A 288,358-nucleotide genomic window follows, 5' to 3' on the forward strand; every position below is an offset into this window, starting at 1 on the left:
TTTCGTATCTTAAAAAAAATATATTTGAAATAGATTTAAACTTTCTGAAATAATGTCTTCCAAAGAAACTTTGAAAGATAACCTAATATTAAAAAGAGAGTGCTATATCCTAATGGAGGTTGTGGCTGTGATAATGGTGGGTGCTGTCTTCCCTTCATTCCCCAGGAAACCCCAGAGGACCCCTGTAGAATTGCTCCAACTTTAAAAAGTAAAGTTGGGAAAACCACTGGCCTGGATCAGAGAAAAGCAAAATTTTACTGTGAAGGACCATCTAGTAAATATTCCTGTCTTTAGGTATTGTATCATCTTTGTTGAAACCACACGACTCTCTCATTGTAGAATTAAAAAGCCATAGACATTACTTAACAAATGAGTGTGACTGGATTTGCCTCACAGGTCAGTTTGCCAATCCTTGGTTTGTAAAATCCCTAGATGATTTTTGAGGTTGTTTCAAATATATGTATATCCATCATAGAGTTCAACACAGATGTATGCATTTTGATTTATTAAAGGAGGAAACAACTTGCCCTCAGTTTTCAGAGACTTGGGTAAATCTTCATCCCATTTTCCTTGTGTCTCCAAAGAGCCTGCCAGTTTAATGAGCCTGGGTACCATCTCTAGGAGGATTCCTTCCTTCCCGAGGCTGCCAGCAGAGGGCAAAAGCAGACTTTATATTCTTCTGTTTTAGCAAATGCACGCCTGGAGTTGGGGCTACACTTTTGGGTAATGTAGGCACTCAGAAATGACAAAGAAATGGCACACATGATAGAATCAGTAGGCGAGACCATTTAAACATGTATTAGAACTGTATTCCATCTGTTAAAAAAATTAGAGGAAATATTGAACATTAAGTAGAGAAATGAAGGCTATAAAAGATGCCCCAAATCAAGATTTTAGATATGAAAGTTATAATGGCTGAGGTGAAAAGTGCACTGGGTAGTAATAATGACAGATTAGATGTAGATTAGTGGACCTGAGCACATAGCCATAGACATTCCCAAAATGAAACAGAGAAAGACATTTGATGAAATTGAGAAAATGAGTGAACTATTTATTAGACAAAGTAAAGCAGTCAAATATTTGTGTAATTGTAGTCTATGAGGGAAGGAATAGAGAAAAGTATTTGAAGAAACAATGGCTGAAAAATTTCCACATTTGATGAAACAATAAACCCTTATATCCAAGAAGCTCAACAAACCTCAAGTAAAAAAACATAAAGAAAAACACAGTAAAAGAGAATCACATTGCTTAAAACCAGTGACAAGGAAAAGATCTTAGAAGAAGTAAGAGGGGAAAAAAAGGACACATATACAGAGGAACAAACATAAAGATACAAATACATTTCTTGTTAAAAAAATGCATGCAATGAAACAATAGAGCAATATCTTCAAGGGCTGCAAGAAGAAAAGCTTTAAAAGTAGAGTTCTTTGTTCGGTGAAGGCAAACACACAAAAGCTGAAAGAATTCATCACTAGCAGATCTGCATGGTAAAAGATGTTAAAAGTAGTTCTTAAGGCAGAGGAGAAATGATGTAGCCTGAAATCTGGATCTGTAAAAATGGAATGAAAAGCACTGGAAATAACTATATTAGTAAATGGAAAAACTTTTTATTGTTAATTAAAATATTAAAGGAATAATCTGGTTAAAGCAAAAATAATAATAATGTATTGTGGAGTTTATAATATATGAAGAAGTAAAATGTAAGGCAATAATAGCACAAAGACAGAGAGGAGGAAAGTATACTATGATGAAGTTCTTATACTATATATGAAGTAGTATATTATCACTTAAAGGTAGACTTAATTAGTTAAATATTTATCTTATAAGTCCCAAAGCAACTACTAAAAATACAACAAAGAGCTATAGCTAATAAGTTAAGAGTTCTCAAATTATAGTTCTCAAATATGTAAATAACCTAAAAGGAACATAGGAAAAGAAGAAAAAGGTCCAGAAAACACAGAGGACATATAGAAAACAAATAACAAGATGGTAGGTTTTAACTCATCTATAGTAATAATCACATTAAATGTAAATGGCCTTAATACCCCAATTAAAATTCAAAGATTACCAGATTGTATAAAAAAGCAAGGTGCAACCACATGCTGTCTATGAGAAACCCACTTTAAATATAAACACCTGAATAGGTTAAAAATAAAATGATAAAAGAAGATATTTAATTCTAGCATTAACAAAAAGAAAACTGAAGTGATTATATTTATATCCAGTAGAAAAGGTTTTAGAGCAAAATATATTACTAGGGAAAAGGAGTGTCTTTTCATAATGACAGAGAGGTCAGTTTATCCAGGGGCATGATATGCTTATGAACCTGATAATAGAACTTCAAAATCTATGCAGCAAAAGTTAATAAATTCTGGCCAGGACAATAAGCCAATAACAATACATAAGAGGCATCCAGACTAGAAAGGAGGAAAGGAAGAAATAAAATTTTCTTCACAGAGGACATTATTGTCTCTGTACAAAATTCAATGGAATATATAAAAATGCTACGAAAATTAATGAGTCAGCAAGATTAACATGCAAAAGTCAATTGTATTTCTATATACTAGCAACAAACAATTGGATATTGAAATGATAAAAGAACCATTTATAATAGCATAAAAATATAAAATTATTTGACAAAAGATATGTAAGACCTATCAAATAAATAGTACAAAACATCTTGAGAGAAATTAAAGAAGATCTAAATAAATTGAGAGATATATCATGAGTTTGGAAGACTCAATATTTATAAGGATTCAATTCTCCCCAAGTTGATCTAAAGATTCGGTGTAATTAAGATGAAAATCTCAGTAGTCTTTTTTGGTACAAATTGACAAACTGTGTATGGATGGGTGAGTCTGCCTTTGGAAGGTGGGGAGCATAGAAAAGGATGACAAAAGGGCATGAGGAAATATTTGGAGGGAGGTGGATATACAGTCCTGATTGTTGTGATGGTCTCACAGCATACAGATTTAAACATGTATCAAATTATACATTTTAAACATGTATAGTTTGTTGTATGTCAGTTATACCTCAATAAAACTTTTTAAAAAGATGATATTTATTTATTTGAGAGTGATTGTGTGCAAGAGAGCAGTGTGAGGGACAGAGGGAGAAGCTGGTTTTCCACTAAGCAGGGAGCCTGATGTGGGGCTCTATCCCTGCACTCCGGGATCATGACCTGAGCCAAAGGCAGAGGTTTAACCAACTGAGCCATCCAGGTGCCCCTCAATTAAAGTTTTAAAAATGTCACAGCGTTTGGAGGCATACTAGACATTTGTAAGTGTCAAGAGAAGAGCCATTGTGATCAATTCTTTTTATTGAATCTATAAACTCTCAATTATGGGATTTGATTTAGACTGCAATCATTTTCAACAGGATACAGACCTTTGGGATGGAATAGATGTAGGTAATCTCCATTGTCTATATCTGCCCAATGTTCTTATTCCCTTTTTCTGTTAACAGCATCCCCTCCTTCTTTGGAGAATCTTTCTCTTTGTGGTTACCCATCCATGAATTTGTGGTAATACTGCCCATCATATTTCCTTGGCTGTAGAGGTCATGTCAACCAAAGCTAACCAATTGTGGCTCCCTATCACTTTTCATGGCCAGTGGTCAGTGAGGTTGATATAAGACTCAAGCAACAAGAACGCATCCCTAGGAGATTTAAATATAGACTTGGGCGCCTGGGTGGCTCAGTGGGTTAAGCCGCTGCCTTCAGCTCAGGTCATGATCTCAGGGTCCTGGGATCGAGTCCCGCATCGGGCTCTCTGCTCAGCAGGGAGCCTGCTTCTCTCTCTCTCTCTCTCTCTGCCTGCCTCTCCATCTACTTGTGATCTCTGTCAAAAAAAAAAAAAAAGAGAGATTTAAATATAGACTTGAATGTGGGTAGACAGAGATATAAAGGTATAGAGAGGACAGATGAAAGAAGGCTTCCCTTGCTTCTCAGGTCAATAGCTTGATTTTACAATCCAAATTTTAACTGTAGGCAGTTGTATGGAGGAACCATGAGGACATTAGGAAAGAACTTATACATCACTTATCTCATTATATATATTTTATTGCATCTTTACTGTGTGTCAGTTACTGATCAAATATAGCGGTGAACAAGCATACTTGATAAAGAATAAAGAAAGGAAAAGTCTAGGTGATGTCTATATGTACTTGTTTTATAATACAAAACAGAGAAAGTTGAGCAAAAAAAAAAAAAAAAGATCTCGACTAGGGGAGATACACATGGTAGACAGTGAGAGCATAATGTAAACCATTGTTTTTTTTAGTTATTTTGTTTTCAGATGTAGTATTAATAGTTACCATTTTTAAGCACCTAAATCTGTCAGATACTTTATAACATTATATCTCTTTTAATCGTTAAAACCATATTTCAAAGAAGGTAGTGATCATTGGTTAGGATCTTCACAGGGTCAAATAAATAGCACCTCTCTTCTTCACCTAAGTTCTAAATAACCTAAGAGATAAGAAAAGAGGAGATAGCAGACAAACATTCCTTTTCTTACTTTAAAGACTAAGTCAGATGATTTTCGATTAGTAGGAGACACAAATCCCTCCTTTAACTGAACCCAACTAGTCACTTGAATGCTGGACCAGTGCAGACCTTCTAACATGGGGGCTGTCCAAAAAAGACTTAGAGCAGAGTAGATTCACTTCCAAGAAGGAAAGTGGAGAATCTGAGCCATTTATCCTTTTTCTTTTTTTTTTTTTTAAGACTTTATTTATTTATTAGACAGAGAGAGAGAGAGAGCGTGCGAGTGCGAGCAGGGAGAGCAGCAGGCAAAGGGAGAGAGAGAAGCAGGTTTCTCACAGAATAGGGATCTTGATGCAGGGCTTGATTCCAGGACCCTGGGAGCACGACCTGAGCTGAAGGCAGATGCTTAACTGAGCCACCCAGGAACCCCTGAGCCATTTATTCTTACCAAGTTTAGTCAGATAGGTCATTTCACCTTTCTCAAAACTGAGTGGTTAAAGAGGTAGAGAAAGGCCAGAAATACATCCCTACTTGAGCTCCACCAACAAGGAGGAAAACTAAGATTGGGGAAGTGTTTCCTAAACACAGTTCAATTTTACACATGAGGAAAATGAGACTCAAAAATGCGAAATTGTTTGGCCAAGAGCACACATTTAATACATAGCAGGACCAGAAATCAAGGTTCAGTTGACCACAAAGTCAATTTCTTTCTACTACCCATTAAGTATCCACTATACTTTAAAATGTTGGGGTGCAATTCCACTGCCAGGAATTTAGCCATGTGTCACCATAAGTGCACAAAGATTTCTCTAGAACATTTGCTGCAGGGTATTTTCAGTAGGAAAAAAGTAAAAGCAACTCAAATGTCCTTCAACAGGGGAATCATTAAATAAATCATGGCACATTCACAGAGTAGAATGGTTTATGACAATTTTTTGACAACAAGGACAATAATCTCTGTATTAAAAGGGGGAAAAATCTAAGATATATTTAAATTAAAAAAGCACATAACAACAGTGTGCATAGTGTGTTCTTCTTTGGGTAACTTTCAAAAGTTTATATTTACCTGTACATAAAACATTTCCATAGAAATATAAAAGAAACTTAGTAATGGTCACCACTAGGTGGTGGAAGGAGGAGTGGTTAGGGTGCATTGGTTACTATTGGAAACATTTTTAATAGATATTTTTCTTTTTTTGAGATGTATTTCACATACCAAAAACGTCACACATTCACAGTGTACAATTCAGTTGGTTTGTGATGGTTTCACAACCTCCTTCAATTTAATGTTAATTCCTGAATATTTCCATCACTCCAAAAAGGACATACAATTAGCACTCACTCCTTACTCCCTCATATCCCTAACCCTGGCAACAACTGATCTATTTTTTTTGGTCTGTCAGAATTTTTATATTATAGACATTTTATATAAATGAATAATAAAATATATGAGCTTTGGTGTCTGGCTTCTTTTACTTAATGTTTTCAAGGTTTGTCCAGTTGTAGTATTATCAGTGTTTCATTCTCTTTTATAGGTGAATAATATTCCATTATATGTGTGTATGTCACATTTTATTTATGCATTCATCAGTAGATGGATGTTTGAATTGTTTCTATTCCTTATCTATTATTAATAATGCTGCTACAAACATCTATGCACATGTTTTTGTGTGGACATGTATCTTCAGTTCTCTCAGGCATATCTGGGAATGGAATTGCTGGGTCATATGATAAAAGGTTCCATGTTGAACTTTTTGAGGAACTGCCAAACTGTTTTCTGAAGCAGGTGACCTATTTCATATTTTCCTTCATTTTTTGGAGGATCATTTCTTTGGGTATAGAATTCTTGGTTGACAGTCTTTTTCAGCACTTTGAAAATGTCATGTGACTGCCTCTGACCTCCATGGTTTCTGATGAGAAATAAGTTGTTAATATTATTGAGAATCCCCTGTATGGGTTGAGTTACTTCCCTCTCCCTGCTTCCAAGATTCTCTTTTGTCTTTTGACAGTTTGATTATAATGGGTCTAGATATAGAGCTCTGTGAGTTTATCCTACTTGTAGTTTATTTAGCTTCTTAGATATGTGGACTAACGTTTTTCAATTGATTTTAAGAACTGTTTCTTTCAACTATGCTTTCAGCCCTTTTATTTCTTTTCTCTCCTTCTGAGACTTTATTAAATATATGATGATATGATTAATGCTCTCACACAGATTTCTGAGGCTGCTGGGTTTTTGTTTTTTCTTTCATTCTTTTCTTTCTGTTCTTCAGACTGCATCATCTGAATAATCCCATTTTCTTTTTTTTTTTTTTTAATTTTATTTACTTATTTGACAGAGAGAGATTACAAGTAGGCAGAGAGAGAGAGGAGGAAGCAGGCTCCCTGCTGAGCAGAGAGCCTGATGCGGGACTTGATCCCAGGACCCTGAGATCATGACCTGAGCCAAAGGCAGTGGCTTAACCCACTGAGCCACCCAGGCGCCCTGAATAATCCCATTTTCAAGCTTGCTGATTCTTTCTCCTGACAGCTCAAATTTGTTGTTAAGCCTCTCTAATGAATTTTTCATTTTGGTTATTGTATTTTTCAGTGCCAAGATATCTATGTGTTTCTTTTTAATAATTTCTATAACTTTAATTAGTGTTCTCTATTTTTGTTGATATATACTAAGTCATCCTTTTCACGCTTCCTTTTAGTTCTTTAAACATAATTTCATTTAATTTTTTTGGACATATTTTATTTTTTATTTTTTTTAAAGGTTCTATTTATTTATTTGTCAGAAATCACAGTAGGGGGGTGCCTGGGTGGCTCAGCGGGTTAATGCCTCTGCCTTCGGCTCAGGTCATGATCCCAGGGTCCTGGGATCGAGCCCCATGTCCGGCTCTCTGATTGGCAGGGAGCCTGCTTCCCCCTCTCTCTCTACCTGTCTCTCTGTCTACTTGTGATCTCTGTCTGTCAAATAAATAAATAAAATCTTTAAAAAAAAAAAAAAAGAAATCACAGTAGGTAGAGAGAGAGGGGGAAGCAGGCTCCCTGCTGAGCAGAGAACTTGATATGGGGCTCGATCCCAGGACCCTGGGATCATGACCTGAACTGAAGGCAGAGGCTTTAACCCACTGAACCACCCAGGCACCCTTGGACATATTTTAAATACCTGATTTAAGTCCTTTGCCCAAAGGTTCCAACATCTAGGTTTATTTAGCAACAGTTTATGTTGAATGCTTTTTTTCTTCCTGTGTTTGGGCCAAACTTTCTTATTTCTTTGTATGTCTGATAAGTTTGCTGCTTGAAACTGGACATTTAAAATAATATAATATGGTAACACCTGAGACTGTATTTTGCCCTTCCCTAGGGTTTGTTGTTATAGTTGTTTGCTTATAGAGTAACTTTCCTGAGTTAATCCTGTAAAGTCTGTATTCTTTGTCATCTCTGGCCAATAGTATCTTCCCTTGGTTAGCTAATGATTAACAGAAGTTTCTTTAAATGGCTGGAATCAATAAGTCTTCCAGCTTTTGCTAGTGGGGTTTGTGTGTGTTTTGAATAATACTTTTAATGCTCAGGCAAGTAATTTATAACTCTGCCTTAATCTTTCCTTCCTGCTTACAAAGAGCCTCAAGATCAGCTAGTAATGAAAGCTTAGGGTAGGGTCTTCTTGGGTTTTTCCTGGGCATATACACAGTCATGTGCCTGGCTTTCTTGATTCCCAAGAATGTGTTAGAGATTTTCAAAGTCTCCAATGGACATCTTATTCCCTGCCTTTTCCTTTTAACTTTTTAAAATCAGCTTCTTAACTCCAGCTGCTATTATGCCTCAGGAAACTGTGTTGTTAAACAACTATGACTGATTGTCTTCAACAAACACTCCCAGGAAAAAGGCTGTTTGGAATGACAGAGTCACGTCAAATAAAGACAAGCCTTGCAACTGAGCATTTCTAGGGAACCACCAGAGAGGTCAAATAATGACAATTCTCTGAGAAAGTTGTTTTGGGGGAACCAAACCCATTCTGCCTCTTCCAGGAGTTGCCAAGCTGCTGCTTTTCACTGTGTTTGAAGCAGCTCTTTCTCTTCAAGACTTCTAAGAGTTTTGCAGAGGAGAATGGGAGTAGGACAAATTAAAACCCCACAAATCTTACTGTTCTTACTGAGATTCAGCCATTTATCTTGAAAGAACACTTCATGGATTGTTGCCAGTCTTTGGTTAATTTCTAGAGTTTTGAAAATGTTGATTGTGGCAAGTTTCGCCAGTGTTCTTGTTGCTTTTACGAAGGAGCTAATTTTTAGATGTACTTACCCTACCATTCCAGCTGATGTTGTCTTCTGCGGTATTTAAACTTATTTAAAAATCCATAAACATGTATAACTTTTATTTTATTTTATTAAAGATTTTATTTTATTTGTCAGGGAGAGAGAAAGAGAGAGAGAGAGCGCGAGTTCACAAGCAGGGGGAGTGGCAGACAGAGGGAGAAGCAGGACCTAGGACTGGATCCCAGGATGCTGGGGTCATGATGTGAGCTGAAGGCCGATGCTTAACTAACTGAGCCACCCAAATGTCCCAACATGTAAAAATTTTAAAATGAAAACAAATGATGCATCAAATAAAGTAAACAAAAACATAAAATAAATGTTGACAAAGTTCTAGAATCTTAAAAATACTGTTTCTCTTTCTCTGTAAGTTGGTGGCACAGAACAAACTCTAATGTCTAGATGGGTGGTTGTGGATCCATGTGTCCCAAGCATAGGGTTTCCAGCTAAAATATAGGATTCCTAGTTAGAATTGAATTTCAGATAAAAGCAAATAACATTTTAGTATAGGTATGACCCAAATATCAAATGGGATATAATACTGACATTTCATTAGTTATTTGTCTGTAATTCAAATACAACTGAGAATTTTGGGTTTTGTTTGTTTTTGCTAACTCTTGCAACCCTACTCACTAATAATCAAGTTCTAGGACTGCAAGGAACAGGGAAGTTTTCCTGGCTCAGGCTGGGGGAGAGTTCTCAGAGCATGTTTCTGTTGTCAGCTAAAGTTATGATGGAGTTAAGACAGCCACTGATTGAACTGTGGCTGGAGAGTAGGTGACTTTCCAGCTGTGGGGAAAGGGAGAAACAATGTGATCTAGAGGGAGAGAGCAAGAGAGAGAGAGAGACAGATAGAGACAGAGGGAGATAATTACATGGGAAACTTGCACTTTCTGTTTTAAAATTTTCTGTCTACTTGGCTATCTTACAAGTAAGCATTCCTTTAAAGTTTTTTTTTAAATTAAACTTAGGGTTTCCTGGGTGGCTCAGTCAGTTAAGCATCTACCTTCAGTTCAGGTCATTATCCAGAATTCTGGGATCCAGCCCTGCATGGGGCTCCCTGCTCAGCAGAGAGACTGCTTCTCCCTCTGCCCTTCACCCGACTCATGCTCTCTCTCTCTCAAACAAGTAAATAAAATCTTTAAAATTAAACTTAATTTTTTAAATCAAAGTTTTCATTGATGTATAAGATTTACAGAAAAGTGCACAAATCATTAGTATATATCTCAATACAGTCTCATTAATGAATTCTTGAGTTTATCTTAATTAGAACGACATTCATGTTTTAACCAGATTTGAGATGGAGCATCTAGCTTTGCAAGCTTTTTTCTTATACCTTTCCGAGAATCCTTACGTCCTCTCAGAGACCTAGTTGCTCCCACCCCAACCCCCAGGATTTCTCTCATCTTAAATCTGCATACTGAAGTGTCTCCCCACCCCCACCCCGGACTATTACATATCAACAAAATGGTGGTTTCAATCATGATCTGTCTTGATCTGGATGTGCCCTGTCTCCTCAATTTTGCTGTGATTTCCTTGTTTTAGGAACCAAGTGTGTTTATCTTAACACCCCCACTCCCTGCATTGTGCTCAAGGGTTCAATGAGTTTTGAATGACAATGGTGATGACTGGCATTGAGGCATAATGTATAGAATTAGCTCCTCAGTAGTCCTTGGATTGTCCAAGCTTGATTCCAGTAGAGTCAAACTGAGAGAATTCTCCCGGAGTTCCTTTCAGGCCTAGGATTGTTTTCTGTTTTGGTGGGATGTGGTGGGACAGGAGGCAGAGCCATGGGTTTTGAGCTGCTCATAAAATACTTCCTACATCGCGGCCAGTGCCAGTCTCCCATCTTTTCCCAACCTCACATGGGAAGATTGTGATGAAGTAATAGGCAAGTTCCAAACAGTTGAGGCTTATTTGGAAAGCTTTGCCTCCAGAGAACTAAAAGCTGACAACCAGGTGAACCCTCGGATTATGAGGGCTCCAAATTTGTTTGATTTAAACAAAAAAAATGTATTGTTGACTTTAAAAATGTAACCAGAGGGGCACCTGGGTGGCTCAGTGGGTTGGGCCTCTGCCTTCGGCTCAGGTCCTGGGATCAAGCCCCACATCGGGCTCTCTGCTCTGCAGGGAGCCTGCTTCCTCCTCTCTCTCTGCTTGCCTCTCTGCCTACTTGTGATCTCTGTCAGATAAAAAAAAAAAAAAAAAAAAAAAATGTAACCAGAAAACCAATACAATACAGCTTAAAGTGTTTTCAGTAGGCTTTCTTACCACAGCATCCCAGTTCCTTTAGAAGATAAACAGCCCTAATAAAAATGCATTAAGAGATTTTTGTCTTTAAACTTTTAGAATTTTGTTCTTGAGCTTTTAAGATGATTCTTGTTAGTTTTGTTTTCTTTTCCTATAAATTTACCCCAAGTTTTATTCTATTCTTATTCTCAGGCGCCTCATTCATATGTGTGTCAAGACTATAGGAATTGAGTTATCTCTATGTCCGTCAGGTATTCTGCATTGTCTATTTATTTATTTATTTATTTATTTATTTATTTATTTCAGCGTAACAATATTCATTGTTTTTACATTGTTTTGTTTTTTAAGTGGGATCCACACTTGGTGTAGCTTTGCAGTCAAATGCTCTACCACTGAGCTATACCCCCTTTGGTGTAGCTTTGATGAAGTTCTAGAACATAGGTGAGGTCCGAAGCCGATGACCAAGAAAAAATTCTCGAGGCATCTTTGGTGCAGAATGGTATTTTATTAAAGCACGGGACAGGACCCGTGGGCAGGAAGAGTTGCTGCCCCGGGGATGTGAGGAGTGGTCCATTATATACTTGTAAGTTGGGAAGGGGTTAGGGATGGTGTAAGTCTCTAAGGAATTTTGGAGGCAAGGTTTCTAGGACCTCGAGGGGCTAGCTATTGTCTGGGGAAAAGATTATTCATTAACAGCAATAAAACCTTCTTGTGAGACCCTTTAAATGTATATCAGTGGGCCATATGCATGGGAATGATTCTCAACACTATCTTGGAGGTTTAGAAATAAAGTTTGCTAAAAGAATTGTTAAAGTAGACTTACAGGATCCTGGTTGGGGGTAGGGGTCAGTCAGGCTAGGATTGTCCTTTGCCCTTAGCAAAGCTTCAAGGTGAGCATAGTTGAGTCCCTAGAGGAGGGTCACTCCGCCTGTTTCAAGAGCTTGTTAGTAGGTAAGGAAATTTAATAATTTTCTTTTGCCTCTGTTTCCCACATCAGCTTGAACTCAATGTGGGGCTTGAGGCCAAGACCTAAGCTGAGATCAAGAGTCCAACGCTTGACTGACTGAGCCACCCAGGTGTCTTTTTAATTGAAACCAGATGTTTTCCTCAACACTGAATGTATAGAGTAACTTCCTAACTACGAATTGGGGAAGAAGCTCAGGGATGGACCATTAATTCAGAGGATATTTTGCTGCAAAATCCATTTGTTCATAATCCACTGTATGCACTCCCCAGACAAGAAGCAGTTTTCTTCCTTGTCTAGACACACCTTTCCAATCAGGCTTATTCCATAAATCAGGGAGGCCTTTGCTTCTAGTGGTAAGGAAGAAAATTCTTCATAGCATTCTGTTGTTGGTTAAACCCTGCAACTCCAGCTGGAACCAGGGTGGTTTTTCTATAGAAAATCAACACAGGTTATATTTACTTGAATCTTTTCAAGAGCAACAATACTTTCCAAATATTCTCACAACCTCAGGGGTCAGGCTGCCTGCGTCCAAGTACGTGTCTGGAACTTAGCAACTCTAGGTCCGTGTGATGAGTTTTTTTTAATCTTTTCTGTTCCCTCGTCTATAAAATAGGGATGATACAGAATGGATGTCATAGAAGCGTGGTGAGGGTCAAAGGAATACTGAGGTAAAACACTTGGCACACAATGCAGCAGAAGCTCTACAGATGGTAGCTATTGTTTTCATGGTCTTTGGCTTCTTGTTCAGACCCAGGGAGTTTCTGAAGATAAAGAAGTTCAGAGAAATTCCACAGTCACGGAGAACTACCATCACGTCTTTTAAACCTCTGTCCTTAGCAATACTCCTCTTTCTGTTAAGGCCTTACTATTTTGCCAAGTAAATTGCAGTTATGTCTTCCCACTCGCATCCCACAAATAAGACCCTTTTCCATTTCTTGTGATGAAATATGGCAAAATCTTCCCAGCAGAGAGCTACGAAGAAGGGCTGAAAGGGAACAAGACCAAAATAAACTAAACCTTTGTCTTTATTCCAAGTATTTCTGGCAACACAAGACTAGTGTTAATACTAGTTAAACTGAGGGCATTCAGAGAGATACAGGGAAACACTTATCTTCACGCTGAGTTGAAATTTTCATCCCAGCAGGGTATATGCACATTAAACACTGTGACATTAGGGTGAGCTGCTGGTACTCTCCCAACATTAGCCTTCCTGCTAAAAGAGGCTGAGGAATTATTGTAAAAGTCTTTTTTTTTTCCTTTTAATCTGAATAAATTTCAGGCAAGATACACCCTGGGGGTGAATAGAAGTACTATGAGTCAGAGGGCAGAGAGCAAGACTTTGCATGACCACAGAAGTTAAATGTACCAACGAATACCACTAACAATAACTAATAAGCACCCCTGGAAAATTATCGCAAAGGTTACCCAGACAACAAATACGTAACAGGGCTGATGACATATGGCCCAGCAGGTGTGTAAGTCTGTCACGTCCTGGGGCAATCAGCCCAAATGAAGAAACCAATGGCGACCTAAAGCTCTTATATTCACGTTTTCTCAGGCAATGAACAGCCTTGCACATTTTGACAGTAATGGGATTAATCCATCCCTCGTTTTGCACAAAACTATTTATTAAGGGATGGTCAAGATTAAGTCTGATGAATTTTCTCTTCGGATACTTTTCCAGTGGACACTTTGCGCTTCACTTGCTGTCTTACAAAATTGTGAGAAATCAAGGAAGTTGGCTGCAGCCTGTGGAAGCTTTTGGATTTATTGTTAGAGGGCACATCAAAATACATAACAAATGCTATTGTCCACAGTTGTGCCGAACAACGTATGCAGCTGTACATGATGACCCCGGAGGATTATCTGTTACTGAGTTTGAGAGAGAACTGAGTGTGTGTAACTCAGCCTCTTCCTCATATTTGGGATCTGCCTTTCTATAGAGAGATCCTCTATATTGTAAATTGCCCAAGGGAGTCCTCCTTCCCCTGGAGGATTACAGATTTCCAGCTCTACCTATGACTGAGTAGGTAAGTTTAATTCTGGGATATAGTATTAGAAAGCCTTCCTTTGCCACAGGGGTAAACCTCATTCTCCAAACAGCTTGCTCCTTTTGGCCTTTATCTGTCTGATTCGTAATTCTTTTCTCAGTGGACTCAGAACATAGGCAGAGAAATAGACAGTAAGATATACTGACCCTTTAAAGCCCCAAGCTTCATCATTTATTGAGCAACTACCATGTACCAGGTCTCTGATCGCATTGTCTCATTCCATCCACACTATGCCTGTGAATTTGGCATCATTATCCCCATTTTATAGAAGAATTAAGGTCAGAGACCTTAAGGGATCAGGCTGGGATTTAAGCCCACAGTCCTCTAATTCCAAAGCTCTTTCTACTCTGCTGTTGTTTCCAAATAATTTTCAAGGGCAGCACACTTCTTTTCTAAAAATGAAATATTTGAAGCCAAGCACAGGACAGAAAAGCAGGGGCGCTCCGGGCGTTCTGCAGGGGGCGCTCAGAGACACATCTCTGTTTCCCACCCTCTGTTCCCTGTGGTAACCCCTCCTTGTCCACACTGGCTTTTCTGAGCAGCTGGCAGACCTACGGCTTCCTCTCTGGATGGCTAAGGGATCTTTGTAAGGAGGTTGCTCAAGCTGCTGGGACTGCCAGGAAGTGGGTGATAGTTCTCAGTTGTCAGGCCCAGCGAAAGCCCTAGGGAGCTGCCGGCTAAGCAGCAGCATTCCTGGGAACCAAACCCCTGCCTCATGGGCTCTGCGCCTTGGGCTACTCTGGTCCTGGCCTGCCAGGCTGTGAGGACAGATCCGTGAGGACAGCTCGGGCTCTCCTTAAGCTTACCCTCAGGCCAAGCTAGGCTAATCCTTCCCAAAGGGCTGCTGCGGGAGGAAGGGAGGGGAAGACAGGAATGGGCAAATCTTCTGAGAATGGCCCCTCAGCTGCAGGGCATCTGGATGGGAAGCAGGACAAAGCAAGGAAGAACAGACAGTCACATGTGTAATTCTTCCTTTATGTGCCAGCGAAAGGTCTAACACCTGCATCCTGCAAACCCCGGGGACCGGACTTGGCCGTGGGGGCAGGTTCCCTACTGCTGCCTGGGCTGGAGGGAGTATACTGGGGAGTTCGGACTCACTGTCGAGATCGTCATGGGGATGGCGTACACGGATGCCCCTCCCCGGGGGCCGAGCTGGCTTCAGTCACGGGAGAGCTCTCTGAGTGTTTTTTCCCTTCATTTCCTTTCAGGGGAGAATAATTTCTGAGCCTTTCTAGTAACCGAGGCTTTGTTCAGTAACTAAGAAACACGGCTCTACTAATTATTCTTATGACTCTCATCTCAGACAGGTTTTGCATTTCTTAATTAAGCAGAGACTGCTTCCATTTCTGAAGGGCTTTGTGATTTTAATTTACATTTTGATGGATTCTACATTTGTAAGCTCTGATGATGTTTTTATTTATGGACTAAGACGGTCGCGGATCAACGGTGCCCTTGCCTGTCCTTGCACGTGGGCTTGGTCTGAATAGGGCAGAGGGCGCAGCTGTCCCCTTCAGGAACAGGGGTGAGGTTCAAAGGTTTCCTACAGTGATGATCCTCAGTGTGTAACAAATCCGTCCAGCGATCTGATGGCTTAAAAACACTGTGCTATCTTGCTCATGATTTTGTGAGTCAGATTTAGAAACAGATCGGGGGACCCTCTGGGGGCTCTCCAGTGGCTGCTGTTGGATGTCAGCCTGGACGGGATCCCTCCCAAGGCTCGGAGGAGCAGGGGGTCCGAGGTGGCTCACACACATGGCTGACTCCACCAGGGCTGACCAGAGGCCCACATGTGGCTTCTCCAGCCTGGCGGTCCCAGCTAGTCAGACTTCTCTTTGGTGGCAAGGGCAGACTTTCCAGGACGACCACCCGAAGCAAACCAAGTAGAGGTTGCAGAGCCTTTCCTGGCCTAGCCTCAGAAGGTCGGCTGCCTTACTTCCACAGCAACCTGTTGCTTACACCTGCAGCACTAAGATACGCCCAGGTTCAAGGGGAGGAAGTTACACAGAGGGACATGTCTTGATAAGAGGAGTGTTTAGAAATTTTCACATGCTACCTACATACCCTAGAATAACAGCACCAAGAGAATTAGACTACTCCTCTCTCCCATTAATTTTCCAGCCCATTAAGTACTGAATTTCCACTTACTTTTCCCTTTGTCCTATATAAGATAGTTTATCCGGTTTTCTCTCTCTCTTTTTTTTAACCTTTAAATTTTCCTTTCATGGAGAGAAAAAATATACATCTCTGCTATTTATCTACTTACCATTTCATGTAACGAATGTGTATTATGTGCTTAGCATTGCACTAGAAGGCAGAACTACAAATGGGGGCCACCCCCAAGGTATGGCCCATATGGCAAAGTGAGAAATGGAGTCATGTGTTTTCAGCCTTGTGCCGCAACTTGCGATCACAATGACTATTCCAGGAGTGAGAACGATGTTGTGGAAATTGGAAGGCAGCAGTTATTTCTGAGACTGAGGAAGAAGGAAGGAGAGGCAGGGTTTAAGGAGTCTCAACGGGGCCAATCATCGTGGCTGTTTCAGGCGTAGACCTCACAGACGCCTGTAGAAAGAGATTCATTCTGGAATGTTTTACTTTCTGCTCTCTGCCTACAGGTCTGTCTGGGAGGAAATGGATGTCAATAGATAATATTTGACAAGAAATGCAAGACTCAAGGTCTAATGTAGTTATAAAGTAGTTCAAATACATAAAAATCTGGCTTTGCCATGTCTGGCTTCTCTTCGCTTTTAGTAAACTGCAAACAGCTCAATGTGACCCAAGAAATGTCTGAATGGGCATGTCTCTTTTCCTGTGGTCAAAGATGGGAACTGATCACTGTGCTGCTGAGGCCCTACCATGTGCCAAGAATGTGCTAACCATACGAGATGAGTGGGGGAACCGGATATAATGTAGCCACCTTGCTTTCAGAACGTGGCTCTCTTTTGGTCCAATGCGTCAGATCCGAACTTGTGTAAAGTACTAGAATTGATTAATATTCAACTCAAAACCAGGTGGGAGTATTCACTTCTGGAGGGAATCTGACTTGGTCTGAATACTGTTAAAAATCGTCCATACCATGTGGTGAGTCCTGGAATGCTAGTGTTCATGCTGGGACCACTGAGACTTTCCAGTTCCCCGGGCTTTAATGTAGACTCCCTCCGTGCAGCCTGTTGCCATGTTAGATGCTGACTTTAATAAGAATGCAGAGAGCAGAAAGCTCCACGGCCCCAGTCTTTCTTCCAGGGGTCATGGAGGATAATCAACTGGCCATTCGTAGAGCGTGCATGAAGACCAGCCTCCTTCTTAAAACTAACAGACTTCAGGTCATAGAAAAATCTCCATGAACAAAGAAACCCTCAGTGTTCTATTCCCCATCATTCTTCTGATTAAAATAATGACTCCCCTCTCTTTTGGTGAGAAGTGTATCTTAGTCTATTTTTAGATGTGTATTTTACATTGTTCGCTCTGACTCACCTTGTTTTCAAAATGTGTATTCAAATCTTTTTTCAGAAGTGTGGTTACTAGTAAGCAGAAAAGTCTCCTTTTGCCATAGATTCTGAAAGATCTGGAAAGATGGAGTGGGCAGGAAAAACTGGACTTCATTAATGTATAAAGAGAAAGCCCAGAGGCATCTAGGTAGCTCAGTTGGTTAAGCGGCTGCCTTCGCCTCAGGTTATGATCCCAGAGTCCTGGGATGGAGTCCCATGTCAGGCTCCTTGCTCAGCTGGGGCCTGCTTCTCCCTCTCCTTCTGCCCTGCTGGTGATTTCTCTCTCTCTCAGTCTCCCTGTTTCAAATAAATAAATCTTATAGTAAATAAATAAATAAACAAATAAAGAGAGAACCTAAAACGGGTATTTTAAGAACTGAGGTTGGGTAGTACCTGGCTGCGGCTGGTGGTCAGCTCCTGCACTTCTTCCCACAGGTAATGTTTATAGATTCTGTAAGGGCAAAAGGCATATTTCAAAATTTCTGAGTCTCGAGTCTTTGGACAAACTGTCACCTATTGGACCTCAGGCCCCTGATCCTCTGCTGGCAGAGACTGTAGGATTAGAGGTAACGGTAGGAAAATTGGGGATATTGGCATTTCTTGCTTATTTCTTACAACCTTCCAGAAACAGAAGTCTTGGGGACAAATTCAGACGAAAAGAGGCTTGCCTGAATGCAGGAAGGGAAGAAAATAGAGTTTCTAATACACTCTTTCTGCTCGTAACCTGCCATCTAAGTTGACTTAAGGTCCCACAACTTAGACATTTTCAAGGGTAAAAAATCCCAATTTTGGGCAAAATTGATCCCCTCTCCCTCCCAAAAAAGGTAGGGAAGAAAGAAATGTAGCACTAGGAGGTAAGACTGAAAAGACTGAGACAAAAGCAAACGTGATTCTCATCTCCTCCCCTTAATAGCTCTTGCCACGTCTTCACAGGAAAAGAGGCGCGATGTGGCTTGGACGTGCCCGGAAGGCTGGGATTCCCATGGTGCCTTCTCTCCTCTGCCCTGCCCACCCCTTACCGTCACCGCAGGGCTGCTGTATCAATTGTCTCAAAGTGGAAGCCCTGCAACTTCGTGCTTGAGGGGGGAGAGCAGAGAGAAGCATTGTGAGGGGACAGGGATGGTGGGACATGGAGACCTCATTCAGAATGATTGCTGTTAGCCAGTACTGACCTCTGGAGTCGACCAGAGGTTCCAGACTTGGCTGATGGAATTTTGGGATATTCAGGCTCTAAGGTGGTCTTGAGGTCGTAGAATCTGTACCTGTAGGAGGTGGGCTGCTAAATCCAGCAGGCTTCAGGGGGCAGGTACTTCAGTGGTCACCTCAGAGGTGGACAGAGAAGCCAAGAAGGCAGGGAGACAGGGGAGGTCCTCCGGGAGAGCAGAACCAGGGATGGCTTGGTCATGGTGATGAGGGAACAGAGGGCTGGCTGAGGACAAAGCAAAAGCTGACACCCTCCAACTTTCCACCACCCCCACTCCTGGGTGGGACATATGTGACATTCTTTAGGAATCTCCCACCCAACTTAATGTTAATACCTTGCTAGAGGGCAAAACGACCTTGGCAATGGCAAGGCCTCTGGTATCCAGTATCTTTGCAGGTCTTCTTTAGCATATGAAAGTTCTGTTGAAACCTTACTTTTCCTTACTTCCCCCAACCCCATGGTACATAACTTGCCATCCCTCACAACCCGGGGCAGCAGCAATTCCTGCCCACGGGTCCTGGCCCTTGCTTTAATAAACCACCATTTTGCAACAAAGATGTCTCAAGACATTCTTGGTCATCGGCTCTGGACCTCACCCTACCGAACCTCGCCTATATTCTAGAACTTCATCAATGGGAAGTGTCCATGCTGTTTCCATCCTTCAGGAAATAATATGTGCTAGGGACCAGCAGTGACAGTTTTTATTGGATTTATCTTGTTTTCTTTTCCCCTTGATGTGACTTTAGGTTATTTTTACTCATGAAGGAACTCTGTATTTTGTGTTAGGAGGAGCATATTTTGAATAATGTGTTGAACCTGGAGTATGGATGGTGGTTGGAACAAAAAAGAGGTGGACTGTGGAAGCCAGTATTTGGGTAGGTGTCAGACTGTGATCTTTCTCCTTTTCTTTCTTTCCAGCAGGGCCATTGTTTTGCTTGAAAGTGACTCAGGTCAGGAGAGTCTCTTCCTAACTTGAGGGACAATACTGTTGTCACACACTTAGTGTGGTAATCCCATTCCCTCTATCCTCTGCCAATAGGTTGGTTTTACCTATGGGTCTGAATTTCATTCTAGCTGAAGAGTAGCATGTAGTACTCTTCTAGATGAAGAGTAGCAGGTTTCTGAGGTAGGTTTCTTTGGAGACGGGGCAGAGTGGGGGAGTGGACGGAGGAAGAGAGATAGATAGAGCGAGCGAGAGTGAGAGTGAGAAGACACAGCTTCTTTTGCTGCTGGAAGTTATTTCTGGATATAACTCCTGGAATGGCCCCAGCCTTCTTGGATCTATGAGGTGCTCTCCCATGGACCGTCTGATATGGAAAGAATCCTGGTCCTTGTTGGTGTCACTGAGTCTGTTTGACCCAGCTCCATATTTCTTGTGATGGAAAATAATAAACTTTTCTTATTTTTAAAAGCAGTTGAATTAGCACTTGTAATTATTTGCATTCTAATTCCCACGGAGTATAAAGAAGGAAACCTACAGGACTGATAGCAATTATATTCAGAATCTGTATCTCAGGGCTGGTAAGGGAAGGTCTGACAGAAGAGCCCTATGGAGAAATAACTTTCCTTGCTTGGTAAAAAAGTAGAATAATGGTGTTGTCTTCCAGAAATGACAATACAAATTGCAGCAAAGGGCTATTTGCCTTTGAAGTCACTGAATGCTATTTCTGAAATAAACAATACATGGTCGGATTAGGTTTTTGGAAGGGTCACTTCTGAGGAGATCTGTGTCATGTTTTTATTTTAGAAGCTCTTTTCCAAATAAGGAGGATGGGAGACAGGTCATTTGCTTTTTTTTTTTTTCCCCCTCCTTCATAAGAAAGAAGTTGCCTGCATCTTCACGTGAGCTGAGTGAGATAATAATCTCAATAAAACCTCTAACTTCTTAAGAGAAATTTCTCTCTGCTGCAAAGTTCCAGGCAGCTTACCTGAATTAGATCTTTCACCCTCATAATCCATACATCGAGGGGAGAACAAACAGCTACTCTTCCTAGCCCCACCCCCCAACGATTGCCACAAATTCAAAGCAGAAGATACTACTCAGCAGAGAGAATAGCTACAAGTACTTTCAACAACGCAGTTGCATCTCACAGGTGAGACAGAAGCCGGACACAAAAGAGAACCTGCTATGGGATCCCTTAAAGCACCAAAGGAGGACAGACTCATCTCCGATGTAGGAAGCTGGGACAGTGGCCGACCACCTTAAGGCAGGGATACATATGCTTCTTCTTCTTCTTTTTTTTGAATTTAAATTTTATTTTATTTTATTTTTTAATTTCTTTTCAGCATAACAGTATTCATTGTTTTTGCACCACACCCAGTGCTCCATGCAATCCGTGCCCTCCTTAATACCCACCACCTGGCTCCCCCAACCTCCCACCCCCCGCCCCTTCAAAACCCTCAGATTGTTTTTCAGAGTCCATAGTCTCTCATGGTTCACCTCCCCTTCCAATTTCCCTCAACTCCCTTCTCTTCTCCATCTCCCCATGTCCTCCATGTTATTTGTTATGCTCCACAAATAAGTGAAACCAACCATATGATAATTGACTCTCTCTGCTTGACTTATTTCACTCAGCATAATCTTTTCCAGTCCTGTCCATGTTGCTACAAAAGTGGGGTATTTATCCTTTCTGATGGAGGCATAATACTCCATAGTGTAAAGGTATCCAAATTGGCAATGAAGAAGTCAAGCTCTCTCTCTTCGCAGATTACATGATTCTTTATATGGAAAACCCAAAACACTCCACCCCCAAACTACTAGAACTCATACAGCAATTCAGTAACGCGGCAGGATACAAAGTCAATGTACAGAAATCAGTTGCTTTCCTATACACTAACAATGAAAATACAGAAAGGGAAATTAGAGACTCGATTCCATTTACTATAGCACCAAGAACCATAAGATACCTGGGAATAAACCTAACCAAAGAGGTAAAGGATCTGTACTCGAGGAACTACAGAACACTCATGAAAGAAATTGAAGAAGACGCAAAAAGATGGAAGATCATTCCATACTCTTGGATTGGAAGAATAAACATTGTTAAAATGTCTATACTCCCTAGAGCAATCTATACTTTTAATGTCATTTTGATCAAAATTCCACCGGTATTTTTTAAAGAGCTGGAGCAAATAATCCTAAAATTTGTATGGAATCAGAAGAGACCCCGAATTGCTAAGGAGATGTTAAAAAACAAAAATAAAACTGGCAGCATCACGTTACCTGATTTCAGGCTTTACTACAAAGCTGTGATCACCAAGACAGCATGGTACTGGCATAAAAACAGACACATAGACCAGTGGAACAGAGTAGAGAGCCCAGATATGGACCCTCTACTCTATGGTCAAATAATCTTCGACAAAGCAGCTAAAATTATACAGTGGAAAAAAGACAGTCTCTTCAATAAATGGTGTTGAGAAAATTGGACAGCTATATGTAGAAGAATGAAACTCGACCATTCTCTTATACTGTACACAAAGATAAACTCGAAATGGATAAAAGACCTCAGCGTGAGACAGGATATATATGCTTCTGGCAGGGGGTGTGAGGGAGCCTTCTGGGTCGCTGGAAAGGCTTTGATTCCTGATTTGGCTGTTGGTTCCATGGGTGTGTATATTTTGTGAGAAGTGACGGTACAGTGCTTTGGGGCACGTGTGTGTGTGTGTGTGTGTGTTATAATTCAATAAGAAATTTGCTAAAAAAATTTACAAAACCCACCTTAGAGGACATCTACTGAAATCTACCCGTTTAAATTAAGAAAAACATGAGGCAGCAGAAAATGAGAAGTTAGAGCTACTGCTTGATTTCTCTTTTGTATTCATTTTGTTCACCTGAAAGCTGTTCAGACACATGTTTTGGCCAGGGCTGTTGTTACAAGAGATAGAATCAGAATTCCAAATAGCTCTATTTCATAGGGGATTTGACTGAGTCACAAAATCTAAGGAAATGTTGACACAACGAGCCTGGGAAAGGGCAGGGATGCAGGTGGGTCCCTGGAACGACCAAAGTCAGGTTCTCAAAGAGCAGGAGGACACTCTCCCTCACCTCTGCTGCTCTGTCTGTATGTTGTGAGCTTCCTTCTCCTGGCTGGCACAGACTGGATAATTCCACGTGGCCGGGGGGGGGGGGGGGGGGGGGGGGGGGGGGGGGGGGGGGGGGGAGATCCAACTCTGCTGTGTACCTTCTAACTTCAGTCACCAGAGGGAGACTGTCAGACCAGAGTCCTAAAATCCCAAGCTAGGGAGTTAATAGCCTGCTTTGGACTGGCTGTCAACTCTTGTACAAATGAACAGTGATTGGGTTTGGTGGGTCATGTAAAAAAAAAAAAAAAAAAAATTACACACACACACAGAGAAACACATATAGAAGTTGCCGTAAGAAACATGGGTGGGGTGACTGGCAGTTTCTAGCAAAACAAGTATGGTGAGTGTTGGGCAGCCAAGTCCTATAGATCTTCGCTAGAACTCTTAGCCTTGTTAGTTTCCACAAAAAGATGGCATTTCTATAAAGAATAGCTAGGAGGGTTGTCTGGGTGGCTTAGTTGGTTAAGCAGCTACCTTCGGCTCAGGTCATGATTCCGGGGTCCTGGGATGGAGTCCCACATCAGGCTCCTTGCTCGGTGGGGAGTCTGCTTCTCCCTCTGCCTGCCTTTCCCCCTGCATGTGCTCTCTCTCTGACAAATTAAAAAAAAAATCAAGAAGAACTAAAAATTAGAATTAATTATTCAAGATTCAAATAATGTTTCATATTTGCAAAATATTGCAAATACTTTCCATTCTTTTGAGCAAATGTATTGAGAAGGCCAAGCACCAGGCTAGAGGGGACTGTGATTTTTCTTTTTTGTTGTTGTGCCAGAGAGACCCTTGTTCTTCGGGATTCCTAAGGATGAGGGTCTCTCTTAGATGTCAGAGGTGCCCTGGTTCCTGGGCACCATGAAGAATGGTTGAGGATTCTTTAATAGCATTTCTGAAGCATGACCTATGCTCTAAGCACTCTGCCGGTGATCAGGGTATGAAATTTCAACACCCTGTTTCCTCCGTTTTTCTCAGTTTCACCAGAAGCTCTTTGAATCCTGTCATCATCTCAACCCATGGACTCAAACCCTATTTAAGAAAAGTTTCTTTTTTCGGAACTGGCTGGGCAATGTTTACCAAGCCTCTCTTATACCCTTCGCCTGTTAACCAAGAGCACATGTAGGGACATGATTGCCAGGGGTGGGGGGTCAGCAGACCTGGCTTTAAATCTTGGCTCCCCACTTGCTAACCGTGTCACCTTGTGACACAGTCACTCACTGTAAGCCTGTTTCCTTGCCTATAAAATAAGAGTAATACTAAAGCCTGTATTGTCTCAGGCTATTGTGGGCATCTAGGGAGGTTTTGTGAGGCTTTCCATATACAGCTCTCTGCCCTTGACCTGGCACAGAGAGAGAGAGGGCACTCAATCAGTATTAGCTACCATGGGATCTTAATGTTGCTGTAACTTGGTGTCTCTCCGAAGGCCCAGGTATTCTGCCTTTGTGTTTGGCTGTGGGCTTGTACCTGTTAGACTATGGGCTCTTTAGGGCTGGGGCTGAGTTTTACCTTTCTAATGCCCCCAGCAGTAGCCTGATGCCTCACTAAACATGCAATTAATTATTTGCTGAATTGAGTGATCTCTGGTTCATTCTCTCATACAGGAAGCCAGCAGCTGTGTGGAAGGACTTTGCATGCAAATATCCAGTGTCCTCCAAGCTTTGCCACCTCAGTACACAGGGGTATCTGCCCGGTGGAAAACAGGAACCAGAAGCTTTCCTTTCGAGAGCTTGTCTAGTTGATGGCGGTGATGGTGACGGCCAACCTGGAAGTCGGGGCGATGCCTCAAGCAGGAGCACCGGGTCTCAAACTTGAACATGCATCAGAATCCCCTAGAGGGCTTGGGAAAACATGGATGGCTGGGCCCCACCTTGGTAGGTCTGGGGTGAGCCTGAGAATCCATGTTTCTAACAAGCGTCCAGGTGATGCTGATGCGGTTGGCCCGGGACCACGCTCCGAGAACCATGAGGCTCATAGAGGTGTGGTTCTCAAGCCTGGCGCTGCAGGAGACTCACCTGCGGGCCCCAGCAGAGACAAACCAGAATCTCTGGGACGTGGGCCTGGGGTGTATTTCAGAGCTCCAGCTGATTCCACTGGACATTCAGTTACAACCAGTACTCGACTCAACCGAGACAAAGGGAAAATTTAAGAGGCAGGGATGGGGTCCTGGAGAGAATCTTGCACCAAGGGAGTATATGCCGAAATCCTCAGATGCCTGTTAGTCGGGCATGATCAGTACTGACTGCCAAATAGCGAAAGAGGCCCCCTGATATCTGTGGGGGCTCAGGTGTTGAAATAAGGTAATCGTTCCATTAAGCAGTTTGCTAATATGTGCTGGGCTGTGGAGCATGCCAGCAGGGAGGACGCTTCAGAGTCATTGACAAGATGTTGCATGGGCCCCAGTTAGCGCTGAACGTGGTGAAAACAGAGCTCTGGCCGAGGCCCCCTCCTGGCCTTGAGTAACAGACATGGCCCCCACACAGAGACCCCAACCATCGGCCTCAAGTCCCTGCACAAGCCTGCGATTCTGACCGCCGTCTGTAAACCTAGCCTCTTGGTTACAGGTTAGTTTTCATTTTTTTTTTCTTTCTTTTTTCTCTTGTTAAGTTTCTAAATGTGCTTTTTTTTTTAAAAAAAAAAAGATTTTATTTATTTGACAGAGAGAGATCACAAGTAGGCAGAGAGGCAGGCAGAGAGAGAGAGAGAGGAGGAAGCAGGCTCCCTGCTGAGCAGAGAGCCCGATGCGGGACTCGATCCCAGGACCCTGAGATCATGACCTGAGCCGAAGGCAGCGGTTTAACCCACTGAGCCACCCAGGCGCCCTCCAAATGTGCTTCTTTGATGGAAATGTATCTCTCGCTGATTAATAATCACCTATATTTATGATGCGCTGACCTCTGCTGAAGTTCATGAGTTATTTTACTTAACCCTTCTAAAGGCTTGTGAATTAGCTACTCTTATTGTTATGGCTTTACAGGACGTTGAAGCACAAAGTGGTTAAGTAACATGTCCAAGGTCACAGAGTTAGCAAGTAGCAAAACCAAGCTTCAAAGGCAGGCTCTGGCTGCAGGGGCCTCTGCTCCGTGAGGGACACTGGCTCAGTGTGGTCTGGAGACCCTTCCGGGGAGGTTGGGGGGGACATGAATGAGATCCAAAATTGCCCCATAACACTAAGAAGTTATTACATTTCACGTTCGTTCTTACAGAGGAATTTTCCAGGGAAGAGATAATGGATGAAGAGAACGTAGTTTTGTATTCCTGTTTTAAAATGTTCTCGGTTTCAATTTCTAACAAGCTAAATGTCGATAGGGAAAACCTGTAGAAACCAAAGCTCCTTGGGGTTCTCCACAGTTTTAAGAGTGACGTTGGAGTCCCTGAGAGTGAGAAGTTTGAGAACTGGTACTGCTTCTGTGGTGAATGAGATCACCGCATGAAGTGTGGACCTGAGGGAACTTTGGGTCCCATGCAGCCCAGCTCCATTTTACAGACGGGAATACTGAGGTCCACATTTCCTGTGGCTTGCCTAGAGGTCACATAAAGGGCAGTGCCAGAACCAGCACCGGGCCAGCTGCTCTACTTTTTGATTCTATTAAAAGACAATATGGAGGCATATTAAACATTTTGAGAGTTGATTTGAATAAATTGATTTCAATAGAGCAGCATCCAGCCTGGCAGACAGAAAGGAGCTCTGAGGAGCTGTACAAGGTGAAAGACTCACAGGCAGAAAGGAGCAGGAATGAGGCGGTTATACCCGGCAAAGAAAGCGGGTTGTTCATCGCAAGTCTTCTTTCCTTGAGGGGATGGCAGGAGTCTGTCAGGCATGTTTCCTAACTGCTATTGACGGGGCGATTTCTGATGGTTTAAGAGTTCATATCTGGGGCATTGTAATGGAGGTGCCTCGGTTTGGTGCCATGGGACCTCGCAGAAGACACTCCAGTTTCGGTCTGTAGGCGCGTTTTTCACAATTTTCCCCAATGGCTTTGAGCTAGGAGAGGAGATAAGTCTTTCTTACAGGTGTTCCTTGATTAGGGGGGATGCTAGAAACCCCCTTCTGCTTTCTGTGGCACATGCTCAGAGTGCCTGGGTGGTTTGGTCGGTTGGGGATCTGACTCTTGATCTTGGGGTCCTGGGTTCAAGCCCCCCCTGGTGGGGTCTTGCACAGTAGGGAGGCTGAGCCTGTGGTGGTTTTGGAATCTGTAATGTTCATTGTGCTCACACAGATTTCTCCTTTTAAGTAACAGTTCTTTTCTCAGAACATTTCAAATGGAGTAAACATACATCAATCAGCGTGGAGTGGCAATCAGCAATCAGCTCCCTATTCATTCCGGCTGGTGACCCGGAGCTCCTGTCCCCCCTCCCCGCCCCCTGTTCCCCCTAAGAGCAGCTAGGTGGCAGAGACACCATGTGGGAGGCCTGGCCTCACCACTACCTGCTCTGACAGGCTTGCTTTCTCTGGAGAGCAGATTCTTGAGATGGCTGGGGTGAAGTTTTTCATTCTTTCCAAAGGAAAGGACGCCCGTGAATTAAAGCCAGAATGAAAGAACGTGTCTCTTAGGAGGTGGATGTGCTTTTTCCGTGAAGGTTAATGAGCAGAAAATTGGGCACTTCTCTGCCCTGTTAACACTCCATTCATGCACACCCCACCCTTAAAGCTGGTGGGGTGCATTCTCTCAGTCTTCACCCCCACCGTCCATCAGCTGCCTCCCAACTTGCCCCCAAGGCAACACAACTCTTGCGGGCTGATGGCACCCCCTGGAGGCCAGCGTGGGGAATTGTGCGACCACCCAGGCCTTAACGTTCTCTTCCAGGGGCTACTACTGCCCAGGTCAGAGTTCCTGCCTGTTCTGTCTCTTCCCAGGTGCATTATGCACACTCACTCACTCTCATACTCTCTCTCTCTCTCTCACACACACACACACACACTCTCTCTCTCTCTCTCTCTCTCACACACACACACACACACACACTCACTCACACACACACACACACTCTCTCTCTCTCTCTCACACACACACACACACACTCTCTCTCTCTCTCTCTCTCTCTCTCTCTCTCTCTCACACACACACACACACATTCACTCTCACATTCTTCTTTCCTCTCACATATGTGTGTACCCAGAGCCGTGCAGTCCCCTCTTTAACCCTTTAAATCATCTCTGTGGTTAACCAGCTATTTCGGGGAGAAAAATAATTCCACCTCCCTTCTTCATTCCATTTATGTTGACCAAATTTAACCCTACTCACCTCTGACAAGACTCATAGGAGTGCTAGTGAAATTACTAAGGGGAAGAAATGATAAGAGGCTTGAGGTAAAAATGAGTGCAGACAAGAGATCAGGGGTGCCTGGGTGGCTCAGTCCGTTAAGTATCTGCCTTCGGTTCAGATCATGATCCCAGGGTCCTGGGATTGAGTCCCACATGGGGCTCCTTGCTAGGCCAGAAGCCTGCTTCTCCCTCCACGCCCCCTGCTTGTGTTCCCTCTTTTGGTATCTCTCTCTGTCAAATACATAAAATCTTTAAAAAAAAAAAAAAAAAAAAAAGATTCTCCCCACTGGGCCTGACCTGGGTGCCACGGAATCCCAGGAGTAGGGGGACCAAAAGTCCCAGTTTTCCCAGAACGGCCCCATTTTTCTCACTGAAAGCCCCACACAAGGAAATCCCTCCATTCTCTCTACCTGGATCACCCTACTCCCAGGATTCCAGGGCAGCGAGGGGCCCTTTGTCTCCTGGGAGGCTTTTTCCCTGCTGCAGTCAGGAGAAGCAGAAGAGCTCTGAGAGAGGACAGGAAAGAGAAAACAAGCAGCACCGGAAGTTACGGGCGTTTGGGGAACACCCACGCTCTCACAGACAGTCCGGAAGGTGTGCTAGTCCCCTGAATTCCCTTTAATGCTGGTCTAGTGCTGAGTCCGTTTTTGAATTTCTTCTAGTAAAATTCCCCAGATAACATAAAAACAATTCAGAATTTTTGCCAGAGAAACATTAATTTGTGCACTTTCTTATGACTTTAAATAGCATATGTATCTCACCAAGCTAAAAAGGAATAGCTAACTTTTTGTTGATAAATAATTGACCTATAACATTAGTTTCAGGTGTACAACGTAATTCAATATTTGTATATATGTGAAGTGACCACAATGGGTCTGGTTAGCACCATTCACCATGCGTAATTGCACATTTTTTTTTTTTCCTTGTGATGAGAAATTTTAAGGTTTACTCTCTTAGCAACTTTCGGATATATAATACGCTATTGTTAACTATAGTCACTACACTGTGTATAACATTCCCAGGACTTATTTATTTTATAACTAGAAGTTGGTGCTCTTTGACTACTTTAACCCATTTCACCCCCTCCCCTATTCCTGCCTTGGGCACCATCAATCTGTTCTCTGTATCTGTGAGGTGTTTTTTTTTCCTTAAATTTAAATTTTTATTTATTTATTTTTTTCAGATTTCATGTGTAAGAGAACTCATACAGCATTTGGCTATCTATGTCTGACTTATTTCGCTTAACCTAATGCTCTCAAGGTCCATCCATATTGCAAAATGCCAAGATTTCCTTCTTATGACTGAGTAACCTTCCATTTTGTGTGTGTGTGTGTGTGTGTGTTGCGTGACATTTTCTTTATCCATTTATCTATTGATGGACTCTGATGTTGCTTCCATGTCTTGGCTATTGTAAATAATGCTGCAGTGAACATGGGGGTTGCAGATATCTTTTTGAGTTCCTGTTTTCTTTAGATAAACACCCAGAAATAGAATTGCTTGATCATATGGCAGTTCTATTTTTAATTTTTTGGGGGAAACTCCATACGGTTTCCGTAGTGGCTGCACCAATTTACATTCCCACCAGGTGCACAACGGTTCCTTTTTTCTTCCCAACTTCATCAACCGCTGTTCTCTCTAGTCTTTTGATAACACCCATTCTAACAGGTGTCAAATGTCCTCACCTTGTGGTTTTAATCTGCATTTCCCTGGTGATTAGTGACACTGAGCACTTTATCAGGTACCCGTGGGTCATCTGTATATTTTTAGAAAAATGTCTTTTCAGATCCTCTGCCCATTTAAAAATAATTGACATATAACATTAGTTTCAGGATTTAAATGGGATTATTTCTTTGTTATCGAGTTGTATGGCCTCCATATGTATTTTAGATATTAACACCTTATCAGATATATGATATGCAAATATTTTCTCCCATTTGGTGGGTTGCCTTTTCATTTTGTTGATGGTTTCCTTTGCTCTGCAAAACCTTTTTGGTTTAATGTAACCTGACTTGTTTAGTTTTGCTTTTGTTGTCTTTGCTTTTAGTGTCAAATCCAAAAAAAAGGTCATTGCCAAGACAAATGTCAAAGAGCTTACTGCCTGTGTTTTCTTCTAGAAGTTTTATGATTTCATGTTTTACATTCAAGTTTTTAATCCATTTTGAATTAATTTTGGGGTATGATATGAGATAATGGTCCAGTTTCATTCTCTTGCGTGTGGCTGACCAGTTTTCGCAATTGAAGAAATTATCCTTTCCCCATTGTATATTCTTGAAGCAATTGTATACTTTTGAAGCAAGAATATACAATTATAATTTATAATTATAAATCCCAATTGTATATTCAGTGTGTTTTCTTTGTCATTATTAATTGACTATATATGTATGGATTTATTTTTGAGCTCTATTCTGTTCCATTAACCTATGTATCTGTTTTTATACCAAAACCATTTTGTTTTGATTACTACAGTTTTGTAATAGAATTTGAAATCAAGGGGCATGATGCCTCCTGCTTTGGTTTTCCTTCTCAAGATTGCTTTGGTCATTTAAGGTCTCTTGTGGTGCCAGACAAATTTTAGAATTGTTTGTTCCAATTCTGTGAAAAAATGCCATTGGAATTTTGATAGAGACTGCACTGGACCTACACAGATGGCTTTAGGTTAATGCCTACCTTTTACTGAGAACCTATCTGTACTCCTCAGAAATACACTTTTTTTTTTTTTTTTATCATACCTAATTGGTAGATAAGAAAACTGAGTCTTAGGCAGATAACTTGCCCAAAGTGAACCGTGGAGAAACATTTGCACCCAGGTCTCTCTGACCACCAAGCCTGTATTCTTAACCACACATATTTTTATCAAAATAGTATATTGTTTGAAATTGAATAAAAATTTTCCTCCAATCCCAGTAATTTTTCCATAGTCTATAATTCATTTGCCTATGATTTCTTGCCTATGGATTAGAATTTTCCTCTGATCAGTGCAAAGTTCCCCTGTAAGTTGCCCAGTGTGCTGGGAAAGATCACACTTGAGCTGTAGTCCTACCTTGAGCTGAGGGTTATGGAGGTCTTTGAAGAGAAGCCACACGTGGTGACTGGTGCTGATAGGGCAGAGGAATGACGTCTTGGAAAAGGACCCCTAGCGCCTTATGGGGCAATGTTAGCTAAAGCACTTGGTGAAAGTTGTAGATTTTATCCTATCTGAATTCACTTTTTATTCCTTTAAGTTTGCTATATATTTCTTGATTCTTGACACAAAGTCAAACAGTACAGAAGGAAGCTAAAAGTGAAAATTTCTCTTGCTTTCTCCCCACCTCAAATCACCTCCTTTAATTTTTCCGTAAATATTCCCCTTCAAATAAACTTCATCCACCTCCTTTTCTACTTCTAGGACTTACCCTTAAAAATATTTAACTTTCACCCAGATGCGATGAGATCACATTAAGCTGCTGCTGCAGGGAAAGACAACAGATTTCTCTTTTGTAAATGAAGATCACTGGCAAAAAATAATCAGTGGTTGAGATGGAAATCCTTTAAGCCATTAGCATTTTATTTCCATTAGCTTCTAGAAATTAAATTAGCAGATTACATTTTTTTTTTTCCCTGTAGCTCTAAACGGGAATCAAGTGTGCCTGCATTCTTTCATTAAGAATTCACTGAGCATCTTTCTGGTTGGCCAGCACCAGACCGTTACTGCACTGATTTCTCCAGTAGCCTGTTGATGCAGGAAGGAAAAATCAAGAACACAACAGTCAGGGACATGGGAGACCCAAAATTATTAGGCCCAGGTGATATGGGCAAACCTGTTCCTTCTTTCCCTTTCCTGCTTGCCCAAAAGGTGGATCCCCTAAGTTTTGGGGCCCTCTGACCCAACCAGTGTCTCTATGCCGTGGCCCCCAAACTTTAGGAGTACCCCCTGAAGAAAAGGGGGGAAAGCCTGCGTGTCCTGGAGATTGTGCTTCTCCTTTGCACTGCCGTGTGTGTGTGTGTGTGTGTGTGTGTGTTGTGCAGGAAACAAGAGGCAAGTTTAAAAAGAAACTGTAACCACAGAGGAGTGTTTGATGGATATTTTGGCACATTTCTTCCTAAACTGTAATCTGCAGCTGTGGTTTGTTTCAATTCTTCTAACTAGCTTAGACTATTTGGTGGTTAAGCCGTTGTGACCTTTCAGTGACTGAGCGTGTAACGTGACAGCAGGTTCTTCTTTGTTGCACAGTGTGTTCTTTCTCAGCTCTTATTTTTTGAATGGATCGACTTTGTTCCAATATCAAGTTTTCTCTTAAAACTCCTCAGTCTTTCAAACCATAAGAGACTCTTAATCTCACAAAACAAACTGAGGGTTGCTGGGGGGGACGGGGATAGGGAAAGGGGGGTGGGTTTATGGACATTGGGGAGGGTATGCGCTATGGTGAGTGCTGTGAAGTGTGTAAACCTGGTGATTCACAGACCTGCAGCCCTGGGGCTTATACATTATATGTTAATAAAAAAAAAAACCAAAAAACCTCAGTCTTTGTTACTTCAAGTGGCCTCACTTGAGAACTCAGAGCGCATCAGCGTTTTCCACACTTGTAACTTGGGAGCCACTGGGTTTTCCACTCAATTGTGGGGAAGGGGCTAACCTCAATTTGGGGCCTGTCCCAGGGATGCAGAGAATTTTTGATTCCTCATGACACGATCACTTGCACAGGTAGGGACACGTAGCAGGAGGGTATGTGGAAGACCGTTTATGTTACATTACAATTTTCTTTTTAAAAAATAGATGTGTCTTTCATAAAAAATAGGCATCGAGCACTTAGCATGTGTCAGGGACTAATCTAGGCATGGGGGTCGGGGAGGGTACTGGGGTGAGAAAAGACGGACAGAGTCCCTGACCATGTGTAGTTGACTTATCAAGGAAGAGACAGATAATAAAAAAGTACACATGTTATTTATACTATTGGGGTTTTAAAGTTAGGAATATAACATGCTTTTGTCACCAATTCAGGAAGGGCAGAGGAACATAAACCAAGAAATGCAGTCTCCTTCCCGGGCTTCCTCCAATGCCTTCCCAACACATCACCCCTGTTGTAATTTAATGTGTTTCCTTCCAGATTTTTCTCAAGCTTAGACAGACATATACTCCTATATTTATCATGGGTGAGGGATCATAATGTACATAGTGCTTTATCATGACATTACATGCAACTGTCCTCATCAGAACCTACCTACTGCGTTATGATACCATAGTATGGATTTACTCATCTGTTTCTCTATTGGTGGGCATTTATATTGTTTCTATTTTCCCACCATTGCAGAAAATGCCACAGTGAATATTCTTTTGTATTACATCATTTGCAATGGTAATAGTATTCCTATAAGCTTGGATCCTTCAGGCAGAATTTCTGGATCAAAGAGCATGCATATTAGATTGATTTTTCTGATGGTGAAGTCATTTGAAAGGTACACAGGAGAGAGGGAGGGTTGGGAGAAGAGTCATAAGAACAGAATGCCCTGAAAAGCATCCCTTAGTGAAGAATGCGAACAGAACAAGATGACGGTATGACTAACCGCAGAATGTAATTGTCCAATCTCCTAAGCAGCCTCTCAGGAATTCCTCAGATTCCACAGTTAGACCAAGTTATCCAATCTGAGTGCCATGAGATTATAGTTGACCCTTGAACAACAGAAGAGTTAGGGGCCCCAATCCCTACACAGTCAAAAATCTAAACATAACTTTCGACTCCCCTGAACCTTAACTCCTAGTGGCCTATTGTTGGCCGGAAGCCTGACCGTTCACAGAAACAGTCGATGAACACACATTTTGCATGTTACGTGCATTGTACGTTGTATTCTTAGAATAATACCTAAGTTTTTCTTCATTTTTTGGATATTTCTAAGCTATGTGGTGTGTCTGCAAGTTTTTTTTTCAATTGTTACAAGTGTCTAAAAAAGTTTTCTAGGCCATTTCTTGAAAAAAATCTGTTTAGTGCTACATAACCCATGGTGTTCTGGAATCTGCTGTGATATCAGGTGGGTCTTATTTGCCCTCACTCAGACTGCAGAAGATTCTGGACTGACATGAGCTTGAGTTGCATGAGTCCACTCGATATGCAGATTTTTTTAAACAGTACTATAAATATATTTTCCTTATGATTTCTTCTTGAAATTATAAAATATTTTATTGTAGCCTAAAATAAACCCAACATTTGTTTAGCTCTCCTCCAGTCTTATCAGTTCTGATCAATCTTCCACATTTTCTTTGGGACATTTTCACAAAATAAAATGTCACTGGAATGATTGAAAACTATGCACCCCAACTTTGCTTGCAAGAAGTAGTTATTACCCGAAATTTGTTTTTGATTATACTTCTACCAAAGTACATATTTCATCCCATGTCTGTGCATTCCAAAAGGAAAGTATGAAGCTTTATTCATGCAAAATACATGATATACACTTTCATTTTTGTGAATGCTTCCCTGTAATGCTTTTTTAAAAAAACATTTGAGTAGTGAAAAAATTGGGTATTGTTAACACACCATGTAATACTAGTTTCAGGGGAACAACACAGTGATTCAATGGGGTACACATTGGGCTCTGTCCACCACAAGGATGCTTATCATCTCTTACCATGCAGTAGTATCTCCTTAGGATTTTCTTAATAACCTCTTCTTTTCTCTAGCTCACTTTGTTGTAGGAATATAGCATGTAATACATATAACACACAGAACATAAAGGTCCCCAGAGGCCATGTTAAGGATTTTGATTATCCCAAGAGCAATGGAAAGCCTTTAAAGTGCTCTCAGCAAAAGAAGGGCAGGGGGAGAGCATGGGGAAACATCATCAGACTTGCAATTTGGAAATGCTGTTGTGAAAACAGAGAATGGGCATTAGCAGGGGGGTGTGGGTAAGAATGCAGGTAGGGAACCAGAATCAAGGTTTTTCTAGCTCTCCTGTGGAGAACATGACAGACGAGACTGTGGTGGTGGTAGACTAGATGTTGGCCACGTGAAGAGATTTTCAGGAGGCAGACCTCTTGGGCTTGGTGGATTTGATGGAAGAGGATTGTGTCCAGGAGGACCCCAAGAGTTCGGGTCTAGGGGACTGGATAGTTGGTGGTGACATTCGCTGAGTCTGGGAGTACTGGAAAAGACCCTTTGGGGAGAGAGGATTTTAGATTTTGCTTTTGCTGGTTAGTTTGAGATGTCTTTGAAACCATCAAGAGGGGCTTCTGGGAAGGCTATTGGCTATTTGGCCCAGGAGCTCAGAGGAATGATGGGCTTTGCAGAGATCAGTCTGCAGGACCTCTGAGTAGATGTGGTCATTGAGGTGTGGGCCTGGGTGAGATCCCTCAAGGAGGCTAGTTAGGCTGAGAAGAAGGGAGAAGCCAGGTCCCACCTGGAGGACTGCCCATCATTAAAGACCCAGTTGGAGAGGAAGGCATTTGTAGGCCTCAGAGTAAGCACCTCCTTAAAAATCCCAACCCAGACATCACACTTGCCTCTACCTCGCCTGCCCCTTTGTTGTTGGCCAGAGAGGAGGAAGGAGAATGTGGAGAGTTGGCAGTGAAAGCTGGGGAAAGAGAATTTTTTTCAAGAAGAAGCAGTGGTCACCATTGTTGAATTCTGCTATGGGGACAGATCATCTAGACACTGAAAAAGGAGTTTGGCTTTCTTTGTGTGTCTAGGCACCATGTGCTGTGTGAGATGGATAGACGAACGTGTTGAAGATCCCCTCATTTTGGCTTTCCACTCTTTAATAGATTCTCTGAGTGCCCCTGTCTGTCTTCACTCAGCCAGACCCAGCCGTCCTTGTCCATTTCCCTCCTCCTGGGGCAGCCCCCACCCAACCTCACACCATGGTCGTCATTTCACCATTCTTTTCATGAGAGGGGTTCTTCATTTAATTCGTCATAAATGACCCTCCTCCTGTTGTTGAACTTGCCTGATTGTTAAATCCACTCCGTAGCAGAGAAGCCTGTGGCAGGTGTAGGGTTCTCCTTTTGGGAATAACGCGTGCCAGGAGGATCCTGCTCCGTGTGGGACCAACTCGGACAAGGTGCATAATTGTTGCTTCTTCAAAGGCTCGGGGTTAAAGGCATAGGCTCTGGAATCTGACCAACGTGCATTCAAATCCCAGCTCTGTTACTAGCTTTGTGATGTGAGGCAAATGAATTAACCTCTCTGAGCTGAGCCACAGTTTTCTTCTCTGGGGAATGAGGACCATAACCGAACCTAGGAAAGTCACGAGGCAGATTCTGTGGGCTTGGAGCTGGGCCGCAGTCCACACTTGAGAATCACAGGGCGCTTTCTGCTGCTGCTGCTGCTGCTGTCCCTACCCGTCTTTGATTTTTTTTTGTTGTTGTTGGATTCTCCTGGCTTCCCCAGAAGGCCCTTGGATTCCAGATTGGCAGTGTGATTTGCCCTCAGTCTGTTGGGGAGGGAGGCACTGAAGTCTAAAATAACCTACTCCCTTCCTGCAGGAGACCCTTTTCTCTGTGCTCCCCAAATACAGCCTACCTGCCTGCCTCGCATTGGTCTGAGCACGCCGCATTTTGACCAACTGACCTATGCGTCTGTCAGCCTCACTGCACATGGAAATGTTTGTAGGACCCATCCTAGCACAGTATCTACCACAGAAGGAATGATGGCTCAGGATTAATTAACCCTGAGCGCTGAGCAGCCACATAGATGCACCCCTAAGTGTGCAAGGTTTGAAGCAAGAATGCAGATGGAGGCCATGCAGCCAGTGCCTGAAAGATTTTAATTGTTTATAAAGCCTTATCCCCCAAGCCTCTGTTCTCCCTCGGGACTCTGCAGACTGACCCGCAAAGGCTAGAGGAGGCCTAGTTCCCCCATGCATTTCTGCTGCCTGGGAGCCCGAGGGGTTTCATGGGCCCCCTGTGGTGAAGGGGGGATCTGGATACTAGCCCAGGCTTGCATTGGTCTGGGCTCCTGGAACCCACCTGAACCCAAGGGGGGAAACTGACTTGTCAGGATCCCCAGAGAGTCAGGGCCTCCCCAAATTATTCGAGCCAAGCAGAGGGGGTGGAGAGGGTGCAGCCTTCTGCCTAGACATTCACTTGAGGGTTGATCTGGGCACACGCTTTGACCAAGTGGTGCCCCCTTCTGTGGTTCTCAAGACGGAGACCATGACCCCACCCCCGCTCTGGCACCATCCCGTGGTCCAGTGGGTCCTATTAGATGGCATGTTCCTCTCCCCTAATTCCTGCTCACTCAGTGGGTTATTGAACTTTCAACAGTCTCCTCAAAGACCAAAAATGAGGACAACAAAAACCATGTTGTGGAGCTTGTGATATGCACAAGAGGGGGCCTGCTAGAACGCTGGTGCTGGGCAGGACCCTCTGGCCCCAGTCTAGGGGTGCTGATGGAGGTACAACTGGATTTCCATGAAAAACAGTGTCTGTAGGGGCGCCTGGCTGGCTCAGTTGGGAGAGCATGTGACTCTTGATCTTAGCATTGTGAGTTCGAGCCCCATGTTGGATATAGAGATTATTTATTTATTTATTTATTTATTTATTTATTTAAATTACATTTATTTATTTTCAGCATAACAGTATTCATTATTTTTGCACCACACCCAGTACTCCATGCAATCTGTGCCCTGGATATAGAGATTATTTAAAATCTTATGGTCACCTGGGTGGCTCAGACAGTGGGGAGCCTGCTTCTTCCTCTGCCTCTGCCTGTCCCCCTGCTCATGCTCTCATGCTCTCTGTCAAATAAAAACATAAAATCCTAAAAAACAAAAAAACATACAAACCTTGGACCCCCCCCCCCCCCAGCTACCCCTCTGTATCTATAAGTTCATGGTATAAGAGAGTCAGCACCTTTGTTCACCTGTGCTGGGGCTGGGCCCCGGGCCAGGTGACACAGACTGCCCCGACAGCTCAGGGCGCTTGCAGCCTGGCTGGGAAGACAGATGCCGCAAAAGTCACTGGAGCGGAGTTGAATGTTACGGAAAGGGAAGTACAGGGTAAAGTCGCCAGGGCAGGGACCAGAGAGGGCAAGTGTGCCTGAGGACACACAGCTAGTGAGTGCTGAACTGGGAATGGAGTCTTCTTGGTTTTCCTCCCGGATTGCTGCTCATTTCCTTGTTACCACTCCACTCAACCCCAGAGCTCTGGGGCTGCCTCTGATGGAAACACCCAGCGGCAGCTCTGAGACACTGTTCAGTGAGCACATTTGTAAGAACCCGAAGGAGACACTATCCTTGGGCTGTTTCCAACTCACGTATTGGTCAGCGCCAGTGGGAAAACTTCCCAGAACACCCTGGCTTTACACCCAACTGCTTCTGGAGAAAGAGTTGAGAAATAAAGGCGGTTTGATGCCAGTGGGTTGTGCTGACCAGCCCAGACAGCTGGCACAAGTCCACAGTCAGGGAGAAGAGCCCTCCATGTCACACACAAGCTTGTGCAGGCCTTGCTTCTTCTGCGTAGGTCCCTGGGTGGCTCACTCTGCTCTCAGAGCACCCGAGTCCGCCATCTTGGATTCTGGTGGGTCAGACAGGATTTGGCTTTCTCTTCCTTCATTTGTACTCTGCTCTCAGGGGGCAGGTCTTGAAGGGGCTGGCCTGGGCTGGTGCCAGGGTTTAGTCCCTCAGTCTGGGCTGAGCCTGGGACTGCAAGGCGTGGTGCAGATGGCTCTCTTTTCATCTGCTGGTGCCATCAGGAGCTGAATCGTGGCTGACGGGCTGTGTGTCATCTCGCCTCTGGACACAGTGACCATGGAGAGAACCGTCTTCTCCTGGGAGCCTGGAGAGCCTCTGTTCCATTGGACATGAAGGGCATGAAGTGGAAGGAAGGTAGAGGGAAGACTCTGCTCATAACTAGCGATCATAAATGGTCTGAGGTTTCTAGTTGCCTGGTGGGCCGTCCTTCACATGCTGCAGGAGTTAAGGAGGGAGGATTTACAGAGCGGTTTCCTAGGGAGTAAGCTGGGCTGTGAACCGCATTCAAGATGGAGAGGTGGAGGGCACTGTCCCATCCACCCAGGTCCAGTGAGGGTGAGGTGTCCCAGCACCCCAGAAGGCTCACTGTGTGTTACTGTGGCTGTGGGGGCATGGTGTTCGGCATCAACACAGAGAGAGGGAACTGAAGCCCAGAAGGTGCATCTCTCTAGGTCCTAAGGCATCAGGATGGGCGAGAGAGAGAGAGAGAGTGAGTGAGTTACTGCCAGGCTAAGAAACACGGACTCCTGTTCGGCAACGGGGCAGTGTTACCTGTCTGTTTGGGACTCTCTGAGGGACCTGAGCTAGGAGCCTCTGCGAGGAGCCACTAACAAGGGATCCTGCCCAAGACCAGCTCCTGTGGAAGGTGAGAGCTGGCTGGAAGAGAAGGTGAACGTGGCTGCCAACAACCGACTGAAATCCAGGCATGACAGACCGGGAGAGGAAGCTTGAAATGCTAGGTCTGGACTGCTGGGAGCCCACTTCCAACCTGCTTGGCTCTGATGGGTTTCTGCTTCCAGACTGGGCACCAAAACCCCAGAGGAGGAGGGAAGGAGGGAAACCCCCCACCCTCTGTTTTTGGAAGGAAGGTAAACCTTTACCAGGCCCCGCTGAGGAGTAGGGAAGAAGTGTCCTCCTGCAATGTGTTGGTGAACGGACTGGTGGTCCTTCTGACTTCTGAATTGAAAGCGTGTCTTATGACTTAAAGTGCATGGAGAAAGTTGTGGGGATGGCTGACGTTTTCGCCCAGTGGAAGGGGACTGGGAACAACACAAAGAAGTAGGTGTTTTAATGACATCTTGTGAGTTCTCCTTGAACGTTGCATTTGCTTCAGGGTCTCACTGAGGTAACCAGGGGAACCCACACTGGCATTGGGCTGTGTGTTTCCTCCCCCCAACCCCCTGACGCCTGGGACACGACAGGGCTGTGTAAGGCCTGGGGGAGAGGGCATGCAGAACCAGCCCTGGAGAGGGAGGATGGGGGGGCTCCTGAACAAGGCCTCTGAGCAGGTATGGGGGGCTGGGCCTCCAGGATGGAGGAGGGGCCTCACTGGGCAAGGCTGGGGCCTTGGCAGGGGCGGGTCCCATGGGAGCTCTGGTGACGGCCCTGGACTGGACTGGTGGTTAAGGCTTTTCAGGATCCTTGCTCCTACTTGCTCCAAACAGGCTCCCCTCCCTGCCCCCGCTCCCGTCACCTGCCCACTGAGGGTTCCCTAAGGCGGAGTGGGAGCTCGCGTGTGGCTGCTGCTCTCTGGTTCACAGCTTCTTCCCACCCTCTTGGTCTGCATTCCCCACCCCCATCTACAGCTTCACCCATGAAATTTGGGCTACATGGAACGTGGGCCCGCTGGGGCTGGGCTGCGGCTGATGTGTATGGGGAACCTTTTCTCCACAGCAGCTTAAGTTCACCTTGAGGGGCACTGACACTGGCCTGGGTCTCTTGGGTTTTTCTTACCTGCTCTAGGCTTTAACCAGTTTCCGTTTGTTCTAGGCCCTAGCCCTCTAATGCAAAGTCTAGTCTCTGCAAAGCTCCCAGAGTGACAATTTTAAAATATAAAAGAGATATCAGTCCCCTGTTTAAAATCTTCCTATCATGCTCTGAGTAAAATACAAGATTCTCATAGGACCGAAAACTATCTATAGGACCTGACCTCTGCCGCCTTCTCCAGAATGCGCTCCCGTTGCTCTCTGCCTTGTCACTCCTCACTGGCCACACCAGCTCCCTGCAGACGGCTGGGCTGCGTGGAGGTCTCCATGCTCATTCTTGCCCTCAGGAATATGCTTCCCCTTGTCCTTCGTCTGGCTTGCTCTGGCTTCTCTTTCAGGTCGTGGCTTAAGCATCATCATCTCAGAAAGTTCTGGACCTCCCATTCTTATATGCTTCCTTACCACTCTTTTTATTATGTATTTACTGTGTTTGTTCAACGTCTATCTCTTCCTAGAGATAGGATGACCTGAGCTTCCTAGAGATTGGGGTGGCCATCTGTTTGACTGCCGACATCCCGAGCCCAGCACAGTGCTGGCTCAGAATACAGCGGGTGCTCCAAACAGTGTGCAGACCCCAGGACTAGCAGGCATGCTGTCCTCTCAGGCACATGCTGGCTAGTGAGTTGTCCAGGAGGGGCCCGGAGGGCCTGAGCATGATCTTTAGATGCCTGAACTCTCAGACCCACAGGATCACCTTTGGACCAAGAAAGGCCTGTGTTGGACACCCAGGTATATTCTGGGGATTACTTAGACTTACATCCACATCACTAAAATGGGGGCTAAAATAAGTTTATCCTGCTGATTAAATGGGGGTGAAAGAGAGGGAAGACCCTATCCAGTGCCTGCCACGTGCTGACCCCGGGCTGGGCCCTCTCTGCATGAGCGTGTTGGTTGGGAGTGAGTTCTGTGAGCCGCTGTGATGGGAACAGTGCAGGGTGAGCAAGGTTTGAGTTCTCTGACCACCTTTTAGCTCCCAGCAAGTCGGGGAGAACAGCTGTGCAACACTGGGTCCACCTGTGACCAGCAGTTGGAGAAGAAACATGGTGCTACGCCTTCCTGTTTCCCCCAGCCCTGCTCTGAGCGTGTCCTGGGGCATCTCATTCCCTCTCGAGCCCATGGGGTGAGTTGTTACTGTCCTGCTTTACCATCTTTACCACGAGGACACGGAGACTCAGCCGGGTTAAGTAAACTGCTGGGAGTCACACAACAGAACGACCTTGAATTTAAACCCTGGTTTACGGGCACCCCGTGGCTATTATGAACTGAAGGGTGTCTCCCCAAATTCGTTAGGTTGAAGCCCTAGACCCCAGTACCTTAGACCCTGACTTGAGCTAGGGCCTTAAGGAGGCGATGAAGTTGGATGAGGTTGTGAGGGTGGGGCCTAAATCCAGTAAGACTGTCCTCACGCGCAGGGGAGGGACACCTGGCGACTGTTGTCAGCATCCCCTTCTCCCTGCAATCTGGATCCGCGGCCTGTGGTTTGCTGGGTGCCAGTTAAGATGCAGATGGCTTGTGTGAGGGTGTGGATATCACAGGACGGCTCTCCGCATCCCTCCCCAAGCTCAAGCTCTCCATGGGAGGACAAACCTCCGTTCCCGCACTTGCCATGAGGAATGATGAGAAGGGAGAGTCTGGATGTGCCTGCTTGGGTTGCTAGGATCTGAGCTGTCCGAGTAGGGCTTTGGGCTGTAGGAGCTGGTGCTGTGTGTGGACGGTCTCTTCTGGACATGGTTCTCCACTTGACTGTGTGGAGATGACTGGCACCCCAAACTCCACAGCAGGGGCTTAGGTGTCTGGCAGGGTTCTCTGTGGCTTCCTGCAGAATACTGCCTGCAAACCCCCTGCCCGCACAGAAAGCCGAAGCCGCTCCCACTTCTCAGCCTCCGCGCCCAAGATCCCCCTAGTCCTCTCTAGTGAAAAGATCTGCACCGGAGCCTGTGTTGACAAAATGCTTCTAAGAACCGAGACACTGTAACCCCTTTTCTCAAGTGGCGGTTGGGCAGAAACTGCTCAGCAGGTCACAAATCTGTTTTCTCTTTCTCCTCGGGCAACAGAGCTTTCCCTGAGGCCCGCACCTCCGTAAGGGAGGCCCTGGGACAGAGTCCCTGGCCAGCCAGCAAGCGCCATGGAACCGAGGTACAGTGTGCTGCCTTTCCCCGCACTTTCCCTGCACCGTCCTCTCCTTGTGTCACTTCCCCTTCTGCAACTTGGCCTTGAAGGGGGTGAAGCTGAAAGGAGGGAGGAGTCAAACTGTGCTCAGAGGATGCTACTTTCCACATCTCACTCCAAGGCCTGAGGTTTCTAGCCGCTAACATCAGCCAGCGCTCGGCACCAGAGGGGCAGTGAGAGGGGAAGAGCTGAGTCACCGCAGCCTTCCTGGCTGGGATGCCTGCCTTCCCCTCCCAGGGCAAGAACACGCGGGGGCTTTTAATGAAACTGAACTAGTCCCTAACTGGCTGAAGCAAGCAGTCTTTCAGTTCACTTGGGCCCTTCTTTGATACTCTGTCACTTTCAAAGGGTTATTTAGATTTGATTGAACTAACAAAATAAATTGTTCTAAAGTGTGTGTGTGCAGACCTCAAGTATACCCATTGTCTTAAAACTAAACAGCTCAGGAATAAATAAAATCTTTTAAAAAAAAACCAAAACAAACAAAAAAACCAGAAAACAAAAAAACAGAACAAAAACTAAACAGCTCAAGAATCTTGAGAGCATATCTATGCTCTCACATATTCATCAGATTTTAATGAAATTTGCTATGGTAGAAATTAATAGAGGCTGCAATCTACAACTAACATTAAGGATGACAGACAACAATAAATTATGCAATCAAAAATTTAATAACAAAGATACTATTTTTAACATGGTCAAATATACTTGGCTAAGTCCAGATTTTAAAAAACAAAAGAATCTAGCCCAACAGTACAACCATACACCTTTTTTATACAGAACATTCCATAGATCAACAGAAAATACATTTGAGCACAAAAATAAAAAATATTTAAAGAGAATCTCTAAGCAGCATTTTATTTCTGCAAAACAGACATATATCTTGTACTGATTAAATATCTACAAGTGCTTTTCCTTTACAAAAATACATATATTCTTAATAGACTAAGTCATTAACAATGACCTGGTAATCTTTCACTTCAATTTGAATGATTTATAAGCTAAATCTTACAACCACAAAAAGGTTTTTATCTGTATTAAGATGTTACCACTTTTGACAAAAAAAGCTTAAAATATCTTATATTTCAAAGGAAAATTAGCAACATAACTGTACAATATATTCTAGGATGGTTCTGTCACATGAGGGCTACTCTATTAAAAACTGGTGCTTGCTGTTGTGTTGCCAGATGTGGGAAGGCCGCAGACACTGGCGCTCTCCCACAAGCTCTTATCGTGGGCCACAGCTTCGTAAGGACACTTAGGCCCCCATCCCCATTCTAAAAAATACAGCAAAAGAAAACCGACCCCCCCAAAATGGTAGGCTGATCCCATGACATTTCTAACATGTAGAACTTCTGCCTGTTCCAGTGGACTGAGGGGAAGTCTAGGGATAGACGATCTGTTTCCTAGCTCTACATTGCCCAGAAATATTTAATCTTCATTTGTTCTAGATTAGTTTCTTACTCCACAAAGCTCTGAAAGGTGAAAGAAAACTAGACCCAGTATTTTAACACCTCTGTTTCATTTGATTCTCTATTTGAAGAGAATTAAAACTAAAGGGATTTCTGAATGTCTCAGTATTGAATCCTAGAAAAAGGGGCATAATGAGTATACATATTTGAATGAGCATTTAAAATAAATTATATTTAAGTTTAATTTCATAACTTTCTGAAAAGGAAGTGCTTAAGCATTTTAATTCTATTTGCAAATACAGTAAGGATAGTGAGTAAACATACTATTTGTGAAGACTACATTACATGGGGAAGAGAATAATTTCAAATTACTGGGAAAATGTCTTTGCTTTAAGAAAAAACCATAAACATCTTGTATTTAAGTGCATTTTAATGAACTTTCAATCTGACATTTTTCCATCAAAATACTATACACAATACTAGGTATATCAAGTAAATCCAGAATTGGCTGGTTATTTTGTGCTTTCAAAAGGGTTTCTGAGTCTCTAGAATATTTAATATTTTTCAGGTTTTCACAGACCAGATCTGGCAGACATGTTACGTTCCTTAGGGCAGGGATATAAACCTTAAAGTATTAAGAGCATTTTCATGTTTTCTCATCCCAAACATTAAAGTTATGACGAACTCCTTCATTTTTTGCAATTCCTATAACCAAAGTCTTACTGGTCCTAAGGCTTAGCCTGTTGAAAGATTCCTTATGATAAGCCAGAGTGTGTAACAGAGTGTCTCCAAGGAGGTCTGTCTAGTGGCTGATCAGAGAGACTGAACCGTGTGAGCTGTACCTTCAAGGTGGCCCCGGTGTCCGCTCACAAGGAAAATGGGGGTGGGGGGTGGGGGGTGTGGCAATGCTTCCTTGATGCATATACGCTCTCGATCTGGGACCCACTGTGCCAAGCTGGGCTGTGCGGCTAAATTCTAATCACAATAAAGTAATCACTGAGAAACAGGACAAAGAGTTACTTTAAAAAATAATAGGCTTTTATGAAAAATTTGCTTTTGGATACAAAAAAAGCATTTACTTATGGAAGTCTAATAGAATGTACTATTTTTCTATACATGTAAGCAGCATGGTCAGCACTTCTACTAAAGTTTGCCTTTAGTAAAATTTCTTCTGTTATTAAGACCCCAGGAACTAAATGAACCTAGTTTTAGTTTATATGGCCTCCATGAAATGGATTAAAGAGCTTCTCAAATTAAGAGTTTAAATTTTCCATTTTAGTTTTCTTTTCAAAGGATGCATTTCTCCCCCTTGCATCCAGGGGGAGCCAATTGTGGTGTTTCATCTCTTTCTCACCTTTGAGGATTTCCCAAGACCTATCAAGTGATGCTGGAAAAACGAGAGACATATTTGAAAGGAAGTGTGCTCTGATTATTGCAAGAAAAACCCACATTTGATTGATCTCATCACAAAAATTCAGTTTAAAGCCTTTCTTTGGTGATATTTTAGTAGTTACTCAAGGTTATTGAGTTACTAACTATATAAAATTAAACTGCAACCTAAAAAGTTCCAACCTCCAAACTGTTAAAACTGTCTCTCTTACCATGGTTATTAATCAAAAGTAGAATGTCTTTGGTGATCTCTATTTCTTATGAAAATCTTTCAAAAAGAGATTACTTTAACTTTAGTGCCTAGTTAGATACAAAACCATTCATAAGAGACAGGTACAGATAACTCAAAGTTTATGCAACAAATCTAAACAGAAATGCACTTTAGCAATGAGGCACTTTCTCTTAAAGATTTCAGTAAAGCTAAACAGCTCACAAAATTATATAACACACTTCCCCCCACCTTAGAGAGTCATTTAAATTTAGATTAAATTGGAGTGTATAATGTAGTTGAGCAAACTCATTACATTTATAAAACGTGGCATATTCGTATGGGACATATTTCCAATGAATAAAGAAATAATACACTTTTAGAAAAGTAATTAAAAGATATTACCCAAGGTACCTGCACCCCAGACTGAAAGACCTTATATTACCTCATCAATAAGCCTTTTAGTTCATTTTTTATACTTCTTAAAGTGTTTAGTTAATCTAGAGAAAAGGCTATATTCTGATTCTCTTATTAATGGATGTGATGACCCCAGCTAAAGTGGGATCTATAGGTCACAGTCCTTCTTTATACCCTGGGTTCCTTGACCCTCTTACATCTCTGATATCTAAGGCAGAGAAAACAGATGGTAAAATCTTTTATGGAAGTAAAGTTCTTTCAGTTCTTTGCTTAAGAAACAATAGATTAAAAAATTTTAACTTGATTCCCCAATTTTGTGGATTCAAATGATTATTTCTACAGGTTATTTATATAAAGACTTTTATTAGTACCCTAAGCTGATAAAACTAACCACAAAAGTTGCCTATATATTTTTTTCTGTACCTAGTTTCTTACAAATTCCACAATCTGACTTAGGGGATAATTAGTGTATTGCTAGACATGATAGTAGTCCCATACTTAGAAAATCATAGTTGAATATACCAAAAGAAGTCGGTTGAAGAAGTCTATGGTTCTTAATAGTAACATTGTATTACTCAGGACCATCACAAAATGAGTACCTTTCCCTAACTCGTAACTGATACCTTCCTTTACTTAAGGTTTTCTTTCACATGTTTTGGCACATATTCCATTGCATTTCAGTAAAAATGTTAACAGGTTAACATGGAATAATGGAGTTTTATATAAAACTATTCTCAATCCCATAATTGCTTCCTATGTATTTCCTTGGAAAAGAGTGAAATTACACGAGATGAGGCAGCAACAGGCCAGATTGAAAGATTTCAGGTATACAAAACTGATTTAAGGCTGTAAGTTTGGCTGGAGACCCAATCACATGCAGGTCTCATTTGTGGTTTTTAAAATGCACTCTCAATCCATTTGAGTTAATTAACTTCCATATGTAAAACACCATTTTAAACACTGACTGCGATTTTAAAATTTCTTAGAGATGTCAGGGAACTGGATTTCATAGCACAGCAAAATAATTTCTGTAGCAGAGAGTAAATTCTGTTCTTGGTTGAGTGTAACCTAACCATTTTTACAGCGTTAACAAAAATCTGCCTTTTAAATTCTGCTTGTGAGTCCTTCCAGGCACAAACACAATCTAACAAAATGAAATTCAGAGAGCATTGCCATAACCTTTGTCACAAAAGTCAAAACAAAAACAATAGAAGACTTTAATACAGACTAACTTGAAACAAAGATACATGGAAGAGATAATTATGAAGTTTCAGCCTTTTATGTTGTGAAATATATCAAGATTTAGCTGTATTTTGTATGTTTTTTAGAGTTGTACAATGTTACAAGAAGCATTTTGAGATTCAGAAGGCATTAATCCGTGATACATTTTACTGGAAAATGTAGCACATCTATAATGTATACAGTATAAAAACTATGTGTGTAACACACAGATTGTGCTCATGTCAGATTTCTAAAAGAGTTTTCCTAACTTTCAAGATTTTTCCTAAGTTTTAGAGGTTAACTTGTTTATTTTGAAGCAATTAATAAAACTTGATTTCCAAAGAAGTTTTTTGAAAACAACTGTAAATTTTAAAAGGTTTAAAATGAAGTTCTTCGTATAATTTAAGGTAACAAGACTTTCTTTGACTTGCAGACTAATCTCAAAATGAATGGAAGACTTAACAAAACTGCAAAATCAAGGACATTATCACAGCTCTGAACTTAATGAATTTACGTAAAAAACCAGAATCCCGTTTCCCCCTGATTACTACAGGATCTAAAATGAAATATCCTCAAACCATTAATTTCGGTTAGCATATTTACCTACTACACAGCATTTATTCTATTTTACGCATATGGTTTGGAAATGTGATAGGTAACTAACAGTTTTGATTGGTAATTGCCTTGAGACTTCTGAAATCCATAAAATAGCTAATGTTATCTGCTCTAAAAGTCCTAATATTTAAAATCATCCTACCCCTCTGCATGCCACAATGACACACACCTAAGGCCAACTTAAAAAGAGAGACACCACACTCATTAAATGGGAGCCACAATATAATGATGCACACAGAAAACAGGCTATACACAGTGACGTTTCATGAAGCAGCACCTGCATTTCATAAGGCATTATGAAAGTTTGACCTTACTGATGCATTAATTTTGTTAGAGTAAATGTGACCAGTTGTCAACGTCTTGAATGGTTGTGAATCCAACCTCAGGTCTCCACGAAGTCCCTCCCATTTTCCATCCTGAGGGCTAAGCTGCTCTCTTTGTGCAACTGGCAGACTACACAGCTGGAGGACTGAAAAAGTCTACCGCTATCATGTGCTCTAATGATAAGAATGATTGGCATTCTTCCCCAAAGACTTGCATACTCAAGAGTGAACTATTTCACACACAAAAAGCTTACTGAGAACAGGACAGTGGCTCAAAAACCATTCTTCTAAATACTTTTCCATACAAAAAAACTTCAAGAGACAGTAATTATTTCTTGTACAGTACTCTAAACAAAAGTTAATAAAATATTAAGTATGTGAACACTGCAACACCACACAGAGTCATAGTACTAGTGTAATCAAACATCAGGACAGTCTGGGAACAGGCAAGCAAGCTACGTGGGAGGCTGGACCGTGGCTGCACAACTAGCTGATGCCAACCCTGGCCGTACTGGACACCGTGAGACGGCAAAGATACCTTATGCAAGTGGTTCAGTAGCAGAATGGCACTTGGTTCACTCTTAATAGAAACAACATAAATGTAACTGACAATTTAGAGACAGACAAATGGCCTTATTTGCATGCTGAAAATCTGGTTGTGTCCCTCTTGTCCACACACCATTCACTGTGCGATCTGTTGATGAGTAAACAAAGTGCAGGATTCATCTCGGGGGGATCGAGGCCCCTTGGTCTAACCGAAATCAATTCTTGGTCGATACTGCAATACCATGGGGTAGGACTACAAAATAAAAACAGGATGATGAATGAGACGGTGTTTACATGAAAGCAATAAAGATTATATATAAAAGATTTTTAGAATACAGCATTCTACTTTGCAATATTTCCTGGTACTAGTGATTATGACAATTAAATGAAGACTAGTTACCTTTAAAATTATTTTTAAGTTGTCTTTTTTTTTTTTCCCCAGAATCAGTGAAGTTTTCTGTACTCTATGTAACAAAGGTCAAGTTCAAAGTCTCACTGATGTCACACCAGCTGGGTATGTGACCATTACTAATGTAACACTTAGCAAGGGCCAGGGGAGGACTGAAGGTTCTGGGCTCTGCATAAAGGCATTCGTTCCATCGATCGTTAACCAGGTGGGGCTGGATTCCACCCAGAGCTGCTGTCTGTGGCAATCCACTGAGTCACAAGGTAACAGACCTCTTGCTATGAATCAGTGAACCTGGGACAGTTTTCATGAATCACATTTTTTAAAAGTTAAGTTTGACACCTTTTTCTTTTTAACATTTAAACTTTAATGGTCCTTTAAAAAATGCTGAAAAACAAGTAGGTGTCCTCTCAACAGTTAGTTGATACAACTATATTCACTGTGGACTCTTCTATAATTGAAAGAAAGGTTCAGGTGGTCCTTGGTTGGTCTGACTCTGGAGAAGGTGTCCTACATCACCACACTAGAGATGGAAGTGCCTCCTGCATGTGAGAGGCACGTGCCACACAGCCACCTCTGTATTTGTCCTGCGATTTGACTATCATTTAGAACCTAAACATCAGAGTCAGAAAGGTCTGGAGAACCAATGGTTTTCCTTTTTCTGAAAGCTGCAGAGTCCCTTTTAAAAATGCAATTTTGAGGTGCAACTTCTATGAAACCAAAAGACAGTGTGGAGACTGTCACTGATGGTTCCCCTTCATCTCCGTGTAGGTGAACATAAATCTCTAGGAAAGAAAATTGTGTACTTTTTCATACATGTGAGAGAGATGGACCGAGGTTCTATAATCCTAAAAAATGACCATTTCTGTACTGATCTTAGCTATGTTATATACTGAGAAGACTCGTCATTGGAGTCTTTTCCCATTCAGCTCAGGATGGGAATGAAAATTTCTAGATCTTGCCCTTTCCAGCTGAGGACGTTAGGTGATGCCAACACCAGTCCTAAGGGCTGGCATAAAAGTCACAGTCTCTCAAGATTTCCATGGTCTAAATCTATTTTGATTTAAATTTTGTTTACTTGTTTTTACTTAAAATTTGTTCCTTCTAAATGAGAGTGTCTGGGAGAGGCACAGGAATCTGCATTTTATAAAAAACCTCCCTGGGTTTTCTGAAGCTCAGCCAGATGTGGAAACTGCTGCACAGGCATCCTACCCTAACTTGGATACTTCCCATTCTCTCTGGCCCAAGAGGCAGCTTGCCCCCTGTCACAACTATCTTCCTGGCTGTGCTCTCCAATATGGACTGTTGAATCGCATACTTTTGGCAAATAATTAAGCCACTCGTTCTAGAATCCCTTCATAATATATAGAAGAATCCATCACTGATTCTACTGGGATAAAGGTAGAGAGGGAAGTGAAATGGCTCATCTGTCTGTGGTCAGAATCTTCTGGAGCGAAAACCAGCTGGTTTTGTTCTCCAAGTAACCATTTGTGTTTGGTTCTATGAAGACACATGAAGTTTAATCTTACTGAAAAGTTCTAAAATGCTGGGAACTGTTAAGACATACTTGAAGTTCTATTTGTATTTCAGTTTGCTTTCTGTAGTAAAATGGCACTGCACATACTATCATGAAGTATGGCACGTCAACCCCTAGTGTTCAGTGAGTGTCCTGAACAGACCCACTTGTAGAGTTGCTAGTCCTCAGTCTCATCATGTCCTAAAATAAAAAATAGATACTTCCACAGTATATATTTCAAATGTGATAACTTTAGAAAATAATGCTGACCTTCACTGATGTGCTGCTTTTCTTAAAAAATCTTTATCATAAAAGTAAATGTGACAGATTTGGAAAATACAGAAAAGCACCAAGAAAAAAGCAAGATCATTTAACCATACCAACATTCAAAGATAACTACCATAATTATTTTAGTGTATATCCTTCTAGTCTTTTTGTCTATATACATTTTTTTTTCAAGACTGTAACCATGCCACACATATTGTTTGGAAAATAATTTTGTCCATGTAAAATTATAATTTCCATTAAAAAATTCCATGACTTCTACACTATTTAATATCCCATATATTTAATATCCCATGATATTTCTAAAGGATGACTATAATGCTTTTCTATAAAAGAATTAAAAGTTATCAATAAATCTTTTGTTATATGTTTTAGTTTATTCCTTTTTTTGTGTGTGTGATTATAAATTAATCTTGACCCAATGATCAGGACTGGTTCCTAGAAGTGGAACTGCTAGTTCCACTGCTGCTAGTTCAAACAGCACTCACATTTTTTAGGCTTTTTGATAAATACTGTCACACTAGGCTTCAAGAAAGTTATACTATCTTTACATTTCCAAAAGATATATGAGTGCTTTCTTCAATGGCCTCACCAATAATGAGTACTATATTTTCTTCCCTTCTAATACGGCAATTTAAGCATAAAATATTATTTTATTTCTTCTAAGGAAATTAACCATTTTAGTATGCTGATTAGTCAGTTTTGTTTCTTTTGTGACTTTCCTAAGCATGTCTTTTGTTCATTTTGTTTTTTTTTTATTCATTTTTCTAAGGAAAGGTAAACTTTGTCTTATAGATTTATATGAATTCTTCATGTATTAAAGACATTAAAACTTTCTGTCATACATTGCAAATGTTTCCTCAGTTATGGTTATTTTTGCCGTGTACTTTTCAATATTAACAGTCAACTTGGTTTGTCTTTGTTTCCCCTTACATGTACAATGAGAAAGGCTGTCTCTACTCTGACATTACTCAAACTATACTTCTTCCTGATCTTTGATGGTATCAGTTTTAATATTTACCACTTTAAGTCATGAGAATCTCCTGTAACATGAGGTATGGACTACATCTCCATCCCTGTCACCAAAGGTCGCAGTAAAATTTATTGGAAACAAACCTAGATCACACTCCCCCCATCACCCCCCCCCCCCACCATCTATACTCTGAGTTCACTGATTACTCCTGCCAACAGCCAACTGCTGTCTCTGCTCCTGCCTCACTGGCCTCCTTGCAACCCTCAAGCAACCAGATATAACCACTCCTGCAGGTCTTCCCACTGTGTTCCCTTCTTCTGAAGCACCCTACCCCAGATACACACATGGGCTAGTTCGCTCACTTCCTTTTGATTAAGAATCACCACTTCAAAGAGGTCTTCCCTTTATCTAAAATATTCTATTTATGTTTTCACACTACAAACTGTATTCATTTATTTTTCATCTGTTACCATCATTAGAGCATAAGCTCTATGAGGAAGAAGAATTTTGCTCATTTTTTACATCTGTGTCCCCAGGACCTAAAAGACTGCCCAGTGCATTTAAGTGCTCAATTGGTATTTGCTAAATGAATCATTTTTAATTCCGCTAACTTGAAATACTCTTTATAGACTCATACATATCAGACAGTCTGTTCCTGAGCCATTCTTTTGATTTGTATGTCTGTGTTTAAGTCAGTACCTATTTTAGTGACTTCAGCTTTAAGACACATTTTAGCATGTGGCAATGCACGTGCCCCCTGATTACTCACTGAAAAATGTGACTGACCAGAAGCACTAGTTGATACTTCCTGATGAACATCATACTTCCTGATGAACACTGATTGTGTTAAGTTAAACAAGAATCTGGTAAAAGTGTGCTTGGAACTACATCTAACTCCATAATTTAATTATGGGGGAGAAAAGACATCTCTATAGTATCTCATATATGATTTAAATTTCTTGTGTGTGAAGTGGTATTTTGGTTATTGATGAGGAAGTTTTTGACCTTAGAAAATCCATGCTGAAATATTTAGTGGTTACTGTCATGATACTTGGAATTTACTTTCAGACGGCTTCACAAAGAAACAACAGAATTATAAAGAGATTAATAAGATGAGAAAGGAAGAGAAGGAAAAAAGGGACAGAAAATGTAGCAAAATGTTGATTAGTAGAAATCTAAGCAAAAGTAAAGGATATTCCTTTGTATTATTTCAACTTTTGTTTTTTGGAAAATTTTCAAAATAAGTTGGTAGGAGAAACTGGGACTTAATAATGAATTTTATCAAATGCCTTTTTTGTATCTCTTGATGGTTTTGATTTGACTGTGTGTTTGTCTGCATAAAATATGTTTCTACTATATAACATACATTACTTCCCTCCCCCAATATTAAGCCATTCTTGTATTTCTGATAATAATACTATTTGGTCTTGTTATTCTTTTAGTATATGATTTTAGTGTATTATTTATTATCTTTGTATTTGTATTCAAAATGAGATTGATACTCGTTTTCTAGTTGGAGGTTCTCCGTCAGTTTTTGGTATCATGATTATGTTACTTTTGTAAAATGAATTTGGAAGAATTCTACCTCTTTCAACAATTTTTTAAAAGATTTATTTATTTATTTGAAGACAGAGATCACAAATAGGCAGAGAGGCAGGCGGGCGGGTTTCGGGGGGAAGCAGGCTCCCTGCTGAGCAGAGAGCCTGATGTGGGGCTTGATCCCAGGACCCTGGGATTAGGACCTGAGCAGAAGGCAGAGGCTTAACCCGCTGAGCCACCCAGGTGCCCCTCTTTCAACAATTTAAAACAATTTAGAATTGGAATAATTTATTGCTTGAAAATTTGAGAGAACATGACCATAAAACTACTCAGACATCCTTTGAGGAAGGATTATTATTTTCTTTTATGATTTAGTAATTTACATTTTCTTTCTTCATGGATAAATTTTGGTCCACTGGTAGTTTCCTAGAAAACTGTCCATTTTGTGGAACTTAAAAGTTTTTAAAATTTTAAAATAGTATAAAGCTATATACATTAAGTTTTCTTGAAATAAGTGATAACTTTTTCTCTGAAAATTTCTAATTGAACTTTGGCTAAAGGTATATCCTGTTAATTCTAAGTTCAACTCCATGACAGGACTAAAATCCACAATGAAGTATTCAAGAAAGAAAAGGCAATTTGTGAGGATTTAAAAAAATCTGATCTTACTCCAGTTCTCTAATATTTTAGGTCAGATTTTATGAACATCTTTAAGGAAATAGACATCAGTGCCAAGAGTGAAAGCAAAAAACCAGGTATGTATCAGTTCTAGTTCAAGGCATAAGCATCACTAAAATTTATCATCCCAGTTAAAATGTACTTTTATTAGGTAACTGGAAAATGGATAGGAGGAAAGTTTTTCTTAGTGCATTTTAAAATTAGTCCTCTTTCGTTTCTTCATTAAAAGAGGTAATCCAGGGAGAGCACACAGGGCGGGGCCTCGTAAGCAAACTCACAGTTCCACAGCGCTGTTGTCCTTAGGGTGATTCCCTAATCTGGCATTTTATCTTTCACTTGTGGGTGAATGACTGATTAAAAAAAAAAAAAACATGAAAATTTATGCAAAGAAGTATTGGGTATGGAGCAGAGATCCAACATGGAGTAGATTTCTCAAGGGGTAAAACTAGTAATTATTAAAAATTTCTGATTTTTAAATTAAGAAATAATTTAAATAAAAAATAATTTAATAAATTGTTAAAACTCTCATAAATAATGGCCTTAACACTTACAATTTCATCTTCAGTTCAGTGAAATTAATTAGATGAATGCAAGAGAACTAAAATAATGGGACACTCTGGGGACATAAATTGAAAAATGAAGTTTTGTAGCTCAGATAAATACTGGTTTTTCCAAGCTGCAGGTCTTAGAAACTCGGGTTTGGGAAGAAAGCAATCACCACCTTGGCAGGCGTCAGGTGGGCATATGTACAGTCGTGAGTGCCTCTTACCTGATACAAAGGGCCATCCTGAGAGCAGACTTGCGAAGCTGAGCAGTTCAGACACCGAAACTGCGGAGGAGATGAACTCATCAGATAAGAGGCATCCACAACTGGATACATATTTAAAACTGATTATTTAAACTATTTTAACGTCAAACATGAGTCAACATGATAATTTTAAGTAAACACTTTCCAAACTATGGTAATTTTTTTTTTTTTTAAGATTTTTAATAACTTAGTGACTGGTAAATGTAGCCTGAGACAACTTGAGTATCTAAATATCAGTTTTGTTAATATTCTGCAAGTATTTATGAAAATGGTGCCTATTGTTTCCATCTCCTCTTCAGATAATAATTCCTGGGAAAATCCTCATCTCTTCAATCCAGGAGAGGTACCCTCATTCTTCTACCCCTTTCAGTGACTAATCTCTCTTAGCTCGCTCTTCTACTACCCGTGAAAGCAACACTGTTTAGAGTTCAGAGCTCTGAAAGGAGTATGTAGTTTGCCCCAACATGTAAGGGGTCTGTTGTCTGTTTTAGATTAGGTTCTTTATATTGCTCAGATTAGATTTTTAGTCTCCATATCTATTTTAAGAGTGGAGAATATGAACTCCTTGAGTCTTTATCTTATTCATATGCACTGTCTTCATAACTAAGGCCCAGAAATGGCATACAGCAGCTTCTCAAAAAACTGTTTCATGAGTAAATCAATGAATGAACACATTTTAAACTACTGAGTAGATTCAGTTATAAACCCACTAACTTTTAACAGTTTAACCATTCACAGTAAAGAAAAAAAATCATTCCCAAATCTTGATTTTTCAATGTTGAGCTAAATACTTATTAAGCATGAACTTTAATTGTAACACAATTATAAACAATGAAATATATACTTTAAAATTATGTGTATATGAATTTAACATTGCATGCCACTTCAAAATAGGAAAATATACATAAAAATAGGTATAAATTAACCAGGAAAAATCTAACATCCTAAAGCAAGCAGCTTTTTAAAGGTAGACTTTGAAATAATGTTAACGTAAGAAATGATTAAAATAAATGTACTGGTAGCCTTTTAAATAAAATTTTAGAAATTTTCCATTTACCCAAAAGACTAGCCATTTTTTCCAGGAGTGAGTCCTGGACTTTCTGTATAGGGCTCATCAGCATGTTGGAAGCCAGGCCCAGCACTGCTATCCTTAGCAATCGTCCCTTTTCTCTCTGAAGAGTCCCCAAACTCTGGCCTATCAGACTTTGCAAGTCCTGAACAGCATTTAAGAGTGAAGAGTTAAGGTGAATGAGGCTATTTCACTAAGTGATTACAAGTCAAGGAGAATGTTTGTTTTTTTTCTAGAAGTGCTTAATAATGCAGATAAAGCAAAGCAAGACAAATGTGGCGAGGTAACTTGGGGTATGTCCTGGCAGGAAGTTGTGAGAAGCGACAAAACCAACCAGGATCAGCTGGGAAGGAGGGGCTGTACTGAGAGTTAGTACTCAACCTACCCAAGATAAAGGAGAGCAGGAAGAACATGAGTTCGTGATGAAAACTGAGGCCAAATGGAAAAATATGAATAGTAAGCTCCCAGGGATGAGAGGAAGTTAAGTGAGAATTACAATAACAAAATGCAACATATATAAGCTATTCATAAACTCACTAGCATTTACTGTGTCAGGTACTTTATAATATTTCATTCTTACTAAAAAATTTCAAGACAGGTATTATTACACCCAAATTTTAAGGATTAAAAAAAAACAAAACAAAACAAACAAAAAAAACAAGAGTGGAAACTAGGAACGAGAATAGCTCAGTTGGTTAAGCATCTGCCTTCAGCTCAGGTTATGATCCTGGGGTTCTGGGATCAGGCCCTGCGTGGAGCTCCCTGCTCAGAGGGGAGTCTGCTCTGCCCCTCCCCTCACTCATGCTCTCTCTCTCAAGCAAACAAATAAAGAATCTTAAAGAAAAAAAAAAAAAAACCAAGAACTAGGAAGCAGAAGCAGAACACAACTGGGAGGAAACAGTTACAATATATATAACCAAAGATTATAGAATCCAGAATGTATAAAGAGCTCCTAGAAGTTAGAAAAAGACAATCACACAATGGAAAAACAGCAGCAAGGCAATGGATAGGAAAAAGAAACTTCACAGAAGAAATACAAAATTGATGCAAAATTCATGTGCAATGTTGGTGAAGATTTCAGAAAACGGGAACTTTCATATATTACCGGTAGAATTATACACTGCTAAAATCTTTTAAGAAGGAAATCTGTATCAAAATTTAAAACATGCACACTCCATTGTAAATCCATATCTGGAATCTAGCCAATAAATATGCTTGTACATGTGCGAGAATATATATATGTGCTGGAATCTAGCACTGCTTGTAATGTTTAAGAAACTTGAAAAAGTCTGAATTTCCACCAAATTTCCACCAAAGGAGCATGTTAATCAGATTATGCTGCAGCTGCACAAATGGAATACTATCAACTTGTTAGAAAGAATTGTATCAAGTTTGTTGATTCTCCATATGACACATCAACAAATGAGGAAATAAAAGTCGAAAAAAAAAGTTGCAGAACAGTACATGTGAGTCCATTCATGTTTAAAAATGTGAATACTGCACATACTTATGAACAGGATCATTCATATATTCTTGATGACTGGTCTAGATGAGTTCCTTCCAGACTGAGATCTAATTCTGTAACTCTACACCCTCAATTTACAGATGTGGAAGCTACAGGGTAAGTCAGTAGTCGTGGATCACGTTTCCTAAGAAACGGTTTTAAGAAAAGGTACATTTTCTTCCACTAATAAGTGAAAGATGAACACCAATCTTGAGTATAATACCTTCAGGTATCAATGTTATTATGAACTGAAAAATCTCTAAGAGTTAGCTAAGTTTAACCAGATGTTTGATTCCTAAAGATAAAATCCCAAAAGGGGATTTTATCAGAGAACAGGCTGAGCCTTCAGTGGAACTGCCCCAGGATAAAGAAGAGAAAAGAGGTGGAGATGCTGTGTGGCTCAGGGAGATGTTGCTCTGAAGAAACCGAGGCCAAGTGGACTTCTCCAAGATTCTTTCTAGGAGTCCAGACCTCAGACAAGGTAAGGAGGTGATGGAACAGAGTGGCCTTGCCTGAGACAGAAGACCCTGGGGGCAGAGGCAGCATCCCATGTGAAGAGGGAAGAGAGTACAGGGTTGACTCAGAAACCTAGGAGAGCCTAGAACACATGAGGAGAACACCCCTGCCCCAACACCCACAGCACTGAGTAGACTTAAAAAACCCCGCAAAGATGCCAATTTCAGCCATATCAACCTAAAAATTTATTCCAATGCCAATCATAATCCCACTCTCAAGTTCATCTGAAAAAATAAATGGGTAAAATTAGCACCATTTTTGAAAGAACGAGCTTAGCTATAACAAATATGAATATACATCGTAAAGCAAATTAGAAGGCCTGTTTGCCTTATTAATTAGTTTGAACTTTATTCAAAATTATCCCAAAGAAAATGGACAACTGAGGGGCTTTAAATTAGGAGCGGGGTATGATCAGATTTTTATAAAAACTATACATACTGTGTAATATGCTGGGATAAGACTTGTGCAGAAGAACAAAATATAATGTCCAGGAACATGTGTGTACATATCTGTGTGTACCTATTTCTGTGTATGTGTACATGCGTGTACATACCTGTGTGTCCATATACATGTATGGATACATATGTACAGATAATGGTGACAAATCAAAACACTGAGATATATAAAGTATGGCTTACTTAATAAATTACGTTTTTGGCATAAGCATCTTAGAATAATTTTTCCTAGAGTCTTAGCCTCATCGTAGGTATGTGCATGTAAGTAAGTAAATCTTAAGTGGGTCCCAATGTTTAATGTAAAAAAGTACTGGAAAGAAGCAAAAGAAGCCCCCATGGTGGTCATGAGTTTTGGTAATCAGCTGACCCCAGGCCAACCCACAGCCAGGTACCAAGAACCGCAGGCAGAGTCATGTGAGCTTGTCAGACATCCTGGCATCCTGTTGGAAGTGGAGGGTAGAGATGGGAGGGACGTGACTGCATCAAATACACTAGAAGGGGCTTGATCACGAAATGACTGTTTTATTGCTAATTTGTCCATTCATTCCAACTGTTAGAATTCACTAATTATTATAATAATTCATAATTAGTTGGAACATTAGCAAACATTTAAAATTAGCAGAAGTCAAATGGGAAATGGAGATTCAAATAAATGAGATGATCTTTAGGATATATTTTGCATTAACTATGACATTATAAAAGAAACTTTTCATTCAATTTACTCTTTGAACAGATACTGAGTATTGGTACTAGGCCCTGCTCTGGGTACTGGAGACTCCGCAGTGAACAAATCACTATCCCTATCCTCAGACTACATTTGAGTTGGGGGACAAACAATGAACATAAATAAGTGGCATAGTGTGCCAGATGCTATGAAAAAAAAATACTCTAGAAAACAATCAAACATAAAATGGATTGGGAGAATGCCATATTGGGAGTGGGGGTTGTACTATTATAAGGAAAGTCGGAGGCCTCACTGAGAAGGAGATGTAGAAGCCAAATTCCTTGGGCGAAGAAGGTAAAGAAAATGATTCACATGGGTAACTTTGGGAGGTAGGAGAAAGCCCAGCATGTCAGAGGAAACAGAAGTGAGTGGGGCTAGGCTGTGTTGAGTCAAAGGAGAATAAAGAGTAAGATCACAGAGGTGTCTGGGGAAAATTGTGGGGGTCCGTATCTATAAGTCCTGGAAGGACTTCAGTTTTTGTCTGAATGGTATGAGATGTCCCTGGAGAGTTGAGAGCAGAGAAGTGACATGTTCTAATTTGTTCTCAGGGGATCCCTCTGGCTGCTGTGCTGGGCCAGGACACTAGTGGGACCCTGGGTGGAGGCAGGAGAGGAAGCATGGAGCTCAGGGAGATTTTTACAGAACTTCTGGAGAATGGTGACAGCTGCATGGCCCAGAGTGGCAGACATGGTGGTGGGGGGGACATAACTGGACTCTGATCGTGGTACTCTGATAGGAGAGGTCACAGAATTTGCTAAGGATAGATGACAGAAAAAGAAACCAATCAGGACTGACTTCAGGGACTCTGGTCTGAGAAACTGGAAAAAATGGAACTACAAATCTTAGAAATACTGAGATTATAAAGACTGAGGTTAGAAACAGTTCTGTCATACTGAAAAAATAAAATGGACTAATATATTACCGCTGTGCTAAAGATAAGATCTAGTTTTCCTATTTATTGGTTTAGTTTTTACATGAATGAAAAATCATAAGGTACTGAACCATTTTCCCAACCAACCTATATTAAGATATGCTTTAAACAACATAGGAATTGAAACTATCAGATATGTGTAATCAGAAACACAACTGTAGTAAAGACTGATTTAGCTGATAGTCAATTAATGACAATTTCTTCAAATTAGCTCTTACTGCTTTGACTTTAAAATATCTGGCAGTGTGGACGACCTCTGGGAAGGGACTGTGAGAAGGACAAGTGAGCGCTATCTCTTCAACCTTAAGGCAAACCTATTCATAGCACTTGAAAATCATTAACACATAATAAAATGCTCAAAGACTTATCAAAGAAAACTAAAATTACATTATGATATTATATGCGATATCACAATATCTAAGCCCCCACAGTGCTGGGTAAGGGATAACTGACTACCTCTGTAATCTGCACCTGGTACCTGAAACATTTTGGTTGGAAGGATTCAATGAGGGTGATGTATGTAGAACCATTTTAAAAAACTATAAAATATCCTAGAGGGTGGTAATAATTTACCAAGTACAAAGATTAGATTTTTTTTTTTAATGAGGCTTAGAGGGTCTAATGAGTTCTTCCTGGCACATGACTAGCTGGTGACTGGTACTAGAACAGAATCTTTTCTTCCTGGTCATGAGAATTCAGCCTCACAAGGAAGTCTTCACCAAAGTGGGATTCAGAAAAAAAAAAAAAAAAAAAACTGACCTTAGAAGTTAGGTGCTTTATTTATTGTTATATCAAGATATTTCTAAAAAACATAGCCAATTTTCCTACCCATTGAATACAACACCCAAAAATGATTTTTGAGGTTTTATAACTATTCCATAGATGTTTACATTCCACAGAAATAGGTTTTTGAACAATCCTAATTATATTCAGATTCTGTATTGTCTTTGAGAGGGGTTATATTCCTTAATTTTGTATTTTTTATAGTTAATTTACATTTTCATAAGAAAATGTAATAAAACCCAGCTTATTAGAGAGATTAAAATTATGCAGAGTTTAGAAGTAGGACATATTGTACCATAAACACCACAGACTCTTAATGTCTGAGAGGACCTTGGAAGTCATCTAGTTCAACCTTCTAGTCAATCTCAATTAATGTGTATTCATGTAATCAGATTATGAAGAGAATTTGGTAACATTAGGACCACATTCCTCACTGATATACATTAGCCTTATAATCCCTAGTCCCTTGGATTTCTCTACTATTAATGTTCTACATAACTCAGATAAGATATGCTTGAACCTTCTAATTAACCCTAAACAAAGGTACAATTCAAAATAGACAAGTCTCCTTTTGGGTGTTTTGGATTTTTCTCAGGTCTTCTCCTTTTACATCATTTCTCTCATATTGCCTTGGGCCTAAGCCACAACAATCTAATTCTGACATCAGAAACCACAGCAAACTCACTTACCCTTTGGTCCAATTTTATACTTTCACATAAACGAGGTACCTGAAAAAAAGATTACCTAGATTCTACCCTATCTGTTCCCTCTGGCACAACCAAAAAATAATATCAACGATTAAACAACGTACTAATCAGGGCAAAACTTCTCCCTTGACTCCATATAGTTAGACGTTCCCATATTTTATTGGGGTTTAAAAAAATTTAAGTGTCATCTTTTCTGTATTGAGGTAAGTAGAGTGCTGAACATATTTAGATGGAGTTTTTTAACTCACCATAAATATAACAAAACCACATTTAACACAGATTTTGGCTTTGTATTTAGGACCAATTATCATGGAGTAGCTGAGATAAACAGTAAAAGGAATCAGTTTCTTCTCTTTACAGACTAGGTTTTTTTTTTGTTTGTTTCTACATTATACTGCTTATTAGGAGTAGCAAAATGGCAATATAACTAAATATACACATAGGTAAATATAAAAGCAATTTACGTTTTCGCCTCTTAGTCGCCATCTTGTCATGTAGATGAATTCCATAGTGTGATCCTTCCCCATAATTTCACCATTGCACAGCACATCCAACTTTAAAAAGAACAGTTACAGATCCATTAACATAAGTAATTTTTAATTCATTAGTGTCTAAAGCCTTTTCCCCAAATTTCAAAAAAGATTCAAGTAGATATAACAAAATAAAAGTGTTAACTGTTATTTAAAAAGAACACTGAATATTTTTATTAAAAGCACTGGTCCATCTCATAATTATTAATGATTCAGATATAAGTAACATGAAGTGGTGCTTGTCTTGTCCCACGTGCCTGTCACTGAAGTCTATCCACATGATTCTGAAATGCAGTGTAAGGTTTCTCAGTCCATGTCTCTGTGCACCCTTAAAGGTTTAGACATATTTCTGTGATTGTCTCTTACAGAATGGGAAGGAATTGTGGAGGCTTCAAAGCATCTTTGGCTTATGAATTCACCTTTCAGAATGTTTCCATCTTCTCAAGATTTAGAGGACTTGCTTTCCCCTCATTAATTTGTAGTCAAAGAGGGTAAAGGAATGAGTGTTTGGATGCAAGATTTGTGGGTACTTCAAGGCATTTGAGAATTCCTGGTAATTGCCTGTAGCTAAGTTGATATAACAGTTAGGGCCAGCAATGCCACAGGCTGCTATCTTCTTGGGCTCTCTGGCCTGTTTTGCTTGGTTGGTAACTTGCATAATACTTACAGGACCCTCTTCTCACCTTGCATCGAACTTCAAAAAGGGATGAGCTTCCCAAAGCTCACTTTTGCTCTAGAGCTGCAGGAACAAAACAACACCCCAAATCCTTAAGGCCCCAGGAACTGTGGCTATGATTTACCAATTCAACAAAGCATAGTTAAACATTTATCATAGGTCCCTATAAATAAAAAATTTCAGTTCTCTAGCTATTAAAAGCAAACTGATAAAGAGTTTGAAGTATGGGAAGGGGAAGAAAAATGGGTTTTAAATAATTCTATGTCTGGTTAGACACTAGAGAGTTTTGAACTTTAAGTCTAAAATGAGTAGCATTCTAATTGTATTAGACAAATTTTTAGCTGAATTATATTGATATTTTGATGATTTATGTTGACTTGCATGGACCTCAAAATGTTTCTCAGACATTTTAAAAGGACAAAATAGATAATTTTATTTTTTTAACCTTGCCTGTAAAATAAATTCACAAGCAAAGTAGTAAAGAGATTTAGGATGCAATTCCTAGTTAGATACACTGCGTCTGTTGTCATTTAAAAACCAAACTATCTTGCCCCAATTAGCAATGTTGTTGCAAAAGCTTCAGTTGTAGGTACTTCATTAAAACATCACCCTATGTGTTAGACAGCAAAATAAGGGTTTGTGGGGGGGACCAGTAAACGTTACTAAAAATCACAGGAACAGTCCTTTACACTGGGATAGATAGGGAGCTGTCAGTGGACAGTTTCCTGCCCTGTTGGCTTGTAGTGGGGAGAGAGATACTGTGGGCCAGCAGCAAGACTGTACGAAAGAGAGAGTACTCTCAGCTCTAACAACTTCCTGGAACCTAGAAAATGACTCAGTGGGTCACCCTTAGAAGTAAGGAAATAAAACTGCGTGTGGTATTTTTAAGAAGAGAATAAAGTACAAAACCGAATCATAAAAACAATCTCATTTTCTGTTTTCACTGTTGTATCTAAGTTGTCATCTTTTACTTTACCAAGTACATAGGGCTTTGATTAACTTTCACAATTTTTTCCCTAATGTAAAAGCTGATGTCTCTGGAAACGTTTTAATCTTCGTAGGATCAAACCACAGTAAGAATTTTTAACCCATGGCTTATTAGTTTTCTAAGAGTTTTTAAATAAATTTAGGATCAGAAGCTTCCTCAAAATACATAATACATGTCAATGCCTATGTTCAAATCTTATTTTATTTCTGCTATGATAAAAAGTTCATATTAGTATTGGTATACATAATAAAGAACTAATGTTGCCTTTGATGTCCTTGTTTATTATATAGGAAACTAGTCTCAGTCTTTCGTTTCTTCAGAAGCTACTTTCAGAACCCAAAGAGGAGGAAGAGAAATTAATTCAAGTAGTTAACACTGCCATTTGGACAGGTGAGAAATGGTAGCCATGTCTCCTCATTACTCCTAGGATCATAAACATTCTCTAAACATTGAACACATTACAAGCTGTGCTGTGATCACCATGAGGGCAATTTATCTCTCCATAAGGAAACTGGTAAATGGCATTTATGCAGATGCAGTTATGCTGGTTTTACCTACTGCTACACAATATCATTTTTGCATATGACACAATTAAAGGAACATTAGTTACAAAATCCTTTTTAAAAACACAATGTTTTAAATTCTGACAAAGAAGTCTATAAAGTAGAAATGGATCCTGAAGGTCTCATTAAAAAAAAAAAAAAAAAGAACCTAAAGCATATTGGCATTAAAAAAAATCTAGCTGTGGTATTATTCAGGGAACATTTAAGCTATTTAAGTATCTCTTCTAATTGTAAACCACTAAATGCATTAGTAGCCTATTTTAGTTATATGTTAAATTAAAAAATACACATTATAAATAGAATACTATACTCTCAAAATTACATTTTTAACATGAAAATAACCCAAGTTTCCACAAAAGTTAAATGTATTTTCCATTAATTTTTACTTATTTTGTTAGAATTTTGTTCAGATCAGAATTATCAAAATGATCAAGATTAGATTAACAACTTACCTCATAAGAACTTGGAAGTTTTAGTTTCAAACTTAAAAATTTTTTAATAGTTCCCACAGTTACACGCGTAGAACACCGAATGAATTTCTTCATTAAACCCTAAAGGAAATAAAGATTACTAATTAAAATATTCTACTTTATTTTTAATGGAACCACAGGTGTCACTTCCACTGTCATTTTAAGGATTTTTCAAAATATTCTCTGAAAACATTTCAAAGTATAACTCCTTAGTACTAGTGAGTAAAAATGTTCCTAATTCTTGGGTACTTACATGATATTCTTCAAGAATGTATAAGGAAAATCCTGGATATCTGACAATCTCCATACCTCTAAACAATTCGGTTAACAACACATTATAAGTTTAATAAAAAAGATCACAAAAAGCATATAGAATATTTTATTATATAATGTCACTTCTAAAAGTATTAGGGATTTTTTTAAAAGTCTCATAACTTTATTTTTTAAAAGAGCAGTGATTTCAAATGGGGCTCTAAGGAGTCAGATGTCTGATGGACTGTGGTAATACTTTACTGAAAAAACAATGTTCTATGTGTCTTGATTTTCCCCATTTTATTAGCAGTACTAATTTCCTCTTTAAGCATGAACATCACTAAAATATAAGAAGCAATCCAGAATGAACACTCAAACTGAGAATGAGTCAAAATGATAAACATGAACCAATTTGTAAAACAAAATTACATCTCCAAACCAATAGTAAAACAAACACCAGTGATTCAATCTTTTAAAAATATAAAGTATTACTTCTACGTATATGTATAAGGTATTAGGTCAGCAAGCAGAATTGTTCTTAAATTCATTAAGCCAAAAGTAGAGCCTTCCATGGGGTGCCTGGGTGGCTAGGTCAGTTAAGTGTCCGATCTTTATTTAGGCTCAGGCATGATCTCAGAGTTGTGAGACTGAGCCACACCTTGGGCTCCACACTGGGCATGGAGTCTGCTTAAGATTCTTGCTCTCCCCCTCCATCCCCCTCACCCCTTCCCACCAACACATGCCTGCTCTCTAAAAAGAAAAGAAAAGAAAAGAAAAAAAAAAAAACAAGCCATCCAGTTATTATCTGTTCTTAGCAAATGTGTTCCTAGCAAAAACCAACAGAAACAAATTTACAAATGGTGCTTGGTCACTATTCAGATGGTAAAGTATCCATTAAAAGAAAACAGAAGTCAAAAGTTACATCTAAAGCAAAACATATTCTAGCCATTTCAAATGGGAAGACTGGTACTCTAGATGGCATGGAAGCAAAGGGATAAAAAATCAAACAGATCTTCCCTATATCTATTCACAACATTTCAACTACCCTAAGGTTTCCTGTCTATTTTCTTGTTCCAAACAGCTTATAGAGAATGCTTTGCACATTTTCTGGGTCCTCGTTAATGTGTGCTAACGTGTGCATATAAGAGTATGTAAGAGTGTAACGTGTGGTTACTGAAAGACACATGTATTATCTGCAGAGAAATCTCAGGTGTTTAAAGAGCCTATAGAAATGACCATGGCATCACCACTCCTAAGGTCTCAGAGATTATTAACAAGTATAGAGGTGTCAGAGATTTAAGGGAAGCTTTTAAAAACTAGGCAAAAGCTTGTTTCAGGAGTTTATAATTCAGTAAGGTTTGACAGTAATCTCTAAGAAAATTCTGGCCTGCATTATTTATTTGTTTATTTACTTAATATTTTTATTTGCTTTTCAGAGAGAGAGAGCACAAGCAGGGGGAGAGGCAGACAGAGGGAGAAGCAGGCTCCCTGCTGAGAAAGGAGCCAGACGTGGGACTTGATCCCAGGACACTAGGATCATGACCTAGTGCTTAACCAACTGAGCCACCCAGGCATCCCAAGAATTACTTAATATTTGATTTGTAAGTACTTAGAAAATGACAATATAACAAGTATGCATTTTCTCTCTATAGAAACATTCTACAATTATACCAAAGTAATCCTGTTGCTTCCCAGCTAGGTATACCGTAGACTTGCTATACAGGTCTCTAAAAAGTAATCAACACATTTTAACAGGGGCAATGACAGTTAAGAGTGTTAGCAGAGATGATGGGACGGTGGGGAGAAACTTAGGTGATCTTAAGAGCAGTGCTTCTTTCCTGCCATTTCATTTCCTAACACAGAAAATGGAAACATTTGTACTGCACACAGGGGTTAAGGGGAGACTGTGGCCTGAGAAAGTAGCTGTATAGCCCAGGCCCTGCCATTTGCTCTGGTGGGATCAACATTCTAGGTTCCCTCCCCTGCATATCTGAAGAAATATTGTATGGAAAAAGAGCTGTTACCTTTGTTACAATGCCCTTGGCTTCAAACCTGTTCCTCAGGCCAGAAGAGGAACAATTCAAAAAAGGCTCTTTCTGCTTCTAAGGTGGTTACCCTAGAAGTATTTTTACCCTTTATCCCCCACCCACCTCCCTTTTTTAGAAGAGTTAGGAGACTAGATCTGAAATCAGCTAGTGGTCAATGTCATGGGTTACAGTTTTCCACTTGTAGGACACAATTCAACAAATCCTAATTCTTATGATTATTTGAGTTTTTTTTTTTATTTTTTTCTGAAAGATTTTGAGTGAGAGAGAGAGAAAGAGCAGGAGTGGGGGGAAGGGGCAGAGGGAGGGGGGAAAAGGTGGCTCCCCGCTGAGTAGGGAGCCCAATGCGGGCTCCAGTCCTGGACCCTGATATGACTTAAGCCAAAGGTAGACACTTCACCAACTAAGCCACTCTGGCACCTCTGTTTTTTAAAATCCAAATCTCTAACAGTGTTTTTTCTTTCATCTTTGGAATGGTATGGGTAGTACCTTCCCAGCTAAAGCAATTGTCAAGCTTGACTTTGACTTTTTTTTTTAATTGAAATATAATTCAAATACCATAAAAGTCACCATTTAAAGTGTATAGTTCAGTAATGTTTAATATGTTCATGAGGTTGTGTGACCAGTACCATTACCTAATTCCAGGGCATTTCATTATCCCACTAAGAAACTTATGCATTAACAGTCACTACTACTTCCTTCTCCCTTGACCTGACAAAAGCCAATCTACTTTCTGTGTCTATGGACTTAGTCTGGACATTTCATAGAAAAGGAATCATACAATATGTGAATTTTGTGTCTGACTTCTTTCTCTTAGCATAATGTTTTCAAGGTTCATTCATGCTGTAGCATGTATTAGTATTTGACTCTAGCTTATAGTTTATTATACACTATCCTAACTTATTTTCCTTTTTGAAAAAAAAATTTAAAGGCATCCTACTTGGTGTGAAGTGGTATGTCATGTGATTTTGATTTGCATAGGTCCTAATGACTAATGATGTTTAGAATTTTTTCATGTGTTCATTGGCCAATTTTTAAATCTTTTTTAAAAAAAGATTTTAATTTATTAGAATGAGCAAGCACAAGAGAACAGAGGGAGAGGGAGAAGCAGACTCCCTGCTGAGCAGAGAGCCCAATTCAGGACTTAATCCCAGGACCCTGGGATTATGACCTGAGCCAAAGGCAGATGCTTAACTGACTGAGCCATCCAGGCACCCCAGCCATTTTTTTAAATCTTCTTTGGAGAAATGTCTGTTCTTTTTTTTTGCCCATTTAAAAAAATTAATTATCTTTTTGTTAATTGGTAAGAGTTCTTTATGTAATCTAAATACTAAAGGTTTACAGATGTGTGATTTGCAAATCTTTTCTCCCATTGTGTGTATTGTCTTTTCACTTTCTTGGTAGTATTCTTTGATGTATAAAAAAGTTTTTAATTTTAATTTTTTTAAAAGATTTTATTTATTTATTTGACAGAAATCACAAATAGAGAGGCAGGCAAAGAGAGGAAGGGAAGCAGGCTCCCCGCTGAGCAGAGAGCCCAATGCGGGGTTCGATCCTAGGACCCTGGGATCATGACCTGAGCCGAAGGCAGAGGCTTTAACCCACTGAGCCACCCAGGCACCCCTTTAATTTCAATTTTGATAAAATCTAACTTATATTTTTTTGATGCCTGCGTTGATGGTATCATTTTTAAGAATCTACTTCTAAATCTGAGGTCTTGAAATTTTATCCCTATGCTTCTTATAAGAATATTAGAGTTTTAGTTGTTACATTTAGCTATGAGTCCATTTTAATAATAATTAATGAGTTAATTTTCATATGTAGCATGAACTAGGGATCCAACTTCATTTCTTGCATGTGGATATTCAGTTGTTTCAGCAACATCTATTGAAAAGATCATTTTCCCCCCTGAATTATCATGGCTACCATGCCAAAAAGAAATTCCTTATCAATATATGGGTTTATTTCTGATCCTCAATTCTTTTCATTAATCTATAAGTCTACGCTTTTATCAGTATCATACTGTCTTGATTGCTGTAGCTTTGAAGCAAGTTTTGAAATGGGGACTTTGAGTCCTCCAACATTGTTGTTTTTTTTTTCAAGACTGTTTTGACTATTTCAGGTCCCTTAGATTTCTATGACTTTTAGGAGGAGCTTGTCAATTTCTGCAGGAGTAGCAATTGGAATTTTGGTTAAGGTGATCACTGAATCTGAAGAACAATTTGGGTAGGCCTGCCATCTTCACAATATTAAGTCTTCTAACCCACAAACATGGGATGTCTTTCCATTTACTTAGGCCCCTTTTTTTTTTTTTAAGATTTTATTTATTTATTTGGGGAGGGGCGGGAGTACAAGCAGAGGGGAAGGGCAGAGAGAGAACAAGCAGACTCCCCACTAAGCAGCGTGCCTGCGTAGTGGCAGGGGCTTGATCCCAGGATTCTGAGATCATGCCCTGAGCTGGAAGTCAGACATTTAATTAAGCCACCCAGGTGCCCACTACTCTTTAGGCCTTCTTAATTTCTTTTAATGTTTTGTAGTTTTCTTTTCTTTCTTTTTTATTTTTTTTAAGATTTTATTGATTTGACAGAGATCACAAGTAGGCAGAGAGGGGGAGAGAGAGAGAGAGAGAGAGAGAGAGGAGGAAAGCAGGCTCCCTGCTAAGCAGAGATGCGGGGTTTGATCCCAGGACCCTGGGATCATGACCTGAGCAGAAGGCAGAGGCTTTAACCCACTGAGCCACCAGGGCACTCCTGTAGTTTTCAATATACAAATCTTATACTTTCTTGGTATATTCCTAAGTATTTTACTCTTTTGTTTTAATGCAATTAGTGCACAGAGGTTCTAATGTCTCTACATCCTCACCAACATCTGCTGTTTTCTTTTTTTAAAAGATTTTTAAAATTTATTTATTTGACAGAGATCACAAGTAGACAGAGAGGCAGGCAGAGAGAGAGAGAGGAAGGGAAGCAGGTTCCCTGCTGAGCAGAGGGCCCAATGCGGAGCTTGATCCTAGGACTCTCAGACCATGACCTGAGCTGAAGGCAAAGGCTTAACCCACTGAGCTACCCAGGCGCCCCTGTTTTCTGTTTTTTGATAATAGCCATCCTAAGGAGTATGAGGTGATTATGTGATTGTGGTTTTGATTTGCATTTTTTTGATGATTAGTGATGTTGAGAGTCTTTCCATGTGTCTGTTGGCCATGTCTGTCTTCTTTGGAAAAATGTCTATTCGGATCCTCTATACATTTTTATTGGATAGTTTGATGTTAAATTGCTTATATATTTTGGATATTAACCCCTTATCAGACAGATCATTTGGAAATATCTTCTTATTCAGTAGGTTGCCTTTTTGTTTTGTTGGTAGTATCCTTTGCTGTGCCAAAGCTTTTTATTTTGGTGTAGTCCCAAATTTTGGTGTAGTTTATTTTTGGTTTTGTTTCCCTTGCTCAAGGAGACATAGCCATAAATATGTTGCAAGGGTGACTGATGTCCAAGAGATTACTGCCTATGTTTTCTTTTCAGGAGTTTCATGGTTTCATATCTTATATTTAAGTCTATAATCCATTTTGAGTTTATTTTTGTATATGATATAATGAAGTGGTCCAGTTTCATTCTTTTGCATGCAGCTGTACAGTTTTCTCAGGACTATTTATTGAAAAGACCATATTTTCCTGATTGTATTTTCTTGCCCCTTTTTTGTAGGTTAACCATATAATTAAGGGTTTATTTCTGGATTTTCCATTCTATTCCACTAATGTATGTATCTGTTTTTTGCCAATATCTCACTGTTTTGATTACTATAGCTTTGCAGTATATCCCAAATCTGGGACTGTGGTGATATTCACAATTCTTAAGATTGAGATTGCTTTGGATATTCAAAATTTGTGGTTTCATACAAATTTTAGGATTATTTGTTTCAGTTCTCTGAAAAATGTTATTTGTATTTTGAAGGGAATTTCATTTAATCTGTAGACTGTTCTGAGTAGTATGAACATTTTAGCAACATTCTCCCAATTCATGAACATATCTTTCCATTTGTGTTATCTTCAATTTCGTCTATAATTTCTTCTAGTTTTCAGAGCATGTACCCTTCCCTCTTTAAATTTCCTAGATAATTTATTATTTTTGGTGCCATTGTAAACGAGATTGTTTTCCTAATTTCTCATTCTGCTACTTTGTTATTGATATGTAGAATGTAACAGATTTCTTTATATTAATTTTATATCCTGCAACTTCCCTGACTTCATGTATCAGTTCTAAAATTTTTGGTTGTCTTTAGGGTATTTTATATATAGAATCATATCATCTGCAAATAATGAGATTATCTCCTTCCTTACCCATTTGGATGACTTTTTCTTGTCTGAGAATTTATTTTTTCTTGTCTCCTCAGCTAGGACTTTCAGTACTATGTTGAATAAAAGTGGCAAGAATGGACAGTATTGTCTTGTTCTTGATCTCAGAGGAAAAGCTGTTTTTCACCACTGAGTATGATGTTAGCTGTGGGTCTTTCATCTATGGCCTTTTTAAAAAAGATTTTGAAGTATGTTCTTTCTAAATCTACTTTGTTGAGAGTTTTCATCATAAACAGATGCTGTATTTTGTCAAAATCATATGGTTTTTATCATACCTGTTGTTAATATGATATAACACACTGATTTGCCAATACTGATCCACCTTATCCCTGAAATAAATACCACTTGATCGTAGTAAATGATTCTTTAATGTATCTTTGAATTCAACTTGCTAATATTTTATTGAGGAATTCTGCCTCTGTGTTCATCAGGGATATTTGCTTGTAGTTTTCTTTTTTGTCATGTCTTTTTTCTGGCTTGGTATCAGGGTAATGCTGGCCTTGTAGAATGAATTTCCTTCCACTTCTATTTTTTGTAATAGTTTGAGAAGAATAGGTATTAACTTCTTTAAATACTGGTAGAAATCACCTCTGAAGCCATGTGACCCTAGACTTTTACTTGTTGGGAATTTTTGATTACTGAATCAATTTTGTCACTAGTAACCAGTCTATTCCAATTTTCTATTTTTTCCTGATTCAGTTTTGGAAGAGTATATGTTTCTAGAAATTTATCCATTTCTTCCAGGTTGTCCCAATTTGTTTGTATAGGATTTTTCATACTATTCTCTTATAATTCTTTGTATGTCTTTGGTGTAATTGTTATTTCTCTTCTTTCATTTCTGATATTATTTGAGGCTTCTCTTTTTTTTCTTGATGAGTCAAGCTAAAGGTTTATCAATTTTCCTTGTCTTTTCAAAGAACCAGCTCTTGGTTTCTTCTTTTTCTTAAGATTTTATTTATTTGAAAGACAGCATGTGTGTGAGTGGGGAGAAGGACTAAGGGGGAACGGCAGAAGGAGAGGGAGAGAGAATCTGAAGCAAACTCTGTACTAAGTGCAGAGCTCCAATGTAGGGTTCAGTCTCAATCCTGAGGTCATGACTTGAGCTGAAAACAAGGGTTGGTTCCTTAAACAAATGTGCCACCGAGGTGCCCCTCAGCTGTTGGTTTCACTGATGTTTTCTATTTATTTTTTTAGTCTCTATTTCTTTTATTTCCCTCTAATCTTTATTACTTCCTTCCTTTTGCTAACTTCAGGCTTTGTTCTCTTTCTAGTTCCTTTAAGTATAAGGTTTGATTGTTTGAGATTTTTGTTTCTTGAGGTAGTCCTGTATTGCTCTAAACTTCCCTCTTATTTATTTTTTAATTTTGAGAGACTGTGTGCAAGTGGGAGGATGGGAAGGAGGAGAAAGAAAGAATCTCAAGCAGGTTCTCCAGAAGGAGAAAGAAAGAATCTCAAGCAGGTTCCATGCCTAGTGCTGAGACAGACACAGAGCTCAGTCTCACAACCCTGAGATCATAACCTGAGCTGAAATCAAGAGTTAGAATCTTAACCAAGTTTAAGTGCCTGTAAACTTCCCTCTTAGAACAGCTTTTTCTGCATCCCCAAAATTTTGGATGGCTGTGTTTCCATTTTCATTTGTCTTCATGTACTTTTAAATTTCCTCTTTGATTCCTTCATTGACCCATTTGTTGTTTAGTAGCAAGTTGTTTAGCCTCCAGGTGTTTGTGTGTGTGTTTTTTCCCCCCAGTATTTTTCTTGTAACTTATTTCTGGTTTCATACCATTATGATTGGGAAAGATGCCTGATAGGATTTCAGTCTTTTTGAATTTACTGAGACTTGTTTTGTGACCTAGTATGTGGTCTATCCTAAAGAATGTTCCATGTGCACTTGAACAGAATGTGTATTCTGTTTGGGGATGGAATATTCTGTACGTATTTGTTAAGTCCAGACTTAAATCTATTAAGTTCTGTATATATCTGGTCTACTGTGTTGTTCAAAGCCACAGTTTCCTTGCTGATTTCCTGTCTGGATGATCTGTCAATGTTAAAGTGTGGTGTTAAAGTGGCCAACTATTACTGTAAATTTCTCTCTTTATGTCTGTTAAAAATTGCTTTATGTATTTAGGTTCTTCTATGTTGGGTGCATAGATATTTACAATTGTTAAATACTTTTGTTGGCTAGATCCCTTTATTATTTTGTAGGGCCCTTCTTTGTCTCTTGTTACAGTCTTTGTTTTACAAAGTCTGTTTTGTCTGATATAAGTAATACTACCTGCCCTTTTCTTTTCCTTGCTTCCATCTGCATGGAAAATTTCTTTCTACCCCTTCACTTTCAGTCTGTATGTGTCTTTAGGTCTGAAGTGAGTCTCTCAGAGGTATCATGTACATGAGTCTTTTTTTTTTTAAATCCATCAGTTACCCTAAGTCTTTTGATTGAAGCATTTAACCCATCTACATGTAAAGCAATCTTTGATAGGTATGTACTTATTGCCATTTTGTTAATTGTTTTCTGGTTGTTTTGTATTTCTTCTCTGTTCCTTTCTTCTTCTGCTCTTCCCTTGTGGTTTGATGGCTTTCTTTAGTGCTATGCTTGGATTCTTTTCTCTTTATTTTTGGTATATCTTTTGTAGGTTTTCAATTTGTGGTAACCATTGGGTTCATATATAACATGCTACGTCTACAGCAGCAGTCTGCATTAACTTGATCTCTTAAATTTAAACACATTCTAAAAGCATTAAATTTTTACTCCCTCCACATTTGATGTATTTTATATCTTTCTGTGTATATCCCCCTAACTTTTGTAGATATAACTGATTTTACTAATTTGTGTTTTAACCTCCATACTGGCTTTATAAGTGATCTATCTTTACTGTGTTTACTTTTACCTGTGAAATTTTTTTCTTTTCATAATTTTCTTATTACTAATTACGGTCTTTTCTTTCTACTTAAAGAGTTTCCATTCATATTTCTTATAAGGCCAGTTTAGCGGTGATGAACTCTTAACTTCTTTGGGAATCTCTTATCTCTCACTCATTTCTGAACGATAGCTTGACTTATTCTTGGTTATAGATTTTGCGTGTTTTCCTTTCAGCACTTCTGGCCTGCAAAATTTCTGCTGAGAAATCAGCTGATATTCTTAAGGGTTTCCCCTATATGTAAATAAGTTTTTTCACTGCTTTTAAGATTCTTTGTCATCACTTTTTGCCATTTTAATTATTGTGTCTTGGTATGGACTTCCTTGGGTTCACCTTATGAAGGGCTCTCTGTGATTCCTGGACCTGGATGTCTATTTTTCCAGATTAGAAGAGTTTCCAGCTGTTAGGTCTTCAAATAAGTTTTCTGCCTCCTCCTCTCTCCTGATTCTGGAATCTCTATATGAGGATGTTTTTAGGCTTGTGATTTTTTAAAATTCTCTTAAGCTTTATTTTCATTTTTATTATTTTTTCTTTTTGTGATTCAGCTTCATTGCTTTCCATTACCCTGCCTTCCAGACTGTTAATCCATTCTTCTTCATCCCCTAATCTCTTGTTGATTCCCTCTAGTGTATTCTTCATTTCAGTTTTTGTACACTTCAGTTCTGACTAGTTCTTTTTTTATCTCTTTGTTGAAAAGTTCTCAGTGAGTTCATCCACTCTTTTCTCAAGTCTGATGAGAAACTTTTTTTCTTTTTTTAAGATTTTTATTTATCTGAGAGCATGCCTGCATGCACAATCAGGGAGAGGGGCAGAGGGAGACTCCCCACCTAGTGGGGAGCCCAACGTAGGGCTTGATCCTAGGAAATGTTTAACGGACTGAGCTATCCAGGCACCCTAAGTCTGGTAAGTATCTTTATGACCATTTCATTTACCTCTTCTGTAATTTTATATTTTGTTCTTTCATTTGGGACATCTTCGTTTGTCTGCTCATTTTGTCTCTGTTTCTATGTCATAGGAAAGTCAGCTACATCTCCTGGCTTTGAAATAAGTAGCCTTGTGTAGAAGAGGTCCCTGTAGCACAATACATTTTGGTCACCAGAACAAGGTACTCCAGGTGTGCTCCCCATGTGGGCTGCATACACCTTCCTGGTGTGGCTGAACTGTGATTGCTGTGGACATGCTGGTGAGTGAAGCTGGTTTTTAGCCCAGGTGGCCGCAATGACCTGCTGTATCTGCTGTGAGCAGACTGGGCAGGATTTGTTCCCCATACTGTTAAGAGGTCTGGCTGAAGCTTCCATGGCTTGCTTGTGGGTGGTGGCCAGCACACAGCTCACCTGTCTTCCCTTAGCTGCTGGGAAAGGTGTGGGTGCGGTGATGGGTAGGGCTTGCTTCCTGTATGGCCAACTGAGAGGCTTGGCTGCAGCTGCCATGGGCTCACTGGTGATTGGGGCTGGTACTCAGCTTAGCTGTCTGCAGTTAGCCTCTGCAAGAGCTGCAGGCACACTGAAGGGCAGGGCTCCCTCCCCATGTAGCCAGCTAAAAGGCCTGGCTACAGGAACTAAGGGTGTGTGGGGCTAAATGTTCTCCTCTCCAGGGCATGAGTCACTTTGGAGTGGTGCCAGTCCTGGCTGGGACTGCCTATTGGGCAAGGCAGGGCAGGAGCCACTTTGGAGGAATGTCTGCAGAACTGAATGTGTTCAGTGGGACAAATCTGCAGGGGAACCCTGGGGTCGGGTATGTGGTGCTAGCAAGGTAGATGGAGAGTGTCAGAACTGGCTTCTGTAAGCATCCAGCCATCTAGCCTGGGGAGGGCAAGAAAAATGGCACCTGCAAACAGTTTTGTTCCTGGAGAAATCTGCAGATCCCTGCCCCACTGGTATACGTCCTAAGATTAGTTGATAAATACCCTTCATGTATATCGCAAATTCTTTTCAATCTGTGGCTGCTATGCTATCACCCACTAGCTCTCCTGGGGTTAAGCCCCACTGGTTTTCAAAGCCAGACTTTATAGGGACGCATGTTCCCAGAGTGGGTCCCCAGGGCTGAGCCTGACAGGGGTGGGGTCTGATCTCCTTTCTCCTCTGTGCTTGTGATGTCCCTCCTGTTTGTGGTTAGTATGGTTCCCAATCATATCTTCACTCCTTTTGTCCTTTTGATGTAGCTGCCTTTCGAGGATTAGCTGTGGAAGATCTGTTCTGCCAGTCTTGAGGTCATTTTTAAAATTAGTTGCAATAGATGCAGCTGCTGCTTTGGTGTGTCTGTGGGACATGGTGAGCTCAGGAACCTATCTGGCCCTCAGTTCTGCTCTGTTCTTACACTTTCATTTAAATGTTGACATATGATTTCTTTTAGTTCTCCTCACACGTTTAAAATGGATGACTTAAAATCTGTACCTCATAAGTCCAATGTCTGGACTTCTTCAGGGGAAGTTTTAATTGACTACTTTTTTCCTGTATGTGAGCTACACCTTAATCTATTTGTGTAGTATTTTTTTTTTGTTGTTTAAAACTTAACGTTTAAAATAATAGAATGTGGCAACAGTGGAAATCGGTCCCACCTGCTTCAGAGGCTTTGTTATTGTGGCTAGGTCTTGCTGTTTCTCTTTGTTTAGTGACTTTCCTAAACTAATTCTGTGAAGCTTGTATTCTTTATAATATGTGGCCACTGAAGTTTCCACCTACCTGTTGGCTAGTGACTGAACAGAGAATTCCTTATACGCTTGGAACTAATAAATCTCCCAGTCTTTGCTAGGACACCATGTGTTTTGGGGCACACCTCCAATAGTCAACCAGGTTGTTGACAACTCTGCCTTAATCCTCACATCCTGCTTGTGCAGAGCCTCAAGGTCAGCCAGAGGTGAGAGTTTAAGACTACTTAGATCTTTCCCGAGCATGTATATAGTCCTAAGTATATGCTTGGACTTGGAGATTCCCAGGAGTATGTTAGAGTTTTTCAAAGCTCCTACAGGCCCAAAGCCTGTATCTATAGGCATCTTATTCACCAGGTTTTCCTTTTAAGATTTTTGGTTGTCTGTTGTTTTCTCCAAATGTCATCTATACCTAAGAGAGCCATGAAGTTCAAATATTTGTCTGTAATTGGTTCTGAAAAATGTTCCACCCTTCCCAGCTCACAGATGTTTTTTTCTACTGGACAAGCTCCATGTCAGGCCTAATACAGAAAGGCCTATAAGTGGGGTGTTCCAGGAACCACTGGACAGGTCAAATAATGACAATTATTTGGCAATTAGGCTTTGAAAGAGTTCCACCTCTTCTGCCCTTTGGTGCCTGAAATGTTACAGTGGGAGAGTCAGTGGGCTATTACTCTACTCCAGAGCTGGAGAGTTGGGGGACTGAACTAAGGCAAATTAAAATGCCACAAACCTCAATGATCACACTATTTTCTTGACCAAACGCTCTAGGAGTTTCTGCAAGCCTTTTTTTTTTTTTCTTTTTTTTAAAGATTTTATCTATTTGATAGCACAAGCAGGGGGAGTGGGTGAGGGAGAGGCAGGCTCCCTACTGAGCAGGGAGCCCAATGTGGTGCTCCATCCCAGGACCCTGGGATCAGGACCTGAGCCTAAGGCAGACACCTAATGACTGAGCCACCCAGGTTCTCCAAGCCTTTAATTAATTATCAAATTCCTAAGAAAGTTGATTCTGAGGGTTTTTTTTTTTTTTTTGTGTGTGTGTGTGTGTGGCAGTTTTTTCATTGCTGTTATGGAAGAATGACATTTTGAAGGTCCTTATGCTACTATTTTCACTGCCTTCCTGCTCCTGACTTTGACTTTTGGAATTACAAAAGTAGCAAGTATGCTGTATAAACTGTACGTGCAGCTACACCACGTTTGAGAATCACACCTTACTGCAGAGAAATGAGATACCTGAGAAGACTATAAAGAAACACAGACACAGTTTCTTTGCCTTGAACGGCTTTACAATCTAGTTTCAAGGATAAGACATATCCCCAAAAGACAGTAAAAGTAACCTGCCACCTTCAGGAACACAATGCATGCTGACTTAATAAATAATCGCCCAACTGAGTTATAAATGCAAATTCTACAGAATTTCAGAGAAGGGATTCGCTAGGGTTGAAAAAGCATCACAAAGACTAGAGGGCTCTGCTTGGGTCTCGACAGAAGCATAGTGAAGTGGTGAGAAAAGGCAAGAACCTGCCAAAAAAAGCATTACTGTTTTAGAGGTTCTAAATATTCTTAATATAATCCTTTGTCAGATATAAGGCAATAATCATTGGTCTTTATACTGATAACTATAAAGGAAGATAAACTTGTCAAGATAGGGGCTAGTGAAAGGCTATGAATGCTAACTTAAGGAGGTAAGACTTGACTCTGCAGGCCATAAAGTGGCAAAATATGGCCAGAGCCCTCAAGACAAAATTACCCTGTTTTGGTAAGTAAAGTTTTATGGGAACACAAGCCAGTTCATTCACTATCGTCTAAGGCCACTTTAGCACTATAATGAGTAAGCTGAGTAGTTGCTACAGAAAGCATATTTCATCTTTCCTTTTATACCTTTGTTGGGAGTTCCATAGGGCTCCAAATATTTACTATCTGCCCCTGATGTTGGCTATGACTCTGGCCCAATACCTTTAGGCTGTAGCCTCAACCCTGGATAATAAAAGAGAAATTAAGGGTATAGAAAACACTTAAGAGACTGCTTTAAAAAATCTATCCAAGGTGAGCAGCACTAGACTGAGGGAAAGTTTTCAGGACTTACGGCTGGTTGAAGGAAAACAGTGAAAGGTCAAAGATGACTCCAAAGTTCTGAACATGTATGATTAGTAGAAAGTTGCAGTGATAACCGAAATAGCAAGTTTGGAGTAAAGTTAGGTAAAAGCATAATGAATTTGTCTTTAAACGTGTTAAGTTTCAGATGTTAGTAAAACTTCCAACTGAAATATTTGAAAGTAGTTAGAGACTTCATTCTTCAACTTGGGAGAGGTGACAGGGTTGGAAATAGAGGTTTAAAAGTTCTTTGCAGAGTTGAAGTCACAGAAAGTAGAACTGACCTCCTGGATAAATCCAGAGAAAGAGTAATTGAGTGGAAGAAAAGGTATTAGGAGATACTCACATGTATCGAGTAGAAGCCAGGAAGAAGTAGAGACAGTGTAGGAATGGCCAGAAAGAAAAGGTGGGAATCAGGGTAGCAAAGCAGAAGTCACATAAGCTATGAAAGTTGTTATATGAATAGAAGGCACAAGGATAAAGAAGAGTCTACAAAAGAAAAGAGTGAATGAATTAAAAGGTCAAGTGGGATGGTGAAGTGTCAAAATGTCAAGAGAATATCAAGGCAAGGGGTAACTTTTCAGATGAATCTCTAAAATTCAATGCTTTATAAGTTTCATACTAGAAATCTTATAGGAAGTAGACCTCACATTTATTTATGAAAAGATATTCAGCTTTTCTACTGACATTTCAAGATACATGACACAATTTACAAGCTAGTAACTCATGTATCAGAGAGCTAAAGACGATCAAAATCTCCATTAAGAATTCTTTTTAAAGATTTTTAAAAGACTTTTTAAGATTTTAAAAGATTTTTAAGATTTTTTAAAAAATTTATTTGACAGACAGAGATCACAAGTAGGCAGAAAGAGAGGAAGGGAAGTATGCTCTCTGCCGAGCAGAGAGTCTGACGCGGGGCTCGATCCCAGGACCCTGGGACCATGACCTGAGCCAAAGGCAGAGGCTTTAACCCACTGAGCCACCCAGGCACCCCAAGAAGAATTTCTTAAAAAGAGAATTATAGAAATGATTGGCAATGAGATAAATGTAAGGTTTTTAAAAACCCTGAAAAAAGACTTACAAAAAGGAAAGGGTGCTGCACCACGGCATAAAATCCAAGAGAAGCCTGGAAGGATAAATAGGTCCCATGGCTACTTCTCTAAAGATTACTGCAGCTCATTCTTTTTCCCCTCTTAACTAAATCGATTATTTTATTATAACTGTTTGTTTGTATGTGAAAGTCCTAACTTCAGTTCCTTGAGTGAAGAATTTTTTTTATTACTCGTTCCTTCACTGAATCACTATGCTCCTATATCTTCTTTGTTGTAAGAAGCTAGGAAAACTTAATCTGAGTTGGAAATTATTTGCTTTTAATTTCCTAATAGGAAAATATCATTTAATGTATTAGTGAAAAACCCATTCACAGATTTATACAGAGGAAGAAAATAAGAGACACTGAATATAGGTATTTGCATAAAACATGGAGTATAAAGAGAAAAACAATACTCTCAATCATTGATAAAAAACTATTTAAGAGCTAAAGCAGTGAACATTTATAATTAAAAGGGAAGTTGCTTTCAATAAAAAAGCAGAAAACATTACTTAAATAACAGCATTTACAGACCAAAGAAAATAAAAGTAAATAGGGTGTGTTGCATCTCCAATTCCTCATATCAGGGAGAGCATATGATATGTGCTATGGTGAGTGCTGTGAAGTGTGTAAACCTGGCGATTCACAGACCTGTACCCCTGGGGATAAAAATACATTATATGTTTATAAAAAAAATTTTAAAATTAAAAAAAAATTAAAAAAATGAAGAATAAAATAAGTAGAAATAAAACAAAAAGTAAATAGGGTGTGTTAAACTCTCTCTCGTACATAGATCCTTCACAAAAAGGTCGAATTCGCAGGTAGATACAGGGGGAAACTGGATTAAAAATGGAGATCCCTACAGGGAATATCTGGGAACCTTTAAGAACTTTCAAAATTCACAGGCACTTTAGGACACCCAATTTTACTTCAAAACCAGTTATTTATAAAATGTATTAGCCATGACATGGATGGCTTTTGAGTTGTAAATAAGAACATACAAATAAAAGAGCAAATGAGGAGAGGATGAATGAAAGAGTTGGAGACCCTGCCCATCATGCGATGGAATGATGTCAGTCTGAATTGCTTACCACACATAAAAAGGGAGAAACAATGTATATGAACTCCCAACAAAGGTATAAAAGGAGGTGACAGAGAACTGGAGGTGTGATTCTTGGACTTAGCCACTAGGTGGTGGCATTGGCCCAGGACTGTTCAGTTGTGGTGGCTGGAAAGCGGGTGCTGGGAATAGTAAGCACTTGTTTGGTCATTTGTAGCTATGGGGCTGTCAGGGAATGGCAATGTATTTTATTGATAAAAATTTAGAAAGCAAACACTAGTCAAATTCTTCAACAAATTATCAAAGATTTACTATAAAATGATTATAAAAATATAACTGTGCTTGTCCACTCACCTTTACTACATTGTCCCCTGACTGTCCATTATTTCGTAAACAATCTAGACATATAGCAATTTGTGGGTCACTTCTGTGATAGTCTTTATCATCTTGATTTTCATCACCTTCTTCATCTACTTTAGGTTTGTCAACTTTTGAAGTATCATCTGCATATTTTAAACAAATCTAAGTTAGATATAACTCAAAGTTGATTTTAAAGTTAAACAGTATGTTAAGACAAAAAAATCATCAAAGCAAAAAAGTTTTAAAAAACTAAGAAATGCTTTTTAGACATTTTGTTTTGATGAAGAATACTTGAAAATTTTAATATCTCTAAAATGTTCCGACCGATTCAACAATGGAAACATTTTTAAAAATCCATCACTGACTTATTAACATAACCTCAGGTTTTTAGGCTCACTGGGAAATCCAAATGAAAGATTCAGAGCTAGCTATATCTGGCCACAAAAATTATTGCAGTTAATTATTAGACCACTTAGAAAGTAGACAGGATATAAAAATACTCCAAATTTTATACATATATATCCAAATTTGAAACCAAGTATTCTTTTCAACGTATAAAGTTCTGAGTTCTCAAAATTTCAAATTATTAGAGACTCAAAAAACCAGCTAGTGAGATATTAGAATGAATTAGCTTTTTAAAACATGTATGTAGCTATGTAACATTAAAAAAATCCATGAAAGAAATCTGAATCACATACTCTGTTATATACAAATGTATTGAACCTATGAAATACCTGCAGCCTACATATAATACAACTCATGTGCCAATTCATTTATTAAGAGAGTCCCTTTCATTCTGTATTTGAGATGCATTGTGCTAGGCTTGGGGTACTACTGAAATTAGAGTATTCTCATCCTTACCATCATAGTGGTCGGGGTAGAAGCAAGTAAAGAAAACAGACAGATGGAGAAGTATGATAAGGACTCTGATGGAAGAGGTAAAAATAGACTATGTGGGCACCTACAAGAGAGGTATCCAAACTTGGGGTGAAGCAGAAATTCAGGGAAGATTTCCAGATAAAATATATCCAAGCTGAAACTTAAAAGAACTAGCCAAGCATTATGGTACAGAAAATCCCGGGGGGGAGGGGTTAGCTCCTCTTCAACGCCTAATAAAAGCATTTACAATTGTATCCTAAATGGCAAATGGGTTCTCTTCTGCATTCATTCTTCTATATAGTTATGTTGAACCCACAAAGACAGGAGCTAACCTTTTATGAACCAAACTCCCAGCACCAAGAAAAGATTGACATTCTCTACCCAAACTCAAGACAAAACATTAGAAAATATTTTAAAAAGGGAGAAATGTGGGTAAAGGGAGATACACACAAAGTAGGCTGTAGTCCTTCATGAGTCTATCCATACGATATGCTGAGTGGACTAAACCTGCTAATATACCTTATGACAATCCCTTGGTTTCCTGTTCTCTTGAAAAGACAGTCAAAAATTGGAACATTTAGTCAACTTTATATTATACTTTCATTATAGCACTACTATCTAAACTGCAATTTACACTTGGGTAAAACAAGTCTTTAGTGAAGTCATGTTTTGTCATGGGCTTCTTTGCCCATTTTGTTGTTACAGATAAAAAATAATCCCTAACTACCTTATTCCAGTAATTGAAAACTATTCTCAAGTCCCCATCTCTCCCCTTACTGGAAGCCAGCCTTGTACAGTTAAGTTGAACTAATAAAACTATGAACCTCAGTTTACAGATAAAAAGAGAAAGACAGGATTTCCTCAACCTATCTTAATGATATATAACTGATAATCTTATGATCTTAAGGGAAAAAGAGAGGTGGAAGACTAAGCTCACAAGGAGCCTAAAAAAACACGAATACATCCTTAAAAGATTTCAATGGTATTTATACTATCCCGAAATAAATCTAGTATTAAATAACAGTGGGAAAGCATACTATTTCTTTTCATTTCAGGTATGTTATGCTTTTTTTCCCCCTTGTGTGAATTATACATACTAAAAGCCTTTTCTCTGCCCAGGAAGGTTTGCCACTTTGCCGAGATTATTATTAAAAACTACTGAAGGCAGAGTCTCCTGGGACCCAGAAGAGACACGTGGACACTCAGGGTAAGTAGTGGAGAGAATTCCCATAAGCACGGAGAAGTATTTTGCATATCTCAGGATATATAAATTTGTATCATCTGAGTTCCATCTACCAACACATAATTCTGGATTATCAGAGCATAGACAGACCTGATATGGCACTCAGCCACATCTTGGTTCTTTCTCCAAGAAAACAAACATACAGAATAAAATAAATAAAATAGAAAACTCCTCAGGGTTTAGTTGTAGACTATGGCTATTTCTTCAATTTCCTTTAGCTCCCCAGCAAATACTACTATAATCAGTAGGGAGTTTTTAGTTTTATCTTCCTTTTCTCTTCCCAAAGCCCAATTTTCTCTACTTCCAATTGCTTTCATTGGTGTGACTCCAGATTTACACGCATGTATATAGAATCTCATGGTTTTATACAAAAGGATCATAATGTAAATGAAGGGCTACATAAATTTTGTACAGGAGAAATGTGAGCTTGAAGAGATACTAGTTCACCAAAGCTACAAAAACCTAGCCACTTTGAGGGAGTGTATCAGATTCAGATAAAAGAAAAAGTCACCTTGTCCATTTTCTTGAGGCTTATTTTTCTTCCAGAATTCAGATTCACGCTCAAGTTCCTCTAATTTAAAAGAAAAAAGAAGTGTGAAAATAATGGAAACAATCATGAAATCTTTAATAGAAATGGTGACTTTACAGAACATAAAAATCTGCAAGAAGCCAAAAAGCAACTTACGTTCTCGTAGTCCAGGGACCAGCTTAAATATAATTTCCTCTAATGTATTATCCAACCTTCCAAAGGGGAAAAAAAGAGAATATACTAACAGTGAAGATATGGCAATCCACTATTTAAACAATTAGAGACTGTATCTTACAGGTATTACAAAATACAAGACATAGACAATTTTAGCCCATCCACTATCCCAAACTCTTCTGTACACAGAGCACACCCATTTCTAGCCTTTCCTGCAGGGGCTGGTCGATTACAAAAATGGTTCCAGTCTCCAGCTCTCTGTATGGCTCTACACTCTGAACAGGGCTTTGAAATTCCTCCCTTTATTAAAGGATGGCATCTACTTCCTCACCTTGAGGATATACATGGGCTAATTCTGAAATATGGTTACCGGTCAACAGAATGTGGCACAGGTGACACTGTGCTTACTCTGAGCCAAAGCTTTACAAGGCCTCCCATAATTCTGTGCACTCACACTCTAGGAATCCCGCCACTGCAAGAATGAGTCTGGAGGATGGGTACCATGCATGCACCAGGCTGCCCTGCTGAGGCCACCTTAGACTCATTCATTCACTGCGGTCTCCTGAGTGAGGCCAGCCAACACGAGAAGAATCACTTGCATCTGTGAACCACAGAGAACTGTGAGGAATAATAAATGCTTTTCCTACTGTCTTAAACATGAAATTTGGACTGGTCTGTTATGCAACAACAGCTGATACAGCTGGTACACCTGCTCTCAAACTCTCTCCCACCACTCTGGCTAGTTCCTGGAAAGGAAATAATGTCCATTCTTTCCTTTGAAGCAATCTAGACCTTTCTGTCATTCTATCTTCTAGATAAGGAATGGAGATATTTATCTTGGCCTTTTCCCCATTTCCTTTTCCTGCCATGGAGGAGTAAAATGCCTCCTTTCCATGGCTGGTCCTTCAGTCTCTTCCTCTCCCACAGCCCTCTTCTCTCCCCATCCCCAACATGGGGCTCAGCAGCATTACTCCTCTAGAATACAAACACAGACCACTTTCTCGTATCTTAAAAAAAAAAAAAAACACCCTAAAACTTTTGCTGAACTTATTGTCTTTTCAAGCTGTTAGCAGTTTCTCAATTTTTTCTTCCAACTAGAAGACTCTGAAAGCATGATCGACATTATTTCTGCCACACAACCTGGGCTTTGCTTCTTTTACCTACTGAAATCATAACTTACACACTGAATAGTTTTAAATCCTTGTTTTAGAATTACAGTTTAAAAATTGTAGATGATTTTTAAAAGTCATTTTTCTCTATAGCAGTTTGATAGTGTTACCTATCAAACTGAAAATTTGAAAATTCCCTTGAAAATTCCCCTTCCTGGTTCTTTTTTCTGTCTACTTTTCTTTGTCCCTAAGTATTTTTCTTCCTCCAACTACCTCAAAATTGCTGTGCACTCTGCATTCTTCGACCTCTTCTAGACTGCCTGCCTTGATGACTGCATCCAAATTCATGGCATGAAAACTAGCATACAGGCAGATTACATGCGTCCACTCACACATACACATTACATCTCTCTGCTGAGCTCAAGTTCTGTGTTTCTAACCAATGCTGAAGATCTCAAGCACCTCCTTTTGCTCATCACTGTTCAAGACAGTCTCATCTATCCTTCAACAAAATACTGAATACCTGTGTCTTACTTTTTAAAAATTAAATTTAGAAATGATAACATATCTCCCCCAAATAGACTCAAAATGCAAGAATTATCTGAGCCTTCTCTCAACCCCCTCTCAGTTCTCACATTTTTTTATTAATTAAATTTATTTATTTTCAGCATAACAGTATTCATTATTTTTGCACCACACCCAGTGCTCCATGCAATCTGTGCCCTCTATAATACCCACCACCTGGTACCCCAACCTCCCACCCCCCCACCACTTCATTCCCCTCAGATTGTTTTTCAGAGTCCATAGTCTCTCATGGTTCACCTCTCCTTCCAATTTCCCCCAAATCCCTTCTCCTCTCCAACTCCCCATGTCCTCCATGATATTTGTTATGCTCCACAAGTAAGTGAAACCATATGATAATTGACTCTCTCTGCTTGACTTATTTCACTCAGCATAATCTCTTCCAGTCCCGTCCATGTTGCTACAAAAGTTGGATATTCATCCTTTCTGATGGAGGCATAATACTCCATAGTGTATATGGACCACATTTTCCTTATCCATTCGTCTGTTGAAGGGCAGAAAGATTCCCTTCTTTTTTTTTTTTTAATAAACATATATTTTTATCCCCAGGGGTACAGGTCTGTGAATCACCAGGTTTACACACTTCACAGCACTCACCAAAGCACACACCCTCCCCAATGTCCATAATCCCACCCCCTTTCTCCCAATCCCACTCCCCCCAGGAACTCTCAGTTTGTTTTGTGAGATTAAGAGTCACTTATGGTTTGTCTCCCTCCCATCCCATCTTGTTTCATTTATTCTTCTCCTACCCACTTAAGCCCCCATGTTGCATCACCACTTCCTCATATCAAGGAGATCATATGATAGTTGTCTTTCTCTGCTCGACTTATTTCGCTAAGCATGATACGCTCTAGTTCCATTCATGTTGTCGCAAATGGCAAGATATCATTTCTTTTGATGGCTGCATAGTATTCCATTGTGTATATATACCACATCTTCTGGATCCATTCATCTGTTGATGGACATCTAGGTTCTTTCCATAGTTTGGCTATTGTGGACATTGCTGCTATAAACATTCGGGTGCACATGCCCCTTTGGATCACTATGTTTGTATCTTTAGGGTAAATACCCAGTAGTGCAATTGCTGGGTCATAGGGCAGTTCTATTTTCAACATTTTGAGGAACCTCCATGCTGTTTTCCAGAGTGGTTGCACCAGCTTGCATTCCCACCAACAGTGGAGGAGGGTTCCCCTTTCTCCGCATCCTCGCCAGCATCTGTCATTTCCTGACTTGTTGATTTTAGCCATTCTGACTGGTGTGAGGTGATATCTCATTGTGGTTCTGATTTGTATTTCCCTGATGCCGAGTGATATGGAGCACTTTTTCATGTGTCTGTTGGCCATCTGGATGTCTTCTTTGCAGAAATGTCTGTTCATATCCTCTGCCCATTTCTTGATTGGATTATTTGTTCTTTGGGTGTTGAGTTTGCTAAGTTCTTTATAGATTCTGGACACTAGTCCTTTATCTGATATGTCATTTGCAACTATCTTCTCCCATTCTGTCAGTTGTCTTTTGATTTTGTTAACTGTTTCCTTTGCTGTGCAAAAGCTTTTGATCTTGATGAAATCCCAATAGTTCATTTTTGCCCTTGCTTCCCTTGCCTTTGGCGTTGTTCCTAGGAAGATGTTGCTGCGGCTGAGGTCGAAGAGGTTGCTGCCTGTGTTCTCCTCAAGGATTTTGATGGATTCCTTTTGCACATTGAGGTCCTTGATCCATTTTGAGTCTATTTTTGTGTGTGGTGTAAGGAAATGGTCCAATTTCATTTTTCTGCATGTGGCTGTCCAATTTTCCCAGCACCATTTATTGAAGAGGCTGTCTTTTTTCCATTGGACATTCTTTCCTGCTTTGTCGAAGATGAGTTGACCGTAGAGTTGAGGGTCTATTTCTGGGATCTCTATTCTGTTCCATTGATCTATGTGCCTGTTTTTGTGCCAGTACCATGCTGTCTTGATGATGACAGCTTTGTAATAGAGCTTGAAGTCCGGAATTGTGATGCCACCAACGTTGGCTTTCTTTTTCAATATCCCTTTGGCTATTCGAGGTCTTTTCTGGTTCCATATAAATTTTAGAATTATTTGTTCCATTTCTTTGAAAAAGATGGATGGTACTTTGATAGGAATTGCATTAAATGTGTAGATTGCTTTAGGTAGCATAGACATTTTCACAATATTTATTCTTCCAATCCAGGAGCATGGAACATTTTTCCATTTCTTTGTGTCTTCCTCAATTTCTATCATGAGTACTTTATAGTTTTCTGAGTATAGATTCTGTGCCTCTTTGGTTAGGTTTATTCCTAGGTATCTTATGGTTTTGGGTGCAATTGTAAATGGGATTGACTCCTTAATTTCTCTTTCTTCTGTCTTGCTGTTGGTGTAGAGAAATGCAACTGATTTCTGTGCATTGATTTTATATCCTGACACTTTACTGAATTCCTGTATAAGTTCTAGCAGTTTTGGAGTGGAGTATTTTGGGTTTTCCACATATAGTATCATATCATCTGCAAAGAGTGATAATTTGACTTCTTCTTTGCCGATTTGGATGCCTTTAATTTCCTTTTGTTGTCTGATTGCTGAGGCTAGGACCTCTAGTACTATGTTGAATAGCAGTGGTGATAATGGACATCCCTGCCGTGTTCCTGACCTTAGCGGAAAAGCTTTCAGTTTTTCTCCATTGAGAATGATATTTGCGGTGGGTTTTTCATAGATGGCTTTGATGATATTGAGGTATGTGCCCTCTATCCCTACACTTTGAAGAGTTTTGATCAGGAAGGGATGCTGTACTTTGTCAAATGCTTTTTCAGCATCTATTGAGAGTATCATATGGTTCTTGTTCTTTCTTTTATTGATGTGTTGTATCACATTGACTGATTTGCGGATATTGAACCAACCTTGTAGCCCTGGAATAAATCCCACTTGGTCGTGGTGAATAATCCTTTTAATGTACTGTTGAATCCTATTGGCTAGTATTTTGTTGAGTATTTTCGCATCTGTGTTCATCAAGGATATTGGTCTATAGCTCTCTTTTTTGATGGGATCCTTGTCTGGTTTTGGGATCAAGGTGATGCTGGCCTCATAAAATGAGTTTGGAAGTTTTCCTTCCATTGCTATTTTTTGGAACAGTTTCAGGAGAATAGGAATTAGTTCTTCTTTAAATGTTTGGTAGAATTCCCCCAGGAAGCCGTCTGGCCCTGGGCTTTTGTTTGTTTGGAGATTTTTAATGACTGTTTCAATCTCCTTACTGGTTATGGGTCTGTTCAGGCTTTCTATTTCTTCCTGGTTCAGTTGTGGTAGTTTATATGTTTCTAGGAAGGCATCCATTTCTTCCAGATTGTCAAGTTTATTGCCGTAGAGCTTCTCATAGTATGTTCTTATAATAGTTTGTATTTCTTTGGTGTTAGTTGTGATCTCTCCTCTTTCATTCATGATTTTATTTATTTGGGTCCTTTCTCTTTTCTTTTTGATAAGTCGGGCCAGGGGTTTATCAATTTTATTAATTATTTCAAAGAACCAGCTCCTAGTTTCGTTGATTTGTTCTATTGTTTTTTTGGTTTCTATTTCATTGATTTCTGCTCTGATCTTTATGATTTCTCTTCTCCTGCTGGGTTTGGGGTTTCTTTCTTGTTCTTTCTCCAGCTCCTTTAGGTGTAGGGTTAGGTTGTGTACCTGAGACCTTTCTTGTTTCTTGAGAAAGGCTTGTACCGCTATATATTTTCCTCTCAGGAGTGCCTTTGTTGTGTCCCACAGATTTTGAACCGTTGTATTTTCATTATCATTTGTTTCCATGATTTTTTTCAATTCTTCTTTAATTTCCCGGTTGACCCATTCATTCTTTAGAAGGATGCTGTTTAGTCTCCATGTATTTGGGTTCTTTCCAAACTTCCTTTTGTGGTTGAGTTCTAGCTTTAGAGCATTGTGGTCTGAAAATATGCAGGGAATGATTCCAATCTTTTGATACCGGTTGAGTCCTGATTTAGGACCGAGGATGTGATCTATTCTGGAGAATGTTCCATGTGCACTAGAGAAGAATGTGTATTCTGTTGCTTTGGGATGAAATGTTCTGAATATATCTGTGATGTCCATGTGGTCCAGTGTGTCGTTTAAGGCCTTTATTTCCTTGCTGATCTTTTGCTTGGATGATCTGTCCATTTCAGTGAGGGGAGTGTTAAAGTCCCCTACTATTATTGTATTATTATTCATGTGTTTCTTTGATTTTGTTATTAATTGGTTTATATAGTTGGCTGCTCCCACGTTGGGGGCATAGATATTTAAAATTGTTAGATCTTCTTGTTGGACAGACCCTTTGAGTATGATATAGTGTCCTTCCTCATCTCTTATTATAGTCTTTGGCTTAAAATCTAATTGATCTGATATAAGGATTGCCACTCCTGCTTTCTTCTGATGTCCATTAGCATGGTAAATTCTTTTCCACCCCCTCACTTTAAATCTGGAGGTGTCTTCGGACTTAAAATGAGTTTCTTGGAGGCAACATATAGATGGGTTTTGTTTTTTTATCCATTCTGATACCCTGTGTCTTTTGACAGGGGCATTTAGCCCATTAACATTCAGGGTAACTATTGAGAGATATGAATTTACTGTCATTGTATTGCCTGTAAGGTGACTGTTACTGTATATGGTCTCTGTTCCTTTCTGATCTACCACTTGTAGGCTCTCTCTTTGCTTAGAGGACCCCTTTCAATATTTCCTGTAGAGCTGGTTTGGTGTTTGCAAATTCTTTCAGTTGTTGTTTGTCCTGGAAGCTTTTAATCTCTCCTATTTTCAATGATAGCCTAGCTGGATATAGTATTCTTGGCTGCATGTTTTTCTCGTTTAGTGCTCTGAAAATATCATGCCAGCTCTTTCTGGCCTGCCAGGTCTCTGTGGATAAGTCAGCTGCCAATCTATATTTTTACCATTGTATGTTACAGACTTCTTTTCCCGGGCTGCTTTCAGGATTTTCTCTTTGTCACTGAGACTTGTAAATTTTACTATTAGGTGACGGGGTGTGGGCCTATTCTTATTGATTTTGAGGGGCGTTCTCTGAACCTCCTGAATTTTGATGCTCGTTCCCTTTGCCATATTGGGGAAATTCTCCCCAATAATTCTCTCCAGTATACCTTCTGCTCCCCTCTCTCTTTCTTCTTCTTCTGGAATCCCAATTATTCTAATGGTCTTATGGTGTCACTTATTTCTCGAATTCTCCCCTCGTGGTCCAGTAGCTGTTTGTCCCTCTTTTGCTCAGCTTCTTTATTCTCTGTCATTTGGTCTTCTATATCACTAATTCTTTCTTCTACCTCATTTATCCTAGCAGTGAGAGCCTCCATTTTTGATTGCACCTCATTAATAGCTTTTTTGATTTCAACTTGGTTAGATTTTAGTTCTTTTATTTCTCCAGAAAGGGCTTTTATATCTCTCGAGAGGGTTTCTCTCATATCTTCCATGCCTTTTTCGAGCCCGGCTAGAACCTTGAGAATTGTCATTCTGAACTCTAGATCTGACATATTACCAATGTCTGTATTGATTAGGTCCCTAGCCTTCGGTACTGCCTCTTGTTCTTTTTTTTGTGTTGAATTTTTCCATCTTGTCATTTTGTCCAGATAAGAGTATATGAAGGAGCAAGTAAAATACTAAAAGGGTGGCAACAACCCCAGGAAAATATGGTTTAACCAAATCAGAAGAGATCCCAAATCGTGAGGGGGGAGAAAGGGGATAAAAAGAGGTTCAAAAAGGAAGAAAGAAAAAAAAGAAAAAAGAAAAAAAAAGAAAAGAATTTAAAAAAAAGAAAAAATATGTATATTAGATAAACTAGTTAAAAAACGTTAAAAAAGAAAAAGGTAAAAGTTAAAAAAAAATTTTACTAGAAGGCGAGAAAAAAAAACAAAAAATGAAAAAGAAAAAAATTAAATTAACTGCAAGACTAAAAATAATCACAGGGAAAAAGCCATGAGTTCCGTGCTTTGCTTTCTCCTCCTCCGGAATTCTGCTGCTCACCTTGGTATTGAAACCACACTCCTTGGTAGGTGAACTTGGTCTCGGCTGGATTTCTTGTTGATCTTCTGGGGGAGGGGCCTGTTGTAGTGATTCTCAAGTGTCTTTGCCCCAGGCGGAATTACACCGCCCTTAGCAGAGGCTGGGGTGAGTAATCCACTCCGGTTTGCTTTCAGGAGCTTTTGTTCCCTGAACGCTTTCCGTAGAGTTCCGGAGGAGGACGCGAATACAAATGGTGGCCTCCTGGTCTCCGGCCCGGAGGAGCCGAGAGCCCAGGGCCCCACTCCTCAGTGCGCCCTCAGAGAACCGCGCCCAGCTACTCCCGTCTGCCCGACCTCTGGCCGCGCTCTGAGCTCACCGAGCCTGCGACCGGTTCAAGGTCACCCTGAGCTGCGAGCTTACTGTCAGCTCTGTTTCTGTAGCCGGCTTTCCCATTCCAATACCCGCAAGCTCTGCGACACTCAGACACCCCCGATCCTTCTGTGACCCTGCGGTACCTGAGGCCACGCCGACTCTGCGTGGGCTTCGCCCCGGGTAGCCTCTGGAGCGATGTCCCTCAGCGGAACAGACTTTTAAAAGTCCTGATTTTGTGCGCCGTTGCTCCGCCGCTTGCCGGGAGCCGGCCCCTCCCCACGGGGTCTATCTTCACTTCTCCGCCGGTCCTACCTTTCAGAAAGTGGTTGTTTTTCTGTTTCCAGAATTGCTGTTCTTCTTCTCTTCGATCTGCCGATGGATTTTCAGGTGTTTGCAATCTTTAGATAAGCTATCTAGCTGATCTCCGGCTAGCTGAAGTAGTCTCAGCCGGCTACTTCTCCGCCATCTTGACTCCTCCCCTCAGTTCTCACATTTACTCACCGAGCCCCAATGACCATGCTTTCTCCATGTTTTTCCCACCTTGTCTTCCCGTACCTTCCATGCTTCCACTCTGCCAACTGCTGCCATGTTAATAGGACAGCTCAGAGCTCCTTCCCTTTAAGTTGACATGCTCATAGTGACTCTTCTTTAAGCACTAATTTGATCATTATATGCCTGTTCAGGAACTAATTTCTTCCTACCACCTGGCTTTGAGTGTTTATAGAACTTGAGTCCAACCTAAAACTTAACTGGTACTATGGTTTCTCTTCTCTAGCCACCTGCCTTATTCAATTATCCTTAAGAATGCCTTGTCACTTCCAATCTGTTTTTCCCTCTCATGCTCTTCATTCTGGCTTCTCCACTCTTTTCTTGCTCTCCAATGCAACCAATGTTACCTTATTCTTCAAGACTCAATTCAAATACTAACTCATTCATAAAGTTTTCCCCCAGACTATTTAATAGTAGTAAACATAAGAGAAATATTTTTTTTATCAGAGTAATGCACACACACACAATTTACAGATCAAACTTCCCCACAAAACTTATATTAAAATACAACATTTTCATGACCCACCCTCCTCATTCCTTACAACCCTAGAGGCAGCCACTTTCAAATCCAACTTGTTTCTTCTGGTAGCCTTGCCTTTTCTGCTGTCTAGATTCTTTTGACTTCCTTTTATAGAAAGTAAGGATTTGATTCTTGGATATCATCTTGCCAGCCCTCTTTCTTCCCAACATATACTACTCTCATCTTCCTGCTATACTTTTATTACCATTTTTTGGTTTAATAACCAGTGTTTACGTGGTTATAATTATATATTTACAGTGTACTCTGATTATAGACATCTCCTCATTCAACTTTTTTCTTTCTCTAGTGTTAGTCATTGCTTTCTTCATTTCCTATGTACCTATTTCCAAATTCTTTAAAAGAATTTGGTCTCACTGTTCTTCAACAGATCAGGAATTGATGAGTTTCATTTCTGTTCCTCTGAGCCATCCCTCACACCAAACTGACGCCTTCTATCACAGTTTAGGACTGATTTACTCCAAGGTCAGTCATTAAAACAACATCTTTGCATGTACCTTCAATTCCCTTGTTTGTCCCTCTCATACTTGCTCGAAATTATTTGGTACAACTACAACACTGGCTAAATCCAATTCTCCATTAACCTCTATACATGGCTAGAAAAAACACCACCGCACCTCTACAAATTTGTAACTACAACTCCAAGGTGCCTCTGAGTTGCTAGGAATTCTTTCCCAGTCAATTTATTCTCTCACATTCCTGGATAACACTATTTTTTCCTCTCCATCAGCCACCTGATCTTCCACCCTCAGTTTTTCCTGTATGATTTGATGATATCCTTATCCTTTGAATTCCTTCAAACCACTACATCCCATCTTTCAATCCTATCTCTTGGTAGATAAACACTTTCTCCTCATTGAAAAACTTGGACAGACTCTGACCACCGTACGTGCCTACAGCGCATGCACCCCATGTACTCTGCCCTCCAGCCTGCTGCTACACAGAGGATTGGTCAGTGCACCTATAGAAAACCACTCTTCTCTCTTATTCTGGGAGATTCCATTCCCTCTTATCTACCCAAGAACATTGTTTCACCAAATCTCCCTCCACTCCACTCTACCATTAACCTTCTGTTCTCCACTGGACTATTCCCTTCAAACATACCTAGTTTTTTGTTTTTGGCCTGTATTAAATTTAACAGAAACCTTCTTGACTGTATTCTCCTAACAGCTACTATCCCATTTCTTTGCTTCCATTTGTGGCAAAACTTTGTGTAAGATTTGCCTATAGTCACTGTTTCTGATGATTCCTTGTCCCTTTCCTCCTTGAAACCTATTAAGTTTTTGCTTCACGACTCTACTGGAAGTGCTCTTGTCGAGGCTGATGAACTTCCTGTTGTTAAATCCAACCATCAATTCTGTCTTCTCTTTACCAGACTCCAGGAACATCTGACACAGCTGATCACTCTCTCTTCTTGATACACATTCTTCACTTGGCTTCTAAACCTCACTCCTGATTTTCCTTCTACTTCACTGGCTGGACCTTTTCAGCTTCCTTTGCTTGTTCCTTCTCCCCACTCTGATATCTAAATGCGGGAATGCTCCAAGGCTCGACCCTTGGTCCTCTCCTCTTTCTCTGTACACCCTCAAGTGAACTCATCCCATGTCTCACCTGTCTAAATACCTTCTATATGCTGAATACCATCAAGTGTTTCTCTCCAGCCAGATCTCTCCCTGAACCACAGACGTGGATATCTTCCTGCCACCTTGCTCTCTTCTCTGAAATGTTTAACAGACTCATTATGTCCAGAGCCAAACTCCCAATTTACCCCTCCCCCAAAGCTGCTCGATCCTTACTCTTCCTTGTTTCAGTTAATGACAACTTCATTATTCCAGATGCCCAGTCAGGCATCTCAGGTCAGGGTCTGCACTTTCTCTCATACTCTACTATATCCAACCCACCAGCAAATCCTGCTGGATCCTCCTCCAAACTCTATCTAGGATACAACCATCTCCAGCGCCCTCTGCAGCTACCATCTCTTACCTGGATCACCACCATTAGCTTCTAACTGCTCTCCCTGCTTCTGCCTTTGCCTTGTGAGGTACTGTGTATTCTCAACAGGGTCATCAAGATGATCCTCTTACGCCAGGTCATGTCCATCCTCTAACCAAAACCTGGCAGTGGTTCTCCATTTCACTCAGCGTAAAAGATGACTTTCTTAACAGTGGCATACACGACTCCCATTCTCTCTCTGCCCTCTGCTCCCACTGTTCTCTCCCTCCCTCACTGGTCTCCATGCTGTTCTTCAGACAAGTGTCACATGCTCCTGACTTAGTTGCTTTGCACTGGCTGCTCCCTTTATGTGGAACAGGCATGTTTCATAGATTTATATATGGCTAACTCCTTCATGGCCATTAATTCTTTGCTCAAAATTTATTTCCCAATGAGGCCTATCCTCACCATTTCATTTAAAATTGCATTCAGCCCCACCCCTCACACTCCTGATCGCCTTCACCAGCACCTTCTCCTTTTTTCCCCTTTTGTACTTTCCAATGTGCCATATACATCATTCATTACACACTCTGTTGTTTATCTCTCCCCACAAAAATATTAATCCTACAAGTGCAAAAATCTTTATCTATTTTGCCCATTACAGCGCGTAGTATGATGCCTGAACATAGCAGGCATTTAGTAAATACGTGAATGAATGATTCCTCAGAGCATTTTCCATCTTCCTTCTACCATCTGTATCAGCGATGTCCAGTAGAAACAGAAGTCAAATACGTAATTTTAAATTTTCTAGTGGCACATTAACAAAAGTATTTTACAGGTTTTGTGTAAAATTCTAATGTTTTGTTTATGCATTAAAATATTAATGCATTTGTTTAGTAATTTTAATTTACGTAACAGTAAGGTTCTATTTAATGTAAAGGTCTTCCTATTGTTTCAGGGTTTCATTTAAATTAAATAAAATTTAAGATTCCATTCCTCGGGTGTACTAGCAACATCATAAGTGCTCAAGAGCCGCATGTGGCTAATGGCTAGGAGGAGACTGAACAGCACAGACTGTTCGCCCGCCCTCCCGCACAACTGCCATCCTCTGGCATCTCGCTCCCATGTTAGACTCCCTTCCTCCTCAGTTTAGGTTCCAGCACACCCTCCAATAGCTCCTGAGAAAGTATGTAGGAGGAAAATCTGTTGATAGCTGTGTAGCAGACACAATGTTACCTACTGAAGAAGTCTTGGTTCCCCTTATGTTTCACTAACAAAATCTGTTTATGTTCTGGCAGCAGTATGTCCAGGCCCTAGGCATAAATCAGAATTTTCCAAGGCCCTTCTAGACCCCCACAGCACCCTTTTACCTAAGTTTGCATGTGAGAGAAAGCCTGCTGGGGGACCTGTTGGTGAAGCTCTTCCACCTGCCACCTCCCAGCCGACTTGCTCTCCTGGGTCTGCTCAACCATTACTACATCAGTCTGCTTTCCAATTCCCATTCTTGCTCCTATCCCTTCTCATCTTTACCCCAAGGCTTCACTGGTTCCCATTGTATTCCAGGAGTTATCCCCATGCCAATACTGAGTTCTTGTTCTTATCATCTCTGTGAGTTTGTCGTCTTTTTTTTTTTTTTAAAGATTTTATTTATTTATTTGACAGAGAGAAATCACAAGTAGATGGAGAGGCAGGCAGAGACAGAGAGGGAAGCGGGCTCCCTGCTGAGCAGAGAGCCCGATGCGGGACTCGATCCCAGGACCCTGAGATCATGACCTGAGCCGAAGGCAGCAGCTTAACCCACTGAGCCACCCAGGCGCCCGTGAGTTTGTCTTTTAAAATTCATCCTTTGTAGAATAATTTTAGTGGAATAGGAGGAAAAAAACTCTATAAAGGATATCATTAGATAAATTGATGAAACTGGAATATGGACTATAGATTAAAATATTATACCAATGTAATCACACTGTAGTTATGTAAGATAGTATCTCTAGTTGTAGGAAATACACACTAAAGTCATCAGGGATAAGGAGCCAGGAGGCATGTAACTTACTCTCAAATGGTTCAGAAAAAACAGAGCAGGCAGGCATGTGCATAATAAAGCAAACGGGATAAAATGTTAACAGTAAACTAATCTGGGTAAAGAGAATATAAGCATTTCTTATATTTTGGGAACTTTTATGGGTTTTAAATTATTTCCAAAGAAAAAGTTAAAAAAATGTGATATACTTTAGCCAAGGGATTACATTTGATTAAATGGTGATTGGATCCCTCCAGATAGCTAACACTCAAAACCAAAAGTTAATTTTTCTTCCAACATAGCACTTTCAAATGGAGCAGGTAATTATTATTAACTGTTTGGTATAGTTTTTGATACAGCGTCAGAAAAAAATTTTAGAGGAAGAGTTTGCCCTGTTCTTCTCTGAGTGACTTAGATCAGGGTTTCTTGACCGCTGTACTGTTGACAGTTGGGTCTGGCTCTCTGGTGTGGGAGGAGGCTGTCCTGGGAATCACAGGATCCTCAGTGGGGACCAGCATCCCTAGCCTTTACCTACTAGATGCCAGCAGTGCCACCCAGACCTGACAATCAAAAATGTCTCCAGATGTTGCTATAAGTACATGTTGCTGTAAGTAGGGGGAGTGAAAGGGAGAAGCAAAATCATCAGTGGTGGAGAAGCACAGATCAGGACGACAGACTACAGTAGAACAGTGGTTCTCCAATGCTCGCTTATATCAGAAACACCTGGGAGGATTGCTATTAACTAAAATGGGCTCCACCCTCAAGTTGATGAATCAGCAAGTCCCAGGTGGGGTCAGGAATTGTCATTTCTAACAAGCTACTAGTGGTTTGGGGACCAACTTTGAAAACCACTGTGCTTGACATTTACCTATAGAAAAATTACTCCAGTGACACGCACTAAAATTAAAAAAAAAAAAAAAAAGTCTGAAATGTAAGACTTGCAAATCCAGGGGCGCCTGGTTGGCTCAGTCGGTTAACCACCTGCCTTCGGCTCAGGTCATGATCCCAGGGTCCTGAGATGGAGCCCCAGGTGAGGCTCCCTGCTCAGCGGGGAGACTACTTCTCCCTCTCCACTTGCCTTGCTGTGTTCCCTCTTTCACTGTCTCTCTCTCAAATAAATAAGTTAAATCTTTAAAAATAAAAGACTTGCAAATCCAGATTTATAGAATGAAGGCAACATCACATAGATTATGAGGGTTGCAGAGGGGCTAAATAGAGAATGTCTAGCTGTTTTTAGATGTGTACTTCCCTAAAATCACAGTTAATCTGTGGTGGAGCTATGGTAGGAAAAGCAGGAAGAAAGTAAATGGGTTTAGTGGTAAGAATATCTGGCATGTAGCTGTGAAATGACATGTGTGCTTGCTGAAGCCCTAGGAAAAGCTGTGTCACTTCTCTAAATTTCAGGTTCCTAATCTGGAAAAAAAGCGTTTAGATTAGGATCTTATAGACTACTTTCAGCTTTAAAACTACATAATTATACTTCTTAAGTGAATGGTAGTCATTTAAAAAAATTCTTTAAGTTTTACACTAATGTTTGTATACTTTTTTGATATAACTAAAAAATTAATAGTACTAAGGTCAGCCTCTCTCACTGTTATGTCTGCCAGCACTACCATGTTGCCCAATGAAAGCAGAGTTATGTGTGGAATATTAAAATCCTGAAAATAACTACAACTAAAGTAGCTCTGAGATAAAGTTATAATTTTAAATTTGGAAATATATTTCTTAAATATTTAATGTCTAATATGTACAGACTTATTTTTAAATTCCTCTTAATAAAATTCTTTAAAATGAAACCAAATGCTTTAAGATGAAAATTAAAAAATTTGTAAAACCTGTATTAACTGAGTCAAGGTGCTAACAAATATTATGATGCATAATACAATATAGTAAGAGTTCACATAACTTCGATGAACTATGGAGTACCTTTACTTACCTCAACATTTCTAATGGATTTGTCTCATGCACTTGGTTGCCACACCTCGGACAGTCATTGCTATCTTCAAAGTGTTGGACAATACAAGTCTTGCAGACTAAGAAGAAAGAAGACGTTAGATTAAAATGCATCATTTGGGGTGCCTGGGTGGCTCAGTGGGTTAGGCTGCTGCCTTCGGCTCAGGTCATGATCTCAGGGTCCTGGGATCGAGTCCCGCATCGGGCTCTCTGCTCGGCAGGGAGCCTGCTTCCCTCTCTCTCTCTCTCTACCTGCCTCTCCATCTACTTGTGATTTCTCTTTGTCAAATAAATAAATAAAAATCTTAAAAAAATAAAAAATAAAAAAAATAAAATGCATCATTTGAACTTAATGTAATTAGAAACAGTCTGTAAGAATTGCATATTACAGGCAGAATGCTATTCTTTAACCAAACTTTATAAGACTTAACATTCTAACATTGTAAAAAACAAACAAAACCAACTGAAACAAAGCTTACAGTTAACTATATAAAAAGTATATACTACGCTGCTGCTTGCTTTCTTAAATATATTCACAACCCAAGTAATTTATTCATATTACCATGGAAAAGCTGGTATATTTACATAAAACAATAGTTCTCATTTAAAGAAGGACAAAGAGAGGTATAACCTGTAAGTCTGCAAGGACTTCTTTTGAATGCAACATAAACAGTTCTTAATAAAATTTGAGAGTTTCAACGTGTTTGGATTACTTTCTTTTGGCAGGGTGCTCCCAGGACAAGTGGGGAGTTACAATGAAACTTCTAGCCTTTGCAGAGCATGCTGAGTCTGTGCTTGCAAGCACTGTAATTCCACGGAGCATGAAGTATGGGTAGTGGCATCAACTTGGTACAAAGGCATGAGAGGAAAAGTAGAACAACAACTAAGAAACTGACAGGGATAAGTAAGATTTTAAATAAAGATTCTAAACAAAGACAATAGAAATATGATTTCTGGATTTTTGGCTACTAGCCCATATAGTCTATGCTTCCCTTAATAGTACAAATCTTTCTGACTATCTTTCTCACCTTTTCCTTATATTTTTATTACCTACTATGTCAACTGTCTTGCCCAAAAACCTTAAACATATTTACAGCACCTGAACTATAAAATTTTTTTTTATCTAATTCCCTATCCCAATACCCCTCTCCTCTAATTTATTATGCTGTATAATCTGAAATTTTTACCCACTATGGATCAGCTACCCCAACTCTTTTTTTTTTTTTTAATTTATGTATTTGATAGAGAGGGTGTGCATGAGCAAGAGGAGCAGCAGAGGCAGAGGGAGAAGCAGGCTTCCTGTTGAGCAAGAAGCCTGATGCAGGACTTGGTCCCAGGACCCTGGGATCATGACCTGAGCTGAAGGCAGACGCTTAACCAATTGAGCCACCCAGGGGCCCCCCAACTCCCTTTTTCAACTCCACTACAAACTACTTCTTTCCCTCTCCTCATGCCCCATGTTACCTAAAAGAAGTAAAAGTTTATCTAAACAATTGATCAAAAGTAAACACTAAGATTCTTCTGAGATTAGGTCTGAAAATTCAAGCATCTCACATACACTGGTCCGAGCAACCAATGGTCAAGGAAGAATTCTATTAGCTACCTAATTTTAAAGAAGGTATACAGAAGGTATCTTGGTATTTCCTTTCACTTGCTCATCCGTTCACTGAAGGCCGTATACTGTACCAGGAGTTGGGGATGTAGAGGCAAACAAAACAAAGCCCATACCTTTATGGAGCTTATATTCTATTTGGAAAGGCAAACAAAGAATTTTAGTTAGTAACACGTGATATTCACACACACACACACACACACACACACACAAAAGGTAGACAGAGTGTTGAGCCCTGGCAGCTATTTTAAGCTGGCCAGGGGAAGACTTTCTGAGATGACATACGAGATTTGTTTTGTTGGATAAGTAGACCTGAATCCCATTTTCTCCACCTCTTTTTACCATTACATACAGCTTTAAGGATAATACCCCTTCATTAAAATTCTTCTCAAATTTGGATTTAAGACAATATCAGAATAAAAGGGCTTAGATATGAGTACTTCCCTGTCTTCCACAATTCTTGGCCACAAAAATGTTCTAAATGTCTTTTAAAAAAGGTCAGTGTTTAGGAAGGGAGAACTTTCTTGGTAAGCTATACTAAAGTGGAGAACAGAGAAGCTGAATTCTTTCAAAAGATTGCTGGTATTTGCTCTTTTCCCAGGACACTAGATAAGTCTCTGAAATTTGGGAAAGAAGGCAAAAAAGGACAGATAAGAAGAATGAAGAGTATTACAAAGCCTGATCCCATCCTGAATCTCTGATCTGACCCTTAAGCTCTGATCCTTGTGGTTCAAAATGTTTATCACACTCAAAGGGTTTAGGAATTCTTGGCTGTCTACCAGCCTTGGCCCAAATAGAGGCACGTGACATGCCCAGAGCAAGTCCTCCTCCAGGTCAGCCAAAAGATTAAGGGTAGGAGCCAGTCTTCCCGGGGCCTAACATACTAATCTAGGTTGCTGCAGGAAGAAATGTAAGGTTCATCCATCCAGACATGCATCAGTTTCAAGAACAAGGCTGTGTTCACTGCTTAAGGCGAAGACAGCACCAGTGCCCAAGGATGCTGATGGGGAATATTCATCGGGATCTAGATGTGGACTGTCCAATATGGCAGCCCCTAGCCACATGTGGCTGAGCACTTGAAATATTGCTAGTTCAAGTTGAGATGTGCTTTCAGTATAAAATGTACATCAGCATTCAAAGACTCAGCATGAAAAGATAATCTCATCAATGTTATATTAATAAATGTTAAAATGTTACTTAACATGTAACATGTTTAAAAGATATTTCAGATATACTGAATTAAATAAAATATGTTAAAATTAATTTCATTTGTTTCTTGTTTTTACAATGTGGCTACCAAAAAATTTAAAACTACATTAGTGGCTCATATTTTATTTCTACTGAATGACTGCTATTTTAGAGGGATGCAGAAAGCCCCATCAGGAGGTGAGTTTAGTTTTCACACCAACACTTGAGATACAGTAATTTTTTCTACTTTTGAATATGAAGAAGAGGTTTCCACAGGCTAGGTTACCTGCCTACTCTGATGAATGGTAACACAGAGACTTGAATCTAAGTTTTCTGATATGAAATCACAAATTTTATGTCAAATTTTAAAGCTTTTTTAAATTCCCAAAGGAAAAGAATTTTACATAAAAATACCAGCTATATCAGATAGCATTCTAAATGCTTCATTTATTTAATTCAACACTATTTAATAACTTAATCCTTATTACAGCCCTATTAGGTAATATTAGGCCTCTTACAGTTGAAGAAACTGAGCAGAACTTAAGTAATTTGCCAAAAATCACTGAGTAAGTGAGAAAAGCCAGGGTTTGAATCAAGAGCCCATTTTCTTAACTAACACAGCCTGTGTGACACATTTTTTTCTAATTTTATTTCTATAGGCCTATATATACATAGAAAAAGAATGCCTTACCCCTTAATTTGGGAACCTTAAAAATGTCTGTTTGTAGAATAAGATCTCCTTTTATGCTAAGTATTTTGCACAGAATAGCCCCTTTAAGCAGCTTATTTATTCCTTAAAAAAAATAACTGTAGAAAATACATTACATGCTTTTAAAAGCTGTTAAGTAAAGCACAACCTCATAAGAATTAGAACCTGAGAAAATTCAGGCCAGAATTTCAGTGAAACTGAAAAAAGTAAAAGGAGGATTTGCTTTCCCTTAGAGGCTTAAAAAACCCATCATTACAAAACTGACCTTTGATTCTTAGTTTATAATTTTGTTCATATTAGCTGGAAAATAAATTTTTAAAATATCTTCAAGATTTAATACCAAGCTTTCTAACTGCTCAGCTGCTGTGCTGGGTAATTCCCTTGGTCCAAGAAAGATGTTGAGAAAGTCCCCCCTGTGGTTAAGACTGTGTATGGAGACCAACTAGAGTTTTTCACTCTCACCAGCTACTCTACAAACAGATGCTGTAGCCACAGAAAACACCTGAGTCGGCAAGAGATCTGGGCTTGCCAATGATCTCTCTAGGTGGGAAAAACACTTGAATAGAAACAAGTGCTAACATTTACTGAGCACTAACAAGGGTCAGGCTCTCCGCTCAAGGCTTTGAATGGATTCTAGGATGGACTTTGCCCACCCCCTTTGACAAATGAGAAATGCAGTATTGGAGTGCCTGAGCAGGCTGCCCACAACTGGCCAGCTGTGTACCACAGACCATATCCACCCTCAGGCTGTGCAGCTCCAGGCCTAAAATCTACACCTTGATGCAACACATCTTAATGTCCATAACACTTGGTCCCTTCATTAAGATTTCATTTTTTTTTTAAGATTTTATTTATTTGACAGAGATCACAAGTAGGCAGAGAGGCAGGCAGAGAGGGGGTAAGCAGTCTCCCTGCGGAGCAGAAAGCCTGATGCGGGGCTTGATCACAGGACCTGAGACCATGACCTGAGCTGAAGGCAAAGGCTTAACCCACTGAGCCACCCAGGCGCCCCAAGATTTCATATTTTTAACTGATGCTTATATTGAGCCCATCACAAACAGCATTCAACTTCTGCCTAAAGCCTACTAAGACCAAATCTTTCCTTTGACCATTTCTCATATTTGAACTAGGTTGTTGTACAAATTAATACAAAAAGAGTCCTTGTATCATCTACAGCAGCGGTTCTTTTTCTGGGGTATATATATAGAGTATTAGTTATAAAAAATAAGAATGAAATCTTGCCCTTTACAGTAACATGGATGGCCCTACAGGATAAGTGAAATAAGCTGGAGAAAAACAAATACCATATGATTTCATTTATATGTGGACTCTAAAAAGAAAAAAAAAAAAAAGGAACAAACAAGACAGAAATAGATTCATAGATAGAGAACAAACTGATAGTTGCCAAAGGGGAAGAGGGTGGGGGTGGGGAATGAATGAAATAGGTGAAGGTGATTAAGGGGTACAATCTTCCAGTTATAAAATACATAAGACATGGGACGTAATGTATAGCATAAGGAATACAGTCAATATTACTGTAACAACTTTATATGGTGACAGATGGTAACGAGGCTTATTGTGGTGACCATTTTGTAATATATATGAACACTAAATCACTATGTTGTATACCCAAAACTAAAACAATATTGTAGGTCAATTATTCTTCAATAAAAAAAATTTTTTTTAAAAAGCAGTGATTCTCAAATCACTGCAATCACCAGTGAGATTAAAAAAAAAAAAAATGGATTTGTGAACCACACCCAAGACCAGTTAAATCTGAATCTCTGGGAGATTAGCACCAGGATTCTAACTTTGCAAAGCTCTCTCACTGAGGCAGCCAAAGAAGAATGCGGAAACCTGACCAAGAATTCAGTCAGAAGTCACTTTATTATTCATCATTAGGAAATCACTGTCAAGGGACAAGATGTAATAAAAAAAAATGGGATTAATGTACTCTTTCCTCATAATGCAGATTTACATGAGAAGCGAGGTAGTACAACAAAGTTGTTCTAGATAAAAATAATCTTGCAGCAGACTACCTGGATCTGAATCCCAGTTCTCTCATTAGGCAAATTACCTTGTGTTTTTCTATGTACAAGGGAGATAGCAAAGGCTCCTATCTCATAGCGTTCTTGTGAAGATTAAATGAGATAATATATGTAAAGTGTGCAAACGAGTGTTGGAGAACTTGTAAATATTCAGTTCATGTGAGCTATCACTATATATTAGATCACTGGATGAGCATAAAATAAGGAGGAGGAGATTCCGAGGAACTGAATATACTGAATGGCATCAGACTATGATTAGTTTCATGTGTCCATCTTAAATAACAGATGAGCTTCCTAACGGAACTTGAAATGTCTATCATGTATTGGTATTAATCCTCTGCAGCCATGTGTACCCTAGAGATAGTCTTGCGATTCAAGTATGATATTTATGACACACTGCTTCACCAGAATGGAAACTGCTGGTCTCTACATATGTGATATTACTTTTTTTCTGGGGTGGAGGGCCCAAGATTGACCAGTATTTCTCCATTATACATTCCTTCCTTGACTTCTATGTTTAATATAATTTCAGCACAGTCCCACTGGTCTAGGCCTTACCATGTTCTGTCTTTTCCTGATCACTTTGCACATATCTGCTCTGAAGACTGATCATCTACTGATTTCATAGTTTAACTATTCAAGGGCTATCTATCCTACTTCCTTATTTTTGAATTCTTTTCTTCTTCTTTTTTTTTTTTTAGAGAGGGGGAGAGAGAGAAAGAAGGACAGAGAAAAAGAGGGAGGGAAGAGAGATAGAGAGAGAGAGAGTTGGGGTAGGGGAGAGGGAGAGAGAGAATTTTAAGCAGGCTCCTCAAGGTGGAGTCCAGAGGGTGGGGTGTGATGTCATGACCCTGAGATCATGACCTGAACCAAAATCAAGAGTCAGATACTTAACTGACTGAGCCACCCAGACACCCTTATTTTCAGATTCTTGGTGGAGGGGGTTCTTCAAAATAGGTACGACCATTTGTTGTTGCTATCTTGGATGTATGGTCCACCCACGTCTCTTCTGTATCAGAGAGCTAGCTTCCTGGCTTTGATGACACAAAGTAATCTACACAAATTTCTCTTCATGAGCACTAATTCTGCTATCACTGATAGTAAAATAATAATATTCTTTTCTTTCGTGTCCTTGGTGTAGTCATTCATTAGTCATGCCCCGTTTTGCCTTGTTTATTGAAAATGATCAAATGCTGACTTCCTTTGTTAAAATCATCTGAATGTGTTAGTTTTATCTGTTAACATAGAAGCATACTTTTCCTTCGTTCCTTGAGCACATCACTATCTTTATATACCCTTCTTGATAGCACTCACTTGATACAGTTTGCCTTCGAAATATTTATCTATCATCTGCTAACAGTCTGTAAGTAAATCGTGGTCATCTGCAAAGAGAAGAAGCATCAGTTTCCTGCTTTTGATACATATCCTTAATGTGTGAAACTGACATTTTTATAAAAGTTTTCCAGAATAGCTGTAATTTGCTTCCATGAGACAGTATCTTCTGATTTTACTTACATAAGGAACTAACGAACATTTTTCTCTTATGTTATACATGGCACATTTCTTTTAAAAGCTTATATGGGTTGCAATTTCATGGAGAACGTTAAGAACAGCATTCCTTTCTATTGAGTAGAATGCTTTATTATTGTCTCTACAGGACAGAGGAACAGGCAGCAGCATTTTTTGAACAGGGTCAGGATACAATCTTGGGATTTAAGCATAGTAGCGGGATCTGAGACCAAATAGACCAGGAGACCAAAAGGTTCAGAAAGGCTGGAAAGCTTATCCCACTTCCACAGACAGGTTTAAGGAGTCAAGTACGACTCCAAGGTCAAGATACAGTCTGGTGGTAGCTCCGTCAGTCCAGGGCTGCCCTCCTCCCCCTTCCTTATTAATAGAAATTTCATGATCAATCAAAATAATCACTTCCTTACACATCTTCTTGAATAGTTCTGCTGTTTTCTACTTCACCTCTTTGCCTCTCTCTTAGTTCAGCAGACCTGGCTCATTTAAAATATTACACCCTGGCCAAATCCAACTCTCTACATACTCTGCTTCTACAGGATTACAGCAGAACACTGGGAGAAACACAAGCAGCATGTTGATTGGTCTCTCACCTTAATTCTTGACCATGGACACTACTGGGTGCTGCATCTGCCAGGCAGTCACACTCAACTCCCAAGTCCATTTGGCTCTTTGCTAATACTGCATACCTTCTCCTCTCCTCAAATCCCCAACATTTCCTCCCCATCCTCACTTTCCACTGATCACCTCACTTCCTTTTTACTGAAAGTGAAAGGAAAAAAAAAATTGAAACAAAGAGAATTCATACCACCACATCTATTTACTTACTAGCATCTATGCTCTCTGCTCTTGCCTATCTCTAAAACATTCCTGTGCCTATCAGTCTCGGCCTTTGCACTTAGACCCCTCCCAGTGACCCAAGAACATTGCTCCAGTGCTTCTCCCCTTTCACTTACATTAGTCTTTTGCTGAGATTCCGAACAATATTCAAACATACGTTTCCATCTTAAAAACCAAAAACTAAAAAAACTTCTGTTGACCCTACTTCCCTTGTGAGCTATCACTCCATTTCAGAGTGAAATACACTCATTCACTCATTCCCCAGCACCGCTCTTTCCAATTTTCTCACCTTCTTTACCTTAAGGTTAAATACTTGTATAATCATAGTACAATTATCAAAACCAGGAAATTAAGAAATTTCTATCCTCTCATACCTATTCAGACTTTCGCTCCTGACCACTCCATTGATTATCTGTGACCCCCATATAGTTAAACCTAGAGGTCTAGTCTCAGTGCCCCCCTACTCAACAGCCGATCTAGTTGACTCCTCCTCAACAGGATAAGCGGTTTTCTTCCTAACTCATGCCTCTTCCTCTCCTTCTTAAAGCCCCAGGGTCAGTCTTTCAACTTCTCAATCTACACTCATTCCCTTGGTGCTTCCATTGTTGACAAACCATATGCTCATAAACTCCAGACGCATGTGTCCCACCTCCCAACTCAGTATTTCTGGATGTCTCATAGTTGACATTCAATTGCCAAAAAATAGCCACCTGATCTACCACCCTCAGTTTTTCCTGTATGATTTGATGATATCTTTATCCTTCAAATTCCTGAGGCCAAAAATCTTGGAAGATATCCTTGATTCCTTTTTTTTTTTTTAAATTTATTTGACAGAGAGAGATCACAAGTAGGCAGAGAGGCAGACAGAGAGAGAGGAGGAAGCAGGCTCCCTGCTGAGCAGAGAGCCCAATGTGGGACTCGATCCCAGAACCCTAAGATCATAACCTGAGCTGAAGGCAGAGGCTTGCTTAACCCACTGAATCACCCAGGCCCCTGATTCCTTTTTCTTAATGAGTTCATTGGCAAATACAACTCTACCTACAAAATAGAACCAGAATCTGACCACTTTGCCCACCACCACCACCACGTTGCATAAGCCATCACTACCTCCTGCTTGGCTTATTGTAATTATTCCTAACAGGTCCATTTTCAATGGTCATCTGAATGATCCTTTTAAATTTAAGTCAGATCATGTCATTCCTCCACTCAAAACCCTGCTGAATTGGGTCTTCATTTCTCTCAGAGTAAAAGCCAAAATCCTTAAGATGGCCACCAAGAACTGTGCACTGGGCCTGGGGCCCACATCACCCCATTAACTTTCCCAATTCTGCTTCGTTCCCTGCCGTCCAGCCATAGTGGACTCCCGGCCACTTTGCAGCCTGACAGGCACGTGCCTCCTTAGAGCCTTTGCTCTTGCTGTTTCTCTACCTGAAATATGCTCCCCTCAGACCTGTGATAAGCTAACTCCTTCGCCTCCTTCAGTCTGTTCAAATGTCATTAAATGAAGTCTACCCTGAACATAGGCTTATTTTAAATTGTAACATCTCACTGACAGCCCAATTCCCTTTACCTAGCTTGACTCTCCTTTTTTTTTTTTTTAACAGCATTTAGCACCTTCCACAATACACTATGATTTCACTATTGCCTTCTGTGCTGCCTCATGTGTCCTAGGTGCCTAGTATAGTACCTGGAGGAGAAGATGCTCAGTAAATATTTATGGAATAAACAAGGACATGGGGTTAGGAATCATAGAGGGAGGCAGGATTCTAGGGCCTATAGTGTCTTATTATAGTCAAGTCAGAGATCAGCCTACATTTTCAATTTAGGTAAGGGAAAAGATTTTCTCTGAGTTTACTAGCAATCTTTCTGACAATTTAAAAAAGTTAATTCAACACAAATTTGAAAGTTTTAGTTTTCCAAAATACAATAATTTTCTGCTGAATAAAGAAATTCAGTGGTTGAGCATTCTGAGAGAACAAAGATTTGTCCATCGATTTTTAAATTTTTGATATAATATAGTAGTCTGGTAAAAACCAGTGTTATAAAACATCAGCAGTTATAAAAAAGTCTTCAAAGTATCCAAAGAGAAATTATCTTTTGTCTTTTCTACATGTTTGAATTGTACTTATTCATATTGTTTACATTCAAACATGTGTCAGACTTTTTTTTTTTTTAACAAACTCTATTTATATAGGCATAGAGAGAGAATGCTGTCAGCGGTTTGTGGGGCAAAGGGAGAGGGAGAGAGAATCTTAAGTGGACACCACACTCAGCATGGAGCCCAATGTGCATAGCTTGATCTTATGACCCTGAGATAGTGACCTGAGCCAAAATCAAGAGTTGGATGCTTTAATCAACTGAGTCACCCAGAAGCGCCTGTGCCTAGACTCTTAAACATACTTGTGCACTAACCGTGACTTCTAACTCTTAATAATTACATATTTTAGGGTAGATATTTTTTCTCACTCTTATCAGTGGTATTGGTTCCAAATGATTATGACCTAAATATAATTTATTATCAGAAGCCAATATAAGACAATTTCATTTTTTAATTTGTTAGCCCCTAGTTTTGGCTTTGAGTGTCCACTATGATATTTTGCTCAACTGTTTCAACATTCTTTACTATCTAATGCAGTTTCAAAAGCTAAAAGAACCATAAATTTAATACAATTTTCTTTAGCATTATTGTTAATAACAGATGACACCTAGACTGTTTAAGACCTATAATTACTCTTACTTAAAAAGAATCATCAAAATGAATGCTATAATCACTTTCATGAATGAGTGACTAGTTTCTGCCAAAATATTGTTTGAAAGATCTAACAATGTACCAATGACCTCATTTCTAATACATTCCTGAAACATTATATTTGCTACCTATTGAGAATTTAAATGTAATTTCTAATTAGGCCTTTGGTTTTTATTCTAAAAACAAGTCTTGGCCCTAAAAATTGAATTATATATAAAGAATACATTATTGGAAAGTTCAATTTGTAACTTCATTATAATGGCTATTCATTCAGAATTAATAAATTCATATCATGATTGGGTACATTAGACAAGTATCCTGTCATGCAAACATAGCAGGAAGAGGCTTTTTATATACATACAAAGCCTATATATACATATATATGTATATATATACATATACTTAAATTCACTTGTTTACTTGACGAAATTTCAAAAGACAAAACCAAGCAGAAAGAAGAAAAAATAAAATTAGGAAAATGTCATAATTAATTATAAAGATATGCCAGAGTCAGATGTTCAGGATTCAGAATCCAGCTCCAGCATTTACTAGCTTTGTTACTTAAACTTTCTGTGTCCTGTCTCTATGAAAAATACTGGAATAAAATCTGAAATGCTCTTCCTTCAAGCCTTCTCACAACTTGCTATTTTCTTTTATTTTGGTCTCTGCTCAAATGGTAACTCCCAAGAAAGACCTTCCTCTGTTTTATTTTTTTCTCAGCATTTGATACACATAACATCCGAAATGACACTGTTTACCAGCTTATTGTCTGCCTCTCCTATTAGACCACAAGTGCCAGGAGGGCAAAGATTAGGCAGATCTTGTTTATTGCCCTGTTTCCACGGGCTAGAAGAATGACTGGGACAATGTAGGTGTTGAATGATTAAATAATCCCACCTAGCTAGAAGGTTCTTGGGAAGATTAAATATGATAATAAATGTAAAGCTCATGACCACAAATACAACAAATATTCAATAAATAATAGCTATTAGTTTACCTTTTATTAGCATTTATTTTCATTATGGTATGATTTAATTACTGTCTGATTATAAACTGCCTGACTGAAGTATGCTAGTATTATAAATGTCTGGTCATGAGCTGTGCTTTTCAAACTCGTACACCACAGAATCACCTGAAGAGCTTCTTATTACACGGATTTCTAGCCTTGCCCGCAGAGACTTTGATTCAGCAGGTATACGGCAAGGCTCAAGAATTTGCACTTTTTACAAGTTCCCAGATAATGTTTCTGCTGGTGGAAGCCACTAGCCTGGAGCCCGCACTTTGAATAGCAAGTGTATGTAGCCCAGGGTTTTAAACATTGAATATCTACACAATCAAGAGATCTCTATACCTTAAAATACTTATGTATTTATAACACGTTTTCCAAAACAATAAATGGTTGGTCATACTTAAATTTTATCATCTTCTGATTAATTGTTCCTTCATGTTTACTAATTATCACATAAAATCACCAAGTCCCTTAACTGTCACATCAACTACGCTTAATTATCAATTAACCTGTCTTCTATGCATAAATTAAAAACTAAGTACAACAATGTTTTTCCAAAGAATTTGTACCTAGTGAAGGGATTACCACCATAATCTCTGAAAGGGCACAAAGAAGAAAGCTTTCCTTTCCCATACCACAGATTTCTATGTGTATGACCCCCACCCCCTGAGGAAAGAATCATCAAACTCTTAAGAAGTCCTCTAACCACAAAAGAGTTAAGAACCAATACACTGTATTCTTCACATTTTTGCTCCTGGAACAAAGCTCCTTTGTTTCTAAGTTAAGTTAAGTGAAAAGTCTTTCATTTTAAGCCAACAATCTATACAACCACAAGCAAATATACTCTAAGTAACCTCAAAAACTTTCTGAGGATCCCGGTACAAGAGACAGAGCATCCCTTACTCTAGAACTGCCAATCTCTGGTCTCCAGTCCAGCATCTCTCCCAAAGACCTACATGGCTTCCACCTATACTGTAGGAGACAGTTTTTCAAAATTCGTAAATCCTAACTGACACTGCCTACATGCCTTTCAAGCTACTTATTACTGCATGTGAATCTTTAAAAGGAAAAACAGTAAAATAATCAACAAATTGGCCACCTATTTATTCATTTAATCATTATTAAGCACTCAAGTACCAAGTACCAAGGATACACCAAATCTGCCTGTGGTTCCAGGTAGGTGGCATATCTTGGAGGAGAAGAGTTTTAAAGGATGGGTAACGGCCAGCCGGGCATATGGGCTAAGTGCATTCCAAGAGAACACACAGCTGAGCCAAGTATGTACATGTGTGTGAAGTAGGTGGTAAGGGAGGAAGAGGTGGGCATAGCTAAGTAGCTTTAATTTCTCCTGAGAGCACTAGGATATCTCTAGGAAATTCTGGGGTGGTTGAAGAGTGAGTGATGAAGACAGGAGCTACTTCAAATGGTCAGGCATTGACACAGGTTAGAAGTGGGCTGTGGTGACTGGTGAGAAGTAATGAGGGTCTGAGAGAACAGTAACAGGAGGACTTAAGTGAAGGGACAGATTTGAGAGATATTAAAGAAGCCAGACAGGACTCAGTCCCCATTTTGTTAGGGAGGATAAACAGAGTCAAGTGTGGAGCTTATTTTCCTGGTGGATAACTCAGTGTCGGCATCCCATTCATTCATTTTTTGACAATGAGGAGTCCCAGGTGGACACCCAAGTGCATATCGAGTAGGATTCTGAAACTCAGAAGGAAGGTCTATGCCAGAAAAAAAGATCTGGGAGACATCAGCACATGCAGCTTAAGTCCCACAGTAGATGAGCTCACGCAGAAAAGAAAAAGATCCAAATACACATGTAGAAATTTCTTCTTGGCTTATGAGTTTTTCTTGATAGATTTTAAGTTCTGAATTTGTCTTTTTTACCACTCTGCCCCAGTGGCTAGCAAAGTGCCTGAGAACTAATTATTTTGAGTAATTCAATAATTATCTATTATTTGGGTAGACATGTTTATTTCCTTAAGGTATTTTTTTATTTGGGTTAAAGTTATCTCATAGATCTATAACCATAGTTAATGTGGATTTTAATTCATCTAGCATCAAGTGACCATTCAAAGCTATGACTTGTTTCTGTTTTAATTTCTATCTTGTTTTAAAATTTCATCTTTTTATCAAGTGTCCTTGGCCTGCTGAAGAGAAGTGTTGTTAACAGGTGAGATATGAGCATACTTATACTGGGGCTTTTATAAGAGTTCTTTGTTTTGTTTTGTTTTTTTGCAACTCTTTGCCAAGAACCTGGGACACAGTCTACCCTGCCATCTCTGCCTCTCCCAGCCTTCTAACTGGCCCTTCCTCTTTCTTCCCATGCAGCTGTGGAGCTAACATCTTCAAGGGCTACTGTAGTCAGTCATCCTGCTGGTCCTGTTGGCCCTTATTTCTACATCGATGGGGAAGCCAGGCAAGGTTAGCTCCAGAATTTCTCAATGGGAGAAAGACTCACAAAACCATAGTATTTGTACAAAGTTATTTTAGTAAGATACCCTTTTTATTTGCCTAAATCAAGATTAAAAATATTATGGTGTACTAGAATATCACTTAACATTTCTCACTTTCCTCCTCTCCCATTTGGCCATCTGACTTTTCTATTTCCTACTCTCTCAAATCGCAGTATCATTAAATAGGACCCACATTATACATAAGAAAACTGGGTAAAATCAAAGACCCAACAAATGACTGAGGAACACTGCTTTGCAGTATTCTTTATCATTACAAATAAGAGGATACTTTGCAAACAGGATAGTTTTTGCTTACAAGCCCCAACATAAATACAAACAAAAATAATACCCAGAAATCGAGGGACCAGAAAGTGCATTAAGATGAGTACTACAGGATTGTCAGGTCTCCACAGACACTGGGTTGAGTACCTTACTTCATCATTTACTCTGCTATTCTGTATTCCTGCTGATGATAAAGGTCACATTTATGATTCACCACTGTTTTTTAATTCCACTTCAGCTATGTACGTTTTCTCTCAGTAAAGGGGCTTGATGACAGCCAAGGAGTTTTTCAGGCTAGAATGACTTGTGCAATTAAACTTTCATTTACCCCTTTAGACTTTAAACTGCTATTGTAAACATAAACATTGCCCTTGCTTATAACCTGTTTATACTTCTGAAATCTTTTGTTTTCCTCCCAAAAAGTGACATTTAAATTGAGATTTCATTATGCCCCAGAGAAAATTTTCTTTCAGAAAAACAGATATAAAATCTGTGTAAGAAAGGCAGAAATTGGGAGAATCTGGGCTTTATTCTCATTTTCCAGAGTTGATGGTTTTTGCTAGAGAAATCCAAATGCGAAAATAATGCACAAATATTAGAAGGAACAAAACAAAACAGACTGGGACCATGTCTTGGTACCATGCTTGGTATAGCAGGAAACATGGAAGTGTAACAGAAAGTCCTTGTCCTAGAGTAACCACATCCACTGGGTCCTCCTCCAAAATACATCCACGATCCAATCACTCTTCCCAGGCTCCAGTCTCACACCTCTTTACTCTGGTTGAAGACTCTATAATCTTTCAGGGGACCTGCAGTGACTGCTGTTGTATAAACCTCCCTGCCTCAAAGCCTTATTTATACTGGCTTTTCCCTCTTGTCTAGAATGCTCTTCCCACATATCCACAGAGGTCAGTTCCTTCAGGTTTGCGTTCAAATGTCATCTTATCAAAGATGTCAGCCCTGACACTCTATGTAAAATAACCCCATCTGTCCTACCTACAGCCCTTCTTTGTTCCCTTTATAGCATTCATCACTATCTAACGTGGCACATGTTTATTATCGGTTTCATAATAAACACTAGAATGTTAAATTCCACTAGAATATTAAACTTCACAAGAGCATAGATTTTTTACTCTATTTTGTTCACAGTTGCATCCGTTCTGGAATGGATGGTGCCTGGCACACAGTACATATTCGATAAATATTTGCTTGATGATATTGAACTGGCAAATATTCAGGTTAAATAATGATACAGGGCAATAGTAAATTAGTATTTCAAGACCATTCATAGTTAATTGTTAATTGAATAGCATAGGCTGGTAATAACCAAAGGCCATATATATCCTCATCACTTGGAAAGGTTTTCCAAAGTACACACACATGGACCTCACCACCACTGATCCACCAAACCGTCTTCTACTGATAGGCTAGGTGACAAAGAAACTTGGTAAGAGTTCCACAGATATGATCATATTAGAACAGAGATTTTCAAAGTTGATCATGCTTCAGAATCACCTAGAGGGCTTACTGAACATAGATTGCTGGGCCTACTCCCAGAGTTTCTGATTCAGTATTCTGGAGTGGGGCCTGATAATGTGCATTTCTAACAAGATCTCAGGTGATGCAGAAGTTGCAGGGTTTTTGGTCAAAGGGTACAGAATGTCAGTTAAACAGATGAGTAAGTCCTAGAGATCCACTGCACAGAATAGCCTATAGTTAACATTACTGTGTTGTATGCTTAAAATTTGCTAAAAGGGTAAATTTTAAGTGTTCATATCACAAAAATAATAATAATAAGAGCTGGGAGAAAACTTTTGGGGGTAATGGACAGGTTTATGGCACAGATGTGGTGATGTTTTCATGGGTCTATACTTATCCCTAAACTCATCAAGTTGTATACATTAAATATGTACCTTTTTTTTTTTTGTATGTCAACCATACCTCAGTAAAGGGACATAAAAAAGCCAATGAACTGAAGTACGCATACCCAAACAAAACCTGGGAGCAGAACAAGTCCTTCAATAAACTTTAATATTTTTTTCCCAAAATCTATTTAGGCTTGGTTTATTTTTTCTTAAAGATTTTATTATTTCAGAGAGACAGAGTGAGTGTCTGTGATATACTTTTTTTTAAAAATCAAAAACCTAAAATAGTTCAATTTTTAAAAAACTATAACCAATAACAACATGTTTATGATTTTTAGAACATTAAGATTAGATAAAAGTCAACTATTACATAATAAGAAAAAAATACAAGAAAAATTTCATGCCACTGGTATCCCAATGACAAATTTAATCCTGAAAATAAACTCAAAAGTTAATGATTCTTGGAATACTCATCGTTTTGAAAGTGAAAATCTAGATATTAAAAAAAAAATGTGGTAGTTTTAAGAGAACAAATGTAACCCATAACTTCTGATGGGTAAAGGACATAAAAGACTACTCACAGGTATGGAGGCATTCCGTCACTGTAGTTGGCTTGATCAGGTACCCTTTACAGATGTAGCAGGTGATGTAAGGATTGAAATCTTTCACCAAGTGTTTCCTTTGGGTAGCCATTCGTGGTTAACTAGGCTTTAGTAGTTCAGGCAAAGAGGGGTAGTAAGTGGATGAAGTTTGATCCCAGGAGCTGGTATGGAGTTCCCAACTGGATGTCCTGAGGCATGAGAACTAACATCCAGATTTATCATGAGATCGCTGGTCATCACTCCTTTTGGTGATCTGGCTTTCCCATATCTGTTTCCACAGTAATTTTAAAAAGATAAGAGAAAAAAGTGTCAAATTCCTCATACTATATTAATAACATATTAGCGGCAAGTGTTACATGCTCCCAATTAGGTGAATGGGTGAACAGAACATGTCTCTTACTATCACATTAATTTGTAAACCTGCTATGATTTAATTCAGGATAACAGATACATCAAATCCTGGAGCCTTCACTATGAACTCTAAAAAATGACACCCAAGGTGGTTAACTCCAGTTTTGGTATCTTTACCTCTACAGTAATGCATTTTAACTATCTGCTTGACTGCTTTGTTAGGAGTTCTTACCAATACAGGTTATAAGATTCAAAACTGAAGTCACTGTCCTCCCTACCAATATGCTTCCTATTTCCATTTTGTACATCTGGTCAGCGAAATCAAGTTGATGTCCTTTTCTATTCCATCCATAGCCACCCTACTTAAGCTTACTTCTCCACCTGCAGTCCATCTTCATTCTGCCAGCTTTATTTTATTCTATCACATTCGGGTCTTCTTCTCAGAGACTGCCAATGTCTCCTTTTTACAAACAGAAAGACATTTAAATTCCTTAGCTTTCCATATAAGACCTTCCACAGGCTGACGTTAGCATACCCTTCAACACTTTTCTTTAGGCAAACTGAAAGGATCACTCTCTCACAGTCCATTCTGCATGGGCAATATACTCTGTGCCCAACAAGCCCTCCCTTATTTTGTCTAAATCCTACCTACATCCTTTGAAACCCTTCTCCAAATTTACCCTCACTGTACTCTCAAGTTTAATCCTTCTTTTTTTGTAACATTTTCCTTTTGATTCATAGTTACATTCATTCTTTAGGTCCTCTATTAGACTACACAATCTCTGATAGCAACTACTCACATTTAGTAAATGTATAACCTAGGCAACGTTACTTATTCTCTCTAAATCCGTTTGTTTAAACTGTAAAATAAAAATAAGAGTGCCAGTTCCCTAAGAGTAGTGAGGATTAAATGAGACCATATACATAAAGCTAGCACACAGTAAAAGCTAAAAGTCATTATTTTCCCCCCAGAAATATTTAGCCTTGTTGGCTGGTAGATGGGATTGTTAAAGAAAAAATAAAGTTTAAAAGGTTTCTCACAAACAAATGTGTTCTCTGAGAAAACAAGGTATTGATTTCCCAAGTTAATCCTATAAACAGGAACTTTTCTTCTATCTTAGCTGTTAACTCACAGTTATAAAGCAAGCGGGGAGGCAAAAGGCATCATTCCACGGACACATCGCCATTAAGAATGTGCATGGAATAGGTTCTGCGTGATCCCATCCCACTCGCTCAGGAAAGTTATGCCCAGGGTGTAACATAAAGGGAGCATAAATAACAGCCAAGGGGGTCTGGGTTCTGGTCCTTTGCCCTGTATGACCTTCAGTAAGGCATTTAATACCCGTGCCCGGGTCTCAGCTTCTCCGCTATACATAAGGACTAACGGCCCTGCCTTTTCCACAGGTTTGCCAGGAAGCTCCAGAGCTGAGAGTCTTCTGAAAGAGGAAATGCACGGTCCCGACCTCGGGAGGTATGAAGAGAGTAAGCCACAGAGCCCTGTCACCAAGACAGTTAAAGGAAGCAAGTACTTGCAGTGACGGGGCGACACGGAACTTTTCCGCGTCCTCCGGCGGGACCCGGCGCCACGGCCCTGGGCGGTCCGAGCACTAGTCCGACCCGCCGGCCCGGCAGGTGCGCGGGCCCGGGCCGGGAGGACGCGCTGCTCCGGCCCGGCCGGGGCTACGCGTGGGAGGACGCGCCGCCTCCCCCGGGGCCGAGCGCCGGCAGCCCGCCGCCCTCTCCGCGCCCGAGGGCAGGACGCGGTTCCGAAGCCCCCGGAGCCCCGCTAGCCACCCCTATTCCCGGCCCCGAGGGGCTCTCCCGGCTTCAGGCAAGGCCGGCCGCGGCAGGTGCCTAGAGATGCCGCTCCCGCCCCAGGCGCAAACTTGCGCTGGGAGCGCGGGGGCGGCCTGGGCCCCTCGGCCGCCTCTCCAGCCCGCCCGGTACCTACCCCGCGGCCGCCGCCGCCGCCGCCACCACCGCTCCTCGCCCGCCAGCGCGCCGGCCTCAGAGGGAAGGAAAGTGAAAGAGAAACAGCGCCCGCCGCGGCCTGGCCGGTCCCCGCGCCCCGTCCGCCCTCCCCCTGCAGGCGGGAGCGCGCCGGCTCCGCGGGGCCACTCGGCTCGGGCCCGATAGGGCGCGGCGGGCCTCGGGGCCCAGGGCCGGTGCCGCCTCCAAGGGCAACTCCACCCCCTTTCAACCGCCGGGGCCGCCGGCCGGCCACGCCCCCGGCCACGCCCCCGGCGCCACGCCCGCAGGCCACGCCCGCCTGCCCGCGCTCCTAGCAGGTGCCTTAGCCTCTCCGCTCGCCCTGCTGCGGTGGCTTCAGTGCGACACGTGGCCTTGGCCAAATTTTATCTCGGTTCTTCTCCTCATCACCCCTCCCGGTTGTTTTCATCATAACAATGTCTGGTACATTTTCCCTGGTGGGTTTAAAAGCAGTGGTCAGTGTTGACAATGAGTCACCCTGCGAAAGTGTCTACTCAGCTGCGTCTTCCCCAAGCCAGTCCCACCTGCGCGCAGCGGGGACGAAGACATTCCTTGATTTGCACCTTATGCAAAAATCACTAATGAACTTGCTACTGTGGGGTGGGGGCTGTTGATGACCGTAAGCAAGCAGGAACGTTGTGGTGGGGGCATGGGGGGGTTCGTGGGTGGGAGTATCAGAAGAAAGGTAAAGAGTTATTACTATTTGCAAGGTTAAAAACAAACACCCCAGGTCTCTTTCTAGTGGCTTTGAGATCTACAAGAGACCATTCACTGCTAAAGATTTATTCAAAGGCATGCATTAAAGGATTCCTTAACGTCATTCAATCCTATTCTACTGCATTCCAAAAACTTACAAATTTCTACCGCAACCTCTATTTTGCTAAACATTAAATTAGACCTGGTTCTTTGCTTCTTAGAAGACTGCAATCAAGTAATCCTAGGGTGTCAGGCAAATCAGTGTGGTCTCCACCAGTAAAACAAAAGTTAAAACAAACATCCCAAAGGAAATCAGTAAAGGGTGGTTTCAATTTATGTATTAGAGGAAAAGGTGTTGTAATTACATCATTCTGCTTCTGTATAAGTGAGAGTGGTGGGGGCTGGGGAACTGACAGTACTGGGTTGGGGTGGAGGATTAATGCAAAGTATTTGTTTTATCTCCTATTGAAAGTAGTCACTATCCTTATTATCAGAGGGATAGATTGTGGAGATGGTTCTAGTGGTAAACCAACAAACCCAACAACCATTGGTCCAGCAACCAAACAGGTGTTCCAAGATCTATTTCAAATTTGAATACATCAAAACAGTAGAGAAAGACATCTTTTAAAACATATCTAATTTATAGTTAATCTTATGTAGAGGGAACATAACATATAAAAAATACCATTGCTAATATCACAGCGGGAGCAATACATTTTCTCAAACAGCTTTCAAGGACCACATTTTTATAGTCCCTGTAAGAACCATTTTGCAAAAGCATACATGCCAATTTCTAAGCTAGGATCAGCTTCAATAAGTCAAGCACTCACAATGAGCACAGAAAACAAGTTTGGTTAAATGACTTTATAGGTGAAGGGTACTTTCAGATCTTTCATCTCAGAGAAAAAACAGATCAAAATGTGAAAAGTCACCCTGTTTCAAGCAATGGAATACACTACTGTATATACTATTATATATTGGTATTTTCCTATTTTGCATCTGAACCCATTAAAAAAATGTTTTTAAAGAATAACACTTAATAGAGGTCCAAGGCGGGGGGCTTAAATGTGATTGGTGATTGATAGTAAGTGGGATTAATCAACATTCCCTGAGGAAATGAGTTCGAGGATGGATATTAGGACGGCTTTCCTTAGAAATGGAAGGAGTGAGGAATATGCTAGAGTAGGACCGGAAGACAGGTGTAGAGGGTGCATTGCCATAACCCAGACTGCAGACAGTGGACTTAGGAGTGGGAGAGAGAAACACAGCCTTTGTAAGGAAATCTGTGCCTGTGTCCCTGGAGGATCTGTAGTAAAATGTTCAGTGGTTTCTCCTTTTCCCTCTTCAGCAACCACCCCACCTGGGAATGCTTTCCAGTAACTCACTTCTCAGTCCTCTGGTTCTGGCGGTGGGGCTGGAACAAACCATAGAAGCCTCAATGTGAGAGGGCAGCTCTGATAACAAATCTCGAGTACCAGTGGGGCCCTCAAATAAACAAAGACCTGGAAGCAATTGGATATGCAGGACTGGGGGTGGGGAGGCAGATAAAAGAATCATAGCTGGGATTCCCCTTATCATGAATCTACTTCAGCCTTCTCATTTTACAAATGTAGAAACCAAGATCCTGAAAAGTGGCAAGTTCATAATCACAGACCTGCTTTTGGTAAAACCAAGACCAAAACAAAGGTACCAGTTCCATAGCATTTACATTTCTCAAGGGAACTTCTTAAGTCCAGGATTTCAAGAGAGGTTGGGTAAGAAACGTGTTAACTTGAAAGAAAATAAGGAACAAAGGGAGAGAAGAGTGGGTGAAGGGAGAGAGACAAATAACTGTCTATATGGTCTCAAGGAGGAAGCTGCCACTGGTGAGTTCCTACCAAAGAAGCCTAATCCCAAAGCAGAAACTTGTTTCATTTGATCATTGATCCAGACTCTTCCAGGGAACCACAAATGGCTCTTGGTAACTCTAGCAACTACTTGGATCTACCCGTATACCTAACAAACATTTTCAATACTTATATTTTATGTCTAGATTTTTATTTCAGTTAAGGCTGGGAAGGGATAATTCTATACTGAAAAGTTTGCATTCTGTCTTTGGCTAATATATTATCCATGAACTGATGTTTAATAGCATAATGTATAAAAATGGGGTTAGAACTTTACATTTCCCCTGGGATATTAAATGAGATGGCTTCTTCATTTTTGTAAATTATTTTATGTACCTCAGTATGCTAGTTAATCTTTTTATATAGAATATCTCTAACATAAAATTATCTTCTATAAAAGTCTTCTTACAGAGATTTTAGAAAATAGTAAAATTTAAAGCATTCCCCTGGGTCCAAATGTATTTATTTTATAGCCATGGATATGACAGCTCAAAATCTATGACTACCTAAAATCAGTGATGGGGGTATGAGAAGGGAACAGAACCGAAGTTCCTCCAATCACCCTCAGCCATGTCTCTTTTTCTCGTAATGCACCTCTCCCCTGTAATCAATAATTCTCAAGGACTCTCTCTACTAAATGTCTCTTGAATCCTTCCACTTAACCTGACCAGGTTGAGATTATTATTATCTCTACCCTCCATTACTTCAATGAATTCTTAGCTATAGCTCTTATCTGTACAACCATTCCTCATAGCACAACCAGAGGACTCTCTAACTACAAATTGGATCATGCTGTTCCCCAGTTTAAAAACCTCTGTTCTTAGGTTGATGCTCAAACACTTAATAAGCCCTTTCCAGATCCCCATCATGTCTATAGCATTTCCCCTGAACTTATTCTTTTGCCCTAAAGAACATTTTTACCCTCTAGCTAGAAAGATGGGTCTTCTTCCTTTCAAAAGCGCATCCTGTCCCAACTTCCTTACCCCTCCCCTCCCTTGCTAAATCTGGTCAACCCTTGTTTATCCTTCAGTTATCTGACAATATCAAAGACTACCTTCCCAGACACCTTGATGTTTTTGAAGAGCGTCTTTGATATACATATACAACATACATACATAACAACTCAACTTACTCTCTCAAGTCCCACATCACACTGTCTTGAACTGACTGGTTAACCTCCTACTAGTGCATAAGCCCAGGTGACCCATGGCTTGATTGTGCTTCACTAGCAGAACAGATGACAAAATGGTAAGCGTTTAAATAAATACTGGCTGAAAAGCTGAATATTTGCACGCACTCTAAGACGTATTCTGTGTATTCTTTGTCTGGCTTCTTCTTGGAGGGATCTTTCCAAAGATATGTTAGGCATAATCCCTGCAATCTAGGACTACTAATTAAAATCACAACAGGGAATAGAGACTTATCCACAGGAAACAATTATAGAGCAATACACCAAATTTATTAATAAAGTATTAAATGACAAAAACTCCAGCTGAAGGAAGGAGTGCTACTGATGGTCAAAAAATTAGCCCTACATGCTCAAGACTCTGCCAGTAATAAAGACTGCAAGGGAAAATACTAAAAGCTACGGATATGAAAAATAAATGGGAATGTCAGAAAAAAAGAGAGAAATTAAGTCAATACACCTAAAAGGAAGTACAGATAAATAGCGTTAGGTAGAGGGACAAGATTAGTCTATGAAAGACTGTGCAACTAGCTAAATAAATATTTTAAAGTGCCTTAAGTACATTATGCTAAAAAGACAGACTAACAAAACTTGTTTTTTTCCCCCCTCTTTTGAGAGGCAGAAAAAACTAGCTGTATTTTCTTTACTGCAATTTCAACAGTTGGCTGGAGCAAGTTCCATTTATACTGGAAGAACAGAGAATGTAACTAAAATAGGTACAGACTATAAGGAAAAACTGCATTTACTCCCATCACTCCCATCATCAGGGCTGTGGATACTTTAAAACATCATGACAAAACCACAACTGTTATTTTGGGAGGTCAGATTAAATCCTTCAGGATCACCAGTGGACAAATGACTGACATGCAGAAACTAAGAATATTCCATCAAATTTGAATGTAGATGATTCTAACTTAGGAGTGATTATAGAAAAGTTAGGGAAAAAAGCCCTACCAAAAAAAGATATGAAATTCAAATGGGGCAAGTGCAAGATAAAAATTTAGTGACATAAACATTCAAATACCAGAGGAGACTAGGCACATGATTTGAAAAAGTCGTCATTTTAGAGGTAGCTGTGGTTCAGAGGAAGGGACACTGGACCTAGAAAGAGAACCTGGTTTTCTGTCAGGGCAAGTCACTTAAGCTCCCTTGGCTTCATTTTCTTTTTATGAAAACTGAGATTAATGTTACCTTAATCACTAGTCTTTTCTTTCTATATTTGTGTGTTATTATAATGAGCATATAGAAGATTAAATGAGATAAGTTTTTTTTAAAATTATCAGCTGTAAAGGACTGTAAAAATATAAGGTTTAAGTGTCAATCCTGTAGACCCCCAGCAGTCGAATAGTACCTGGTAATCCTGTACCACCCAGCAGAGGTCCTGGATGCTGAGAGAGTTTACAGGATGAATGAGACACTCCAGGCAAGGCCATGAATGTAGGACACAGCATAAAGTAAGGCATGCAATGGTCACCAAGTATTCCTTCCTCTGGACTCAGTATTTATCACACCCAATTTTTAAAAAGATGGGAAAACCCAAGTATTTCATACTAAGCAATTCAAAGACACACAAAGAAAACTAATTCCCCCCAAATGTGTAATAAACTGGGTTAGTTCAACATTGCATTAGTGTGTGTTAAATCTTTATTTACTCCTCTCAGATGAAGGGGTAGCAGAAATGTAATGTTTTCCATTAAAATGCAAAATCTCTGGGCATGGTCACAGTCAAGTCCTCACGAACCATCTCTGGAGCTAGGAGCTCCTTGCTCACCAGGATTAGTAGACTTCTTAGTCTAAAGGAAGGGAGAGAGGCCAGGGAAGGGCAGGAGGCTTTAGTTATGACTTAACACTTTAGCAGGATATTAACTGTAACACTTTGCTGGCTGGGAGGTCCGGGAACCAGCAGGAGGAAGGCAAGTGTAACTGAAAGAGAAGAGCAAAGCACCAAAGACAACCTTCTCTCTTGAACTTCACAATTCTGTCTTGGATCAAAACCAAACCAAACCAAACCAAGAAAACACTCTTGAACACAAAAAGCAAATTAGTGTGTGTTCATATGGTCTTCAACTATTCACACTTAATGACTAAGATACTGATTACTTTGTGTTCAGGTTTGCAGGAAAACTAAGAGAACACAGGCCTAAATTAAAGCAGGGCAACATGACTTATGAGGTAGATAGTCTTAATTCTTGGGCTTCAGGGTGATAAACCCCACAGAAGTTTCAGAAGCTATGTAATAGCTTGTCTGTGATAGTTCAAGAAGAAAGAAACAGTATGTGTCTTCAATGGTTTCTTCACTTCTGTCTGTTGTAAGGGGTTATCCTTGCTGACTGGAAAAGATCCTACCACTTACCAAAACCTCCTAATAGATTCTTGATGAGAAGCTGAAAAAAGCACTAGCATCCAAGCATCTTAGAACACATGATGAAGGAGAATACAAAATGGTTCATAGAAAGTGGTTATAATAATAAAATAATATCTTTGATATATTAAAAAACAAAAGTGGTTAGCAGCATAAGCTCCATGAAGACAGGGCTTTTATCATTACTGTTGTATCCCTTGAATCAATTCTAAAACATAACAGGATCTCTGGGGTGCCCAGGTGGCTCAGTTGGTTAAGCGGCTGCCTTCAGCTCAGGTCACGATTCCAGGGTCCTGGGATCGAGCCCCTCATCAAGCTCCCTGCTCAGCAGAGAGCCTGTTTCTCTCTCTCCCTCTGCCTGCTGCTCTGCTTACTTATGCTCTCTACCTCTCTGTCAAATAAATAAATAAAATCTTTTAAAAAATTAAAAAAAAATAACAGGATCTCATTAAATATTTGTTGGAATAAATGAATGAACAGATGAACAAGCAAATAAATGAAATCTGACTTTGCAGTCAAGACTGCCAACGTTCAAGTTCTGGTACAATCTCTCTTTTTAAGATTTTATTTATTTGAGAGAGAAAGACAGAATGAGAGAGAGAGAGAGATCAAGAGCAGGGGGAGGGGCAGAGGGAGAAGCAGACTACCCACTAAGCAGGGACCTTCCCATCCCCACCCCCCATGTGGAACTTGATCCCAGGCCCTGGGATCATGACCTGAGCCAAAGGCAGACACTTAACTGACTGAGCCATCCAAATGCTGTGGGCACAGTCTCTTACTGGCTATATGTCATAGGGCAAAGAACTATTCTGTCTCTCAGTTTCCTCATAACCTAAATGGATATAATAAAAGTACGTATTTCAGGGGGGCTTAAGGGGATTTTAAGGAGATAATACCAGCAATGCACTTAGTACACTTAGTAAGCAAACAACACTGAATTCATCTTGAGAATTTCGTATCCATATCCTTCCCCACTATTTGGACAAAACAGCAATAAAACAAAAGACATAATTTAAGGCCCAATGACAAACAAATACTTAGAACAAATGCATTAGTATGATCTACTTGCTTTGAGGATGTATGTACAGGCAACACTGAGTCACCTAACTTTCCTGACAGTTGCCCTTTCTTGACCTATAAGAATTTTAAAGTAAGGTTACTTCTAAGAGGCAAATGAGTAAAATATGAAAATCACAACTTAAATTACTCAAGGTGAAATCAAGAAATAGGATGCACAGAAATCTAAAGAATTTTATGAACACTCAAAATTCCAAATGAGTGACCTAGGGATAGTCTTAGGGAGGCAGAACTGAAATGTGATAGTAAACTAAAATATAATCAATTATATTTTATCCCATCTGGGTAGCTTTATGCAAACAGAAAAAGAATGATGAGCAAAGGGCAAGATGTGAGTTGTGCATAGGCAGCATTGTCTAGGACAGGGAGACACTGAATTTGGCAAATTTTGAACTAGTCACCAGGGAAGTATGCTCTGAGCCTACCCATCATTGGTTCACGAGACTTGAATGATCATGCCTCATCTTTGACTCTGATTCCAATGACCACAAAGTTACTTTCTGAGTATTCATTTGTGTTCCCTTATACCAAAATTCTGGAAGCAAATTCCTGAAGTGCGAAATTAATATTTGCAACTATTCTACTATAAATTTTAAGATTTTTTAAAAACTATAGCTGACTAATACTATGACACTACTGAATTCCTTCGAGAAAGATAATAAAATGTGCTATTTTAAGAGCTGAGAATATTAAGTTGATCAGTTTCTTTGGGCCAAGTCAAGTGGTAAATAAGTCAGGGATAAGGCTAGAATTTTCTTGGTTCTGTAAAGCACATTTCCTTCAATTAAGAAAAAATTTTGGATAAGCTAGTTACAAAAGGACAAGCATTGTATGATTCTATTCAAATGAAGTATCTACAGTAGTCAAATTCATAGAGACAAAAAGTACAATGGTAGTTGCCAGAACTAGGGGTAGGGGGAGTGGAGAGTTAGGTTACTGGGTATAGAGTTTCAGTTTAGGTTGGTGAAAAAGTTCTGAAGATAGATGGTGGACATGGTTGTACAACAATATGAATGTATTTAATGCCATTGAACTACACACCTGAAACATGGTTAACATGGTAAAATTTATTTTATGTATATTTTGCCATGATAAAAAGGAAGAAAAAGCTTCCTTTTCTAAAAAGGAAAAGAAGATCACAGCAAACAATTAAGACCATTGGCAAATTGGCTCATGACCATTCATGAGCCTTGGTCTACCCATCTATGACATTGCTTTAGACTTGGGATACATGATCTCTAATGACCCTTAAAGTTCTTCAATTATGGGTTTTACAATTTGGAAGCATTACCCAGAGCAGGGGCTGGCAAATTTTATCTGTAAGGGTTAGATGGTAAATATCTCAGGCTTTGTGGATTACATGGTTTCTGTTGTAACTCCATTCTACCCATATAGGGTAAATCTGCCCAAAACAACACATAAACAAACAAATGGGTATAGCTGTGTTCCAATAAAACTTTATTTAAGAAACAGGTGGCAAACTAGATTGGCCTTTGGGGTATTATTTGCCAATTCCTGATCAAGAGCATATCTCTGTGAACACGTACAGATGATATCCAATACAAACTTTCCTGTGTCCCAGTGTTGAAAACTTCTACAATCCCAATAAGCTCTTGTCTTAGTGTAACACCTTAACTTTATGATTTCTATTTTCCAGGCAATGAATAGAATAGATAGAATGGCTTAACTACTGTCATCATCACCACCATCATCATCACTATCATCATCATTGAATAACTCAGACAGAAACGAACTTTCACTATTTAGAAGCTAAATATAATCTGATCTTTCTCCTACATCACAATGGAGAAAGTCTGGCAACACAGAGGAAAGGAATATTAAATAAAAACATTCTCTCGTGTTCGCTGAAGAGCAGACTTAGTCTCTCACCTCCAACTTCAAGACACTGTATAGTCCCAGTGGCATTTAAAGAGAAAGTATTTCCCCATTCTACCTGGGATTCTAGAGTGCTAATCTAAGAGAAAAAAACAGGGCTTCGAGGGGTAAGCTATCTGCTTATAGACTTTGAGATAGCACTACAAGCTGGCCTGACCTGGGAAGTCCTGCTAGAATGTGTGCCTATGTCACTGCCAGTCTCCCCATGGTCAGCTTCAGCAGCCTGGTCCTGGTCTGAGAAGAGGCCATAAAGGCAAGGTGGTAAGTGTTCACCATCCTGCTTCCTTTAAAGAACAGCAGCTCCAACAAGAGAAGACATATTTAAAAGGAGGATACTGGAGCTGTGGGAAGTAGATCTGGCTTGACAGTCTGAGGAGAGGGAGGGATGCTTCTATTCTTATGATGAAGCTGATAGGCTGTAATGATATGCTTCCCTTCCAGCTTTCTGGATGGACTGTTCTAGGCAAATCAAGAAGAATCTGTGGAAAGGGTAAAAGAGTTTCGAAGTACTTTTCACATAAGTTATCATAACTGAGGTCCATTCACTACTATACTTCTAAATTACAAAGGAGGAGGCTTTAATATTAGATCATTTGAATATTGGCATTTTAATTGACTAAATTAAGAAAACTGCAGAAAAATCCAAGGAAGAGAGGCAATTACATGTACTCATTTGTGCTTTTAAAAGGTAAGTTTTGTCAAGAATTGTTGTTCTTGATTTGAACAACTTACAGTGGTACTTCACTTCCTAAAAATTTTAGAAGAATGATGCTTATCACAAATACTGACAAGGAAGTTAATTGGAACTTGATAATTATAAATTAGTATATCAGTTTCCTTTATAGTATTTCCTGAACAATTAATCATTTTTTTACCAATAAAGTCTGAAGTTTTAAGTGGAGTACTCATTTCTGCTGGAAAAGGAAAGAATTTCTGTAATTAGGAACCGAATTTATAAGCACAGGCATGAGTGCTTACATGAAGACTTTATGTTATGTAAATTAAATCACTTTAGAAGTATCTAACAATAAACTAGTCATCAATAAAACTGAATAAAGAGAATTCAACTTTTAAAAGTTGACATGTGTGGTACAATACCCATACTCAGCAACCACGTGAATGTTTCACACTTCTATCCTTGGGTCATTAACTTCATCATAATATGTATGCCACATGAAACACAAACCCTCAACACACATGTTAAGTATTACATGTTAATTATTACACAGATGTATTCCAAATACCTGTTATGGATTAAACTATGTCCCTCAAAAAGACATGTTGAAGTTCTAACCCGTAGCTGTGCGTGTGACTTTATTCAGAAATAAAGTCTTTGAAGGTATAATGAAGTTACAATAGGTCATGCTAGAGTAGCTGGGCTCTTACTCCAATAGGACTAGTGTCCTTATAAGAACAGGAGAAAGGCAGGGAGATTACCATGTGCAGATACAGATGCAGAGGGAAGATGGCCATATGGTGACCCAGGCAGAGACTGGAGCAGCAGCACCAGAACTCTCTGTGGTAGGGGAGTGGAAATTCCCACCTGGGAGGTTCCTGTCAGAAGAGGGAATCACAGCTCAGCTACCTCTGTGTTAAAGAATTTATGGAGAATGATCAAATTTAGGATCATGGCTGGGAAATGAGAGAGAATTTGTCCAGGCACATACATAAGAATAATAAAAACAAATAACCCCTCCCACAAGAACCCAAAACTGAAACCAAAGAACCCAGCAGTATTGGAATTGGCTAACATCTTTCTAGTGGTACTGATTTGCAACCAGCCACGCTGGTAGAGAAGCAGCACAAAGGATTAAATGGACTGACCTAAAGGGTAGAGAATTGTAGATACAGTGGGTAGAAGAAAGGAGTTAATAGAAAAGTCAGGATGATGACACTGGGGTAACTAGGGAAAGAAGAAAGCCAGACAGGGGTTGACTGAACTACATAGAAAGGGAGGGGTAGTGAATCCCCATTTATATTAATATAATTGCCAAGTATATAAGCCAGAACATATTTATTTTAAAATCAATTTATCATGTATTTAATTCTAGACATTCTTTTGGATCCATTCAAAGGAATCTGATTCAAGGTAATACTTAGAATACCTGGCATAGAACTACTCCGTGCTACACATGGCCAAACAGTTACAGGGACTCCTTGATACATACACACATAAACGTATACATACACACACACATATGCACAGTATATATTAAAGACTGCACAGATGAAGAACTAGAGAGATGTGCTTCTTCAAACATAACAGTCACACTCATTTTTTTTTAGATTTTTTTTTTTTTATTTGACAGAGAGATCACAAGTAGGCATAGAGGCAGGCAGAGGGAGAGGGGGAAGCAGGCTCCCTGCTGAACCCAATGCGGGGCTCAATCCCAGGACCCCGAACCATGACCCAAGCGGAAGGAAGAGACTTAACCCACTGAGATACCCAGGCACTCCAGTCACACTCATTTTAAACTGATTATTTCTATTATGTTTTATAAGGCATAAATATCACCAAGAATTAACAACTATTGCTCTCAGTACATGATGGCATTATACTTGGAGCGCTACACCAGAACTATTTATAAACTTTGACCTTTGAAACCCTTTTTAAACTGCATATAAGAACACTCCTTACCATATATGAAAACATCTATAATATTCAGAGTCAAAATATAGACAAGTAACACTTAGGAAGTAAAACTTATCATGATAAACAAAAATGTAAATGTTTTGTAACATTATCCTTTGAGGATGTGGTTTCTTCAGGAAGCATAATGCTTATGCTGTAAATTTTTTTTCATACAACTTTCCACCATGAAGATAGGACTGAAGTCCAGCTTATTCACATTTTTATAAAAAGAAGCATAGTAAAAATTCAAACTTCTTACTAGATGAATTAAACTTACTTCCAGTTAAAAATCTTACAGCTAAGAGAAAGAATGACTTCAAGGAAAGGTATGAAATGGAATTCCTGTTTTTATGGAGAGAACTGCTTTCCATTTTCTTGTCCACCCAAAGAGTAAGTACAACAAACAGAATTAGCATGCATGAGTTATCGAAGTTAGGCACTGCAATTCTTGTAGGGATATTCAGAGCTATTTTCCATTTTGATTTATTCAGATTCAATTCTCTATCTTATCCCTGTCAGCACAGCAGCCTCTGGGCACACAATATAAAATATTAAGCAAAAAAGAAGAAGAAGATGCAAATAAACTTCCAGTTACTTCTGGCTCAACAATTCACTTCCCCTAATTGACCAACATTGAGTTCTCTGTGGCCATTAAGGAACACTGCTGATTACACCTACCAGATCATTTCTGAATGACTATCAAGCACAATCATTTCTAAAATCTGTGAAAGGGAGATGTAGTGGAAACAAAATGGCTTTGTGCAACATGTCACCCCGGACCCTTTCCCATGCCTGCCTACAGAGGCTGGAGATTGTGGAGACACCTCTAAAATTCTGTCTTCAACTCCATCCAGGCAAAAGGCAACTCCAGAAAGCCTCCTGGAGCTTCAATCAGCTTATCTTGAATCAAAGTCAGCTTTCTAAGGTATAGTTTCCACTCTTTCTTTCCCTTGCTAATAATTAATGATGCGACGAGCCTTACCAAGTACCCAGAATGTGCTAAACAATTGGTGTGATTATTATTTCTTTTGCTCCAACAGCAACCCTGCGAGATACATAAAATCACCATTCTCATTTTACATGTAAGGAAACAGTGGCACGGAGTTTGTGGGACAACCAGGAGCACAAAGCTCAGGACAGATGGAGGCAAGAGTGGGATGTAGCAGAGTGGCTCCAGGACTGTCCAGGTGCTGCTCAAGCACATTCTGGATCACTTTGTTCTGTGGTAGCACAGCCTCCGGGACTTGGTACCAAGCAAGCTTAACATCTTAACTCCACTCTTTCCAACCTAGAACACCACAACTGGACCCAGCTATCACTGACCCACAAAAAATGCTATGAATGCCAACCACCTGCCTTTGCTTATATTGTTCACCACTAAATGGAATGTTCTCCTCTTTCCCCTCCTTTCACCATCCATTAAGGCCAATTGCAATGACACATCTTTCCAAAGTGTCCATTCTTCCAACCCTTCCACCTCACTGGATTCTCTCTTTCCTGAGAACTGCTGGAGCCCCATGCACCTGGTATTTAGCTGGTTTCGTATTAGTGTTCATGCTTTGTGTTTTGTAATCTATCAGGAAAGATGGTAGATAACCTAAAGGCAGGGACAGATAGGGCCCAGCTCAGGTCTTAGCAGATGCTTAGTAAATGTTGGCAGAATTTATAATAACCTCCAGGGTATTCTTCATCCTAACAACCAATTCCTCCAGCTAATCACATCAACTGAGCAGGCATTCCTGCGTTTAGATACAGCAAATCGGTGTACACTTATGTGTGTGTATAAACAGCTAGGGACAGACATTCAAGCAATGTTTAAATACAGCATTGGAAATATAACGAGGGATCCAAGTTCGTTGGAATTAAAATGATGTTTTGAAAAGCTGATAAGATGGGAAATGAAAATAAAAGCACTCCGTTGCCATTTTGCTTTTTGCTTTGGATCATTTAATAAGGACTTCTAGGACCTATATGTTAAACTCTGTTTTGCGCACTGTGGAGGGTGCTGCCCCAGTCCTGCTGAGTTGTTTTTTGTTTTGTTTTGTTTTTGTTTTTTGGTATGTGTGTGAAGCAGCTCACCTGTCTGAGAATTTTTCAATCTTAAAATGAATGAGAGAATAGGTGCAAATGTTCTCCTACTTCCTACCATCACTAGAATTCACACAGTTTCAAAAGGTTGTAAAGATACACAGAGATCTGTGTCAGAACCTGAACAGTTTCTCATTTTCAGTGATTTTTTTTTTTTTTTTTTTTTAAGAGTAGCTCACAGGTGGGGAAAGAGAGAGGCCAAACAGTAGAAAGCGGGTGTGGTCTAATTGGCACAAGGTGTCTAGCACTTGAGGGACTGAAACAGCCTTTTTGCTTTCCACAGGGCCTTGGCACCCAGCCATGACCTAGTCCCCAAATACCCTAGTAGTGGCCTGCACAGAGCACAGTTCTTCTGGCCCTGAGCTTCTATAGCAACCATTGAACCTCTAAGGGACAATCATCTATCACCAGGCTAAGCCAATTATACAGTTTGATACTAGAAATCTTCAGGTTGCATCCTCCAACACACAAAGCATAAAAGGTATTTACTTGCTTATGTATCTTACTAGATTTCCAGGTTAGCTTTCAGACATAATATTTTCATTGTGTGGTCATATTAAACACCCTCTGTGACATACGTTACTCAGAGAGGGGGGAACAAAATCCCTTCTAACCCCACATAATTCAATGAACATGTTATTATGTGCCATGACCAAGAAAAAGATCACAAGGGCTACAGTACCTTCTGTTAGAGATGGAGGCTCTAGGAGCAGGGAGATTCTTTGTAATAACAGCAAGACAGCATCCCTTAGCAGAGAAGTGGGAGCTGGTCTTCTGAAGGGAATTGGGAGTTAACAGAGAGCACTGATGGGGGCATATGAACTTGTGAATCATTCATAAGTCAGAAATTGCCCAAGCTTTACTTGAGTCTAATACTATTATCAGTTATCTATTTAAATGTCAGAAACAGCAGAAGATACAAATGGCAGAGATTAAAACAAACATAAAAACAAACAGAAACAAAACCTTCATTTTAGAAACCCTTTGGATTTTGTTAAATGAGTTGGTATGTGCCCATGGTTCCACACTCACTTATTTCTCAATGCTGATGAGTAGCCCAAACACTCAGTCCATCACACTAGCTGTCCTCTGATTTCTGATGCTCCCTCCACAACCTCCACGGAGGGAGTCCCTCAGATGTAAAGCTCTCTTCGTCTATAGGGAAGATCCTATCCATTCTTTTTTTAAAGATTTTATTTATTTATTTGACACAGAGAGATCACAAGTAGGCAGAGAGACAGGCAGAGAAAGAGGGGGAAGCAAGTTCCCTGACAAGCAGAGAGCCCTATGTGCTGCTTGATCCCAGGACCCTGGGATCATGAGCCACCCAGGCGCCCCGTATCCATTCTTAATAGGGTGAAGGAAGGGGAAATAGAAAAGTCAGATGAAAGACGGGTAAATGAAATCATGACAAGGGGAAAAAGGATTACCGATAAAAATGTGAACAGATTGGACAAGATGACGAAGCAATACAAAATTCCATGGACATCTGGAATTTTTATAAATGTAGTGGTCGCAAACTGCAGAGGGCCGGATTGCCAACAACTATTTGTCAAAAAATAATGTTAAAAGGGAAAAAGGAAATTATTTGGCCAAAAGCCACTGAAATCCAAATCCAAATCCACTGGCCAAAAGCCAATGACAGGAAACTCATAACTTTTGTGGAGCCAATCAATCAGTCAATCAATATTTCTTTTTTGAGGAGGAGAGCTCAAACTGCCTAACTTCCCTCGGTATCAATAAAGTTGGGTCTAAGGGAGAACACAGAAACACATCCTCCAATCAGGTGGCACAATTTTTCCTGATCCCTGTTGGAGCTGAATACAGCTCCCTGAAAGGTCAGGATTTCTAGGGAAATTCAAAAGTAAGCATGAAGGAGGGGAACACAGTGCTCCACATCATCATGATTTCTGGGAATCGGGTAGCTGGGGTGTAGCTCTTCTCTGCCCATGCCTAGCAGAGCTCACACACTCTTCAAATGAGTAGTCTCTTCCATGTTAATAAGGGGAATTTTCCTACTAATAGAGGTAGAGCAAGATGTATTTTAAGTCTTCCAGATCGGCCTACAGACTCCTACACCTTTGCTACTTCACCTGCTGTCCACAGACCATCAGCATCAGCACCACGCGGGAGCTTGTTAGGAATGCAGGATCTGGGGCCCCAGGTGATTTGCATGCAATTAAAATTTCAGAAGCACTGTGAATGTACTAAAAATATTTCCTACTCTTGGGATTAAGTATTTTTCTCCCCAGATGCTAGGGCTCAGTGTAGTCAGGCCAATTCTAGGACAATCTGAACATTGAAATAAATTATGGTAATGTACTATATAACGCATTGAATTTAAGAAAAGAATCCATGAAACCCTGAATCCACATTTGATTTTTTTTGAAGATATTCTTTTTTAAAAAAATATTTTATTTATTTATTTGACACACAGAGGGAGAGAGAGACACAGCAAGAGAGGGAACACAAGCAGGGGGTGTGGGAGAGGAAGAAGCAGGCTCCCCACCAAGCAGAGAGCCCAATGCAGGGCTTGATCCCAGGATCCCAGGATCATGACCTGAACGGAAGGCAGCTGCTTAACGACTGAGCCATTCAGACGCCCCTCCCTGAATCCATATTTGTAATAAGGCAATAAACAAATGGGTCAAGTGGAAGCCCTTCTTTACAATGGCATATACAATGGTATTTACAATTTACAAATATATGAGAAATGAAAGAGTCAGAAGATGACCAATTTGCAACCACCATTGCTGTCATGGATTCAGGCAAGAATTTCCAGAGTTCCTAAAACCATTAGGTGAAAGTTTGTTGAGGAGTAGGATCTTTACATAGTTTTACAGTATCTCTCCCCAGATTACTTCTGAATTACAAAGGGAAAAAGGTATCTTTACAGTGGAGAAATCTGTTGGACATTAACCAAATCATGTGATCAAATTTAATGCCATTAGTAATGGGACCACCTGACATCATGGACCTGCTGAGGTGATAGACTTAGGAGGAGACGATACCACTTCTGCCAAAAATGCACAACCTGACTCTAACTATGAGGAGCTATAAATAAGTCCACATTGAAGGACATTTTATAAAACAAATGGCTTGTCCTTTTCAAAAATGTTAATGTCACGAAAGACACAGAACACTGAGAAAGGTTGGAGAAGCTCCATAACTAAATGTAATCTGTGATTGGGGACTCTTTCCTGGATTAAGACTTCTTTGCTGTTGTTAAATGTATATTGTTCTAAAGAAAATCACCGAGACAGGTCTGTACACTAAATGTACTACTGTATCCATGTTTCTGTCCTGAATATGGCAACTGTATCTCCTTTTTAGGTGATACAAACTGAAGCATTCAGAGGTGAAAAGTCACACCTGCAACTTATTCTTAAACATTAAGTAGTTCTGTGAGGAACTGTAATAATATACGTATATAGAGATATAAAACAAATATGGTAAAATGTTAGCAAATGGTAAGTCTAAGTGAAAAGTATACGGATGTTCATTGAACTCTTGCAGCAACTTATCTGTAGATTTCAAATTGGTCAAAATAAAAAGTTAGAAATAGGGGGAAAAAGGTGAAAGATAGAAAAATGATGCTATCGCAAATGGCCCTCATACCATGGCCTTCTACTAGAAGAAGACAGAATACCATCAACTGCAGCCTCTCCCCACCCAAAATGGTCCTGAAATTGAATATAATTGAATGGAAGGTTGAAAAAAAAATTCCTCTTTAAAAGATTTTTAGGAAAAAAGTGCTTTTTGGGCTAAAAGCCCATTCTCTGAAAATGCACCTCATAATTCTTCTACAATGTGCTGTAGCCTGTTCCTGTCACAGGAAATAGAAAGGTGAAGCAGATGAAGACCCCGTTCTCATAGAGCTTACATCTGAATGAGGTGGGGGACTAAACTGTGGGAGAAAATCAGGAAAGAGCATAGCAGGCAGAGGGTACACATCAAATAGAAGACGTGAAACCCATCATTTCCAATACTTATAACAAAAATTTTAGAAGAAAAAATGTACGTTAGGTTTGGTTCATGACAATTAGTTTGTAAATGAACTTTGGCTATAATACTGTCACTTGGGATATTGCTATCTGGGACTACAGGTAATGTTTTTATTCACATACTGTTGGTGAGGGCTGATTTGGGGAGGGATGGTGGATATGTGCTCTTTGTAATTTGGAAATTCAGAAAAAAGAAAATTAAAAATATCCTTTCAAACTATTTGGGAGCAACTGCGCTCAAGAATGGAGGACATGGAGAATCAAGGAGATGAAGGTTTTGCCCAATTTAGTGATTCTAGTGAGAAATAGATTTGCTGCCTTAAAAATGAGTATATAGGAATGCCTGGGTGGCTCAATCAGTTAAGCATCTGCCTTTGGCTCAGGTCATGATCCCAGGGTCCTGGAATGGAGTCCCACATTGGGATCCTTGCTCAGCAGGGAGACTGCTTCTCCCTCTGCCTGCTATTCTCCCTGCTTATACTCTCTCTCTCTGACAAATAAATAAATAAAATCTTAAAAAAAATAAAAAAGAGTGTATTTACAGTTCTAATCTCACTGGACTAGAAGGATGAGAATACTAAACCTGTATTACCTAGACTTTGGTTTTCCCACAAATTTTTAAGGAGGTGTTTATATAAAAAATTACAAATTTAATACATAATATATTCAATTACATATATATTCAATTTAAACACACTGAATGCATGCTCTGAATTTTACAAAAATCTCTATTTTTGGCATTTCATGAGAAAGAAGCTAAAACTTAGAACACTTAGAAAACTTCTGACACTGTGCCCAACTAAAGGCAGTTCATTATATTTCTTCAACTTGGTGGCCTACACAGCACCAAATCAATACCCAATGTACTCATTTTCAGAAAAAGGAACCAAGGTAGTTAAAGGGGGAAGGAATCAGAGATGGAGGAGAGAGAAAAAGGACAGAACAATGATGAATTGGGAGTGGGGGATCTTTTGCTATGTACAACTAATTGCTTTTATTCTCTTAGCATTTGGGGGGTTCTCAGGTTTATCATCTTCCAAGACTTCTGAGAACCAAAGGTTTGTCTGGATAGAAATGGCTCTATCATTTCCTGTCAATTTATTCCCTATTTTGGTAATTTCCAAACTGGCTAATTACACAACAACAACAACCAACCACTGCAGAGAATGGATGAGTTTGAGACAGAAGACGACAAGAGAACTTGAAGGATATGCTGTGTGTCCACGATGTCCACGATTCTTACTGGTGGGGAAAGGCCTGAACTAAACCTCTAGCAACATCCAGCATTTGAAGTCATCCATCTGTGATTGAGTTCTAAATGTGTTCCTTGTTTTGTTTTGTCTTGTTTTTTTTTTTTGTTCCTTGTTTTATAACAGAGTGAAGGCAAGCACATAGTCACTTGCCCTGGATTATTTCGATGAGGGCCTACTGCATACCAGGTACTGTGACAGGTGCCCGAACACAATTATGAATTAAGCAGACACAACCTGTCCTCATGGAGCTTCCATTCCAAAAGAATTAAATATTAAATATCTATCACACAAATATTAGTTAAGGCATCGAAGATAGTTGAAAGCAAACTTCTAACAAAAGGAGGAACAACAAATATAAGCAGTTTTTCATGAAAACCTTAGGATTACCTAATTTTAACAATCCAAGCGACAACCTTGAAAGTGACAAGTTAAATTTATGATCCAATGCTGGGATCCTGTCTAAGACATCCCTAACAAATACCTCTCTTCCCTACCATATGTCTTGTCAGAATATTGTATGAGGAGTAAAGAGTGGGCAGGACTGTATTCAAATTAAACACATATTCATAATTCTAAAACATTTCTTTGTAAACCAAGTAACTATTAAAGAACACATTCTCTAAATTTCATCACTATCTCATTTGTAGTTCTGATTACATAAAAGGGAACACTTTTACAATCCTTGATGTCATGGCCCACAAATTCAATCAATTCCCACAGAGACCAGCTAGCGGTACAATCACACAAAAGCTGTGTAAAAGTGTTATGTCAGCTTACAAACATTTTGGAGATGTGGATCTTACTGCAACCATTAGGTTCACAATTTGCCTTAGCCTAAAACAATCAGGTTTAAAAATTTTAACTACCTACACTTGCTTCTGTTTTTTCACAGAATGCCTTTAATTTAAAAAATAAATAAAAGACCTATAAAATATATCCCAATTTTGAAATTACAATGAAAAATAAAAATGTTAGGGGAAGTAGCAAACAGTAAGAAAGGAAATTTCCATTAACAGGTAGGTTGTTTTTTGGGATATAGTTTTGAAGTTAAAGATGTGACTCTTACATAAATAAAAATTAAGCACATATCCAATATTTATTTAAATCATTAAGGAGAAAACGAGCAGGAGGATACATCTGGTTCAGTGAGAATAGGAAAGACTGAAGTATGTATAGTCTATGAAAGAACACATTAAGCTTAAAAATAGTTCAGATATAAAACGTGTCCTATAGGTCACTGAAACTCTAAACTTTGGGGTTATCTTTCCACCAGAGCCAAGTAATTTGCAATTTATCTACAATTAACATCTAACTTTATAAAATCTGGGTCTTGATCAATAGCAACTAGTAAGCTAAAGAAAGGAACATTTCCCTAGAGAATTATGTGGTCCTTGGCTGGGTATGTCTGACCATGCTCCAGCATAACACTGCAAGGACATGCAATCATCCTTGTGCCTTATTCTCCAGCACTGGCTAACTTTTCTTAACATTTATGCAGTAAAACTTTGGCTATACAAAATCCTCGTGCAATGGGTTAGTCTTAATAGTGGCATGATCTGCAGATCTAATTTAGCTCTTAAAATGTTGAGTATCAAGGGGTACACTGGTGGCTCCCCACCCCCCCAACCAAGACTGCAAAATCACTATTTGCCTGCTTTTTATCAAATGTTTGGTCTCTCTTATATATAAGAAAATCTGCTGCCTACCCTGTGTTGCTTCTAGTCATGTCTACCAACACAGTTCTTTACTGTTTTTCTTCCTTTGACAGTATCCCTTTGTATGAATGCTAATCATGTCAACCTTTTAATAAAAAAATATCTAATTCCTTCCACACAAATATATCTAAAAGTTCTGAGTCAGCATTTGTTAATAAACACTGTATTACATAGCATCAACAGTTAATCCCTCTGCCCATCCACTCCTTACTCCAATGTTAAGAAGCACATTGAAAATGTTTATTGTTTAAGTAAGATTAACAATCTTTAGGGGCTCTTGGGTGGCTCAGTCAGTTAGGCATCTGCCTTCAGCTCAGTCATGATATCGAGGTCCCAGAATCGAGCCCCGCATCGGGCTCCTTGCTCAGCAGGGAGCCCGCTACTTCCTCTCCCTCTGCTGTTCCCCTCCTTGTGCTCTCTCTCTCTCTCTCTCTCTGTGTCAAATAAGTAAAATCTTAAAAATAAAAAAATTTCTACTCACTGAAAACCAATGAAGTAGCAAGAAGGAACCTTCTTCTAAGGCTTTGAAGGAGTAATATAGTAAAAACTTCTGGCTCTATATTACATTACTGTTATGGTATCCTTCATCTAGAACCTTAATAGTTAATAATAATGATGACTATGACACAATGTTCCAAATACTGTGCGGAGGGCTTTACAAATTTTATCCTATTTAATCCTCACAACAATCCTGTAACTAGTTTGTATTATTAGTCCCACTCTTCAGATGAATAAACTGAATCACAGAGCACTAGTGAAGTTTCCCCAGATCACAGTGGTGGTAGGAGTCCATGTTGGTTAGCTTGAGAGCCCATAGGCTTAACCACTAAGCCACGTCAAAGACGATGATGGAAGAATTATAAAAACAGATAAAATCATCATCATCGTTATTATCACAACAGCACTTATATGACACTTTTTTATATGCAGCCACTATTCAAAGCATCGAAAGAACAAAATTTATCCATTCTCACAATAACCCTATCGGGTAAGTAGGATGATTGTTCCCAATTTATAGAAGAAGAAACTGAGGCAAAGAGAGGTTAAGTACTTGCCCAAGGCCATTATGCTAATAAGATGCCAGACTGAAGGACAAACCTGGATAGTCTGGCTCCTAATTCCAAGATCCTCCCTGAAGCCATGCTGCTTCTAACAATTTAAAAAGCACAATATAAGTAAGTCAACAGTCCTAACTCTTCAGAACCTCTGAGGTTGGAAATCACCACATTAAAGCACAGAACCGTAACTAAATGTTCATTACTATAATCAAAAATCATCAAGAACAAATTAAAAGGTTTTCATTCAGCCTTGTTAAGAAGGCAGAAAAGTAACACACTGAAACAAAATTTCAACCAAGATGAGTTTCTAAAAAAATGTTTTTTCTGGAAAACTAACTCAATACAGAACAAATGAGGTGTTACAGTAGCTTTTTAAAATCCTTCTTTAGAAATTGTTTTTGGTTCTCACAGCTTTGGGGTTTCTCAGAATTCCCTCAGGGGTTGTGGGTGGCTGAGGGAGGAGGGGAGAACACAGGACCCTGCTTCCCCACTCCACCTTCAAACGAGCAGCTCTGTTTATATTTTTTACATATTGGGTTTCCCCAAAAACTTTCATTCTGATTGGACCCAGGCTCCCACGAGAACTTGGTCTGAGTGGGCAGCCCTTTTCGGCTTTATCAAGCCTTCCCCTTCACATCCCCCAGCATCCCAGAGGTTGTAGTTCACAGCATTCCTCTTCTAGATTCTGGAATCTCATGCCCTAATCATTTTCCCACTTGACTTTACCTTACCATTCTCTGGCAACAAGAATCACGACCACTGCTAACGTTTATCAAACTCCTTCCACGTGGCAGGTTCTCAGTTCAGTGTTTTTACATCAGGTACTTCATGAGTGCTCTCAACACTCTTATGTGTTCCATGACTGTCCCCGTTTTTAAGAGGAGGAGGAGACTGAGGCTTCACGTGCCCACCATCCAATGACCACTGAGTGATGGAAGCAGGATGAAAAACCAGATGGCCCTCTCCAAAGTCACCCAACTCATCACCGGTATGCTACCCTACCCCTCAGGCCACATCAATCCATGTTCAAAATTTTGACTGAGAAGGGAGTTGGGGGAAATTGGAAGGGGAGGTGAACCATGAGAGACTATGGACTCTGAAAAACAATCTGAGGGTTTTGAAGGGGCGGGGGGTGGGAGGTCGGGGTACCAGGTGGTGGGTATTATAGAGGGCACAGATTGCATGGAGCACTGGGTGTGGTGCAAAAATAATGAATTCTGTTATGCTGAAAATAAAAAATAAATTAAAAAACAAAACAAAACAAAACAAAAATTTTGATTGAGAATTGTTCTTAAAAATGAAAAACAAAACAAAAAACCTCTTCTGAGGCAGCCCTTTAGCAGTGCCTGGGCACTAACAACGTGCAATGCACAGCTTTGAATACAGGTCTACGGCCATACCACCCTGAATGCGCCCGATCTCGTCTGAATACAGGATCGTCCCCACAAACTGCTACATATGCTTGTGAACTTCTGTGCTCTTTCAGGCCTGCATGTGTGCTTGGCCCGCCAATCAGACTGTTTCTCAGAAGGAGGGACTAGATCCCTGCTCTTTCTGCCTCCCACTCCCTCCTATGTCCTTCGGGGCTCACCTCTCCATGGGGCAGGCAGCCTTCTTGGACCACCTGCGGCTTCTACTCTGGCTCTGGGAATGGGCTGGGCCCCTCCCTGAGTGAGCTGGGAATGCAGAGAAGTTAGTTCCTCCAAGAAATTGCCCTCAGCCAAGGATGGATGGGGAAAGCCACTGGGCAAATATGCCAGCTACTCTGCCCTTTGGAGAGGGCAACTTTGCAGTATGTACACTGTTTTCCTGAGTACCCCCAGGGACTGAGCTCCAGGAACCCACAGAAGTAATCCTTTTGCAAATGCAACTCTGCTGGCTTCCTTCTCTTCCCTGTCCCACTTGCCTACTTCTTGGCTAATATTTCTGTGGGAGAAGCTCTCATATGAACCATTTACTCTTCAAATCCTTGTCTTAAGGTCTGTTTCTGGGGAAACCAAACTGCGATTTCCTCTCCTTATTACCCCATTTCTCCATCCACTGAATAAGAGGGCTGGGTAGAGGTTCTCTACGGCCTCTTCAGGATCCAACAGCCTATGCTTTCAGTGAAATAAAGCAAATTTCGATCACAAACTAAAAGTGACAATGGAGGTTACTTTGTACCGTAAGCACTGCATCATCGCTTGGAGCTGTCGCTGCCCGGCACCTATGTTAACGTGGAAGACGCTGAGAGGCACTGCCCAGATCCCCCCTCTTGCCACACTTGCTGGGGCTGTTGTTGGTTTTCTACAGGGATGACCTCTGATGCAGAGGCTCTTTTTGCTCAAGGTCACACACTTTCCCAAGGTGGCCAACAGACAATGACTGAGGGCTACTGGAGGGTAAAGGCCTGACTATTCCAGCACAAGTCAAGACAACTCTGAAGAGCCATTATAACTGCAGAGATACCTGGGGGGGGGGGGGGGGGGGGTCTGACCAAGGTCATTGCTGGGCCTGTACCAAAATTCAACTTCTTTTTCCCCCTACTTCCTTTCCACCCCCTAACAAACATGCTGAACGTTAAACTACACCTCAGGGTTGGCTTCCCAGGAAACCCAACCCATGACAAAAATCACATTTCAAATGGTGTTTAGTCATAAATTCTTGAACGGCCTGTGGAATCAGGAATGTTCTTGTTAATGCTGTAAAGATGCGGTAGAGACAAGGTGTAAAAATGGGTTTTTTGTCTTTTTTTTTTTTTTTAATAAAATGGGAATGAGCAGATATAAGCCAGCCATGTACGAGATGCAGTTTTGGTTTCTGAAGAGAAACAACAAATATATAAAAGTCAGTGAAACTCGAAGCAGAGGACTCCGAAGAGGCAGTCACAGTGGGTAATGAGAGGGAGAAGCAAAACAAGAATGGCCTTGCCAAGGAGGAGAAGCAGACTAAACATACCAAACACAACCAGGCAAAAATCACAGGGGAGAAAGAATCCATCTACAAGAGGGCCCTCTATTGCAAGAGACTACATCCAGTCCCTAAGAAGTACGATGCCATCGCATGACAAAGGCAAGTGCCACCCTGGGAATTCCTGCTAATTAAGCTCAGGGTTGGATCGCTGCTACTGGAGAAGCCCGGGAAAGCCAGCAGTGCTGACCCCAGGCAGGGCCTTTACTGAAAGGCCCTCCCAACGACACTGAAAGTCTGAGGGCTCTCCAACCACAGGAAGACCTGCCTCTGGAGAGGAAGCCCATGATGTTGCTCTGCTTCTGATGGTGCCTGGCTGGTGGCATCACCTCCTCTGCTGGGCTGTGACCTCCTGGAGAGGCAGCACTGCAAGCAGTGTATCTGGAGAGTGACTAACATTTAAAACGAGGAAAGAAATTAACAAGAAGGTGACATCTAAGCAAAGACCAAAAAGAGATGAGTTTGTCTTATGGTTTTCTGAAGGAAGAGCGGTGGTGAACAGAGACATGGAAAGGCCACCAACAGAAATGATGCGATGCCCAAGAGCAGCAAGGAGGCCAAGGTGACCAGGAACGGAGAAGGTGCTGCGGTCAGGAGAAGAGAGGCCACATCACACAGGGCTTTCTGGGCTGCTGTAAGTCCTTCTACTTGGGGAAGATGGGAACCATGGAAACATGACTAGGTATAGGGATATACTCTGACACTTCTGTGGACTGATTTTTCCCCACAGCATTTCTCACTCTCTGACAGATTATGTGTTGTGTATTTATTGGCTGTCTCAACCCACTAGAATGTGAGCTCCATGAGGACAGAAAAGTTTTGTCTCTGTGATTCACTGTTGTAGACTCGCCTACCCATGGCCACACCCAGTGTCTGGCGCTTAATAATCAATATTTACTGGATGAATGAATGGATCATCTTGAGAAGAACTTGAGAAATTCTTCCCTTTCTTCCTTTCTTTCAAGATTTATTTATTTATTTGAGAGAGAGAGAGAGAGAGAATGCAAGCATGAGGAGGGGGAGAGGGAGAGAGAGAAGTTGAAGCAGATTCCCCACTGAGTGTAAAGCCCAATGTGGGGCTCAACCCCACAACTCAGAGACCTGAGCCAAAAATCAAGAGTCAGACACTTAACTGGCTAAGCCACCCAGGTGTCTGTGAAGAACTCTTTTCTAAATGGCAATGTGAATCTAGACAAAAAGAATAATGTTTCTGCTTCCTTGGAAGGTGTGGGTTTAAATTAGTCCTGTAAGGCCGAAATGTCAAATGATTATTTATTAGCTCTTTTAAGCACCTAGGTAAGGCTCTAAAACCAAATATGTTTCTAATTTCTCAAAACTGGATGCCTAGGTGCAGGAGATGACAGAAGCATTAGCAGTTTGGGAAGTTTTACATTTATGGAACTCCTTCATTAAACACATAGAGAGCGGTAGTATTTATGAGATGTTCAATGATGAGGTTTAAAGTGAATAGGATTTCAGAGTTACTGGCTTTCTGGGTGCTACAGGCTGGCCTGTCTCAAGGCAGGAGAGAAGAAGTGGCTGGGGGGAGGGGCGGGGGGAGATTGGGTGGGGAGGGTAGTATTTCCAAGTTATATTAGAGTTCCCAACCTGTCAGGATTGCAAAAGTGTTTGAGATTCACTGGTTTAAGAAAATGTGTCCTTTTTACATATATAAGTTTTCAACATACCAGTAATTTATGACCCAAGAATGTTTTTTTTTTTTAAATCGGTTTGTGTGCCTTTTCATAGTACTTATGTTTTGGGATCAATCTGTAGACTCAAAACAAAACTGAAATGATTTGCATGCACAAAAAATGTGCAGGAAAACATCACTGGAATTTAATGAACAAACTGAAAAGAGGCTGATACCGGGGGGAGGGGTTGGGGGTGGTGGAAAACCGTGCAGGAGCTGCTGAAGGAGGAGTCCCTCAAGGGATCCATGGTTCAAGTTTCCCTCTGGAAGTGAGGCTCCTACATACTCCTTACAACTATTTTCCCTTTTATCACTAAATTTAGAAATTCTTTGTGAGCTTATACCAGTCATTTAACCTCACTGAGTCTCACTATTTCATTGCACAAAGGGGGCTACCTTACAAATCCGGAGTTAAAGAATAGAATACCTCCAGCACTTAGCACAGTGCCCAGACCTTAGCTCCCACAAAATGCCAGCTGTCATGGTGATAATACTGCCTGTGAGACTTTACTTCCTAAAATGCAGCACCAACATCCATGTTCATTTACATGCTCCCACATGCTCTATTTACAGGACGGTGCTGCTCCAGCCGGAGGTGGGTCTGTGGCCTTTCTTCTTGAATCCGGGCAGGCCTGTGACTAGGCAGATGTGATCCAGTGGGACTCATAAGACTAGGTCATAAAAGGTGATAAAACTTTCCTCTGGTTCTTTCTCTTTGGGGACGTGCATCTTGAGAGCCCCCAGTGGCCAGTAACAAATCTAGCTCCCTTGACACCTCTGCTGGAGAGACCACAAGGGGAGGTCTCACGGAGTGAAGAGCATGTTCGAGGAGCCCAAGTGTCCCAGACCAGGCACCACATAAGAGAGCAAATCTTAAGACGACCCCAGCCCCAAGCCCCCAGCCCTTGAGCCTTCCCTCCTGATGCCAAATAGAATGAAGAGAGACCACACAGCTAACCAGATTCTAAGTTCCCACCACAAAGAAACCGTGAGAATTATAGATGATTGTTGTTTTAGATCATTAAGTTTGAGGGTGGCTTGTCACTCAGCATTAGATAGCCTGAATTCTACCTATCAACTCCCTTGTCCACTTCTAATACAGAAATCATATCATGAGATTTTTCTGTTTAAAAAGGATTCCGTGGGGCTCCCACACAGGGTAAAAGAACCTGAATAAAAAGAACCTGGAAGCTCCTCAACAAACTGTGAGACTTGAAGGCAGGGACTGCAGCTTGTCCACCAGTGAACCCCAAAGCCCCAGCAGCTCCTCATCTAGGTGATGGCTTCACCGGGCAAGATGAGCCACACAGCATGGAAAAAGTGGACAAGAAGATGAATGATGGAAACCATATACCCAAGGAATAGAGTCTTAGCTCCTTCCATGTGGTCCTGGGGATAATGCCGTCAAGCCACCCTCATGGAACTTGAGCTGCACCCTCATCTCATCCATAGGGACCTGCTGAGCATTCTGACACGGGCATGGTCCTGTGATGGGCTCCACACCCGGTGGGCAAGCACCGGACCCGCAGGGGACAGGAGCAAGCATAGGAAAATGAATTACCCCTCCCTCTCCCTGTCTCTCCGCTGGACAATTCTGAGGTACATTCTTGGGCTGCCAGTCCCCTGTGAGATCACGTCCCAGCTCCCCACAGTGGTGATCAAGTTGCTGAATGAACCTTAAACTGGGTTTCCTTCTTTCCCTGTTAACTCTTCCCAGGCTCAAATTGGGTTCTTTGGGATTACTCCTCAGAATAAATGAATTATCCATAAACTTATCCACATTCTGATATTCAGAGGAACCCAGGCTAGGATAGCACGTAAATTTGACTTAGTAAAACATGACATATTCAATGATTTAGGAATATTAATAACACTTCTGTTAAGTCACCCAAACCACCCTCCCGATCCTCATTCTCATCAACTTCCTATTCCTCTGAGAAAATGGACGCATCTGAAGAGAATGCCCACGCATTCCTGCCGCATTTCCCCCACCCTGCACTCTGTGCCTTCTCCCCAGGCACCACAAAGAACTCACCATTCTCCGACTGAAGCAGTCACCCAACCCATGCCCTCGGACCATCCTTATCAGCTCCTCTCCTTGGCAGCTCAGCTTTTCGTGAGCACTGCCACACTCTTCATCTCACTAACCCATCGGTGGCACTTGTCATAAGCAACCACTACCTCCTCCTTGATATGCTTTCTTCACTTGCTTTCCACGACACTGACTTCTCTTCATTTGCCCTTTGCCTTCTTGGTGGTCACTGTCGGTGTGCTTTGCTACTGCAACACCAAGAGGTCAGAGAGAAAAAAAGACCTACCCAGATAATCCAGAAAAGTCTCTCCATCTCAAGATCCTAACTTAATCACACTTGCAAAGTCCCTCTTGATACCTAAAGAGACATATTCATAAATTCTGGGGGTTAGGCTGTGGACATCTTTGGAAGTCATTATTCTGCTACCAAACTATGCATCTTCTACTGGATGTTTAACAGACAACCTATCCTTGGTCCTGTGACCACTGAACACTAATTCCTCCCTCCACCCCAGATCTCCTTCACCCTCAGCTTTCCAGTTCTCAGTTGACAGCATCTTCATCTTTCCCTATTGACAGGTTCCAGATTACAGAGTCCTCTTTGATTACTTTCTCTCCCTCAGATCTCACATCTAAGTCACAAAGCAATATTACTAAGTCAATAATAGACTTTATCTATATCTAGAATCTGACCATTTTTCATCATCTCCACTACCACTGGTCTAAGCCACCACCATCTTGTGTCAGAATTTTCTAATACTGCCTTCTTGGCGGGTCTCCTGGCTTCTTCCCTACAGTCTACCGTCAGAGGAGCTAGAATGATCTTAATAATTAAGTCAAATCATATCACTTTTCTGATCAAGATGGTGCAATGATTCCGTGGCTCACTTGGAATGATAGCCAAAGCCCTTTATGGTCTCCGCCCTCCACTCCAGTTGTCTTTCCGACCTCAGCTCCAACTACTTATCGCCTTGCTCTCTTCATTCCAGCTACACTTGCCACCTGCTCGGTCTCTACTATACCAAGCGGAACTCATGTTAGAACTTGGCTGTCATTGTTCTCTCTGCCTGAAAGATTCTTTCCCCAACTATCAGCCTGGCCAACTTTCTTATTCCCGGTATTAATTTTCTATTGCTGCCATGAGCAATTACTACAGATTCAGTGGCTTAAAACAACACCTATTTGTCACCTGATAGTCCTGTAGGTAAGAAGTTCTGGTAGAGCCTGGCTCAGCTGGGTCCACTGCCCAGAGTCTCACAAAGCCAAAATCAAGGTGTCAGCGGGGCTGCACTACTTTACAAAGGCTCTGAGGATGAATCTACTCTTAGGCTTATTCAGGTTATTGGCCAGATCCCGCTTCTTGCAGCTGTAGTACTGAGGTCCGTTTCCTCACTGACTATCCCTCAGAGGCTACTCTTTGCTCCTGGAGGTGCCCTCCTTCCTCCCCACGCTTTCCACGCTTCCACCCTCCAGCACTCTGGGCTGAGTCTCTCTCAGATTTTAACCTCAGCCACATCTCTCTGATTCTAACTATAACCCTACTTTCAAGGGCTCTCTGATTAGGTTGGTTTAGCCAAGAGAGTCCAGTCTCCATAGTTTAAGGTCTGTAACTTCAATTAAAGGTCAAAAGTTCTTTTTGCCATACAACTTAACCCATCTCCAGATTCTAGGAATTATAGCATGACACCTTTGGGGGCTATTCTGCCCTCCACACCTCCTTTCCTGACCATGGTATTTATACTACAACCCAGCTCTCCACTCCCCACCCACTTTTCATTCCCATTTTCCTGCTCAGCTTTTGGTTTTCCATAGATCTTATCACTTTATAACAAACCATATAACAAATATTTCGTATGCTTTTTGATTATTGTCTTATTGTCTGTCTTCCTTTGTTAGAAAATAAACTCCATAAGGTCAAGGATCTTTGTTTTCTTCAATGATAATCCAAAGACTACCTCGTAGGCACTCGGTGGCTTTTTTTTTTTTTTTTAAGATTTTATTTATTTATTTGACAGACAAAGATCACAAGTAGGCAGAGAGGCAGGCAGAGAGAGGGGGATGGGAAGCAGGTCCCCCCACCGAGCAGAAAGCCTGACATGGGGCTCGATCCCAGGATCCTGGGATCATGACCTGAGCCGAAAGCAGAGGCTTTAACTTACTGAGCCACTGAGGTGTCCCTATTTTTTGAATAAATAAATAGACTTATCCTATCCTAAAACATTCTCTAACCCTACTTCCACAGACTGTTTTTAGTTTTAATGGTTTTAATACTCTAGAACAAAGATTCTTGATTGATTATAAGGAATATGGGTAAATACCAAATAACTGCTCTTTTAATGTTGCCTCATAGCTGAGGTCAACAGTATCTAACCAGCTTAGTTCTCACTAACCAGCTTAGTTCTCAATAACTAGCTCAGTTCTCCCTAACCAGCTCAGTTCTCACAGCAATGCTTGCTGGGAAAAAAAAAAAAGTTGGTTATTTCTACAAAGAGAAGCATGCTTTATTTTTATGTCATTATCCAGGCACACAAGCAAAACAACTGAGTTGTTGAGGTCATGTGGTCTCAAACTGTACCAAAAAATTGGACTAAAATAATCATAGATGCCTTTAAAAAATCTCTACGAATGCCTGTGGGTAGAAAAATGAACATTACTGGTTTGAGGAAGCACTATGGAAAGGAATAAGTCTTGCTGGGGTTTAAGACTACAGATTATCATCAGTCAGTCTAGAGCTAGAGAGATGACAATGCTATAAAGAAAAAAAAGAGAGAATTTTGGAGCCAAAGGTATTTTAGAAATCAAATCCAAATCTTACAGAGGAGGAAACTGAGGCTCAGAGAGGGTCAGTGACTTGTCTGATCGCACACAGCTGGACAGTGATATGATACTTTGGATACGTATTATTACAGAACAGAGTGAAAATTCAATTTCTATTATCTCTCTAGGCATTGAAATGTTCATTTAATGAGCTGATGCTCTGCTTCAAAGGGCTGGATCCAGCACAGATTTTCACAGACAGGGAGATTCTGCCTACCAGCATTGTATTTGGCCCAACTAGGTCAAGATATCTCGGTTCAGGTGGAGTGCTGCAGACTGGGGACAGTCCCCAAGAGGCAAGGCATGGCCATAGACCTTGCAACTTCAGACTGATTCCAGGAGGGCCCCTTTGGACATACCTGCTTGGAGGACAGGCTTATCGTGCAAAACATCAAGAAATCAAAAGGCTTCAGGGAGAAAATGTAATGATGTCTGACAAGATTATCTATCTATAAATAGAGAAAAATAACTTTTCTAAGGATCTTGAGAAAACGTGTAAGTATGTACAGATAAGGACTTGTTGCCAGCAGAACACATAAAAACGAAGGAAAGTATATTTTAAAGGGAATAAATAAGACATATTTTGAATGGGATTCTCACACAAATACAAAAGACAGCAGGAACTGATGGGAAATAGTTTCTAATTTACCAAATCACTACCTTCTGCTTTCTGAATACCTACAACAGGAATGCAAAAGAGCACAATAATTCAGATCTATGTTTAAAACAAAAGACAAGAGCTTCTTTGGTATTTCTTTAGATAATCTCTCATTCACTTTTGAACACTCAGCATTAAGAAAAAAAAATCAAGGGCACCTGGGTGGCTCAGTGGGTTAAGCCTCTGTCTTCGGCTCAGGTCATGATCTCAGGGTCCTGGGATCGAGTCCCACATCAGACTCTCTGCTCGTCAGGGAGCCTGCTTCCTCCTCTCTCTCTCTCTGTTTGCCTCTCTGCCTACTTGTGATATATCTGTGTCAAATAAATAAATAAAATCTTTAAAAAAAAAAAAAGAAAAAAAAGAAAAAAAATCAAGAAACCTGTTTATTACAGCAATGTACAGAGTGACTTTTCAATGGGAGAGCATCAATGTTATGCAGAAGGAGAAAATAAGTCTATTTTTGGAATCACCAATCAACTTTCCTCACCATGGTTACAGGCCATGTTTCATAACTTTATAGAATCACAGATGATTCAAAATGACCTTGGTAATAATTTAGACCAAATCTCATATTTTATCCATGGAGAAACTGAAGCTTAGAGAGGTGGGGAAGATCATCTGACAACACAGCCCTTTAATGAAACATTGCAACAGAACTCAACTTCCTCCCCCAACTCATAAGGAAAAATGGGAAGCCATTACGTCAGGAAGAAGGTACCCCTTAATTTCTCTGTGGTTTTATTCATTTGCAAACTATACAAAATTATTTTGGCAGTTAAAATCTCCATGTTTCTACATGGTTTGAAAAAACCTTTTCAAAACTATATTTCTATACTCATAACTTCAACATAACTTGAAAATACAAACATGTTCAATACTGATTCGTAAGTTCCTTGTGGTTTTAACCTGTTCCCTACTAGCCAAGGTAGCCCAGCTAAAAGAGACCAGATCAGTCATGTGTATTGTTCAGGCCTCTATGAAGTCTTATTTAATATTTATTCACACTCTTTGGCCTCTAATTTCTTCCATTTTTATGTAGATAAGTATGTATACACACATATATACATAATGTACCTATATGTGTATATTTGGACAGATCTTATTAACTCAGATATTTGTTAGAGGTGGATCAGTTAAAACTTAAAGCAATAAAATTTTTCATGTCATATACTGCTAAGTGGAATTCATTCTTAAAATGATGCCCCGGGGCCCCTGGATGGGTGGCTCAGTCGGCTAAGCATCTGACTGCAGCTCAAGCCATGATCTCGGGGTCCTGGGATTGAGCCCCACGTCAGGCTCACTGTTCAGCAGGGAGTTTGCTTCTCCCTCTCCCTCTGCTCTCCCCTCAACTTGTGTTCAATCTCTCTCTCTCTGAAATAAATAAATAAACTTAAAAAAAAATGACCCCCAGTCCAGTAGGGGCAGGTTCTCAACAGTTCACAGAGAAAGCCTGTGTCAATGTATCCAGCATTTATTATATACGTCTACGACATGTCAGGCTCTGTATTGCGAACTGGAATACCAAAAGACCGAGTTCCTGACATTGCTGAATCCACAATCTAGCAGACCCAGGGATGAACAGGTGGCGTGGTAAGTGCAGTAACAGCAGCTGGTTAATGGAACAACGGGGGCAGAACGGAGGGAGACGGTCAGATATCATGGGAACGAAGGGAGAAATGTCTAGAAAAAGGAGAAAAGGACCAACTGGCATTTCTCAAAGGAGGAGAAAGATTTTTCTGGGCAAAGAAGATAGAGGAAGTGCTTTCCACGGAGGACCCAGCACGTACAAAGGTCGAGACAAGAAGTGGAATGGCTTAGTCGGGCACCCGGCAGATGCAGGTGCAAGTCGGGCACCTCTGCTTCTGTAATTCTGTGGCCATATGCTACCTGGTCTCACCCTACATCCAGCCTCCCCCGCCAGCAGCCACACCTAGGAGCCCTCATGCCACCTCCTGTCCCCTTCTCCTAGACCACTCGTTCACACCTCCAGTATTGACTCCCCCATTCTCAAGCTCAGCTAAGGAATGAATACACTGCCGTCCAGAGAAGTGACAGGGGATGAGGGCAGAGGAAGGGGAGGGCCAGGCTGGAGGCTCTACATGACAGTCTGGACATTGGGATTTTTATCCTCAGACAAAGGAGAACCACAGATTTCTCTCCATAAGAGAGGATTCTGGCAGAAGAACTGAAAGGGGCAAGTCTGGAGGGAGCGAGGTCCAGGGAGAAAGTTAAAGTGGATGGGAAGTAACGAGTATCTGACTGAAGTCAGTAGTCATGAAGTAGACAAGGTAATGTTAAGGAAATAAAATCAAAGGCCTATTTTATGACTGAATGGTGGGGAGGTGGAGGAGAGAATTCCAATGTCTTAGCAGCATGATTATATTTGTCTTCAAACCATTGATTTTAAACCTTATTGTTTCCAAGAAATTGTAATCACATAATTTTAATATACATAAAATTGCATTATTTGCTACTAGGATCATCCTTATAATAACAATAAAGCAATTAACATCTGAACTGGGCTAAGACCTGTGATTTTTGAGCAAACTGAATCACCAGTCTGCCATTAGCATGGGAAGCTCCTAAGAATAACAGTCCCTTCATCAGAATGCTATCACTGAATTTTTTAGGACAAGTTAAGACCCAAAAGTAAATGCAAAGAAAATACTCTAAATTTTTCTAAATAATTGGCAAAGGAAAAATATAAATACATACTAGAACTCTGGTTATGCAGAAACTTTGCAAGTACATATATTTATAGACAAACATATACATAGAAATAGTAAGAAGCAAATTTATAGACTTCTCTGGAGAAAATATAAAGCATCAAAGTTTATAACATACTTTTCCCATAATCTCTTACTGAAAGGACATTGAAAAAGAAGGCTCCCCTGAATGAAGAGACACCAATTTTGCATTTGTTCGTCACTTCAAACCTCATTCTGGTTTCAGGTGACAATTTTAATGAAAAGGCCACCCTTTTTCTCTTCCTAGGTATGTTCCCCACCAATTGCCACTCCCATCGCATCTTTAGGAACCCAGCAATCCAAGAGGAATCTCTTCTCCATGGACCATACCCATAAATAAGTATATCTACATCAGAAATGCTATATAAGGTGCTTCCCAGATTGCTGCAAAGTCCACCCGTGAAGATCTTTACCCATGAGTCACAGCAAAAGTGGGCAGAACTTCTAACAGTGGTTCTCAACCATATTTGCACATTAGTGTCACCTGGGGGTACACACACACACACACACACACACACACACACACAGGTATGTATTATGTCAGAGCTCTACCCTAGACCAGTGGAATTAGAATCACTAAGGATAGCTCCAAGAAGCACCCACATGATTCTAATGAGCAACGAGGGCCGAGAACCACTAGCCAGAACCTTGCTTCTCTAAGTGTGGTCTGTAGACCAGCAGCAACCCCTGGTTGCTTATTAGAAATGCAGAATCTCAGGTCCCTCTTGAGATGGACTGAATTGGAATGTGCAGTGCAATACCATCCACAGTGACCTGTGGGCACAGTAAACCATGAGAAACCCCGGCCTAGAGGAGTCTTGCACTATGGGGGCAGGCTCCAAGTAAGACTCACTGATGAGATGAACCAACCCCGCACCTTAGGGATCGTACTTCAGCTAGCTGTGTAAATGCACTAAATGTGCAGTAATCCCTCAGACACCAGCAGAAACCACTCCCTGCACCGGATGGAAAGTGAGCGGTCAGTTCTACCATTGTATGCAGCAGGGCATGACATCACAACAGGGCATGATGTCTTGATGTAAAGTGCCTACAAGTAAGTCACAGATGCACCAGATTCCCAAGTCATTGGATCTACGGAGGCAGGAGATGGGACTGGGGAAAGGTTCAAAGGAAACATTTACTCTCTGTAACTGATATTTTTATAAACCTAAAGTTTGTCAGATTTTTTTTTTTTTTAAAGAAGTCTGTCCACGGAGTCTAAAATGTTTCTCTCCTCCATATAACAAACATTTCTTTTTTTAGATGTGTAAATTCTCTGTAGTCAAAGGTCCATTGCAACAAGACCTCCACCCTTGGGAAATTATGTAATTCTTACATTCCTCCATTTCTTGCTTGCTAACCACCCTTCTAAGAATTCCCTCACAGAAAACTAGAAAGCCATGAAAATAGCTCATGCTCTCAAGTGCAAAATGGAAATGCTGCTATTGGTGAACATGTGGAAGACCACAGCTGGGAGAAGCAGGGGCAAAACCTAAGGGAGGTAAAAGAACTTGAGGGTACCCTCAGAGTGCAGCGGATTTAGCCCTAAGAGGCATAACTGCAGGTAAAGAAATAACAAATTTAGTTCAAATTTACTTGACGTTGAGCTCCAAAATTACCCCAAGGAAATTCAAGATAAGGTCATTAATTTAAGTAGTTTCTACAAAACAAAAGGAAACCAGTATTAGCTCCCTGTGTAGCCACTCTCATTCATGGTCATTCAAATGGCCTCTCCCATGTCTCCTTTTCTTCCCTTCTACTCTTCTGACCTGATACAGACTGTATCAGTTCTGAACTGACTAGAGAGTAAAGATCTGATTTGCAGCAGAAACAGAGAGACAGAGAAGCAGATAGACTGAAACCCAGAGAGACAGACAAAGAGGGGAAGAGAGAGAGAACAGGAACAATACAAGAAACAATTAAGAGGGAGCAAAGGTGTTCAAACTATTTAGCTAGGAGTTAGCCCTGAGCCATATATCAGAAGCTGATGGGGTTCTTTTAAAAATTACCAATTCCCAGGGGCCCACCCAAAGCCAAATAAATAAGAATCTTAGGATAGAAGCAGTCATTTGCATTTTCAAAAACCTCCCTCCAGTGATTCTGAGACAGACGGAGGGCTGGAATCCCAGTTGTGAGGAAGGATTCTAACATCAAAACATCACTTCTTAATTTTTAATGTATATTTTTAACGTTCTGGATACATGTAAATCATTCCCTAATACACTTTACTAGCACTGCCTGACTTTTCCTTCTTACTGATTTTATTTGTCAACCTAACTCATACAGATTACTTTAAAATTCATATACTACTACCATGCTTAAAATGGAAACACGGCAGCAGTCTGTCCTACCTCAACGTCCCCCCTCAAACCCACTTCCTAAAGGCAAACTACTTTTAAAAATTCTAGCTATCTCTTTTGATATTAAATTTCATATTCCTAAACCCACCTATAAATCATAAAATAAGAAGGAGCCTATACAAACAAGAAGAAACAGATATTAGAAGTTTAAAAATAAGATGGCCAAAAAAGAAAGAGCAGATGATAAAGCAGAAATAAAAGCAAAAAGATAGAAGAGAGGAAACACGATTAGAGGATTAGTCCAGCAGGCATTCCATGCTATTGGCCTTATGTTCCGTCATACTAGAAAGAGTGTTCATGTCTATCTGTATTCAAGAGTAAGGTGCTAAAATGCTGACTGCAAGCTGTATACTCATGGAATCGAGGGAAGAGGGTTGTTGCCTGGTGGGTTCACTTTAAGAAGAATGGGTAGTAAGTCAGTTTCTTCAGTGTGGGCTTTCAAGGTCAGTATCTGTAGGTTTCCCCTCTAGGACTGTTCTTTATAGGCAAACAAGAATCCTTCAATACCCTGCCTGGTGGTTAATTACCTCTCTCTCCTAGGACTAGACAGAGGAAAAAAAGCACGGGGTCTCACTGTATAGTATGCAGGGTCTCATTAAATTCCTCTGTTTTCACTGAGCATTTCACCTTTTTAAAAAATTATTTATTTATTTATTTATTTTTGCCTGGTAGCTCTAAATCCAAACTATTAATTAATTTACTTCAGCTTCATCAGAAAAAAATATCCAGTGTCCAGCAAGGGCTTCATCCTGCTGTATGAGATGGGGAAAGTGAACTGAGGGCTGGTCGTTTTCACAGACTTGCAATCACTCCCTTACTTTCAGCCCCACTCCAGAGCCTCTCATTCCGGAACCATCTGGGAGATAAATTAGCTGTTTCTTCCCAGGATCTACTCCCAACTTCCTTTCAGGGCACTTAAGAGCCAACTTTCCCCACTATACTAAGTCCACTGCCACCGGGTGTTTGCTTTTCGTCCTCTGAAAATGTGTCAGTGTCTCCCATCTGCTGTTGCCGCTTCTCACATTCACACCATCACTACAGGGGGGTTTCGGCAGGAACTGACTGTAAACACACGTTCAGCCCACCAAAGTCTAACCTAAAGTCCCCAGAACCAAATCTTATAAACACAGAAACTGCCCCCAAAGATGAGCCTTTATCAATTTTTAAAACACTCAAAGCTTTTCTGTTTTCACAGTTACACCAGATCAGCTAAGATACTTCTCCAATTATTTTAATATTTATCATCATTTCCTTTTTTTAATCATAAAAAAACTGTATCCAAGAGAACCCTTTTCTGGATACCACATTTGGTATTGACTCTTTAATTGAGCCTTAGAAGACAGTAGAATTCAGAATATTAGATTATGATTAAATGAAGAAAATATAGGTGTTTCATGCAATAAAGCTATTATCATTGATTCCTTCTTGCCATCCAAATCTAGTCTAAGGTGGTGGCCTGAACTGAAAGGTATTTGCCTCAATAACATGCTGCTATATAATACGACTCCTACACACAGTCATCATCAATACTGGAATCTTAGCTGTTTTGCTTCTAAAGGCAGGCAAAGGGGGTTAATCAGAAAGTTTTAAAAATAATTAAGTATGAGGATTTTTCTCATATCCAAATGATCACAATTTTTCACTCCCATCCAAAGGACACAAATCTGAAGACTCTTAACCTGAAGACTTTGATCTTTAAGACTGAAAACCCAGGACTTGTCCTAAACACTAAATTCAGTTACAGAAATAAAAAATAACAACAGAGCAAAATACTAATATTACATTTTTAAATCTAATTCCACTCAAAAGGAACACATATTTTGGACGTGTCAACACTTATAATTGCCTCCTGTTACTACTCATGACTTCCCTGAAAAGAAAACCAAGAATCTAACGAAAAAGATTTCTATGGGGAGAAAAAATTATGTTGTTCTACATCTCAAGCTGGTTGGTAGTTACAAGTATGTTCACTTTTTAATAATTCATTGAACTATATATTTTGCATTTCAAAAGTTATATATGTGCTGTATTTTATAATAAAAATTACTTTTTAACAGTTAAAAGAAAAGTGGATAGAAAGTCAAAAATTTCATTTTCATGAAACACAGTTATAATATCTTACTTGTCTAAAATTATTATATTGATACAGATAAAGAGGAAAAAGTCATCATGATTTATCTTAATTGCCTAAACCAGAGTCTCATCAAGTTTTCACAGTCATCGTCAGATGAGGAAACTGAGGAATTGAATAATTAGTAAGGTTACTAATAGTGATGGAATCAGCACTAATTCCAAGTGCTGTATGTCCAATTAAAAGCTCCGTAAACATTTTTTTTTAAGATTTTTATTTATTTATTTGACAGAGAGAGATCACAAGTAGGAAGAGAGGCAGGCAGAGGAGGAGGAAGCAGGCTCCCTGCTGAGCAGAGAGCCCGATGCAGGACTCGATCCCAGGACCCTGAGATCATGACCTGAGCCGAAGGCAGCGGCTTAACCCACTGAGCCACCCAGGCGCCCTCCTTAAACATTTTTTTAGGGAAGATTTTTTAAAAAGATTTTTATTTATTCATTTGTCAGAGAGAGAATGAGAGAACATGCACACAAGCAGGGGGAGAGGCAGACAGAGGGAGAGGGAGAAGCAGGTTCCCCGCTGAGCAGGTGGCCTGATGTGGGACTTGATCCCAGGACTCTAGGATCATGACTCAAGCTTAAGGCAGACGCTTAATGACTAAGCCACCCAGGCATCCTTCCTTAAACATTTTACGAGGAGAAATAACATTCCCACTTTTCCAAAGTTTGAATTCACAAACAGGGTATCAATGCTGATGGTTCCTGCTCTGATGTCTGTGAGTTTCCTGAGATCTCCAGGAAGGAAGCAGAGATGCACTAGGTCTGGCTGTGAAACTGATTAATGAAGGACGGTTCTTAGTCATTTCACTTACACCTCGACTTAATGTAAAAATGCACCTGCTGCCTCAGAAGTTACTTTAACTCAAGTGCAAACAAGGAACCTATGAGTGATCAATAACCGTATGTTCAAAGAGAAAAACATCTTGTTCCCACTCACAAAGCTTCCAAAGGAGGGATATTCCCTGTCCACTCCTGTCTTCTTGCCCCACACCATACTCTTCCCTACAGTGGCAAAACGATTTATTTGGTTAGTGTGTGGCAACAGTTTCTCAGTTCTCAAATGGATGGAGTTTTTCTGTGAAAGACACTAAACATGAGAGTTTTGGCGTCTTTCTCTTTTTCTCTTGCTAGGCTGCGAAAGGCAGAGACCTGGGTATTTTTCCTCTTCACCTCAAACTTTCCATCCCCCATGTTATTCCAAAGTCTACATGAGGGTAGAGGTGCACAAGGCCATTTTGAACTTCACACCAAGCTATGTCCTCCAATCTAGCCTTCATCAATAAAGAAGCTAGTTTTGGGCCATCTGTTGATAAGCATCAATGGGGAATGTTTTTTATTTCATGTTTTTTAATTCATGAGGAAGAGCTACTGCTTTTCATGGGTCCTCCTCAAAGATACTATCACCGGCCTTTGGGTTAGAAGACAGAGGACATAGACCTGATCCCACAGTTCTCCTCAATGAGTTTCTGTGCCCACAAACACCAGTGTTCTAACATCAGGAAGTAGGCAAGCTGAGTGGAAGCTTTCTAAACTCTTGTTCCATGTATATTTTAATGACTTCTATGGCTCTAGAGGAAAATACTAAACTGAGATTGAGAGATTCTGGCCCCTTCCAGAGCTGGCTCTGTCACACGTCACACTCTGTCACAAGTCATAATCCTTGTAGAAAGTCTTTAAAAGACTTTAGCTTCCCCATCTTTTAATTGAAGGAATAACTTCCCTATTTTTTAAGGTACTTTCCAACTCTAAAGTTCAGAAAGGCTTTAATAAATGCATTCCAGAATTTTAAAAAACAGACTTTGATACATATGTATATATTAGTCAAATATATGAATACATAATGTATAATAATGTATACCTTGGTCTCATAGTTCCTGAAGATCAATGCCCTTCTGCCTCATGGCTGTGACACCTCACCATTCTCAAGCTCAGCGACATTTTGAGTTTCCATCATCACTCATAATTGACCTCTCCAGAATGCCAAGCTACTCTAAAACTTCCCTGGGCCCTCTGCCACCAGCCCCTGAGCATCCTCTCCTACTTCTCCCTTTCTGCTCTCCCTGCTGAACCAGCTGCTACACATTCCACTCTCCTGCCTACTGCCTCCTCTCCCAGCCCAGCAGCACTATCTCACCTTCTCCCTACTCCACCCAGATGGAAACGGTCGTGCCAATGATACACACACCACCTCCACTTCCCACTTTCTGAGCACTGCTGAAGAGAGTCAGGAAAAAAGGGAAGATTCCTTCCACCACTGGTCAGGCCTGGCCACCTCTGGCTCCCTGTGGCACTCCAATGTGAAGCTACTCCAAACTCTTCCCCTTCCCAACTTGACCCCTTACCCCCCAACTTTCTTTAAGCCAATCAACCAGCCTCCTTCATTATTATTCCTGTTTCCCAAGGGAATAGATCCATTTCAGATGCAGCCACCTCCCTCCCAGCTCCCAACTTCTCTTTCTAGAGCTGTGTCTTTTTGTCTCTGTGTCCCATCTGTTTTTCCATGAATAAAATACCTGTGCCATGACCTGGGTGATCAAAACATTTGTTACTCAAAAAGGGACCTCTTTTCGAATAAAAGTAGGCATCATTTTTTCCAGGTATTTGTGATATTTGTCCAAACATTAGCCCATAAATAAACTGGGGTAACAGGTATGAACCAAGAGTGCCCTGGGCCATCAGGACATATGGCCACTCTCTCTTGTTCCTAACCCTCCTCACTCGTGGAGGGCCTGGTGCAGTAGTTACCTTCCCACACCCTCTCCTGATTTCTAGGCCCTTCCTTTCCATGGACAGCCACAACACTCACAGGCCCTTCTTATGCTTTTGTTTTTAGCCACTGGGCTCTCAGATTTTCACAGTGCAATCACAGTTTATACTCTCTCCATTTTCTTCCCATTCAGGTACCCCTTAGGCACTTGTCTCTGACTTGTCTTCACTGCCCAACTGACCCTGTCCTCAAAGGCTGCTGACAATGGTCTCTCTGGCATGTCTACTGATCTCTTCCCAGTCATTGATGTCTGCCCTGCCACCCTATCAGCCTCCACCAACCCTCCTCTCTCACCTTCCCTTACCCGGCCTTCTCCTTCTTCTCCTGCTGCTTTCTTCTCAGCATCCTAATAAGCCCACAAATACTGGTTTTTCCAAGGCTCTGCCCCAGCCTTTTAATCTTTTCACCCACACTGTGAACCTTTCTCACAACTTAATCCCTTCGTAAGGATGCCCCAAATTTCCTCTATTTGCAGTGGCTCCCATACATCTGGATGGTTCACAGGCACACAAATATAAGCATCCAAATCCAAACTTCTCATCACTTCCATTAAAGACAAACACTGACGACACACTACTAGCAAGCGCCTTTACTAATGGTTCTTCTTAACTAGTTGAATTCCTGCCATTGCTGTCCAAAGTCACTCAGCTTCCATCTTTGACTTCTCCCTCAACTCCTTCATCTAATTAGTCATCAATCCCTGTCCCATTTACTTCTATGGTGTCACACCCAACCCACCAGCTCCCACCCTAATTTGTATTCTCCGTTGCGTCTCTTCTGGAGCATCTTAATAGCTTCCTAACTGGGACTGCCCATGGCTCCTCTGACTCAGATTAATCTTCTTAAAGCACAGCTCTCGTCACATCACTACCCACCCCCCCCCACACACCAATACACATGTCTTAAAATACCTTTGATGGTGATCTACTGCCTACGAACCAGGCTCCTTAGGATCGTCACAGTACGGTCCTCAGCTTGCCATGCAGCCTTCTGCCCCACTATCCTGCCCCCAGGTTCCTCACCCTCCAGCTTAACCACATTCCTCTCTATTCCTGGATATACTCATGCATCCTTTCATTCAAGTCTTAGTATAGGCTAGTTCCCATAGCTCTGCCAGCTGAAGTCCTACTAATCATTTAAGGCCTTGCTCAAGATGTCTTAATTGTCTTAATTAAGCTTTCCCTCTCTGAAATCACAAAGCATTTTCTTTGTGCATCTCTCACAGTTCTTCCATGTAATACAACCTTTGGTTACCTGTCTTATGCTCTTTACATGACTCTCAAGCCTCTTGAAGTGTGTCAATGTCTGATTAACCTGTAGACTCCTTATACTACTGCTTTATATATAGTAAGATGAATGAGAGGCTGAAGTATTCAAGTTAACTCAGTACCCATCATATGTCATAAAAGAATGAAAAAGTACTTAATATCATCAAAGTTAATTATGCTAAATTGTTAGGAAAGCCCAGAAACAAACCACTTCTGCTGTTAGTTCAAGGATATATGAATATTAGATCATGGATCTATGAACCATTTTGCTTAGACTAACACTGCAGGAGAATTGTGCATTTTTTACTGATTCCTTAAACTACAGAGATGTTTAGAGATAGACCAGATCTTAGAGATCCTTTAATTCTCCCCCAACCCCTTGTCCTATCCCAACCACCAATGCTCCAGTCGAGAAAACCAAAGCTTTGAGAGATGAAGCTGCTCCCAGGATCACATAAATCAGAAGTCATAATTGTAGCCATTACCATTCATTATGGGCCCAGTTATACCAGACACTGGACAAATGTTATCCCAGCCCCATGACAATCCTTAAAGGGATCACCTAAGAGATGAGAGAATGCTCAAATAAGCAAAGTAACTTGCTACAGAGAGCCCTGACTGTTAGGGGCAGAGCCGAGACCAGCCCCAATTCTATTTGGCTGTCGTGTCTAGGTTTTACTAATTGGACACTGTGGCAGAGGCAAGACCTACCAGCTGTCTTGACTCCTATCTCCTACTACTTCTCCAGTGAATAAATATGCCAACTAAGCAAGCACACATACATATAGTTGTGAGCCATTTTGTTTGAAACCAGAGGCATGAAAACTAAACAGTAGTTTCATTACTATGAATGTTCTAAGGTTAATTACTGCCAACATTCTGACTCTTTTCAGAAAACTTCAACCTGGAAAATAGATATGTTTTCCTTTTTTATTTTTAAAGATTTTATTTATTTATTTGACAGAGAGAGATCACAAGTAGACAGAGAGGCAGGCAGAGAGAGGGAGGGAAACAGGCTCCCTGCTGAGCAGAAAGCCCGATGCGGGACTCGATCCCATGGCCCCCGAGTTCATGACCTGAGACGAAGGCAGCGGCTTAACCCACTGAGCCACCCAGGTGCCCCTTTCCTGTTTTTTTTTGTTGTGTGTGTGTGTTTTCCCTTTCAATTCTTAAGTATATTCCTCAACTTAAAATACCTTTACCCAAGGGCACCTGGGTGGCTCAGTGGGTTAAGCCTCTGCCTTTGGCTCAGGTCATGATCTCAGGGCCCTGGGATTGAGCCCTGCATTGGGCTCTCTGCTCAGCAGAGAGCCTGCTTCCTCTTTCTGCCGGCTTCTCTGCCTACTTGTGATCTCTGTCTGTCAAATAAATAAAGTCCTTAAAACAAAATTTGCCCAACCACATTTAGCAAGTATTTGTTGAGCTCCTTAATGTCCAAGGTACATGAGTGGGCACAAAGTTGAATAAAACATATTTTTACTCTGAGAATTCACAAGCAAGAGGCAGTCAATGGGCTAATAGTAGGAAACACACGGCCCCCACTTATGGGAGCTCTGGCTGATTTAGGGACTTCCAACAAGATGTCAAGACACTCAGTCCTAATCCCTGCTCTGTCTGCAGCCTTGGCGAGTCATCTCACTGTGTCTCAGTTTTCTCAGCAAAGAGACGGGTACAAAAGAATGAATCGTGCTAAGTAGTTTCAAGGTCCTTGTTAGCTTTAAATTTCCATTATTGCTGAGATTACTCTTGAAATCAGATTATGTTTTTAAAATCGATCACAACAACTGTGGGGGAAAAGGCACTGCTGCATGCCCGCCCTTCTTCAACTTTGGAAGTACTGAGTTCTAAAAATATTGCTATAGGAGTAAAGCTGACCAATATCTTTCCACAGTTTATTTTTTACAATAATAAAAAGTAGGGGTGCCTGGATGGCTCAGTGGGTTAAAGCCTCTGCTTTAGGCTCAGTTCATGATTGCAGGGTCCTGGGATCAAGCCCCGCATCAGGCTCTCTGCTCAGCGGGGAACTCCTCTCTCTCTCTGGCTGCCTCTCTACCTACTTGTGATCTCTCTCTGCGTCAAATAAATAAATAAAATCTAAAAAAAAAAAAAAAAAAAAGAATATACTGAAGTTTACCCTCTAGGCAGGTAGCATCCAGCACTACATTTGAAATCTTCCTCCCTTATATCATTGAATGATTATACCTTTAATTCTAAGATGTTTAAAACATACTTTTGAGTAACTCCTTCTATCCACTCTGCTGTGGAGTTACTGACATTAACAACAACAATAAAGCAGAGGTAAGGTCTCTTGCACTCACTTAGTTATATTAATACTTCATATTAAGTGCTACTTACTATGGACCTTCCCAAGCTTCAGCTAAAGTTGAGGTTGGTGAAAACAGTGGGGAGGGAGGAACAGAGAACTATAAGTATTTCAAATATGAGTGAGAACATACAGCACTGTGGGAACTTGACTTTGTTGATTCCATTTCAATATCCTGTACTTCTTTTGCAAGTAGCACCATTTAATCACCCACAGTCTTCTACAGTAATACATTTTCTCTTGACAAAGCTCTATGTGCCTTAGCTTTCCTCACACTCAGCATCTTAGGAGGTGATGCTCAAACCCAGCTTGTGCTGTCTGTGAAAGAGCACAGAGGAGGAAATGAATCAATCAAAAGAAAACTGGAAGAAAAAAAAATACCAAAACTGTACCATCTTAGTGCCTTGCTCACAAAAGGCATTGACTTTCAATGGTCAAAGATAGCCCTAACAAGAAATTAGGAAAAAGAATTCCTTCATTCAGGAGTTAACAAATACTCAATGCCTAATATAAGCCCCGAACTGTTCTAGGTGCTAGAGTTAAAGACGGGAGCGAAACAAGCCAAAATCCTTGCCACAGTGGAGCTTATGTTCTAGTACAAAGAGACAGGACTCGAGACAAAATAAAATCATTTCAGATAGTGATTAAGGGCCATGGAGAAAATAAAATAGGATTGGGTGTGCTTCCTGGGGTAAGGGGTGAAAAGATATTTAAGGTGATCAAGAGGGCCTTTTCTGAGTAGATGCCATTGGACCCGAGTCCTGAATGATAATAAAACTGTACTCTTAATCCTACAAATGTGGAGTGAGGTGGGAATGAGTCAAGTTAGTCTTTAAGTGTGGTCACAGTGGTTAAAAGTTCTGTATTAATGGCAAACTAAGTTCCTTTTTGGATTTGGCGTAAAACACACACACACACACACACACACACACACACCACCACCACCACCCCCCCCCCCCAAAGCCTAAATCTTTAAGTCTCCTGCTTAGGAGCCACTTGTTTTTATTTTAAGATCCACTAACTTTTAAAGTTTTTGCTAATTACTTTAGCGGTACTTAACCACAGGCGATTACTAGAAGGACTGCTTCAGAACCCAATACCTCACTTGACACCAACCAAATTCTGAAGGAGACAGGACCCAGCATCGCTGCGAATCAGCGCTCCTCCACCGACTCCTTAATGCAGCCAGGTGTAATCCTGCAACCCTTCCAAGAACGGGAAGCAAGATTCGGGAAATCTGGGGTACCTGACACCCCAAAGTTCCCCCAAATTGTGTAAGAAGGGGAAAAACAAGCCGCCGTTCTTTTGCATGAACTCTCCCCCGCCCCTCCAGGCGTCATCGCTGCAGAAGGGCGGCTGTCCCTGGGTCAGAGGCACACCGCGAGTACGCGCGCGTGTGTACCCCGCATGAATCATCGGCGCCCGGTCCGCGGGCGATGATTCATTCACCGCCCTGGAGCTCACGGCCACACGTTCCGGGCGTACTATGACCGCCGCACACGCAGCTTCCTTAATATTAAACAAATGTTTCAAAGTACGAATGCCTGGAGCCAGAAACGTGTAGACCCAGGCCAGGCGGCGGAGAGGAAACAGCAACATGCTTCGGCCGCTGCCCAAATGTTTCTGGGGCCGGGAGGGGAGCGGCGGACACGTCCGCCCGTCCCTCCCGGCCCCCGGCCCCCCGGCCCCCAGCACGCGCGCCAGCGGCGCCCGCAGGGGGCGCGGAGGGCGCACAGGTGGGTCCCCGCCCGGCCCTGCCTCTCGCCCCTCCCCGCCACCCGACGAAGGCCGACGCACCCTCGCCAACGCGCCTCCCGCTCGCCCCTTCCCTCTCCGTGACATCTTATATAATAACCCGAGCTAATCAAAACGGAAGCGACGCGCGCTGCCGGGGCCAGTCTCCCGGCCCGGGCTGGATGCTCGCGCCCAAAGCCCGCGGCCCCCGAACTAGGCGCCGGGGCGCGCGGCTCCAGGGCGGGGGAAGGGCCCGAGCGCCGCCCCGGCTCGTCCCTCCTCGCAGAAGGCGCTGCTCCTGCCGGTCCCCGTCAGGAAGCCGCGAGCGTCACAAACTGCGTCAGCTTCTTCAAACACATTTCATGGTCTCCCTCCAGCCCGGAGCCGGCTGCTCCCGAGGCGGGGCCGCGGCCGGGGCTGAAAGGAGCCCCTCTGGGGAGGAGAAAGTTCCTCGGGGCCCTCCCCTCGCCCGCACCGCGCCCGGCCCCGCCGCGCCTCCAGCCCCTCTCCGCGCGACGCCCGCCCCGCCGCGCAGCCCGCCAGCCCGCGCCAATGTCAGCGTGGGCAACTTGTGACCCCCCGGGCGCCGGGCGGCCCCCTCCCGCCCGCCAGGCTCTCCCGACGCCGGGGGCCTTCCCCCTCCGCCCCCACCCCTGGCCCGGCGGAAAGCGGCGACGCCAGAAACTTCCCCGGGCCGCGCCGGGCGGGAGAGGCGCCCGGGTCCCCGCGCATCGCCCTTACCTTGCTCTCCCGAGGCCACGATCCGGGCGGGCCGCGCGGGGCGCGTGGTGCGCGAGCGCGCGCGCGTGGGGCGGTAGGTGAGGGAGCCCGCGCCGGCGGGGGCGGGGCGGGGCAGCGGGGGTGCGAGCGGCGCGGGCGGGTGGGGGGGCCGGCCCGGCGGGCGGGCGCGAGGAGACGGAGCCGGCGGCGGCGGCGGCGGGCGCGGGGCGAGCGCGCCGAGGGGGCGGAGGAGTTGCCGTGGGTTTGTTTACGCATTGCTGCCCGGCTCGGGGCACAGCCCGCACTCCCTGATTGGACACAAACTGGGGCACAGCCTCTCGCCGCCGCCCGCCAGGCCTCCTCGAGCAGCCGCCGCGCAGCTCCCGGAGCGCCCTGCCCGGCACGGCCCGCGGCGGCGCCCGGGCCTGGAGGGGACGAGCAGCAGCGGCCACCGGGGGCGGCCGTAGAGCCACTCGTGGGCCCAAGGCTCGCGATCGCCCACCTGTAGTGGCGCGACCTTGGCAAGGAGAAATTCGAAACTTCGGAGGCTGGAGACTTCGTCTCATTCAGCCGTAAAAGGGGCACTCCCCCCCACCCCCCAACAGACGGAGGAAGCTTGCCCTTGAATGGACAGAAAGCCGCAGCTCAATGTGCCCCTTCGGCGATGGTCAAGCCGAACCTTCCTCTACAAGCTCTCTCTCTCTGGGGGCTCGGTTTCTTCCCGGCCTCCAGCTTCTCTGCTTGTATTCTGTCCTCACGCAGGATTCAGGTTGCCATACCAGAAGTGACCTTGCCGCATGATGCCTAAGATCCCAGATGACTCCCCTGGCCTCAAACCCCAATTCCTTAGTCTCGGATCCATGGCTGTCTCCCCTTCACTGTCTCCCCTTCACTGCCCAACCCTCACCCCCAAAACCCTTGCCTGTAGACAACACCTTAGATGCCTCTGTTCTTTCAAGACTGATTTTGATCCTGTTCTGTTCTCTGCCCAAACCCCAGAAAACCCCGAAGGTCCCTCAGCTTGTCAAACCCTCGTAGGCTCAGCTTGTTTAGCGTCTCCTACCATCTCTGTGCCGTCTCCCCGAACCCCGTGCAGAATCCACCTCTTGCGGTTGGCATCAGTCTGGCTCAGTCAGGTGCCCACTCTGTGCCCCTACTAGTCTGCGGATTCTTTAAAAACAAGAGCCTGGTTTCAACATGGCCCTGGGGATGGGAGAGATGAACACTGTAAGAATAAAACCGTCACTGAGTGTCTGCAGCTCTGTCTGTACTGAAAAAAACTCAAGAGAGTCTCTATCAAGAGGGTCTCCTGATAGTCTGCAAACTCAGAAAAAAGCAGACACTTCCAAAAACTGAAACTGCCCTCCATTTCTGCCTGTGTCTTTGTGTTCTTCCCCACCACACTTAGCTATGTGCCATCTCTACTCATAATGGGCACTTGATAACCCTTGGGGGAATAAAACTGAGATGTTCCTTAAGCTCAGGCTCAAGGTGATTAAAGTGAGTATGGTCAATCATGGAGGAATAGACACGAATGGCCATGAACTCATTCATTTTACAGATAATTCCTAGGCTAAGAGTCCCTCAACTCTGAGTCAAACCCTGTGGAAGTAGACCCAGACCCTTCCTGACTCTTGGGATGGCTAGATTTCTTTCTCTCTTTAGATTCACTGCTTCCAGTCCCACTGGGAAGGCTGTCTTTAAACTCTAAGGGTAAATCCAAGTGAACATTTTCATTCCCAGGCAGTTCAATAGTGATGATTTATTGCTACGAATTAGGTACAAAGGTGCTGAGAGAACTGGAAGTGCCACCAGAGGAAGGTGAGGCAATCCTGAGATTAGCAACTGCTGGATGCACCTCCTCCCCTAGGGCTCAGGGGACAAAGGGAAGAAGCTGCCAGAACCAAGAAGGTCTTGCCCAGTGAGAGCTGGAGCCGTGAAGGAAGTAACAATGACTGCCGGAGGTCCCTCCCAAATCAGAGGAATCCCCTGGTTTCTTCCTCCCACCCTCCAGGGCCACCCAGTGGTAGAAAGCAGAAGCCAGTGGACAAGAGGACAGAGAGCAGGCAGGGGTCAGAGCAGAGTAGGAAAAGGAGGTGGAATAGAGAGCACAGTGGCAAGCCACTGGCGTTCCAAGCTTGGGCGAGGCACCTGCTTACCTCTGGGACTCTGGGATTCTGCAGGAGCAGAACAAACTTTCTTTCTAAGCCCCAGAACTCCCTTCCTCCCTCTGTTCCCCTTTTGCACTTTTTGCTTCTATTCTTCTGTCCTCTTTTCTACTATAATTCCCTTATATTTCTTTTTTTTCTCTCTTATTCTCTAGTTCTCATTTTTTTCTTCCTGTTCTAGTAGACATCCTCCTAACTTCTCTTTTCTCCCTGGAGTCTCTGCTCACCTCGGTTTGTCCTACTCCTTCCTGGGCAGGATGAAGCCTTCTTCAGCATGAAGGAGAGGAGCAGATTCCTATGGTAAGCCATGGAATTTGGAACTATGGTCCCCTCCAGACATCGTGCTAGATATTTAACATGTGGGATGTCATTTCATCTTCACCTTACCCACTAGCTGGGCGACGGTGAATATAACTTTGGTGGCTTCACTATTGCCCGTCGGAAGGAAGGCTTTGCTGGTTCAGGTCACCAACATCACTGCTCTTAGCTTTCTGCATCTGTGAGTGTCTCCCTCCACCCTTTCCTCTTCCTAACCCTATGTCTTTTCCTTCCACTACCTCAAATATTCCTCCCAAATCTCAACCCCCAACAGCCTAATAGATCTGCGCTCTAACTTGGCATTTTATCTGGCTTTTGAAAAGGTGGGTAGAATTCAATAAATAGAGATTGAGGAAAGGCCTTTTTGGTGGAACAGTGACTAATATGGTCCAGTTTGACTGAACAAAAGGTACAGCTGGGATCTAAGACTGGGTTTCAGATATTTGCCTTTACATTTCAGTTCTCTAAGACAGACTACTCAGAAACACAGATTAACCTTAAGAATACTGAGTGTGAGTATAATTCATGTAATTAGAATTGTAATGTTCTAAAGCCAGAAAGAAGTCAAGACATTGTCTGGCCCAACACGTCCATTTTTAAAGTGAATGACTTGAGGCCTAACAGACTTAGGTAACTGGAATATGACAGTAGCTAAATGCAGACATTCGAGTTTGACTACCTGTGTTCAAATGCCTGCTTTGACACATGTGAGATTATATGACCTTGAACTTATCTGTGTTTAAGATTTCTCCTCTATAAAATAGGAAATGAGAGAATCTACCCCAGTGGGTCGTCATGAGAATTCAGTGTTTTTACGGGTAAAACACAAAGCACAGTGCCTGGCATGTAGTCAGTCTCCCATAAATAGAGGTGTATATTATTAGGATTTCCCATGGCTATCCTGCTAGCCGGTATTTACCAGAGTCAGAACTTGTTCCCAAATCTTTTTGGCTATAATTGAGTGTTCTCTCCATTCCTAGAAGCTATGTCTTAGGGGGCTCGTTGAATGTCATCTGAAAACATGGTGCTCCTCCGGTTTGCCATTTAAAGAAGTTCTCCATTAGGCTCCCACTTGCTGTTCCTCTCCCTCCCCTGCTGCCCGCTCTAACACCGGCCTCAGCGATCCCACTGTACAATCAGGATGGACTGCGGATAGTGGAGTTCTGGCAGAAGGAGGCAGCAATCTAGCTTAAGAGCTCTGAGATAGTCAAATTTGACTAATCTAAATTTCAAAGAATGAAAAAGAATCATTGAATCAAATCCTGTAGCCTACTGAGTGGGAAACCTACCAGCTTCAGTTTGGATGGTTCCTTGGGGGAGTTCCCTGGGACCAAAAAGATGTCTTCCTTTAACCCATTGCCCAAGCCTTCAATATCTTGTGATGGAAGAGACTCTTCTTTGCCCCTCCACCTTTCCTTCCTGAGTCTCTGTTTCCACATTTCAGAACTCCCCATGAGTTTCATGTAGTTCACTTTCTGGATTGTAAGCTTCTTGAGGCAATGAACTCCCCCTTGACTTACCCTTTCATCTCTGGGACCTAGCTCAGGATCTGGGGTCGAGCAGGCACCCACGGCTACTGAACTGACTGGAGCGATGCCACACACACACACACACACGTCCTTGAAAGGGTTCCTCCTCCTCTCCAAATCTTTGTCTCCTCGGTTGACATCCTTAGCTAGTTGTTGGCCTGCTCCATTAATTCTCCAGAAAGCATTACAACAGCTGAATGTGAAATAAATGTGTATTTTACAATACAAACTGCATTCAAAGGGGGTTATTTTAATGGTGTAAATCCAGGAAGTATTTTAAGAGGGTCAGGAAGCCATTTTTGGGGGGCCAGCTGGACTTTCCTAACACCTTCACATCACACCACACACACGGAAACTTACCTCTCCTATAAATAAAGCTTATTTGACTCTCATTGTTACACATTTTACTTCAGATTTCTTAGGCTAAATTGTAGATGGCCCCCATTCTATATATGGCTGCATTAATTATCCTGCCTAAGTCACTTCTTAAAAGGCAGTTTTCTTTAATCTTAAAAAAAGTTAATCACTGTCCCATTTTTCTCTTTGACTTCAAAACCAGACTAATGACCTAATACCTTGATCACTCATTGACCAGTGTGCCACAGACCAGTACACAGAGAGCACTTAGTAAATGGTAATTATTTTATTATTATTATTATTATTTATCAGTATTATCACCTTAAAGCGAAGAGAAAAGCTCTTCATTGCTTTCCTTCCTGATTTTTTTCAGAAGTTGAGCTTTTTTTTTTTAAGATTTTATTTATTTATTTGACAGACAGAGATCACAAGTAGGCAGAGAGGCAGGCAGAGGGAGAGGAAGAGAAGCAGGCTTCCTGTTGAGCAGAGAGCCCGATGTGGGACTCAATCCCAGGACCCTGAGATCATGACCTGAACCAAAAGCAGAGGCTTTAACCCTCTGAGCCACCTAGGCACCAACAAGTTGAGCTTTAACATCACTTTAGGAAGAGATGGATAATTTATAGTAATCCAATTTTGCGGATACCACTTGTTTCTGCTTCCCAAAGAGAGGCTAGAAGGATGATTAGGGGTTATTGCACTCCTGGGGTCCTGTAATCAGCCTGGTCCTCTCCATCCCCACTCTGCCTTCCATAATATTCTTGATAAAACGGGAATCACGCAGGCCATCTCTGGCCCAAAAAGAGTTCATAGCGGTAGACCAAAGATTTGTTCTCTGATTGTGCTTAAAATTCCTTCAGGGCTTTCTCCTGCATGGACCAGAACATTCTCTGTCGAGAGCTGTTTGTTTTTCTGCTTTGGATGACAATTTAGAAAAGAGAGTTTCCCCGGTGGCTTCCCAGCAAATCATTCTTTTGGTCTCAACTATCATACTTCATTTCTTTCCCTTTGGGTACCTTTTGCACCTTGATCATCTAATGGTCTGATTTAACTTTCTTCTCTTTGATGATAGTAAAAACAAGCAAAACCTTTCATTACTAGTTTTAATGTCCCTTTCTGGGTAGGTGTTCTGTGAAATCATCTTTGGCTCACTGTATTTCTGCGTTGTACTGGACATACCAGGCCTTCCCTGCTCCCTTGCTTTCCTCAAGTGTCTCTTGCCCCCAACCCCCACCCCGAGCATCTTGTTGTTTATATTTGAACATCTGCAGGGTTTTTGGTTTGTTTTTTTTGTTTATTTATTTGGTTGTTGTTGGTTTTTTTTTTTTTTTTGATTCAGAGCAAAAATCGATCTTGGCCTTCCAATAATGAGATTTTCAAAGATCCTAGAATCATAAAATGTTAAAGCTGGGAGGACTTTAGCAGCTAACAGAGGCCAACTGATTCTTTTCATCATGATATACTAAGACTCAGAGAAGCCGAGTGTCAGGTACAAAGTTACATAGCCCATGGTGGTGGAAAGCTAGAACCAGCCGAAAGACTCCTGCTTCATTTGTTTCTTATGAGTTATATTATGATGACTGGAAATAATTATATGAGGAATTTATAAGTGTCTTCTTCCAACATGTTTACATTCTCACATCAGTGGTTTTCCTACTACATCTCCAGGAGACTCAGAGGAATAAGAATCCCACAATTGAAAATCAATGCAAGCATAGAAAGACACAACTTATAGACCTGGGACTATATCTCTTAATAATCATCTTTCTTTCCTAGCAGTTCTTTGCACAGTGCACACAGCAAATTTTCGACAATGATAATGAAGACAATGGTTGATGATGGCCAGGTATCACATTTCTATGCTGTTAGTCCTTTTCTACTTTTTGTTCCCAATAATTCCAGTTATTTCTGGGTTTCAAGCCTTCTGGAGTCCTGGCTCATTTAGCTTAGGTTTCTTTAAGAGGGTGATGAATGACTTTTCAACAGCTGCCTTGCATTGTGAGGGTGATAACTTCAAATGGTTAGCGACCTACCCTCAAACACACATGTACACATTTTGAAACTTTTCTGAAGTTAAGGAGATGTGTTCCTAAAATAATACCAACGATTGCATAAACAAAGCATTCTCTGGTCATGTAATCTGAAAATTACTAAGTGAAACAGAATCAAATAGTTTAGGCTTGGTCGGTTTGTTTTTACTGGAATTCATAGGATCTGTCAAACAGTAATGTGAACCCTGAATTTCTAAGGGAGGGTGGTGAAATATGTAGAATTTCCCAAACATGTTTGACCATCAAATCACTTATGGGACTGGTGTAACATAGAACAACCTGTAGGAAATGCTAAATATCCTTTGGGTTTCAATTAGAGTATATACAGTATTCCATTTGTTCTAAAACTATCTGTTTCATGTTAAGATATCCTTCCCTAGGGTTTGTTTTCTTGGATATAATGACTTAGCTAGTGCCTCTTCTGCTCATTATTTATCATTTTAGGATAGAGATGCCATTATTTCTCGGCCTGAATTTCTCTACACAGAGAAATTGTAGGTTGTTTAATTCTGACCTCATATCTGAGCTGCTCAATTCCCATAATTATTGCAACTGTCCTGCTATTTTCAAGGTGCAGGGTCAAAAAGGTAATGATAATTAGAGTAATGACAAGTAGCATGTCTGAGTGCATACAGTGGGCTAAATTCTGTCAAACAGACTCACGTGTAATATCCCACTTAATTGTCAGCACAACCCTATGAGATGGATATTATTATTTCATGTTACACATGAGGATTCTGAAGTGAGTTTAAGTAACTTAGCCCAAGAAGGTCCCAGGGAAGGAGGGGATGCTGGGATTGAACTGGATTGTGTTCTGCTCTTAAGGAGTCCAGGGCCCTGCCCTTCCAGTGTTAGTTCTACCACTGGAATCCTTTAAGAGCAGAGGTCATGAGGTCCAGACCTCAATAGAATCTTCTGTGCTTAACACAGCTCCTGGCATGCTGTAGCCAATTCTTCTTTGAAGAGAATGATGAAGCAATTTGCCCACGCCATTTGGTGAGTAGATGGTGGACCCAAGATTTGAACCATCTCCCATATCTTGTGCATCATGGATTTCCCACAAGGACCATGTTCTGTGTACCAAGTGAGCTCTCTTCCTCCCCTGAGGTTGCACTCACTAGGGTTTTGATCATCCCAGACAAGGCATTTTGTGTTCCCCCTCTACCCATCCGCCAACCACCTCACCTGCCACCCCCAGTACATTCATTCTTCCCTCTCCCAAACTGTGGTTCTGGACCTAGGGAACTAAATCTATCCCTAATGGCTAATACCTCGGTAAGCATGAAAGCACTTTTGCTGTCGTTGGATGCTAATTTTGTTGGAGGTGTTTGGGCGATGTTCTCAACCCTAGCACTTGGCATCTGGAAGCCCTTCCATATGTCAAAACCTTTCAGTGTAAAATGAAAAGGCTTGCATGGCTGGGGTGGTGGGGTACGCCCCCCCGTCCACGTGACCCCCATTTGCAGTTGGTTCCACACGTGGTTCTGTATCCCTGAGCTCCACCGAAACCCCCACCGGCTGCGCAACAGGGAACGCCTGGCAAAGTGGTTAGCCATGGTGTCTCTGTCCGTGACCTTGGCCTCTATGGCCTGCAGGCCCAGCAGCTGCCCCAACATCTCCGCTGGTTGGAACCCGACTTCCTCAGGTGGGTTTCCTCCAAGCTTCATCATGTCAGATTCAAAGGCCGCTGCTGAGAACCCCCACAAGAAGACCAGGACCTCTCCATACCCTGGTTCCAAAGTGGAGGGAAGCCAGGTCCCGGACAAGAAGGTAAGCTGGCAGGCTGAGTGGCTGGAGTACAAGCCTGTCCAGTACACAGCCAGTTCTGTCTTGACCTGGTCCATGTGGGCAGACCCTCTGGTGGGTGACAGGAACTTCTCTTCTAAATTCAATGAGGAGGGTGGGCATGTTGAAAGAAGGAGCCAAAATGGTTTGTATGAGGTGGAGAATGGCAGGCATAGAAATCCCGCAGGTTGGCCAGTGCTGGTGGGCAGAGGGCTTCTAGGGTGGTGGGGTCCCAATTAGGCTGCAGATCCCATCTTAACTAAGTGGAAAAATGATAGCAAGGGGAAGAAAATTATCCATCCTGCTTCTAAGAGGATTGTCCTGCAATTTGTAGCCATCAAAAGGAAGGACTGTGGAGAATGGACCATCCCAGGGGAAATGGTGGAGCCAGGAAAGAAAATTAGTACCATACTGAAGACAGAATTTGGGGAGGAAGCCATGAACTCCTTATAGAAATCTAGAGCAAAGACTTCGGAGCTGGAGAAACAGCTGCACAAACTATTCGATCAGTAACACTTGGTGTCTATAAAGGTTACATGGATGATCCCCGCAACACAGATAACTCGTGAATGGAGACAGAGGCTGTGAACTACCACGATGATACAGGTGAGATAACCGACTGTCTTCATCTGGAAGCTGGTGATGATACCCAGAAAGTGAAATGGGTAGACATCAATGATCAACTCAAACTTTACGCCAGGCAGTCCCAATTTATTCAATACATGGTTGAGAAATGAGGTGCCCATTGGAGGGAAGGCATGGACCCCAATGCCATGAATAGTGACTTGGAGTCTCCCAAAAGCCTTCAAATGGACATGGGTCTATATGAAACAAACAGCCCGGAACCTGTGCTGAACAGGGGATAGAGGGAACTTCTTTTGATGATTATTTGCAAAACTGTCCGCCCTGTGAAGGCTTTGTGTCAGGGAATAATATTTGAAAAATACAGGCATTCAGGATAAAAACCATTTTGGTTTTCCAATTGGAAGAGGAATATAGTCATTTGTTGTATACGTTGTATACTTGGCTGGTAATCACATTATGCAACTACTGCTCTTTGAAGAGTCATAGTTGATACAAAGATAACTTCTTACCAACTGTAGCCTTTTTTTTTCCAGCTAGTTTACATTTGTCACTCCCCACCCCCCCACCCCGCCACTGATGTGTTCGAGTGTGGTCTAATCTAATGTTGAACCTGATTTTTTGGGATAACATTTGTTTTTCAAGTTGAGCTTCAGGTGGACTTCTATTTATTGCCTTCAAGAATGAAAGCACTCTGGTTATTCTTGTTTTTAGGATCTTTAGTTTTATGGGAAAAGTTTCATCTCTATTTTACTTATGAATGAGCTAGAAAAATAAGACGCAGCAACAAAATGAGCTTAATATCCAGCCCTCTGGTTACAAGAACTATTTCTGAACAGAATGGACTAAGCTCAGGATATGTGTTTCCTCTCATCTCAGAAGACTCAATAAATGTGAATTTCTGTCATAAAGAAGTCTTTGTCAGAAGATGTATGTAAATCTCAACCTAATAAAAATACAGTTCATTTCTGCCTTTTCTCAATTAAAAAATAAAATATATATGTATATAAATAGAGAAGGTTTTAAAAGTCAGTTTGCAAACACAAAAATGCTCCTCTGACAATAAAGAATGAGGGATTCCAGAAGAATCAAATAGATCAGAAATACATTTCTTTCTTTTCTTGTCACCTAAGACAAACCTGTTAACTTCATTGGTATTTATTACAATGTATGGAAGATAAACTCAAGCCACTGCAATGTGCCTTTTATGGCTGGGGGGAGAAGAGTATTGCAGATGCTGATAACTTTGTAAGAAAACACCTCAGTAACAGTAGCAAATGGCTCTATTCACTTTCTATGTACACATACTCTGTGAAGTGCTTTATGTGTAATGACATTTATTTCTAAGGGATACCCTCTGAGGAGGGTACTTTAAAAAAAAATTTTTTTTTTAAATTAACATATAATGTATTATTAGCCCCAGGGGTACAGGTCTGTGAATCATCAGGCTTACACATTTCACAGCACTCACCCAGTCCATACCCTCCCCAATGTCCATAACCCCACCACCCTCTCCCTAACCCCCCTCCCCCGGCAACCCTCAGTTTGTTTTGTGAGATTAAGAGTCTCCTTTGGTTTGTCTCCCTCCTGATCCCATCTTGTTTCATTTGTTCCTTCCCTACCCCTGAGCCCCCCAACTTTGAGGAGGGTACTTTTATGTCACAGGTTGGGCTCCCTCAGGAGCAGTCTCTGAGGGGGAGATTAACACTGCAAGATGTTTCTTAGGGACAGGTCTTGGGACGAACTCCTGGGGAAGGGAGGAGAAGGAAGCCGGACAGGATAGAACGAGACATTGAAGTTAAAACCCAGCGAAGGCATCGGCCACCCCCACGTGGAGCTCTGGAGCTGGAAGGCCCTTCTGGCTGCTCTGAATTGGAGTTCAGGCCTTTAAACCCCTTGTTGACCAGTCACTCGATGTGGGCTGCCCCTGAAAGGAGTTGCGACCTTGGGAGAGACAATTTCCTCAGCCAGGGCAATCCCCACAGAGGGCTGACAGCTGAAGGCCATCTTCTGGTAACACTCCTAGCACCCATTAAGGGGAATCTGGGAAAGGGGAGAGCTCGGGCATTACACATACTACCCATACCACATATTCTTATCCCAGCTTTACAGATAACAATAGAGGCACAGAGAAGTTAGAGAACTTGAACTAAGTTGTACAACCAGTCAATGTTGGTGGGAATAGAGCATGGCCTGTGGGGTGCCATGGCTTACCTCCTTGACCACTGAACCCTAGTCTCTCCTGCAGTTATACTCCTGTAGTCCCCAGGTTCCCTGTGCGGTGTTCCTTTAATAAAGAAAAAAATTACTATTATATCGCTTCCCACATGCACATTTGGTCAAAGTTCCCTTTTCTAAACCTGAAGGCCATATGCCTGGTCTCTATTGTTCTTCTCTTGAAAGATGTATTTACATGGGTGATGATGATTATAAAAAGGTTTGCCTGTGGATGCCCAGCATTGTTCATGCTCAGGAACAAATTTAATACATTGCTTTTCTTTGTGACTTCTATAACCGCTTGTTTCAGGATGGAGCCATTTCTCCTAAGTATTAGTCTCATTTCAGTAACTCCTCCAGGTTGAGATACGCTCCCTGTCTATTTGAATAATTGAGGCACCTGGTTGGCCAAAGTTTGAATGTTCTTCAACCTACTTTTTTTTTTCAAAATGTAAGCTCCTAAAAGGCAATATACTTTTGCTTACACATACACACACACGCACACATATGTACACACATATTAATCATTGCAAAAAACCCTGAAATAATGAAGGTCTAATGTCTCAATTAAAATATAGCTAGAATGGAATTCTTGATTCCCCCCCCCCCAAGAACTCCTGATTTTTTCTCCCAAGAAAACTGTTCCTCCATCAATATCCCCTGTCATCTGGTACCCAAATCTACACAAGTTGCACAAGAAAACAAGGAATTATCCTACATTGCTTTCCCTCACTTCCCACATCCAATCCATCTGCAAAGTTTTGCTCCACTTCCAACAAATATATCCCAAACCACTCCCTGCTTTCTGCCCTCACTGACCACCCTCGTCAAGCCACCATGCCTCCTTCTCTAGACCTACCGCAATCACAATCCTCACAGGACCTCCTCCTTCCACTCTTGTCCTCTCATAGGTTAATTTTGACCAGAAAACAAAAAACAAACAAACAAACAACAACAACAACAAAAAACCAGACACTTCAAAGAATGTCAGCCACAGTGTGTTCCACCTCTCTTAAAACCATGCAATGGTTTCTTTTTGTACCTGAACGCTTACCCAGGGCTACCTATTCTGAATAGTCCCTATGCTCCAGTCTGACCTGGTTCCATTCTGCCCTGGGCTAGTCTAGACTTTCTTTTCCTGTCATACTTCCTATTTGCTTCTGCCTCAGAGCCTTTGCTTTGCTTTTCCAGGCCTAGAAAGTCCCTTCCATAACTTCACAAAGTGGGCCCCTGAGGTCAGTCAGATCATATTAAAATAACATTTCCTCAGAGAGAGTTTTCCTCACCACTTAATCTCAAGTAGCCTTTCCAATCAATCTCTGACTTTCTTTTCTTTTTTAAAAAAAATTTATTTATTTGACAGACAGAGATCACAGAGAGAGAGGAGGAAGCAGGCTCCCTGCTGAGCAGAGAGCCCGATGTGGGGCTCAATCCCAGGACCCTGAGATCATGACCTGAGCCAAAGGCAGAGGCTTTAACCCACTGAACCACCCAGGTGCCCCTTGTTTGATTTTCTACATAGTATTCAGCACCAGCTGAAATTATCTTGTAAATTTCTGTCTGCTTACAAGTGAGTCTAGGGATTTTTTTCTGTCTTATTGTCTGCTATACCATCAGCATCTAGAATAGTGTTTGGCGTGTCCACAAATCATACACAAATTGCACACTTTTTTAAAGGTTAGGGTTATGATCACATTATTCTTCACCTAACTTTCTTATTTAAAAAGCATTTTATCTTGAAATAATTTTAAACTTGCAAAAAGGTTGCTAAAGTAGTACACAGAGTTCTTCACCCAGTATCTAACAAATGTTGAGAACTTATTTATACAATTATTGAAACCTGAAAATAAACATTTAATAGTTTTTTTTTTACTATTCACTAATCTATAGATATTGTTCAAAATTTGCTAATCATACCACTAATGTCCTTTTTCTGTTCTAGAATCCAATGATTCCACATTTCATCTAGTTGCCATGTCTCCTTTATTTCCTCCAAATCTGAGAAAATCCTTCTTTTTGTCCCTTATGACCTCGATACTTTTCAAGGTGCTGGTCAGTTGTTTCGCTAGAATGTCCCACAATTTGGATTATTCTAACATTTTCTTGTGAATAGGTCAAGTAATACATCTTTGGCTCAAATACCACAGATGTGATGTTGTTTGGCTAAATTTTTATACTGAAAAAATTAAGGTATGTTTTACAATTTAACCACCATTAGATACAAAATAGTATATACTATATTTTATCGACATATTTTTTTTAAAGAAGGCTCCACTCCCAGCGTGAGGCTTGAACTCATGACCCTGAGATCAAGAGTTGCCTGCTCTACTGAGTAAGCCAGCTAGGTACCCCAGTACATGGTATATTTTAAAATGTCACTGTGGAATTTCCAACCACTTTGTACTACTTTTAACCAGCATTTTTATATTTTTATACACACACACACACACATGCACACACACACACAATTGAATGTATGTACTCTAACTCTCCCGCTCCTTCTTCTCTGTAAGAGAGGGTATCCAGGAAATTGAATTTCATTCACTACACTCTTTATCCTCTTTCTTGAAGTTCATGAGATGACTCTTGAATGATGTGTTACACGATTCCATCAGTTACCTCTTTCCCTCCCAAAACTTAATGGGTTCTATTTTTGTTTGTTTGTTTGTTTCTGGTCATGACTGGGATTCATGTCTGGGAATTGACTGGCTTTTGGTTAAGCTAGGAAGACCTCAGGCAGGATGACTAAAGAGAATCTTTTGGACACCAAATGTCTCTCATCTCCTATCAGGATAATTCAGGTATGTTTGATGGCAATGGCAGAGGAGTAACAAATGTCAAATGGAAACATGGAAGAGTTCTTGAGTCCCTGGCTCAGAACGGGCCCTGAGCCATTTCCCTGCAGTTTATTAGAAAAAGTAAGTCATAGGTCCACTGAGTTTTGATGTGTGGAGAAATGACTCTATCTCTTTATTGAGGAAAGTGGAAAGTCAAAGGGCATGGGCACTGAGACATGTGAAAATTGAGGTCATTTGAGCACTCCATGATTCTACCTCTATTGTGTTTTTTTTCTTGTATTGGTTTTATTGAGATATAATTTACATATCATATAGCTCACCCATTTAAAGTATACAATTTGATGTTTCTTACTATATTCAAGAAGGTGTCCAAGCATCATCTCAATCACTTTTAGAACATTTTCATCACCCTGTAAAGAAACACTGTACCTTCTCCAAGATGCTTCCTCTGACTCCCACACTAGAATTAATCCTTTATGTTCCTGTGTGGTCTTGTATATATTGTTCTGTCACAGAACTCAAGTGCAATTTATTTTTATTGAAGTCCAACCTGGTACTTGATTCAGTTTTTACATTCCCAGTATCTGGCACAGTATCTGATTGATAGTAGATGCTCAATAAATATCCACCAAAAAGAAGAGATGCAAGGTTTTGCCAGCTCATCCCAGCAGTTTACCTATTGCCATTTCTTGGGCCTCTGGCAGAAGTCCAAAAGTACGTGTTTATACTGGTGCAACTTTCAGCCACTTTCTACCCCTGGCAATGGTTGCGCAATTGTTCACTCTGATGAATCATTCCAATTGCTCTCAGCCTATTGCTGAGTATTTCGGTTTTCTTCTTATCAGGGTCATTATCAAATAAGATGAAAAACTATTTAAAGTGAAATTATGGGGAATTGCACAGTAATAGGGTGGGGAGGTTTGCTCCATCATCTGCTAGAAGTTTGGAACACACTGTCCCTGTGTACCTCCTGTTTCCTTTCTGTCTAGCAACAGCAGGTACATTTACTCAGTGCTGGGGTCTGTGCGTGCATCAGCATTAAGGCTTTCTTATCGGGGGATCTAGCAAAACATTTTAAGACAGTCTTTGATGAAACCAAGACAGATTTATCTATGGCACTTCAAACCAGCAGCTTTGTGAGAGCAGAGTCTAGGCTGTCTTTCCTTCTCAGCATCTACTATGGCTCATACGTATTTAATAAGATCCTGAATGAAATATAAAAGCTAAAAAACATGTATCATGAAATGCTTCAGAGTGAAATAGGGAGTCAAATACAAATAAAAGCCATTTTATTCAGCTCTGATGACTTTCTTAAAGCTAAGCTTGCATATGGCAGTATACTTTCTAGGTGAGAAAATTTTTGTCTTTTGGGAGTTCTTGTAAGATTTTGATAGTATACACTTTAAAAATGGAAGATTGTCAAGACTTTCCTCCTGGTTGCATGTACTGTGAATGCTAAAATCACATTTCAATGTGGCAAATTTTGCTCCCGGATTTGTCACTAACTGACTGTAGGAACTTGGGTGAGTTGTCTCACTTCTCCAAATTTCCTTGTAGCTTATAAATTCTATAAGTGCTAAATTGACAGATAGATGTAATACTTTTATATGTATGTTGTTGGAGGGAATATATGGACTTACACATTTATAAATATTATACATTTATAAAAAACAACTTTTCTAAAACAGTAATAAGAGTTTTCCCTGGAAGAAACCTGAATCCTGTTATGATTATAATTTCTTTTAAAAACAGTTTAAGAACATTGCTTTATTAGTTATCTTTTTAACTTAGCTATATTATCTCAAGTACATGGCTTAAAACAACACACATTTCTTATGTCATGGTATCTATGGGCCAGGAATCTGAGAACAGCTTAGCTGTTTTAGGGCATTCAAAGGCTACAATCAATGAACTGATTGGGCTTGCTGTCTTCTCCGAGGCCTGACTGGGGAAGGACCTGCTTTTAAGCTTACGTAGTTGTTGGAAGTATTCAAGGTGTTCCAGGTTGTCACACTAAGGGACCCAGTATGTTGCTGGCCTGTTAACCAGAGACTGCCCTCAGTTGCTTGGCTCTTAGCTCCTCTCTTGATCTGTCCACAACATGATAGCTTTTTTCTCCATCAGCCAACAGGAGAGTTTCCTAGCAAAAGGAGCAACAGTTTTGCATAATGTTGTCACATATGTGCATTCATGCATATTCTGTCACATTTGTTGTATTCCCCTGGTGAGAAGGAAGTCACAGGTCCCATCGGTATTCAAGGGGAAGGGGTGACACAAAGCATGAACACCAAGACACTGGGATCAAGGGGACCACTGTGGAGTCTATGTGCCACAGTTGGAAAATTACAAAATGTATATGAACAGTAAAGGAAGGTGAAATTCTAAAAGTGACATGATCCCCAAACAAGCACACATATAGACCTTGCAACAAGGGAAGCACTCTGCTTCTCTCTTATCCTCTGTTTCAGAAAATGCTGCCCTCTATAGCTTAGTCTTCAAACCTGGGGGATACACTTGGCTCTTTCCTCTCTCTAGGGAGCCTATTCCCAACCCAATCCACCAATAAGATACCAAACATCACCCTTCTATTTCCTCTGCTTCCCCACCACTCACTTACCAATGTCTTTTCCCCTAAACACAGTTTGGCCACACTTCTCAAGTGACCTTCCAGATTCCACTCTTGCCCTTTCTTATGATCCAATTTCATACAACAGCCAGAGTGCTTTTCTTAACACATAAATCAAACCATGTTGTTCTCCTGCTTAAAATCTTTCATTAGCTTCCTATTGAATGAAAATAAAGTCCAAACTCCTTTATCTGATGTATAGGACCCTAAATAAACTGATACCTGCCTATTTCTCTAAACTCTTCTGTTCTATTATATTTCTCTCTATATACAACTGCATTGTTAATTTGTTATAATGACATATTTTAGATCTCATAATCCAAAAATAAATAAGATTAGCATTATTAAATCTAACCTAGAATACAATATCACTTGAACAGAATAAAGTTAAGTTTTAATAAAGCTAAGCATTTGAGACTAAGCAAATCTTTAATGAAAGAAACATTATTTAGAAATAATGTCTTTCTGGGTGACCCATTGCTTCATGTATCAGATAATTTGATCCAAAATGAGATATTTTAAATTAGATGCACTTTTGAAATAGTATAAAATTCCAACTTAAACTACTAGCATACATTGAAACTAAAATAAGAGAACATGTTTATCCACAAAGTGGATGTTTATTATTTTGGGAGGGGGACAGGAAAAATTTATTATTTCTGTGGTTTATTAGTTCAGCTTAATCAAAATTGGAATTATAAAATCATGTCCACAATAAATTCTAAAAGTAGAATTACGCACGCATAAAAGTTAGTTTTCTTACATTTCTTATTAGTTAAAGCCAGGAATTTTCACTTTCTAATTATGTGGTCCAAATGATTCATTTATCATAGACTACCCAAGCCACCCGGGTATGTCCACCCAGATGAATTAAATCTGAATTAAATCTGAATCCTGCAGCTCAGTAGCTGAATGAACCTGCTCAGTATATTCAAACTTCCTGAGCCTCAGTTTGCTCATAAGCAAACAGGGTTCATAATATCTACCTCTTGAGTTATTTAAGGATAAAATTAGCATCTTAACTTATTGGGACTTCACTGTACGTACTCTGTATGTCCTCTCTTTTTTCTCACTGCTTGGCTAATCAATCTGATAGTACCATAGCTTGATCTCTTTTCTATTTCTATTCCCCTTATGTTAGACCTAGGATCAATTTGGACAGAATTAGAAAAGTGTCATACACATGAAAAAATGTTCATCATCACTAGCCCTCAGGGAGATTCAAATTAAAACTACATTGAGATATCACCTTACACCAGTTAGAATGGCCAAAATTAACAAGACAGGAAACAACATGTGTTGGAGGGGATGTGGAGAAAGGGGAACCCTACGCTGTTGGTGGGAATGCAAGTTGGTGCAGCCTCTTTGGAGAGCAGTGTGGAGATTCCTCAAGAAATTAAAAATAGAACTTCCCTATGACCCTGCAATTGCACTCCTGGGTATTTACCCCAAAGATATAGATGTCGTGTAAAGAAGGGCCATCTGTACCCCAATGTTTATAGCAGCAATGGCCACGATCGCCAAACTATGGAAAGAACAAAGATGTCCTTCAACAGACGAATGGATAAGGAAAATGTGGTTCATATACACTATGGAGTGTTATGTCTCCATCAGAAAGTATGAATACCCAACGTTTGTAGCAACATGGATGGGAATGGAAGAGATTATGCTGAGTGAAATAAGTCAAGCAGAGAGAGTCAATTATCATATAGCTTCACTTATTTGTGGAGCATAACAAATAGCATGGAGGACATGGGGAGTTAGAGAGGAGAAGGGAGTTGGGGGAAATTGGAAGGGGAGGTGAATCATGAGAGACTATGGACTCTGAAAAACAATCTGAGGGGTTTGAAGTGGCGGGGTGGGTGGGAGGGGTACCAGGTGGTGGGTATTATAGAGGGCACAGATTGCATAGAGCACTGGGTGTGGTGCAAAAATAATGAATACTGTTATGCTGAAAATAAATAAATTAATAAAAAAATTAAATGGAAAAAAAAAGTGTCATAAAGGCAGAATCATGAAGACCTCTCTGGCACAGAGAAAGAATAAGACAGAAGCCACACAGGAATCCATGATTTCAACTGGATGTGATAAATTACACAGGCGTGCTGAGGGAATCAGCTTTTATTTGTGGATAGGTAAATCATGGACCATGACAGAACATTTTGGTAAATGATATTTTTTACTTATTGAATAATCTGTGCCACTGTACCCCTTCCCTGTATTTTGAATGTGATGAATATTAATTTGAAATAGGAAATCTGTGTGGTTGTTTAGGGTATTTTAGAAAAATTGTCAAGTATTGAATGTAAGGCAAATTCATTACTCATTATATTTCTCACCAGAAGTAGTTGTTTTATCAGATGAGTATTATTTCATTATTATCTCCTTTCCAGAGCAACAGGGCCTTTTGAATTTTTCAGATTACTTTTGGGAAAAAAGATATTGCAGTTACTTGCAATTTAATGGAGAAAATTCTTTTATGGCTTCTCACTTTGGGATGCTGTTAGATTGTGTTGGCATGGTGTAGGGAGAATCTTATAAGTTCTATAAACTCTTGGTTGTTTTAACTTGGTCTTAGATTCTAAAATATTGGTGTATAATTTTTAGCATGGAGAGGTACTGTTTCATTAATGTAGCTTGATTTGGTTAATAACCTACCAAAACAAACTCAATGAAAATTCTTTCACTTCCTTTTTTAACCCTGAAGCCAATAGCTTATTCCTTGGTTAACCATGGTGTGCAGTAATAGAAGATATATATTTCTCTCTGCCCAGTTCCTGGCACAGAACTCCTAAAACCTGTGTAATTCCTTAAGTGAAAAGAGCACTAGGAGTATCTTTCCTTTCAATGAAGTGACTCTGGGTGGGCTGGTTGGGTCCCGAATGGGGACTGGTCATGAGAAAGACAAAACCATGATTAGAAGCCTAGAATTTTCAGCTCCATCCCCTCATCCTCCCAATGGGAGAGAAGGGCTAGAAATGGAGTTAATGATTGGCCATGACTATGTGAGGAAGCCTCCATAAGATCCTCATAGTATGGGGTTTGGGAAGCTTCCAGGCTTCCAGGGGGGTGAATATGCATACACCAGGAGGGCGACATACCTTAACTCCAGGGGCCCCAAAGCTCCTGTGCTCAATCCACTCCTAGACTATCTCTTCATCTGACTGTCCATCTATATCCTTTATCATATCCTTTAATAAACTGGTAAACATAAGTGTTTTTCCTGAGTTCTGTGATTCACTCTGGCATATTAACCAAACCCAAGGAGGAGGTTGTTGGAATCCCCAATCTATAGCCAGTTGGTCAGAAGCAAGGTGATCACCTGGGCTGGTGCCTGGAGTCTGAAGTGGGGGATGGGTGTTGGGGTGGGGGTGGGAGGTGGGGCAGTCTGTGGGACTGAGCCCTTAATCTGTGGGATCTGAGTTGTCTGCTGGTAGATGTGTCAAAATCGAGTTAAACTGTAGGACATCCACCTGGTATTGGAGAGAGACTTGGTTGGTGTGGGAAAAAAAATCACATATTCGGTGACCAAAAGCGAATTGCTTTGTGTAAATAGTCATAAGGAAGAGACACACAGTAGGGAAGAATGGTGTTTTCCCCTGTAACAGAGGTAGAATAAACTGAATTTTCCGGTATATATGGACATGCAAATTCTCTTTTCCCTTTGGGTTTGTTGATGGGTAGGGTGACCAGCTGTCCCAGGTTGCTCAGGACTGTTGTGATTTTATCACTGAGAGTTCCACATCCTCAGGAGAACTTCAGCCTTGGGCAAACCAGGATAGTTGGTTGCTCTATCAGGTTGGTCAGGCAAAAATGTTTATTGAGGACCTAATATGTGCCAGGCTTTAGAGTTACAGTGTTGGGCAAAACACACACTGTCCCTGCCTTCCTGCAACTTAGAAAACTTCAGCTAGTCCATCCATATCACCTGGAAATACAACCAGGATGAGTAAGCAGGCAGGGGGAGACTGGGCTTTGACCATGCTGTTGGGTGTATTTTAAAATTTTATTTTCTAATCAGTTACCACTGTGATGCAGGAAAGTCCTCTCAATTTCTATAAAATGGTTTTGTATCCTGCCAGTATGCTTAAATCTCTTAAACTTGTACTATATTTGATGCTCTTGGATTTTTTGTATTATAGAATCATATTTTCTGTGAATGAAAACTTGTTTTCTTTTTTTCTAATTCTTTCATATCTTATTTTCTTATTTTATTGCACTGATGAGGACTTCCAGAATGTTATTAAATAGAAACAGTGATAGCAGACATCATAATCTTGTTCCTCATTTTAAAGGGAAAATTCTACATTTTGTCATTAACTATATTAGATGTGTATAGTTGGGGGGTTTTTTGTTTGTTTGTTTTTTGTTTTTGCTTTGTTTTGTTTTTGAAATTTTTGTTTGTTTTGAGAGAGAGAGAGTGCATATGCAAGACAGAGTGGAGGGCAGAGGGAAGAGAGAGAAACTTAAGCAGGCTCCATGCTTAGTACAGAACCCGAGACAGGGCCCTGGATTTCACAATCATGACCTGAGTTGAAATAAATAATCAGTGGTTTAACTGATTGAGAAACCTAGGTGCCCCTTAGATGTGTTTTTAAGATAATCATTATTTTTAAAAAAGAAGATAATCATTATAAGCTTCAAGTTTCCTTCTATTACTATTTGCTAGAAGTATTTTTTCACTGGTTTCAGAGGTAGAATCCAGTAATTCATCAGGTGCATGAAACAACCACTGCAAATCACATCAAGTGCCTATCAGTTATACTTCCTCCTACCCTACTCCCCTCCAGCAACCCTCAGTTTGTTTCTTAGAGTTTAGCATCATATGATCCTCTCAATAGATGCAGAAAAAGAATTTGACAAAATACAGCATCTTTTCGTGAAAAAAAAAAAACACACTAAACTCTGTGCAATGTAGGGATAGAAGGAACATACCTCAATATCATAAAAGCATATGCAAGAAACCCACAGCAAATACCATACTCACTGGGGAAAAACAGAGCTTTTCCCCTAAGGTCAGGAACACGACAAGGATGCCCACTCTCATCACTGCCATTCAACATAGTACTAAAAGTCCTAGTACCAGCAATCAGACAACAAAAAGAAATAAAAGGCATCCAAATTGGCAAAGAAGTCAAACTTTCACTCTTCACAGATGATAGAATACTCTATGTAGAAAACCCAAAAACCTCCACTCCAAAATTGCTAGAACTGATACAGGGATTCAGCAAAGTCACAGGATATAAACTTAATGCACAGAAGTCAGTTGCATTTCTGTACACTAACAATGAGGCAGAAGAAAGAGAAATCAAGGAATTGTTAAAAGCTTTATTAGAAATCACTATTGAATTTCACTGAACATTTTCTCTACATCTATTAAGGCAATTAGAAGCATTTTCCCTTTATTCTGTTGATAGAATGATTTAAGTGGCAAATCCCATATATTTATGAGAGAACTCATGTTGTTCATGGTACCATGTTCACATGTGGTACATAATTTGCTAGCATTTTATGTAAGTTTTTGCATTTTGGTAAGGTATAATATTAATTTAGATTATTGTTTCTCACACTGTTGTTTTCTGGTAAATTCCTGTGTCAATTAGTTTTTGCTGCATAAAAGAAAAAAATAAAAACCACTTCAACACTTAGTTGTTTAAAACACAAACACTTATTATTTATACGATTCTATGTCAACTGTGGGTGGTTTTTCTGATCCAAGGTCAATCAAATGGCAGCTCGGCTGGGCCTGGATGGTCTGAGATAGCAACAGGCATGTCTGGTGCTTGGCAGGATGGTTGATTTAGGAAGCCCAGGTTGAGAAGCCTTGTCCTGGCTCCCTACGGTCTTGGACTCTCTAAAAGTCTGCCTCAAACTGTAACTTTTTCACATGCTAGTTTCAGGGTTCTCAAGAGCCACAGCAAAAATAAACCCAAATACGCAAATACTTTTCAAGTCTTTGTGTCACATTTGCTCCCATCCCATTGGCCAAAGCAAGTTACACAGCCCTGTCTAAAGACACATGAGAGGATAACGCAAAGGATGGGAATTCTGGTGGCCCTCTTCACAAATAATCTACCACATCCTGAGTCTTCTGATTCTGGGACAGTTTTAGGACTTTCAAGGTCAAGGACCAAGAATTTCCTACAATCACTTTTTATCACCCATAGTCTGGCAAATAGACTAAACGAAGTCCTCTTTTTTTTTTTTTTAAGATTTTATTTGTTTATTTGTTTATTTTGACAGAGAGAGAGAGAGGAGAAAACACAAGGAACAACAGGCAGAGGGAGAGGGAGAAGCAGGCCCCCTGCTGAGCATTGGGCCCAATGAGGGGCTCAATCCCAGGACCCTGAGATCATGACCTGAGCTAAGGCAGATGCTTAAGTGACTCAGCCACCCAGGTACCTCGAAACTAAGATCTCTTTAAGCAGCTACTGACATGGAGAGTGCCAGAAAAGTCATATTGAAGATATGTAGCTATCAGCTAATAAAACAAGGAATATACTATAGTGCTTAGCATTTGTCCTTTCTTCCTTCCTTCCTTCTTTTCAAGTGCTTATAGGGTACTTAGTATATGCTAGGCTTTATGCTAGGAATTGGGATAGAATGAAACCCTGTAGTTAAGATTTCAGCAAACAAAGGGACAGAGAATTACAAGGCTACAAACAATTCTTGATGCAGGACAGGGTTGACATATAAAGGAGGGAGAAGCATCTGTGTGAGGGGTAGCATGATGGGTAAGAATTTAAAAATTTTATTATTTTGGCATTACTATAAGAAATGAGCATACACACAATTGTCATACAAGGTGTTGTGGTATTGTTTGAAAAACAAAACACTGGAAACAATATTGATACACATGGGTATAAATGATTATATAAGTTATGATATATTCATATTATGGAATACCATGAATACCATGAAAAGAAAAACATAGAATTATATGAATTGATGTGGCAAGAGAGTAATATATTATTATTGGTAAAAATTCAATTTTAAAACAATATGCATAGCATAATATTATTTTGTTAAAAAATCTATATGTGAACAATAAAGTGTGTGTGTGTGTGTGTGTGTGTGTGTGTGTGTGTGTGTAAACAGAAAAGACACCAAATTTGGAATGATACCTATCTCTGAGAAGTGCGATTAGTGGGAAGGATACAACAGGGACCTTTTTTACTTTATATATATTTTGTGTACTATTTTAATTTTTGAAAAAGAGCATGTATTACTTTGATAATTAAAAAGAGTTGCTAGAAAAGCACTAGTAGGAGGATTGAGGATTGGCTGGGGGTGGGGGGAGTGAACCTGAATGCTCAGCTCAGAAATGCTGGGATAGCCAGGCAGTCCTTCAAGATCCCCATTTGTATGGGGGACTCTATTCCTGGGATAAATGGTGAAAGGACTTTGAAGGTGACAGTCAGATTTTAGGGTATGTGGGTCATTTGGCTCAACAGAGAGGAGTTGAAGAGCTTCCCAACCTTTGAGATTGGTATGCCCCCAGAAGGTGAAGTATTTACTATGAGGGAAAAAAAATATGAGTGTTCAATACATGGATGGTGCTACTCTGAAGTCATGTCTCCTTCCTCCATCCCCACTTGGCAGAGTTTTCACCAAATCCCGAGGGGACCAAGCAAAAGGGACAGGTCATCCTAAGAGCCAAAAAAAATAATTGTAATCAGCCTTTCTGAGACCTCAAACACTGGGTAAAAATATTGTCCCAGCTTCTAGAACTTTCTTCAGTGATGGTAGTAAGGGCAGTAGACCCCAGCACCAAAGGCACTGGAAGGCATGCCCACATTGGGGTGGAGTGGGGATCCAGGCACGTGTTAGAAGAAACAGTGCAGAATGACCACAGTTGAAGATCCCACCAGAATTGCATACACTGGAAAGTACAAGATGTCAGCTTTGACCTCTTGTGGTGGGTTGGTACAAATGCCCTTTCACTTTTTGCCCAAGTCTCCTAGATGCCAAGACTGGTGTAGCTCAGAGATACAAGGACCACACAATGAGGACGATGGAGAACCTTAAGGCACAGTTGCCTCCAATAAAGCAGCTATGGTCATAGGAGTTCCTGCTGCCCTCGCAAAGCTCTTTGTTCGTACATTTGGAGTTATTCATGTCAGCCTCTGTCGCCCCCATTAGACTGGACTCCTGGGAGCTTAGAAACCATGGTGCATTGAGTATTTTATATTGACTTTCATATTTGTATGCCCAAGGCACTTATTACATTGTGCGCTCAACTCATGTTTATTGAATTGAATGATAAGCCTGAGCTGACATTTTGTAATAAGGAGAGCTACAAAATTAGACCAAATGATAATAGCCACAGACTTACCCTCCTCCTCCCAAGAACCATTTATATAAATTGTAGCAGTACTTTTTAGTACCAGGACCTGGTTTTCCTGAACCAGGACCAGATATAGAAATAAACAATCTGAGACAATACAAATTGTTTCTTTAAAAAGTTAGCCTTTAGGGCGCCTGGGTGGCTCAGTGGGTTAAGCCGCTGCCTTCGGCTCAGGTCATGATCCCAGGGTCCTGGGATTGAGCCCCGCATCGGGCTCTCTGCTCAGCGGGGAGCCTGCTTCCTCCTCTCTCTCTGCCTGCCTCTATACCTGTTTGTGATTTCTCTCTGTCAAATAAATAAATAAAATCATTAAAAAAAAAAGTTAGCCTTTAAATCCACAAGGAAAGAAACATGTTGCATTTTGTCCTGAGTGGTGGTCAGGAATAGCTACAGAAAATAGCTGTGGGTGAACTGTTATATAATGGTGACAACATGATTGAATTCAGAATCCGGAAGGAGAGGAAAAGTAAGGAAAAAATCCATCAAGATGCTTAATTTTAAAAGGGAAATACAACTAAATTACCACGTTGAAATAAATACCTGTAGTTCATTAAAAAAAATAATACAAAGACTTTAAAAATACCTTCTTGAGAAATGAAAGTCACCAACTTTGCAAATTAGAGGTTGGAGGAAAAATCATATGTTGTTCACTAGAGCAGTAAACGAAATCCCTGGGGGTAAAAGAGTTTCTTGGGAGAAGGGAAACTTTCCACAAATGACAGAAACAGGAAAGCATATAACTTCTGTCAGATCAAATTCATATCAGAAATTAGGCAGAAATTCAAGGATCACATAGACTGGGGAATGCCATTTTAATATGAACCATCTCTGAGCGGCTAGGACTGCATGGAATAAGTCACCCAAGCTACAAGATCAAGGAATACGGAATCAAGCATAAACTATTTGGGGAAATTGTCCTGTAAAGAGAAATCATGCCTGAAAGATGCCCTAGGAATTGCTAAGGGGTTACAAACATCTACAGAGAAGGAAAACATATGGATGTGGTTGATATTGACTATTATCAACCCTACACCAAGGTCAGTCATATTGCTGAAATCTTCTGAAACTGAGGGCAGTGTTTAGTCAAGGGCAGAGAGCTGTCTTTGAGAAAGAAAACAAAGATGAACAGGTTCTCCTACTCAACACTGTTATGGATGACCTGGGAAGGCAAAGCTTCCAAATTTGCAAATAGTGCTAAGTTCCTCTGAGAAGTGAAATACAGGATTTCTTCAATCATGCCAAGTGAGCACCATAAACATCACCATAAACACCAGCCAGGAGCCTCAGTGTAGGCAAGGGTCAGGTAAGACACATGGTTAAAAAATAATCCAGTTCAGGGGCACCTGGGTGGCTCAGTGGTTTAAAGCCTCTGCCTTCAGCTCCAGTCATGATTTCAGGGTTCTGGGATCGAGCCCCACATCGGGCTCTCTGCTCAGCAGGGAGCCTGCTTCCCCTCCTCTCTCTGCCTGTCTTTCTGCCTACTTGTGATCTCTCTCTGTCAAATAGATAAAATATTTAAAAAAATAATCCAGTTCATACTTTAAAGATGTGCCTCCCTATTAGTTATGCTAGTTAGGTTGAGTTATCCTAGACCAACAATTCTCAAATCTTTTGGTTCCAAGACACAAGAATTGAAATTTACTGAGGATTCCAAAGAGCTACTTATTAGTTCATTTTAAAATTACAATAAGCCCATTACATGTTAATATAAATAAAACAGTTTTAAGTAACTGTATTTTCCAAATTAAAAGATTAATGAGAAGAATGGAATTGTGTTTATATTTTTGCAAATCTCTTAAATGTATAATTACTTCTGCATTTAAGCTCCTGTATTACTGTTTTAATTGCAGTAGATGAGGAAAATCTGGCCTCACACAGTTAAAGAGTTGGAAAAGGAATATATTTCCATAGATTTTTGAAGATAATTGTGGATATTCTTTTTTAATACTACACTAACACTCACCCAGTGGTGGTTTCTTAGAGGCTGGTTGCATTGTGGAACCTGAAACTGTATTATCTTTTCACGTTCCATTGTACTAAAATCCATTGATTTACCTTGTACTTTGATTTTTTAAAAAATTTAAACCCATGCATAATTTGTATAACAATGAATTATTCAATCAGAAATTATCGATTGTCTGAATTCCCTAGATCTCCCAAATGTTGATGTCTCATTTTACAATATAAAACAATGCTCTTGTTAATATCACCATGGAACTCATCAAAGCCTTTAGGCATTGAGAGAAGCTGTCCAGTTCACAGGGAGGGATACAGATTTTCCAAAATCTTAATTTTTGTTTGAAGATGAAAATTTTATCATTGGCAACAAATACTGTCAGTTTTATTTCATTAAAGTGATGGACTCACTTCTTCATTTTGGAGAAAATATTTGTCAAAAACTATGACCATTTTCTGTCAGACATTCTTTCAAATAACATGTTCCATGAAGACAATGAGTGTAGCTCATAATTCGGTTGCATGAGTGCTTTTTTCCCTCAAGACAACTTTCATATTTACAATGCAGAAATTATTTAAGTAGTTCTCATTTTGTCACACAGGATATTAAAAACATTTGTTCCCAAGGGTCAAAACTTAATAAAGTTGATAATTTTTACTACATCATGAAGGACATTCTTAAGTGAAATGATTTTGTTTTTTTGTTTTTTTTTTAAACTGCCAGTGCATGGTGGTGGAGAAGGCACCCAGCACTCAAGAGCTAAAGTGCCTGCAGTTCTACCTGCTGTCACTTTTGCACCATCAGCGTTCACCCAGCACAGTAACAAAGGCAAACAATTTCTCAGTATTATCATGGAATTCATTTTTATTTGGCTGACCCTCTGCAAGGGTCTCAGGCACACCAGAATCTGTGGATGGCATCTGAGAACCACATTCTTAGAGGCTGATCCCTGAAGACATTGTCTCACCTTAGGTCAAGAAAATGCTCTGTTTCATCAGCCTAGTACTGGAAATTAGATACAAAGTATTTCATAAAAAATTAAATATCCGCTTCTCTAAAAACATGACTTCCATAGCTGAAATACCTTTCTTGGCACATAAGGAAGGTTACTTGGAGATTAGTAACAATAATATTCAGGGTTGGAGGAACCACCTATTGGAGGAGAAAGACTGATATGATTAGAATCTTCCTTTGGAAAGAAGGGGACTTGTTTAAAGTTTAAAAGTCATGATTTAATTTGATGGGTATTTATCAAGCACTGTTGAGTTCCATGGGTCATAGAAAGAGATACACATCCAGATCCCTGCGCTTGTAAGAACTAGAGTGTTGTTGGCAGACAGGACACATGACTTCAACAAGGGAACTAGGAATCAAGAACTAAATGAAGATAGAAGACAATAATATTAGAATCACCGCAAGGCAACAAGTGATCCAAAGTTGAAAGAGTACCATTGGTACCAATGGCCCCCATCCTCCAGTCTTGGTGAGCTAGATCTCACTGGCGTACAGCCAAGGGCCTCCCAGTACCCCACTCTTCCACCGTTGCCACCAGGGAGATATCTCAGTCCAGTAGGATACTGGTATGGCAGGATAATTGATGGAGCCTTTGTTGGTTGCCACTGTTTGCCTTGGTGTTCCTGGCTTCTAAGGTGTTTGTGGGGTTGTTCTTAAGAAACAGCTTGAGGTGACCCTCTTCTGTGATTTAGGGAAGCCAGACCACTTAAATTGAGTGGATAATGCAAAGTAGCATGGGTGATGCTACCAACTGGTTGTGACTTCCTCAAATTCTTGTTTGGACACCTAATCCACAGTCTTTTTTATACCATCATTGCAGCTCTCTGCCCTTTGAATGTCTGCTGATCCCCTTGCCATGGAGCCATTCACTAGCCCACTAGGGGCTTATTTGGCCCATGCCTGGTGGCACAACTTGGAGAACTAAGGGTCCTCTCAGCAAAACTAGGATTCATACACATTCCTGGGCATGTTCAGGAACGTCAATCGTGGGGGGCGTGTTGGGGGGAGCTGCAGGGAGTCTGTGGGGTCACATGGATGTCTCTAGCATGATGGGAAGGACTTCTTCCCAAGAAAGAGAGTGGAGGTGTACAAATGTGGTTCAAGAATAAGAAATTGGGGTCAAATTTATATTCATTTTGAATATAATTGGAGGTGTACAGGGTGATTTGGGGGAAAATTAAGGGGGCAAGCACAGAAAGATGAGTCACTAACTTTCAGAAGACATTTTCAATGCATATAACTAACAAAGGGCAGTATCCTGAGTATATAAATAATTCTTTTATTTCTTTTCAGTTTCACTAATAGCTGAATACCATATACAAAGCCTCTTTGTGTGTGTCTGTGTGCATGTGTTGGCAAAGGTTAGATTTGAGGATTAAAAATGGACAATATAGCATGATACGGAAAGGCAAGAGGGGCAGTGGTAGGATATCTGGGGTGTTCCCACAGCTTGGGCAGGGACCTATACTGGGACAGTCCTAAGGAACAGAGATTGTCCAGGAGGATGGTTTCCATGAACCCACAAGAGGCCTTATCCTCCCAGAGGATCTGATTGGGAAGTAAGTCAGTGAGGCCTGAGCGATTCCAGGATCCAGTTCTCAGTGTGGTGAGGACCTCCCTGTGGGAAAACCCAGGAGAATCACTGGGAAGAATGCAGACAGGTGGTGAGCATTATGGTCCAGGATGTGTGGAGCATGGATTTATTAGCAGCTCAGCAGGAAACAGAGGGCACACTCAAGTCGGGTAATTAAAGAGAGTTCAATAAAGGTTGGTTTTAACCCCTTAGGAAATGTGACTGAAGGGTGCAAGGTTCTGGGGCAGTAATAATGGGGAGCCTTATCCCTACCAGGTTTGAAGAGACAAAGGCATAAACCAATTACCAGGACTTAACAGAGAGAAGGGTAACAGAGAGGGTAGCCTGACAGCTGCCGCGGAGCCGTGGCTTTCGGCAGACCCTGCAGTCTTCGGTTTCCTTGCTGACCAACGCCTGCCTTGAAATTTTCCAAATCAAACTGATCCCAGAGGACAAAGGGGCTTGGTCACACAGATCCACACAGATCCGTCTACCACAGCAGAGAGCAGAGCAAAGAAGGAGGTAGATCTGGAGAAGCAAATGGAAGTTATGAGCACAGAGAAGAGAACATCTCTAGACTAATCATCATGGCTTTATCCACCCCCTGAAGGGAGACTCCTACATAGAACAGAGAGAAGACTGGGGTGGGGGAGCGAAGGGTGTGCTCAGAATGGTATCTGCCATGGTCATAATTTGTTTTTTGTTTTTCATAAAAGAATACCATAGCAGAGGAAAAATCATCTTCCCTCCACCCTTTTGAATTCTTAGCTGAGGTTCCTATAATAAAAGAAAGATTAGCAAGAGGCAAAGATGCTTGTCAACATGCATCCCTCATGTAAACACAGAAGATTCTTAGACAAAAATAAGTCGTTCCGGGAGGTGGCTTAAAGTCAGGCTTAAATACCCTCTAATAGGGAAATGGAAAGGAATATGTAGGCCTCTTAGGAGAGAGTAGCTGATTTTTTTTTTTTTAAGATTTTATTTATTTATTTGACAGACAGAGATCACCAGTAGGCAGAGAGGCAGGCAGAGAGAGGGGGAAGCAGGCTCCCTGCTGAGCAGAGAGCCTGATTCCGGGCTTGATCCAAGGACCCTGGGATTACAACCTGAGCCAAAGGTTAAGCCAGAGGCTTAACCCACTGAGCCACCCAGGCGCCCCAAGTAGCTGATTTTTAAGGAGAGATGAATAAGTTCTTGGAAGGATAGAAGAACAGGATGACAGTTTGGGACCCAGTTTGTCTGGGTGTGGTTATCGACTACAAGTCTCCTCTCCTATGATAAGAGTCAGTCTTTTTTCATTGATGAAGCCGGAGGGGGGGACCTATGACCAGGGAGCTGCTTCTGGAGGATCTGTCTTCAGGCAGATAAGGGGAGATCAGAGAAAGCCTCTCCCCACCTTTGCTTTTTTTCAAGTGCCTATAGCTCAAAATAATCAACGTGCCAAAGCGACATATTTTGGGTCCTGAACTCCTTCAGTCACATTTTGGTGCGGCTTATTCTGCTACCCTTTGAGAGTTTTTTGAATCTTTAAAAAAAAATTTTACTATTTATGACTATAAAAGAAAGATACTTTTTAGTGCAGAAAATCTATGGAACACCGAAAGAGATGAAGAAGGAAGCGAACCGTAGTAGTAATCCTATCACGGAGAGATACATGACTATTTGCATTCTGGTGTACACCCTTCCAGTGTTTTTTTCTGTGTTTGTGTGCAAAATTGTATATATGTGTGTTTGTGTTATACATCTACAGATGGATTAAAAAATAATTGAAGGAATTATAATATGCATTATGCCTTGCACTTTCTACTTGTAGCCTTATGTCAAAAATTTGACGATGCTACCACTTTTCTTCATGGCTTTAAGGACATGAAGGCACAAATCCTGACTGTCCCTTGAGCTCTTTGTGATAGACTCTGGTGGGTCAGTTGTAAAGCTGATGGGTCCCACGTGGCACAGGGGGCACATATCGAACATTGGTAGGGAAGAGAAAGAGCTTGAAGAGTTTCTTCACAAATTGGTTTTGATTACATGCATATATATAGCTTGGTTCCTGAATAATTCATTTTTGTAAGGATCTATTTCTTTTTGAATAATTTTGTATTTTAAAAATTAAGATCTACTGTATGTAGTTTATAGTCTATTCTTTTCACTTGCCTTTATATTGGGGCTATTTTCCCGTATTTAAATAAAGTATTGTCTCCCCATCCATAATCCCTGAAGGGGACAGCCCTGATTATCAAATGACCCTGCTCCCCTCTCAACCTTTTCAGTCATAGCTGATTGGACCAGAGGAAGACATCTGACATAAGGGCAGAGCCTGGAGGGTAGGAAGGGTGGGGAGGGTGGGGGGAAGTTTTACTATTTATTAAGTCCAACTATGGCAAGTAATTGGTTCTTCTCAAGAATTTGGTCCGAGGGACACAGGCTGTAATGAATATCTTGCTCATAAATTTTTCGTGTATGACTATGATTATTTCCTTGGGGCACATTCCTAGAAGGTCAATTACCAAGTCAAAAGCATTGGCAACATTAAATATCTTGATAGATGTTGCCAAGTGACTCTCCAGGAAAGTTGTATGCACATCTCCGTGCATTGTAAAAAGACTTGCTGATGTCCTCTTGTCAATTTGCAGTGGGACAGAAATATAATTCGAGAGGTCCTAGGTGAACAGAGTTCTGATAAAAAGGTGGTAATGAAAAGCTCACAAAAGGGGCTTAGTCACACAGTGGGTTTCCCTATATTGATTTGTGTATATTAAAAAAAACAAAACAAAACAAAAAAACCTTTCATGAGTCCCACTTCCTTGAAAGGTCAGTTTCGAGTAGTTGCCATGGGATCCAGGTTGGGGAGGGAATCTGTGACACTAGGAAAAAGGAAATGGAGTGTGAAGCTGCCCTGGTAGGGAGGCAGACAGAGTTTGATGGATATGTTGGGAAAGCAAGGAGCCAGTGGCCCTCAGCCTTCCCAGAGTTTACTCTTTGCCTCTCTACCGGAGTTGAAAGCACCAAAGGGAAGCCTGCTTCCCTTGCCACATTTAGCACAGTGGGGGCACTTAGTAGAGATATTTTTCATGTCGCAGTTGAGGAGAAGTGATGAGATGTTCAAGAGGGAAGGGTACTCTCCTGGGGACACAGTCTGAGACCCGAGCGGCCTGGCTCGTGGCTAATGTGGAATAGAGGCAAAGGTTTTCTGATTGCTGGGATGGGGCTCATAAACGATGGCCCACAAGCTGTGAGCAAAAAATGGTTTTTGTAATTTTTAATAGTTGAGAAACTAAAAGAAGAGGATGCTATGGGATATTGGCATGTTTTATTCTATTCAAATCTCTGCATCTGTAAATAAAGTCACTGGACAGTTGAGTACTTGTGACAGAAACCACGCGGCCCACAAAACCTGAAATAGTTGCTGTGTGGCCCGTTAGAGGAAAAGTTTGCCTACCCCTGTGAGAGAAGAATAGCTTCCATTTCTTGAGTACTTACTGTGTGCCAAGTACTATAGAAATCACTTTGCATGCATTTCCTCATTTAATTTTGACAACTCTTCACATTGTTAAAAGATAACTGAGCCATATTTAAAAATTTTAAGAGTTTATTTGAGCACAAATCAATTTGAATCTGGCAGCATCCAATCTAGCAGCTAGAAAGGAGCTCTAAATTGCTGTATAAAATGAAAGGGAGATGGAACAGTTATTCCAGGCAAAAAAAAAAAGCAGGTAGGTGATTGTAAGTTGACTTTCCCTTATGGGATGGCCCGGGTCTAAGAGGCAGATAACCTAACGTGTGCTGATCAGGTGATTCCTGACTGACTGGTGTAGGTTTCCATTTCTGGGAGAGCTGAAACTGAAACTGAGTTAAATCTTGACTTGGTGACACGGGGCTTACATATGTGACTCCATTTTGGACACACTTCCTTGTTCTTAACACTGTGAAATAGTGGATATAGCATTTACCCTCATTTAACATCTAGGAACGTTGAGGTTTATTAAGAAGTTAAGTTTTTCATAACTGGTAGAATGGTGGGGTTGAGTTTCAAAGCCAGGTATCTGACCAGTGAATCTGGAAGTTTCATTGTATGATCTAAAGAGCGGGCAAGGGACATCGTCGTACAATGTCCTTTGGGCTTTCCTGTCTTCTCTGATCACTTTATCATGTCAAACCTGTTGCCCCTATGGGACAGGAAAGAACACTGGAAATGTCTGGTATAACCCCTGTCCCTGAGCAGGCATTCAAAAATGTTAGCTAACGTTATTATCAAAGTATAATGACTAATAATGAAGTAGCTAAATGCCTTATTTTGTCCCATATCTGATAAACTGTAATTAGTTACCTTAGCCTTAGGTCAAATTCCTTTTGCCTGTTGCATACATTCAAACACATACATTCAAACACACGAGCATATACATGTGTCCCTATGTCTTCAAAGACTTTCTCTCGAGGTAAAGCTCTTTCCACCACTTCCCCCCTCCCAAACTGCAAAGTGGTACTGTTTTCTCTGTTCTCTCAGGGTATCTGTTCCTTTTGATTTCTATTGTGGCTCTAATTTCTTCCAGCTGTTGCTGCAACTCCTCCCCCCACCTCCTCCCTCCACCACTTCCCTGATCCCTCTCATTTCTAATCTCTGTAAAACTCAAAAGGTTTTCCGTCCCAGGAAAAAGGAAGGCTTTCCGCATCAGGAGGTTTGACATGCCCATGCGGCTGTAAGTGGGCAATATAATGACACCATTACGTTTTTGACATTTAGATGCCTTTTATGAGCCATCTAGCTTTGTGACTCTGGTTTTTTTTTTTTTTTTTTTTTTTTTGTAATCAGAGATTCTTAAAGGTGGAGGAGAGTTTATGAATCATTTAAGTCAACCTCTTGACTATTGTTAGAATCTCTTCTAGTACATCTTTGACAGATGGGTACCCCGGTTCACTTGGATGCTTGGAGTAAGTAAGGGATAACTATCTCCCAAGGTAATCAATTCCCTTGGGAGAAACCCCATTGTTAGAAAGTTCTTCCTTATGCTGAACTGACTTTGCCACTCTGTTACATCTCTCCAGAGATGTCAGGGGTCAAATGAAAGAAGTTTACTTCTTCCATGAGAGAGTTGTTCATACCTTTGCAGATAGTCATTGTGTCTCCTTCTTCATGAATGTTGGGTGTCCAGTCCCCTAACCCCATGTTGGGTTTCTAGTCCCCAGTCCACATGGCTGCCCTTGGTAGGTGTTCATTGTGTTGTCATGATTTTTCACATCACCTGGAGCAGCACTGGACAGAAGACACCTGACACAGTCTGCCTAGCACCTAATATGGTAGATTTGGACTATCAGCATGGCCTTGCAGTTTGGGATAAAAATTAAGGCAAAACCTGGAGAAATATCCAGAACTAATTGTGTATCTTATTACCAATTACAAGAGTTGTGTGTGATCCGAAATCAGTCACAAATATGTGGAAAAAATTGGACTCTCCCATTAAGTACAAAGGCTTTTAAAGTTAGAAGGAAAAAAACCACTTCCCTTGAGAACTAAAGAAATGCAAAACCCAGTCCAATGATCAGTTTGAGTAGGAATTGCATCTGTGACAAGAATAAAAACTAGGTAATATATAAAACTTGAGCCCAGGAAATTAGTTTATTTGTCCTCTCTTCTTCCCCTTCTTCTACTCTGTAAACACTTTGAAGTTATGGAGTAATTTCCATAAAAACTAACTGGACTCAAAACATTCTATCAAGTTTTCCAAGGAAGAAAGTTCAGATTGTGTCCCACTGAAATCTCTGGCCATTTTGTCATCTCATGCAGAAAAGGCCATTCCCTCATATTAGAAGGTCATCCCCCAAATTCTGTAGTATAATAAAACATTTACTTAAGGGTTAAACCCCTTCCAACCTTGGAAAGATTTACAATTGTGTAACATGTTTAAGAAACTAAAACCCAAGATATGAATATTTTCATATCAATAAATTGACACATATTTATTTTTTAATAATTAAAAAAAATTTTATAAACATATATTTTTCCCCAGGGGTACAGGTCTGTGAATCGCCAGGTTTACACACTTCACAGCACTCACCATAGCACATACCCTCCCCAAATACCCCCCCCCAGCAACCCTCAGTTTGTTTTGTGAGATTAAGAGTCACTTACGGTTTGTTTCCCTCCTGATCCCATCTTGTTTCATTGATTCTTCTCCTACCCCCTTAATCCTCCATGTTGCATCACCACTACACCAATTTAAAATACGAAAGTGAGGACATGACTTAGACTTATGATTTTAAGTGCAAATTTTACTAGGTATATATGTAATATCAGAACAATTAAGAAAATTTGAGTCATATTTATAAATACAATTTATTTTTACAATAATTACTTAAGTACTTGGGAAGTTTTGTCTTCTATTAATTAAGACAGTAAAGAGATTTTTTTTAAAAAGTCACAGCCTATATTACATTTATAAACATAGTTTAAATGTTTTAAGATCTTTAAGTTTGTAATTACGGCCAAGTATTATGCAAAGTCCTTTAAAAATGATAGTTAAATTTAAGAGAATTGAATAATAGGTTTTTAAAGTTAACTTAAAAGCTTAAGAACTAGATTTTTTAAAAATACATACCTTAAGGTATGGTATTATTTTAAAACCAAAGTCAACTTCCTAATAGTCTTTTCAAAAATCACTTCAAGGACAACGAAAAAGCCTCACACTGAACAATGCTCTCCCTGATCTTGTCATAGCCTCCCAGCCTGGGTTAGGAATTTCAGTCCAGATGAAAAATTCCTACCCATATTAAGCTTATAGTCAGTTGGTCCCTACTTTCCCTTTTCTTGAATTTTTCTATGAGTGACCGTCAGTTTAGAATTACTTACTCCTCGACTCGTGCAGCTGACATTTGGGGCAAGAACACAGGACTTTGCATTTATCGCTATCAATTTCCATCATGTGGGCTCGAGCCTATTCTCTCCTTCTCATTAAGTTTCAATGTTGGCTCACTGGGCGCCTTGACTGTGTCTCACCAGCCTCGCCCCCTTTAATAACTCTTCTTCCCCCGATGACGCTCTGGCCACGGGTAAAATGCTCAGCCGCCTTCACGTTTGTTCAGATCAAATCCTAGTTAGGAGGATCACCAGTTCCTTAGGCCTCCTCTCTTTCTGACTTTCTGGAGCAAATATGGAGGACCAGTCATTTTGCCCCTTAACTGCATGATAAAATGCATTGACTTAACGGTCCCTCCCAAGCTGTTAGCTCTGGTAGGGCAAGGGACCACCAGCAAAGACAGTGACATTTGTTGAATGAAAGGATTGCCTTAGAAGCATCATTGCACACAAGCTACATTGCCACCCTATGTGCAGATGCCTCCTCAACTTACAGATACAACCGACCGACTCCTCAAACTCTTGCTAGGGCGTCTCTCCAAGCATAGCAGTAGTTAATATCATTAAGTATTTAATATACATGCCAGACATTGTTCTAAGTGCTTTCCTTGCACGACCTCATATGTTCTTCACGACATCTCTGAGAGAGTAATTCACAACATTACTCTGAGAGAGTAATAACACTGCTATTATTTCTGTTTAGCCAAGGAGTGGATAAGTAATGTTACTCACACAGGTAGTAAGTGATAGAACATACTGGAATCTGAACATCGACGATTTGGCTCTGAGATCTGCACTTCACAGGATGCCCAGAGAGAAGCTTAGATGCAAATCATAAGGAAACTCATCATTAGAAAAAACTTCAAGTATCTTCTAGCCCCAGTGATCTTCAATATTTATAGGGGAAGATTTTTCAAGGGGTACTTACATATGGGTATTTGAAGAGAACCTATTTTCAGATCCATAACTTCTAATTATTATTATTACTAAACTTGAACTTTTTATTAAGTTTGGTCTGCCTGAGAAGTGGCTTATTTTTCCACCTTGCAAAAGGAGGACATGGTCCTTGTTCACCTACAATTTCACTTGGCTGCCTTGCTCTAAGATAGAAAATGTCCCCGGCACTAAGCCAAAAGGAAGCCTTAACTGGGGAGGGCAGCATGAAGCCCAGGACAGCCAGTCTTTTGGGGGAGCATTTCTGGTTAGCTTCCTAAAAAGAGAGAACTGTAAGAGGCTTATCCACAGTCCCAAACTACTTACTGATAGAAGTGAGAGAAAAGCTAGGTCTCTAATCATGGAAGGAAAAAACAACTTTTGACAGAAAGGAGCAGAGAGGAAATTTCATTTGGAAGAGTGGTGCAGGGAATGTTTAGAGACAAATCCGTAAACCCTGTGTTAGAGACCTACAGATTTGCCAGTCTAGGTCTGATCTTAGGAAGAATGAGAAAATGCGCTAGTTCAAGGACAGCAAAGGGATTTGGAACTTGTCCTGGAAGAGACAAAAAGCTGCAGTAAGTTCTTAAATAGAAGAACCCCCCCCCTACCCTCCCCTCCTCCAAAAGAAGAAGAAGAATCCCAAATGCCTTAGTAAGAGAACTGGGTGGGATGAAGATCTTAGAGAGTGTTCAGAAACTGCTGCAGTAATTTAGGGATGTTGTGCAAGTGCTTTGACCTGATAGAAGCTGCAGAACTGGAAAAGAAAGAGCAGGTCCGAATGAGAGGGAAGAGAAAAACCCACAGGACTTTGGAGTAAATACTGAAGGAAGGACAAATACGGCTCCTAAGGAGAATGAATCATTGAAGAGAATGATCTTAGGCAAAGAATGTGAGATTGATATTGAAAGGTCTGTAGCAAACATTATAAAGAACGAGTACATGCATCTATTTTCAGATGAGTTCAGGTGTTGGTATTGAGCAAATCTTAGACACTAAAGGAAATTGGAATTATAATATAGAGCCACTGTCAGAAATCTCTGAGAAAGCACAAGGAACACATTAGAGATGAATAAAGGTACCCCCCTTAAAATTGTGGTAGGAGCAGTAGCTCTTGGAAAAAATAGATCTATAGAACTGACATTGATCTCTTAGCAAAATTCTGGGTACACACGCCAGCAGAGAGGCTAAGCTCCCAAGCTCTAGCATCAGGCAGAATTTAAAGGAGTAAATCTCAGTTCCTCCACTTCCTAGCTGTGAACTTGGCACTTAATCTCTTTGAGCCTCTGGTTCTTCATCTGCAAACAGGAGATGATAATGACCACTTCATGGGGCTGTGGTGATGACGTAATGAGCTCCTGAACGTAAAGTATTTTCTGTAGTGCACAGTAGATGGAAAGCGTTCAATAAATTATAATCATTACGGTTACAATTTCTCAAATACATCCTTAATCAGATGACTGTCAAACGCTTGGAAAAGGAATTAGTGATAGTCAATCAGTCATTCATCCTACAAATATTTACTGAGGGCCTACTGGGATCTTCTCTAGGGAAAAGGAGAAGATATAAGAAGGAATTGTGATTTATAGTCTATCTGAAAAAGAAAGATTTGGCTTATTCATTAACTATCCCGAGTTTCCATCACTGGTTACACTGTATACAGTTCTTTCTGCTTGATCTGGCAGGGAGGTTGTAATTCTGCATTTTTGTGTGTGGCATTGCAATCTATCTGTTGCCATGGAGAGATAAAGTGAAAAGAAGGCAAACCCTGGCTTCAATACAAACAGTGTCAAAGAACAAATATAGAAAAAAAGTAATGAAAACAAATGGAAAAAGCAAAATGGCTTTCTGCTTGAATGTGTATATGACAGCATGAAATCTCTTTTGTCATGAGGAAAAATAGGAAATAGAATCAGTACCCCATATTTTAAATATTGGTCTGAATTCATATTTTTAAGTGTCTTAAACTAGCCATGAAGATATCATGAGCAGAATGGAGAACATATTAATTGTAAATTACTTCTGTACTTTATTTTCCTAGATGGCTAGAGCTAATTTTATAGCCAGCTTTTACTCAGGGAACCCAACACCTGGGTTGTTTGAATTGCAAAAAGGATATAAGGCTCCATTTCATTTAGGCTTGGCAAAAGACAATTTAAGAAATTTCAGTTACATCATCTAAGTTCACATTCTCTTGCTGTGAACACACACCCCCCTGGAGAAAGGCGGCATCCAAGAAACGGCCCTAGTGACAATAAGGCAATCAGTATTTATTAAGCACCTACCAGGTTTTATATACTTGCAATATATTGTTTCACTTACTGCACACAACGGGCCCAAGAGACAAAGAAACGATGGTTCAGAGAAGCTGCGTGATCTGCCCAAGGTATCCTTGCTGGGAAGACGCAGGTCAGGGATTTGTAACTCTAATCTTTGACTCGGATCTCAGGCTCTGTGTACTTCACAACACTACCTCTTATCAAACAAAGCAGTTTATGGCCAGAACACAGGCTGGGAAGTTGGAGACCTGGTTCTTATTCCTAATGTTAAAAGCTATGGGAGAGTGGGGCAACAACTTTACTTTTCTGGAGTCATTTTCTTATTGTAAAAGAAAAAGTAGAGCACTGTAATACTTGGCCTCACCCTACAACCCTATCCTCAATCCTGTGAACTATGCTCAGAGGTAGACTTACTGGGACGCTAATAAAGCTTGACCTTCAGAAACCCTCACCTGTATGGCTCCTGTGAGTGCTGATTGTTGCAGACATTATAGAATGTTCTAGATAAAGAGGAAAAGCCAGGCCGCCATTAGGAAGCATTTGTATGTAAGCATTTCTGGCAAATTGCCGGAAGAGATCCCAGAGGAAGGGCCCTGAATTTCTACCATTCTAGGAATTTGAAGTCTAAATAAATATTTGCTTTTCTACCTAATTTGTGTTCACAATTTTTTACCCTTTTCCCCTAAAGGAGGCCTCACATATTGTACAAGTGTCAGGATATGTCTATGTGGGTTGGCACTGTGGGACAGTAAGAAAAGCGTCAGAAAGAGGAGGGAAAATGAGGCAGGGGGCTTCAGAAGTCTTGCCAAGATGCCAGCTGCCAGTGAGGCTGCTGGCGGGCTTTGTACACTCACAGCTCTGCTTGGAGGTTGTGGTGGTCCATACCCTCCTCATCCTTCCTCAGACACATGACTACTTCGGAGAGCTGCTATCCCAACTTAGAAGTACCCAGACATGTCATCTATGCCCACTGAGCATGGACTTGATCCTCCTTGAGTCGAAGACTTTAATTAAAATAAAAAAAGGCTAGAAATCTCATTCAGTCAGCCTTATACATGGAAAGCTTCCAGACGCAGTAGTAAAGAAAATCCCAGAGGCAGGGAGCCCTGGAAAGGCAAGATGCCTTTGAGAATTGGTCTCCGCAGCCTCGTGTACCTCTCCAGAGCCCGTTGATCACCGAGATCCCCTTCAGCAGACCCCGCCACCTGCTAGACCCACATCTGTGGCCACGACTTCCTTGCCGGCTGTGCGCTTCCCATCTCCTGTGGCTCTCAGCCCACAGCAGGAAGAAGTCACAAGCCAGGGTGGGCACCGCGTTCCCAGACTGCACTGGCATGAGAATCAAAGCAACAATCTGGATAATTCAGGGAGGAAAGCTGATTTTTGTCTTGACCTTGCTGATAACTTATTTCAGACATTTTCCTCTTTGAAATGTCCTGTTCATTGCTCCCAATTTCTGCTTCACTTTAAAGGGCAAGAAATAATCTCAGAGTTCCTGTCCCAAGAGGTTCAGCCCCAAGAGGTAGGCTGCCTGCGGTAGAATGAGTCTTTTTAAGGCGTGCTGCCTTGTTTTTTGGAAATCGATCTTGATCTTAAGCAGACTAAGAGCTTGTAGAATTTGGATGCTGAGCCTGCATCTGTCTTTTTTCTCCTTCCTACCATCCTGAGAACAGCCCCACCTCTGTCCTGACATGCGGTTGCAATAGTGTTGAAGCTTCTCCTCCAGTGGAGGCCTAGAGACTCAGAAGGTTGAGATGAGATTCTCTGAGGACCCAAGGTACATCCTGCTTGTTTCTCTAGAGTCAATGCCAACCAGTAGAACTTCCTGCTGGGTCAGAAAGGTTCCTTGGCAGTGCTGGGCAATGCAGTCATATCTGAACTATGGCTAATGTGCCTGAGGAACTGAATTCTTAACTTTATTTAATTTTAATCATTTAACTTGAAATAAGCTCATGCGGCGGCGGCTTCTTCTTCTTCTTCTTCTTCTTCTTCTTCTTCTTCATTTATGTGTGTGTGTGAGACAGAGAGCATGCAAGTGTGAGCAGGGGGAGGGGCAGAGTGGGAGGGACCAGCAGACTCCGCTCTGAACACAGAGCCTGATACAGGGCTCTATCTCACAGCTCTGAGATTATGACCTGAATCTAAACCGAGAATCAGATGCTTAATCGACTAAGGCACCCAGGCACCCCATTGGGCACTGTTCTTCACATCTAGTAACACATTTAATCCTGAGACTCAGTGCCTCAGCCATGGAAGAAGGTGAGCCCCCAGAAGTTCAAGACCATTGGAACTGGATGTTAGGACTGAGGTGAGGGCAGTGATCGGGACGTTAGGAAAGAGAAAGGAGACTGACCCAGGACCTTGTGTCTAAATTCCAGAAGCTCTATCTGGCCTACCTACACTCAAGATAGTTTTCTAAGAAGCAAGGCAACTGGTCTCAAAAAGATCTGTCCTACCCCGGCTGTTCCACTTCTTGCAGCTTCTGGTCCTGTGAGGTAAATACTACTATTACTTCCATTTCACAGAGGAACAGACTGAGGCATAGACAGGACCTTGAAAAACTGGTCCAAGGACACACAACTAAGAGATGAGGGAGCCAGGATTTGAAAGCAGACTGTCCGACTTTCCAGCCCATGGCTGAGGCAGATGTGCCCGGACTTTGCTGGCCCTGTTTGTCATCTCTACAGAGAACTCCATTCAGACAGAATTGCCTTTCAAGGTATTCGGAGTTGAGTTCTGTTTCCTTGGATTGTGACACTTGTTTAAATTGAAATGGCAGCTGGGCAGGGTGGGAAGAAGGTCTGGTTTCCTCTGAGGCCCATACATGATCTCCCAACAGCTCCAAGAGGAATCTGTGCTTAGCCCTACCTTATAGATTCTGTGAGAGTGAATTACTTAGCCCAAATCAAGTCACAAGGATTTAAAGAAAGTCTGTTGGCTTCTCATGTTCTTTCAATTACTCTGACGTGTTTTGTCTCCACAGCTATTCCTACAGACTTCTCTTAGCCTTAGAAAAAGCCATTGGATTTTTTTTTTTTAACCTAAATATTGAATGAGTGAGAAGACATTGAGGGGATTTGACAGGAAGGAAACAGGCCACAGTCCTATCCCAGAGCTGGCAGTCTCTTGCAGGGCTACTCCACGTTAATTATGAGGGATGAGTCCCAAGGCAGCAAAGGCAAAGTGAAGATGGTTTGCAGAAAATGAGATTTGTGAGGAGAGGCCAATGGAATTGGGTTCCTAGATTTTAAGCTTGTTTCTCAGCTCTTCCTTCCTACCCGAAAATGGCTTGGAAAACTTTAAAAATACAGATATCCATATATTATTCATTCCAATCAAATAAGACACAGTGGTGGCTCAGTAAACTTGCTCTTGATATCAGAATTGCTCTCATTGAGTAATATGTATGGCAGACCCAACTTCCAGCAGCAGGCCAGAAGCGGGCAATTCTCTCATTGCGGGTCAAGGATGAGAGAAGAGGCAGGTGTGTGTGTGACTGCTTCGAGTTACATTCCCATGGCTGCCTCATTCGGTGAAGCAGGTGCAGCTTGACTGTAGGCTGAAGACTTGGGTTCAAACTCTAGCTCTGCCCCTTAGAGCTGTGTGATTTTAACCATGTCCATTTATTTTTTTTTCCCCTTAAACTTTATCAATTAGAAAGTGAGGGGTGTTTTGCTACTTTACTACTACCGTTTGCATGGAATTGGTTTTGAAGATTTAAAATTAACGATTGCCAAATTACCCTGGCGTCCAGCAGGCGCTCAATGGCTTTCAGTAAATCCGATTAAAGGATAAACTAAGAAGAAGATTTGGAATGAAAATGTCTGCTGGACATAGGAATGTGCCATCAGGAGAAATGATGAATTTCACTCAGGAGATTTGAAATAATTTGTGATTTTCCTGGCACTCAGTGCTGTCCTTTACTTTAAAGTTTCCTTATAATTAAAGAAATTGGCCATGACACTATTTTCTGACTGAGAAAAAAAAAATCAATTATAAGACATACCTTTCATTTTTTAAAGTATTTCTCATCAACAGCACACTTTTATCAATGAGTAATTATATTTCTTAATTGCACAAATGTCCATCAAACATGATTCCTTTCAAATGCCACAAAACAGTGGGCATTTCCTGAAAAGTCTGTTATCTGTTAAATGGCTGCCATAGAAATCCTTTTAAAGGCTGAGTTAAAACCAGACCTGCATTAAAGTGCTTTAGAAGTATCAAATAAGAGCTAATTAATTCTCTTCAAAGATGTTAAAATAGTTTAGAGTTATGACTGTAACACTGAAGGAAGTGAATGACTGTCGTTCTAGCAAGTAATGACTCCCCTGCAAAGAGAGGGTAACGTTATAGAGTGCTAATCCTCTAACTTTTATGACAGAAATACCAAAACCCGCAAGTGGGCACATACGTTCTTGGGTTTCATTCATTGAGGAAAAAGGATTCCTAATATGGAGTAACTGTCTGTCCTGCTCTTTCAGAATGTAGTCAGTGTTCACAGGCGACCTCTGGGAAATTCACCTGCTTTATCGTGAATTTTTGCAAGAAATAGAAGGGATCCTTTTCCAAAGGAGAAGTTGAACTAGACCCTGAGTGTGCTTGCCTAGAATCTCCTAGAGCCTGTCTTAGGGCTGGTATAGTCAACTTCAGTCAGTAGAGTTCCAATTAATGACAACAACAGCCTACTTATCTCTATACCAACAGCACAAAGCTGGTTCTGCCCCTTAATAAGCCTGCCTCAGTTTCCCTGCTATGCTTTGGAGAACACTTATCTCCAAAGAAGAAGCTGCTTCAGTTTCCCTGCTATGCTTTGGAGAAGGCTTATCTCCAAAGATTCCAGTTGACCCTCCAAGGGAGCTTCCCTTACATTCAAACCAGATGCTGGGGATAGGCCCCATGGTGACGGTGGGTACTTTCTTTTCTAGTCTACATCATGGGATCGGTGCTGCTACATGATCTTCTACCAGGACCAAGGCAGGTCATGTTTTACTGATGGATGGGTAGTTTGGAAAGAGCTTGCTTTTGATGTCAGCGGACATGCTGGTTCCCAGCTGCGTGACCTTGGGAGAACAAGTGAATCTCTGTATGCCCAGGTGTCCTCAGCTGTATGAGAGTGATGAAATCAATTTAATGGAAGGAATAAATGCACTTACAGCCCCCAGAACATAACAAGCCACCCTCAGCAAAGAAACATAATTTTAAAAATTAGTTCTTGCCCCTGATGGTTACTTGTTTGGTAAATGATGCATCAGATTACAAAAGGTTAGAGAGAATAATAGGGAAACCTGTAATTTTAGAAAATGACTGAACTATACTAAAGCCATAATAGACAGTTCCTTAGAGAAGCAGGTTATTAAACTATGTACTTCTTTTTTTTAAGATTTTGTTTATTTGAGAGAGGAAGAGTGAGAGGGAGAAGCAGACTCTCTGCTGAGCAGAGAGCCTGATATGGGACTCGATCCCAAGACTCTGAGATCATGACCTGAGCCAAAGGCAGACACTTATCCAACTGAGCCACCCAGGTGCCCCCAAACTAGGTGCTTTTTGTGCTTGTTATAAAAACACATATGTAACATAAATAATCATATTAATGGGAGAAACCTTGGAGAACATGCAATCAGAGATTATCAAAGGTTCCTTGTATGTGTGGTGAGATTTTATCTTTTTGCATAAATAGATTTTCTAATTCTTCTTCAATGAATATGCATTACTTACGAAATTAAAATCCATTTCTAAAACCATTTTGTAGTACTTAAATGGCATCGTTCATTTCAATTATACCTTTATCACAGCTCCTTCTTTCACATGAGAACATTGTCACTCTTGGAGCCCAAGGAGACATCCTCCCTATATGGAGTGGAGGTGCCCAGGCCTGTGTCCCGAGGTCATGGGTCTGGGGCAAGGGAGAGAGGATCTAGTGAAGAACCGAGGAAGAGTGCTTCTTTATCCTGCGAAGGGAGAGGGGACCATCCCGGGATGGAGCACTGACAGAATATTCACGTAGCAAAACAAAGGAACTGTTCTTGAATAGTATGAGGCAGGAAAAGCAGAGGCTAACTTGAGAAATGGTTTTCCAGGCAGGAATCTATGTGGAAGCAATGTTTATAAAGCCGGCAAGTCAGGTCTGTATCTCCTAGGTTTCTCCCTGCATCTCTACCTGCTTGCTCTGTCCCAAGAGGATGCATTTCCACAATGCTCCACACCTCCACATGTACACACACACACACACACACACACGGCACTCTATAACACCACAGGTACACACACACACACACACACACGACACTCCACACCTCCACATGTACACACAGACACACACACACAACACTCCACACCTCCACATGTACACACACACACACACACACGACACTCCACACCTCCACATGTACACACACACACGCACACACACACACGACACTCCACACCTCCACACACATGTACACACACACGCACAGACACTCCACACCTCCACATGTACACACACACACACACACACACGACACTCCACACCTCCACATGTACACACACACGACACTCCACACCTCCACATGTACACACACACACACATACGACACTCCACACCTCCACATGTACACACACACAGACACTCCACACCTCCACATGTACACACACACACACACAGACACTCCACACCTCCACATGCACACACACACACACACACACACACACAAGACACTCCATATCTCCACAGGCACACACACACACACACACACACGGGCATTTCCATGTTGTTTAAATCCTAGTCATAGAAGACGGGCAAACCCCCAAGATCTGAGAACTTCCTCCTGGCCAGGTTGGATTAAGTGGAGAATCTTTCTGGGGCACTCTAGTGTCCCATGGAAAGAAGGAGAATTCCGAGACTGAGAAGGAAAACAGAAGTTTGAGTCGGAGAAGAGGTGCCCTGGTATTCTGCCAGTGAGTGAGCCAAGGTTGAAACAGAAACCGTATCTGGTGGGGCCAGAAGCACGCCTGCTTCTGGAGAATGGGAGCCGGACCAGAAAGAAGCTAAGTGGGTATGGAAGGTCCGTGCAGCACTAGGAACTGAAGTCCGTGAACCTGAATTCATCTGCCCTTCCCCATTTCCTCCATGTGATTTTGGGAAAGTGACCTCCCCTCCCTAAACCCCAGTTACTCATTCCCCAAAGGAGCATGGAGGTTACCAGACCCTTCAGGGCTGTTGGGAGGATTCAGTCAGAGAAGACAAGCAAGTTAGCTGTGTGACTGGAGGCTGACCTTGGAGCTTAAAGGCAGCAGTGGCACTTCAAGGGGGCCATGGGCAGTAAGGGGGCGGCCTTTCTGTAGGGAATTTCAACTACAATAATCCAGTGGAACAGAAAGCATTGTTACCAAACCGAATTAGCAAATATCAGATCATGGTGGCAATTCTAAACCATCTCAGTGATAAAATATTCCTCCCATCTAGGGAGATCTGCTCCCCCTCCACACCCTGTTCTGCCCCGACTCTAGCCTGTCCTACACTCTGTCCAGGAGTATTAGCAAAAGAAGCTGCCCCGGGGGCTCCTCACCACCCCAACCAGCTGCCACTGGCTGGCTCTTGGAGAGAGGAGGAGGAAACCACACCTCACCCCCCCCAGGAGGTCATCAGTGCAGAACTCCCCCCAAGGATTGGCATTTCCCCTGTGACCAGCAAAAGAGAAGAGTAGTTACATGCAGACTCCAGTTCAGATCTTGGTACCTTCTTCAGCAGTGAGGCTTGGTCTCCACTGGGTGTGTGGGCGTGTTAGGGAAAGAGAGGGACAGGGTGAGTGAGACAAAACCATCTCTTTTTTAGCCAGAAACTTTCTGCCACGTTCTCCCTGTAGTTCCCCCAGTATTTCTGCCTGGGGCTTCTTCCCTGAAGTTTGGGATTCCCCAGGTTCCCAGGAACTGTCTTCCTTGTGGTTTCGGGGGCCATGGTCACAGTCACGCTCTGCGGAGAAGCTCGGCCACTGGGGGAAGCAAGGCCAGGAGGCTCAGCTCCGGAGCGTGAGAGAGGATGGGGCAGGCGGAACAGAGGAACTGGACCAGAGAGTGAGGGGCTGAGCCCTGAAAACACATCTAACTCACAAAACAAAAGAACAGACAAAACAGACACAGACTGATAAATACAGAGAACAAACTCCTAGTGGTGTGGGTGGGGGTAGGGGAAATAGGTGAAGGGGATTAAGAGATGCAAACTTGCAGTTGTGAAATAAACAAGTCACCGGGATGAAAGCTACAGCCTAGGGCACATAGTACTAATATTGTACCAACTTTGTATGGTGATAGATCAAAATATACTTATTGTGGTGAGCTTTGAGTCATGTGTAGAATTGTGGAATCAGTGTGTTGTATACCTGAAACTAGTATTGTATGCTAACTATACTTCAATTAAAAAACCCCATTTAAGTCAGGACATATAAATTAAATGAATGAGGGTGCCTGGGTGGCTCAGTGGGTTAAGCCTCTGCCTTCCGCTCAGGTCATGGTCTCAGGGTTCTGGGATCGAGTCCCGCATCGGGCTCTCTGCTTCCTCTTCTCTCTCTCTCTGCCTGCCTCTCTGCCTACTTGTGATTTCTCTCTGTCAAATAAATAAATAAAATCTTAAAAAAAAATTAAATGAATGAGACTGGCTTGTGTCAGAAGAAAAATACAGTATGGTCTTTCCTACTTGTCTAGAAGATCTGGCCCTCTCAAGGTAGCATTCATTTTCCTGCTTTTGGTGGGTCAATGGCTACAGGGAAGTATTTCTTCTACTTGTGTTAGAAAAACAAAAACACTTGGCTTCTGGTTGAGAAGAAAATCAGGACAATGCAGGACTCAGGAGAATGCAGGACCATATAAATGGAAGCAGGCTTGTCCCTTGTGGAGGTGGTGACCGTCGACCTCGCCTCTGGATTCTGGCTGCTACAGGAATGAAAGTGGTTTGAAGCCTGGATCCTGCTTTAACCAGGGTGCCCAGAAGTCTGGGCTATTACGTGAACCCCTCTAATAGTTAAATGTTGGTTCAGTTACAAACCGGCAGCAACAGGAGTGGAGGACCCGAGAAAATACACCAGATGTGGCCCTAAGGCCACTCGTTTTTGATGTCTGCATCAAACGAAGCTTCCTCTTTGTTCCCCCAGGGAGGTAAGATAACAATTTCCTGTGTAGGCTGTGCCTTCCTGGAGTGGGTGCTGATGTCTCTCCCTCAAGGGGGCTGGTCATATCCCACAGCTGTTCTTGTGAGATAACCGTCCAGTGCGGTCAGTCCCAGGGCTGGCAGTCCCTGGGGAGGATTCCCAGACTGCAGATGGTTGTGCCGTTTTTTTGCATCACTTTGACTTTGGGTGGAAAATCCTTCTTGTCCTGAATGCCATGGCCAAAAACAGCTCTAGAATGTTTATTGGCAAGGGATTAGGGGGTTGCTCATGTGGTTGGATGGAAGGTGGGGCCTGAAACTCCCTTTGCATAGCACTTTATATCAAGATTGAGAAAAGGCTGTGAAAAGAAAAAGAATAGAAAAGACTGTTTTTTTTTTTTTTTAAAGATTTTATTTATGTATTTGACAGAGAGAAATCACAAGTAGATGGAGAGGCAGGCAGAGAGAGAGAGAGAGAGGGAAGCAGGCTCCCTGCGGAGCAGAGAGCCCGATGCGGGACTCGATCCCATGGCCCCCGAGTTCATGACCTGAGACGAAGGCAGCGGCTTAACCGACTGAGCCACTCAGGCGCCCGAAAAGACTGTTCTTGTCAGACTTTGAAGAGAGGGCTGCCTGAGGCCATCAGAATGTCCCCATGTCCCCAGTGGAAATGTTCTTTTTTTTTTTTTTTTTAAAGATTTTATTTATTTATTTGACAGAGAGAGATCACAAGCAGACAGAGAGGCAGGCAGAGAGAGAGAGGAGGAAGCAGGCTCCCTGCCGAGCAGAGAGCCCAATGTGGGACTTGATCCCAGGACCCTGAGATCACGACCTGAGACGAAGGCAGCGGCTTAACCCACTGAGCCACCCAGGCGCCCCCCCAGTGGAAATGTTCTTAGGATCGGATCAGTACAACTGTTCACACAAAGAAATTAATACATGAGAAGGTTTTATTGTGGTATCTTTCTCAGGAATAGTTGCCTTCTGGAAATTCTTTTTAAGCTGAAGGAATTAATCTTTATTAGTGAAGTGTTGATCATGGCATGGTCTTTTAAAATCTTTCTAGAATTAAGTACAAAGACCTAAAAGCACTCTCAACCAGTTTGGTGTGGCCTCTGCTTGCCTCACTGCTCTTCCCTCATACCGCTGGTCCTTTCTCTCAAGCAGAATATTTTTTTAGTTCCTTGGGTGTGTGACACTCTCTCTAGCATGTCTTTATTTGGCTGTCTTCTACCCATTCTGCAGGCCACTTGAGTTGTCACTTCCTCCCTAAAGCCCTGGCTGTTCACATCGCCTCCCACTTCCCCAGGACTGGGCTAAGGACCCTTCCTGTGTACTCTTCCTAATCACACAGTTCAGCTGTGTCCTATCATGCTGTTGCAGGTCAAGTTCTCCAGGAAGCAGAAGCTCCATGGCAGTCAGGCGAGGAAAAGGCTGGGAGTGACACCCATGAACAGAGAAGGGGAGTGTATGAGTTCCTGTGGCTGCCATAGCAAATCGCCACACACACATACACAGAAATGTATTCTTTCATGGTTTTAGAGTCCAGAAATTCAAAATCAAGGTGTCAGCAGGGTGGTTTTCCTTCTGAAGGCTCTAGGGGAGAATCTGCTTCTTTCTTCTTCTTCTAGCTTCTAGGAGCCCTAGACATCCTTGGCTTGCAGCTGCCTTAGTCCAATCTCTGCCTTCAAGTTCTCTGCATTCTCTGTCTCTCTCCTCTGTGTGTCGCTCTTAAAAGGATACCTGTGATTACATTTAGGGGCTGTTGGGGAAGGTGAATTTTCCTATATCCTTCAAGTTTCTCTTGGTGGCTCCAAGAAATTGGCATGAGGCAGATGAACAGGAAAAAATCAAATCTGATTTTGTACATATGGGAGTTCCGTGAGAACTGAGCCCCACAGGCAGTCAGGCAATGGAGGCATATCTGCCATCCAGAGCTAAGAGAAGGGGGTAGGGGCCTGAGACTTCAAAGAGAAGGAAGACATTCACAGGAAGATGAAAAAGAGGAAATGTTTGGTAAACAAATGTTTGCTGAGCCATACAGAAACAATAGGACACAGAGAGGAATTTTAACAAACAGACTTTGCTAAGTTCCTCCCTGTCTACCACACCTAGTTCGTATTATACTGCAGTTGTCCACGGTGACAGCTCCCTTCCTGGAGCAGGTCCTCTGTCTACATTCTTTCAGGCAACTGGGGGTGAGTGGGGGGAGGTCAAAAGGTCTTTTGGAGCCTACTGTTTCTTAAAAATAAACCAGCCTAAAATAATCCACATGCCGAAGAGATACATTTTGGGGTGGTGGTAAATTTTGCTCCCCCAAAGTTCCATCTGGATCATCCAGAACGGTTTCCTCTTTGTCTTAAAATTCCTCAATTTATTCACATTAGCAAAACTTTTTTTTTCCAAATAAGGTAATTTTCACAGATTCCAGGAATCAGGATACAAACATATTTTTTGGGGGACATATATGGACTGTAGGGAGGAAAGAGGATTGGATAGGAAGGGCTTTCAGATCATGATTCAGACCTCACAAAGTCTCTGCCAGCCATCAGGGATCTCTGGAGGGAAGACTCCCCATCAAAGGAGTTCTATGTTGGATGGAAATGGCTAGGCCGTCTGCTCGGTTCTTGGCTAAGGGCTGCCTTGAGAAAAGAATGGTCTTGACTGGAAAGCTGAGGTAAACTAAAGAAGTTACCAGCTGAGAGGGGCCAGCTAACCACAGTCCTCACAGTCACACAAGGAGTCCTGTCTTGAAAAGGGCTCTGAAAGGCACATAGACATATCTGCCTCAACCCACCTCTTACGCTGTAACAGGGGCAGCTTTCCAAGGCTCTGGTGGGCCTTTCTTCCTGAGAGGAAACTTAAAAGAGGGAAGTTAGTGGGACAGACTCTAGCTCCTCATCGCGACAGCTGGTCTTTGGGCTATACCTGGTATTCACCATTCCTTCTTTCAAGATCCATCCTGGATTCTCCTTGCCCTCAGTGGCCATCCTCCCTGGTCTAGGTAGCCTACCCAGCACTGAGACTTCAACTTTGAGCCCATGGTAACTACCCTTTCTCAAGCCAGCACTGCCGCTCTTGTCCATTCATGGTCACAATTGGTCTAGGGAGTCCTGAGATTTCCCGGGTCTATCAGCTGGGTTTCTCCTACCCCCATTGGGTAAAAGCAGGACTTCCCCCTTCTGGATGGGCAGAGTCCACACCCCTGACAAGAGGAGAGTTCCTCTTCTTGCCTGCTTATGATCTCTGAACACAAGCCCTCAGTGCCCATGTAGCAGGCATAGCTTATAGTTCAACAAGGCCCTTGTGGTGTCCCTAGGTGAGAGTGTATCCCCCTGGGGTACCAGCATTTTTAATCCTGCAGAGCCCAAGATGCAGGGATGTGGAACATAAAGTCTCCCAGTGGGTCAGTAGGAGTGATAGTTAAGTGAGGCCACTCTTGTAGCTACTCCCAGGCTCCTCAGGTCATGTATTCTTCCTAACTGGAACACTGTATCATATCAAGATCTGTGCTTTACTCTATTCAGAAGGATGACACTCCATTCTCCTGGGCTTGTTGTCTCTGGCTGGTGCTTCAGTTGCACCCTCAGGAGGCAATTCCAATACCTTATCAGAATGGCAACTTCTGGCTGGTGGGGTATGTGATACAACCAGTGAATCCTACAGTCATGGGCCCATTCCCACACCTTCTGTGGAGTAAAGTAAGTTTCCTGGTTGGATACTATGTTGTATGGGAGTCTATGCAGTGGGCCAGGCATTCTGTAAGCCCCTGGAAAGTGCTACTGGCTGAGGCTCTGTGAGTAGGAAAGGCAAATCCACATTTAGAATACCTATCTATTTCTGTGGAATGGAACCACTTGCACTTCCAGGAAAAAAGAGGCCAATGTAGTCAACTTGCCAACAAGTAGCTTGCTGGTCTCCTCTAGGAACAGTGTACTTGGAGCTCAGCTTTTGTTTCTGGTTGTTGGCAGATTGAACATTTATAGGCAGTAGTTCCTAGATGAGCATTGGTAAGTGGGGGTCTATGCTGTTGGCCCCATGGGCAGCTTGAGAGGCATACTTCTAAGAAGACTACGAATGATCCCTGCCTTCTGGTGTTCATACTCTTGTATAAATCCCTGCCCTTGTCTTTGAGCTGGACCTACTGAATCACTTCTAACAAAGAGAATACAGCAAAAATGATAGGACATCCCTTCAGAGATTAGGTTATAAATGATTGTCACTTCTATCCTGATGGCATTCTCTCTCTGGCCTCCACCTGGTTCACTCTGATGAATATAGCTTCTGTACAGGGAGTTCTATGTGATAAAGAACTAAGGCCTGAAGTCACACAATCTATGAGAGACTCAATCCTTCCAATAGCCAAATGAGTAAGCTTGGAAACAGGTCCTTCCCCAGTCGAACCTTGACATGAAACCATATTGCTGACTAACAGACACCTTAATTATAGCCCACGAGAGGACCCAACTAAGCAATGCCTGGATTCTGGATCTACAGAAACTATGAGATAATAAATATTGTTGTTTCAAGCCACTAAGCTTTAGGCTATATTTTTAGTGTGCCCATCGTGCTAGGGCAGGGATGGCTGCTAGCAGGGCATAACTGACTAAGAGAAACTGACTGAGTCATTTTGCCTGTTTGGTTGTTTAGTGTCTCTTCTATGGTAGATGTTCTTTGGTGGGTATTTACCTGTAATGATAAGATGTTCAAAGTTTGTACTCATTCCCCAGAGCGAGTGTGCACCTGCCTTTACTCTAGACATCTGGGTTCAGTTTACTGACCTTCTTTCTTCCAGTTCTGTGACCAACAAGCCAAGCCATTTGCCACTGCCCATGAATCCATATGTCTTCTTACCTTGGGCTCATTCTCCTAGAGCAGATGAGCTTGAGCCTTGCTGTTTTCTTTCCATTGTCATTCAAGGCTACTGCCAAGTGAGGTTGTAGTGCAGTTGCCATCCATTTTTGGTTTGTACCCACTTACTGAGCCAACTCATCCACACAGAAAAGTCAGGCTTTTCCTTCCTCCTTCAGCTGGCCTTATGGGATCACCTACACAGCCATAGTTATAAGCTGAGGTAGGAGCATCTGTTCAGCTATAACAGGTGGCATGAGTTCTGAGATACCTGTTTAAGCTTGTTGGTACAGCTAACCTGAGCTTGGACCCAGAGGTAGTCTGGACCTGCTATGGAGCCCTTTTCTGCTCCAGGCCCTACTCAGTGATGGCCCAATCTATGGGCTGGAGCAGTATTCCTAGGTATGGAATATGCTGCCCCCAGACTCTGAAGAAGCCTACCAGGCATTGTGTTTTCTTGTTTTTTAGTATGGATGCAAGACACAGAAATTTGTCTTTTACTTTGGAGAGAATGTCTACCATAGTGTGAATCCAGGATCCCTAAAAGCTTTCCCAAAGTGTCCGGTTCCTGAATCTCCTAGGATTTATCTGTCACCCTCTGAAGCACATCTGTCTTACCAAGGCTACCAATGCAATATTCACCTTTTGCTTATCATGTCATCAACTTAATGGGTCAATGTGGTTATGATATTATATCAATATCAATGTGATATTCTTCATATTATACAGATGGTCTAGATCTCTTTGGACTGTATTATTACAGAAGTCAGGAGAGTTAACATTGCCTTGGAGAAAAACTGTAAATGTATAATGTTGCCCATTCCATTTGAATGTGAACTGTTTCTAATGGCCTTTTTAAACTGAGAATGAAAAGCACACATTTTCCAAGTCAGTGGTTACATACCACATACCTGAGGCCATATTTATCTGCTCCAGCAGTGGTGCTATATCTGGTGTAGCAGATGTGATCGGGGTTAGTATTGGCTGCACTTGCAGTAGTCTATAGTCATTGACTAGGATTCATTTCGCATCTGTAGGGTGCAGACTGGGGAATCAAATGGAGATGTGATACAGACCACCATCCCTGCTGCATCCCAAAATCTTTAATCTCAAGATGCAATACCATTTTTGATTTGCTTATCATAACCAGAAATTTCTGAGACTTCCACTTGACATTCTCCATTATGACCATGCTTTCCCAGAAACCAAGGACTCAATGTAAGGATTACATCAACTGTCAACTATAATAATCCCAATAATACCTTTTAGGAATAGGAGAAGTGACCACTCTGTGGATGCATGGACCAGTGGACTCACTCTAAGCCATATTTTGGCCAGGAGTCCATATATTGCCTTATACTCATGCTTTCCCACTGTAGACAGGGAGGGACCCATGATGGTGTTTCAGTCTTTAGGCTTCAATGACAATTCAGATCCTGTGCCCAATAGATTTTGGAAGGTCTGACCATTTCTTTCTCCAATGGATAGTCAATCAAGTAAATGGTAATAAGACCTCTTGGGGAAGGACTTGGGTATTATTAGTGTATACTTGCCCTAGCAGTGTGGAGTCCTTCTTCCTAGAGAGATTTAGCTACTTGTCAGCCAACAGGTTTTGAATCTGAAAACTGGCTCAGGTGTGGCCCCTTTACAAGGTTATCCTGACTTTGTATTGGTGAAATCATCCTCAGCCTTCTGCATTCATTCTCCTTCCCTTTGATATATACAGTTAATGGCCACTCTAGTTGGCTGCCTAGTATTTTGTTCCTAGGAATGGTGAGTTCTATTCACCATCTCCAGGATGCTCTCTCCATAGGTTAAGCCCTCCAGGCCACCACTCTGTTCTTGTCAGTTGTCATGATAATTACAACCACCTGGCTTCTGGTGCTTAAAAACCACCACCTGGCCTTAATTGTTTTGGAGGAGCCCAACATCACCAGGTCCTTCAGTGAGCCAAGTTCTGTGACAGACTCTCCTATTGTCAGCCCCAGAAGAGAGCCACCACTGAACCACTTAGCGATGCTAGTCATGTCCTTCTCACCATGACATTCTCAGTGGCCTTGGTAAATGGTGTGTCTTCTGATGGGCCCTCTGGCCTCACATAATACACCCATTCCTGCAAGCCCACTGCCCTGAGCCTTTTACTTTCTTCCCCTATGCCTGCCATGGCATGGCACACAGGCATTCCAGACTTTCAGCATGGGTCATCAATTTCTCCAGGCTTCCAGAAGCAACCCTAAAAGCAAGTTCATATTGCTTCTTGGAGTGTTTCTTGTATCTCAAGAGAGTGACCCAAGTACTCTCCCTTATTCAGACTTCTGTTTTAGCCCCCTTGATCAAGCACCTAATCTCATGTTCCTGTGTCTTCGGGGTTATGGTGGCTTCTTCCCTTATCCGACCTAGCCTATCCGTGGCTGGGTGGAGTTATGACTTAACCCTGATGGTAGCCTGCTGTCCAGGAGAGGAAGAGGGAAGTCACCTGCTGTCTTTTGGGGGAAAGCCCTCTGTATCACTTTCCTGCATAAACAATGTGCTAGCTCTTGACTGATCGAGGCAAGTGACCCCTATTGGCTCAGAAGGTTCTGAAGCATCCCAAGTGTTGTGTCATGATCTCAGTTTTCACCAGCTGGGGCCTGACTTTGACATAACAGTCCTGCCTTGATTGAGCAGCACTGAATGGTCTTCGAAATTCAGTAGTTATTAAATCCTGGGCTTCACTTTCAGCTTTTCTGTTGAAAAGGGGCTCCCTTTTTACTTAGTTTTAGTTGCTAACTGTTCTCAACTTTTCACTATCCTTCTGTCCTGCAGGTTAGTGATAATCACCCAACTCCATGATCTTTATACCAATGAGCCTCAAAGGACATTTCAAATGCTTGAATCAGTGCACTCTCCTCTGCATACATGCCCTCCCAGCTGACCCAGGATGAAACGTTTAACAAGTAGACTCCCATCTCATGCCAAAGGCTACCTTCAAATCATCTGCCACCAGGAATAGGGGGGTCCTCATAACCAGCTAGGTGTGAACAATACGGTCCCCAAACCTTGATCTTACCACTGGCTTTCTCAGATCATTCTTGGTACCAACAGTTGCAAGTTCTCTGAGAACTAGATGCCAAAATGGGATTAGAAATGCAAAATATTTACCTGGGAGTAATACCTATGAAAAGAAAAGGGGCCAGCTCAGGATTGTATAGAGAAAACCATTGGACCAGGATCAAGGCATGTCAAGACCTCACTAACCCAGCAAGAATTCTGGAGCCAAGACCACCTATTAATACAGTCTGAGGCTGCAGGAAAATGGGAAGACCTTTGTACCAGTGTCTTGCTCAGTGATTGGTAGGGGAGTAAGGTAATCAGGGGTTCAGTTAAATTTACATTTCAGATAAGTGAGGAATTTTTTCTTTAGCACATCCCATGCAATATTTGGGGAATACTTATCTTAAAAAATAGTCACTGTTTATCTGAAATACGAATTTAATAGGGTGTTCTGTGCTTTTATTTGGTAACTCTGGCAACCCTTGCTGGGGGTCACCCCTGAGAATATACACTCTCAGCTACCACTGCTCCAGTTGGCCGTGGTCTGGAAGCCACCATGAGAATAGTGTGACCTTAGCTTGAAACCTGAGGAGGATCTGGAGGTTCTAAGTGCTAGAGGCTCTCAGCTAACCATACTGCCGGTAGCTGGGCAGCAAGTCCTTTCTCGAAGAGAGAACAGAGCAGAAAATCTGTGCACCTGACACACTTATTTTCAGTTTAACTGTTGCCTCCCGGGCTAGAAGTAACCCCAGTGAAGGTGGGAAAATTGTGTCTCTTGTTTATTGCTGTGTCTCCATGCTTAACACACGGCTTGGCTCATGGTAGATGTTCAATTATTGGTTGCTAAATTGAATTGTACTTAAGACTTCAGTGATCTGGGAGTATTTAGGGAGCACAGAAAGCAGTCCTCTTGTTCCTTCCCAGGATCACATTGTGAGTTGGGCTCGCCCTTTGATGACCTCCCACGCCGTGTGTGTAGTCAGCAGAGGTAATAGGTAGAAGTTCGGCTCTGGGCTGTCGAGTGTGAGTTCGCAGCCCCTGAACCCTATAGCAGAGCTAATTATTTATGGAATTAATTAAATGCTTTCTAAGTAAGTAAAGAAGGTTCTAATTGAGGAATTTCAAGAGAGGCCTCATACATGAAGGCAGGTATTTGGTGTGAATGGGTCATGCTGTGTCTCTCCATGTATACATCCCACACAGGGCCCCAACCCAACAGACCCAGGACAGAATTTAAGTATCGCTCTGGGGCTGACTTGCACCATGACTCTCCTGTCAAATGAGCCAGGAATCCTTGCGCTACCCGATTCCAGCAGGCAGTGTCCAGCCACTGGGTAAGTTCTACAGATCCCACCTCTTTCCTCTCTCACAGCCTTCTCTTACTTTCTATCCTTGCTACTTTTGAATTACTTACTAGCTTTGGTTTTCTCATTCATAAAGTATGACTAATAATAATACCCACCTCCCAGAGGTGTTGTAAGGTTCAACATTTATTAAGCTAAAAGCAAGCATGCAAAGCGAGGACCATGTTCCTGCCTGGAGGTTCAGAGAGGTGAAGTCACTAGCCTTAGGTCACACAGCTTGCCAGTCCTAGAGTAGGATTTTAAACAAAGTCGGTCTGATTTCTGTGCTTTCCCCATGAGAGCCATAAAGACAAATCCCTGGGGTTCCAGGTAGAACTGTGTCCCTGTCTGCCACAGCCTGTTATCACACAGGAGCACAGTGTGACCACAACATGCCTAAGAGTCACTGGGAGGGAGGAGGAAGATACTGGGAAAGGTGTTTGCCAAGAACCATACACACTGATTCTACCAGCACATTGAGATCTTTGCCCCTAAAAGAAACTACAAATGAGGGGTTACTCCTGGGAGTATATTTTTTTAAATACTAGAATTAGTTTACCTGAAAGAAATTCTTCTGTATAAAAAGGAAACAATGTAGCCATGCTCCACATTTAAATACAGAATGACTTGCCCTGCAGTTGTGTTGCCAGTTTTAAAACCCTGAGCCAACTCCCTCCCCATGTCACTATCTGATCCCACTGGCTTGGCTGGCTCAGGAAATGCAAACTAATATTAGCCAGAGCAGAAACATAGCCAGCAGGATTATCTGGTTGCTAAAAAAATTACGCGATGCACTCTTAAACAAATGAGGAAAACTTGGGTGATCATCCATCCATTTATATGAGCTCCGTCAGGGTGTTCTTCACGTTCAGGTTCACATGGTCTGTGGGCAAGGAGCACGCCATTCTTCCTTCCCTCACTTCCCTTTGGAGGAGGACAGTCCGCTCCAGCTAATAACTCCATCCTCGGCTTATTCTTGTAACTGACTTTCAGATGAAACCAAGTCAAACCAAACTAAACCCACCCAGAAACAAGATAAAGAAGAAAAAAACAACCAACCCAGAAGTGTTTCCTTTCTTGAACCCTGAAAGCAGCCCTCGGATTATTTTTACACATCTTACCTATTTTAGAACCATTTTGTCTTTGTTGTTGTCTTAATCTCGGTGGCCATGTAGAAAAAAAATAGTGAAAGTGAACACATATACATCCCTCTTACACTACTTTAGCCACCCTGAAACTGTTTCTGGAAACATCTAAGTTGAAGGGTTTGTCATTGTGACTGCTGACAGAGAGACCCTTGAGTTCTTGCAGAAATGAGGAGAGCGACCCCCGCACCCCAGACACACACAGGTGCCAGGCAGGGGCCATGATCTTGATGTCTTTCAATTCATTTGATCCCAACAGCAAACCTATCAGGTAAGGTTTTTCCTTGTGCCTAGGGGGTGTCAGGATGACACTGAGCTTGTTTCCAAGTGGAAAATCAGTACCCCCTCTCCTTGGGGAGCAGGGGCCCCAGGGCCCAGGAAGTTCAGTCGATCCTGGGGCAGCACTGTCCCTCTCTGGCTGCTGCGGGACGTCCCTGACCCTTGTGGATGCAAAAGGCCAGTGCATACCAGTGCTGGTTATATTTACACAGTGGGCTAAAATTAGCTGGCACGCTCTCCTGGCAACCGGCAGGATATAAGTCTCCCATTTTATCTAGCGATCTAATTCTGGCAAAACCAAAAAGGGTCCTTCTGCTGTTCTCAGTGGATACGCATTCGACAACAATAATATCCTTTTCCTTCCTCTTCCTCTTCTCTACATTTTAGGAAATTTCAAATATAAATCCGGCTGATTTTGGATCAGGACAAATACCTACCAGCCTAGAAACCTAATGGAGGGTTTGGGGGTGGGGGGAAGGCTCCTCCTATATGCAGGAAAGTTTAGGGACTTCTCTGGGATGGAAAAAAGTAAAATAGAGACATATCACTGGCTATTTTCCAACAACATTGGAAGGGCAGTGAACTTAGAAGAGCACCAGTTGGAGCCCTGGCATTTCGAGTGCAAATGGAACATTCGGGGGCGGGGGTGCTGAATGAAGGCCCTGAGCTCCATGGTAAATAGCGCCCAGGGTGGAAGCAGACTGAGGTCCACCCTGGGCAGGACTATGAGGATGGTCACCTCTTTGAAGAGTCTGCCTCTTTCTTGAAGCAGTTAATCTGTGTGGGCCCCCCATGAAAAGGTAGTATGACCAAGTAGTCATGTCTACCGAGGAATAACATCAGGATGTGTGGCGTGTATTTGTGATATGTCCAATGGACCCAGTGGCTGGGAGAGGGAATGGAGGCTGAGGTGTTCAACAGACCTGGGCTCAAGCCCAATGTTGTCTTTGGGCATCCTGTAAAGGTAGCAGGGAGCTGGCTTGAATTTGCTGCTCAACTCTAGACTTGTCCTTAAATTGTACTATGGTCTGGGGGCACCTGTGGCTCAGTCAGTTAAATGTCTGACTCCTGATCTCAGCTGAGGTCTTGATCTCAGGGTCATGAGTTCAAGCCCCACACTGGGCTCCATGTGGGGTATGGAGCCTACTTAAAAAAAAAAAAAAAAATGTGGTCTGAATGTTTGCACCCTCCCCCTGCCCCAGTTCATAGGTTGAAATCCCAATGCCTGATACGATGGTGTTAGGAAGTGGGCCTCTGGGAAGTACTTAGGTCAGAAGGGTAGAGTGTGCCCATCTCCATAGTTTTGAATATTTATAATATGTTTCAAGATTGAACATATTCCTTCCTTTTAATGGGTGATTTTAACTCATAATTATTGATATGACTGATATGTTAGAAATTAGGGCCTTCATATTGTTTTATATTATATGTGGTAGGAAGAAAAATGACTGTATGCTTTCTGTTATCAGAGCTTAAATAGAATCTTACACCATGTGACTATGGGTTTTTTTGTTTTGTTTTGTTTTATTTTGTTTTGCTTTGCTTTACCCAATCTTGTGTTAGTGCCATGCTGCTTTGATTTTTTTTTTTTTTATTTTTTAAAGATTTTATTTATTTACTTAACAGACAGAGATCACAAGTAGGCAGAGAGGCATGCAGAGAGAGAGGAGGAAGCAGGCTCCCTGCTGAGCAGAGAGCCCGATGAGGGGCTCGATTCCAGGACCCTGGGATCATGACCTGAGCTGAAGGCAGAGGCTTTAACCCACTGAGCCACCCAGGCGCCCCTGCTTTGATTATTTTAACTTAAGAATATGTCTTGATATTTGATAGTGTAAGTCTTCCAACTTGCTTTATTATTTTTATTTTTTATGAAATATGTGAATTGCATCTTAGTTCAAGTGAAACATATATACATGCATGTGTACACACACACACACATACATAAACAGTGTCTTGAACCTTCTCACAAGATCACTGTGATGGTTCTATGAGTTCATGTAGATCAATAGATTTCCATACCTCACTTCTCTATAAGACCCTTACAGCAATATACTTTCATTTCTCCTTTTCCAGACATTATGGTAGAGCTGTCATACATTTTACACACATGTGTACACACACACACACACACACACAAATTGTTATGCTTTTTGTTTAAACAAATCTTCATTATGAATTATTTTACTTAAACAATTATTCATTCTGAAGCTCTCCTTTTTGTACATCCATATTTCCATCTGGTATAATTTTCCCTAAGTTTTCTTGTTATGTGGGTGTGCTGGTGATGAATTCATTCAGCTTTTCTATTTCTGAAAAAGGTTTTATTTTACCTTTGTTTATGACATTTTTTTCTAGGTATAGAATTCTAAATCAAAAGTTTTTTCAATATTTTAAAGACCTCGCTCCCTCATCTTCTCACACACATTGTTTCAGTTGAGAAATCTGATGTCATCCTTTCTTTGTTCCACTGATTTTTCTCTGCACTGGTTCTGAGCAATTTGATTTTGATGATCCTTGGTATATTTTAAAAGAAAATTTCTTGTGATTACACTTTGTTGACCTTCTTGGATTTGTGGATTTATAATTTTCATCAAGTTTGAAATATTTTGGTTATTATTTCTTCAAATTTTTTCTGTCCCTCTCCTCTATTGGAGATTCCAATTATATTTATATTACCTATTTGAATTGGACCACAGTTCTGTTCATTTTTAAGATTCTTTTTTTTTGTCTTATACTTCATTTTGAATAGTTTCTTGTTCTTTCTCCAGTTCCTTTAGGTGTAGGGTTAGGTTGTGTACCTGAGACCTTTCTTGTTTCTTGAGAAAGGCTTGTACCGCTATATATTTTCCTCTTAGGACTGCCTTTGTTGTGTCCCACAGATTTTGAACCGTTGTATTTTCATTATCATTTGTTTCCATGATTTTTTTCAATTCTTCTTTAATTTCCCGGTTGACCCATTCATTCTTTAGAAGGATGCTGTTTAGTCTCCATGTATTTGGGTTCTTTTCAAACTTCCTTTTGTGGTTGAGTTCTAGCTTTAGAGCATTGTGGTCTGAAAATATGCAGGGAATGAATAGTTTCTATTGTCCTGTCTTCAAATTCACTAATCTTTTCTTTTGCAATGTCTAATCTGCCATTAATCACTTCCAAGGTATTTTCCATCTCTCACATTGCAGTTTTTATCTCTTGAATTTGGAGTCCTTTTTAAAAAATCTTCTATTTCTCTAGTTAACTTTTCGAACATATGGACTATAGTTATAATAGCCATTTTAGTGTCCTTCTCTGCTAATTCTAACACCTGTGTGAGCTCTAGGTTGATTTTAATTGATTGTTTATTCTCATTACAAGTTATATTTTCCCGATTCTTTTTATGCTTGGTAATTTTTTATTGGATACCAGACACTGTAAAATTTACTTTGTTAGGTGATATTTTTGTATTCCTATAAATACTCTTAAGTTTTTTTTTTTTTTTGTCCTTCCTAGAATCCAGTTAAGAAATAGTTTGTGCCTCGGATTCAATTGGAAGTACTTTGGTCCTTTTGGCTTGCCTTTAAGACTTATTGGGCAAGACTGGAGCAGTACTCAGGGGCTAATTTTTCCCCACTACAGAAGTAAGAATCTTCTGTGTACTTTGCCCAGCATTTCATGAATCATGAAGTTTCCAGTCTGGCTTGTGGGAACAGGTATTATGCCTATGTGTATGTGATTGTTGAGGTGTTTCTTTTCTCAGCCTCATCTAGTTTTTTTCACATGCACGCACTGATTATTAGCTGAATACTTCATGGTTTCTTGCTAAAGATTTTCAGAGTGCTCTCTGCATGTTGTTTTCTACCCCCGCTACCAGTCTCCCCAGTATTCTGTCCTGCAAACCCTAGCTGTGCTTGTCTCTCAGATTCTCAGCCCCCTCCTTCAATCCAGGGAGTCTATCGCCCTCTACCTGTGTTTTCCTTGCCCCTAAATTGCAACCTGTGAAGTCTCTGGAAGTTGCCGATCATGGTGCTTATTTTGGCTGTTTCCTGGCTCTCAGGAATCCTTCCTTCATTGCCTGATGTTCAGTGTCCTGAAAACTTACTTCATATATTTTTGTCCTTTGTGTATTTTATGTGGGAGAATAAATCTTATTCTCTCTGTTACTCTGTCTTGGCTGGAGTCAGATGTTCCAGTCTGATGTTAAAATATTTCCAAGACACAGTTTTCATGGAGTTTAAGTGGCTATGAATTGTCTCAGGTAAAGGTCAGAAGGAGCCTTTGGCAGCATTCTTTGGGAAGGCAACTAAGGATGGCTCCAAAGCCTTCTTTCAGAAGACTCAATTCCTCTATACAAGCCATTGCTCTGTTGTGCTCATTCTGTGCTGGGCTTGGATGAAAGTGGTGCCTCAGCTGAGCTGCGGCTTTATTTAGAAATGGCAAGTTACTGTAGATTTATAGAGACATTCTACCACCCACCTTGGGAATTTAAAGGGAATGATAAGATCCAAAGACTATCAGCCGACTTCAATCAGCAAAGCTCTAAGCCATCTCTGATGTATTCAACTCTAAGGGTTGGAAATTCATACACTTCTGAGCCAAAATGAGATTCATGTTCAATGTAAATAAGAATTAGTCTGTGATTCTGCAGTTTTGCTTCCTGACCTGGCACCTCCTACAAAAATAGAAATGTCAGCGCCTGGCGGTAGAGCATGCCAACTGATATAGTGACCCAAAGGACCAAGAAGGCTCTGGCTCCACAGCCAGCTGGCGGGCTGCCATCGCCAATGGGAAAATCGTTCCTGTGTGATAAGACAGCAACAAATGCTTTCCCTGTGGCTGTGATTAAAGCAGGCTCTGCATTATGAAAACACTGCTTCGAGCTTCACATAGCAGTCATTTTTGCTAAATATTCATATGCTTATTTATACTCTCCCAGGCCTTGTCTGAAATCAGGGAGCTTAGAATTTCAGGCACCAACAACTTCCCTTTTTGGGAAGAAAAATTAGTGGACACAGGCATAAAGGACTTGAGAAAGGGATGGAGAAAGGGAGAGGTAGATGAGTCTATAGTCAGTCTTGACAAGAACCATGTATTTTCTCCACATGCTTGGTAGAAAAGAGTTGCTCATTGTGTAGGGTGTGTAATGGTGTAAGCTCCAGGCCTAGGGGGCTGTATTTTTCCTGACCCAGCAACTCATAAATGTGTGTCGAATGAATAAATGAATGATAATCTATGAAAATGTGCAAAGTCTTCTAGGGCAAAGACTAAAGGTTGGTTGTCTTTGTAACCAGAGCATCTAAGCAGGGTTCCTGGCACACAGATGGAGCACAAATACATGTTTTTGGATCAGTTAATGAGTGATTAATGGGAAAGAAAGGAAGAGAGAAGGAGAAGAAGGGAGAGAGGGAGAAAAGGAGAGAAGGAGGGGTTTAAGAACAGACAGCTGGGCTGGCCACCCTGCTTCCTGGGTCCTTTGCACCTGGCTGCCAAGAATCGGCTTTATGTGTCTTCTCCAGCTGTTTGTTACACCTGCCTTGGGGCCGTAAAAGCTCAGGCCCTTATGATGAGACTCTCCAGCCCTTTGTAATTTACAGAGCATCTCAATGGTTTCCAGGTGGCACTGACCACTAGGCAATTTCAGTGTCTTACCTTGAGACAGATCCCTTCCCTCCAGGCTGCTCTGATCCTTGTCACTTCGAGTCCTTCTTGTGCCCTGCCCTAGCTGGGGATGGTTCTTATGCCTATGAAAGGGAAGAGTGAGAGAGGAAGAGAGTGGGATGCTGGTGGTCTGCTTCCCTCTGGGTTCTCTGGAGGTCCACCTGACAGTATCATTTGCCTTCCACATTCCTTCCTACATTCCCATGGAGCTCTGTGTCTGCTTATGTCAACAAGAGAGCTGATGGGCTTAAGGCTTCAGGGGTTGACATGCAGTTTCTTTCTTTCTTTTTTTTTTTTTTTAGATTTATTTATTAATTTGACGAAGAGATTACAAGCAGGCAGAGAGGCAGGCAGAGAGAGAGGAGGAAGAAGCTCCCCACCACGCAGAGAGCCCAATGACCTCGATCCCAGGACCTTGAGATCATGACCTGAGCTGAAGGCAGAGGCCTCAACCCACTGAGCCACCCAGGCGCCCTGACATGCAGTTTCTAAGGAAGGTCCTGACCAGCCCTATATGTCTGGTGATGTGGATCCCTCGGAGCTCACTTCTTCAAGAGGAGCTTGAAGTAGAGGACACTCTGGGTAACCACCGTTCCCAAGCTGCCCTATTTGTTTGCAACAAGCTCGACACCTGGGGAAAGAGAAGGGTTTTCGTAACCTGGTGGGCACTGAAGGCACAATAACTAAGGAAAAGACTACTGAGCTCTAGAGCCATAGTCCTTTGAGACCATGACAGTATCTCCTGCCCTGCCTCCCCCAGTCTTTCACTCTGTCACTCAGCCTTAGCTAATCCCTGAGCCGAGGCAGGGCCTGCCCTGGGATAAACACAAAATCTGGGGTGACTCTGGGATAATAATTTAAAAATTATGATGTATCAAATGGAATCCACAAACTCATCTGCATTTCTGTATTTTCTTTGAAATAATATTATATCAATCTCAGAGTCCCCATCCTGCCAAGTTAATGGAAAATACATCTTCATTTACACTGAGGTTCCCCCTGGATTGCCATTGGGTGAAGTGTTCTTGGGTCTTCTGGTGCAGAGCATTAGTGTGGCCCTTTTGCTAATTGACTGGTTACTACTAAGACCTGGTCCCTCATGTGAGTCTCTGTTGCCCCAATCATGATAATCCATGATGAGATCCAAAGCCAGCGAACAAGGCTCCAGCCTTCCTGGGGCAGCATGCACTCTTTCTCTCTAATACCTGCTATCTTTGGGGCTCTGTCCAGGAGGGGGCTGAGGCTTCCCACTGTGCACAAATCCCAGAGACCTTAGTCTCCTTCTCTGAAAGACAGCATTTTTTCCCCTTGTTCTCAAGCCCCTCTTCAGTTGCTCTTCATCTCCTGGAAACATCTATTCAATGAGGTTAGGCACTTAAAACCGGTAGAGATTTCAAGCAATTTCTGCTTTCGGTCTTCAGGAAAAAAGGTGCAGATGCTAGAAAATGTGTTTTAGTTAGGGTATGGACTCAAGACACAAATGTGTGATGGTGACTTGAATAGTAGCATGGGGTGAGAAGTCTGGGCAGCTTCTCTCTTCCATGGGCTTATCGCCTCCACATGGTCTTGTAGGGATGTAGGTTCCTTTTATCTTCTCCTTCCAATAGTTCCCAGGATGGTCCTTATCCTCATGGCCAGAACAGGGTGTGCTCCATGTCTATAATCCAACCCACAGAAAAGGGAAAGAGAGAAGCCCAGGACCTATAACTTGTCTTTTAGGTGGTGATCTGGAAGTTCTCCCGTCATTTGTATTACCAATCCACTGACTGACCTAATTCTTAAGACCACCTGTGGTTGCAAAAGAAAAATTATACTCAGGGGAATTCTAGTACCACAAAGAAGAGAATATATATTAGGGATATTAGGGCTGTTTAAAATATTAAAATACTAATCTGCTTAAAAGGGAAAACATAAGGAAAAGAAACCATAAATAAACATTTTAACAAGTTATTAGTGTCATTAACAACATTGTAATTTATATGCCTGTCACTCTGTGAGATTTACATGTATGTAGTATCTCCAATCCTTTCCAGTAATTCTGTAAGGAAATTACAGTCCTTGAGTTATCTGGGGATCTGTGGTGTCTTTTTATTGTGTCTATTTAGAGAAGTAAAATTACTTCTCCATATGATTTGAGATTGGGATTGGCCACAAGAGAAATCTGGGCGAGATTTGAAGACAAACGAGGCTTCAGCCATTTCTACACCAGGCACAGGGGCAGCTCCCTCATGTGGCCTCTGGTCTGCTGTTCCCCTTTGTGGCACGGGGTAGTGTCCCAGCTTCTAGCTCCTCCCCTGACTGCTGGATTTTCTCCTTCAGCCTCTCTGAGGCTTAAGCCAGGTATGTGTGCAGCTCTGTGAGGAAGGGTGCTGGCTTTGCTCATCGGTCACTCATGTTATCAAAGTTGAGGTAGTTTACCCTCATGGCTTCCATTTTGGGTCTTCTGGACTGTCCTTGCTCTCCCCATTTCCTGTCTTCTCTCTCTTATATAAAATTGTCCAGCACATACTACCATTGTATAAAGTCTAAATATTTTAATAGATCCCTTCCCCTATAGCGCTCATGATAGTACTTCTCTGATAAAATCCTAACTGATACACTTTGTTCCCAACAACTAAACCTTCAGTCTGTGCTGTCTCTTATGTCTAGTCATAGCCACACAGGTGGTACTGTGGTACCCAGATTTCTTTAGGCTTTCTGCCTCCTGGGTCCACTATAAGAACAGTATGGCAAGATCTGTCTCGAGGCAGGCAGGGGTTGAACACCTGGGCATAGCATGGTCATGGACATAGCCTGGGTCAGCTCCCAAAGGGCCCTACTGAGTTTCTGACAGAGGCACAGAGAACTGCAACAGGTCTGAAGATCCTTAATGCAATACTATCATTCTGAAGATAAAACGATATTCCTTACATCATTTTTATAACTGAAAATATCTATATACATATATACTTTGTACTATTATAAATAATGTACATTTCTTTTGGAGGGGAGGGAAGTGGTGCTTTGCTATGTCCATAGTCCCTAATCCCTGGGAATCAAGAATAAGAAAATATTACAGATTTACAGCAGCAAATCAAGCAAACAAAAATACAGTGCAAACCTTTTCTATAAACAATGTAGTCAACCAAATATTTACTGAACAGCCACTTCATACCAGGCACTCTGCTAAGCGCTTTAAAGGAGCTCCCTGATGAATAAGACATGACTCCTGCATTTTCACAAAATAGTTAAGAAAACAAAGTGCAACAAGTGAACAGTTAAGTAATAAGAAGGAATTAAGTATTGAGAGTTTGTTTATACAAAGCACAGCAAAGAAATTACATACTAGGATTGCTTCTGAGCAGTGCTCTGTAAGTAATTATCACTGTAAGGGCTGAGTAATGTGAAGAATCCTTCAACTGTTTCCAGTCCGGCTGGATATGTATCTCAGTGAACATCAGCACCTCGGCTATTCATTTCCATGGTAACTGGAAAGTCTAGCAGAGTGATCACACTAATACTTACCGAGGTAATTAGAATAACAATAGAACTTGCTGAGGCTAACTATGTTGTAGGCCCAGGCAACATGCTTAGCTAGTATTATCTCATTTAAATCCCACACCGACCCTATGAGGTAGTGACTATCGCTGAGACTCAAGGGACGGTAGATAGTCTCACCTGGTGTAAGTGCTAATGAGTAGGACTTGAACCCAGGTCTGTTTGGCTATGACTCACAGTTCAAAGTCAGGATGGGAAGTTGCCTCATCTCGTGGCACCTCCTTTTGAGAGGAAAGAATGAAGACAGACTTAAGGTGAGTTTTACAGGGGAACAGGTTGGTTGGATAGGGGAAGCAAGTATGTTCTCGGTATGTTTGCCAATAAACTTAAGGGGAGAAGGAAGAGTTTGTGGGTGTGTGTTCACACACATGTTGCTAGAAAGACATATTTTCATCCAAAAACTTCTAACTATGGGGCTGGTATGTGCATCGTAAAGTGGAAAAAAGAAGGAACATGGAAGTTCGTTATTCCTGACCCGTGGTGGGAGAGTGTATATAAGAATACTCTAAATTTTAACAACAAATTTACAAACTTAAGGAATGATCCAGAAAGCTGAAGTTTAGTTTCTAAAATCGAGTGAACTTGGGGGCCTAGGTGGTCCCATCAGTTAAAGCGCCAGACCCGTGACTTTGGCTCAGGTCATGATCTCATGGGTTGTGAGATCAAGCCCCGTGTTGGGCTCTGGGCTCAGCAAAGAGTCTGCTTGAGAGTCTCTCTTCCCCCTCCCCTCAGCCCCTCTCACTCACTCTCTCTCTCAAGTAAGTAAATAAATCTTTTAAAAAGTGAGCAAATTCTTGCATGAGAATCCATTATCCTTCTAGCAGAATGTCTCAGGAACCCCTGGGAGCAGGGGTGTGCTGCAGCTGACTTGTTCAAGCTTGTGAGAACTGACGGTTACATTTGCAGGAACTTCTCAAGCAGGTTGACATCATGTTGGTGTTGGGAGTATTCTATACTATGGAAATCCATAAACGCTATAAATCACCCAGGGAACTGGTTGTTAAGTATTTGCCAGCACACCGCTGTCTAGAGGCAAAAAAAGGTTTTAATCAGCACCATTTCACCTCCCAGGACCCTTGGCAGACCGAATGGGGAAAGCGGGAGTAGAGCTGGTGGAGGGAAGGAGGTCGGAGAAGATAGAAGAGTTGGAGCAAGTGGCGAATTTGGTACGGAGAGAGACTCCCGCATCTGGCTGTATGTCAAAAGGACCTGGAGAACTTTTACAACATAGACCTGTAGATCCAGGGAAGGGACCTGGCCCATTTGATAATTGGAGCAGAGTAACACCCCCTTCATTTTGTGACAAAATTATTTTAAGAGTAATTATGCAATAATCAGTAGTGACTATATAAGATGTCATGTTATGAATAATATATGTAGGACATATGTTGTACATAATGTAGCTATAATAAATAATGTATGTGAAATAACATTGTCTTGACTCATTTTTATTTTATAAATAGTTAACAATTTGAAAGAAGAAGTTTTAATTTAAAAATATTATTCAAGGGGTGCCTGGATGGCTCAGACCATACAGCATCTCACTCTTGATCTCAGGGTTGTGAGTTCAAGCCCCACATTAGACATGGAGCCTACTAAAAAAAAAAAAAAAATTATTCAATACAATAGTTCAAGTATGAAATAAAATTTGCCCATCCCAAAATATATGTTGTACTTCATCATTTATACTCTATTTCACCATAATAATTTGTATACCATATGCAAAAATAAAAACTCCAGGTGATTACATAGAATGGCAAATTTGAAGTAACTCAAGTTCTGTTTCTTCATCTTGACTAAGACCATTACCATGGGTTAGTCTGAATTATTTAGAATGCTGGAAAATCTAGTACTATGGATGTTGAAGACACAGATTGAATCCCAAGCAAGCCTCCAACTTCAACCATTAGAAAATTTCTCTGGGGGCACCTGAGTGGCTCAGTCAGTCAAACATTTGCCTGAGCTCCGATCATGATCCTGGGATGTTGGGATCCAGCCCCTCATGGTGTTCCCTGCTCAGCAGGGAGTCTGCTTCTTCCTCTCCCTCTGCCCTTCCCCCCACCTCACGGTCTCTCTCTCGCTCTAGCTCTGCTCGCTCAAATAAAGAAATGAAATCTTTAAGCCATAGTTTCAGCAATAAATAAATAAATGAAATCTTTTAAAAAATATTATATATATATATATACATATTATATATATATTATATATGTATATATATAATATATATATATAATATGTATATATATATGTATATATATATATATATGTATATATATATATATATATATTAAACCAACTGCTTAGAACTCAGGCCAAAAAAACCCTAACCAACCAACCAACCAAACTAGATTTTGGAGAAATATTTGATCACTGACAATGTTTAGAATGGTTAGCACATGGTGATAATAAAAAGCAGACTGACTCTTAGTTGGTTCTATTATCATTCTTTAAATTCTCTAAAAGACATTACTGCCTTTTAGAGACTTATTGCCTGCACCTAGGTGTACACCTCCCACCACCCTGCTCTTGGAGGGGTCAAGGGTGCACTGCCCTTTTGCCATCACTGCTTGGATCCCACCTCAGGGCAAAAGATTCAGAATCTTTTCAGGGGGGAGACCCCAGAAGTCTATATTTGTGAAAAGCTCTTCCATGAGATTCCAGTGATCGACCAGGTCTGGGAGCCACTGATATGGCAACAACAAGACAGAAATACCTGTGCTTCAACCTCAAAAGAGGGGGGGGCGCAGTATGGCTGAGGAGCTGTCCCAGTCTCCAAATTCTGGAAACCCAGTGGGGTTGGTTGGCAGATGGACTCTCATTGAGAGCAAGCAGGTTGAAAGAACCTCTAAGGGCAACTATAGGAAGTTCTTCCTTTGTATCATGAAAGATCTTTAGCTCACAGATATTCACAGGTTAAAACAAGAAAACACCTCCTTTTATTTAACGATAATTTAGGAGTCTATTTTTTTACTATCTTTCTTTATAACTTGAAAAACTTTTATTGTTTCTTTTCCCTTCTTGTCCTCCCCGACAATCTCAAAAAAGCTTATTATTAAAAATGTCAGATTTTTAAAAAATTTGTTAGATGTTACTCTTCTGCTTGAATACCTTCCATGGGCTTCCCATCTTACTCCCAGTAAAAGCCAAAATCTGGGTATAGCTACCAAGCCTTATACTGTGTCCCCCTTCATCCCGGCACTCTACCTCTTCTAATTATGTCTTCTCATTCCCTCCACTCCAGCTGCATTGGCCTCTTGCTCTTCCCCCACCTCATTAGGCATTCCCACCTCAGGACCTTTGGACTGGCCACTCCTTCTGCCTGGAACAGTCTTCCTTCAAAGGAAACCACATGGCTCCCTCCCTTACCTCCTTCAAGTCTGTGTTCAAGTCTCTCACCTGATATATGAGAGCTTTATTTTCCTCAACTGAGCTAACATCATGTGACATACCATATATTTTAGTGTTTACTTATTCTGTTCCCTCTACTACATTTCTGAAGGCAGGATTTTTGTGTATTATGTTCAGTGCGAATATCCAGGGCCTGGATTCTGCCTTGCACATGGTTAGCACTTAATAAAGGGATATTGAATGAATGACTCAAAATGCACACAATCAAAATTTAATAATAATAATAATAATATAGACTTATTTAAAAAAATTCCTTGGCCACAATGCTTTTTACTCAGTCAGATTTCCAGAGGTAACCACTTAGAAATTTTTAACCTCTGTTTTCTGTGAGTTTATCCCTAGATCTCTAAATAACATGATTTTCTTTACATTATCTACAGGCACCCTGCTATGGTGGAACTGAATTTGATTCTCTTGCACTTTTCCTTTCCTCATCTTTGTGTTTAACTAGGACAGTGAAGTTACTTTTATTCCTGTTAGCTTATTCTTCATCGATGTATCTATTACAATGTGGTTACTATTGTTATTTTTATTTCTTTTATTGATAAATCTTTAACTTCATTATATTCTACCAGATTCCCATTCAACTCTCTGATACAGTGTCTTTTGTCTCTTGCTGGTATGATGAGGACATTAGCCCCTTATTCTCTTTCTATTCTCCTTCTCCTGGCCTTTCTCCCAGCTGTCCTTGTCTTTGTGGGGCAGCAGTCTTCATCCCCATGGTATGACTTGAATTTCATGTCTCTTCATGGGAATCTTCAAAAGGACCTCTAGGAGGATGTGGCTGCTTTTAACTGACAAGTTACTTCACAGGGTCTCCCTTTTAAATTTGGATGGAGATAGCGGACAGCAGGTTGGGATTTTGCCTGGAGAGTAGGGAAGTTAGGCGATGCCTCAGAGAACTTGCAGGGCAGCCTTGGTGGTGGGTGCTCTAGTCTGGGGCTGGCCTCACCTGGACACACCCTGTCACCTGCTTCTAGGCACCACCCAGGGGTGGGTGGGAGGGGCACACCTCTCAGGAGAGGACTGAGGTTAGCCAACTTCCCAGGACCCCTGTGCCAATGCATGTCTTTCTGATGAGAAGCAGACTTTTAGGCCCAAAGGGACGGCCGTATTGGCAAGATTAACATCCTACCTCCCAGTAAACAGACATGAGAAACTAAATTATAATCAAAGGTAGCTTACTGAGCATGGGGTCAAAACAAGGCATTGGATAGAAAGGACAATAGACAATCACAATAGAAGCAGAGAGCCCACTCAACCCCCTCTCAAGGGAGAAAAGGTTCTGCTAACGTGACCACAGCTCTTCAAGGTCTGTCGTCTGTGACATCCTTCATTGCTGCTGCTTCCTTTCTACATCTCCAGCACTGATTAATCCCCTTTCGGCCAGCGGATATTTTAAATTTTTCCATAATTTTCATCACAATCAAGCCTCATTGTTCTGAAAGCCATTCTCCCTAAGGTAGGTTAGCACATGTCTATTAAAATAATTTTCTGAGAGCCATCTTATTTCCCTCCCTCCCAGATTCACAGGGAGTCACATCACTATTGCCTTCAGGTAAGAATATAATGTCTATTTTCTATTGATTGAAGGCATCCTGGAAATTCAGTAACTCATAAATATAACGAACAGAGCATCGTATTTCTGTAGTAAGCACATTTCTGAAATGGATGGAGGCATTTCTGTGACAGCCGGAAGACTGGTTGGATGTCAGACCAAGTTCATGCTGGGCCTGAACATGTTTTGCTGCTGTGACTTAATGATTTAACACCAGATGCTCTATGAGATCTTAAGGGGAACTGCACAAGGAATACCAGAGTTAATCAACTAGGGTTGGCTTAGGGTTTCTTTGGAGTTGTTTTCCATTGTACAGAACTCCATAATAGGGTAGCTTATGATACAGCAAGATGGAAGGAAGGGATTAGATGAACAAACCTAAAGGGGAAACAAAATTAAATACATTCATTCACTTATGGAGCACTTGATATTTATTGAGCACCTACTATCTGCCAGGACCTGTCCTAAATCTTGTAGATATGATAAATGACAAACAAGGCAGATTGCACTATCTGACCTCATGGAGCCAATAATCCAGGTGACAAGATAAAGTTAAACAATAATCATGCAAGTAATTATTATTTTTTTTTCATGCAAGTAATTATTAAAACTCAGAGAAGTGCTATGAAAGAGAAGAACAGGGGCTTTGGAAATGTAAAACAGGGAGGACTGATCTGATCTGGGTTAGGTGGAGTGGGTTGGCGACCACATTCCTAAGGAAGTGGTGTATAAATCAAGACCTGAAGGATGGGCGTGGGCTAACTTGGCAAGAGATTGGGAAGAATGTTTCACGTAAAGGGAACAGTGTGCACAAAGACTCGGAAGCAATCAGGAACACAGCGTACTAAGGGAATTGATAGGCCAGGGTGGGTAGAGTATCCATCAAGAGATTTACTGGGAAAGATGAGCCCTGGAAAGAAAATCATAACATTCCTAGGTGGTAACAATTACACTGTTTACTGGAAGGAGGAGTTATTGTTTAGTTCATATGTGTAGAATTGAGTTACCCTTTCCACAAGGAAAAAGTCATTATGGTCCATGAGGTGATCAATCTTTTAGGTACGCTAATAATTCTCATAGCTAGGACTTCATTTATTCCATCTCCTACAATTTTAATAAATTCAAAATAAATACTTGTGCAAACCAGAATACCTAAAATTTTCTTAGTGGTTGAAGGTCAGTTAGACAAATAGGTCATCCGGGTTAAAGATGAATTCCATCCCCTTTTTTGTTTATGTTCTTTGGAGTTCTTCCTGGTTCTCAAGGTGACCCTGACAGTTCCAGTGTGCCTTCGAAAGATATGTGTCATTTTTGAAAATCTTTTACAGAAAGATGAAAAGATAGAAGAAAACAAAGCTTCGACTCCCAAATTGCTGTGGTCTCATTGGATTTTCTTTTCTTTGTTTCCTGTTTTCAGTTAAAAAGTATAGCTTTGTTTTACATCCCACCCATTTCCTTCTTGTGCCAATTCTTCCTGGGTCAAATCTCCCTCTACGGACTCATGCATGATTTCAATTCAAATCTCCCTCTATGGACTCACGCACAATGCAAAATTTTCAATTTTCATTGCTCATGTCCTTCTATAAGGATAGGGGAGGGTCAGTTGTGTCTGGTTGTATCCACAAACACATTACTGAGGTCATATAATCACGTGAAAGCACAAAACCATTTATGTAGGTCTGTGTACGTACATGTGTCAGCAAATGGACATGTACATAAGCATCCCATCATAACATCATAGGATACACGTATCAGACAGCGCAGCCCCATTTAAATTCACTAAAGCAAAAAATTCAGTGTCTTTGTTAAACCAGCCGCCTATTACGTGCTCAGTAGCCACATGAGCTGATGGCTACCATGCTGAACGGAGCCGATATGGAACATTCCCACCAGCCGCCAAAAGTCTGTTGGATAGTACTACTGTAGGGGTCTCTTTTGCTCTGAATACAGTTCAGATTTCTTAATATGGCTTCTAAGATCCAGACCCAGGCTCTCCTGCCTGACCTCTGTCACGGTCTCTCACCGTGTCTCCCCTCAAGCACTCTCCTCCCCTCAAGTCATGCTGAACTTCCTTTAGCTCCTTGAGTTTTCTTCACTGCCCTTACCAGGTTTCCAACATGCTGTTAACCCTTGCTAGAATGCCCTTTCCCCCGTCACCTGTCCTCCTTCCGTCCTCAGGGTCCATGTCACTTCCTCAGGAAGTCTTATTTTTTCCCCTATATTAAAAACAGTTCTGGGGCGCCTGGGTAGCTCAGTCGGTTGAGCTTGCCACTCTTGGTTTCAGCTCAGATCATGATCTCAGATCATGATCTCATGTGGGATCAAGTTCTGCTCTCAGCTCAGAATCTGCTTGAGATTCTCTTTCCTTCTCTCCCTGCTTGTGCTCTCTATTTCTCTCTCAAATAGATAAAATTAAAAAATAAAAACAATACTAAAAAAAAAAGAAAGAAAGAAAGAAAAAGAAAGAAAGAAAGAAAGAAAGAAAGAAACCAGAAACCTATTGCTTGTTGCAGTACACAAAATTCCTTGCTAAAGTGTAGGCTCCCTGAAGCCAGGGATGTGTGACTGTTATCTGAGATGTTTCGTTTTTGCAAGGTATCCCATGCAGCTGACACTTCATGAATATGTGTTAAATAAATACATGTCTGCTTTGTCCATGATCTTAAAGATGGGAATCCAGGAGATTGAATTTACAGCGACAGGGTACGCTGGGAGAACTGTGTGTTTCCATGGCGTGGATACCAAGACACAGCCAGTGTGCATGCAAAGCAGAAATGAGCAGTGAGAGTCCGAAAGGAGAAGAGCAGATGGAGAAGCAGAGTGACAGATAAAGAAGAGGATTCCCTCAGATGCAGAGTGGAGATTCTCGGCAGCCACTCGGATAGGTCTCCCCCATAAGCAGTGAGGAAGAGGCGGTGGGCATCAGGGAGTGGGGTGTGCACCTGCGCGCAGAGTGCGTCTGTGTAACTCACACAGATGTGTAGTCTTTGCAGCCCTGCCCAGGGGATCCTGGACTTTGGTGGCATGGCTTGTACAGAAGTTTCAGTTTTTATACTTCACTATCTCAGTGAAGCTGAGGAGGGGCAGGGGAGGGTAGGCGATGCCTCAGAGAACTTGCAGGCCAGCCTTGGACCTTAGAACTTAGACCTTAGAAATTCATTAAAATCTCTTTATTTCTTCTATTTTTAGCACCCCAAAATTCCTTAGAGTGTCTTTCTTCTGCTGTGTGTCTGCCGCTCAGGTCCCTGGGTCTCCCCTCTTTTCTACACATGCATACTTTTTTCTACAGTGCCTCCCAGTGAGTCACGTCCCAGTCCCACAATTCTGGAGGATTGAGGTTTGGGAGCTGTGCTAATTGCATTTCTCACAAGAGCCAGATTTTCCCTATTTTCTTCATAGAAAGTGGGGGAGCATAAGGGGCTGACTGAACAAAGATGGAGAAGGGATGCTGGGAACCCCAAGCATTAATAATTTTTATTCCCTTGAATGTAAATTGTATGTGAAAGTTAAAATTGACAGAGTTTATCTGCGGAATGGCTTTAGTTCCAATGTTCTTATAAAGGGTTGAGCTAAAGAAGTCTCTTTGGTATTAAGGGAATAGCTTAAGCAAGTTTACAAAAAATTTTTCCTGTTCTTGCTGTCCTCTGACAGCATAGAATAAATAATGAGGGCTTATAAAATTGGTTTCCTTCCAGGGCGCAGGCCAGTCTATGCAAAATGGATGAGATACAATTTTATATAAGCAAATTAAGGGAAAAGACCGTGCCTCCTATGATGCCTGATACCCAGGAGGGCTCCAAGAAAGTGCTCAGGGAAAGAAAGAATCCAGGGCACACGGAAAGCATGGTGGCCACTTGGAAAAATATCATTCCCTGGTTCTCGCCCTCAGAAATTCTGGTGTAACTGGTCTCAGGTATGTGATCTGAGCCCAGGCATTGCTGTGAATTGTGTAAGACTGATGATTCACAGACCTGTACCCCTAAAACTAATAATACATTATATGTTAATTTAAAAAATTAATTAATTAAAAAATAAATAAAAGCTCACCAGGTATTTCCACGGCACAGCCAAGGTGTGGAAATGTGGAAATAACACCCTGGTCTAGAGGGAAACTCTGAGTCCTTTAGATCTTTACAAGGATGCCAAATCATCTTTGGCTTAGCTGTGGGGTCTGGAGGTCTGCGGCCAATCAGTTTGAGATAAAAATTTCATTATGGAATTGTGCCATTGGATGTGATCTGCTAGATGAGTGTGTGTGTGTGTGTGTGCGCACACACGTGCGTGTGCACATACTTAACAAGTTTCTTCTGAGCCCTTTGAAATTCTGTGTCTTCAGCAGGATCCCCATGTTTGGAAGTTTGGGAGATTTCCCTCAAGTGACCCTGTAGTTTTACATCCACATTCAAAGTGAATGTGGCAGTAATCATTAGCATAAATCAGCAAGCAGAAGGTAGCAACCGATACAGAAAGGCTGGCTGGATAGTCCTAATATTTTATTTTCATATATCCACCAGGTTCAAGATTTGTTTATTAATGCTGTAGCAGGTTAAGGGAATGGAAGCAGCTGGTATCATTTATTCATTTATATTTTCATTTAACAGCCATCTGCTGAATGTCTTCTATGTTCCAAGCTCTGGTTAGGGTTGGGGATACAATGGTGAATGAAATTAACATGGTCTCTGTCCTCTGTCCAGGCGGGAGACAGAGACAAGTGGACGAGCACTGGCACAGAGAGGGAATATGCAGGATGCTGTGGGAGCATGTGGTTGGGTCATCCAGGCTAGACATTGTTGCAGGTTGTGGGGGTGGTGATGGAGAAAACCTCCTGGAAAAATTATTTTGGGGAGCATGGCAGCCATGGAATAGAGCACTTGGATTCCCCTTGAAGAAAGAACTTGCTGTTCAGCTCCTGGGGATACAGTTATCTGACACCACCAACTTTCAAGCTGAGGCCATGCTCTTCCAGGAAAAGGAAACAGCATCGTACCCCCTCCATGCTACTGTGCATGGGGTAGAGTGAATGGTAGTAAGAAAAAGAGAAGAAAGAGGGAAGGGAGGGATTGTGTTAAGATCCTGGAGAGTCTTGGAGGGCATGATGAGAATGCTGGCCTCGACTCAAAGTAGATGGGATGCGAGGAGGGCGTTGGGTGGGCAGTGGTATGAGCTGACTTATGTTTATGGTATCCTTAGCCTCTGACTTTGCTCTAGCCTACTTTCTCCCCTTTGGGCAATAATACCCACCCCTGCAAGAATCTGGTATCTAGCAAAGCAATACACCTTCTGGGTTACTTCCAGTCTGATGGCTCTGTGTGGTGAGAGTTCTAAAGAAGTTGAAGATTTTATTTCTGACTTCAAGAATGTTACATTCCCAAGGATGATACTAAGTGTGTTTTTGTGCCCCAAAGTTGTAGAGGTTATCAAGCATCAAGGCCAGGATATATGGTGGAGTAAAGTCCAGTCTTTGCTGGGTGATCAATGAAATGACTGTGTTTTATTTCTTTTGTTTTGTTTTGTTTTTTAATCTTTGGAAGAGGAACCAACATTTCTACTTGTCTTCAACTTACATTTGTTTTCCCTGACTTGCCCTATCTGGTGATCAGTGAGCCAGGTGGACAGGTGGCCCTGGAAAGGTCCTGACTGGTATATAATCCTAAATTTGGAGCACGAGTATCTGTTTCCCAATCTTTGCCATCTGTAGATTTCCAGGTACACTTGAGCTGAGTCTAGAAGTAAAGAATCAGGCAAAAAGGGAACTATATAGAAAAAAAATCTTCCGGGGGGGATCAATTTTCCTCTTTAGAGATAATGAAGATTCTAAGCTCCCCGCCCCCCAGTAATTATTCTTCCTAGGATCTCATCCCCTCAGCTGATTCTAGAGCTGTGTTGAGAAAGCCTATGACTTGGTAGCTTCCCATTTGCTTTCAGCCCCACACCGGGACTGGATGTCCTTGCAAACTCCCTTTCAACTAGATTTCTTGGCAACAGAACAACTCTTTTCAATACCACCTGTTCCTAGGGAATGCCAGTATCAGGAAGATAAATGCTGGGAGTGAAATAAAATCTGTTCTCCTATGCAGTTATCTTCTCTATCCAAGAGTCTGAACTAACCTGGCCTTGGCCATTTTTGGCCCCAAATGCTAGAATGAGGACAATGATGGTGAATAGTACTATTAATAGAAAAATGGCGGGAACTGACAATTCCCAAATATTTATGGTGAATAAACATAAAAAAATATTTAGCATCACTAATAATCGAAGAGGAAAGAGGAGAAGGGGTGTAGGGCAGACAAAATCAACAAAATTGCAAACAACCAAAATGTCTCACTATAGGCAATTGGTTAAATCTGGATACAATGGAATATCTTGAAAGTTTGTTCAAAAAAACATGTTTGTGGGCATCATAAAATGTTCACAAGACACAAAACTATATTTGCAAATATGTCCTTAACTTTAAAAATAAGAGAATTTGCAAAGAGGAAAATATTACAAACAGTATTTGTTTTGGGATGGTATAATTGTGGATTACTTTAATTTCCTCCATATATTTTTCTCTAATTTCCTAATTTCTAGAATAAATATATAGCCAGGAAAACCAAATAAAAATAAATTTTAGAGAAAAAAATAAAGAAAAGGGATATTAAAATTATACTACTCATTTTTTTTTCCTATACTGTCATTTTCACAGAAAAGAAACATTTGAGAAAATACTTTTAGGAAGTCATCTAATGTTGCTGTTGGCTTTTTCTTGCAAGAGTATGGTGTGATGGCAATAAAACATTTTACATGAAGTTATGATTTAAATGATTAGACAGTTTCAGTTAACCTCAGACCCAGTTATAGAGCTTAATCATCCTGTCACTTTTGGCCACCAAGGCTAGAAGAGTGGAGGTAGAGCCGCTGTCTTTCTTTAATTAATGCAAGTTGACACACGTAAAGGACACAGATCCACCCTCTTGCCAGCCCTCTACCACGTTCAGTGCAAATGAAAAAAAAAAAAAAAAAAAAGAGGGGAAGACTGAAGAATTATTGGGGTAAGATGATAGAAAAGAAGGCAGGAGAGGAAAGTAGGGGAGCATTTGCAAACACGAGAAGATCTGGGAGTGAGGGAACAGCCATGGTGGGCTCGGACATTTACTAAGCTCTTCCTCTGTGCTACTCTCAGCCCTAAGTGCTTGGCCTATGTGACTCCATTTATTCGTTCAGGAACTTCTTGAGGGAGGGGTTTTCTCTGCTCACAGATGAGGACATTGAGACTCAAAGAACTAACCAGATTACACATGCTAGTCCACAGTGGAGCTGGAAGTTAAACCACCTTCATAACTCATTCTGAAAACGTGTGTAAGTGAGCGTGTGTGTGTGTGCATGTGTGCCTGGTGAACACACCTTTGCCAATGGAGTTTTCCCCATCCAGTCACCTGAAGTTTGGAGAGGTGAAGGGACTTGTCCGTGGCCATGGAAACAGCACTCGAACACAAATGACCTGATTATCAGTCTACATGGATAAATTGCAATTAAACTGTCTGGTAGAAGCTCTGAAACAGAGTACAGGCTTTAGGTGCCTGCAGCCATTATAGGAGGAAGGAGAGTCCTAAAGAGCAAGAGAAGGTATGAAGAAGGTGCCTGTGAGGAGCCAGTTCAGGAGAGACCTCTGAGGTGTGCCAACCAGCAAGCATCAGCATCCACGTGGTAGCTCCTGGAGGACCCAGGATCCCCCCCTTTCTAGGATCTAGGAGTGGTTCCTGAAAGGGCAGATCAGACAGTATAACTGCCTCAAAACAAGGACAGCTGAGAGAAAGTCTTCAGCCTTTGGAGAGAAGTAGCAGTAAATGGAGTTGGGAAGAAAAATTCAGACTCAGAGAGCCAGACCAAAAAAAATTCTGGGCTAGGAAGGGCTGGACACGAAAGCTTCATTCATCCCGACCCAGGCTTCCTGGAGATTTGTCCCAGTGCTCCCACTTTGTTGTAAGGTCACCTCTCCAAATCCATGGCCTGAGTGGGAGGCTGCCCACAGTCAAGCTGTAGGAAGGGAGATGGAAAGTAAACAAACGAGGGCTGCAGCCCCATGATGGAGGTCTCACAGAGGGTCATGAAGGTCTTCTTCTGTATCTTTTTGATTGTTTGTCACAAGACCTGGCACTCTCTTCTACATGACAGCACTCCAGGCCCACTAATGAGAGAAGCATCATAGAGAATGCTCTCCGGGGAAGCTATGTGGTAAGGCTAAAATTCAGAACATTTTAATCTCAGATGATCTAGTGAGTTATTGCCTTCTGCACTATTACAATATCATGAGTACTTAGAGGGCAAGGCCCCTGTTTATCCATCTTTGAATCGCCCATAGGGCCTAATATGGCATCTTGCTCACAAACATGAATTGAATATGAAGGTGCCTTTCCGAGGTTGGGTGGGAGAATCTACAGCCAATTATGCTACTGATACAACCTGGCTTATTTCTTCCCAGGTGATTTCTCTGGATTTTTCATGTTGAAATGCCTCAGTCTTCCATGTGTCTCTTATCTGGTAAGTACCAAGAGGTTTTCCTTTGGTTGGTTTTCACCCTCTGGGGCCAAGTCTAGTCATCAGAGAAACGGCCCTGAGCAATTTCACAGGGTTTGCCATCTCGGTGTGATGCAGAATGTTGGAGAAGACGGCAGAGCTAGTTACCTCCAATAACAATCACAACCCAACTGCAAAGACATTTACAAAAGGATCGTTTTTACTTTTTGCACATTGTTTTTTTATTCATATGTTGAGTCGACACTGTTGGCCTTTCCTCAGTAAGACACAGATTTCAAATAGTTTTTGCACAGTGTGATAGATTGCTCTGGCCAGATAGAAAACGTCATGAATAGACAGGAAATTAGACCATGGACAGAATCACTGCCACTTCCTGCCAAATCTTCCCAGGGTGTGTCGAAATGGCATCCACACTCTGAGTACCCTTATTTGTTCACTCGAAGTATCAATACAGATTAAAGGCCATCTATACTTAGTCTTCTTATTATTAGAGAGCCAAAAATTTCTTGAACACCTACCATGAGCCAGGAATTATGTGATGCCCTTTACATAGAACTCCTGCCTTTGGCATTATTCTATTTTGTATTAGAGGAAGGAGATTTTCACAGAAATTGCGTAGACTGTCTGAGGCTAAACCGCTCTTAATCAGCAGTTAGGATCTGAATGCATCTGTCAAAGTCCAAATTTTTGCCCTTTCTCCTAAACCACAGTCCCATAGTCCACACTCCTACTGGAATGGAAAGACTTGTCATGTAAACTATCCATCCCCAAATTGCCTTCATTATGGAACCCCAGCAAAGGTTTTTGCAAAAATCTAAATAAGTCATGAAGACATGGATTCCATAGAGCCAAAGAGATGGTCAAAGGACTCCTTTGGTCATCCCAACTCAGTCTCCGTTCCATTCTGAAGCAAAGGTTCCCAAGAAGGATTGAGCAGAAAGCCACTTTTCCGTAAGTTTCAGATGCCAGGCAACTATTTTCCTACAATAAATTGGACAGGTTTTTCCAACATCTTGTTGAAGTCACTTTGAAAATATGCATTCAACAGAACAAACTAGATACGACTGTCCATCATGTGGAATGTTTATTATCTACTTCAAACTGTTTTTCTTTTTAAAAAATTATTTTGAATTTGTAAAAATATATGGTTACTGTAAAACACTGAAACAACACAAAGGTACAGAGCTATAAAGTGACCAGTTCTCATTTATAGCCCCTTGTCCTCACGCTCACCGTAAGAGGAAACTACTGGTAACATTAGAGTGTCTGTGCTTTTCAGCTCACCGCCCCCATACACATGTGCGCACACACATAGAGCTTATACGGTTTTCTTTTTTTACAAAAATGAGAGCATACAGTACATTTCATCTGCAATTTGCAACTTAATACATTACACATAGGTTTTTATGTCCAGTCATATTTTTGTTCACTTATCACTCATAAATGGGAATAACACTGCTTTCCTCTCCTTTACCTTATACGTTTGCTGTGAAGATTCATCATGTGTTAAAAGATACTAAAAAAAATTTTTTTTTTTAAATCATACCCAAGATTTTGAGCTGACCACTGAAGTATTATTTTACAGGAAGACATTACACAGATTAGGTGGTGAGTTCCAAAGAAAGTAAGGACAAGGAAGTAATTTCTCGTTTCCCACTCTGAATGGGACACTTCGTGATCTGCATATTATAAAAACATGAAAGTGAGGTCAGGCTTGGCAGGGAAATTGCTGGCTACAAGCTTTTAGGACAATTAAGAAACAGCAGGATCATTCTGGCACAAGCTTCAACCAGTTGGCAGAAAAATGCCTCTTCGGCTCCTACGGTGACTGGCAATTCCAAGTAAATGGCTAAAATTGCCTTTCATGTCTGTCGGCAACTTCTTGAAGTTTTTGAGTCCTGTTGAGTTCTCTTTGATAATGGGGGTGTCTCCTCTATTAGAGCAAACCTGATATCTACAAGGATGATTTCAACTCTAATAGGGTGAAAATTCACTAGTTTCCGGAATTAGGAATCCTTGAAACCTTGCTCAAGTCTAGAAATGAAATTTTTCTCTCAAAGTTTTCTTCTTTTGTGCTTTGTTACCATATATAAAGACTAGGTTTTCCATGATTGGTGACATACTAATAGGCATTTTGAAATAATAAAAATAGTTCACAGACCCCTGCTATTATCTTTGGTGAAGTCCAAGGACTTGGAACCCTAGGTAAGACATTATTAACTTAAAATGTCCTTATTCACTGAAATTATAAGCTGTCAATAAATATTAGTTTCTTCCCAACTTCAATTCACTGTTCTTATTGAAGCTAAACAGCTCCCCCATCCCCAATCCCTAGCCAGGGCAATGCTGATAATTGCTTGTGGGCTTGCTGCAGGAAGCCTGAAGTTGAGAGGCTGCCCATTGTCGGGGTGAAATGTGGCCCCAGAGCTCCAGTGGCTGGTCCGAAGCCAAACTCTACCACACGTTCACTTACAGCCTCCATCAAGTGGACAAGATGGAGGCACCTACCTCATAAGCTTATTGAGAAAAATGAATGAATCCATGTAATAAAGCACCCAGGACACTGCCTGGACAATAAATTGTCAATTACCATCTTATCTCTTATATGTTAGGCCACCCTCTTTAACGTTGGTAATTGGAATGAAGTTAGTAGCTACTTGTGCCATTAGAGGAAAATCTCATCTTGTTCCCTGTGTCAAAGCAGAAACAAAAAGGAAGACGATAATATAAGCTGGATCACTTTCTCTCTCCCCTCTATTAGGTCAGGTGAGGGTGGGGGTGGGGGGGTTGGAGCCAGACTGTCTGGCTTGGCTCCTCACCAGCTTGTCCCATGAGCAAGTTTCCTAACCTTCTTGAGCCTCAGTTTCCTAATTAACATTAAGAGGATAACACTCCCTATCCCACCCCTCATCATGGGGCTGTGGGGAAGATCAAGACAGTGTGAATAATTAGCTACTGAGTTGATTCAAATGCAACAAATTTAAATCCATCTACTGAGCCCCTACTATGGGTCCACTCTATGTAGGGACTCCTTTATCCCCAACCCTTCAAGAAACACTCATCATCTTCCCTTAACTAATGGGGAGATAAGGCACTAAAACGTGTAGCAGTTCTGAGACAGACGGCTGTGAGGCTGGAATGTGATCCAGGTCTTCTGAATCATGGCTGGCGTTCTTCCTTCTGTACCTCTGGATTTCCCCATGCCCCATGAATATCTGATTAACCTAAGACTCTCAGGGTCAATAATTAATAAACAGGGTGGAAGGATTGTTAGTCTCAGCCTTCTGCTCGCTGTCAGAGACTTCCTCGATTTTTTCATGACTGATGCATATGTAAATGCATGATATACTTTTAACAGTTCAACAATTTAACATCATTTTTCCATAATCCTACTCTTGGGATCTTTCCCTTCAAAGTTTCATGGACTTTCTAGAATGTCTAAATGACCCTGAAAGTTTTCATCCAGGAGAGTTTTTCCTTTTTCATTGATTCTGAAACAGTGAGTTGACTCCTCTCCTTCCCGGAAGCCTTTTTAAGTCATTACAAATGGCATTTATCTGTATAGTTCTCAAATGACCTTTATCGCAAACATTTCTTTCTTCTTCTTGGGATGGGTTCTGACATCATTCTCCTGGAACACAAAGGGCTACACTAGATTGATTTATCCTGCTGAGGCTTTGGAAGGGGTCTCCTCTTCTCTGATCATGTCTTAATTTAAACTTTGGAAGAAAATATTTAACAATGCTTCTCTTCTCCTAGTTTTCCTTGGAGTTGTGTTTGAAAAGGCAGTTATTCTAACATCTGCTTGGAAAACTTTATTGTCCCCAGTCAAAAGTGTGGCTTTGTATCTTTTAGCCAATTATTTCTTATCTTGGGCTACTTCTGCTCTTTTTTCATTCAAATCAGCCAGCATCTGTTCCCAGGATTTGGTGCCAAGGTGCCACCCAGCTTAGAGAAACCGATCTTTGATCTTTTTCTTTTGTTTTGTCTTGGTACCATGCATTAGTTACCGTACCAGAGTCTCCCACGTTCTCATGATTCCCTTTGCAAATTTACTTGGGATTTAAAGAAAGAAAACTTTAAAAGCTTATTCCTATTAATGCCGAACTAAGGTAGCTGCAAGCTGTGTGGTCGCTGGGGTTGCTCTCTTCTGCCTGGATGTTGTATGGTTTAATGGGGAGAGAACTGCCAACTTAGCACAGAGCAGCGGGGGTTTTTGGTATTGGCTCCTCCTGGATCCTGGATCCTGGGTCTCTGAAAAATTTCCCAGGTGGCTTTCTCATATCATAGATATAATGGTGGAGGCCACCCCCATAGGTAATAATTAATGTCAAGAGCGAGGTTCAAGTGGCACGTGCCACCCCAGGACTGTCTCTGATAGTTGCAATGACTCTCCTTTAGTTTCTTGGTACAAACTCATGATGGCTTTGTAGTTTCACATCGACATGGAATTTTGGTCCAATTTTTGAAGAAAATCTTCTATTTATGCATGAAGAATCTTCTGAATTCTAAATCACGGTTATAGGGAGTTTTAGAGTGAGAGTTATGTAACTTGTGTAAGTTGGAGTGAAACAGTTTTAAAAAGTATTGCAAAGGACTTTTTAAAATCATTCTTTTTTTTAAAAGATTTTATTTATTTGACAGAGATCACAAGTAGGCAGAGACACAGACAGAGAGAGAGAGAGAGAGGAGGAAGCAGGTCCCCCACCGACCAGAGAGCCCGACACGCGACTCGATCCCAGGACCCTGAGATCAAGACCCGAGCCGAAGGCAGAGGCCCAACCCACTGAGCCACCCAGGCGCCCCAGAGAAGCAGGTTCCCTGCTGAGCAGAGAGCCGGATGTGGGGCTCAATCCCAGGACCCTGAGATCATGACCTGAGCTGAAGACAGAGGCTTTAACCCACTGAGCCACCCAGATGCCCCTGGGACTTTTCAATCACTCAGTTATTCAATCAACAAACATTTGTTTAATGCCTACTCTGTGTCAGATACTCCATTAGACCCCAGCAGTAGAGCAACAGGGAAAGCAGACACAGGCCATGTCTTCCTGGGGCTCAAAGCCCAGCTAATACCTTTTATTAACATGGCAGCAGTTTGAATGTGAGTTGTGGCCTTTCTAAGTCAGGTGTAGAGCTTGTCACTCGCCTGGAAGTTATACTAAAAGGCTGATTCCCAGTGGGTGCTCCACAGCTCCTGAGCACTTCTTGGGTGTGGAGTAACTTGCACTCTTTCCTGTTTCCTTGGGCTGCTAGAAATCAGTTGACTGCCTTGCCTTCTCTTGCCCTGGCAGCCCAGGACTCTGGGAGGAGAACCAGGTCTATGTGACAATGTTCTTGCACTTAATAATGGCTTCCATCCTCTTCACACAGCCAGCTTCTTGGACAGACACTCCCACAAGCCTGCTCCATGGGCAGTGGTATTGGAAGAGCTAGGCACGTTCTCTCTCAGGGCTGTGCTCTGAGGCAGGCGGGGAGGAAAGAGACATGGGCTTCTGCTTGATAGACCTTTCAGAAAGGAACCTATTTGTCTTGCCCAGTTCTGTGCATGTTCCAGCCAGCTCAAGGCAGACCTGTTGGCTCTGCTTGATTCAGCAACTTCAGGCTTTGGGTAGGCCAGATGGAAAATCAGTCCTGGAAAAATGAAAATGTGAATAACCAAGGCAGAGAAGGTCATTCACCCGCCCATAAATCTAAACACACTAAGTCCATTGAAGGGCTTGCCAGGAAAATGCTATTTTCAGTTTTCTCTGTGGGTTCAATTTATCTTTACTGCTAAGTAGTCAAGTTGAATTAGATCCAGAACCAGATATAATTTGACCCTTTTTCCTTGAAGGGAGTTACCCCTCACCTTCCTGTCAGGGACCTGGCTATTCTGTCCTAAGGACTGGCATTTCCCAAGTTAGGATTCATAGAAGATCTTCCTTTAAGATGTCTGAATTAAGGGCACTTAGGTTTCCCTTTCTCAGATAAATGAGCAATTGCCTCTTTTCTGCTCTATCTCATTAAGAATGAGGAACAGGGGCACCTGGGTGGCTCAGTGGGTTAAAGCCTCTGCCTTCGGCTCAGGTCATGATCTCAGGGTCCTGGGATTGAGCCCCGCATTGGGCTCTCTGCTCGGTGGGGAGCCTGCTTCCCCCTCTGTCTCTTCCTGCGTCTCTTCCTGCATCTCTGCCTACTTGTGATTTGTCAGATAAATAAATTTTAGAAAAAAAAAAAAGAATGAGGAACAGTTGCTCAGGAATGCACTTTATTTTACTGGGTTTTGCCTTTCAAAACAGCAATTTTTCTGCATCTTAGGATCTACCTTGGCCTGAAGAATGGCCTCATCTATCATCCAAACCATTCACATTGAGAGTTTTGAAAGATAAGTAATAGAATAATGGAGTACAACGAAAGACACAGCTATCCAGGCAACTTGGGTGGCCAGCTCAACCCTAGTGTCCATTAGGTGGTTGGAACTGGCAGTGGAAAGCCCACACCTCCATGAGAGTACCACAGCTGTGAGCAAAGATGAAGTGCAACATGTATGAAAGCATTCTCCGAGCTTTTATGGGCAAGAATCCTAGTTCCCACTTATGAAAGAAATTGAAAAAGACACAAAAAGTTGTAAAAGCATTCCATGTTCATGGATCAGAAGAATAAACATTGTTAAAATGTCTATACCCTAGAGCAATCTATACTTTCAATGCCATCCTGATCAAAATTCCACTGGCATTTTTCAAAGAGCTGGAAAAAAACAATCCTAAAATTTGTATGGAACCAGAAGAGATCCCGCATTGCTAAGGAAATGTTGAAAAAGAGAAACAAAACCGGGGGCATTACATCGCCTGATTTCAAGCTTACTGCGAAGCTGTGATCACTAAGACAGCATGGTACTGGACAAAAACAGACACATGGACCAGTGGAACAGAGCAGAGAGTCCAGATATGGACCCTCAACTCTATGGTCAAATAATCTTCAACAAATCAGGAAAAAATATACAGTGGAAAAAAGACAGTCTCTTCAATAAATGGTGCTGGGAAAATTGGACAGCTATATGTAGAAGAATGAAACTCGACCATCCTCTTACACCATACACGAAGATAAATTCAAAATGGACAAAAGAACTCAATGTGAGGCAGGAATCTATTAAAATCCTAGAGGAGAACATGGGCAGTAATCTCTTTGACATCGGCCACAGCAACTTCCTTCAAGATAGGTCTCCAAAGGCAAAGGAAACCAAAGGGAAGATGAACTTTTGGAACTTCATCAAGATCAAAAGCTTCTGCACAGCAAAGGAAATAGTCAAAAAAACAAAGAGGCAACCCGTGGAATGGGAGAAGGTATTCACAAATGACACTACAAAAGGCTGATATCCAAGATCTATAAAGAACTCCTCAAACTCAACACACACAAAACAGATAATCACATCAAAAAATGCAGGGCGCCTGGGAGGCTCAGTAGGTTAAGCCTCTGCCTTCGGCTCAGGTCATGATCTCAGGGTCCTGGGATCGAGCCCCGCATTGGGCTCTCTGCTTGGCAGGGAGCCTGCTTCCCCCTCCCCCTCTGCCTGCCTTTCTGCCTACTTGTGATCTCTCTCTGTGTCAAATAAGTAAAATATTAAAAAAAAAAAAAATGGGCAGAAGACATGAACAGACACTTTTCCAAAGAAGACACAAATGGCTAACAGACACGTGAAAAAATGTTCATCATCATTAGGCATCAGGGAGATTCAAATCAAAACCACATTGAGATACCACATTACACCAGTTAGAATGGCCAAAATTAACAAGACAATAAACAACGTGTGTTGGAGAGGATGTGGAGAAAGGGGAACCCTCTTACACTGTTGGTGGGAATGCAAGTTGGTGCAGCCACTTTGGAAAACAGTGTGGAGTTTCCTCAAGAAATTAAAAATAGAGTTTCCCTGTGACCCTGCAATTGCACAGCTGGGTATTTACCCCAAAGATACTGAAGTAGTAAAAAGAAGGGCCATCTGTACCCCAGTGCTCATAGCAGCAATGGCCACAGTTGCCAAACTGTGGAAAGAACCAAGATGCCCTTCAATGGACGAATGGATAAAGAAGATATGGTCCATATATACAATGGAGTATTATGCCTCCATCAGAAAGGATGAACACTGACTTTTGTATCAACATGCATGGGACTGGAAGAGATTATACTGAGTGAAATAAGTCAAGCAGAGAGAGTCAATTATCATATGGTTTTGCTTACTTGTGGAACATGAGGAATAACAGAGGACATGGGGAGATAGAGAGAAGTGAGTTGGGGGAAATCGGAGGGGGAGACAAATCATGAAAGACTGTAGACTCAGAAACAAACTGAGGGTTTTGGAGGGAGGGAGGGAGGTGAGGGGGTGGGTGAGCTTGGTGGTGGTATTAAGGAGGGCACACATTACATGGAGGACTGGGTGTGGTGTGTAAACAATGAATGTTGGAACACTGAGAAGAAATAAAATAAGATAAAATGAAAAAGAAAAAAAAGAATCCTAGTTCCCGTCCTATAAAGATACGAGCAGAGTAGAAGAGAGTATTCAAGTCTATTTCCCATCTGAATGGCAAAGTGGAAGTTGATTTCTGCTTTTCCATATAGAAATGACTGGTCTCCCCATGTTGGTTGCATAAATAGGAGCTGTCCCAAGGCCAAGCCCTTCAGGACAGAGTTAGAGAAACCTCTCCTCCCAACTCCCTGTGGCAGTCTTAATATAGAATCACAAATTCTTTCATCTGCCTCCCTTCAAAAGGTGGGACGACTTAGCTCTCCTCCCCTTGAGCATGAGCAGGACACAGTAACTCACTTCTGATGAATAGAGTGTGGCAGGTGTGACCTTGTGTCACTTACAAAGATTTGAACATAAAAGGTACTGTGGCTTCCTCCTTGCTCTCTCTCTTGGATCACTCGCTCTGAATATACCAGCTGTCATGTCATGAGACCACTAAAGCAGTCCTATGAAGAGGCCTATATGTTGAGGAACTGACGTCACCTTCCAAGAACCAATAAACAACTGTGGCCTCTGGCCAACAGCCATGTGAGCGAACGATGCTGGCAGTAGATTCTTCAGCCTCATTTAAGACTTCAGATGACATAGCCCTGGCCAACATCTTAACTACAGCCCCAACGAGAGACTGTGAGCCAGGGCCACTGAGCCATTCACAAATTCCTCATCCACAGAAGCCATGAGATCATAAATGTTTAAAAGCTACTGAGTTTTAGATTCATTCATTGTGCAGCAACAGATAATTAATGAAGTTATCCTTTGAGAATATTTCATTGGTGGTAAAAAATTTTATTATAAATGTTATTTATGATGTATACCTTTATGCATACTGGTCATAAAAAAGTAACTGGTCAACTTTCAAGAGCAATGAATTACCCTTAGTTTAAACCTGAGCTGCATGAACTTGACCAGACATGTCCGTAGATAATTTAGTGGATACACTCGAATGCTCCTCTGTGTAGATGAATCGAATGGACAAAGAGGAAGTGGGGTCCAGGCTTATCAATTTCACTTCATTGTAATAGCAGAATTAAGAAGATATTGTGATGGCCTTATCACATGCCTGCAAATTCTTTAATACCCCTTTCACTGAAGTCCTGTATCTCTGTCACTTCCTGTGGAATCTGAGCCAACCATAGTGACTTGTTTATATCTAGAAGATGGTTCATTCAAGCCGCCCCACTAAAGTGTCAGGTGCCAGCCAGTATCAACTACTAGACACGTGAGCAAAGGTACCCCCTCCACCCCATCCCCAACCAGCACGTTACTTCCAACTAACAAGTCACCCCTCCCAGTTTAAGTCTTCCAACGTGAGGCCCCAGATATCATGGAACAAAGTTCTACGAGCCTAGTAAAATGGGTGTTTCATGCCACGAAGGTTTGGAGTAGTTTGTTATGTAGCAATAGTAACCAGAACAGACATACAGGAACAGTGTTTCTACATCTTTCAAATTAGTAGGAAGCAATCCAATTTGGAGACAAGAACTAATTAGCCAACTGAGTTGAAGTGATGACCTTTAAAGGACTTAACTTCAGGGCAAAATGTAAGGTTCAGGAGGAAGGTGGCAATGGGAGAGACATGGTATGGTTTTTGCTATATTGTATTCTTCTGTAGCAAAGTGCAGCTCTCCAGGGAAAACATTAAAAAGCTCATTAGCCAGCATGTATAGAGATAAAAACAGGAAGCAAATATTTCATCTCCCAGTCTTTCCCCCCACTTTACAAAAGTGCAATTGTGAAAAATTTCAAACACAGAAATACATGCAGGCATTCACCACCAGCACCCAGAATTCATCAGAGGTTAAGCTCTGGGACATATTTGCTTGGAATCTATTTTTAAAGTTTTTTTTTTTTTTTTTAATTTATTTGACAGAGATCACAAGTATGCAGACAGGCAGGCAGAGGGGTGGGGGGAAGCAGGCTCCCTGCTGAGCAGAGAGCCTGATTCGGGGCTCAATCCCAGGACCCTGAGATCATGACCTGAGCCGAAGGCAGAGGCTTAACCCACTGAGCCACCCAGGTGCCCCGGAATCTATTTTTAAATAAGAAATCAGCAGATAGATACATTTAGAGCTCCCACTTACCCCAATTCCAATTTATGCCACCCCCAGAGTTAACTGCTATCCTGAAGTTCATATTTTTCCCTTGCCTTTGCCTTTTAATTATTTTAAGAACAATTAGTTCTGAAAGTTATCTTATAATTGCATTTTTGAGAGCTAATTTTAATGATATTGTCATTAACAAATAAGTTGATTTGTTTAAGATATTACATATAAATGTTTGCTCGCTCACTTACTAACGGATTAAAAATTCTAGGATACGTGCTCTCCATCTAGTGGTAAAAACTGGATAACCACAGGTACACATATGTCTGATGTAGAGGAATGAACACATATAAAGGGACTTCTACAGACAGGGCACTCTTCTTGTCTCTGTGGGGAATATGAAGATGGACAAAACAGACTCCAGGCCCCAGGATGCTCAGAATCCATAGAATATTTACCATGTGCTCAGCAACCATAGGAGGAATATGGAGGCTCAGAGAGGTCAGGTAACTTGCTCAAGGTCATACAACTCCTGAGTGGCAGAACAGTGATCCCAAATCTTAGGGTTCTGACTTCCAAGTCTGTTCTTTAAGCCACAAATCTTAATAGTACTTTTAATATGAAAAACAGGTTTTAAACAAATTTTATGAAGCAGAATACCAATTTTGTTGAATTGTGAGGCTTAAAATAAAGAGTCTTCAAATAAATTTGGTCTACACCTCTAATCTAGGAATTTCTACCTTTATGGGTCCCTGGAAGGAAAACTTTGACAAGCTCTGCCTAAGGGTAGAATTCAAGCATTGAGCAGGAGATGGTTCAGAAAGGGGAGTGGGACACCATAAAGACCACTAGAGCTATGATATTACAAAATGTTAACACTTGGATCAGCTGGGCACTGACCAATCAGAATAGGGCATTGTCTGATACAATCAGACACTGAATACAGCAACCAGTTTAGCCATAACATTCTTACGTTATGGTTGGGGGTGAGGAGCTTATGTATTCCAGATAAGGGAAAGCATCTAAAGAAAGACAAGGATTTATAAACAAGCCACGGAGAGTTCCTTTACCATGTCCCAAACCTCTACTTCCCCTTCTATTCTCCTGCCTCCATTAGCCTCCAAAACTAGAAGTCTTTACATTACTCTCCACTTAATTTCTCAATTGGACTGGAACCCGATCTTGATTTCTGCTCCTTATCCCCTTGGTTCCTGGTTCTACTTGGAGGGACAAAGAAACAATAAGGAATGACTGGTTGCAAAAAGCTCAGAAGGTATGGGTTTATTGGGATGGGGATTTTCTAGATGGAAGAACACGGTAGTTATGGGCATGGTTTGGGCCAAAAAAAAAAAAAAAAAAAAAAAAAAAGGGCAGTAATCACATAGTGGATAAGGGGGAGAGAACAAGATAAGAAGGTCAGGGAGATAATCACAGGTCAGGCTATGGAAGAACAGCTATGTGGCTTGTGTTTTATTCTAAGCGCAGTCAGAGCCATTGGAGAATTTTGGGGAGGGGCATGTGTTAAGATATAATTTGTATTTTCAAAAAGTTACTCTAGCTGCAATGACAAAGTCTGAGAAGACAAGACTGGAAGCAGGGAAACCAGGGCCCTTTACGATGCCACAGGAACAAGATGGTGGTAGTGTGGACAGGAGTAGTAGTGGGCATGGAAGCAAGAGGATAGATTTGAAATATCATCTGGGTAGAATTTATAGGGAGTCACCTAATATCATTCAGCCCAACTTTTCCAATTGCAGATGAAGAAACTGGGGTTCTGGGATGTAATGTTGAATCACCATCTATAAATGGCAGAACTACAACTTTGACTTAGGCTCTTAATTTTCAGCTGAAAACCCATACCATTTTACCACAGTATTTCATTTATCTTTTATGTGTGCATGCCTTTATCTCTCACCCAATTCTAAATTTCCTGAAAGCAGAGCAATTGCCTTAGACTCCAATGATTAATTCAACTTCTATTTTGCAAAGGCTACCAACAAGCTACATGGTGGATGAAATGTTGTAAGATGGAGTTCTACACTCCATGTTAGGCACAGAGAAAGGGCTCCTTGACATATCTGAAATTAAAATGAAGTTGAAAATCCTATAAAAGGTTCCAACCTACATGAAGCAAAATCCCACCGAAATTCAGGCTCCAACAGAACTTCAGGATCTTGTTGAGTTAAGAGAAGAGAAATACTAGAGGAAACTCACATTGGTTCTTTATGGAACGTAACAGCCCTTAGATGAACTCTCCCAAGAGAAAGTTAAAAAGAGTGTTTGCATAATCTCTTTCCCCAACTCTAAACTCAAGGAGGACTTTACATGGGTTTAGTTGAGGGTTCACATGCCTTTCTCAAGGCCTGGTGATGGACACCCTCGTGGAAAGGGTGACAGAATGAGAATTAATCCTGGGGAGACTCTTTTCACTTCTCCCTGGGCATTGGCTGAACTTTTGTCTTAAGAGCTGTTTTTATCCAGAGGGATTCACATGGCCAGGTGGAAGCCCAGGGGAAAGCAAAGCCTGGACCTTATTTTTCATAATTAGTCCTGGCTTGGGCTTCAGATTAAAAAAAGGAAAAGGGAGAGAGACTTTGAGTGTACATCTTGTTTGATCTCATTCAATAAGATGAGGGATTAAGGACATAACCAGAAATCAATCATAAGCAGATATTAAGTCACAACCAGGAATAAAAAATGTTCATTTAACTCAACTATAGCCTGTGTTATCTCACTTAGGAGACCACACTTGACAAGTAACAACTGATGGGATATACACATTGAGTCCAGGTAAGGGAACCCTTCCCATCTGTGTATTTGGCAGAATTGAAAGCAGCCATCTGGAAAACCTCTAATAAAAAGATGCCACTTGGTTTCAGAGAGAATGCCAAACACCTGTGTCTATTATTAATCTGCAGTCACTGAAAATTAGCTTTGAATAGCTCAGGTACTAATGACAAGTGAATTTAAGATCATTCCCTGTATCTTATATTTATCATTTCTCTAGATACGTACAGTAGTGCGTAAGGCCTCCTTAGGACAGGTCTGTTTTCTGGGCTCTTAGCTTCTCATTTTGTGGACTTCTCCTTCCCTCTTGAACATCTGGTGCCTTTCTGCTACAAATAGGGTTTCTGGAGCTCCCTGGTCAGGTTCACCCACCGAACAATGTCTAATGCTCCCAAATTGTTTCTTTACCCTCTGTTGAGTCCATAAATCCTCCCATTTCCTCAGGACACTGATTTCATGCATCTGTTTGGAAGAAAGTGATGGGACCAAACTTACTCACGGTGGATGTCTTAATGTGCTAACTCATCCATCCTCCAAATGGAAAGACCTTAACAGTAGAATATAGGGAACAGGGTAGAATGCGGGGAACAGGGGCCATGTCCCAGCATTCCATCACCATTGGGTGCCCTTATTTTTAATGCCCTTATCCCAATTTGTAATTCCATAACTGTATGATTAACTGACTTCTTTCTTTCAATTAGATGACAAGTTCTGTGAGGGTAGGGCCCATGGTCCTTTGCATTCCTTAGCCCAAAGCCACCACGACCGACACAAAGGAGACTCAGATACCTGTATGAATGAATGAATGAACAAAGGAATGAGTTGAATTTTCATATACAGGTGAGACCAGCCTTTTCCATACATGCTCAAAAGGGCAAAAAGTTAAAAAAAAAAAAATGGTAGCATGGTCTCAAAAAAAAAAAAAAAAAGAAGATTCTTGTAGGAGGGTGAAAAATTACTAGGGCTTTGCTTAGAAAGATAATGCTGTGCACACGTCTTTAAATTAAAAAAGGAAAAAACTCTTAAGAGGCTGGCAGGTAAGTGTCAAGGAAACAAACCCCAAATAGTTAATACCCTTTGCTTGAAGGGCTTCCCCTCTCAGCTCAGGAAATGAATCAATATCTGTCCTTCCTCTTCCCAACCCCTCTGATTGAATGAGATGAAGGATTTGGAAACAGAATAGCCAGCCTGAGCCCCATGCGTTCTGTTCTCCCTCTGACACTTGTGTCCCCTGCCCGACGCAGATCCTAATTACTTCATGCTTTCTCCTCTCTGGCTTTCTTGGTGATGAGACATAGGAATGAGATGCTGGATATAAAATTTGCCACCTCTGCACAGGCTCAGCCTGCACTGCTGAAGTATCCTTGTTCTGCGTGAGTTAAATATGAAAATGAGACAAAATAAGTAAACATGCTGGGAGTCTGGTAGGCATTTAATCATGCAAGTTTTTTTTTTCCTCCTCCTTCCTTCTTGGTTCAAAAAACACTTGTAAACCACAGCTGTCCAGCAAGGATCTTTCTTTATCTCCTGGCCTAAAAAGTGAGGCTAACATGTTGGTAATTAATTAAGCCAGAAGACAGTGAGCTGAGTTAGATATGTACATATGTGGCAGGGAGCGAAGAAACTCTAAGAGGCAATAGGCTGTCGCTTCCCAGAGGGAAGGCTTCTTAAAGAGGGGGACTTATCTTTAAAGCATCGCTCAGGTGCCTTTTTTATATTCCTACCGTTGCTATGGAAATCACCCCTGTAAGAACCTGTGGAAATGTAGACTGTGTCGCCAGATGCATAAATATGGGGGTGCAAGCGAGTGGCCAGCCTGCTGACTCCTATCCGTTCCCAGCTTTGGACCTGAGAAAAAGAACTAGAATCTGGTTGAGGAAGAAGGAAGGAGTGCTGTGCGCACATAACTCAGCGCCTGGTAGACAAAGACCTTCTAGAATATCCAGCTGTCTATTCCTAAGGCTGACCAGTATGTCTGTTGTCTCAACATTTCTTTTCACTGCCAATACTTTCCTGGTTTAGTCAATAAACCAAATATAAGAATAAGAATTCTAAGACTATCATTTCCCCCATGCAATAGGAGAAGAACCACTGCAGTGATCCTGTTAGAGCCAGGACTCTATTTTACGCACAGAACTTATGTCATGAATAAAGTCACTTTCTCAGAAGAAACCATCTCTTTTCTTTCTTTGTGCTTTTATTACTTCTACCACAGCTTCAACTGATCAGCTCTGTCTCCCCTTTGCCACCCGCCCCCCTGTCCCCAAGAGAAACAAGCTGCTTGCTACCATTTCATGAGAGAACAGAGCTGAGTTGAGTCGTGGATGCTGGAAGTCATCAGTGGATCAACCAGATTCTATATGTGTTAGTCTCCCAGATTACATATTTCACGTATGTGTTGCAGGGAAAAAAAATAAATTTCTGCCTGTCATGAACACTTTGAAAGTGCATCATTAATAGTTTCTAGCTTTGGAAACTTAACTACAAAAGGGCACTGGGGACATTGCAGAATCCTAGGCTGGAGAACCATGTTGAGAAAATGAACAGGCAGCCCGGGGAGCTGGAGAGCACATCCACAGCCAAGATCAATGCCACAGAAGTTGTTCAACATGGGCACTGCTGCCCTGCTATTGGGCATTGGACTCCACTGGAGGCACCAAGACAGCCCCATAGACTGGATGTTGTTGTCTTGGTTGCCACCACCAGTACGGAAAATCCATGATCCCTTCTTGGACTAATTAAAAAAAAAAAAAAAAAAGAAAGAAAATAAAGATTTTATTCATCCATTTGTCAGAGAGAGAGAGAGTGAGAGCGAGCACAGGCAGACGGAGTGGAAGGCAGAGGCAGAGGGAGAGGGAGAAGCAGGCTCCCTGCGGAGCAAGGAGCCCGATGTGGGACTCGATCCCAGGACGCTGGGATCATGACCTGAGCGAAGGCAGCTGCTTAACCAACTGAGCCACCCAGGCATCCCATTATTTTCTGATTCTCAGTCCCAGATGTGTGCATCTGATGGGCCATGCCTAATTTGGGGGGCTGGGGCTCTAACTAGAAGAGTGAATATCAGCCTTTGCAGCTCCTATAGAAGGAGTTTTCTATCTCCCACCAATTTCACAAACATTAGGAAGGAAATTGGGGTGCTCTACTGCCCCTCCCCAAAAATGTCTGCCATATGGGGAGATGGTGAGTATTAAATCTGAGAATGTGAAGGGCTTCTATGTATAATCTTCAGAAATAAGATCTTAAAAGTCTATTGAAATCAAGGCCAAATGTTCTAAAATGAAGCCTTAAAGCCAGCTTCCTCGGGTTTTAAAAAGAGATAATTTTCCATTGTCCGAGGGTTTGGCTATAATGCTAACAGAGGGGAGAGGAAGGAGGAACAAAGGATGATTATTGCAGTTCTTGGGGACAGGGTACGGTCACAGTCCTGGATGAAGGAGGGGGCAGAGTGGCCAATATTGCTCCGTTATCTGCCAGAAACCCCAAGGGATGAGAGGCAGGGGAATGTAATAAAAGGATGGGAAGGTACTGAGCCAGGAGGCACAGAATTCCACACAGAGAGAAGGCAAAGATATGGCCTGCAGCAGGGGATAGGAATGTCAGGAACTTTGGGTCACAGGGAGTGGTGTCCTGAAGAAATCTTGAACACCTAAGTGCCACATACAACAGGCTGTGACTCAGAGGGATCCTTGAGCAAAGAGGGGACGATTGGGTGATTGGAGGCAAATACACACACACACACACACACACACACACACACACAAAGAGTCATCTAATTGTGGGACAGGTCAGTGGTCAGGATGAGAAAATTTGCCCATGTGTCACAATGACTGCAAGTGATAGAAACCCAACACTAGTTAGCACAGACAGGAGAGAATTTATTGGTGGGATAAGGGAGTGCCTCGTATAACTGTCAAAGCAAAGGGCAAGGAGCAGTTGGGCCCAAGAACCAAACATCTCTAGGGCTGTGTCTGTCTCTCATTCCTGCCTTGAACTGCAGCCCAGCCTCGTTGGCTTGGTGGAGAATAGGATTGCTCACTGGGCTAAGGTCCAGTCCTGTGGCTTCTACCTCCAGAGGAGAGAGGACCCCCTTTTAAGTTCCAATTCTGTAGAAATACTCCAATGAACCTGGCTCACCCATGGAAGGCAGGCCAGTTTGTATTTCTGATGACTTTTAAAGTACAATAACTAATTGTTAGCAAACTGTTACCATTTTTACCCACCCTTGTGGGCAGTGGATCGTGGTGCTGGTCCATCCATCTTGGGTTCCGATTCCTCCTAGATCTGACAACTACACAAGCCACTGAGCCATGGGACACAGACATGACATCTGGCGCCCCATCCCCATGGGCCAGGGCTGTTCGCAGATGAGGAAGACACACCATGAGCCCCAGCTTGTGTCTGGTGTACCCAAGGATGTGAAGGACCCTCCCTGGGCTTGTAGCTGTCCAGTTGGTCTTACAAGGGCTGGCTTGGCTTTGGTAAACAAAAGAGTTTATGTCTCCTACCTCCTTCTCACTCTTCATGTACGTAAGGCCTCACAAATCACATTGGGAAAGTAAAAATGTGGTGACTAGCCAGTCTGTCTTGATGGTCTAAGCAACTGCCCTCAGAGATTCTTGACTGAACTGACTTAATCACACAGTTGTGTTGATGCTTTACAGACAGAGCCATGGTTTGTAGTCTGCAAGAAGTCAGCATGCATTTACCAGACTGATGCCCTCTGACGTCAGCTCTGTCTCCCAGCTTGACCTGGCATTGTTGAAGCTAAACCCTACAGACAACATTTCCCATGTTACACTTGTAGTTCTCAGTGCTGGTGGGATTTTCATGACTTTCTAAACAGAACTGGATAACTGGAGAAGGGTGAGTGATCTTGAGAAGCCGTGGTTGAGCTCATCCTTAGCTGTTCCTGAGAGCTGGGCTGGCATCTGCTGGCAGAGTTACTGTGTCGCCAAAGTTTTGGTGTGGAGGGATATTTTAGGGACCCAATCATATCCATGTTCCAGCCAGCCCTCCACACGGAGTCATGGCCCCCCAGCCTTCCTTTATGAAAACTAAAGCCCCACAGTGGATTCAGCTGACATTTGTTACTAGAAAGTGCCGCAGGTTCATCCTTTCCCATTTCTAATTTCACTCAAGTCTCTCACTTTTGGACACATTCTTATTTAAAAAATGAAACTCCGTCCCTTTAGGGCTGGATGTCAACATGTCAATGGCTTTGTCACCTTCTCTGCTAATGCCAGTGCCATCAGAATTTAAAAAGTGAAAGCAAGGAAGTGCATTTTGAAATGAATGCCACGTGAACAGTCAAGCAGAGAGCCAGAAACTTCGAATGAAGAGGCAGAAAGCAGAACGCAGGTGGAGAGTATTTAAATCCTTACAGGTGTGGGTTACGATCTTCCTCAGCCTTTCCCAGCCTCTGTGGCCAACTGGAACAGAGATGGTGTCATACTCCCCTTGGGGGGGGGTGTGTGTGCGTGTGCGTATTGGGGGGGACGTCACTGCTTCCTGGCACACTCTTCGTGTAAGCACCAAAGTTCCACACTTCCCATCCCCACCTTGACAAAGCATGTGCCTCAGAGTAACTTTCCTGCCACCAACCTCCTGAGAGAAAATCAGATCACACAGGAGACACTGAACACCATGCTTCCTCATTGGCTTCCTGGCACCCACGGTCCTGCTCAGGCTTAGGGACTTCCTGTTTGAAAAGCAGTTGTGTTGGCCACCTCTTCGTCTGTATTTTTAAATGGACTTTTCGCCCGATATTATCAATTAAATTCAGTGTGTGGGTCCATGAACGCAAGTGCATTGCATGTGCGTGTCCTTGCTCAGGGTTCCTCTTCCGTGTCGACAATGGTGGTTAAAGTTGAGTGGCTATTCACGCCAGACATTTTTACATCCGAAGCAGCACACAAATGCCTCTCCGAGCCTCGCATTTCAGAACAGTTAGCAGCAGCATGTAGAAAAGTATCCAAGAAGCTATTTCATTTCCATGGCAGCCAGGACCCAGACGCCAAAGCTTTATAGATTAAAATCAATGCCTGAATTGCATTCAGAAAGCCTGAATTGCCTGTCAGCCTTCAGGACCAGCAACGCGATGTGATAAATGAGGTGAAGAGCCTCATTCAGGCGAGGGAGTGCGTGTCGCATTAGCGAGGACTTCTGTGCCGTTTTCAAAGCAAATACCAAATGGAATGAATTACTGGGAACCAGCAAATGAATGTCAAGAATCTGAGATGTGGGGGTTGTAATTTACTAATTACTGGGAAAAGATGAACACAAAGTCAATGTGTAAAAGAATGTGGTGGGGGGGGGGTGTCAGGGTAGAGCACACGAGACAAAGAAAGTGAACGTGTAGAAGGCTCCTATCTTCTGTCCTGGTAAAAAGAGATGGATTTTCAAGGCATAGACACCTGGTTCAACCCCCAGCTTGGTCTTTGCTGCTCAGGGTCATAAACTGCAGTGAGTGTTAAGTAAGACAAGTATATAAACACCTAGATAAGCATCTGGGCACACAGTAGGCAGGCGGTAGGTTTGAAATCTACCTTTCCCCAGCCCCCATTCTATTCCTTTTTCATTTAGGCAGGAATCAGAGCACTGAAACAGAACTGATTTTGCTCAGGGATTCAGTGTTCGAGAGTGAGCCTCACTGCCTCCCATAGCAGATCAACGTCGAGACACAGGAGGGCAAGGCTGGAAGGGGAAAGCATTGAGAAATTCACAGAGAAGCATTTCACAAAGGATGGGTTGACTGTAAAATTGCATGAATAATACAACTTGTGATGCTGTCTTCTGCCTGCTGGTGCAAATCCGTCCAATGGCAAAATAACAACCCACAGTTTCATTCTCCAGTGTCCTTGCCTCTCTTCTGTGACATTAATGCATTCTCTGAGCTCAGGGGAAGCTGGGCATGTCATTCCAATCAGCCAGGTGCACCTAACAGGGCTGTAGCTTCCAGCAGCCAAGAAAGGGACTCTCTACGGTGTCCTGTCAGGAGGGATAGGAAGGATGCCATATGAAGAGGAACCAGGACGTAATGGAGTAGAACCTGGCATGGGAGTCAAGAGATAGAGATGCCTGTCCTGACTCACCACCAACCAGATGTGGGAAACGATGGGCTCAGACCAGAAGATCATTTTCCAAACTATTTTTACTAGTTCTTTAAGAGACTGTGATAGAAATACCTTGTATTCCCTCAGTTCCCACCTCTCCTTGTTGGTAACGGTACCCTTGATTTTTAGCTATGAATATGGCCGCTCAGAACATAGAGACCACACTTCCTAGCCTTCCTTGCATTTTTGTCTGTTATAAAGTTCGGGCCAATGAGATGAAGGAGTAAACAGTATGTGCAGCTTCTTGGAAGTGTCACGGGAAAGAAGAGTGTGTGTGTCCCTCTCTTGCCCTTCCTTCTTCCTGGTGGTGTTTCTGCGATGTGGAGGCTGAACCTGGAACAGTCATCTTGGACTGTGATGTGAAAGCCACGAGCTGTGCAGAGGGAACGGCATGACCGAAGGAAACTGGGTCTCTGACTTTGCCAACAGCCATGCCAACCCCAGACTATCTAGATATCTTTTATGTGGGAGAGAAAAAGTCACTGCTGCTTTGGATTTTCTGTTAATAGAAATTGGAACTAATCTTAATTAACAGAGCTATTAATAGATTTCTACCGAACAAGTTTCTTTGGGCAAATAAAGTCTGGGAATTCTGTATATTATAGATCCTTCCTAAAGACTTACAGTGTGCTTTAGCACATTACAGGTCATAATCATAAGAAGTCCTCTGTAAAGAACCGTAATCTCTTAAGAGTTTCTCCCAAGAGGCTAGTGTTGTATAGGCCCTTACAACTCAGAGCATGGTCCGTAGACCTGCAGAATCAGCACCACCCAGGAGTTTGTTACAAAGGCAGGGTCGCAGGGAACACTGGCCCCACTGCATTAGAATCTTCATTTCTAACAAGATTCCCAGGAAATCTGTTGAAAAGCATGGCTACTGATCACGGTGTGGAAAATGGTGTCCCGTGATCCTAGATTCTGGCAAAAAGTAGCCACATGTCTGAAGCCCCCCGAGCAAATGAACAGCCTCAAACTGGCCCTGAGCCCTGCAGGCCTGGGGCTGCTACCATGGACCCCGTGAATCCTTGGGGATTTGACAATTTCAGCTCCAAGTTCTGAGTCATTTTCAAGGCCACACCTTTTTTGATTGACACTCATTGAGCCAAGAGTCTGTGGCAGACCTCCTCTTCCTCTGCTCCTGGCCACCCCTGCTTCTGAGGGACTGCCTAGCTGGAGCAGGTCCTGCCAGAGCAGCCCCCGGCTGCTGCACCCCTCTTGATCAACTAATGCTTTTCCCCACAAGTTATACTCGGATCTGCACGAGAGGTAGAAGGGAGACCCAGTGCTACCTGCCAGGGTTGGCTTGGGGTTGGGGGTGGTTGGGGGAGGCAAAGCATCTGTCAGTCCTTTCTTATCACACACAGGTTCACCAGGGGTACCTAGTCCTGGTCAATCAAGACATCAACTGAAATAGGTTATATTGTCTGCGTAACAGAAATCAGTTGATCGATCCCATTTGCTTCCTGCTTTACAGCTGATCTGGGGGCAGTAGGTCAGAGGCTGTGCTAGGCAGTCATAAAGATTTGTTCTCTGGGGCCAGGCTTCCTGAGTTTGGATGCAGGCTTACCACGAGCTAGCTGCAAAACTTTAGTCAAGTTACTTAACCTTAACCTCAACAAACCTTGGTTTCCTCATCTGCAAAATGGGGATAAAAACTGTATCTACTTCCCAGTTTTGTTGCAAGAATTACATAAGGAATAAATGTGAAACTCCTGGACTTGTTCCTGGTCTATAGGAAGCACTATAAAAATAGTAAAAAAAAAAAAAATTTAAAAAGACATTTACAGAAGTCATAAGTAATCGCCATTATAATTTGGGGGATTAAAACCTAAATCACTGGGCTAAAAATCTAAAAATGAGGAAGGAAGTCTCAACGCTGTAGGAGTTGACAAAATATTTCAGGTCCGTTTCTCCCATGACTTATCAGCTAAACAAATGATTGTCAGTTTCGTGAAAACAGAATGGATCATTCAAGCAAGCAAACATTTAGCACATGCCTACTGAACGTCAAGGCAGAAGGTCTAGTGCTGGGCACTGTGGGAAACGCAGTGACATAACAGAGGAGTTTCCGGCTCTGTGACTCAGTAGGAGAAAGGCATGGGCACAAATATCTTCATTAAATGTTGAAAATGGGGACGCCTGGGTGGCTCAGTTGGTTAAGCCGCTGCCTTTGGCTCACGTCATGATCCCAGGGTCCTGGGATCGAGTCCCACATCGGGCTCCTTGCTAGGCAGGGAGCCTGCTTCTCTCGCTGCCTCTGCCTGCCACTCTGTCTGCTTGTGTGTACGCTGACAAAATCTTTTAAAAAAAAATTAAAAAAATAAATGTTGAAAATGCTATATGTTCTGTGAAAGTAGAAAAGCACATGGTAATAACAGGTTCCTGTGCACCTTTGGCATACATGATTTCTTTTCATACTCAAAACAAGTCTATGAAAGTGGTAGAAATCATTCTGATGTTACAAATCTGTGGATGGAGCTTCAAAGACCTTTAGAAAATTGCTAAGTTCTCCTGCATGGGAAGTCAAAGAACGGAATTCAAATTCAGTTTGACTGATGCCACCATCTTTGCTTTTCTATTACAGGAGACTGAAGAATAAAGCCTTCACAGAGGTGACCTTTCTACTGGGTCTTGAGGGAAGAGTCAGGTTTCCAGGCAGTCTGGGGTCAGAGGTGGAGGGAGGGTTGGGGTTAGCAGGAGTGCGCCCCGGCCTCTGGCAGAGGCCCGTGAGGGCAGGAGAGGAGACCAGGGCTGGCAGAGGTCAAAGAGGTGGGAGACAGAGACATGGGAAGCTCGCCTGTGGTGACATGGCCAAGGATCCCGAGTCAGAGATCTGGGGTTTGGACTGCATTCCTTGGACCAGCTACCAGCAAGGCCTCAGAGGAGAGGAAGGGGTGCCTGCAGGGGAGGGGCCCAGAGGGCCTAGCTGAGGGGTAAGACGGGGCACGGAGGTGCAGGCTGCAAGCATACAGGCTCCATTTAGAGGCATTCAAAACTGAAAACTCCAAACCAAACAGAAGAAGCCACTGTACTTGCAAAGCCAAACAAGCCTGCAGCGAGCCTGGCCTTCCAATGACGGGTTTGCCTTCGCTGCCTGGCCCGGGGCACACGGGGCGCAAAGCTGGAGTCAAGGAGACCAACGAGAATGCTGTGTGTGGAGGACGACCGGGGACAGAAGGAAGACACTGGCAATGGGGCAGATTCTGACGCATCGTTAAGACGTTTAAAAATCCTCCTCATCAATGACTGAACAGCTGGATGCTACATCTGGCCATATCACTTAATTATCACTTGCGGGGGCGGGGAGTGGCGGGAAGAGACCCATGGGCTAAGCATGACCCGTAGGTATGTTTTTTGAAGCTTCTAGAATTCAAATGGACAAAACTACTTTCTATAATGCTGGTGACTGAACCTCGTGCAGCCTCCCAGCCTGCGAGGGCGGGGCGGGGAGGGGGCAGGGGAGAGGAGAGAGAATGGTTAAAACAGTTCTATTTCGGGCATGCTTTAATGACAGCCTCCTCGTCGAAATATTTTTCGTGCAAGGTCTTTTCTGTGCCGTGTCATTGAAAGTGTTTTTAATTTCAAAGAGAGGCTGTGGCACAAGACGTTAATCAATGAAATTCTGGCATGCTTTTCTATGAATGTGCCTCATTATTTATATTTACCACTGACAGAGAGGAGTGCTTAAGCCCCGGCAATATTATCATTCATGCCTGGTTAATAAAGGCAAAAAAACAAATGCTGTAGGAAATTCAGCCTGATGCTGGAGAGAGGGAGAAGGACCTATTTTAGGTCTCTGGGATATTTCATTGTCCCCAAGGCCTTCCCTGTGAGTCACAGGACAGAAATTTGAGGCAGAGAAGGCAGCATAGCATAGGCGTCTGGACTGAAAAATAAGTTTTGGCTGAAATGCTGGATAATAGTATTTATGTATTCCCTGCTTGCGGGTTTCTGCAACGCCTTCTGTTCTGTATGCACGGGATGTAGCCAGCAATGCCAGCGTTTTTTGTTCCCCTGAATTCCTGTCGTCGGACACTGCCAGGATTTAGGGTGGGGTCAGCCCGGGGCCATTTTAGCCCCAATAAAGGTCTGTTTTATTAAAGGCCTGCTTGTCCCTTGCCTGTTTACTGCTGCCTAATACAACACTTTCTTTATCTCTTTTTGGCGCTGCCCCAAAGAAAGCAGGGGGACTTGCTGCCTCTGGGATTCCAATTTCTATCTTCGCCTGGGGTTTAGGGACTCAAATGGGAAAAAGCAAGAGCACCGTGTTTAGGACAGAATTTCCCATAGGCCACAGTGCCACGCAAAGCCACTGCCCCCGTGACAAGCAGGATGCCTCGGATCTACACTGTCGAGCTGTTGCTTCTTGCTCCTGCGGCTGAAGAACACGGCTGTGTCATTCACACGTTCCCCTCCCGGCTCCTGGTGACACCCTCCCGGCTCCTGGTGACAAGACCCGCAGCCCGCACGGCTGGGAACGTGCGGGAGGGGGTTTCCCTGGGAAAACTAGCTGCTGACTGGGGAATGCACTCTGATTTTATCTGAATGATTACCAAGTTCCCAGTCGCGTATCTGGTCCAGGTAGTCTCTGGGCTAACAGGCCAGGGCACCTGGAAGCCCGGTCTGCATCCCAAGCCCTGAGTGCACGGCCTATGCTCTTACATAGTGCTCCGGGCTGTGAAGAGCACCCCCCCCCCGCCGCCCCAGGCCTCATGCATAGCTTGAATGGAAGGATTTCTTCGTGCTTTTAAAATAAGGGGACCTTCATTTTCATGCGGCACTGGATGCTGAAAATTAGAAGTGGGTCTTAACTGGGAGCCTTGGTCTGAATATTCTCAAGTAAGGCAACCGATTACGGAGAAGGTTCCTTTTTTAGACTCCCCCTAAATGCTCAGGAGATTAAAGGAAACATAGGAAGCAGTGACAAGTACAAAAGCCTGCGCTATCCTGAGATCTGTTCACATGGGGGGGGGGGTGCTCATTGATTAGGTGGAAAGGCAAAGTGTGGCGTCGCCTTGAAATGGCCAGCCCAGCAGAACTAGAAAGTTCAGAGGAGAGGGTGATTGGCAGTGGCAGATGCAGCTGGGAGGCCAAGGAGGGGTGGGGAGTAGAAAGATGCCGTTGAATATGCCCTTGAAGAAGTAATTGGAGACCTAGAGAAGCCTTAGAAGAGAAGGGTCAAAGCTGGCTGGAATTGAGGGAATTCCAAAGTGGAATTGGAGACCGCCAGAAAGAGAGCGTGTTTGGGAGCGTTTAGAGAGGAGAGCTGGTAAGGCGGAAGAGGTACGGACGGTGGGGGGCCCTGTCCTCCAGTCACTGAGACGGGGGGGGGGGGGGGGGGGGGGGGGGGCAGATAGGAGATACCGTCAGCGGGGAGGGAGAAGCAGGATGGCCCTGGCAGAGGATCCAACCCACGCCTGAGTCCCCGAACCCTGCCGCCACCCCCACCCAGATCTGCAAAGCTCCTGAACACAGAGCGCAGCAGCAGGAGGGTGTTAAGCGATGCTCTTGAAAATCTAGTCTGAGAACATCTGCAGCAGAACCCCTTTCTGGCATTGGTCTCTAAAGCATTTTCTGGATCCTACCTCAGACCTCCCCTACCAGAATCCCTCAGAGCCTTGGCGAGGGGAGGGCGGGAGTTAGCATTTTATACTCGAGATCCCACGTGCTCCTGATGATCCTGAACATCTGAGAACGAGGAGTCTAGAGAGTCCAGCTGTGTCTGGTTAGAGGGGCAGCTAGAGCTGCAGGGGCATAGGGGCTGGGTCAGGAAGGGAGGGGCTGGACGATGACCTGGGCCATCACCGTGCACATCTGTCACAAAGGGAGGTGCCTCCCACCAGCTTCCATCGCCAGTCCCCAAAGAGCCTCCTGCCAGCCAAGTTCTCCACACCTCTGGACTTACAGGGAGTAACTGTCTTCTGCAGTCTGGGAGGATTAAGACTTTCCAGTGAAGACTATGTTCCTGAAAATTGTACCCTGGTCTAGTTTTTTTTTTTTTTTTAAGAGGCAGTCCATCTAAGGACCGTCCAGTAACGCCAACCCTATGACGGGGGTTCTTGTATGAAAGGGAAGACCCCGTGAGCTGGGCACAGAGCATGTCCACCACTTGGCTCTGGGCTCAAGCCAAGCACTCCCCACTGCTTGCTGCTTCCTTTTCCAACCTTCCGCCTTGCTCAAACTCTCCTTGCTTAAATATCCAGAAAACTTCCAGGCGGTGGCTAAGGCCAAACTCCTTATTTTGGGTTCAGTCTTTCAGCCCTAGATAAATTTGATCTCCTCAGGCCACTGATTCTGCCTGCGTGAATAAGCTGACGGGACTTATGTGTGGTTCTCACATTTAGCCTCTTACTCAGTTTCCCTAACCTCCAGCTCCCTGTTCTCTCAAAAACTCCTTCTCAAATCTGTATTGACGAATCCCTGACCGATGTCTCGTTTATAAACTACTGATGATTCCTTCCAAGCAGGCTCGTTTGCCTCTCAACTGTCTGAACCCCAAAGAATGTCTCAAGCTACCAAGCAACCCACAGTTCCCGAATGTTTTTGAAAGCAGTCTTTCTCAGACTTTAGTGGGCAGACAGGCTACCTGGCAGCGCACATTCGCAGTTAGAGGGTCTGGGGTGGGACCTGAGATTCTGCTTCTGGTCCCCAAGGGTGTTGAGGCTGCTGGTCCACGGACCATACCCCGAGTGGCAGGTTTTATAAATGAGTAGCTCTTAATTCTCTCCTCTGTCCCACTCCACCTGTTCCAGTTTTATTGTTGGTGGTGGTGTTGCTGCTGTTTTTAAATCATCTCATCGTTCTACTTTAAACACAGGAATAGGAAAAGACTCTATCTGCCGTTAATCTGGATTATTTTTCTTGCCTTTAGTCCAGTAGATTGCTCCAAACCAAACTGGCATCCCTCACACAAATTTCTATCATTTTCTGTGCATTATTTTCTTAGGGCTCTATTACAAATGTCTTGTGCACAAGGCATACTAGAGAGATAGAAGGACAGTGAGCTGTAGAAAGCGGCGAGCAGACAGGCTTCCTCCAACCACCAGATAACATGGCAGCAGAAGCTCCCAAAGGTTGGGCTCAGAGGGGCCTAGTTCCCCATGCACTGGGCCATTTGCTGAGCTGATCTCACACACTTCTGTCTCCATGACTTTCACACCCAACGCCCAGTTCCCTTCCTCCTTTGCATTAGCATTGTTAAGTAAAAAGGAGCCAATTGCTAGAATGCCTAATTTTAGAAAAAAAAATCATAATTTTTCTACTTCTATTTGGGATCTGAAAACATTTATTACTTTTAACATTTACATTTTAAATAAGGATTTCTTTATTTTTGCACTAGGCGAGTGAATTCAGTGATTCATCTCTCCAAAAATAAAGTTTTGGAATTGTGACAAATGTTTCACAATAGTAATATTTGAGGATGGAGAAATGGTTACTATTAAACATACACCTTAGGTGTTTCCTGTCAGTAAAACCTACTTATTCCTCAGGGTGCCCCCCTCAAACCACTGCATGGATTTCTTTACTTTTCACAGCGGAACCCTTAGAATGATCTATATTCAGAGACCTCTTAATCCACGCTTTCTCAGGAAGCATCTGAAGTGGGCTTCTGTTTTCACAGTTCTACTGAACTTGCACTACAAGGACATCAGCCATCTCTCCGTCACTGGGTCCAATGGCTGCTCTGTCTGTTTGCTTTCCCTGTCTGAGCACATGACGCTCTCAACCCATAAGACCAGGAACAAAGCAAGGACGTCCACTTCACCATGTCTGTTCAACCCTGTACTCTGTGTACAGAATTTGTATATAATACAAATACACACAATGTAAATAATACAAATATAATAATTATGCATAATATGTAACATGTAAATGTAATGTATATGTTCTGCACATTATATATCTAATGTATATAATATATTCTGTACACTATAATGTTTCCATATCTTTAAAATTAAAAGGTAGGTGCGCCTGGGTGGCTCACTTGTTAGGCGTCTGCCTTCAGCTGAGGTCAGGATCCTGGGATACTGGGATCTAGCCCTGCATTGGGCTCCCTGCTCAACAGAGCCTGCTTCTTCCTCTCTCACTCTCCCTGCTTGTGTTCCCTCTCTCATTGGGCTCTCTCTGTCAAATAATAAATAAATAAATAAAATTAAAAGGTAAAAGAAAAAGGAGTCTGGCTAGGGAGGGACTGCTGCTTCTGGAACTAGGCGATTCTTAGAGATAACAAAGGGCTCAGCTGAAGGCATGCATTTATATGCAAACTAGCCAATCTAGAGCCAAACCTCCTCTATCTGGCCCAAGCTCCCCAGATAGAAATCTTCCTCTGCCTTAATCATCCCAGGGCCGGGTGCCAGGCAACCAGAGACCATCCCTATAACCCAGAACTTCCTGGAATTGTTCAAACTAGCCAGTCCTAAACTGTTCACTCTCCTCTGCCTTGTCCTTCCCACAGAAAACCTCATAAAGACTCTTGCCTCTTCCTCCTTGCTCCTGCTTTCAGTCTCCTGACCACCTGAGGCTTCTCAAGGGACCTTGCATGGTGAGCCATGCCTTCTGTTACTAGGACTTGGGAGTATAATAAACTTCTGTTTTTCTGAGTCTCTCCTGTGTTTTCTCTGTGCTTGTATCTGACTGATTATCACATGAAAGATCCAGAATACATTGTTACTGGGGGCTCTAGACAGAGCCCTAAAGCAAGAAAAAGAAATACACAGCATCTAGATAAAGGAAGAAATAAATATTCATAGATGATATGACTATGTATGTAGAAATTTCTATTACAAAGGCTACTGGAATTAATAAGTGAGTTTAACAATGTTACATGAACAATTAGACTTTTGAAATTCCAAAACAAAACCATTTACAATAGCATCAAAAATATGGGATACTTAATGATAGATCTGACCAAAGATGTTCAAAGTATGTACACTGAAAACTACAAAATATTGCTGAAAATCACTAAAGAGAGCCTAAATAATAGGCTCCACAATGCTCCACATTGGATGTGGAGCCAGATGAATCAACATTGTTGTCCGTTCTCTCCAGATAATCCTATAGATTCAAGGCAGTCCAGTTGAAATTATAGTTGGTTTTTATTTTTGTAGAAACTGACAAGCTGATTCTAAAATTCACAGGGAAATGCCAAAAACTTAGAATTGCCAAACTACCTTAAAAAAGAAAAAAAAAAAAAAAAAAAGAGGGACACCTGCATGGCTCAGTCAGTGTCTGCCTTCCACTCAGGTCATTATCCCAGAGTCCTGGGATGATCCTGTGTTGGGCTCCCTGCTCAGTAGGGAGCCTGCTTCTCCCTCTCTCCCCTGCTTATGCCCTATCTCTCACCAACTCTGTCTCCCAAATAAACAAAATCTTTAAATAAATAAATAAATAAAAGAATTAAGCTGGAGGACTTATACCACCTGATTTCAAAACTTATTCTAAAGTTACAGGAATCAAGATATGCTGTATCGACTTAAAGATAGGCAAATAATAAACAGAATAGAAAATCCACAAATAGACCTGCCCGTAATATAGTAATTGATGTTCGACAGAGGTACAACACATGGTGCTACAACAGTTGGATATTTGTATACAAAAAAATTAAAATTAAAAAAGAACTAAAAAAGACTAAAAAAAAAATACCTCTTCAGTCTATAGCTTATACCATATATAAAAATAAACTTTGAAAAATGGATTGGGGGAGCCTGGGTGGCTCCTTTGGTTAAGCATCTGACTTTGGCTCAGATCATGATCTCAGGGTCCCAGGATTGAGTGCCCCTGTCAGGCTTCCATGTTCAGTGCTCAGTGGGGTGGTCTGCTTGTCCCTCTTCCTCTTCCCCCCCATTTCCCTCAAATAAAATATTTTTTTTAAAAAATGGATTATAGACCTAAATATAAAACCTAAAACTGTAGAAATTTTAGGAAAAAACATAGGATCACATCTCCATGACCTGGGATTTCTTACATCACTAGAAACACAGTCCACAAAAAAAGAGATTGATACGTTGGATTCATCAAAATGGAGAACTGTTCCTTGAATGACATTATTAAGGCAAGTGAAAAAAGAAGCCAGAGGCTGGAAGAAAACATTTGGAAATCACGTGTCTGAGAAACAGCCTCTATGCAGGATTTGTAAAGAATTTTCAGATCTTAACCCAGAAGTTCACTGACATGTAAATGATAAACAAATGGTGGTATATCCATATAAGGAAACACTACCTGGCAGTGCAGAAGGATGAATTACGGATACAACTACCTAGATGGATAGCCATACAATCATGCCGAATGAAAAAAAAAAATCACGGTATTCTTCTATTTATGTACCTACACTGCTATAAACTGGGAAAGAATTAACAGAGGCTGAAAGCAGATCAGTTAGTTAGTTGCCTCAGAAAGGGGGCGGAGGGGGGAGGGAGGTAAAAGGGCTTACAAAGGAGCACGAGGACAGCTTAAGGGATATGTTCATTTTATTACAGTCACGGCTTCCAGGGTATATACATTGGTCAGACCATCACTCTTGGGATCCACGGCTGCTGCCCTCCTTCTCCCTGACCTTGAAGGAGTTCCTGTTATTATGGCTCATCATTCTAGGATCCCCAAACTTTTGTGAGGCTTGGCTTTATAAACGAAAAGGAGGGGTAACAGCATTTCAGGCAATTGTCTTTCAGGCAAAGAAGTATGAAAAGCCTACTTACTTTTGTGCAATCAACGGGGGTTGGAGGTGGGTTAGGAAAAACTCACAGGGAGCACAGTGTAACTTGATATCCCCCAAATTGTCCTACCCACATGAACGGTACCATTCTCACCACCCAGACTCCAAACCCCTTGCCGCTCATGGATACCCTTGTATATAATTTTCATGTTCTAGCACTTCCTCGTTGAAAACGCCTTTTGTAGTCTGTGCGCTGACCCTGCTCCATATCTTCATTCTATAGTCAGCTTCTGGCCCCCATTTCCTTGCCTTCCTGTGCCATTCTCCCCACCCCCAATTCTCTCTGCAAATGAGCACCAGGGTAATTGCCTTAGAAGATCATCTGGAACATTCCAGTGTCCTGCTTAGAGGCTTTTCTAGGCTCCGTATGGTCAAGACAAGGTTCAGATGACTTAGCCAGTCAGTCAAAGCCCTTTCCAGTCCAGTCCTACCTGGACATCTCTCCCTTTCCTCTGTAATGAACCCTCTGCTCTAGTCACCTTGGTCTCCTCCCTTCTCCAAACAGCTCTATCCCTTACAGCTTCTTCTCTTTCTTGACCAGTATCTCCCTTCTTGGAGGTTTAGCTCCTTAGTTCCCCACAGCTTTTCTGACTCTGAGTCACCATTACCTTTTCCTTTTTGGATTTGAGGCCATTTATTGCATTTATGCTGAACTTTTGGGCACTTAACCCCTGCTTGTGTTATGAAACTTTTATTTTGCTATGAAATTTTTATTTTGCTGTTTAACTTTCCACATACGTATTTATGTTTCTCTCTGCATTTGGGCTATTGCTTTCCTACGTAAGTTGCAAAAATATTAGTTCCTCCAGCTGCTCAAACCAAAAATCTCGTAATATTCAAATAATTTTGGGGGGGGAAAGCTGCATACTGTGCCCCTCTCTAGAACTTCACATTGCATATCAATATATTAAAAGATCTAAAAATCCTGTACTGCCGAAACTTGGATTTTATCTTCGATTTGTTTCCTTGCTAATTTGCTGATGCTTAACTGTTGAGAAAATCTTTCTTGTCTTGAAACAATATTAATATTTCCCAGAATTCCTTTCAGAGGAGACTTTGGGAAGCACTGAATTAGATTATGAATGCCTTTCTCATCCCTATAGCCCTACCATGGTGCCCAGCCTACTGAACTAGCACTTAGTAGGTGCTTAAAATATATTCGGGGATTTGGTGGAGAATCATTAATGGTTTACTCACTGATCTGAATTCTTCTAAGAGTTTCTTTCTGTACTCTCTTGAGAATGCTGTAAAACAAAAAAATAACCTTGCTTCCATTTTTATTAAATTTATTGGCAGTGGACTCTGAAACTTAATGGGATTTCTGAGTCCTCTGTATGTTCCCATGTCTGCCTGAGAAAGATAGTCTGTGCTCCTACATAGTGGAAACATAAGAGTTCACTGAATTTTCTCCTTCTAGTCCACCAGAACCCAGGCTCAACCTGTGGCTTAAATGGCTGCCTTATCGTTTCATTTCCCTCAGAGAAATGGTTCAGAAAAAAGCTTGGGAGTCATCTGGACTCCTGTGAGGGAACTATGCAGAACTTCTACAGAGATGACTCCTACTTCCACATCTCATTTTTTTTTTTTCTTCACATTTGTGGGTTTGGATGTACTTCCACCAGCATGCTGGATAGAAAAGCTAATGATTTGGATCTGAATCTGAGATAGCAGAAGAAAAATAACTACAATTATTTTGATAGCCAAAGCTGTGGTAAGGTTGCTAGTACTTTGAAGCCAAAGTTTGGTCTTGGGATTCAAAAGCATTAAGAAATCTTTGAGAGGATTGACAGTGTTAGTGATTTTTTTTTTTAAGTTAGTAAGACTTTTTGAAAAAAATTGCTTTTAATAGGTAATATATCTTATACATTATAGTATTCATATTATTATATTATGTTGTATATAATGCATTAAATATTTATTTGTGTGTATATATATATATATACATATATATATAACAAAAATTCAACATATACAAAAGAATATATAGCACAAAGCTCATTCTCTCCATCTCTACTTCCTACTCAATGTGCTCTCCCCAGAGGAAACCCTTTTTACAAGATACTTCTTGTCTTGTTAATTTTGGCCATTCTAACTAGTGTAGGATGGTATCTCAATGTGATTTTGATTTGAATTTCTCTGATGGCTAATGATGATGAATATTTTTTCATGTGTCTGTTAGCCACTTGTATGTCTTCAAGTGTTGGAGAGGATGTGGAGAAAGGGGAACCTTCTTATACTGTTGATGGGAATGCAAGTTGGTACAGCCACTTTGGAAAAAAGTGTGGAGATTCCTTAAGAAATTAAAAATAGAGCTACCTTATGACCCTGCTATTGCATTACTGGGTATTTACCCCAAAGATACAAAGGCAGTGAAAAAAAGGACCATCTGTACCCCAGTGTTCATAGCAGCAATGGCCATAATCGCCAAACTGTGGAAAGAGCCAAGATGCCCTTCAAATGACAAATGGATAAAGAAGATACGGTTCATACATACAATGGAGTATTACACTTCCATCAGAAAGGATGAATACCCAACTTTTGTATCAACATGGACGGGACTGGAGGAGATTCTGCTAAGTAAAAATAAGTCAAGCAGAGAGAGTCAATTATCATATGGTATCACTAACTTGTGGAGCATAACGAGGAACATGGGGGACATTAGGAGAAGGAAAGGAAAAGTGAATTAGGGGAAATCAGAAGGGGAGATGAACCATGAGAGTCTGTGGACTCTGAGAAACAAACAAAGGGTTTTGGAAGGGAGTGGGGGTGAGGGGGTGGGTGAGCCTTGCGGTGGGTATTAAGGAGGGCATGTATTACGTGGAGCACGGGGTGTGGTGCATTAAAAATGAACTTTGGGACATTGAAAAAATAAAATTAAATTAAAAAAAATACTTCTTGAACTTTCTGAAGACATTTTATACATATATAAGTACATATTTACACAATCCCAAATGTAATTATACGATTTACAATTTTTTTCTTAAAGATTTTATTTATTTGACAGAGAGAGAGATCACAAGTGGGCAGAGCAGCAGACAGAGGGAGAAGCAGGGTCCCGGCTCAGCAGAAAGCCGGATGCAGGGCTTGATCCCAGGACCCTGAGATCATGACCTGAGCTAAAGGCAGAGGCTTAACCAACTAAGCCACCCAGGTGCCCTAATTTACACTTAACTGTGCTTCTTTCCCTTAATATGCAGATGTGTCCCTTTCAGTATGCATAGGGCTTCAGTGTCCCATTCATGGTCCATTATTTCCATATTGATGGACACTTTGTTTGTTTTCAACTTTTTGCTATTATAAATAATGCTATAATGAATATTTATATGTTTATATATCTTTCCCAAATGTGTGACTAAAATCATGTAATTAATTAATATTATTGTATTTAGAAATGTTGGGGTCAAGAGGTATACATATTTTTAAACTTCAATGGATCCCACTGATCTGCTCTCCTTAGCAGCCACGGTGAAATATATAATTCCACCACCAGTGTATGGAAGTGTTATCCAAATTTCCTTTTAACTTTTTCCACTACTATAGGTCAAAGACATGGTCATAATTTGGATTTCTTACATGAATAAGTGAAGTAAAACAAAGCATTTTTTCCAGTTGAAAGACCAATACTTCCTTTTCTGTGAACTGTGCATATTCTTCATCCATGTTCTGTTGGGATATTGCCTTATTACTGATTCATGGGAATTCTTTATATACTGTCTGTGATATATATGGAAATAACAATAATTGTTAGCATTAAAGCCCTAAAAGACACGTTAGACCATGATCTCCTCCAAAGCGTCATTCTCTTAAATTCTGATTTTTTTAAAGGTGTGTTAGAGACCATGTCAGAGATTACGGATTTCCTTCCTTCTACTTCAGCATCTTAAGATTCTTCTTACCAAAGCAAGACCAGTTTCTGTATCAGCTTTCCAGAATTAGCCAGTAGATTTAAGAGTTGTTTTTTTTTTTTTTTTTTTTGAAATGCTGTTGGCTCATGACTTGTTTATGTTCTAGCAGAAATGGGCTGCATATCTGCCTTGGCTGGTGGGATTTATTCAATGACCAACCCTGCCATTCCCCCTAGATCAGAGGTTACAAATTGGCCACCCAAGGGCCCAATGCAGCCATGGTGTGCTTTACTTGGCCAGCATGGTGTTTAGAAAAAATGTGAATTAGTCGCCCACATTAAAGATAGTGGGTACTTTTACAGGAATATCTAGACTTCTGGCTTCTGCTGACAAATCACAAGATCTGGCAACGCTGCATTTCCACATGACAACAATTGGCTGGAGCCCTTTGCATGGACCATGTGCCTCCATGTTCTTCAGCCAAGCCTGCCTCACTCATTTCACCTGCCAGGTTCCTAGAGGCGTTTGCCTTTGTAACACCTGATCGTTTGTTCCCAGAGTTTTCCTCTCTCCCTCATCAGTCAGAAGAAGAAAAAAGTCCCCCCAGTGTCTTCTCTCAGACTCAGGTCTGTTCCTCTGTTCCTCATCAGTCAGAAGAAGAAAAAAGTCCCCCCAGTGTCTTCTCTCAGACTCAGGTCTGTTCCTCTGTTCCTCTTCTCTACCCCAGGCTTCCTTCCTCTCCCTCTTCGGAATGTGGTTTCCCTACATCCTTAGACTGTTGACCCGTGCTCTGCTTGGGTCCTCACGTTCTCCCTTACAGCCTTTCCCTATTCCCCAGAATGCCTTTCAGAAGACTTCGGTAGGACTAAAAAAAAAAAAAAAAACTGCTCGGCTAGGGTATGAATTTGAAAGCAGTTAAACAGACTTCAGCAAAGTTTTGAGAAAGATGAATAAAGGCAGATTTCTGAGGCTTCCTTTGGGAACAAATGGAGGCTTTCTGGCATTTCACCGGAAACTGTTTTGAGGATGCAGCCCAGTGACCCAGGACTGCTTCGCTCCTCTCCACCCCTACCTGCTTCTCATGGGTCACACACTCTCATCAGCTTTCACCCGAACCTCTGCCTCAGCTTTGTCACTGCTCTCCCTGCTGCCGCCAGTCTCTACTCTTCAATTCTATTCTCCAGACATAATGTTCTCAAGTGTGAATCTATTTTATCAACCTCTACCCATCTTCAAACCCTTCAGTCGGTCTCTGTTGCCTAAATGTGTCCTTGTCAACCAGGCTCCCGAGGTCCTTTATAATTGGCCTGAAGGACCTCATTCCCAACCAGTCCATTTCCCTGGTAGCCTAGGTCCCTGAGCACACACCAGGAATGCCATGTCCCCATGCTGAGGCACACGGCACTCTCTTTCATTGAAACACTGGATTCTGATCTCCCACATGCTCCTGTTCATCCTTCCAGATCCAAGGCAACGTCCCTTCTTCCATGAAGCCTTCCATTTCTTCTACTTGGTCTCTACCTCTTCTGTATTTCTATAATATTGTGCATGCAGGACAGCCTGGGGAGGGCTTCCTCGGTTTCCTCAGCCTTGGATGGGGTTGGCGTCCCCTGCCCTGCCCTGGGGTTCCCACAGCATTTAACATTCTGCCATCTCAGTCACTTCAAGTGTCCCATCGCCATTCCCACTGTCTCTTTCTACTTTTTACCAACGGTGGAAGCATGGGCTCTGGTACAAACGAGAAGTTCAATCAGTGTCTGATGACAAGAAACATTAATGAGAAAGGGAAAATAATGTGATGGAGAGAACTCACATGACTCTGAATGCTTAAGTCTCATATGTATTTGAAGAGATGCTTTTTAAACCAATATGTGTAACGGTCAGCATAATCAGGAACATGGAAACCATCCTAGGTGTTGCAACCAGAGGAGATTTAATGCAGGGAATTGTTTCACAGATGCCGGAAGCCAGTCTAGAAGAGGGAAATGGGACGTTGAGGCAACCTAGTTATTAATAATTGTGGGAAGAAGCTACTGACCCCGGGGCTGAGGTAAACTAGCAACCAGCCCCCAAGACACAGGTGCTGATCGATGCGGATGCAGCAACCAATAATATGGATGAGATCTGCCTTCTTGTGTTTTAGCCTATCCTGGAAGAGAGACATTAAGGTGATATTAAGGATAATGCCTTTTGATAACGTGTATGGAGAAAGCTCCAGAACCACAGAGCTGGGAGATTTAATGTAGCCTGGGGGTAGTGGTTCCTACTGTGTGGCCTGCAGAATCAAAATTACCTGGGGACTTGTTTAATTACCCACATCCCAGACCTACTGAGTTAGAATTTGGTGAAGGGGGCAGAGAACAGAAGAAGGAACCTCTCTTTTTAAAAGGCTCTCTAGGCTTTTTAAATCTCCAGATTCTTAGGCAGACCAGTTTGAGAAGCGCTGCCAAGGGCGTCTGGTGGCCTCGAGAGGGAAATATCATTTACTCTGAGATGGGAAGGGTGAGCCGAGCCGAGTCGAGCCGAGTAAGTCAGAAGCATGGGGGGCGGGGGCGGCTGGGATAAGATTATTCCAGGAAAGGACAGTACATGTCAAGATCTGGAAGTCCAAGAGAGCCAGATCTATGACAAGAACCAGTCTACCATGGAAACCAAGTGGTTAGAGACGAAGAATCATAGAAAGAACAAAGACAAATCCGAAGGTGGGACAATTAGACCCCGTGAATTCTGATCAAAAAGGAAGTGAGGTAGAAATAATAAGATTAACACTGAGTGACTAATCTCTCTCTAATCTTACAGTAGCCTCGCTATACCAATGACTTCGTCATTTCAAGCAGACTGAAGTCCGTGAAGCTGCTCTAAAGAAAAAAGAAAACGAGGTCCCCAGTTAAGACCTGGCGAACATTTGCTGTCTGAGTAATGGGAAGAACTGCCAGCCAAACTCACTCCATTCCCTTTCTCCCAAAGGAGACAGGTTGAAGCTAAATAATTTAATCCAGTAGTCTGGAGTTCTTCCTGGCCTTTCAAGGAGCATCTGTTAACCGGTGGCCTTGTTCCTTTCTCCATGCTGTTTGGCTCCTAGTGGGAAGTCTGTTCTGCACAGTAACGGGGCTCGGTTGTCTTGCCAGTGCGAAAACAGGTCTCTCTCAATGAGGATTCAGATCATATTATCCCTGAGATAGTGTATGTGCCCAATTTAACATGACCATGATTAAAGGTGCTGGCATGCCTGGAGCTCATACTGGGAAATGAGATGGAATTGTGACCAGAGGGATCCACATCTCCCCAGGATGATGATGGGATTTTTTTTTTCTTTTCCTCCCTTTCTTCCCTCTTTCCTTCCCTCCTCCCTCCATTCCTTCCTTTCTCCCTTCCTTCCAGATTTGGTGGCCACAGACCTCTCTGACCATCCAGCTCTGCAACTTTAGACTGAAAAAGGGACTTGGGATTCTGCATGAGAAGGAAAGAAGAACCTAGGGAGGGAGACCTCTTACTGTAGATAAGGATGGGATTTTGTAGGGAAGATGGGTAAAGATTCAGACCAGAGCTAAGGAACCAAGTACTTGGGAGGGCTTACAACCTGAGGGATAGCTAAGCAGCAGTGGGCGAGAAGCAGGCAGAGGACCTCACCCAAGAGAGAGACACCAAAGCCTTCAGGTACCTCCTTGTGAAACTCAGCAAACTTACAGGTGGTGAGACCTTTGGCCTTACTGGATGCAGGGCTCAATGCCAGAAGGGAATTCGAATGAAGGAAAGGATCCTTGCCTGTAATTCCCTTCTGAGACTGACTCACTGTTCAATATGGTCATGTATTTATGTCTGCAAAGTGTGATGTGGAGACCAAAAAGGCAGAAAATGGAGCACTGCCCACCTACATTCTCGCTGGGCCCACAGGAGAAGGTGCCCACCTATCTTCACATTTCTTCAGCAGGTGGATTCTGATTGGGTGTTCTGAGTAAGCCAGACATTGGGACAATAGATGCCAGACAGAGCTGGGGAAGGAGCACCGCAGAGTGGGCAAACTCAAGGAACAGGTACCAAGCGTTTTCCGTATCTCACGGTTTGGACAAGTCGCCTTCTGAGACAATAGTGTTGCTGGGCATCCTGGTAACAACCAACAGCTTTGTCTCTACGGAGACACCTCATGGTATCCCAGCCCAACATAGGTCTACATGTGAAAGTGCAGAACACGTAAGCTCGGGGGCGAGGAGCTTGAGTAGGTATCTCAAGCCCCCTCCTCAGTGGTTGTTGGCTCGCCAGGTGTTCAGCACCCCCAACTCAATATACCCAGAGCTCTCAATATACCCAGAGCAGGAGGGCATCTGAGACTTTGTAAACATACATCACAAGAGGACATCAGCTGCTCTGGGAAACCTGCCCACGGGCCCAGTGGTTTGTGGCTGTTTTGTTTGTAATCAGTGACATTCCCTGGGGCAGTCCCCTTGATAGATTCTAGAATCTGCTCGTTTTTTACTGCTCTCCCCTGGCCTCCCACCAGGGGCAGATTCTTTCCCGCCAAGTAGGATTGCCAGGTAAAATCCAGAACACTCAATTAACTTTGAATTTCAGATAAACCCTGAATAATGTTTTAGTATGAGTGTGTCCCAAAGATGGCACCAAGCCTGCTAATGTAATAGGGCATCCTGTGTGTTTCTTTGCACAACCCAACCCCTGGGGGATCCCCGAAGGGAGCAG

General features: G+C 41.5%; 2 protein-coding genes across 5 annotated transcripts; one reads left to right on the forward strand and one right to left on the reverse strand.

The window, feature by feature from the left end:
* Positions 1 to 43,322: 43,322 nt before the first annotated feature.
* PCGF5 (polycomb group ring finger 5) lies at positions 43,323 to 166,993 on the reverse strand. 3 transcript variants are annotated; one of them, XM_045068904.1, is made up of 10 exons: positions 166,881 to 166,993; positions 116,448 to 116,736; positions 99,565 to 99,661; positions 84,546 to 84,601; positions 84,372 to 84,431; positions 81,733 to 81,881; positions 64,907 to 65,005; positions 62,162 to 62,251; positions 54,970 to 55,029; positions 43,323 to 49,056 (listed from the first exon to the last, which is right to left on the reverse strand). In XM_045068904.1, the coding sequence occupies exons 2-10, from the start codon at positions 116,557 to 116,559 to the stop codon at positions 49,009 to 49,011; spliced, it is 771 nt and encodes a 256-aa protein (XP_044924839.1). In that variant the 5' UTR covers positions 116,560 to 116,736; positions 166,881 to 166,993; the 3' UTR covers positions 43,323 to 49,008. The 3 variants fall into 3 exon arrangements, with proteins under 3 accessions (XP_044924839.1, XP_044924838.1, XP_044924840.1); XM_045068903.1 differs by lacking the exon at positions 166,881 to 166,993 and adding an exon at positions 118,771 to 118,997; XM_045068905.1 differs by lacking the exons at positions 54,970 to 55,029; positions 166,881 to 166,993 and adding an exon at positions 118,771 to 118,999.
* A 58-nt stretch (positions 166,994 to 167,051) lies between these two features.
* On the forward strand, positions 167,052 to 176,617 carry LOC101677079 (ADP-ribose pyrophosphatase, mitochondrial-like). Of its 2 annotated transcripts, none has more exons than XM_013054741.2 (4): positions 167,052 to 169,327; positions 174,213 to 174,278; positions 174,878 to 175,052; positions 175,402 to 176,617. In XM_013054741.2, the coding sequence occupies exons 1-4, from the start codon at positions 169,302 to 169,304 to the stop codon at positions 175,480 to 175,482; spliced, it is 348 nt and encodes a 115-aa protein (XP_012910195.1). In that variant the 5' UTR covers positions 167,052 to 169,301; the 3' UTR covers positions 175,483 to 176,617. The 2 variants fall into 2 exon arrangements, with proteins under 2 accessions (XP_012910195.1, XP_044924841.1); XM_045068906.1 differs by lacking the exon at positions 167,052 to 169,327 and adding an exon at positions 171,777 to 173,077.
* Positions 176,618 to 288,358: the final 111,741 nt, after the last annotated feature.

The sequence above is a fragment of the Mustela putorius genome, unplaced genomic scaffold, assembly GCF_011764305.1.
Source record: "Mustela putorius furo isolate JIRA1106 unplaced genomic scaffold, ASM1176430v1.1 tig00003909_pilon_pilon_pilon, whole genome shotgun sequence".
Taxonomy (NCBI): Eukaryota; Metazoa; Chordata; class Mammalia; order Carnivora; family Mustelidae; genus Mustela; species Mustela putorius.

Bases quoted from the DNA above. Each gene is read 5' to 3' on its own strand.
- PCGF5 (XM_045068904.1), bottom strand. From the start codon at position 116,559: ATGGCTACCCAAAGGAAACACTTGGTGAAAGATTTCAATCCTTACATC. The intron at 99,662-116,447 runs GTGAGTAGTCTT...CTTTCTTCTTAG, and splicing joins GACGGAATGCCTCCATACCT to TCTGCAAGACTTGTATTGTC. The intron at 84,602-99,564 runs GTAAGTAAAGGT...CCCCTTTGGAAG, and splicing joins AATCCATTAGAAATGTTGAG to GTTGGATAATACATTAGAGG.
- LOC101677079 (XM_013054741.2), top strand. From the start codon at position 169,302: ATGAAGGAGAGGAGCAGATTCCTATG. The intron at 169,328-174,212 runs GTAAGCCATGGA...TGCTTAACACAG, and splicing joins GAGAGGAGCAGATTCCTATG to CTCCTGGCATGCTGTAGCCA. The intron at 175,053-175,401 runs GTAAGCTGGCAG...TGCAATTTGTAG, and splicing joins GCCAGGTCCCGGACAAGAAG to CCATCAAAAGGAAGGACTGT.